We start from the raw sequence: 207,875 nt of genomic DNA, 5'->3' as shown, positions 1-207,875 counted from the left end.
ACCAAGTGTCTGCGTCTGTCTGTGTATAAATATATGTATGTATGTGTGCGTGTATATATATGTATGTGTGTGTCTCTGTATATATATGTATATGCGTGTGTGTATAAATATATGTGTGTGTTTAATTGTGTATGTATATGTGTGTGTATATACATATGTGTATCTGTGTATGTGTTTGGATGTATCACCTTCTACTCTATGGCTGTATTTTTTTTTTTTTTTTTTTGTCTTTACCCCATTGTATTTGGCGTTCTTTGGCTGCATCATCTCCGACGTGAATGGGCAGTCGAGTATGGCAATTGGTGGCCAATTTATTAAGAGAGAAAGTGACTGCAATGTGGAGGGTAAAAATGAATTTTCAAATAAGGGTATTTCAGGTATATTAAAAGATGGTTACGAAAAGTAAAATAAGTAGCTACAAATAGAATTTTCCTTTGATAATTTATGTCAAAATGATAGAGCTATCCTTAATCTAAATGATTGCCCAATTACCCTTAACTAATTTACCCTTAACTTTTGATGCCCAATTTGAATACCCTGAACAACCATATAATCTCTCTCTCTCTCCCTCCCTCTCTCGAGACAGTCTTTCTGGCCAGATTTTCTTTGATTGTGACGTCATCATTTCGGCCTGATTCTGGTGTTAAGAATTTCAATAGTCACGTACTTAGCATAATTCGAGTTCGGCTTTCTCTTCATTCTCTCTTTTCTGATTTTGTGTTTAACCAAAGGTTTAAGGTTAGATCTATGGAGATTTAACCATTAGATCTTGTTGATTTTTTGGTATGTTGGTTGATAGGGATAAGGGTGTAAGGTGGTTGCCTCTGATCGTTGGAAAGTACCTGCCACGGTGGTGATTGTCAGTGCGTTTACGCGGGTATTGGATTTGGCTGAAAGTTTAAGTTAAATCTATAAAGGTTCGACCGTTAAATGTTGTTGGTTTTTTGGTATATTGGTCGATGGAGATGAGGGTGTCAAGTGGTTATCTCTAATCACCAGTCACGGTGGTTGGTGGCGCTTGATAGTGGATTTTTTAGTTTTGGTCGAAAATTAAAAATCAAATATATAAAAATTCAACTATTAAATCTGATCTATTTTTATGTATGTTAATCTCATTGGCTTGGTGGGTCTAATAGTAGACTCTGATTGTAAAAATCTCCAACCGACGACTACTGCGCCGGTTGATTATGGCTGGTTTAGGTTATTCATTAAATAAAATATATATTTTTTAAATTTTAAAATAAATGTGTTGTTTAACTTTTGTTTTGAGAAATAATTTTTAATAAAAAATATATTTTAAAAAATTTATATTCAAAATATAAAATTAAAAATAAATTTAAAATTAAAAATTAAAATGTGAAAAAAAAAATCACCTTATTTCTTATTTGAGCATTTCCAGTTTGACACTGGTTTAGTACATTAGAGCATTGTAAATGCTGATGACATTTTGAACAGTTTTTGTCTATACAACGTTGGAAAATTAGAGGAAATATCAAACTTGAATGATCATTTATCTAAAGCAAATATCATGAGTGATAGTTGTGTTTATAAACAAGATGAATTTAACTTTCCAACTTCAATGTGTCTATTCGTGTTATATCATTGAAAACAATTCTCAAATGAACCAATAGTTTATTTAAAAAACTCTCTAAAATACTTTGCTAATAAAATTAATTTTTTTTAGATTGTCTTGTATTTAAATTCAAATGACCCAAATTAAAATATCATAAAAATGTGATTTTTATATATAATTCAAAATTACCTTATTCTTTACATAAGTATAATCTCATTATTAACATTACATATATATGTTTTTAGTGCTTATATTTTTAATTAAAAAAAATAATAATTAAAATTGGAAATCACACTAAGCAAACAAAAAAACAAAAAACAATCCTTCCAATATGAGATGCCAGTAGCAAAGGAGGGAGGAGACGCCGACGATAGCGACGGGGGAGGAGATGACGATGGTAGCAAAGGGAAGAGGAGACGTCAACAGTAGTAAATGGGGCCAGTCTGAGTAAGTGAGACAGAAAGAGAGGTGCGAGTGGAGGAGACACTAACAGTAACAAAGTTGGAGAAGACATTGGAGACAGCGGCAGGAGAAGGAGATGATGGTGGTAGTAAAGGGAGAAGGAGACGTTGACGGGGTTGGTCCAAGTAGGTAAGAGATAGAGAGTAAGCAATAGAAGAGTAGAGGTGAAGTCGACGACAACAATGGGTGGAGATGCCGGCGACAGCAGTGGGGGAGGAGATTGAGAGAGAGAGAATGAATGAGGAAGAATGAGTAGGTGTTTAAATTATTGATTCTCTGGGTCAATTTATTGCGATATTTTGGTGCTAAAATATCACGATAAATTGAATTGTCTAATCCATTGTCAAAACAATTGTGCAAATAACATTTTCCATATTTTTTAGCATTGTTTTATTTTTTATCCTATTCTTGATCGAGTCAACACGATTTCTTCAGAGTATGAAGGAGATATCAACAAAACAAGACTCTAAAGGAGGAAATTAGTCAAGTAATTACACATATATCTGTTGTTGTCAGAATACAATAATTGAAATCTGTTTGTTTTAAGGAAGTTCAGTAGAAAGTCAGCAGGGTTAGCTGACAAAATAAGGTTTGCTCAGAAGGAGTCACTTGAATGGAGGGTCTTGCGGAAGGGTGGATTTGGAAATAAGAGGACTTCGGGTGTAAGGAGCCGGCAAATCATCTTCGGGTCTTTCCATCTACAAGATAGTAGACAATAGATAGTTACACGCAGGGATCTCTTTCACTCGGGCTATCTGATGCTTAAGTCAAACATGATCATGCTACGGAAGGAAGTAGATTCAATGAGGATGATGTAGGTTTTGTATAACCTGATTTCTCGGCCAAACACAAATTAAGCGCGATACACAGTAAACCAAAACTTTTAAACAGAAAAGTATTAAGTGCAAGACACAGTGATATACGCGTTCGGATCAATAGATCCTACTCACGGCAGAGGTTCCGCCTCTAGTCAATCCACTAGATCTCAAGTTTACAAACGATTACAAGACCATGATCAGTAAAATAGAAATAGTATTGCAATACAACTGAAAAACAGAAACGAAAATAACAAGATCAAGGTAGATCTGTTCTATACCGATCTCACGATCAAGGCAAAGATCTGTTCTATCAGTTTACAACCTCTCACACCTCAGGCGTTCCAAAAACAAATAAAGATTTAAGCAATAGCCGTTCTTACCGTCAGATCTTACCATGGAAGTAACCAAAGAATCGAATGAAACATAGATCAGAACGAAGGATTCACGAATGGTGTATCGCTTCAAGAATCGCCGACTTAGGGTTTTTAGAGAGAGAGCACAAGACAAATATCAGAGAGTTCTTGAAATTTGGGCATCGAGCTGCTCTTTTATAGCAACGCCAATCATGGGCTAAACAGTAATGGACTTGGCCAGCAGCACACAAGGCAACACGGATGGGCTCGGCCCATATAACACAACAGCCCAAATAACATGCAGCTGATATATATTGATAACATATATATATATATATAACAGCATATAATGAGACATTAATATTTAAATGAAACAAGTATAATAAAATACATCTCAGCAACATGTAACATGCCAGAAATCTGATAAAAAAAAACATTTTGAATCACATAATATCAACAGATGAGGGTCAGATGGTGTTTCTCAAAAAGCGAAAGACCTTCAGAAGAGTCTATGCCAAAGAGTTGGAGAGAGATCTTCGAATTCGGAAGAACAATCTAGAAGACGAGGGGTCAGGGAGTATTTATAACCCTCGAATGACCAAGACACATGGCAGGCCAAGACACACGACACACATGCATGAGGGCACGTGGCATGACCCTTTGAGTGAGGGTGTCCGACTATCCCTGGGTTAGGCTTTGAGAGGATCTTGTTGGGCCAACCTTTCGGGAAAGCCAGTCCTCAAAGGGTCTTCGAAAGATTACCTAGGCTTTCAAGGAAACTAATCCCCAAAGGGTCTTCGGAAGGGTGCCCAGGTCTTCTGGGAAACTAGTCCTTGATGGGTCTTCAAAAGACTACCTAAACTTTCAAGGAAGTTAGTTTCTGAAGGATCTTCGGAAGGATGCTCAGGTATTTGGGAAAACTAGTTCTTGAAGGGTATTCAGAAGACTACCTAGGTCTTCAGGAAAGTTAATCCTCGAAGAGTCTTCAGAAAGGTGTCAAGGTCTTCTGGGAGAAAGCATTCTCCCGAGAATAGACTGACTTCTCTAGGAGAACTCTCTTGAAGACTCTTCGGAGGAAATTTTGCCCAGGAAGGGGTGTGTTACAACAATATTAATCAACAAGTCCAACCAAGGTAGCAAAGGACCAAACTCCCAATTTGCCCCATCTTTGAGAGGGCGACTATGTCTGTGGCTCACCTAATATTATCTATAAATCTAACTAAATAACTGCAGGGGCTGACATGATCACTATTCACTAGCTCCTTGTTGGTGATTTCCAGCTACCCCAACTCGATAATTAAACAAACAAGATAACTGGGCGGCAGCAGCTTGCCACAACACAATGTAAATGAACAATTTTGAGTCTTATGCTCACACCCACTATTTCCAATGGCTGCCTCTACAGGCTGGAATCCATATCCAAAGGCTTCTGTTGTCTCGAAGACAAAGAATGCGATATAGGTTGTGTTTGGGGAAAGCATGCTAGTGCTTAATTTCAAGCTGCCATTCATAAATATGCTGAGCTACTTCTAAGAACCTGGAGTCGGGTAATTTGTGATGAATAATTACAGCAATCATAAAATTCGAAGAAGTTTTAAAAGACGACCAACTTCATAAAATGTTTGTTTCTGGGGAGAGGTAATTTGAGGATGACTCCAATAGGTTTGCACGTGTTTGAAGTTTAGCTGCCTATTATTTCTACTCTCTTCATCATAACACAGCATTACCAAATCTAAGAACCAAAACCAGCGTTAAAAATTCTAGTCCGAAGAGTGGAACTCAAAATTAAGTCTGGAGACTATATATTGATGCTAAGCTTCAGGTGTGTCAGGAGACAACTAATTTCAGGGAAAAAAATTAAACGAATTACGAAGCGAATCTAAATTTCTTAGTATTATTAACATGCAAGCCAAATCATAAGCAAGCAAAAAAACAAAAAAAACCTAGAAAATCAAGTCAACCAAGCAAAGCAATATATATGTAGAGGTAATAACATGGAACTCATGATATTGCGATAAAAGAAGTGAATTGAACGGACTATTAGCATTAATATATTTTCTTATTGGTAATACTACTAACAAAGCACCATTTCCGATCCCAGGTAAGAAGCAGAGAAAATTAAGCAAATCAATTGAATGGAATTTGAAGTACCTTAGTGCCAGGGTCGACGAGAAAAGGATGATGGGACAGCCAGTGATGAAGAAGAAGAGGACGGCAAGAGCGAGAATGTCGTGGTAATCGGAAGGTAGAAACCTGTCTCAAGTGGCATCGGATCTGAAGATTGAGGCGACCAGCTGAAGGCGGCAAGCGTCCGGCGGACACGTCAGCGCCACCACGTCGGCCATGCAGTTCCAAGCAAATACCTCCTCCTCCCCTTGGTCGTCCTAGGCAGTTCGACCCCGCGTTTAGTTATCAAAGAGCAATCATATTGCACTTAGACGGCCCCGGCTCCCATCTTTCCTAGGACAATGCTATGAACAACAATTTTATCGTGACAAGTTTGTTGATAATTAAATTTATTGTGATATTTTAATATTAAAATATCGTGATATTTCAAACTCAATGAGCAACCTAATTTTTAAATATCCGTCCAAAACTTTCTTTCTCATATTCTCTCCACTCTCTCCCCCCTCCCCCACGATATTTTAAACTCAATGAGCAATCTAATTTTTAAATATCCATCCAAAACCTTCTTTTCTCATACTCTCTCCCCCCTCCCCAAATTTAAGCTTCTTCCTCACCTTCTCTGTTTCTCTCACTCCAGAATATCTTCCTAGGCTTCTTCCTTCCTCTCCCAATCATGTCTCTCTCTAAAACTTTGAGCTTTTTCCTTCGCCTGCATTGAAGCAAGAACCCACCCACTTGCCAAAAAATCCGATGCATTATATTGGCCGTGTAACATTATCCTCTTTCTTAATAACATGCCATTTCATCTTATTACTTTTACAAGGGCATAAATATGCTCTCCAACTCTTCCCTTGTCATTTGGCCCCCTAAGTTTGGAAGTGAACATCTTCTAAATTTTTAATTTTATTACAATCACACACCTCATCTCTTAAATGAGTGTGTATGAGATATACGCGAACTGTCAGTAGGTTAGTAGGTTGCTAATGAGGGAGGAAACAAAAGTCAATATCGACGATGGAATTGGAGGAAATAAAGGTTGCCAACAAGGGAATTGGGGAGGAAATAGAGGTCAAAGGTAAGATGATGATGGCTAACTGACAAAACTTCCTTGCACCAACGACCAATAGAGGTTCCTCCGAGCTCGGTAGGTCGGTCGGCCAAGGCAAGAGCAACAATGAGTGGGTTGATCAATCGGGTGGGTTGGTCAACCAAGGCGAGAACGACGATGGATGGGTCAATTGGCCAGCCAAGGTGAGAAAGGTGAAGGGTCAATCAACGAGAGAGGCAATGGGACAATGCGAGGTTAGTTGGTCAATGGTGTAAGGAACCTTTGATAGTCATCGACGTGAGGAAGCTCCGTCGGTCAGTCATCGTCCTCTCACATTCGACCTCCCCCCCCCCTCCTCTCGCCGACAACCCACTAACAATGGGCGTGTATCTCATATGCATTAATTTGAGAGATGAGATGTGTTATTGTAACAAAATTAAAAATTTAGAGACATAATAAATTCACTTTCAAGTTGAAGGATCAAATGACTATAAAAGAAGAGTTGAAGGTTATATTTATGCCTTATGCCTTCTTACATAATTTGAATCATCTCTTTTATATTTTATAATTGCACATTCATCATACTATTTTTATCTAACATTACGAGACACCAGAAAATTTGTCTTATAATCATTTTATAAAATTAGCACAAAATACGATAACGGTCGCCCATCAATCAAGAATGGGAACCTTGCATTTGAATATATCCTAACATTTCTCAAATAAAATCAAAATCAATTTATTTGTAGGTGGGTGAATGCAGTGGGAATTTGAAGTGTTGCAAGCAGAAGGAATAACACAGATTCTTTCAGGAGACAAATACAGCAGACATCAACACCCACAAGACCCCCAAAACTTTACAAATTAAGGGGCAATCATTCAAGAATTAGTAAAATTCTTGAATAACACAGATCCTTCTGGAAGACAACAATATGCAGGATGGCATAAACAGAGGAGGAGGAGCATCATGTAGTCAACAGATATGCATCAACAAGACTCGAGACTTCCCCCCCCCCCCCCCCCCCCCAGATTCAACAAGGTGGACTACTAACTAATAAAACTGCAGGAGCTGACATGACCACTGGCTCTTCGCTCCATTGAGATAGCTTTACCAGCAAGAGAACTTATAATTCTTTTAAATCATTTTTATTGATCCATGTTAAGGATACCCGTGAAAAAAAATACACAACAAAAATTAGTGCAGTATCAAGATCTACAATGGAATAAATCAAAGAAATGAAACATACACACACAAAATGAAAATAAAAAATAAACAAGACATTTATGTGTTCGAATCAAAACGATCTTACTCGCGATAGGATTTCACTATAGTCAATCCACTATGATAATAACAATAAATTTATAACTAATTTACAACAATTACAGAAAATTACATAACAATCTTCAAGAATAAAAAAAAAAACAATTACAATATCAATAATCAACGAATAATCGAGTACAAGAGTTTTAAAGAAACAAGTTATTCACAACACTCGCATTTCTCTCTTGCACAACATAGTGATTTCATAATGAAAGAGACAATACAAAAAATTAGAGTTTCTCTCTTATCAGATTGCTTCCTCTCTTGTTCTCTGTTTTTGTTCGTGCATCTGTTCTCATGTACGAAAAATGACCATTGAAATTCCAAGAAAAGCTTATATACAAAGGGGCTTTTGACATGGGCCATTATATGTGCCCACAAACAGATCAAGGACACACAGTATAACCGACCAAGTAATATACAAATAAGCTAAAATGTCACATGCAAATGAAATACACACGAAATGTATCTTTGTTAATTTATTTAACATAAAAATATAATACCATATACCATATGTCACTTACATGAATTAATCAAATAACATATCAATATATTTTGAATCATATATCAACAATCCACCTTTGGTCTGATATCAATCCCTTGAATGATGAGGCCACTCTTCCAGTTACCGCCCCTCACCTCCATCACACTCATTTCCAGCTCTCTTTCTTCGCCTCCCTCGTTGAAGTATTCACCCAACTCAACCTCCAGCCACCCATCTTCTCTCACCTTGGGATATTGATTGTCCCCTTCTCTGTGTTGGGCCACATGCCGACGCAACGTGTGGCGGCGGAACGGGCCAATCCCCATTGGAACGATTTGATTTTGGTGCCCCTGCCCTGACACAGGATCTAAATAAGCAGTAGTTTTATGCTCACACCCACTGATTCCCATGGCTACCTCTGCAGGCAGGTATTCAAATCCATGGGTTCCCGCGGTTGACTTGAAGACCAGGAATGCGGCATAGGTTGTGTTTGGGGATAGTATCCTAGTGCTTATTTTACCACGAATTTCAAGCCAGCATACCTCAACAAGCTCGGCCACTTCTAAGAACCTGTTAGTAATGCATTTCTTGGCGGTTAACTATAATAAGATATTCAAAGAAATTTAAAAAAAGAAAGTAAATAAAAGGCTACCGACCTGCTGTCAGGCAGAGGTGTCCATCTCCAGTATGTGGGTGTATCGCCCCAGACAATTGCCAGGTCCCGTGCAGCTAACATGTAACATTTCCTTCCACTTGACTTCTCCAAATTGAAGCTCTGTTCATGCCAACAAGAAGCACATCAGGCATACTCAAGGAAGGTAGCTCGGAAACAGAAACGGCAACATGAAACAAACTGCGACAAACTTTACGGTCTAAAATAATAGAACAGGACACGAAACGTCAAGAAAACACTACATGATATATATATATATATATATAAATTTATAATCAGTAGCGGATTTATTAGCGGCCCACAATAAAATTTAAATTTATAAGATAATTTTTAAAAAATTTTAATAATAACCCAACTCAAATTTAGTCCAGCCCACCATTAATTTTATTTTTTCCAGCCCAACTCTTTGGATCCGCCCCTAAAATTAATAATAATCTAAGGATCTTAATATACCATAAAAAAAATATTACTTTCTCACTTAACCCCCCAAAAAATAAAAGATTATTTTTTAAATAGCGTCCGTAAAAACTAAAAGATCAACTAACTTCAACTTTAAGTATCATTAACCATAATAATTTTAAATAGCGTCCGTACAAACTACAATACGAAAACACTATCATCCGCAATAAGTTAGTGCCATGAGAGAAACAAAAAATAGAAGCATTCACTTACTCATATGTTCTTGCAATTACAAAAGAACTCTAGAAACATTTTCTTGGAAGTTTCTCTAAAGCTTCCGAATTCTTTATTAAGAGGAACCTTTGAGTTCCCAAAAGGGAGTTTCAGAAACATGTCGGGAACGAGAACGCTACCCTGTACGAGGTTTATGTGCTTCTTACAGTTATCACCAATTCTGAAAAAATGACGTGCTTTGAAGACTTCTCCCTAAGGTACATATTTTGCACGTGTTTGGCTTCCTAACATTCCGTCCTTTCTTCAGAAATTTAAGAACTAAAACCAGCATTAAAAATGATCAACTCTCAAGTCCAAGAATGGATTCAAAAGGTTGGGCACTCAATCAGTACCATTTCATGTTCCCATGCCAGGAAACAAAATAGTTCAAGAAAATAGGTTACTGAACTACAAAGCGAATCTAACTTAGTATTGACACACAAGCCGAATCATAAGTGAGACAAAAAAAAAAAAAAAAAACGACCAAGTTGCAGTATATTGAACGGACTATGAGCATATCGGCATGCTATAAACAACGCGCCATTTCCATGTCAGAATCCGAGAAAATTAACCATCAATTGAACGGAAGTTGCAGTACCTTAGTGCCGCGGTCGATCAGAATCGGATGATCGGAAAGCCAAAGATAGAGGTCTTTCTTGGAGGCCGGGGGCAGAGGCTTAGAATCAGGGACGGCGCGAGCGAGAATATCCTTGTAATCGGCGGGAAGAAACCTCTCCCAGACGGCGTCCGACTCGGCGGCGGATCTGAAGGTCGACGCCACCAGCGACAGCCGGCAAGCGTCCCGCGGACCCGTCAGCGCCACCACATCGGCGATGCAGCCCTCCGGCAGTTCGAAGCAGGAATCTCCTCCGCCACCGCCATTCTCCATCGTCGTCGTCGTCGTCGTCATCATCATCATCATGGGAATCGTGAAGGTGGCTTTGGGAAGCCCCTTGGCCATATATAGAGAGAGAAGATTGCGAAGGATGAAAGCTTCGGGATTAAGGTTTTACCGGGCCTGCAATCCGGCCCACCGTATGAGTCCACGTGCAGGCTGGCAGGAAGAGAAAGCTGGCAAAGGCCGGTGCCACGCACGCTGCTTTCGTTTGATAGTGTATACACTACATAATTCCTTCCATCAATACGACGACGTGGTGCATGCATGTACTTTGTAGATTATGCACGATGCCTGTTTCATAAATTTATTCAGTATTTTTCTCTTTCTTTTAAGAAAAAATATATAAAGAGTATTTTTTTTCTTTTTAAAATAACAACGTTCGCATAAATTTATAAGATAATTAATGTAACACATACAGGCTACAGCACGTGCACACCATAATCGAAGTATTTCCTATCTATTTACTTGTCGGGGACAAATGTTAAATTCTAATTTTTGAATTAAAAATTAAGGTATGGGCCAGCCCACGCGGTGCCTCTGCCTTAGCGATTAAGTATTCAAATTTCAGAGACATTCTCTCACAAGTTCCAGAGACAGCGATCGCCTGAGCTGAGCTTACTACAGCCAAAGGTTAACACTAGTCAACTAACTAATCATCATCCATTTTGACAACACGTCAATAAGATGTAAAACCACAACAAGAAAGAGCGACCGATTCAATAATAATAATTCAATTAAACTCCTGCCTTCCACAAATGCAGATTCGCCATGCAGGGCCGCCCCGACCCTTAAAAGTCATGTATGTCATGGTATTAGGTCCTCGAAATTAGAAGGTTCTAAATTTTAAAAATTTATAATATTTATGTATATATTTTTTATTTTTTTAAAATTAATATTTTATTAAAAAAATTAAATAAAAAACATTATAATTTTTTCTTAACTTCCCTTCATCATTTTTCAATTTTTAATCGTTGTTGTGATGTTTTCAAATCCCAATATCCCATAAAATTCACATATTTATAGAATAAAAAATTATTCATTATTGGTGAATTTTATTTTTTTAATACTATTAGTTTAATGTTTTATTTTGTTTTTTCTATAAGAGAATCATGAATATATAGTTTTTTGCTCGCACTGATCTTCTTAGAGTTTCAAGAAAAATTAATTTTATTTTTCTTTATTTATTGTTGTAAGTTGTTTGACTTTTTTTTCTTATCTCTGAGATATTATATTTAAGTTGAAAATTTATTATCATTAAGAGATTATTATATTTTGTAGTTGATTGAATTTTAAATTTGTTTTCTTTTTTGATTTAATAAAATAATAAAATATTTATGTAAAAAAGTGTATTATTTATTTTTTTATAAAAAGATTAATACTCTGTTGGGCCGATTATGTGGCCACGGTCAATGATGGATAGCAAAACAACGGTAAGCCTTAAAGCTAAAACCTTATATATGACTTTATAAGCAACACTGCAACAAGCTATAGGTCTGAACTCACCAACCATGTTAGCATGCTTGGACTTCGGCAAGAACAATGACTGAGTGATTAAGCTATTTAAGGAGGAAGCCTGAAGAGAAAAATTCATGAATGACCTTAGTGAACTGCTCGCCCACAATAGGTCAGGCCTTTTTGAAGAAACATAAAGAGTAGCCATTAGGCTCCGGAGCCTTCTCATCGCCAATACTAAAAAGAGCAAATTTAATCTTCTCGTTGGAAATACTATTAAAAAGAGTTTCTTCATGTAGAGATTATATCTCACAAAACAACCACAAGATCTGATCGTTAGAACAAAGAAATTACAAAAAACAGTAAATAAAACTTAAAGAACAAAAGTTGAAAAACAAGAACAACAAACTGAAACAAAAAAACAACACACTTCCTATTGATGCTTGGCAATGGAGAAGAATAAGGTGGATTTGCAAGGCTCGGTATTGATCGATCCGACACCCACAAAAGGTAACCTAGAATCAGTTCCAAGCACAGCCCAAGAACTACATTCAATCGACACCTAAAATTACCTCAATCATAAAACCCACAACCGAGAATAGCACACTCACAAAAGGATGAAGTAAACCCTACCAAGGAAAACCCTCTTCTCACTCTCAGCTTTCTTTCTTTCTTCTCGCATTCACCATTCTTTCGGTGCCCCATATTTTCCCGATATAAAGATAAAGATAACCTCCCAAGAACCAGATAGAGATCTCCAAGGATGAGGATAACCATAGGGTTATCTGATAGGTTGAGATAAGATAGGGAAAGAAACCAAATGTGCGTTGGAATCGACCAAAGAAGAATGTAGCAATCTTCAACAGAATGAAGAGACTAGGTCAAGATAAGGTGTATATATGTAGGCTTTTAGATAAGGCATTGTGGGCCTAGACCAATGGGCTTGGTGTAATATTCTAGTATTTTGAGAATAATAATAATTTATTTTTTTGTATTTAATTTTTTTTTTACATCCATTTGAGATTATAATTAAGAAAACTAATAGGCTAAATTGAAAAATGAAAGACTAAATAAATGGGTTTAGAGTTAGTGGGTTAAGTTGAAAAAAGAAATGGTAAGTAAATGGGCTTAGAGCTAATGGGCTAAAAAAAGAAAAGGTTAAGTAAATGAGCTTAGAGTTAGTAGGCTAAGAAATTGGGCTTAAAATTAATGTATTAAATGAAAGAAATCTATTCAAAAGAAAATTTAGTGAAAAATAACTAAGAAGTGTGGCAAAATAATTAAAGATAGTGGGTGAAATAATTGAGAAATGTGAGAGACAAAATAAGGTGTGACAAATAATTAAAAATTATGGATGAGATATAGTGGAAAATAATTAAGAAATGTGACAAAATAATTAAAGATAATGGGTGAAATAATTGAGAAATATGGGAGACAAAATAGGGTGTGGATAAATAATCAAAGATAATGAGTGAAACAATTGAAAAATATGAGAGGCAAAGTAGGGTGTGAACAAATAATTAAAAATTATGGATGAGATTTAGTGAAAAAAATTAAGAAATGTGACAAAATAATTAAAGATAATAGGTGAAATAATTGAGAAATATGGGAGAAAGTAGGGTGTAGACAAATAATCAAAGATAATAGGTGAAATAATTGAGAAATGTGAGAGATAAAGTAGGGTGTGGACAAATAATTAAATATTATGGGTGAGATTTAGTAAAAAATAATTAAGAAAGATGACAAAATAATTAAAGATAGTGGGTCACTACAATTATCCTAAACTTAATTCAACTTTCTGTAAATAGAGAAAACTTGAAAGATTTGATGACTTAAATTAGAAAAAGAAATGTTGTAAGAAAAAAAGAAAGAGATTGTGAGAAAGAAATTGAGTTTGTGAAAGAGATTTTGGAGAAAAGAGTAAGGAAGAGAAATTTGAGCACATCAAAGAGAAGTTTGAAGAAAGTATTATAAGATAAGTGTAAATATCTCAAATAAATTAAACTTGATAATATTTTCTTTTATCTTATTATGTTTAATTTTTTGAAAAATTTCAAAAAAAAAAATCAGGTGTTTTATTTTATGAATTGTTATGGAAGAAATTTCTGAAGAATATGAAAGGAAATATTTATTTGGTGATTTTTGAGAAAAAGATAATTTCTAAAATGTGTCATATGATTTGATAGTATGCCTATATGTTAAATACGATGTATGTTTCAAAGTATGTTTCGGCATGTTGACATGATATGATATGTGCATATGTCACGTAGATGCATTTACATAATATGATAATGATATGCATATGTTCACGTGTAATCCCTCGTTGCTCATGTATCGCATATGTTTGAGAGTACGGGCAGACATCGCTGCTTTACTAAGGGTGCACCCATACACTTCGGCCTGGAAAGAGCTAGTCGTAGAAAATGGTAAATGACATATGAAATATGGGTGCCTGTCGGCTCAAACAGGCCAAATTACAGGACATTTATGCATTTACATTCATACATAAATATTATACTCTTACTTAGATAGCCGATCATTTAACTGGGTGATGCATTTGGAATATTTAATGTTCCAGATGGAAGTCATAACAGAAACGAAGGAAATAAAGGCATGTGATTGCACTCGTTGAAGTGCGTAAATGTATCGATTATGCATATAATATGTTATGTTATCTATGATGTTGATTATGATATTTTCAGCATGTAATATCGAAGGATGATCATGATTATGTTATGATTTTGTTATGTATATGAATCTACGATTTTGATATTATAAGCTTGTTAAGTATTAGGTTACGATCAGGGACAGATCTAGAAATGGATCTGAGGGAAGGCTGGCCCCTAGATCCATCAGTTATTTCAACCCCTTCCCCTCCCAAATGGTCTAAATCTCAGGGTAAATTTGAGGAAGGGCTGAGGCTAGCACGGGCTACTGCCCGTGTCTGCCCCCCTTTGAATCCACCCCTGGTTATGATCTATTATGTTTCTGCTATTAGCTATGGTTTATCTTAATGAAGAGAATGAAAAAAATAAATAATATAAATATATATGAGGTAGAATTGATAAAGTAACTATTAGCTAATAAACATCGGGGTAAGAAACATTTCGAAAAGAACGGGACATTACACTTGGTCCTTGGTTTGAGTAGTTGGGCCAAGCCCACCTTTCCTCAAACACAAGGTAAATGTACTTGGGTCATCTTTTTGTTAGGCCATCTATTTGTGGGATTGGACATTTTTATAAAAATCTATCAATCTTGGGCCGAGGCCTATGATAGATAACTTACTCAACAAAAAATATCACCGCTTTGAACTTGTTGGGTATCACACCTCAACACTTCATAATTACAGTCGCAAGCGAATCTTTCTGAGATGCCTTACTAAAGTTGATATCCGCAAAGCCTTTGATTCCATTAATTGATCCTTCCTTCAGCAGATTCTTTATGGGCTTGGATTTCCCTCAGTCTTTTCCAAATGGATTATGGAATGTGTATGTTCGGTTCCTATTCCATCATGATTAATGGTGGTATGTATGGGTTTTTCAAAGGCTGACAAGGCCTCAGACAGGGAGACCCTCTTTCTCCATTTTTATTTGTCCTCTGTATTGAATATCTATCCAAATCTCTTAAAGTGGCCATTGTGGATTTTGATTTTAATTTTCATTCAAAATTTATTAGCCTTGGCATCTCTCACATTGCCTTTGCAAATAACTTGTTGCTCTTTACTAAGAGCAATGTTATTTTAGTCAAGATTCTCATAGACTGTCTTCACAGATTTGGAGCTTGCTCTGGGTTGAGTGCTAATGGCCTCAAATCCAACATCTATCCTACGGGTATTAATGACAGCGATTTGCATGATATTCTTGCTGTCACGGATATTTCCAGAGGCATCATTCCCTTTCAATACCTGGGCATCCCTCTTGCTGTGGAGAAGCTCAAGGTTATTCACTATGGGCCCCTCACGGACAAAATTTCAGACTACATTAAGGCATGGACTGCTTTCTCTCTATCTTATGCAGATAGATTTGAGCTTATTATAGCAGTTCTCCATGGCGTTGAATGTTTTTGGCTTTCCATCCTATCTACACCTGTTGTTGTCATTCAAAAAGTTTACAGGTTATACATGCTCTTTCTATGGAACCCTAAGTCGGCTCTTGTTCCTTGGCATGAAGTCTGCCTTACTAAAAATGAAAGGGGGCTTGGCCTTAAGGATCTCCAAAGCTGGAATATAGCATTTCTGTTTCGTATCGAAAATATTTCATTTTTTATTTTCGGGCTACCTTGTTTATATTAAAATTAAATTATTTTTAAACTAATCAATTTTTTTTAGTAATATGACACATTACATATCAGTGTCAAATTTTATTAAGTTTAAAAATTATATTTATAAAAAAATATATTTTTAAATTTATAATTTACGTCTCATTTTTGTTTTTTATTTTTTTAAAATAATATCATTTCAGCGTTTGCATTTCGTATAGAAAAGGTTTTGTTTTTCATTTTTGTGCTACCTTGCATATATCACCTCCTCCTCCTTGGTCGTCATCAACAGTGCAACTCCACGTTTAGTTAACAAAGAGCAGTCATATTGAACTAGATGGGCCCCGGCTCCTATCTTTCTTAATAATACGCCAGAAAATTGTTACGATGGCTGCATCACGCAACATTACAGTTGTGAGGGCGGGCATGGGGACAATCCCCCACCCCCATCTTATTATTTTTACATAATAATTTGAATCATCCCTTTTATATTTTATAATTACACATTCATCTTATTATTTTTATCTTGTAATATTATGAGGCATACCAGAAAATTTTGCCTTATAATCATTTATCTTATTATAACAGTCGCCCATCAATCAAGAATGGGAACCTTGCATTTGAATCTGTCCTAACATTTCCCCAATAAACTCAAATCAATTTATTTGTAGGTGGGTGAATGCAGTGGGAATTTCAATTGTTGCAAGCAGGAGAGGAATAACACAGATTCTTTCGGGAGACAAATACAGCAGACATCAACACACCCACAAGACCCCCAAAACTTTACAAATTAATGGGCAATCATTCAAGAATTAGTAAAATTCTTGAATAACACAGATCCTTCTGGAAGACAACAATATGCAGGATGAAATCAACAAAGGAGGAGGAGATGGAGGAGGACCATCATTATAGTCAACACATATGTATCAACAAAACTCGAGACTCCCCAACTTCACACCCCCCACACATCCCCCATTTCACCCCATAGATTCAATAAGGTGGACTACTAACTAAATATAAAACTGCAGGAGCTGACATGATCACTAGCTCTTCGCTCCATTGAGATAGCGAACTTATAATAATTCTTCTAAATCATTTTTACTGATCCACCTTTGGTCTGATATCAATCCCTTGAATGATGAGGCCTCTCTTCCAGTGACGGCCCCTCACCTCCATCACACTCATTTCCAGCTCTCTTTCTTCGCCTCCCTCGTTGAAGTATTCACCCAACTCAACCTCCATCCACCCATCTTCTCTCACCTTGGGATATTGATTGTCTCCTTCTCTGTGTTGGGCCACATGCCGACGCAACACGTGACGTCGGATTTGGGGCCTCTGCCCTGCCACAGGATCTAAATAAGCAGTTTGAGTTTTATGCTCACCCCCACTAATTCCCATGGCTACATCTGCAGGCAGGTATTCAAATCCATAGGCTACTGCGGCTAACTTGAAGACCAGGAATGCGGCATAGGTTGTGTTTGGAGATAGTATCCTAGTGCTTATTTTACCACGAATTTCAAGCCAGCATACCGCAAGAAGCTCAGCCACTTCTGAGAACCTGTTAGTAATGCATTTCGTGGCGGTTAACTATATATATAACACTCATAAAAGTGTGCAGCGAGACAATAATAAGATATTCAAAGAAATTTAAAACAAATATAGTAAATAAAAGGAGGCTACTGACCTGCTGTCAGGCAGAGGTGTCCATCTCCAGTATGTGGGTGTATCGCCCCAGACAATTGCCAGGTCCCGTGCAGCTAACATGTAACATTTCCTTCCACTTGACTTCTCCAAATTGAAGCTCTGTTCATGCCAACAAGAAGCAGATCAGGCATACTCAAGGAAGGTAGCTCGGAAACAGAAACGGCAACATGAATGAAACAAATTGTGACAAACTTTACGGTCTAAAATAGCAGAACAGGACATGAAACGTTAAGAAAACACTACATGATATATATATAAATTTATAATAATCTAAGAATCTTAATATACCATAAAAAAATATTAGTTTCTCACTTAACCCCAAAAAATAAAAGATTATTTCAACGATTCTAGCATCAACTAACTTCAACTTTAAGAATCATTAACCATAATAACTTTAAATAGCGTTCAACTAACTTCAACTTTAAGAATCATTAACCATAATAACTTTAAATAGTGTTCGTACAAACTACAGTGCAAAAACACTATCATCGCAATAAGTTAAGAGGCTGTTTGGCTTACCATTTTTAAAACTAGTTTTAAGTTATTTAGCTTTTAAGTTGTGTAAAGTTTAAAAGCTTAGTAATGTTTAAGTTGATAAGGTATTTTGATAAATGTGCTTAAAGTGTTATTTATCTAATTATGTGTTCATTTTAAAAAATCTAATAAAGTACTAGAATTTGAAAAAAAAACTAAAATAGATATGTTGTTGAATAATATAAATAAAATGTATAAAAATATTAATTTTTAATAAAAATAAATTATAAATTGATGTCTGATAAAATTTTACTATTACATGTTGATAAATTATATAAAATTATTAAAAAAATATATTAATATAATATATATGTTAAATATAGTGATTATTAAATATATATATACACACACATAGCAATGGCGGAGGACGTCGACGATGAAGGCGATGAACGATGGCAATGGACATGGAGGAGGCAATGATGGGAGCTGGAGGCGACAGCTGCTGGGGATGGATCTGGAGACAACAGCTGGCGACTGCCATGGAGGAGATGGAGGCGCTAACAATGACGGAGAAGTTGGGGATGGGTCTAGAGAGAGAGAGAAGGCAGAGAGAGAAGAAAGGATAAAGTGTGTAAATATGTGGAATGTTTGAAAGTAATTTCGTCATTTGTTTAATCAACGCAATAAACTACTAAGTGCTTATTTGGAAAAACGGCCGAGAAGGGAAGTTTTTTGAATAAGTTGCTAAACACCCCATTTTAGCTTACCGGTAAGCCAGAAGCTGGAGGGTGTTTTGCTTACCAATTTGACCCCTTATAAGCTATTCTTTTAAGGGTGTTTTGCTTACCAATTTGACCCCTCATAAGCTATTCTTTTAATTTAGAAGTTACGATGATTTATTTTTTTCGCATTTGTTGAAATCTAAGAGCATTTTCAACTTCTAATATATTTTTTAATAATTATGTATAATTATCAATAAATAATTATAATAATTTTATCAATTAGAAATCGATTTATAATTTATTTTTATTAAAAATTAATATTTTTATGAATATTATTTATATTATTCAACACCATATCCACCTTCATCTTTTTGATAACTTTGGATAACTTATCAGTTTTTTTAAACAAAACACATAATTATTTAACTAACAATTTATGTTTTCAACTTAAACACTATTTAATTTTTAAACTTTACGCGACTTAAAAAACAGAAAGACTCACATGCCTTAAAAAAAATCGGCGCCCCAAAACACCCTCTTGCTAAGATGGAAAAAAAAAATCAACTCTCAGGTCCTTTCTGCCGTCCTTTCTTCAGAAATTTAAGAACTAAAACCAGCGTTAAAAATCAACTCTCTAAGTCCCAAGAATGGATTCAAAAGGTTGGCGACTTAATCAGTACCATTTCATGTTCCCATGCCAGGAAACAAACTAGTTCACGAAAATAGGTTACTGAACTACAAAGCGAATCTAACTTAGTATTGACACACAAGCCGAATCTTAAGTGAGGAAAAAAAAAAAAAAAACGACCAACAAAAAGAACCCTAGAAAATCAAGTTAACCAATGAAACTCACAAGATTACGATAAGGAAGTGAATTGAACGGACTATGAGCATATGGGCATGCTATAAACAACGCGCCATTTCCACGTCAGAATCCGAGAAAATTAATCATGAATTGAACGGAAGTTGAAGTACCTTAGTGCCGCGGTCGATCAGAAGCGGATGATCGGAAAGCCAAAGATAGAGGTCTTTCTTGGAGGCCGGGGGCGGAGACTTGGAATCAAGGACGGCGCGAGCGAGAATATCCTTGTAATCGGCGGGAAGAAACCTCTCCCAGACGGCGTCCGACTCTGTGGCGGATCTGAAGGTCGACGCCACCAGCGACAGCCGGCAAGCGTCCCGCGGACTCGTCAGCGCCACCACATCGGCGATGCAGCCCTCCGGCAGTTCGAAGCAGGAATCTCCTCCGCCGCCGCCGCCATTCTCCATCGTCATTGTCATGGGAATCGTGAAGGTAGCGTTGGGAAGCGCCTGGGCCATATATAGAGAAGATTGTGAAGGATGAAAGCTTCGTCATTAAGGATTTTACCGGGCCCGCAATCCGGCCCACCGAATGTATGAGTCCACGTGCAGCGGGAAGTGGAAGCCGATAAAGCAAAGGCGGGTGCCCCGCACGCTGCTTTCGTTTGACAGACATATAGAGTATTTTTTTTTAAAATAACAACGTTCGCGTAAGTTTATAAGATGATTAATGTAACACATACGGCACGCACGCGCACACCATAATAGAAGTATCTTCTGTCTATTTACTTGCGGGGGACAAATGTTAGATTGTTATTATATTATTATATCTCAAAGTAATCTAATTTTGAATTAATAATTAAGTTATGAGCCAGCCCACGTGGTGCATCTGCCTTAGCGATGAAATATTCATATTTCACACCTATTTGTATTTTTGAGTTAAGTTACATAATAATATAATTAAAATAATAAAAATATCTTTAATATAACTAAAATATCTTTCATCATTAGACGCAATGAGACGAGACGACAAGGATGGAGCTAGGATTTTGATTCAGTAAAGACGAACTTAAATACAAAAAAATATAATTTTACAAATAAGATAATAATTATAATATTAAAATAAAAAAATTATAATTGTTCCTTATAGCTCTTTATATTAAAAATTATAATTATTCAAGAAAATTATCTTGATTATTTAAATCTTTAGATTCGTTATAATCACAAAATGATAGTTCTTGCCATAGAAAAAGTCAAAACATAATCAATTGATACATTCAAACAAATTTGATAATCATACAGTGTTTGTTTTAATTGTCTAAAATAAATTATCTCAATATTTTGTTCTTGATTCATTAAAATTTCATAATTATTTTAATCTTAATTGTGTGCACTATTAACATTTCCAACATGAATTTAAAGTCTATCTTTTTTTTTTTTAAATTACTAAACCTTTCTTTCACAAAAAAACTACCATATCCTTATTTTTCATTATTTGTTTTAAAAAGATAATAGTATAAGCAAAATACAATATTTTTTACTTATACTATATTCCAACTAATTACCAAATTTATTAAACCAAGTTTACACTAAAATAAATTGCCTTGATTTCGAGGTTCACACATATCTCTTTGGAAGTAGATTCTTCTAATTTGATTTTAAAAATTAACATTATAATCCATTATTGTAATTCTTAACCCGAGATCCATAAAAAGTTATGCAACATCAATTTGCTCAATACTTACTTTATTAATTTATTTATTTTCTTCAATATAAATTTTCTCCATATTTACTTTATTTGTTTCACAATTTTCTTCAATACTTAATTTTATTTACATCATTATTGTAAAAAAATAAAATTATGAACAAATTGTTAAAAATGTTATAATTATTATTACTGGACCATTATATACTTGTTTTCTTGAATACTTACCTTTTTAATTTCTATTAGTAAAATATAATATAATTTTTTTTAGTAGTATATTATTGTTAAAAAAAAATTGACCCGACAGGGACAATTGCCCACATTGGACCTCGCGTGACTCTGCCCTTGTGCGATATAGTGAGGCACAAAAAATACTTTAGTCATTTGTGGACACGTGACTTTGCCCGTGTGTGGTGGTGAGATATAGAAAATATTTTAATCATTTATATACGTATATGTAAACCCAAGATATAATTTTAATGTACAAGTAACATAGTTCTTCACATGCTCTCACAAGTTTCAAAATGGAATGTTGCATAATAAAACCAAATATTAAATATATTATTAGAAATAAAAAAATCTCTAGTATTCGAAATAATTACACAACTCAAGATATAAAATTAAGTAAATAACACAATTAGTGACATAAAAATAATAATACAAATTAAAAGTGTAAAAATGCATAGCTTTATCTTACAATTTTATATAATTAATCAAATGAAGTAACATAAAATTAATAATTTTTAACTTTATAATTTCTTTGTTTTTATTTCATCTGTGATTGTACTGTTAGTAGTTGGTACCGACCAGTATTGTTTGGTATGGTATTGTGCGATACCAATCAATATTATCCGGTATTAACTGACATTCATATTGAGATAGAATTTAATTTAAAAGAATGTCATATTTGTGAAATATGTAAGATAATTCAAAATGAGACTGACAACACTAAATAAAATTTCCTAGTATTTGTATGGTCTTGTGCAACAAATTACCAACAACATTACCATTCCATTTTTAATTCAAAGACCTATTTAGTAAGCTGTAAAAGTTGCTAATTAACCAACTAGTTTACTGAAGAATCGCAATCCAAGGTACGGTTCTTCAATTAACAAACAACGTTATTTTTGGATTAAAGCGATGGGGGAAAGGAAGGGGGTGAGGATGTTTGAAATTGAAAGAGATTTAAAGAAGAATGGGGTAAAAGGGAAAGGGATTGGAGACCCAGCCCCAGTCCCGGAAGTGGACTGGACACAGTGAATCATAAAAAGAATAGGATAAAATTGAAAAAACCATAAAAAGATTTATAGGGAAATACCAGAAGTGGACACAGTGGATCCGCCGCTTTACCCATATTCAGGACGTTGTTCTAGGGACTGCAATCCCATGTACTCACAGCCAAAGGTTAACACTAGCCAATCGCTCCAAAAGAAGATATGTAACGCAACCACCATAATAGATGAACAAGAGGACAAGCTAGGTCTGGGCGCATCACCTAGAACACACAATCAAAGACAACAAACCAGGATCTTGAGGAAACAAGGCCTGAGAACATTAGAAGATGCAAAAACATACTGCCGCCATGAATGAATGATTAACTGAAGCAATTTCAAAAGGGGTGGAAGTCCATTATCATCTCCAGTTCCACAACCACACGCCCGACCCACTCCAGTCCACTAACACTCATCCATCCACCACCTTCCTGTCACAAACAAAAGTTTGCATGTGGCATCTTGAGTGAGTGTGATGCCTGCCAACATCAAACTCCAGGTTAACCTCATTCTTTATCCTGTTACGTCTTATCGGAGAATATCCTCACAGTCTCAAGACATTTTCTATGGTCTTTCGATGATCCGTTGGTCTTGTAGCAAAAGGCTTGAGAGCTCCGCATCTAGATAGCAAGTGATTTCAGAGGCTGCTTTGCAGCATTGAGAATCTACCAATCGAAGTTTATTTGTCCTGATTCACTCCATTGCGTCTGGAAAGCATTCCTTCTTTCACAGAATGAAATCGCATGGCATGGGCAAAGATTCTCTTTGCTGCTCCCATATGCTCCTCTTTCAAATTGCCTCTGTAAACACCTGCTTCGCTTCTTCGTGGTTGAGACAGCCTGGGCTCAATGGCGGTTTTATCAGCTTGCCTAGGTGCCATTATCTTCTCATCATGCAATGATGCACCACCTTTGAAGTTTCTAACTTTGGGTTTATGATATAGAGTCACAGTTTGGCCAGACAAGATATTGTTTTCCCGGCCAGGCTTTATCCTCAAGTTGGTATTCTCTTGTTCCTTCCCTTGAATGCTTGTCCCCTTACTTTGCTGTCCATTTTCTTTAGCATCCTTAAGGCTGACTGCTTGATTGGATGGGCTAATTCGTTGCCCAAGAGCATGTGCTTGAGTGAAAATTGATTCGCAGATTTTTCTACCTTCGCTACTGAAACATATAAAAAAATGACTCATGCTCAACATTCTGGCTTTGTTTCAAATGGTTGAGTGAAAATTGATTTGCAGATTTTTCTACCTTCGCTACTGAAACATATGAAAAAATGACTCATGCTCAACATTCTGGCTTTGTTTCAAATGGTGGCCAACAAGCTATTTTCAAACAAAATGCAAATAGATCTAACCACATTTCTGATGCTATCTTTAAAACCACACAATATAAGCTAACATTACATCTGGTGGCCTTCTAAGCTATGGTAACCATATATTCAAGGCATAAAGTCATGGATGTTTAATTTTCAAACACATACCAAGGATTAGGGACCAAAAATTGTCAAATAGCTTCAGTTTGGACAGATATAAGAATACTTGAAGAGGATATCAAAGGTAAAATCATTCCAATTATATCAAATAGCTTTCATGTTTAAAGAGACTTTCCAAAAACTTCTTAAAGATCATTATCCCAAGCGGTTATGAATCAACATAAAGATATGAACTAATGATATGAACACACTCAATTTTATAAGGGGACACAGTACTCACAAGCAGTGGTGGGGAATTTCTTGAGTTTTATGATTGAGTAATGTCTTGAAAGTAGAAATTTCCATCCAAAATGATACTGCATACTTGTTTCATATTGTTGAAAACGTGCCTTAGGAATCTGTCAAAGTTTGTTTCAACCAGTTGTTATTTTTACTGTTAGTGGGTTGTCAGTTCCTATTATTTTGCTTTGTCGTTATTAAATAGTGGACTATGTTGTTAGTTGTGTTGAGTAGAATTCTGGGCCATGATCCTCTATTCTAGCATCTTTCAAATGTATTTAAGCCTAAGTTATCTTCAGTAAACATTGATGTTCTGAGTTGCTCATATTCCTTCTTTTATCATTTCTGTTTTTTGTAAAACAACAATTGGTATCAGAGCTTTCTTCTTGAGGGACCCATGAGTGTCTTAGTGAGTTTTTGAGAGCACCTAAACACTGACCCTATCTTTACAGAAATCAAACCTTCAAGCCATGAATGCTGAGGCAGGTTTCGCTCAAATTGCTCCACCAACCTTCGATGGGGAGAATTATCAGATCTGGGCAGTGCGTATGGAAGCCCATCTTGAAGCCTTGGACGTTTGGGATGCTGTGAAAGATGCAGATTTTCATGTTCCAGCTCTACCAGATGATCTCACAATGGCTTAACTCAGAAATCACAAAGATAAAAAAGCAAAGAAGACAAAGGCAAAGGCCATTCTTTTTGCTGCAGTCTCACCCTCAATTTTCACCAGAATTATGACTCTGGAATCTGCAAATGCCATTTGGAATTACCTTCAAGATGAATATGAAGGTAATCAAAGGATTAAAGGTATGAAAATGCTTAATCTTATCAGAGAATTTGAAGTACTTAAGATGAAGGAGTCAGAAACTATCAAAGAATATTCTGACCAGCTTCTTAAAATTGCAAATCAAGTAAGATTACTTGGCACCTAACTTTCTGATTCTAGAATTTTCAAAAGCTTCTTGTAACTGTACCTGAGATATTTGAAGCCTCAATTTCTGCTTTAGAAAATACTAAGGATCTGTTGAGTATTATTTTGGCAGAAGTAATTCATGCTTTGCAAGCCACTGAACAGAGAAGGCTCATAAGACAAGAAGGTACAGTTGAATGAGCTATCAAAGCACCAATTTGGTGGCAAGGGAAAGAAAAAGAAAAGCAAGAAGGACATAGTTGCAAGTGGAGATGCTACTTCTAATAACAACAACAGTAGTAGTAAAAAGGAAAGATATCCACCTTGTAAACATTGTGGTGGAAAATCTCATCCTTATTTCAAATGCTGGAGGAGGCCTAATGCAAAATGCAATAGGTGCAACCAAATGGGGCAGTAATATGCAAAGCAAAAATTCAACAAGAAGCTGTTGAAGCAAAAAATGCTAATCAAGAGGAGGGAGATCAGCTCTTTGTTGCAACCTGTTTCTCCAGCAGCAATTCATGTGAATCCTGGTTAATTGATAGTGGCTGCACCAACCATATGACCTATGACAGCCTATTTTGAATGAACACAGTAAGAGTTTTTGTACCTGAGTAGCTTGTTATAGCTACAGTGCCTTTTCCTTTTACTGGAATGTGTTCACCATTTCCAATTCTGACCCATTTAACTTCAGTGTTCTCCAATTCCTTGAACAACTCTCTGTCATAGGTCATATGGTTGGTGCAGCCACTATCATTAACCAGGATTCACATCAATTGCTGCTGGAGAAACAAGTTGCAACAAAGAGCTAATCTTCCTCCTCTTGATTAGCATTTTTAGCTACTCAGGTACAAAAACTCTTACTGTGTTCATTCAAAATAGGCTGCCTACAAGAGCTGTGCAAAATCAAACACCATTTGAAGCTTGGTTTGGTTTCAAACCTCCTTTGGATTTTTTTAAGATATTTGGTTGTTTATGCTACTCACATATACCTCAGGTTAAGCGTGATAAACTTGACAAGAGAGCAGAACCTGGAATATTTATTGGTTACAGCACCATCTCTAAAGCTTATAGGATTTTTCAGCCTCAGACAGAGAAAATCCTAATAAGTAGAGATGTGTACTTCATGGAGGACGAAAAATGGAGTTGGAATGACTCAAAGAAAAATCAACATCCTCTGTTGGTACTTGACGACACAATAGATGATCCACCGGTTAGAGGCACCAGATTACTCCCTGACATCTATCAAAGAAGCAATGTAGCAGTGTGTGAACCTGCAAGCTTTAAGGAAGCTATGATGGACCAAAAATGGATGGCTGCAATGAAAGAAGAACTGTTCATGATTGAAAAAAATCAGACTTGGGAATTGGTTCTAAAACCTCATGATAGAAATGTCATAGGTGTCAAATGGGTGTTCAGAATAGAATTCAATCCTGATGGTTATGTAAACAAGCAAAAAGCAAGGCTTGTTGTGAAAGGTTATGCACAAATATTTGGGATTGACTATTTTGACACTTTTGCTCCTGTTGCCAGACTTGATACAATCAGATTGCTACTTGCCATTGCAGCACAAAAGGGATGGCAGGTGTTTCACATGGATGTCAAGTCAGCTTTTCTCAATGGCTTTTTGCAGGAGGAGATTTATGTTGATCAGCCAGAAGGTTTTGTAATCAAAGGCCAGGAAGACAGTCTACTTGCTAAAAAAGGCTCTCTACGGCTTAAAGCAAGCTCCAAGGGTCTGGTACAGCAGAATTAATGATCATATGTTGAGTTTGGGTTTTCAAAAAAGCCTATTAGAAGCTACACTCTATGTTAAGCATTCTGGTACAGAAATCCTAATTATTTCTCTGTATGTTGATGATCTTTTGGTGACAGGAAGTAATGCAGCACTTATTGATGAATTTAAGCAAGAAATGATGAATGTTTTTGAAATGATAGATCTTGGTCTTATGACCTATTTCTTGGGAATGGAGATCACTCTAAGGAAGCATGAAATTTTTATTTGTCAGAAGAAGTACACAAAGGAGATCCTCAAGAAATTCCACCTTGATGACTGCAAAGCAATGAACACTCCTATGAATCAAAAAGAGAAGTTTAGCAAGGAGGATGGAGCTGATAAAGTTGATGAAGCTCATTTCAGAGGATTAATAGGGTGTTTAATGTACCTTTCAGCAACAAGGCCTGACATCCTATTTGCAGTAAGTATTCTGTCAAGATTCATGCATTGTGCAAGTGAACTGCGCTTGAAGGCAGCAAAAAGAGTTGTAAGATAGATCAATGGAACTATCAATTATGGAGTGAAGTATTCCAAGGAACAAAATTTCAGATTATTTGGTTATTCTGACAGTGATTGGGCAGGTTCTTTGGATGATATGAAGAGTACTTCAGGATACTGTTTCAGTATGGGTTCAGGTGTTTTCTCTTGGTGTTCCAAGAAGCAGGAAATAGTAGCTCAATCAATAGCTGAAGCTGAGTTCATTGCAGCAACAACAACTGTCAATCAAGCTGTTTGGTTGAGGAATATCCTAGCAGATCTACGTTTGGAACAAGACCAAGCCACAAAAATCTTGGTGGACAATCAAGCAACAATTTCAATCTCACATAATCTTGTGTTCCATAGAAAGACAAAGCATTTCAATGGTAAATTGTTTTATTTGAGAGAGTGCAGGAAAATGGAGATATAAGTCTGGTTTATTGCAAAAACAGAGGACCAAGCTGCCGATATTTTTACTAAGTCTTTTCCACTTAGTAGGTTCGAGTTTCTGAGGAATAAACTTGGAGTTTGCAGCTTCCAAGGCAAGGAGGAGTGTTGAAAACGTGCCTTAGGAATCTGTTAAAGTTTGTTTCAACTAGCTGTTATTTTTACTGTTAGTGGGTTGTCAGTTCTTATTATTTTGCTTTGTTGTTATTAAGTAGTGGACTATGTTGTTAGTTGTGTTTACTAGAATTCTGGGCCATGATCCTCTATTCTAGCATCTTTCAAATGTATTTAAGCCTAAGTTATCTTCAGTAAACATTGATGTTCTGAGTTACTCATATTCCTTCTTTTATCATTTCTGTTTTCTATAAAACAACACATATTTTAAAATATATGACCTATCACGATGGCTTATGGTTTCAAATATGCCACCACCAAGCATTCTAGTGGGGACCATACCTGAAGTTTCCAGTGGCATAACATTTTCAGAGTGATCAAATTTGCAAGAGTTTTTTCAAGATTTTTGTTTTATTAAAATTCATATAAATAAAACAAAAGATATTAACATAACCTAATTATAAGTTTTTTTTTGGGGGGGTTCTTTCTTTCGTTTTTCTTCTCTGTCTGTTCCCTTATTTCTTCTTCTTCTCCTCCACTTTTCTACACCAACTAGGTCAACATCAATTTTGGTATCAGTATCTTGCTTTTCTCAAAAGTGAAGCCTCACCACCACTCCAATCTAACTGATCGGATCTTGATGCAACATTTCAGGCCCAGAAGACATCCTCCAAGATAAAATTGTTCGACATATATATCTTGCCACTGGCAATTCATCCTTGGACTGATGTTAGGATGGACTTTTATCTTAAGAATCCCATGTACAGAACACACACGGACTCCATCTTTATAGAGGTGGTCAAATTTTCAAAGTTTGACATTCTTCATTACATGCAAGAAGACCACCAAATACAAGTGGCCTGATAAACTAAATTTGCAATATGAAAAAGGAACAACATTAACCTGGGGAAGCTTCACTTCTCCTTAATAGTTGGTGTGATGTTGTTGGAGGATGAAGTTTATCATACTGCCACAGTAGATCACTGACAAGAATGGGTAGTCTGCAATTCAACATTGAAATGATCAGAGGATTATGAGGGAAAATGAAACAAAAGGATGACGGTGCCAGAAACTTACTGCTCTCCTAAAAGTTCAATATTCACACATTGTTGCATTACTTTCTCAATTCCAATTTCAATAGAATTCCAACAATGTGTTTTCCAAGAAAATTCCAAAACAAATTATGTCTTAATAAGGATAGAGTCTGTTGCAACCAATCTAAGAATATAGTTGCATATCACTTGTCAATAAATCCAACAAACCATATTCATTTACCTAAGATCCATATTCATTTACCTAAGATTCAGATCCCACAAGGCTAAGCAGCACAAAAAGACTCCAAAGGAAGTATTTGGAAGAGTCCAAGGATCATGCTTAGATAAGAGCTGGTTAAAGAATTTGGTATTACTAAAAACAGTACGTATCAGAACATACGCAACTTTTCAATGTTCAATTATCAATTGAATCCTAATAGAAGCATAGAGCAATAACCTAAAAAAGTCCCTACCATAGCACAACTTAAAAAATAAAGAAGGCATCATAACAAGGAAATGACTAATAGTAAACCATTTCATTCATCAGGGAAAGCAAAAGCCTAATAGTAAATATCTGTCAAGATACCAAAATTTGGGGAGATGCCCCAAGCAATAACTACGACAAAACCCAAAACTTCAACAAGTGATAGGACAAGCCTATATAACTTTTATGGACTCAGGTATCAGTAGGTATCAGTATGTACACAACTACCAATGATCAATCAATTCACTCCTCGTAGAAGAGTATGGTGCAATCACCAAATACTTGCCACTTTTTCCTTATTTAGAAAGGCAACAATATATCAAACCATAATTCCACTATGGGGTGTTAGCTACATAGTAGAATTATACCAAAATTAGAAAAAAGAAAACAACAACAACAACAACATATCCAGCCTTTATCCTACTATGTGGGGTCGGCTACATGAATTCTACACTTTTATGTGAGTTACGCCCCAATAGATAATTTGTTTAGAATTCATATTTGGATTCGACTAGATTTTACGCTGATTGTCGGCTACCTAATGCAACCCTCCTCCTTTATCCGGGCTTGGGACCGGCAGTGGATAACATCCCCTGGCAGAGTAATGATGAAATGAAATTTCAACACCATCTTCATATGGAGAAGTTTCATGAGATGGTGGTGAATGAAAAAAAGACATGCTGCAACGAAATGACTACCAATCACCAGCATAAATACATTTATGTATAAAGTACATAAGCCTATTGATATCTATCTAAAACAATAAAAAGATTTGGCAACAATTGCCAGTGATAATTGGAAGAGTGAAACTTTTATAAGTAATAGGACGAACCTATAGATTACTCTACAGACTCAGCCTAAGCATACAGTGAATGGAAAACACAAAAGTGTATGTCAGTAATTAGAATAAACATGCAAAGATAAATCATCAAAAAATCTCAATAGAAAGATATTAATTTGCTTAAAAAGGCAAGGCATATGAGACAAGAGGCCTATAGTTACAAAGTTGCATTATTGTTTCCAACAAACTTGGCAATGCTGCCGTGCAAATATTAAATAGGTCAAAAAAGAATATAATATCTGCTAATAATATTTGTGTAAAAAAAAAATGGTATTCAAATTTACAAATTCTGTAAACATGATTTATTATAAAATTGGCAACCGTAAAGCAGAGATATGCATGCCACAAGTAATGGAAAGAATTCTAAGTTTTTGGGCTAATCATTTCACATACATTGATGTCTCTGGAGACCGCTCCAAAAGTAAGTGGCGTTCGTCACCTTCTCCAACAGAATGATGGGAAAGCCTAGTAAAATAAAGCAAACAATAGAATTCTTCGATGAAAAGAGCATCAGGTAGGAACTAGGGAAAGAATGAAATATCCTACAATTAGCATAACATTTTCTCCAAATAAATTCTAAATCAACAATAAAATTAAGATGACAGTTGAAAAAGGAAGGCTAAAAAACCACTGAAAGAACGTACCCAAAAATGTCTGCAAGAAGATGTAACAGAAGGCGGTTGTATGGACTCATTGGTTCTAGCTCCAACACCGCATCCAAGCTAAGGAAAGCAAATCATTTAGTACACTTTCCCAATACAGATTCTCAATTTCAATTCTTAAAATCAGAAAGACACTAAAATTAGCTCTGACATCACTGAAAGCAGGTGACTATAGAGATGACCAACCCATAAAGAACCAAGGTATCTTCTCCATAAACACATAACCATGAACATATAAAGGATCATGAAGAAAGAAGAACCGAGAGGCTGTTCAAAAAACACATTAATAGGACTGTCAAAACTTAAACAGGTAAACTTTTGAGAAAATAATGATGTTAGGAGATGATAGATAGAGAGAATATTGTAGAACACAGTAAAATGCTTGAGATCAATGGTTAGTGAAAGCCTGAGAAGCAATGGTGCAGATATTGATATGGAAATGGACACGGAATAAAATGTTATGGATATGACAAGCAAATAATATATTTTTGTATTTTTTGTTAGTAACATTAATGTACATGTCAAAAAAATACCACTAATCTGACAAGAAGTCGTCAAGTTATCAACCAATAAAAAAAAAATAATAGTAGCATATGGACATATTTGAATACCATTAATCCAACTTAAATAATCAATATAAACACCATTAACATACAATAAAAAAAAAGAGGAACCACTCTTCTTGGAGTTGTAATTAGGCTTCATTTTATTTTTTTTATTTTTCACCTAAAAATTTCTTGTATCTGAAAATTTCAAACTGAAAAATGTTTAAAAAACTCCGTCTTGCCCTTAGCCTGTCAAATCTATCGACATGTGTGTCTATCATGTGTCAAAGAAGTGTCGAATAATAAAAATAATAATAAAAAATTAAGACATGTAACTTGACATGTCTAATAAGTATCCATGTTGATACATGTCAAAGAAAGTATGCCACTCAAAATGAATTGCACACACTCCTAGGTGAGAGCTAAGCTAATACTAGGGAGACAAGGAGGATATAAAATACATGCACATATATCTATAAAAATGTCTGGCAAAAAAGATAATGTGAAGTGTGTATATATCATTATAATATGCCAAATTCAAATGTAGACACTATGTGGAAAATCATCTGCGGGCATAGAAGCCAAACTTGTGCGTACCAAATATGTGATTTTCTACATCAACCCTTTTAATTGTATTTCCCTTTATGTTCTCAATCAATTCCCGTGTTATAAAATGCACAAGACACTTGCTAATGTTGTGGACAATTAAATATAATATGTATGGAACAATGCAGCAGTATCGAACACAAGTACAAAAAAGAACAAAGTATAACCAAACAAAATAATATGAAATACAATGATATCTTCTCTTACAATCTAATCTACATACAACATCTTATATACACACCAAAAGATAGAAAAGTAAAACCCATAAAATATGGAAACATGTAACCCATGAAACATGGATACATGTTTCCTCAATTTGTGGGATCCCATAAAATATGGATCCATTGTCCCCATTTTTTACATTTCTACACTCCCCCTCAAGCTAGCTTGAATATATCTTCCATGGCAAGCTTCCTCACTATTTTTTCAAATTGATTTTTGTGTAACCCCTTTGTAAGAACATCGGCGACTTGATCAACTGTTAGAATATAGGGCACACAAATTGCCCCATTATCAATTTTCTCCTTAATAAAGTGCTTATCCACTTCTATATGCTTTATCCTATCACGGAGTACTGGATTATGGGCAATGAAAATCACAGTTTTATTATCACAGTAAACCTTAGCTGGTAAGGGAGTGGAAACCCTTAAGTCCTCTAAAAGTCTCTTTATCCACATAACCTCACAAATCCTGTGGGCAACTGAACGAAATTCAACTTCAGCACTACTTTTGGCCACCACGTTTTGTTTCTTGCTCCTCAAAGTGATGAGATTACCTCCCACAAAGGTGCAGTATCCCGATGTAGATCTTCTATTAATAATACTGTCTGCTTAGTCTGCGTCTGTATAAGCCTCTATGTGAAGATGTCCATGTTTTCTGAAGAGCAAATCTTTTCCAGGAGTTCTCGTTAGGTACCTTAGAATTCTGTAGACAGCTTCAAAATGTTGTGAACCAGGTGAGTACAAAAATTGACTTACTACACTTACTGTAAATGCTATATCAGGTCAAGTGTGGGACAGATAGATGAGTTAGCCCACAAGCCTTTGATATTTCTCCCTTTCTACCACATGTTTGGCTTCGACAAGTTATAGCTTCAAATAAGGTTCAATGGGAGTTTCATCTATCTTACACCTAAGCATTCCTATTTCAATGAGTAAATCTAGGACATACTTATGTTGGTTGACAAAGATTCCCTACTTAGATCTTGCAAGTCCTTGGTCTCAAACTCATATGCTAGTTTCCTCTTAAGTTCTTCAATCTCTCTCCTGTCATCACCAGTTATTATTATATCATCCACATAGACAATTAAAATAGCTTTCTTTCCATCACCAGAGTGCTTAAAGTACATTGTGTGGTCTGCTTAGCTCTGAGTATAACCATATCCTTTTACCGCTTTTCTAAATCTTTCAAACCATATAAGGATTTTTTTAAACTGTTGTAACGCCCTGCATTTCCCGAGCGTTAAATAATTTAAGAATTTAAGGGAATATATATTTTTTTTCAACATAAACTCAATATAAATCATTTCCCGACAATCCCGTTCTACCTTCTCAACATATCAAAACAAGAATCAATAAGCTAAGACAGATAATCATCATAAATAAGGAAGCTAAAATCGAAACTTGACAAAAACATAACCGAATCTTCCTGAAGAAGCAAAATACCGGAACAATATGTTGAATCCATCGGACATGTCATCACGTGCCGTCACATCTCAATCACTTACATGCCTAAGCTACAAGTCCTATCTGGAACGTTTGAATGTTCCAAGGACATAACCCAATTAGAAGATGAATCTTCTAGTGAGGGTTTAAAAACAGATACATGAATGCATGATGCAAATACATGAACAAACATTTGCCCTAATGTAACTTCCATGGCCCTCTTGCTCAGTATGGAACCCCCGATAATAATCCCGACCTGCTTTCGAGATACTCCCGAACGTTGTTCCATCATTACCCTTGGGGAATTACGGCTACATTATCAGGACGGCATCCCATCCCGACACAAATATCGATATACCAACAATATCATGTCAAGAAAAAATCATGACTACCGATGCAACAATATATGTACAGATATGACAAGATGTGCATAAATTACATATGATCAGTGTTCTAAAAGGCGCTAGACGCTAGTCAGGCGCCCGACTGGGGCCTAGCGCCTAGGGCGCCTAGGCGGGGCCTAGGCAGCGACTTGGACAATAGTGTTTTTTTTTTAAATTTTTTGATGCAATTTGATATCAAGTAAACCAAAGTTGGAATAATAAGTGAAATAATGAATTTAAACATTAAAAAACTTTAAAAACAAACTGTTGTAGATTAGTACTGAGGTCAAGATGACAAAAACAACAATAATACAACATAAACATTAAAACATATATGAAGAATCTAAGTAATATCTAGTTATCTTAGTGGATTTCTTCTTCTTCCTCTCCATATTCTTCTAGCACACGATCTTCATCAGACTCAAAATCAAATTCATGATGCTCTTGTTCATCTTCTTCTTCTGATTGAAAATCATCTTCATGAAGTTCTCTCATCCTAGAACTTCTTCGAGGTTGAAGCATGTCGTCTGCTCCAGAAGCTTCACCAACCATTTCCCAAGTGAGCCCCATACCAGGCTCAATTTCTTCATCATCTTCTCCATCAACGATCCATCCTTGTGCATTACTAGCATCACTAGCAAGTAACACATCAACATTCCTCTCCTTCTCCCTTTTTTGCTTGTTCATCAGTTTTGCATTAAATTGGACAAAGACTAGATTGTTCAATCGATTAACATCTAGTCTATTTCTTTTTTTCGTATGTATCTACATAAAGAAAATGAAAGCAATATCAATAATTCAATATAAATGATAGATAACTAATTGATTAAAATATTGAAAACACTTTAAAATATGCACTAACCCCTTCAAAAGTACTCCAATTTCTTTCACAACCGGATGAACTACTAGTTAACGAGAGGATCCTTCTCGCCATTCGTTGCAAGTTTGGTGTTTGATTTCCATAAGTCATCCACCATTTAACTACATAGGTTAAACAAATTTGAAATTTATACACTAAACTAATATACGATAGAAACTAAAAAAAAAAAAGTCCTAAGATTAAAGGAAGGAATTTTATACCTGGGTTATAATTATCATCATTTGTTGCACACCCTTGAATTGCCCATGACTTTCCAAAAACTCCTCTTTGCAAGTATATTTTGGCAACTCAACATTTAAAATATGCCCTTGCATGCGATCATCACCATAAAAAAACATCTCCACAGCATTAAAAAACCCATCCATCAGTTCATTATCAAATTGCATATCTATATCTTTGAACAAATAATATGGATTCAAAAGGTAAGCCGCAAAATGCAATGGACTATCTAGCCTATCTTTCACTCTTGCATCAATAATTTCCATAATAGGCAAATAGTTCTTTTCAAGATTGTTTAGAGCCTCCTTAATATCCTTTTTTGCCTGATTAATCTCTCCATATAAAAAGCCCATAGAAGGCTTCTTATCTGCATCAACAATTCGAAGCACCTTCACCAAAGGTGCAAAAACCTTAAGACATATAGTCACACCATTCCAGAAAGCAATGCTTAACACAGTTGCATAGGCTGCTTTCCCTTTAACAGTCTTTGACCACTTGCACTCCTCCCACTCAGAGCTAGTAAACATTGCTCTCAATTGGCTCTTTTTCTCCATTAAACTTTGTAGAGTAAGGAAAGAAGAAGCAAATCTAGTGACACCCGGTCTCACTATATCCCTCTTCTTTGTAAATGACCTCATTAAGGATAAGGTCTTATGATGTGCATAAATAAAGATTGTCAAACTCTTGGCTTGATCAATGACTTTTTTGTACCTTGGCAGTTTTCCAATGCTTTCAAGCATTAAATTGATGGTGTGAGTAGCACATGATGTCCAAAAGATATTGGGTCTCTTCACCTTTAATAACTTTGCCGCTCCCATATTGTTGGCAGGCAGCATTGTCAGTTACCACTTGGACAACATTTTGTGGCCCAACTTGCTCAATGCATTTGTCCACATACTCAAAAATGAGTTCACTTGTATGTGCCTCCTCTGAAGATTCTTTAGAAGAAAGGAAAGCAGTACCTGCATTAGAATTAACACATAAGTTCATGATGCTCCTTCTTTTTCTATTACTCCAAGCATTTGTCATAATGGAGCACCCATTTCTTGCCCACTCTTCTTCATGCTTCTTTAACAAACCTTTCATCCTGTCAACTTCCCCCTTTAGCAATGTTTCCCTCAATTGGTATTGACTAGGAGGATTGAAGCCTGGCCCAAATTGACCAACTGCCTCAACAAACAACTTGAAACTGTCATTATCAATGGCATTGAAAGGAATACCGTGCTCATAGACCCACCTAGCACAATATTCACGGACTGTCTGTGTCCTCTCTTTAAAGAGTGCTTTATTGATATTTTGTTGTCTTTGTGTCATTTTTACACTTGAACCAGCTTCAGGGCTGATAGAACTTGCAAATTTATCCATAGGGCCAAGTGTGCGAGGTGGGTTATTACTCCCTAATTCTTGCGATTCATCATCACCATTCCCTTCCCCCTTTTCAGAAATATTGACTGTTGATCTCATCAGATCTTCTTCCTTTTTCTTATTCTTCTTTTTATTCCTTGCCTCCTCAATTGCATTCTTGCATTTGGCTCTATCATCTGGAGAAGCTTTTGGACATGCAGACACATTTCCAGAAATGTGGCCAATGTGTTCTTTAACTCGGTAAACACCGCCAGACATCACCTTACTGCATAACTTGCATTTGACTTTGTCCATATTCTTGGGATCAATTAGCATCCCATACTCCCACCCCACATCATTTGACTTCCTTTTAAGAATTGAGACGGTAGCGGACGATGCTTCCGTACTCCCCGTTCCAGACATCACTTAAACTGAACAAAATCAAATCTGAAAATCATGTGGAAGTCAAAATCAAATCTGAAAATCATGTGGAAGACAAAATCTGAAAATCAAATCTGAAAATCATTGCTAACAGCCTAACACAAATCTGAAAATCAAAGCTAACAACCTAACATAGGAACTTAACATTGCTAATAGCCTAACACAAATCTGAAACTGAAAATCAAAATCATGTGGAAGATAAAATCTAAAAATCAAATCTGAAAATCGCTAACAGCCTAACAGATTCCAAGTAGAATCATAATCAGGATGATCTTTCCAATGAACTAAGAACTTTCAAACCTCTCCATCCCTGGTAAAATAATCAGCAAATAGCATTAATTTTATCTTTGTGCACTGAATTTACTGGTAAAGGTAATGCAATGTAAGTTTGGGTAATGAAGTCTAGTTTGTGTTAAGGAGGTTCAATAAGAATCAATGAAAGGATCATCAGGTAACTTATCAAGGAAAAGAAAAAAAGAGAGAGAGGCTAACACAAATCTGAAAATCAAAATCATGTGGAAGACAAAATCTAAACATTGCTAGTGAAAGACATGGTTAATAAATCTGAAAATCATAGATGATGGTTAATAAATAGTTTTAAATACATAGTACATACTGTTAGTGATGCTTGAAGGCGGCGGACTGAGAGAGAAAGGGGCTTGGCGGTGGTAGAACACAGAGGAGAGGCGGTCGGCGGCGAGGGACGCGGTCGGCGGCGAGGGAGAGAGGCGGTGCGGTGGCCGGTGAGAGAGGCAACCAGAGAGGTTGCTCGGTGAGAGAGGTGGTGCGGTGAGAGAGGCGGCCAGACAGGTTGTCGTTCCAGCAAGCAGCGGCGGCGGGTCCGGCGGCGGCGAGGAGGGGAGCAACCGGTGACGCACCAAGATGAGACAACGAGAGGTGAGAGAGAGAGGAGGGGGGAAATCTGAAAACGAAATGAAATGTAAACCTAAAGCTGAAGAAAAGTGTGGGGGGCGGTGGCCGCCTAGGGCTGCGACTGGAGGCTAGGCGGCCTCCTAGGCGCGCCTGGAACCGCCTAGTCGGGGGGCCGCCTCCCCCAAAAGCGCCGCGGCTGGCGGCCGCCCAGCCCGAGTTTTAGAACACAGCATATGATTTAGCAACCATCATAAATATCATGCTCAATATAGGCAAAACATAACACATATAAGTTTTGGGATAAAACCACTCACATGATGCCCAAAATTCAGTACACCTAAAAAAACGTGCATCGCCTTGATTTGCGTGCCTGACCTCAATTTTCGCGTGCCCGAATAATTTCCTCACCAAAATCTCCGAAATATTAATAAAACATGATTTCCTACTTTTCCATAATTTTTCTACATTTTTTTCTATTTTTCTTCTATTTTCTTTCTTTTTCCTTTTCTTTTTTTCTTTTTCTTCTTCTTTTCATTTTCTTTTGATAGTCGATGCCATATGTTTGGGTGAACCGCTTGGCAACAAGTCTTGTCTTATATCTCTTTATGCTTCCATCTGCCTTACATTTTACAGTGAAGACCCATTTACAGCCTACAGTGTCTTGCCTCTCGGTAGCTCCACGATCTCCCAAGTCCTGTTCTTTTTAAGAGCATTCATCTCCTCCTTTACGGCTAGCTTCCAATTCGGATCACCTAGAGCATCCTGATTCCTGAATTATTCTTAGTACATGCAAGTTAGAAATATTTAAAAGAAATGCTTTGTGGCTATTAGACAGTTTTTGATAGGACAAGTATTTGGCAATAGGATGTTTAGTACAAGATCTTACTCAACTTCTAGTGGCAATGGGGACATCAAGATCAGACAAATCAACTGAGGAATAATTTAAAAGAGTAAGTTTAGAATTACCCTGAGTGGAAGAATGACCATCATCCAAAGATGCCAACTGCTTAGTTATTGGAAGGATATTCGGATCAATAGCATTTCTCTGAGATTTTCTTCTGATATAAAACTGAAGCTCAAGTTTCGAATTGCTTTGATCTGTTTGTAGTAATTCTCCCCCTGGTTCCAACTCCATTATGCTTGGCACCTATGAACTAGAAGCATCATGTTCTTTATTGTTTTGAGCACCAATTTCCTTGGATCGTTCATCAGAGTGGAGTGTCAATCATATCAAACATATTTGGAAGAGATTCATAAATTTTCAAAAAATTATCTTCTTCTACAAGTTTAGAAAAATTATCTTCTTCTACAATATTCTCCCCTTGAAGATGATTTTTGGTAAAATAGGGTTGATTCTCCACAAAAGACACATTCATGCTTATGTGAGCTTTTTTCGTCAAATGATTAAAGCATTTGTACCCTTTTTTTCTAAGAGCATAACAAACAAAAACACATTTTTCAGCTGTTGGACCTAATTTGGATTGAAAAATTTGTGGAATGTAAACAAAGCAAGTGCATCCAAAAAATTTTAAAGGTAGCTCAGAGTTTAACCGACACATAGGAAAAGTCTTTTTTTATGGAATTTAAAGGTGTCTCAAAGTTTTAAGACTCGAGTAGGCATCCTATTGATTAGATAGCAAGCAGTTAAAACAGAATCTCCTCGGAGGTATTTTGGGACATTCATAGAAAACATAATAGCTCTAGTTACCTCAAGTAAATGCCTATTTTTTCGTTCAGCTATGCCATTCTGCTGAGGAGTTTCACAGCATGTTGATTGATGTAAAATACCTTTCTTTTTCAAAAAAAAACCCTAAACATTCATTGAAGTATCTTGTTCCATTATCAGATCGAAGAATATAAATTTTTGTTTGAAATTGGGCTTCGATCATGTAAAAGAAATATTTGAAAACACTTGCTATGTCGGATTTCTTATTAAGTAAGTAAACCCAACATAGTCTAGTATGATCATCGATAACAATTATAAACCATCTTTTACCATATAAAGTGGTAACTTTTGAGGGTCCCAAACATCATTGTGAATCAAATAAAATGGTTTTGAAGGACGGTAAGGTTTGGGAACAAATTTAACACGATGATCTTTAAACAAATGATAGCTTTCACATTGAAACTTAAAACAATCCACTCCTTCAAATAATGTAGGAAATAAATGTAATAAGGAAAACTAGGATGGCTTAGCTTGAGATGCCATTACATTATTGGATTAGAAACAGAGATTGAACTATTACCACTTAATCCATGAGCTTTTTTATTATCGAAGAAATCTTCATTGAAGTAATAAAGTCTGTTTATCTCTGTAGCACTGCCAATTGTCTTCCCCGCGTTCTGGTCCAGAAATAAGCAATAAGAATCAAATAAGATAATGTAGCAGTTAGAATCTTTTGAGAGTTTACTCACAGACAAAAGATTACAAGTAAGTAGGAACATGAAGTACTGATTGAAGATCAATACTTTTAGAGATTTTAATGAGACCTTTGCCAGCAATAGAAGACAAACTGTCATCTGCTATCCTTACTTTCTCACTAACTGAACAAGGAGTATATGAATTGAAAAGATTGGGCAAGTTGGTCATGTGATCAGATGCCCCTGAATCAATGATCCATGGAGCAGATTTAAACGAACTTGACAAGGCTAAAGTAGTTCTACCTGAATGTATAAGAGAACCATTAGGTGTACTAGGTAACGAATTGGATAGTAACAATGCTAAGTGTTGATTGAACTGCTCTTTGTTAAAGGAACTAGATGTGGAGGGAACGTTTGACATGGTGGCAATAGGGACTGATGATCTGTTGACTAGTGACTGATTGCACATTTCAAATTCAGTCATCCTTTGCCTTTTAATCTGAGTTGGTTGGGTTTGCAAGATTTGTCTGGTGAAACTGGCAATTGGATCTGGCCCAATGAGTCAACTCTGGTTGAGCAAATCTAAAGTGGGTCGTATCTGGGCGGGTCAGATCTGACTAGGATCTGGGTTTGCTAAAAACGTGGCTAGCAACAATGGAGAAATCCCACCAACAATCACAGAAGCTTGCTAAAGCAACAACAACAAATTTTTTTGTGACCGACGGTGGTGGCTGACGACAACGAAACCATAGCGATCTGGATGGGCTGAGAGAGATGACTCCAACGGTGGTGATGGCGTCGCAATTGGAGTACTAGAGAAGGAGATCGGAGCAAAAACAGTGTTGGCGAATTGATCTGAAGGGTGGCGCATGCCAACGTGTGACGACTGCAACGGTGGCTGGGCTCCGGGGGTTGACCAATTAGAGGTTGGCGACGGCGATGGACAAGGTGGTCGCAAAAGCCCAATCAATGGTGGTGATGTTCGGCGATCACAAGATCTGAAGACAAAGGCAACGAGGCCAACAATCTATGGTGGCTGCCGAAGTTGACGATGGTGACTCTGAGGTTGATGATCGACGGAGGACGAAGGTCGACAGTGGGGTGACGAAGGCTGTGTGAGGCTGAAACAATGACAGACACCGAAACGTTTCTATCCCTGGCGTTTTGACAGCAACAACGAACTTGTCTGCTAGAAGAATGGCAAATCTACGGCTATTGAATCGAGCTCTGATACCATATAACCAAACAAAACAATATGGAATACAATGATATCTTCTCTTACAATCTAATCTACATACGACATCTTATACACACACCAAAAGATAGAAAAGTAAAACCCATAAAACATGGAAACATGTAACCCATGAAACATGGATACATGTTTCCTCAATTTGTGGGATCCCATAAAGTATGGATCCATTGTCCCCTTTTCTTACATTTCTACATAAAGGAATTCATGTAACAAAGACAAAACTATATAATAATTTCCTTCTCTTCTCTCACCACTCTATTGGTTTCTTTAATAAATAAATCATTTGAATTATTGAACACCCAACCCTAAAATTCCAATTAATTAGTAATATAATTATTTCAAGTCTTAACCAATGTAAGATCTCTCTTTAAAAAGCATACTAGAAAATATAATTTTAATAACCATGTAATTTGTCACCATTTTTCTTATAGAAAAAGATCAATTCCACTGCCTATCTGAACAACTATAAACAAAACAACATTTCCACCAGGTATGGAATCAACATAGGGATTTTGAAGAAATCAGAATATCTTTTTAAGGTACACTATTTTATGCAGTGACTTTCAATAATGTGTTGTTGTAGCAACGATAAGGTTGCTCCTCGGTGATTGAAAAGTTACGAATTTGAGTTGTAGAAATAGTTGTTTCGCAAAACAATGGTAAGGCAACGCAACAACTCAATCCTCACATAGGGTTGGGAGCCTCATGATTGTCATGTACTTGCCAATTATAGCTGTGTTGTATAGTTGAATGAAGGTAGTTATAGACTGTCGTGGCATGATGTACCTAGAGAAGCCTTAACACGTTGTACTCAGGCAGTTAGGCTTTTGGGTAAGAAATACCCATGTAATAGGAGGATTTGTATAAAAAGACGTCGATCCAACTAGTGGAGGCATTTGGAAAAGTTTAATCAAATTCAAATCTGAATTCCTCTCTCTCTCTCTCTCCCTCCCCCTCTCAATTCTCTCCCTCTCTTGATAATTCTCTCGAACTTTCGTGATTTCCATCCTATCGGAGGAGATCAATTGCCAAATCCCTTAAGATCTGACAATTTTGGTATCAAAGCCGATCCTTGGCCAGAGAGGTTTTCGCAAATACTATCAATGGCCGAAGGAACTAGAATGAAGAACTTAGAAACTCAGTTGCAGCAGTTTGGCTCGACGATGATCTATTTGCAAGCCCAAGTGGACCAATTGGAGTCAGGATCCAACAGGAATCACAAATCCATCATGGCGGTCGATAGGAAACTAGATGGGGTGGTTGCTCAGGCCCGAGAAGAATTTGGAGTTTAGATTAGAGAGCAACTCCAGGGATTCATGGTGATGTTTGCTAAGCAACATCGGGTATGAATTTCTCTCGACTTTCCTCCTAAGGAGAGATCGAATCCGATTCTTCCTACGCAATGAGTGAATCAAAGGACTATCGAAACCTTTGAATTAAGAGAAGATCACGTGGAGACCAGTGAGAACGTGTGGGGACACAGACACTAAGCACCGATAGTGGAAACTCCACATGGTTTTCCTATGCCACAATTGGATATCCCACTATTCTATGGTGTGAGCCCCCGATGGTGGATCAGAAGGTGTGAATGGATGTTTGAGTGGTATGGAGTGACAAAGAGATAGAAGGTGGTCGTGGTTGCGGCCTATCTCAATGATGCGGGCGATGCTTGGCACCAAGGTTGGTCCAAGGTGCAAGAGGATTGCAGGTGGGATGATTTTGCAGAGGAATGATGCGAGAGGTTTGGAGATTGAGGATTGACTAATATAGTGGAGGAGTTTAATAAGATCAAGCAAGAAGGATAGGTGCTAGAATATCAGCTAAGATTCGAGGAGTTGAAGGTTCTTATGTTAAATCATAACTCATACTTGAATGAGGCCTACTCCATTTCAAGCTTTATAAGTGGCTTGAATGAAGAATTGAGGCTGATGGTGAAAGTGTTACAACCTAAGACCCTAAAGCATGCGACGGACAGTACAAGGCTGCACGAGATGATGGTGGAAGCATTGATGAAAAGGCAAATATTGACAACCAAATGAGGTAACCAGAGTGTCTTACATCAAGGTGGAAAAAGTTATATCAAGGAAATAGGTAGAGGATGTCAAGGAGCTCGGAGTTTACCATTACCATCCCCTATAATTCAAGGTGGGAAGACGATCGAGCAGAGGAGGTAGGCAGACCTCTGCTTTCGATGTGGGGATAAGTACTTCCCAGGCTACCAATGTAAGAAACAACTATTGCTATTAGAAAGGGAAGAAGGAGAAGTAGCAGATGAGGAAGAAACACCTAATTCACACGGAGAGGAAGATGAAGACAATGGTAAGATATCTCTGCACGCCATAAAGGGATTGACTAATAGCAAAATAATCAAAGTGGAAGGGAAGGTGGAGGTGTTAGTGATACTGTCCTAGATGCTAGATTTACATTACATGGGATGTATGCGAATAACACTCTTGATTAACTCTTGATATTAATAAAAAGGGTCATATCTTCATTCATACATCTCCTCTCACTTTTAATGAATGAGTTCCTAAATATCCTGATAGAGTTCTTACTCTCAAAGGGTTGAGACAGTGTGACCTAGATCTCTAGTTCAGGATATTTTAAAGAAATTCCCGATCCTTAGATTTATCAGAAGGGGAATTTGATATATCGATAAGTGGATCAGCACATAGGCTACTACTATTGTTTGCATGAGATGCTAATGGGAATAGAGTGGTAAGTCGCATGCCACATTGCGTGGGACCTATATAGCAGACATGTGGGTGCGTGTTGGTAGAACATTCAGTGAATGTGATGCCTACAACAGATCACATGGCTTGAGGATTAATGATCTATCGATGGCTCTCGATTGTGTATCAGGTCCTTAGACTAGAGGTGACATGGTGTCTTGTGTACTAGTGTCAAGGATTTACTGCTGAGCTTAGCCATCAGATATAAGAGGTGGGAATGCTCATTGTGTGGTCTTTGTATGGTATTGTATGGAGACAGATATTTACTGATGACATCCATTGACCTCTATTGTAATACCCTTGTTTCGGCATAAGGTTGCCACGTAATTTAAGTGAGATTAAAATATCAAAAATTGACTTGATAGTAAAAATAAGTCACTGAATCGACCACAGGGAGTGCCCTGGAACCTTGATGTCTAAGGAAAATGATATGGTATTGACGAGTGTTCTGAGATAGGATTTATGGTATTAAAAAAAATCGAAATCAATACTGTTTTCAGTACAGTTGTGATTCAGGCTGAAAAACTGAATCGTCATAGGAGACTTTCGAAAAGTCAACGGAACCCTGAAGGGGCTCCAATTTTGCATAAGGATTAACCCTGAAGTGGTTTTGAGATGAAACAAGGGTCCCGTGAGGGCACGGGGGCAAAATCATCCTTATCGAGTAAATCTTAAGTTATTAATTTTGGATTTTAAGTATATCAATGATTATTAATTTAATATTTTAGGGTACAATTGCAATTAAAGAAATACCTTAACGAGATGATAAAGAAATTTAGAAATTAAATAAATAATTTTTTTAAGATATTGAATTACATATAGTTATATATATATATATATATAAAATATACGTGTGTGCGTGAGCAGTGTGTGTGTGAAGGCCAAGTTCCTTCATATAATATATGTATTTATGTGTGTGAAGGCCAAGGACCTCCTTGGCAAGGATGATGCAATTATTATATGTATATATGGAGTGGTGGCCAAGGCAGCTATTGGAATCCAATTTGATTGTTATCTCTTGCACATAGGGAGAATAATTACAGAGTGAAATAGGCTGTAAGAAATTACACGATAATTGAGACATGTAATGATCAATTCTTGGTGGCCACGGCTCAAATCACCTATGAAGAGAGAAAGGAGGGATGTGCGGAGAAGGAATACGCAGGGAAGGAATATAGAGAAAAACTCTAAAAATTTATTTGAAACTCGAGGAACGTGTTGGGGCTCAGAATTTAGCATTTAAAAGCCTGACACGAGAGTTAAGGTTGAGGCATTCTGAATCGCATTAAGGTAAGTGTTCCTACCAAAAAACTTATTTTATTGTGAGTAATCCTATCGAAAACTTGGTTTATTTTGGGTGGTTTAACCCTATACATAATTTGTTTATACAAATAATTTGACCTGTGATAGGTTGTTTGCATATGGATAGTTCATCCAGAGTGGTTATTTACATGTGCATTGAATTTTGTATTTTAAATTATGTGCATGCAAATGTTGGCTTTATATGATGCATGATTGGTAATAGTGACTTGGCATGTTTGTGCGATGTGCATGTGGGATGTGGGTTGTCAACCTATGTATGGCACTTGAGTGATAGCACTCGAGATGCGTGCCAAGGATTAATGCTATGTGACTCACTTGGGACGGGGTTGAGACGGACTTCACCCTATGGTACTAAGTGGCGGGGCTGAGAGTGGACGCTACCCCGGATGTTGGCTCAAGTGGCGGAGCTGAGAGTGGACACCACTCTAGGCTCCTTTGAGAAATAGCATTATTGCCTAGGTAGACGTTGATTCCGAGAATAGTGTTGATCATCTTGTGGCCAGGGTTGTGTTGAGATCCGAAATCCTTTTGAGTGAGAGCGTAATGCCTAACATGATATAGGGGTGATACTCGGGTTCATGTGTTGAGATTGTCCCTCTTAAGCAGAATTGTGTTATGCCAATGTGTTGATGTGGTTGTGTTGTCTTTAGAGAGATTGCATTTTCCCCGATTAGGGTTAAGTGCTATGTGGGATTCTATTGAGGTGGGACATGTCAGGATATGTCAGTTTGTTTCATGGTCTTGCATATAATCATAAAAATGTGTTGAACTCTCACTTAGATGATTCAGCATCTAATTTGGACTATGTTCTTGGAATATTCAAACGTTCCAGGTGAAAGCAACAGTGCTAAAGGAAAAAGGGTTATCAAGATGTAGCCATCATTTACGTTGGTGATCTTTAGTGTATATTTTATCTATGTTTGAAGTGTTTAGTAGTAGTTGTTGAGAGATGTGTCTCAATGTATTTTGATTTAAAATGTCATGTCAAACAATGTTTTGATTTCTATCCACATTATGAATAAAGTGAATTCAGTTATATATATTTTCAAGGCTTCGATTATGCTTCCGCTGATGTGATGATATTACTAGTCTTACCTTATTCTTTTAAGTTAATATGCTGAGATGGTAGATCGAGATTGTCAGGGTTTAATTTACACTTGTTGAGTATATGTTGAGAGAAAAAAATATCCCTGAAATCTTGGGTTAACAGACGCTTTAGGAAAAAACGGGGCGTTACATCCATGTGTTGGAGGCGTACATCCTATGTAATCCGTATTGATTGTAGTGGTTGAAAATCCCCTGCCAGGGTGAGCATGAGATTGGAAAGAGTTCTAATGTCTAATGGGATCTAACATGCTATCTATACCACACACCTTATCGGATTTGTCATAGTTACCAAGTCCTGTGAGTTTAATCAGTCCATGACTCTCACTCGATCGAGATGTCAATCAGTGGAAGGACTATAATGCACGATAATCGAGAGCCTTAATAGGTTCATATGAAGTTGGATTTCACTAGCATTAAGATCGTCCTGAGTTCTGGCTAGTGGATACTTAGGATCCTTCGGGGTGCTTTGGGGATTTGAAGAGATCCCCTTAGTAGGTTGATGGGATTGACCGATGCCAAGGAGTTGACGTGTTCCGATTGCTACATGGTTGTGAACCTAAAAAGTCACACACAAATCGAGTAATGCACAGATTAGTGATCCATTGCTCTTATCGTGTTGCTCGTCATTGTGAGATAGTGATGTTGGTTGCTATTATGTATTGGACACATGGATCTAAGGTTATGGAAGATTGCTATTAGATAAAAAGAGGCCTTGGTTGCATTCTCGATAATGGAAAGGCTAATTTTTAGATAATAGCAAGGCCAAAATGCAAAAATTGACGAAGCAGTGCAGTCTGGACAACTTAGGTCGATCGAACTTGATCAGAAAGGTTCTAGATGACTCAGGTCGACCAAACTTGATTCGAAAGGTTCTAGACAACCTAGGTCGACTAAACCTCACAGTTCAGTCGATTGAAGTTCCACCGCTTTGTTGCGTCTCAATATTTAATACTCGGACGATTTGCTTGATTAAAGGGATATGGGAAAGGAAGAGGCGTGGCCGACAAGTTGAGGACAAGGAGTTAAATAATGAGGGATTTTGGAAAAAGAAAAAGGCACTGTTATGAGTGAATCCCTCAATTATTCTTCTCCCCCCTCTTGGTTTCATAAAGAGAACAGAGGCTTGTGTATGCTTCCTCTTCTTCCTCCATAGTTGCATCTAGCTTGTTCCTGCTCCAAGCTTCTTGCATTTTCTCCCCCTTGTATTCTCCCATTAAGATCCGACTATTGGATAGTCAAGAAGCAACCAAAGAAGGAACACCCATAGAGCAACAGTTTGCCTCCATTGAGAGAGCTCTATCCTAACTCCATTGGAGGGTTCCAATTGCATCGCGTGCATGGACTAACTAGGTCCTTCACAAGTGAGAAGGCAGGCTAGTCACCCGGAATAGCAGCTTGCACGAAGGAGATCGGACAACCGACAATAGATCTATCTGAAAAGGTATATCAGAAAACCCCATATGGCATGGTTTTTCATTTGTAGCATATGGATGAAATATATTGAGTCTTGCAATGATTATTTTTGCTTCCACTTTTCGCTGCTCTATTGTTTGTTTTGGTTTTGAAAGGATTTTTTAAAACTCGTAGTTGGGTTTTGGCCACAGGCCCTTGTTTCCTTTTAGAAGGATTGTAAGCTGATGATCCTAATTGATAGTGCGAGCACCCATAGTTTTTTGGATGAAGGTCCAGCTCGTAGGTTGAGATGTTCCTTAGTCAACACTCAACCTCTAACGGTGACAATGGCCAATGGAAATAAGGTTATGAGTTTATCAACATGCATGGGGTTCTGTTGGGAGATCTAGCGAGAAGAGTTCGAGGTTGATCTCAGGCTACTTAAACTAGGGGTGTGTGATGTGGTGCTAGGAGTAGATTGGATGAAACATGTAAGTCCAATCTCCTTCGACTTTAATAACATGGAGGTAACATTTGAGAAGAAGGGTAGAAAAATGACCTTGACAAGCAGTAAGGAGGTAGGAATATGTAAAATGATCACAAGGAAAAGACTGCAGAAGATACTCAAGCACAAGATGAATCAAGTGGCTCAGTTTTTTTCCATTCAAGCCATAGATCGGATGGAGGAGGATCTGGGATCAGAAGGGGAATTCATGTTAACTAAGAGCAGCTTACCCCAATCTAACATCGCACACCAACTCAACCTTCTTAATATACTAATAGCTAAATTTGAGGATCTCTTCTTAGAGCCTAATTCCCTACCCCCCTCCCGACACCTTGACCACACAATCAACCTAAAACCTAACACAAACAATGTCAATACACGAGCCTATTGTTATCCTCCTAACCAAAAGATAGAAATAGAAAAGATAGTCAAAGAGATGCTTTAGAAATCTCTCATCAGATCAAGCCATAGCCCATTTGCATCATCCATATTATTAGTCAAAAAGAAATATGGCTCATGGCGTTTTTGTGTTGATTACCCCCAATTAAATGTTGTCACAATCAAGGACAAATTCCATGTTCCCCTTATTGAAGACCTATTGGATGAGTTGAAACATGCCACCATTTTTTCTAAACTTAACCTCAGATTCGGCTATCACCAAATCCGGATGAACCCATCAGACATAACAAAGACCGCATTCAAGACCCATCATGGCCACTATGAGTTCCTTGCTATGCCCTTCGGCCTGACAATTGCCTCGACTACATTTTAATCCCTGATGAATCAAATTTTTGTACCCCACCTAAGGAACTTTATCCTTGTATTCTTTGATGACATATTGATATATAGTCAGACTTTTGACCTACATCATAAACACCTAAGGACTATGTTTGAGGTCCAAATGTGCCTTTGCATAAAGACAAGTAGAATAGTTGGGGTATATTATATCTAGCAAGAGGGTGAGTACTAACCCAAGAAAAATAGCAGCCATGACAAATTGGCTAAGACCTACAACTATTATGGCCTTGAGGGGCTTCTTAGGGTTAACATGCCATTATCAACAGTTTGTGAAGGGGTATGGGGAGATTAGCAGGCCATTAACAGCGTTGAAGAAAGACAATTTTGTGTGGAGTCTTAAGGCTGAGGCAGCCTTTGAGCAGCTGAAGAGATCAATGTGCGAGACCCCAATGTTAGGCCTGCCAAATTTCAGCAAGACTTTGAGGTAGAGACAGATGCATGTGGCACAGGTATAGAGTTGTCCTTATGCAGGAAGAGAGACCCTTGACATTTATAGATCAAGCATTGACACCCAAACATGCAGGCCTGAGCATCTACGAAAAAGAGCTATTGGCAATGATTTTTTGCAGTGGAAAAATGGAAAAACTATCTTGAGGGGGGGCCAATTCATAATCAAAACGGATCATGAGAGCTTAAAGTTTATGGTACAACAGAAACTTCACACTCATTTACAGAAGAAGGGGATGAAAAAGTTATTGGGCTTAGACTATGTTATATAGTACAAGAAGGGAAATGAGAACATTGCACTTAATGCCCTATCTCGATGTCAAGAGGAAGGGACACCAGCAGCCATCACGGTGTTAATTCCAAATTAGTGTCATGAGGTGGCAGTGAGCTATGAAACGAATGATCAGACCAAGGCCTTACTTGAACAGCTGATTGTAAACCCTACGAGCAAGAAGGGGTATACTCTAGATAATGGATTGATATGATATTAGGGAAGGTTGGTCACTAGGGACTGTGTAGCACTAAAGAAGAAAATCCTACAAACCTCACATGAGCCCCCCTTCGGGGGGACATTCGAGAATACATAACACCTATTATAAGGTGAAGCAGCTCTTCTATTGGCCTAAGCTCAACGAGTCAGTGATTAGGTTTGTTATGGCTTGTGATGTGTGCAAGAGGTGCAAACATGAGACGGTGGCCTCTCCAGGACTGTTACAACCAATGACAATCCTAGGACAAACACGAGAGAGTGCCTGAATGGACTCTATAGAGGGGTTGTGCCAAAATCTAAGAGGAGGGACTGCATTTTTGTAGTGGTGGATCGATTTAAAAAATTTGCTAACTTCTTAAGCCTCACTCACCCATACACAGCTCAGGAAGTGGCCAAAATCTTCTTATACCAACTCGTTAAGTTGCATGGCATTCCCAAGACCATAGTGTTACACATAGATAAGGTATTTACTTTTACTGTGGCAATCACTGTTGAGATCCCTGGGGGCTAAACTGAGTATGTCATCAACCTACCATCCCTAAACCGATGGACAAATCAAAAGGGTCAATCAATAACTAGAAACCTATCTTTGGTGCCTATGCTTTCGACACCCTAGAGGCTAGCACAAATGGCCATCTCTAGCTCAATGGTGGTATAAATCTATTCACCATAGTTCCATTAAAATGTCTCCCTCTGAAGCGTTAATTGGATACAAACCGCCCCTCTTACCAACCCTCCCAGATACCACAACTGTTGCAGTAATGGATGAACACCTCCAACAGAGAACAGATTCTACAGCAGCTAAAAAGGGACTTGGCCAATGCTTAGAATCATATGAAGCTCAGTAGAAAGTCGGTAAGGCCAAGTGAAAGAACAAGGTCTGCTCGGAAAGAGTCACGCGAAGATGGGTCCTGTAGAAGGGTGGATCCGAAAGGAATAGGATCTTCAAATGTAAGAAGTCACAGAATCATCTTTAAGTCTTTCGATTTACAAGGTAGTAGACAATTGACAGTCAAAAGGCACGCGCGGATCTCTCTTGCTAGGGCGATCCGATACCTAAGTCAAACGTGGTCGATCTACGGAAAGATGCAGATGCAAATGCAATGAGGATGAGTGTCAAATGGTGTTCCCAAATAACATAAGGCCTTCAGAAGAGTCTATGTCGAAGAGTTGGAGAGAGATCTTCGAATTCGAAAGAAGGATTCAGAAGAGGAGGGGTCAAGGGGTATTTATACCCCTTGAAGGACTGGAACACATGGCAAGGTAAGACACACGACACACATGCACGAGGGCGCATGGCATAACCCTTCGAGTAAGGGTGTCCGGTTGACCATGGGTTAGGCTTTGAGAGGACTTGTTGGGCCAAGCCTTTGGGGAAGCTAGTCCTCGAAGGGTCTTCAAAAGACTACCTAGGCCTTCAGGGAAGCTAGTCCCAACCGGTCTTCAGAAGGGTACCAAGGTCTTCGGGAGAACTAGTCCTTGAAAGGTCTTCAAAATATTACCTAAGCCTTCGAGGAAGCTAGTTGCCAGAGGATCTTTGGAAAGGCGCGGGAAGCTAGTCCTCAAAGGGTCTTCGAAAGGGTGCTCAGGTCTTTTGGGAGAAGCCATTCTCTCGGGGCTAGACTGACTTCTCTAAGGGAACTCTCCCAAAGGCTATCTGGAGGAAGTTTTGCAGAGGGTATGTTACAACAATATCAATCAACAAGACTCTCCAACTTAGCAAAGAACCAAAATCCCAATTCACCCCAACTTCAAGAGGGCAACCATGTTTGTGGCTCACCTAATATTATCTATAAATCTAACTAAATAAATACATGGGCTGACATGATCACTATTCACTAGCTCTTTGTTGGTGATTTCCAGCTCCCCCAACTTGATAATTAAACAAACAAGATAACTAGGCGCCGACAGCAGCTTGCCACAACACAATGTAAATGAACAGTTTTGTATCTTATGCTCACACCCACTATTTCCAATGGCTGCCTCTATAGGCTGGAATCCATATCCAAAGGCTTCTGCTGTTGTCTTGAAGACCAGGAATGCGACATAGGTTGTGTTTGGGGAAAGCATGCTAGTGCTTAATTTCAAGCTGCCATTCATAAATAAGCTGAGCCACTTCTGAGAACCTAGAGCCAGGTAATTTGTGATGAATAATTACAGCAATCATAAAATTCAAAGAAGTTTAAAAGACAACCAACTTCAGAGAAAGATGGAAACATGATAAACAGAAGGAGCATAACGCCCCTGCCTGGCGACTTTCAATCAAAATGTTTGTTTCTGCGAGAGGTGATTTGAGGACGACTCCTATAGGTTTGCACTTGTTTGGCGTTTAACTGCCTATTATTTCCAACTCTCTTCATCATAACACAGCATTACCAAATCTAAGGACCAAAACCAGCATTAAAAATTCTAGTTTGAAGAATTGAACTCAAAAAGTCTGAAGACTTCATATTGACAATAAGTATCACGTTTGTCGGGAGACAACTGATTTCAGGGAAAGAAACTAAACGAATTACGAAGCGAATATAAATTCCTTAGTATTATTAACATGCAAGCCAAATCATAACCAAGCAAAAAAAAAACCCTAGAAAATCAAGTCAACCAAGCAATATGTAAAGGTAATTACATGGAACTCATGATATTGTGATAAACGAAGTGAATTGAACGGACTATTAGCATTAATGTATTTTCTTATTGGTAGTACTACTAACAAAGCACCATTTCCGATCCCAGGTAAGAAGCAGATAAAATTAAGCAAATCAATTGAACGAAATTTGAAGTACCTTAGTTAGTGACAAGGTCGACGAGAAAAGAATGATGGGAGAGCCAGTGATGGAGGACGAAGAATCGAGGACGGCAAGAGCGAGAATGTCGTTGTAATCGGAGGGCAGAAACTTGTCCCAAGCGGCATCGGATCTGAAGATCGAGGACACCAGCTGAAGGCGGCAAGCGACCGGCGGACACGTCAGCGCCACTACGTCCGCCATGCAGTTCCAAGCAAATATTTATATCACCTAAGTTGCACAGAAACATGTTGGACACGCCGTTTTGGAGACGGCGAAAATGGCCCGAAATGATTTTCGGACTGTTTTCTATAAATTGTGAAACGTATCGAGGTTGTTTTGCAATTCACTGAAATTAGATGGAAATGCATTTCTAACAATAGCTGCCCATGCATCCCGAAGGCCGAAGGCTGGTCGGACCCCCATGTTGCATGTGGCCAAACCCCCTATTGTTCTCTCTCTTTTCTTCTTCTCCTTCTTTCGCGTTGTTTCTTTGAATCCGTTGTCACTCACGTACGTTCACGTTGCTGCTCCAGGTGCTCCATCGCTGTCGACCGCCGATCCATCGCTTCCAGTTCCAGTCACTCATCGTTGTTTCTTGCCGAAGATCGCCCTTCTCGATGTCGAACCCCAAAGCCTCGCTGCCGATTGTCCTTCAGTCGGTCGCCGCCGTCATTTGCTCTCAGGTTGCTGCCGGTCAACCCCTCTCTCTCTCTATTTGTTCACCTGCCTATTTTTGTTTAGAGGTGTTTTGTGTTTTGTGTTTTTGTGTTTCGTTCTTTGTTTGTTTTTTATTTGATTTTTTTTTAATTTATTTATATTAAAACTAAATTAATCAAAAAAATAGTAATATGACATATTCCATATCGTTTTAAATTTTATTAAATTTAAAAATTATATTTATAAAAAAACTCTTATATTTTTTTAAATTTACAATTCATCATTTTCTACCTTTTTTAAAAAATACTATTTCCGGTTTCATATCGAAAATATTTTATTTTCTGTTATCATATTACTTTATTTATATCAAAATTAAATTAATTTTAAACTAATCAAATTTTTTCAATAATATAACACATTACATATCAATTTCAAATTTTATTAAGTTTAAAAATTATATTTACAAAAAATATATTTTTTTTAAAATTTACAATTCACCCCACTTTCATTTTTTATTTTTATTTTTAAAATATTATTTTAGCATTTTCCCTTTTTGTGCTACCTTGTATATAATGTCTACCTTTTTTTGATCGTAATCGACAATTCGAGTCCACATTTAATTAACAAAAAGCAATCATATTATACTTAGATGAGCCTTTAACTCCGGTCTTTTGATCTGTCTTATTCTTAATATGTCGCTAGAGAATTGTTATACGGCCCCACTGTGAAGAACACCCCCCCCCCCCCCCCCCCCCCCACAATCCATCTTATTGCTTTTACATAATTTGAATCATCTTTTTCATAATTGCACATTCATCTCACTATTTTTATCTTGTAACATTATGAGACATACCAGTAAATTTGTCTTATAACATTCGCCCATCAATCAAGACAAATAAAGCAGTGGGAATTTCAAGTGTTGAAAGCAGGAGGAATAACACACATTCTTTCGGGCGACAAATACAGCAGACATCAACACCCACAAGACAAATAAAGCAGACATCATTCAAGAATTAGTAAAATCCTTGCATAACACAGATCCTTCTGGAAGACAACAATATGGAGGATGAAATCAACAGAGCAGGCGATGGAGGACCACCATCATTATAGTCAACACATATGTATCAACAAGACTCGAGACTCCAACCTCACACAGATTCAATAAGGTGGACTACTAACTAAATATAAAACTGCAGGAGCTGACATGATCACTAGCTCTTCGCTCCATTGAGATTGCGAACTTATAATAATTCTTCTAAATCATTTTTACTGATCCACCTTTGGTCTGATATCAATCCCTTGAATGATGAGGCCTCTCTTCCAGTGACCGCCCCTCCCCATCACACTCATTTCCAGCTCTCTTTCTTCGCCTCCCTCGTTGAAGTATTCACCCAACTCAACCTCCATCCACCCATCTTCTCTCACCCTGGGATATTGATTGTCTCCTTCTGTGTGTTGGTGCCTCTGCCCTGCCACAGGATCTAAATAAGTAGTTTGAGTTGTGTGCTCACACCCACTAATTCCCAAGGCCACATCTGCAGGCACTTGAAATCCCTTGACTCTTGCGGCTAACTTGAAGACCAGGAATGCGGCATAGGTTGTGTTTGGGGATAGTATCCTAGTGCTTACTTTACCACGAATTTCAAGCCAGCATACCGCAAGAAGCTCAGCCACTTCTGAGAACCTGTTAGTAATGCATTTCGTGGCGGTTAACTATATATATGTGTCATAAAAGTGTGCAGCGGGACAATAATAAGATATTCAAAGAAATTTAAAACAAATATAGTAAATAAAAGGCTACTGACCTGCTGTCAGGTAGAGATGTCCATGTCCAGTATTCGGGTGAATCGCCCCAGACAATTGTCAGGTCCCTTGCAGCTAACATGTAACATTTCCTTCCACTTGACTTCTCCAAATTGAAGCTCTGTTCATGCCAACAAGAAGCAGATCAGGCATACTCAAGGAAGGTAGCTCGGAAACAGAAACGGCAACGTGAAACAAATTGTGACAAACTTTACGTGCTAAAAATAACAGGACACGAAACGTTAAGAAAACACTACATGATATAAAAATATATATATATAATATAAATTTATAATAATCTAAGGATCTTAATATACCATAAAAAAAATTACTTTCTCACTTAACCCCAAAAAAATAAAAGATTATTTCAACCATTCTAGCATCAACTAACTTCAACTTTAAGAATCATTAACCATAATAACTTTAAATAGCATCCGTACAAACTACAATGCGAAAACACTATCATCCGCAATAAGTTAAGAGGTTGTTTGGCTTATCATTTTTAAAAGTAGCTTAAAAGTTATTTAGCTTTTAAGTTGTGTAAACGTTAAAAACTGGGTAATGTTTAAATTGACAACGTATTTTGATAAATGTGTTTTAAAATGTCATTTATATAGTTATGTGTTTAATTTGAAAAACCTGATAAACTATTAGAACTTGACAAAAAGACTAAAATAGTCATGTTAAATGATACAAATAAAATGCATAAAAATACTATTTTTTAATAAAAATAAATTATAAATTAATATCTAACTAATAAAATTGTATCATTAAATATTGATAAATTATATAAAATTATTAAAAATATATATTAATACAATATATATATTAAATATAGTAGTTGTTAAATATATATATACACACACACATAACGATAGGGGAGGACGTCGATGATGGAGGAGGTGACGGACGATGGCAACGGACATGGAAAAGGCAGTGATAGAGGCTGGAGGTGATAGCCTTCAGGGATGAGTCTAGAAGGGAGGCCAACGGGGATGGGGCTGGAGGCAACGGCCTGCGGCCACCATGGAGGAGATGGAGGCATTGACAGCGACCGAGAAGCTAGGGATAGGTCTAGAGAGAGTGAAGGCAGAGAGAGGAGAAGGGATAGAGTGTGTAAATGTGTGGAATGTTTGATGATAAATTCGTCATTTGTTTGGTCAACGCAATAAGCTGCTAAGAGCTTATTTGGAAAAGCAACCAGGGGGGAGGATTTTTGAATAAGCTACTAAACACCCCCTTTTAGCTTACCGATAAGCCAAAAGCTAGAGGGTGTTTGGCTTACCAATTTGACCCCTTAGCTTATGTCATGACCCTAGGGTTTAGCTAAGGTCTATGAAGGAATTTGGATAAGAATTAGAGGAAGGAAGAGCAAAAAGGGAGGGAAAGGAAGAACAGAATAGAATTGAGGGAGAGAGAGAGAAGCCGTGGGAGAATATTGAGAGAGGGAATTGAGATTCAAATCATTCATTAAGCTCTTTCTCTAACTACTCAAGCCTATTTATAGGCTTAAAATTGAAGATGCTAACAACAACAACATAAAATGCAACTAATAAGGAAAATACATGACATGTATTACTAATATATCCTTGGGGTCGTGACAATCCCCACCCCTTCAAACAATTCTTGTCCCTAAAAATTGATAATTGTTGACCCCATTCCTTAACCAATTCCAACCTTAGCAATCTGGTTTCTTCTTCGTCTTTTCTTGTGCTTATCTCGTATCTTCCTTTTCTTTTGCCTTTTTGTGTCTTTTTCTTCCAAAACATCAGTACTATGACTTGCTGCAACAGCAAGTCCAACCATCCCCCTCATTCTGATTTCCATTGAGAATGGTTCTAATTGATCCGTTATAGCTGCAACCATATCATTTCCAATCATAGAAAGGAATTCCAACTTTGTTGCAGGCCAAAATTTGATTCGGCGTTGTATCTCTCCAACTAAAAGAGGAATAAACAAAACAGCAAGAGTTTTGTTCCCCTCAACAAAATTTTCATTGTAATCTTCAAACTCCGAGGTTGGTGTAGTCATATCCTCTCCCTTCTTCACAACCTCTTCTCCTTCCTTATCTTCAATAAAGACTTCCTAGACCTCCACTTCAACTATCCCTTCTCCAATATCCAAACTTCTAAACCGTGTGGTAGCAACCTCTTTTTCCCTCATCTTTTGAACCACATGGTTGTTCTCAACAGCTGCAATATTGTGCAAGTCCTCAGCCTCTTGCTTTTTCCTTTGGTCCACGTCCTCGTTACATGGCTGTCTTTCATTATTGGCATGGAACCTATCAGCAACGTCATCCTCATCTTCTGGAGCTACTCCATCAGCTTCCTGCAAATATAAGCTGTGATTTTTGCTAATATCCATGTTCAATCTCTCTTTATTGCTGGAGTTTTCAGTTATAATTGACCCTTCTAGCTCCAAATTTTCCTCAGATTCCTGCTGGTCATAATTTGCAGCCTTAGAAGCTCCCTCAATCAGTTGGCTGCCCTTAATATAACTATTAGGCTGCAACTCTTGCTTTCTAAAAATGGCTTCCAAAGCGAGTTCCTGCAGCCTTGCTCTCTTGGCTGCCTCTTTCACAATTGTCGGCATCATCATTCTGACCATTGACCTCAGTTTGTCTTTCAAACCACTAATAAATCTTGATACAAAATAGTGCTCCATCAGAGCTAGCTGATCACTCTACAATAGGGACCTTAACTCCTCAAATCCATCCCAATAATCTATCACCGATCCCTCCTGACTTAATTTGTTGAACTCCTTAGTCACCTTAATCATGTTCTTCTTCATCCCAAATTGGTCATGTAAATTTCCAGCGAGATCAGTCCACCTGATCTCCCCTTCCCTAGACATTGGAGTATGATTGGAAGTGTGGGAAGAAGAACATCTTACTTGAATTTTCAGGTTTCAAAGCCGATAGTTCCCTTGCCTCTTGCAAGCCATAGGTCATAGGAAGGGTGCCATGTTTGGGCAAACTTGGATTAGTAGCCCGGGGAGGAAAATCTGGTGACAGCATGTTGAACATGTTGTTGATTTGCTGGACATGTTGCTCCATCATCTTCTGATGCCTCTCCAAGTCTCTCTGCACTCTTTCTTGAGAGGCAGCTAGTCCCCAACGCATGTTTGCTTTATTGGCTGCATTATCCTCCCAGCTGTGGGTCATCGCCTTCTACGTGACCTTATATTCCCTAGCTTCAGAATTCCACCTCTTAAAATGATCAACAACCTCATAAAATTGATTTTCCATAGGTTATTGTTCTATACAATCTTCCTTAATCTCTGATTCAGCTGTTGTTGCTGCCTTCGATAATCACTTGATCTTAATCGCCACCAAGAACAATCTTCAGGTCCGATTCTTCTTCGTTGAACTTCTTGAATTTGCCGGAATTTCAAGAATCACTGCCCAATCCATTTCGTCACCTGCGGTGGTTTGACCATCCCAATTCCAAGCCACAAAGCTTGAGTAACGATGTAGCATCTGAGAATCAGCTGCTAGAATTTCGCCTTCTAATAATCTGCTTCGCCTACTATTTCCGAACCCGATCGCTCCTGCCTTTCACCTCAATCATATGCAGTGAGTTTGCTGGAATCGAACTAATTTAAGGCTAGCCCCAGCCGAATCGACACCCAATCACCGTCCAACATCTTGCTTTTGAAATCAACTTCCGCTGCGTAACTCCTCCTTACCTAATTTGATTTCGTCACTAAGAGCAGTAGCCTATGGTCGCATGCAGATCACAATCCACCCATTCTATATCAGATTCGTTGTGGATTCCAGCATCACGGATTCTTATGGTAATCGCTTGTAATCACCCAAGCCTGCGTCCACTTACCCAATCACCGACCTCTGATTGGAATTCTCCTCAATTCTTGATTCGCTCAATGCTCTGCTTCAATTCTTCGAAATTCGCCGCTCCTTGAATCGCCTGGGTTGCTCGTCCTCAATTTCGAAGAAAATCACCAGAATCCTAGCCGAGCCAATCCGCCTACTTCTCCTTCAGATCCGAGCTGACACTCACCGATATCGATTTCGACAATTAAAATCCAACCGTTCGGAAATCTCCTGAGTCAGCTTTGGAACTTGCTTCTATGATTCGTCGAGCTCTGCTGATACTACTTGTGGAATTCGATTCTGGATAAGATCGCTTAAATTGCCACTTGCGAAAATTGCCTCGGAACAGTTATCTCAATCGTTGAAGGCTTTGCTTCCGATCACGATAGCCTTCCAATTCCGAAAATCAATCTTCGGAATTTGTTGCACGGAATCGCCTTTGCTGCGTGGAATCACACAAGTCACCGCTCAATCAATTCCGTGGCCTTATGTTGCTGAATTCAGCTATTAAAGTCGCCTTCTAATTCCGAGAAGCAACAAAGAAAGTCATCGCCGAGGAACGGGAGCTCTGATACCAATTGTCATGACCCTAGGGTTTAGCTAAGGTCTAGGAAGGAATTTGGATAAGAATTAGAGGAAGGAAGAGCAGAAAGGGAGGGAAAGGCAAGAATAGAACAGAATTGAGGGAGAGAGAGAGAAGTCGTGGGAGAGAATTGAGAGAGGGAATTGAGATTCAAATCATTCATTAAGCTCTTTCTCTAACTACTCAAGGCTATTTATAGGCTTAAAATTGAAGATGCTAACAACAACAACATAAAATGCAACTAATAAGGAAAATACATGACATGTATTACTAATATATCATTGGGGTTCCTTGGGGTCATGACAGCTTATAAGCTACGTAATTTATTTTGTTACGCATTTGTTAAAATCTAAGAGCTTAAACACTGCCTAACTTTAAGCTATCTTAGTAGCTTATTCAAACAACCCCCCCTCCAAATAAACTCTTGGCAACCTATTTCGTTGACCAAGTAAAAGACATATTTGCCCTCACACAACTTCCTAATTTCCAATCTACCCATCTCTTTCATCTCACTCCTCGTCGTTAACGTTTGGCCATCACCTCCAACTCCTCCATCGTTATCGATCTACGCCTCCAGACCCATCCTATCCCCATCGACCGTTGCCTCCATCGCCATCTCATCCATGTCCGTCGTTGTCGTCGTCGCCTGCCACCTACGCCTCCTCGTCGCCACTTTCTCCTCCATCAACCGCATCTGTGTGTGTGTGTGTGTGTGATATATATTGTATTAATATTGTTAGCGGAAGATAACTACAAAATAAAGGGTTAGTGCAAACCAAAATCGAAACCAGATTAAACTGAAATAAAGAATGCGAATAACAGTAAGTAAAACTTCTTGTTTCGGCTATCGAATGGCAATTACGAAGACAATGGATCAAGGCTCAGATCTAGGCTTGTCTAATCACCACTTAGGCAACAACCAAGAATAGGAACACCAAGCCACAAAGGCAAACCCACACGCCCAAGGATCCGAAACCCCCTCAAACCCTCAAGCCTCTCGGCCAAGCACACGAACACCCCCTCTCTCTCGCCAAAGTACCACATAGGTTTAAAGTGCAATGGAGTCTACACAAGAGCAACGAGGATCACCAAGATGATGGGTCGAACCAATGGCTAAGAACAACTTACCGAGAAAGGATGATCGAACCACCTAAATAAGGCACACCCATCATCAACAAATCGGCCAAGATCAACAAGGAAAGATGCGGCCTCTCAACATGGAAAGAGGCATTGGAACGAGATGGAAACAGAGCCATGGAAGATCAGCCACAAAAGGAAACCACGAAGGAAACAATCGGCCAAGTAAGGAAACAAGGGGGAGGATCGATCAGTCGCCACATAGGGACAAGAAAGGGAAACAAATTCCCTTTTATATTGAGGGCCTAGGGCAAGAGAGTAATGGGCTAAGGAAGCGAGCTTGAGCTTAGGCTTGCTCCCTTTCTCTTGAGCAAACTCGCCAAGGCCCATCTCTCCTCCAAAGAAAAGATTAAGGGCTTATGGCCTGACATCTATATATGGGCTGCCAGTAAGTGGTGTTGGACTTCATTCACGAACCGAGGCCTATAAAATTTAGACATGCCCAAATACATCACCGCCTTGGGCTTCATTATGAAACACAAAACCCAATAAATATATTTTTTAATAATTGTGTATAATTTAACGACGTGTAATTACAATAATTTTATCAGTTGGACATCAGTTTATAATTTATTTTTATTAAAAATTAGTATTTTTATGAATATTTGTATTATTTAGCCACAAATCCATTTTATTCTTCTTGACAAGTTCTGATAGTTTATCAACTTTTTCAAACCAAAGACATATATATTTATCCAAACACGTTATCAACTTAAACGCTACTCAACTTTTAAGTTTTTCACAGTTTAAGGGCCAGTTTGGCTAGGCGGTTTGACCGCTTAAAAGCTACCAGCTATCTAACTTATTTGATTAAAGTATTTGCCAAACCATAAGAGTGTTTAAGCTACCTAGCTTAAGCGCTCTTACACCAACGTTTTGCAAAAGCTATAAAGCTAGTGGGAGATAGCTTTTGCAAAGAGTTACTATAAAATAAGTTGTGTTAACCAACAATTTTACCATATTACCCTCATATATTTTGCTAATTTTCAGCCAGGCCCTTCTTCTTCATCTTCTTCAACCTCTGCCTCTCTGCCTCCATCCGCCAATCACCTCAGCCTTTTCGGCCGCCACCGTCGACCATCGTCATCGCCCCCACTATTCAGCCATCTCCTCCCCATCACCATCCCCACCCGCATCGGCCGCCATCGGCAACATCAACCGCTACTCCCATCGCATCGCTGGCCGCTGCTCCTATTGCATCGCCAGTCGTTCGTCGCCCTCATCGCGTCGCCAACCGTCCGTCGCCCTCATCTCCTCCATATGTGCTTCTCCTCCTTGCTGCCATGGCTGATCGAACTATATGCATGTATATGTATATAACTATTATATTTATATATAACAGTAATAAAGATATATATAATAATATATCATATATAATACATAATAATATATATTGTTGTTATATAACATATATAATACATATAATAATATTGTATTAATATATTTTAATAATTATATATAATTTATCAACATTTAATAATAAAATTTTACATTATTCAATAACATGTCTACTGATATCTTTTTATCAAGTTGTAATAGTTTATCAGCTCTTTCAAATCAAACACATAATTATTAACTCATAGCTTAAAAGGATATTTATCCAAACACATTATCAGCTTAAACGCTACCCAACTTAAACGCTATAAACAGTTTAAACACCCTCTTAGTAACATGAGAGAGAGAAAAAATAGAAGCAATTCACTTACTCAGATGTTCTTGCAATTACAAAAGAACTCTAGAAACATTTTCTTGGAAGTTTCTCTAAAGCTTCCGAATTCTTTATTAAAAGGAACCTTAGTTCCCGAAAGCAAGTTTCAGAAACATGTCGGGAACGAGAACGCTACCCTGTACGAGGTTTCTGTGCTTCTTAGGGCATACTTAACAGTTATCACCAATTCTGAAAAAAAAAATGACGCGCTTTGAAGACTTCTCCCTAAGGTACAGATTTTGCACGTGTTTGGCTTCCTAACATGCCGTCCTTTGTTCAGAAATTTAAGAACTAAAACCAGCGTTAAAAATCAACTCTCAAGAATGGATTCAAAAGGTTGGGCACTTAATCAGTACCATTTCATGTTCCCATGCCAGGAAACAAACTAGTTCAAGAAAATAGGTTACTGAACTACAAAGCGAATCTAACTTAGTATTGACACACAAGCCGAATCATAAGTGACGAAAAAAAAAAACGACCAACAAGAAGAACCCTAGAAAATCAAGTCAACCAATGAAATTCACAAGATTACGATAAGGAAGTGAATTGAACGGACTATGAGCATATCGGCATGCTATAAAAACGCACCATTTCCATGTCAGAATCAGAGAAAATTAATCATCAATTGAACGGAAGTTGCAGTACCTTAGTGCCGCCGTCGATCAGAAGCGGATGATCGGAAAGCCAAAGATAGAGGCCTTTCTTGGAGGCCGGGGGCGGAGAGTTAAAATCAAGGACGGCGCGAGCGAGAATATCCTTGTAATCGGCGGGAAGAAACCTCTCCCAGACGGCGTCCGACTCGGCGGCGGATCTGAAGGTCGACGCCACCAGCGCCAGCCGGCAAGCGCCCCGCGGACCCGTCAGCGCCAAAATATCGGCTATGCAGCCCTCCGGCAGTTTTAAGCAGAAATCTCCTCCTCCGCCGCCGCCGCCGCCGCCGCCATTCTCCATCATCATGGGAATCGTGAAAGTAGGGTTGGGAAGCGCCTTGGCCATATATAGAGAAGAAGAACCGTATGAGTCCGCGTGTAGGCAGGAAGAGAAAGCTGGAAGCCAATAAAGCAAAGGCGGGCGCCACGCGCGCTGCTTTCGTTTGATATTGTGTACACTATATAATTCCTTCCACCAATCCGACGACACGGCCGTTGCATAATTTTTTTATACGACGGGACAGATTTAGAGACAAAATTATAAAATAAAAATTAAAAAAATTAAAATATCACCATCCACATTATATTAAAAAATATATAATATAATATAAAAAATATATTTTAATTTTTTAATCTCTATTTTATAAGTCTATCTATCAACTTGTCTTATTCTCAAAAAAAAATTTCATAAATTTATTTACTATTTTTTCATTTTTTTAAAAAAAATATAAAGAGTATTTTTTAAAAAAAACAACATTCACGTAAATTTATAAGGTAATTAATGTAACTCATACTGCACGCGGACACCATAATAGAAGTATTTTCTATCTATTTACTTGTGGGGGGGACAAATGTTAGATTGTTATTATTATATCTCAAAGTAATCTATTTTTAATTTTTGAATTAAAAATTAAGTTATGAGCCAGCCCACGTGCGGCATCTGCCATAGCGATGAAGTATTCATATTTCACACACGAAAAATGCTATTTGTATTATTGAGTACTTTGAGATATACAATACACTTAAAATAATTAAAATATTTTTAAAATAGTAAGATACATAACTAAAATATCTCATCTAAGATAATGAGGTGCAATGAGATGAGACGGTAAGCATAGAGATAAAATTTTGATTCAATGGGGTGAACTTAAATACAAAAATATAATTTTAAAAATAAAATAATAATAATAATAATATTAAAAGAAAAAAAAATTTATAATTGTTCTTTATAGCTTTTCATATTAAAAATTACAATTATTTAAGAAATTTACCTTAATTATTTAAATATTTAGACTCATCATGATTACAAAAGAATAATTCTTACCGTAGAATAAGTCAAATACAATCAATTGAGATATTCAGACAATTCGATAATCACACAATATTTGCTCTAATTGCCTAAAGAAAACTGTCTCAATAATTTGTTCTTGATTCATTAAGGTTTTACAGTTGTTTCGAGTTTAATTATGTGCATTATTAACATCTTTAACGTGAACTTAAAAGATTTTTTTTTTTAAATTAGTGAACATTTCTTTTTCAAAAGAATCACCATCTCTTTGGTCCCAATTATTTGTTTCAAAAAGATAATAGTATAAGTAAAAGCAACATCGTTGCTTATACTATATTCTAAACAATTACCAAATTTATTGAACCAAACTTACACTAAAATGAATCGTCTTGATTTCAATACTCACACATACCTCTTTAGAAGTAGACTATTCTAATTTGATCTAAAAAATTAAGATTATAATTCATTATTGTAATTTTTTGTCCCAAATCGATGGAAAATGTGCAACATCAATTGACTCAATACTTGTTTTTGTTAATTTGTTCATTTTCTTCAATATAAATTTTCACCATACTTGCTTTCTTTACTTCATAATTTTCTTCAATACTTAGCTTTATTTACATCATCATTCTAAAAAAATAAAATTATATATAAATTATAAAAAATATTGTAATGGTTACTACTAGGCCATTATATACTTGTTTTCTTCAATACTTACTTTTTAAATTTTTATTAATAAAATATTTTTTTTTTTACTTCTAATAGTATATTACTGTAAAAAAATAAAATTAAAAAAAATCTAACCCAATGGGGGCAACTGCCCTCATGTGACTCTGCCCCTATAAAGCGGTAAAGCACGAAAGATATTTTAATTATTTACACACGTATGTATAACCTAAGATATAATTCTTGATATACAATTAACATAGTCCTTCCCAGACATCTCACACAAGTTCCAGAGTGAAAGGTTGCATAATAAAATCAAATATTAAATATATTATTGAAAATAAAAAATCTCTAATATTCAAAATAATTACACAACTCAAGATAAAAAAATAAGTAAATGACACAATTAGTGACATAATAATATAAATTAAAAGAGTGAAAATGCATAGTTTTATTTTTCAATTTATATAACTAATTAAACGAAGTAACATAAAATTAATAATTTTTAACTATATAGTTTCTTTATTTTTATTTCATTTGTGATTGTATTGTTAATAGTTGGTACCGACCGGTATTGTTTCGTATGCTATTGTGCGATACTAATCAATATTATCCGATATTAACTGACACTTATATTGAGATAAAATTTAATTTAAAAGAATGTCATATTTATGAAATATGTAAGATAATTCAAAATGAGATAGACAACATTAAATAAAATTTCCTAGTATTTGAATTAAAAATGGAATGGTAATGAGACAGACAACAAAAGATAATGTTGTTGGTAATTAAAAAAAGAGAGAGATGCTTTAGATAAATAAGATATCATGATTTAGCTTGCAGATTATTTGAAAGGATTCACTCTTTGTAAAAAAAAAAAATAATAAGTTGTGGAGACTTTAAATGGAAAAATTAAATTAGAGGTCGAATAAAAGCTTCACCAACTGTGAAATTTAAGTTCTGAAGATTTTAAATAAGAAAATTAAATGAGAGGTCTATAACGTAGAAATGAATTCTAATTAGTCCTTGTTATAACATGTAAACCCGGTGTTTCTGAATCGATTCATCAGGACGGTGATGGTAGAGAAATGGATTCTAGCTAGGGTTGCAGGGGATGATCTCGGTGGTTCAGTTCATGATGGTTGGGGCTCAAATAATCTAGAGATGCGAACAACGTGTGAAAGTGTAGAGGGTGGGTTCTTCTGATATGGGTTCTTCTGTTGGGTTCTTGGATTTGGGTGCACCTGCGAATTCTCAGCCTGCGCAGCGTTCTTCCGATGAGGTGTTGAGACTGAAAGTTTGAGGAATGGATCAGTCTTCAGCCCTTACATCTTCAGGGGGGTTGGGTTTTGTTTTGTCCGAGCTCCTGACTCTAAGGGGATGACATCAGAGGAGCGGGTTTGTGATAGTATGGTTAATTGTCAAAGTCATGGCTCCGTTGTTTGCAGGTTCTGGTTTTGATAATGGGAGGCAGAATTCGCTAGCCCAAAAAGTCGACTCCTTACCTTCAATTCACTCAGGATAACATCATGGTTGTGTGGCAAGGGTGGCTCTTGCCAGGGGATTGCATGTTTGAGGGGTTAATGGGCAGCCGAAGGGTGCAGGTGGCTGTAGGCCTCACTACAGTTCAGTTCGAATCGTAAACTGAATCAGAGTGTCTTTTAAAAATTGAATTGAAATTGTTTTATGATTTTGGAACACTTAATGTATTTGATTATACACATTTACTATAAAAAAAATGTGTAATTATTACACATACTTTTTATAAAAACAATCAAACACTTATAACTTTTTTATAAAAAATATATATATGGTACAAATTTTTTTCCATAAAATTCATTTTCCAAGGGGGTAAGTGATTTTTCTTTTACCATTCCATTCCATTTTTAATTCAACAACATTACCATTCATTTATAAAAATAAACAAATTACCAACAACATTACCATTCCATTTTTAATTCAAAAGACCTATTTAGTAAGCTGTAAAAGTTGCTAATTAACCAACTAGTTTACTGAAGAATCGCAATTCAAGGTAGGGTTCTTCAATTAACAAACAACGTTATTTTTGGATTAAAGCGATGGGGGAAAGGAAAGGTGTGAGGATGTTTGAAATTGAAAGAAATTTAAAGAAGAATGGGGTAAAAGGGAAAGGGATTGGAGACCCAGCCCCAGTCCCGGAAGTGGACATCATAAAAAGAATAGGATAAAATTGAAAAAACCATAAAAAGATTTATAGGGAAATACCAGAAGGACGTTGTTCTAGAGACTGCAATCCCATGAACTCACAGCCAAAGGTTAACACTAGCCAATCGCTCCAAAAGAAGATATGTGACGCAACCACCATAATAGATGAACAAGAGGACAAGTTAGGTCTGGACGCATCACCTAGAACACACAATCAAAGACAACAAACCAGGATCTTGAGGAAACAAGGCCTGAGAACATTAGAAGATGCAAAAACATATTGCCGCCATGAATGAATGATTAGCTGAAGCAGTTTCAAAAGGGGTGGAAGTCCATTATCATCTCCAGTTCTACAACCACACGCCCGACCCACTCCAGTCCATTAACACTCATCCATCCACCAGCTTCCTGTCACAAACAAAAGTTTGCATGTGGCATCTTGAGTGAGTGTGATGCCTGCCAACATCAAACTCCAGGTTAACCTCATTCTTTATCCTGTTACGTCTTATCGGAGAATATCCTCACAGTCTCAAGACATTTTCTATGGTCTTTCGATGATCCGTTGGTCTTGTAGCAAAAGGCTTGAGAGCTCCGCATCTAGATAGCAAGTGATTTCAGAGGCTGCTTTGCAGCATTGAGAATCTACCAATCAAATTTTATTTGTCCTGATTCACTCCATTGCGTCTGGAAAGCATTCCTTCTTTCACAGAATGAAATCGCATAGCATGGGCAAAGATTCTCTTTGCTGCTCCCATATGCTCCTCTTTCAAATTGCCTCTGTAAACTCCTGCTTCACTTCTTCGTGGTTGAGACAGCCTGGGCTCAATGGCGGTTTTATCAGCTTGCCTAGGTGCCATTATCTTCTCATCATGCAATGATGCACCACCTTTGAAGTTTCTAACTTTGGGTTTATGATATAGAGTCACAGTTTGGCCAGACAAGATACTGTTTTCCCGGCCATGCTTTATCCTCAAGTTGGTATTCTCTTGTTCCTTCCCTTGAATGTTTGTCCCCTTAGTTTGCTGTCCATTTTCTTTAGCATCCTTGAGTCTGACTGCTTGATTGGATGGGCTAATTCGTTGCCCAAGAGCATGTGCAATCATACGGCGGGCAACCACAGGAATGCTTCGTGGTTTTGGCTTCACAGGTTCATTTATCTCATCATCATATCTTGTAAATATTCGCTCACGTGCTGCCAGGTAAGCCGCTTCTCTTTCCTTGAGTGAAAATTGATCCGCAGATTTTTCTACCTTCGCTGCTGAAACATATAAAAAATTACTCATGCTTAACATTCTGGCTTGTTTCAAATGAAGGCCCAACAAGCTATTTTCAAACAAAAGGCAAAGAGATCTAACCACATTTCTGATGCAATATTTAAAACCACACATACCAAGGATGAGAGACCATAAATTGTCAAATAGCTTTCAGTTTGGACAGATATAAGAATACTTGAAGAAGATAATATCTTCAGTTGCGATTAGATATAGCTGTGATTTTTACCTTTGATACAATGGAATTAAAAAATGCACATAATGCCATCAATTTGAAACCCTGAAAGTTGAAAAATCGTTCCAATTATATAAAATAGCTTTGCCGTTTAAAGAGACTTTCCAAAAACTTCTTAAAGATCATCATCCCAAGCGGTTATGAATAAAACGAAAGATCTTAACATGATCAAATTATAAGCTTTTTTTTTTTATCAATCTTGCTCTTTCTTTCTTTCTTCTTCTCTGTCTGTTCTCTTATTTCTTCTTCTTCTTCTCCACTTTTCTACACCAACTAGGTTAACATCAATTTTGGTATCAGTATCTTGCTTTTGTCAAAGTGAAGCCTCACACCACCACTCCCATCTAACTGATTGGAACTTGAAGCAACATTTCAGGCCCAGAAGACATCCTCCAGGATAAAATTGTTGGACATATATATCTTCCCTGCGGCAATTCATCCTTGGACTGATGTTAGGATGGACTTTATCTTAAGAATCCTATGTCCAGAACAGACACAGACTCCATCTTTATGGAGGTGGTCAAATTTTCAAAGTTTGACATTCTTCATTACATGCAAGAAGACCACCAAATACAAGTGGCCTGATAAACTAAATTTGCCATATGAAAAACGAACAAGATTTACCTGGGGAAGCTTTACTTCTCCTTAATAGTTGGTGTGATGTTGTTGGAGGATGAAGTTCATCATACTGCCACAGTAGATCACTGACAAGAATGGGTGGTCTGCAATTCAACATTGAAATGATCAGAGGATTATGAGGGAAAATGAAACGAAAGGATGACGCTGCCAGAAACTTATTGCTCTCCTAAAAGTTCAATATTCACACATTGTTGCATTACTTTCTCAATTCCAATTTCAATAGAATTCCAACAATGTGTTTTCCAAGAAAATTCCAAAACAAATTATGTCTTAATAAGGATAGAGTCTGTTGCAACCAACCTAAGAATATAGTTGCATATCACTTGTCAATAAATCCAACAAACCATACTCATTTACCTAAGATTCAGATCCCACAAGGCTAACCAGCACAAAAAGGCTCCAAAGGAAGCATTTGGAAGAGACTAAGGATCATGCTTAAAATTAAAAGACAGAGCTGGTTAAAGAATTTGGTATTACTAAAAACAGTACATATCAGAACTTACGCAACTTTTCAATGTTCAATGATCAATTGAATCCTAATAGAAGCATAGAGCAATAACCTAAAAAAGTCCCTACCATAGCACAATTTAAAAAATAAAGAAGGCATCATAACAAGGAAATGACTAATAGTAAACCATTTCATTCATCAGGGAAAGCAGAAGCCTAACAGTAAATATCTATCAAGATACTAAATTTGGGGAAATGCCCCAAGCAAGAACTAGGACAAAACCCATAACTTCAACAAGTGATCCCACAAGTGATAGGACAAGCCTATATAACTTTTACAGACTCAGGTATCAGTATGTACACAACTACCAAGGATCAATCAATTCACTCCTCGTAGAAGAGTATGGCACGATCACCAAATACTTGTCACTTTTCCCTTATTTAGAAAGGCAACAATATATCAAACCATAATCCCATTATGGGGTGTTGGCTACATAGTAGAATTATACCAAAATCAGAAAAAGGAAAAATTAAGAAAAAAAGACATGCTGTAATGAAATGACTGTACCAATCACTAGCATAAATATATTTGTGTATAAAGTACATAAGCCTATTGATATCTATCTAAAACAATAAAAAGATTTGGCAACCATAAAGCAGAGATATGTGTGCCACAAGTAATGGAAAGAATTCTAAGTTTTTAGGCTAATCATTTCACATACATTGATGTCTCTGGAGAACGCTCCAAAAGTAAGTGGCGTTCATCACCTTCTCCAACAGAATGATGGGAAAACCTAGTAAAATAAAGCAAACAATAGAATTCCTCAATGAAAAGAGCATCAGGTAGGAACCAGGGAAAGAATGAAATATCCTACAATTAGCATAAAATTTTCTCCAAAGAAATACTAAATCAACAATAAAATTAAGAGGACAGTTGGAAAAGGAAAGCTAAAAAAACAACTGAAGGAACATACCCAAAAATATCTGCAAGACGATGTAACAGAAGGCGGTTGTATGGACTCATTGGTTCTAGCTCCAGCACCGCATCCAAGCTAGGGAAAGCAAATCATTTAGTACACTTTCCCAATACAGATTCTCAATTTCAATTCTTAAAATCAGAAAGATATGGAAATGGACATGGAATAAAATGATTTGGAAACATAAGGATATGGATATGACAAGCAAATAATATATTTCTGTATTTTTTGTTAGTAACATTTATGTACATGTCAAAAAAGTACCACTAATCTAAATGAAGTCATCAACCAATAAAAAAAATAATAGTAGCATGTGGACATATTTGAATACCATTAATTCAACTTAAATAACCAATAATGATAATATAAACACCATTAACCCAACTTAAATAACCAATAATAATAATATAAACACCATTAATATATAATAAAAAAAAGAGTAGCCACTTTTCTTGGAGATGTAATTAGGCTTCATTTTATTTTTTATTTTTCACCTAAAAATTTATTGTATCTGAAAATTTCAGACTGAAAAATGTTTGAAAAACTTCATGCTGCCCTTAGCCTATCAAACCTATCAACATGTGTGTCTATCATGTGCCAAAGAAGTGTCGAATAATAAAAAATTAAGACATGTGACTTGGCATGTCTGACAAGTATCCATGTTGATACATGTCAAACAAAGTATGCCACTCAAATGAATTGTGCACACTTCTAGGTGAGAGCTAAGCTAATACTAGAGAGAGAAGAAGGATATAAAATATGTGCACATATATCTATAAAAATGCCTGGCAAAAAAGATAATGTGAAGTGTGTATGTATCATTTCAATATCCCAAATTCAAATGTAGACACTACATGGAAAATCATCTTCGGGCATAGAAGCCAAACTTGTGTGTACCCAATGTCACAGCAAGTGACAGTGGCTATCTCACTGACTTAGTATAAATCGGTGAATGGCAATAGAAGAGAAAAAAGTTGGGCAGAAAAAAGGGAAGAAAGAACAGAGAGATAGAAAGAGAGAGAGAGAGAGATGGTGAATTTCAATGATATTCCCGATATCCTTTCTGGAAGGTCTAGGAGGGATATATATACCTCCTAGCATGGGTGCTACCATAGCAGATTCTCCCTTACAAGCGGTTATAACAACCGGTTTTGTCCTAATCTAGCCCATACACATGGGCTCTCCCTAGAATATTCTCCCAGTAACTAACTATTACAGCTGGAAATTAAAGCAACACTACAACAAGCAATAACAGTAATAAAGGAAATAACAATTACAGCAATTGAGGGAAAAAATTTAAAAATAACAGAAATAAGTCGCCACATGTGAGACCCAATCTGTGATTTTCTACATCAACCCTTTTAATTGTATTTCCCTTTATGTTCTCATTCAATTCCAGTGTTATAAAATGGACAGCACACTTGCTAATGTTGTGGACAATTAAATATAATATGTATGGAACAATACAGCAGTATCATACACATACCTACTACACCCTAACTAAATAACATCCTGAACACAAGTACGAAAAAGAAAACAGAGGAATTCATGTAACAAAAACAAAACTATATAAGAATTTCCTTCTCTTCTCCCACCACTCTATTGGTTTCTTTAATAAATAAATCATTTGAATTATTGAACACCCAACCCTAAAATTCCAATTAATTAGTAATATAATTATTTCAAGTCTTAACCAATGTAAGATCTCTCTTTAAAAAGCATAGTAGAAAATATAATTTTAACAACCATATAATTTTAATTTGTCACCATTTTTCTTATAGAAGAAGATCAATTTTGCTACCTATCTGAACAACTATAGCAAAACAACATTTCCACCAGGTACGGAATCAACACACGCATTTTTCTTATAGAAGATCAATTCTGCTACCTATCTGAACAACTATAGCAAAACAACATTTCCACCAGGTACGGAATCAACACACGGATTTTGAGGAAATTGAAATATCTTTTTAAGATACATTTTTTTTTCCAGTTTTATGCAGTCACTTTCAAAAATGTGTTGCCGTAGCAACAATAAGGTTGCTCCTCAGTGACTGGAAAGTTGTGGGTTTGAGTTGTAGAAACAGTTGCTCGCAAAACAATGGTAAGGCAACGCAACAACACAACCCTCACACAAGGTTGGGAGCCTCATGTGATGGGGAAACCCTTTATGCAACAAATATGTGTGGAAAAAGAAAAGCATCTTTTCCAACAAATGTGTAGAAAAAAGAAAAGCATCTTTTCCAACAAATGTGTAGAACAAGAAAAGAATCTTTTCCAACAAATGTGTTGAAAAATAAATTCTAATATCTATCAAATGTACAATTGCAAACAAATTATAAATTTTTGGCCGTAAAGTCAAGAAATTGGAAAAATTAATAGGTGTAGTCCAACATGCTTTAGGTTTTAACTTTTTAAGTAGTGGCTCTCAAGTTGTAATACTAAAACTTGCTTTCTGTTTTTTGTCACCAAACAAGGAACACAAGTGTCTAAAGTGTAGCAGATATTCGAAAATATTGAGAAAAAATAGAAGATCTTAGAACTGTGTCCACATGACAAGACATGTTTGATGAATGGGATGCTTCTTAGCTATATGGGAAATTATAAAACTTTATCAGAGAAGCAATTCTTGCAGTACATTTGAACAAGAACAACTTACCAAACCTTTATCCCAGTATGTGAATTCAGCTATACAAATGCAAAATACATTTAAAAGAAAAAAGAAATAAATCACTTCAAAGATTCAACCTTGAGAATAATCAACCAACTTTAGCTCAAACCATATTATTTTGACCTCAATTTAGCTTGTTGTGCCAAGGCCTGTCCTAATTAATGTAGCTGGTGAAGTTGTGTAGCTCTGTCCGTTGTATAGATTTTAATTATAAGACCAAATAGCCTAATTTAGCAAACAATTTAATTTCAAAAACAATTTCATCAACTAAAAGACACCTTGGATCATCTTGAAGGAAATTTATAAAGGCTTCTTCCATAGAAAGAACAAGGTGCTTGCAAGGAAGGTTGTCCTTAACAAGAAAAGCCAACTCCTCAACCTGCAGTTTAATAACTTGCTATTAATATAGAATTAAGAGGCTCAATAGAATTTATATGCGCATAAAATATTTCTTTTTTTTTTTTTCCTTTTGAGGCACTTGCCTTTTTTGTTTTGTTTTTTTTTTTTTTTTTTTTTTGGGGGGGGGGGGGGAGCCTACTCAATGAGGGTGTCAAATAATTAAATAAAAATTAAATTATTTAAATAATGAGATTTAACAAACAAGTGTTCAACCTGATATGTTCAAAAGCTATATGACACTGCCAAATACAGGGCAGCATGCAACATTTGGCATGAAACAAATTATACTTATCCAAACTGAATTGGGTAAGATTTTCTAAATGATGACATGCATTAGCAAGAAGCTCTATAAACATGTTGGATGGGATCAAATACTATGTAGAGACAATTTCCAGAGCAATTTTTTTAAAGGAAAAAAGGTGTGGAGACTCAATGGAATTTGTTCGAATAATGAGTGAATTTAAAACTTGAACTCTATTACCATTGATTATTTCTATCTCATTGGCCATTTTTAGATTAAATATGGCGAAATCTAGACAGTGGGTTACAAAGGTAGTTATCACGTGGTACTGTAACTACCAGAAGAATCCTTACTCCACCACCCAAATCCTAGGCTATTGCAGTTCCATTAACTCTTAAAAGACTTAAATTATATAGCAACAAAATTTGGAAATGCCCCAAATTGGGTACAGGGTATAAAAAAATTGGAGACGTAGAAGGTCTTGCTTCTTCAACACACTAGATTCCATCATTGTTTACTGCTTTAGTAAACAATACATTTTCTCTCCAACCTGCCCCTAACAGGTTTTACCGCCTTTCAACTCAGGCCCCAGCATCTTTTATACAGGTGTACACAATGACTCGAGCTCAAGTTTCTTCAGATGGAACATACAACTCGGGTATTGGGCAGGGCACCTGAGCCTCAACCATTTAATCACAGTGTTTGAGCGAGTATAAGAACATAGACAAAATCATTTATGGGGAAAGTGAAAAGATGAAAAAAGAGAACACCAAACTGTCCGTCTTCGTTTTTCTTCATTATTACCCGGGCAAATTGGAGCTAAAAAGAACGAACAGTAGAACAACTAGCATCTAAATTCGAGGGGCAGCAATCCATCAGAAAACATCGAAAATATCCAAGAACGCCCAATTTTAACTTTCGGTTCTACTTACTAACTGTATGAATTCGAACCCTAGAATCTCAAAGCAAGATTCGAAAAGATAGAAAATTCGGGGCCAGATAGCATAGCTTAGATGCCAATAACAATCGTTTGCTGCAAGATTTAATACAGAGAGATCTCCGAATCGGAGGAATTGCTTACCATTGCGAATTCGGTGATACCCATTCTGAAATTCGACGAAACCGGACGGAGAGAATGAACGCCAGATGTTCTTACGAGTCAAATGCGTCTGTTTCACCGCCGCTTGGACCCCAGATATATATGTTTTATAGGAAAAGATAATTACACTTGTCGCCCGAAACATATACAGTTATTACACAACACCCCTTTATATATTAAAAGTTGCATTTACATATAACTTCTTCTAAAGTATAAAATATTTTAATCAATGATTAATTAATAAAAACATCTCTAACTACTTACTATAAATGTTTAAGAACTAATAACTAAAATATAATAGTTTACAGTTATACATCTACCCCTGTCATTTATTTTAAGTGAATTAATATGCAGTTGAAAATTTAAATTATTAAATATAAAATACAAATAAACTTCCATATTATTTATTATTTTAAAGAAAGGAAATTTTTTTATTACCATAATCAATCAAATTACCCATTTCATATAAATAAATTATCTAAAATAAATAAAGTTTTCAAAATAAAATTATATATGTAATTGCTACCAAAATAAAATTATTACGGAGACATAGTATTTTAACACTTATAAAATTATAAATATTTATTAAAATAATTAACAACAGTTATTTATAAATTATCAACACTTATTAATAGTTTCATAAAAAAATTACTAAATACTTGAAAAAATGTTTATACTTTTACAATTGTATTATGGTAACTTATTTACTAATATAGTGTTTGTTATTTAAGAAATACACCGATAATATAAAATATAGAAATTATTAAATATTTTTATCTTTTTAAATTTATGTGAAAATTCATAAAAAATATTGCGTGATTTCTTATATGGGTTTTTCAACATATGCTTATCTTATTTCACTCATTCAAGATAAGCATGTATTGGTTCTTATAAATAATAATAATAAAAAAATATTTGTGTCCTCAAATGCATTTCAACAAATTTAACCAGTATGTGATAAAAATATTGAAATGTTTTACAATCTTATCTTAATCATTGCGTATATTGGTTTGGAAAGTATTTTAATATTATTTTATTTATTTTAATAAAATTACATAAAATGAGAGGTAATGCTTGTTAATTAAGATATAAGCCCCAAAAAATGAAATATGTAAAGCATTTTAAGACAAAAGTATTTTTCATTGTATTTGTTAAATTTATATAACAACTCTTGAAAAATAAGTCATATAGCTTTTTATTTGAAATTATTCGTATAAATTTATCTTTATTGTTTAAATAAATTTATTTTTAATCTTATAAATAAGAAAAAATAACATATATGCTCATTGATACATTTCAAAAAATTTACCAAATAATCTAATAAAATATATTAAAATACTTTCTATCTTTAACTTGACAATTTCAAATATTGATTCAAAAAATATTTAAATATTATCTTAATACAATTTTATCTTACTTATTTTAATAGACGTTATCTTATGTAGCGTTTATTAACTAAAATATGGACTATAAAAAATGAGATATAGAGAGCATTTTGAATAAAAATAAATTTAATCGTATTTGTTAAATTTATTTAACAATTATTAAAAAAGAAGTTATCTAATTTTTTTTAAATAAATTTATCCATTTTCTTTTAAATAAATTTACATTGGAGTTTACGGATAAAAAATACCTATACATCACCAATGCATTATAAAATATTTAATAAATAGTTTGATAAAATTTTTAAAATATTTTTTATTTTTATTTTAATTATAAAAATATTTGAATATTATATTAATACAATTTTATTTTATTTATTTTTAAGAAACGCTGGCTTATTTGGCAGTTAACAGAAGATAACATCCTAACCAAATTGACCCAACCACTATATTTCGGGATAGAACCGATAAGCACGAGCAACCTCAACTTGAGCGGCTTCTGTGAGATTATTACTTGAACTAATCAGTGAGCATATCGCTGTCCTGAAACAAATAGATTACCTTTTATTGCTTGGATCAATAAAATTAATTAAATATGACAGATAATCATGCCATGTGACCAGGTCAGATTTGTCAATTCGATTTGAGCCATTGAAAAGACGTCTATGCCCCTCCACAGATTATCCCCTCACGCTCACTCGCCGCCTTTGAGAGGGGACAGAGACGTAATTTCGAGACGCTCCAAACGGAGCGTGTTCCTAAACAAAGCCCACTCGCGCGAGTGGGCTTGGTTTCGTTAACCCTTGTTTTTCCCTCGTTTTAGCACCGGTTTAAATTTCAAAAAAGGGTGTCGAGGCTGCGAAGGACGCACCATCTCTTTCAGCCTCTCTCTCCTCTCCTCTCTCTACAACCCCTTTCTCTCACTGAAAGAATCGCGCATTTATCAATTAAGTGAAACGAAAGAAATCTCGAGGCATCGTTTGGGGAATTCGATCCTTCAACTCTATCCCAATCTAACAATCGCAGCGTTTTGGTAAGCAATTCGAATCTCATTTCTCCATCGGGGACGATCGGTGCAGCTAGAGGCAATTTCTAGGGTTTGTTTTGGTATTTGTTTTGTTGTGTTCGATTATCGTGTGTGCATATATGAGATAAGAGTTGATGTTATGATTTTATTTGTTGGGGGTTGAATTCTAGGGTTTCTGCGGAAATCCGTTAGAACGATGGGTTGCTTCTTCGGCTGCTTCCGAATCAGGGACGACCATCGCCCTCTCGTCTCTGAACCACTCCCTTCCTCAGCCAGAGTAAGCCTCCCGTTTTCCTTTCCTCTCTCAGTTTGGCTCGGGGACAATTGCGCGGAAATAAGAGAAAATAAGTGTATTTTTGTTTAATTTCCAAGAAAGAAATGAACTTTTTTTTCTACTTCTCGTTTTGAATTATGAGATTTATTCATTTTATGTATTCTAATTCTCAATCAGGAACCTGTTGTTTCTCGGAATCGTTTATCATCTCTACTACTTGCTGAAGGTTAGTCGCTTATACAAATGGATACAAGTATCCAATCTTGCAGTTTGGCATGTCTCAGATCTTATTTGATGGTACTGAATGCTTTTATTTCACAGAGGATTATAGCTTTCAGCTTGAGCTCGAGTGTATCATTTCCAAAAGAATATAACTCGTTGGATCATTTTAGCAGAAATTTGTTATTTGGTTTTTGTTGATAAGCAATGCAAATTTTTCACTAATTTTGATTGGTGTTTTGATATTGTTTCTATTTTATTCTCATGTTTTCTCATTAATGAAGAGAAAGATACTTTGCCGCACTCAAGTAAAGAAGATCCTGCCTTGCAGTCTCTGCAGCATGACAGCAGTGAAAGAGAGCTCAAGGATGAGGTGTGTTTCATTGCTTGTTCTGAAATTGTCTTAGACAACCTACTTCTAAGTCTTTTCAGAGGGGTATGTTCATAGCTAGGGTTTACATGCTGGACGGGTAACTAACCTGTTAAATATCAAATCTTGGCATGTTTTCTATAACTCTTAATTGCCTTGGTTAAGACTTAAGCTATATTGTTTAGACTCTCTGAGTATTTTCTGCTTTTAGAGAGGCAACTGTTACTGAAGATGGATTTAGGACTCTCTTAGCTTGGTAATCCCTCCATCTCTCCTGCTACGATGTTCACATTTAGTTGCAGTTTTCTCTTTCTTGGTTTATTTGATTTTGAGTGATATCATTTTGTTTGAAACAATTAGTCACTCCCTTCACTTTCCACCAACTGAAGATAGTCTTTGTAGGAATACTTATTTCCAGATAATTGATTATCTAAAACAAGCTCATTGATAGGGCATGTATCAGCAATAGCACAACATTGAGTTTCACATTGCTTTATGATTACTTTTAGGTTATGGGATTTTTCTTAAAAAAATATATATTTAGTCTTATGTGCTGTACTTCCAATAATTTCTCAATAACTGAATATGGGCTGTAGTAATGTTCTATGGTTTTACTCAATCAAGTTATATCTTCTGAATTCATAAATACATTATTAGTCAAAGTTTTGTACTTTGAGGACTAGGTTTTGGTTGAAGTAGAGCTATAGGGACCAAATGCAAACCAGTTTGCTGAATAGTATCTAGATTTGTACTAAGTCTTTAGATAGATGAAGTTGGATTATAAGCTTACAAATAAATTGGACATTTGGGGTGTGCATTGTAATATCTCGAGAGTTCAAGGTCAGGTTTAAGAAGGGACTCTAAAGAAGCTAATATATATATCGAGGATAGTAAGAAAGAAAATAACACCAACTGGATACCTTTTGGGCTGAATGTGGATAAAGAATTCTCGGGTTAAGTGTGCTTGAGCTAGGATAACTCGAGGATGGGTGACTCCTGGGAAGTTCGTATAGGCCCATCAGGGTAAGTTGATCCGATCCTTCCTATCGCTCGATGCGGGATGCTATAAGTGGTATCAGAGTTGACCCTTGGAGAAGGCGGTCCGATGAGAGCGGGGAGTGGCGTCAGGGCGCGAGAGCCTGAACAAGGAGCAACTTCTGGTAGGCTTCTAGGATGACAACCCTCAAAGGGGAGAAGATATGAGACCAATTGTAAGGTCACATGACGAGAATGTCATGTGCTCAAGGGGGGGGAGAGTATAATGCCCCGAGAGCCCAAGCTCAGGCCTAAGAAGGGACTTTAAAGAAGCTAATATATATATCAATGAAAATAAGGAAGGAAACAATACCAGCTGGATATTTTTTGTGTTGAATGTGGATAAAGAACTCCCTGGTTAAGCATGCTTAAGCTATGGTAGCTCAAGGATGGGTGATCCCTGAAAAGTTCGCATAGACCTATCAGGGTAAGTTAATCCGGTCCTTCCTATTGCTCGATGTGGGATGTTACATGCATTGTCGATTAGTGATTGTTAAATGGGTTCTTCTACTAGTTGTGTAAGTGTATGGAATGTGTGTGACTCTCCCACCTAGATTTAAGAACCAGTTCTTCTAAGTTATAATTTGTAATGACAATGTGGTAAAAAAACGTACATCATCAGATGAGTCTCTTTAGATATCTAGGATGGACATAAGACTTGAATATTCCTGTGGGTACTTATTAGTAGCTTGAATTTTTATGCGGGTTGTCTCTGGTAGCAAGAAAGTAGTTGATGGCTATCATCAATAGTGTGAACAACAATAGGGTGTGTTGGTGTAACGATGATATGGTCCGTGATGTTCATTTGATCGCAATCTTAATCATTTTTATATCCTATTATCTCATTTTAACCTTGCAGGGAGTGAAACCTTAGAATTGTTTCTGTTCTCTTCTATCTGAATGCCTGTCACTTTTTATAGATAATAGTTTATTTTTGTTTCAAATTTAAATGCTACGAAGTTAGTTATGGATAGGATTATTTTGTCATGCAGGCGAAGTTCCTGAAAGCTTGTGGTACCTTACTTGAAACTCCAACAGAATTTCGAAAAAGATCTGAAAAATTTAAAGATCTTTTACGTTATGACGGAGATTCTGAACCTTCAAAGTTCCATTCATGGCTTCCTAACACATCCGTTGAGAAGTTAATCCTGGAGGAGCAACTTGAACATCCTCCTACTCCTATCAAACTTTGTGAAGGATCATTAAAGGGATCAGATTATATGAAGCGTTCACCCAGCAGGTTGAGCATCCAATCTTTGTTAATGGCTTTAAAGTTGCTAACCGGTAAAAAGTTCTTTCAGTTTCTCATTAAGCCATTATAAACTTGCATTGAATTCAATTACTAGGCCAAAGTGTGACCTAATTAAAAACTAATTTTGGATATTGACTTATTGATTTTCTTCTTGGAGGCATTCAGAAATAGCATCCACTCTTAACAGTAAGATATAATTATTTAAATAAGGTGGCTGCTCTTGGCCTGTAGTTCCTGTTCACATACTTGATAGTGTATAACAACCGTTGGATTCTTTGACTTTCGAAAATGTTTATCTTTTGTTTTTAGTCTCTCCATTTGTTTTATAGAAAGTTCCAAGAAGCGTTTGCATACCCTGTATACATTCTTCTGTTTTAATTCATAGTTTCCACTCTGCTGAAGTAATATTGCTACCCAACATTAGGCTCTTGCCTTTTATGTTTTTGTAGCTGTATATCCAGTGGGCAGAATGCTGGAAGGAATTCTTTTGGCTCTACACAAGGCGGTGGAGCTCGCAGTATTATTAGTCAAGCTAGCAGCGCTATAACTTATTCAGTTACAGATGAGGCTTTGCCTGCCCAGCATTGCAGAAATAAATCTGTCCACTTTGAAGGCGATGATGATGAAACTTCATTTTTGTCAAGGTCTTCACCTGAAATTTCTACACAAAATTCAAAGCAGCCTGAATCAGCTGGTAATGACAGCGCATTAAAGCTTTCACCTTACCCAACCCCGCTAAAACTAACTGATGAGATGCAAACACGGACTGTTTTTCCAGCATATGCAGACAGTATGGGAAATGTGAAGAATCCTCGGATCAGGTCTCAGTATGCATATTCAGTCCCGAACCCAGTTCAGGATATCTCTCAGCCGAAAGTATTAGAGGAAGAAGATTCTGGCACTCTTGAATTGTCAGGTAAAACAAGAAAATCTCTCGAGCAGGCTGATAATGCAACCACTAAATCGCAAGTGGGGATGAGGGAAGCTTCAATTGAGAAAGAGTTTGAGGAAACAAGCTTGTCTTCTTGGTTCAAACCAGTAGCAAAGAATCGGAGCGTCAAAGATCAACACTGTGATTCCATTTCAATTGGAAAGACTCGTGTTCGTAGGGCTTCAGGCGATAGGCCGATCATCGGGATGGTTGCTGCTCATTGGAATGAAGAAGAACCTTCTCATATTTCGCCCAAGTATTGGGATGGGAATGGAATTCCAAATTCAACAAACAAGTACAAAGAGGTGTGTGCGTGTGTATTGACAGTATTGTCTTTATTTCCTAGCCTGCACTTAAAAAAGCGTCAAAGGGATGATTGTGTGTGTGTGTCTATATATATAATATATATATATATATATTTGCAGGACCAGAAAGTCAGTTGGCATGCAACACCTTTCGAGGAGAGACTGGAGAAGGCATTGTCTAGTGAGACTTCCATCAGTCACGGGTATATCTTGCTTCTTGTTGCCCTCTTGTAGTGCATTGTTTTTATGTATAGAAGTTTCACCTGTAGTGCATTGTGATTTTGTAGGAAGCATACGAATCAGGCATCACCCATTGATTTCGGAGAAACCGAGGAAAGTGATACAGCTCTTTCCCAGCTGCGAACTTCAACCCATTCTAAGCCGGTAATATCATTCTGATAAATGTAAGAAACATTGTTCTTGTTACTGGTTTCTCTTGCAGTGTTTTTGATATTGCGAAGTAAGAAGCTGAACATGAGATTTGTTCTTGGATTGTTGAATATATTGTAAACGGCATGGAGTTACTGCTTTGGATGTACATAATGAAAACGTCCGGTGGTTGGGCCTCATTTGTGTTATTTACACTAGTTGTCAGTTACCTAACAAAACGACCTTTCATTTGAGCATAGTCATCGCATAACCGTATTAAAATTGCCAATGATGGTATTGAGATTGATAATTCCCAAGCCCACGAGCAAACCCAACACTCTGTGGGGGTACTGTTAAATCTCAACATTCAACTCAATGCCAAACATTCTGAACCAGCTAATAAGAATATTGAAGTTGTGGATCAGTAGGACCACTTATGGGTGGCTAAGACTAAAAGGACTTACTGATTAGAAATAGTTTATCAAACACTCGTATGAAATGAAGCCATTAAAAATTATAGATCATTCTCTGTAAAGAGTTAAAAGAGTGTTAGCGAAGAAAAATCAGGAAATATGAAAATCTCCGAGACTCTTAAGGAAAGGAAGGCAAGAAAAACTCCCATCTTCTCAATCCAGATTATTTTGTTTGTGTTGTGAAATAATGGCAGGATTGGCAGGGTGTTCCAATTGCCTATCAAATAATTCCTGTGGAGGAAAGAGGACAGAGCGAGCTGTCAACAGGTTACTTACTACTAAGCAGAAGATAAAAAAAAAAATATATCTTGCCTTGATCATTAACAGGATGGAGATTTTTACAGTGGGGGGCAAGCACTTTGATATGGAGATCAATCCAACTTTGCAGTGCTCAACCTTGCAAGAGAACCGAACAGGCGTTGCTGGAGGACCGACCTTGAACAGAAATCTGACCAGTGACCAGGACAGGACTCTGGTTGAATTGCGATTCAACAGTCGGCCTTGCCCTTGTACCAACACTTCCATCCCGCGAGATTCAGCATTTACCAACACTTCCATCCTGAGAGATTCAGTTTACACATCTTGAATCCAAACCCAATGGTACATTGCTGTTGGTGTCTAATTCTGATCAAAACTTCCACGCGGGCTAACGGCGCTGCTGCTCGGGCTAGAAACTGAATCCTCAAATTCTGGTTCTCCCGTCTCCGTCTGCTTTGTTGAATTTGAATTCTCCAGATTGTGAAAACTGTCGTGAGATTCACCACCATCACTGTCGCTGCTTGAATGCGAATCAACACTTTTGCGCGGAGATTCCTTCTTACTCCTGCATTTTGAAGCCCATTTCACAGATTTCTTAACCGGTGGCACTTGATGATTTCCATTGTTTCTATCATCAGAGTCTGAATCTTCTGAACTTGAATCCGAACAATCTCCGTCAAGATGGTTTGCATTATCTCTGTCATGTCCATCTGAACCATTGCCTGCAGGGACACCCTCTTCTGCATCACGCATGAGGCACGTGAGAGCGGGCAGAACGTCGCTGATTAAGGGGCGAACCGAAGGTTCCTCCTGAAGACACATTGCTGCAACCCCAACCGCTTGATTTAAACTCTTCACCGGGAAATTCCTTCCAAGAAGCGGGTCTGCCATCTCAGGAAATCTTTTCGGATCCCTGAAAAAGGGCTGCGCCTGTTCAAACACGAGCACAAAAATATTAGCGCAAAGACATGCTATATTGCTGCCTTGCCTTGCCTTTCGTTCTTATTCAATGAAAGAGAAGGAAATGAGAGAAAGAAAGACTAATTATGTTTACCCAACTAACTAAATTTTGCTCCTCCATTGGCTTTGCAGTGTCGATGGCTTTTCGTCCTGTTATGAGCTCAAGTAGAACAACTCCAAAACTGTACACATCTGACTTCAGTGTGAGCTCCCCCGATCTTTCATACTCTGGAGCACAGTAACCAGAGGTTCCCAATACCATCGGTGAAGCAGAGGTCTTGCCCCCACCCTGTCCAAGCTTAGCAAGCCCAACATCGGAGAGTTTTGGATTGAACTCTTCATCCAACAAGACATTCGAGGATTTTAAATCTCGATATATAACCGGGGGGTTTGCCTTCTCGTGCAAATACTGCAGACCCTCAGCAGTACCTGAAGCTAATTTCATTCTTGTTTGCCAACCTAATGGCTTTTTATCCCCTGCAGTTTAACATCATAGCATGGAATTACCTCACTATATCGTGTCCAAATACACAAACTTTTCCATAGATGCTAAACCTCCCTGTGTTTTACAACTTTTGCGCACTTGGAAAAATGAAAAGAAAAGAGAAAGGCACATAAAAAAGTAAGAATTGAATGAGAAAAGGAGACATTAAAGATCTCCAGATAATGAAAATTCTACGTGTTAGAGGTTTAGGTAAATAAGAATAAAGAGTGAAAGAAACCAGTTACCCTAAACAGGGAAATGGGTTTCAAAAATCCAGCATGAGTTTAGAAACAACAGTATAAGCCCACAACACCACCAAGAATCACAAGCTTTTATCCCACTAGGTGAGCCAGCATTATGAATTCTAAATCTCCAATTCTCTCCATCAATGGCCATATCTTCTGAGGTCATTACATCCTATGTCATGTCAAAGGGTTTTTCACCAGTTTTTTTCGGTCTTCCTTTCCCTCTTTTGCTACAAATTTCCTCCACTTCATCCTCCCACCTCTCAAGCGCTTCTACCAGACCTTCTTCTCACATTTAAACCATCTTAATTTTAAGTCCATCATCTCATCTTCAACCGGTGATGGTGCAACTTTATTACATATAATTTCATTTTTTATCTTGTCTTTTGCCTTTTCTTGTATGGCCTAATTATAGAATAAGAAAAAGGAAAGGAGTACCACGCAGATGATCTTCTATAGAACCCAGTGGCATATATTCATACACCAGAAGTCTCTGATCTCCATCGGCACAATATCCAAGAAGGTTGACCAGATTTGGGTGATGGAGGAGACTAAGCACCAAAACCTCAACAACAAAATCTTTGTTTCCTTGCATTCCATTTCTGTCCAGCTGTTTCACTGCTACAACCTATTCACAGAAACCCGAAATTGAACTTAAGTTTTTGTTACAATTCTGCATAAAAATGAAAAGATAAATTCGTATAATATTTTTTAGTCCTAGAACTGCCAATCTGTTTAGAACAATCAAAATAAAAATATTTAGAACCTGGGCAGTAGGTTGAAGGGTCCCCTTGAAAACCTTTCCGAATCCACCTTCACCTATCAGACATTCCTGCCGGAAGTTCTTTGTTGCAGCAGCCAGCTCACGGAAAGTGAAAGTCTTTGCGGATGAATTACTATTTTCAACTGTGTTAGCTTCATCCTTTTTGTTTGTGTCTGCTGCAGCTGGTGGTGGTTTACCAGTTGCTACAAAATGAGAGAGAAAAAAACAAACAAACAAATTCATAGCAGCAACACAAATCTAGCAACTTCAACATGATTTATGATCACCACCCCCCTCCCCCCAAAGTTAAAATAACAACAATAATAAAATGCATGAAATATAAATAAATTTTAAGATCTAATTCTGAAATAAAAGTGCGATTAAAAGGTCAATTTTCATGGTGGCATTGGTGTTCAGATTGTATAAGGCTTTATTAAAAATAAAAAATAAAAGGGCATCCCCAGTGCATGAGGCTCCCTACTTTGTGAGGGTCATTTTATGTGCGCAGCTATCCTTGCTTAATTCTTTTCAAAGCGATTGTTTCCAAAACTCAAACCCATGATCTTCTAACCACAAAGGAGCATCATATAAGACTACATTCCTTGAAAAAGTTTCTGTTCAATGAAATCCCAATTATAGAAAGAGATGCTTTTTTTCTCAACTCATTGAACCTATGGCCAAAAAGGAGGCATCCTTCAGCCCAATATTGAGGCAGACACTTGAAGGGATCTGAATATGGACTTTGAATGTTCTAGGCATGAGAAAAGTGCTTCTGTTATATACATATTTCTTTCATGAAATAAACAATCAATAAATCCTACCAGATCAATACCTTTGAAGTAAAACTGTATGAGATTTCATGCAATGATCATTCAAATGCATTTGTTTATTGTAGAAGAAAATCGTTTGTGACCATTCAGGTGTATTGGATCAGGTTCTGCTCAACCCCTGCTCATTACAGCCACACTTAACAATCCATTGTATTCCAACTGATGCATATCTGTACCATCACTTGGAAGGAACATACTCAAATCATTTATTTAACCAATACCACCGGTTCGGAGCCAGAGGTCAAATCAGGTTGCAACAACTTGAACATCTTGGCAATACCCAGGCAGTCAGGATAAAAATAACTGGGAATTTTGAGGTTTTGTGGCCTGATGGCTTGGGATGGAGGATTTGCCATGATATTTACCATCCAAATGGGTGTTAGCTACCTTAGGTTAGTTTGGTTAGGAGAGATACTTTATCATTATCTAAATTCTAAACTAATTACTTGCTATATCAAGGACTCTTGAGGATAGGCTTTTCATCCTTTGAAAAATACGCCCTACATGGGCTTTACTAAACCTAATCCTTGTGGTTGTGGGGTTCATCTTTGGGATGGCCAATCATAATTGGATGTCTCTATCATCCTCGATAGATTCAAGGGATCACTTCAGTTCAAGGAGGATGGTAACCAGATTACCTCTCTTCATTTTGATCAAGCTGCCTTTCTTCACTCATACACTCTTCTTAGACTCTCTATTGCCTCATCAAATCAACTCCTACAACGTGAAAATTGTAGTAGCTAAGCTTCAAAGTGATTAGTTCATCTTGAAGATTGTAACCAATTTCTGCATTATTTAGATTTTGCATCTGGAAATATTTATAACTTCTGGCTGTGGTTGGAACTAGAATTCTTCAACAGAAAGAAACATGAAGAAAATGAAATTACTTGTTTATATGAATTTTTATATTTGATTTAAGTAGTTCTATCTTCTTTTTCTTTTCATGGTACAACTCTTATATTGTTTCCCTTCTCATTTGATTTTTTCGCATGACCAAGTAGAATACAATCTAGTCCTTGGAACTAACTGATGGCATCTGCCATACAAACAAACCATTCTTAGTACGTTTGGGCATCACTTTGCACATTCACCTTCCCTGCGGTAGCTAATCATCACTACTCATTGGGCTGATCACTTCACCTAATGTTAACCACATGGTAAGTAACGTGATTGGTTGAGATGGGAGGCGATCATGATTCATGACTGGTCAATGTTGAAGCAAATTTAACTTGGTTAAGGTTGGAGGCGAATGTGACTGGCTGACATGGAAGCAAATGTCATTGATCCAAATGGGAAGCAAATGTGATTGGTTGGAAAAATAAAACGGGTCTGTTATCCCACATAGGAAGTGTATCAGATTGTCTCGACATGCTTGCCACCATTTAGAAACAAAGAGATTCACAATCCCAGCCATTTCAAACCATTATCAAAATATATAACATTATAGAGATTAATTCTACATAATTTGTGGAGTTCGATGGATAGCAATCCATAAAATTTACCGGGCCATGATCAGGAAAATAATAAAATTGTAAGGTCGAACATATATACATAGATATATTATACCAAAACAACATATCTAGCCTTCATCCCACTATTCAGAGTTGGCTATGTGAATTTTAGCCCGTTAATAATTTCTGTAAAGCCCCTTGTATCTCATACCATATCAAACGGTCTCCCTCAAATTTTCTTGGCCTTTCCCTGTACTGCATTTGCTAGATACTTGTTCCAGATATATATGAAGATCAAGTACCTGGTGGAGGTGATGCATGATCAGGGGCAGTAGCTTGAGCTACAGGCACATCCTTGTTCTCAGACGATTCATTGTTGCTTTTCTGTGAAGAAAAACATGGGAAGCAACTCATCTCCTTATTCCTTCCAAGCCAAATCCTAATCAAACAACCAATCAAAAACCAAAAACAAAAAACTCATTCATTCGGCATTCATCCAAAGTCCCCCAGAGATAAAAGCACCAATCTAACGAACAAAAACAACATGGAAACACAGAACAACCAAAAAGAAAACAATATTCAAGAAGAGATGGGAAATGGGTGGGACCGCGGGGCGGAGGAGCGGCGGCGGCGGCGGCGGTGGGAGATGGGCGCATAGGGAGGAAAGGGTCCTCCCAACCCAGAGAAAAAGGGGCAGAGAAGGGGCTACCAGAGGAAGATTTGTGGGAAAACAGCAAAAGGGAGAAAGCAGAAAGGCCGAATCATGAGAGTAGGAGAAGGAGAGGGAAGAAATGGTGGGGGAGGAGGGCGGCCATGATTTGGGGATGTAGAATTCTTTCTTTGTCATTTTTCCTTTTTTGGGTTTCTTATTTTTCAATCTTTTTTGGGGTTTTGTTGGGTTTCCTCCCCCTTACAATCTGAAAAAATCTCTCCCCCACGTCTAAGCAGAAAAAAAGGGGACACCTTTGAAGAAGAAGAAGGAATGTTTGGGAACTACGTGGACGTGGGATCAACCATCATCCACCATTGTTCCTCCTTCCTTCTAACTAAACCATAACTCCCTGTCCTTGGGGCTGAGCTTTTATTCCATGTGCTTCACCACACCCTGTGTCCTCTCTATAAAAATTCCCAGCACCGTTCGATCTAAACAAGCGTCCGTCACTGTCTCGGGAAGCCTAGATTCAAAGACATGAAAAGTTTGGTTTAGAATTTATATAAGCGAAATAGGTTGAAGACTTAATATGTTATTATGTGGAAACTCATAAGATTGAATTTATATAATTAATTTTTAAATTGTGAGATTAAGATTTGATATGCATTAAAAAATTTAAGCTAACTAAAAAATATTGTATTCAGGTTTCTATGCACCTAACCGCTCATATATATTGCTAATAATTCATTATTAGATCATTGATTCTTAATTAATCTTTTCTACTTTATAACATAGGAGAATTACTCAAGTATAGAAGGGTTTATAAATTGTATATTTACTCATTCTTTAAAAGAAAGAAGTAATAGATTTTTATAAAATTATTATACCTTTTATGAAATATTTACACAAAAAAAAAATCAAAATGACTCAAAAATAATATTATTATGAGTAAAAACTATTTTTTTAGATTTTTTTATTTTATCATAAGTATAATAATAGCTAATAAGTCAGATAGATGAAAATGAGACATCTTTTGAAAATTATCACATATAATATAAAAGTTGATAAGAACATTTATGTTGAGTATTGCATGCCAATTTTAATATATAAAAAATATAATATTATTTTACACACTTTTTATATTAAAAACCTTGTAGTCGAGGATAAATTTAATAAAAATGATAAAATGTACTTTTGTTTTGAAAGTCATAAGTTAACAACAATTTTTTTATAAAGTAAAATTATATAGAAAAGCAAGGCTCTTCCATCATTGTAAAGTTGAAGCTAATGTCATTTACCATACTAATCACAAAAGAAGTCTAATTATTGGTAAAATATTCATTGAATAAATTATAATATATTTCCTTTTTTATAACATGAAATATTTGAACCCTCAATTCAACTAATTCTCATCAGCCAATATAAACTATATTGTTTGCAAAATTCAGACAAAAACTTCACCACGTAAATCATAGAGTCTACAAACAACCAAAAGGAACACAATGATTACACAAATTCAGCCACATAATGTGATGCATAGGATCACATAGACCACACCACATCACGAATAAAGGTGACTCAAGAATCTAGTTAAAAAATATCTTCCAATGTTAATAAACTTAAACGTGAAACAAACAACCCCAAAATCATGGGACTCTAGAGAGCTTATACAGAAAAAAAACAACATTTTGACAGCATTTTCCCTCTAGCTTTGCAATAGAAATATGCGAGTGCAGAATTACAAAACCTGAAATCTTCATATAACAATAAGAAAGAGAGAACAGAGTGCTACAATAAAATTGGACAGCATTTGCCAGGGAAAAGATTTATAAGACTTTGTTCTTAGATTGGTTTGAATCAAATATTGATTTACAGTAGACATAATAGACTGCATAACAAGGGTACTAGGTTGACAAATCTTCCAATGGCTATGGCTAGTAACTTGTACTAAAACTTCGACATTGGCCCCCGTGAGGTGCTCTAAGGTTTGAGCGTGGCAGAAGGACGAATTCTAGGAATGAGCAGGAGAAACTTCATCTTTCTGGCCAAGTACTGGATCTGCTTGAGGAAGGCTCATGGAATCCATCTTCAGACCAAGCATGTCCAGTGCAGGAACTATGGGCGGTTTCATCCTTCTTGTAACAGTCATCTTCAGCCCTTCTGTTGTGTGGATGGTTGCCCCAGTAGTCATTTTAACCTTCAGAAATGCTGATTTAATTAGATTTAGGGACACCTCACTTCTGATACGAAACGCAATGAAAAATCAGAGGAACTTGCACGGCCCTGACAAATCCCAAGCAACAAAAGTTGCCTTTACAGTTCAAACTAGGGTTCATGTGAAGCCCATGAAATTTTGTGGAAAAAATGTAAATAAGAAGAAGGTCGGGCCAATTGAGCCTTCGTCAGCAATGATATGAAGAAAGCCCACGGGGTCCAGAATCCATTAGGCTACCTCACGTGCTGCGTAAAACCCTCTTTAACTGAGGGATGGCCACAGTGCACATATTCAGTCTCTCTGATTCCTCTCTACCGCTCTCTGCACAATCTCCTTTCCCCCTTCTCAAAAGCCCAGATTCTCTCTCTCTCTCTCTCTCCTCTCTGAGAACCCATAAAAAAAAGTATCTCTATACAAACAGCTGCATTCCTTGGTTAGAAAGATCTAGTTCTGTTAATCACTTGGGCCATCTTCCAGCATGTCTATTGATACAAATTAAGAAGCTCTGCGAAGTTTTGACACGGTTGACAATGAGGGTTGGCTGTCGATATCAGTTTGTGAACTTAAGGCTAAGTGCCAAACCAGACTCAATGTCTACTCCCAAAACTTTGTTCTAATCCCATATGATGCCCTCACCTATTGGGAATCCTTGCTGATGACCAGTGAGGGCATCATAGAGCTGAGAGCGAAGTTTTGGGAGTTGAAGTCGAGTCTATTCTGGTGAAATGTTAGCCCTGAGTTTGCGAACTGATATTGGCCAACCTCCAATGTCAACTGATTCAAACTTTGCGGAGCTTCTAAATTGGTATCGGATAGACATGGCTTGGAGATGGGCCAATGGGTTAACATAACCAGCTCTTTCAGGTATCGAGCAAGCACAGCAAGCACCTGCTTGTATAGATACATTCTAGATAATGGGTTGAGAGAGAGAGAGATGGAATTAGGGTGTTTGATAAGAAGAGAAGAAGATTGTGCAGTGAGCAATGGAAGGAATAAGGGGGACAGAATGTGTGCACAGTGAAGCAATCCCTCGGTTAAGAGGGTTATAAGAAGCACACAGGGTGCCCTAGTGGGCCCTGTGGGGTTTTCTTTATATTGTTGCTAACATGGACTAGCCCCATTGGGCTAACCTTCTTGTTTATATTTTTTCCCCCCAAAATTTATGGGCTTGTCAGTTACATTTTGTTCAATATAGAACTCGACTAAAAGTTGAAAGCTTTGATTAGCTTAACTTGATTATTTTCTTTCTACAGAATAAACCATTAGTACAGAAGTATCAAGTTTAGGATCCTTACTCTTTTTACACTACATCCTCAAAATTGGCTCATAATATCAGAGGGGTGGTTACTAAGGTTCTAATAAACCCAAAACAGAAAAGACAATAGCAGCTTACAGGAGGTGCTCCGAGTGCCATTTGGAAATTGAATCGCCGAACAAGCATTGCCAGTGCCACTACAGTCTGCAAATAAACTAGATGTAAGTTTTAGACTTTTAGTTATCACAACAAAATTAGTAGTCTGGTCCCCTGAGAATTATAGGATTTCCTGTCATCAAATTCCTATTTAAGAGAAATACCCAATTATCAATTATCACAACTACATTAACTACTTTAGAGTATTTCCAAATACAACAATTGCAAAATACCTCAAAAGATGCAAACATGTCTCCAATACATTTTCGTCGTCCTCCACCAAAAGGCAAATAACTGAAATAGTAAATACCAGGAAGGGTAAGAGAATTGCAGCAATGTAAAGTTTATATAGAACATTAATGAAGAGAATTGTTCCAAGCTGGTTGAGCAAGGTTGCAAAATCCTAATCCATCATTTGACATTCTTCACAAATTCATTATATTTGAGGAAGGCATTTACATGGTAAGCTGTCTTATCCCTTCCATGCATACAAAGTGTGAAAGAGATCTAGCTTTATCTAAACCAGGAGGTAACTAGAATACATTTAAATGTGGTCTCAGGCTTTTCCTTGTTTACAATTTCTGAATTCATCAGCTTCCCAACACAGGGAAACAAGAAAGAGAAATAGATAGATGCTGGAGATTTATAAGCAACCTTGCTCTCTTGAGACTTAGTAGTAGTAGGTATTGTCACTTGGACTTTTGTCAGCTAAACAACCGTTACTAGCCACTCAAAATGTGTGACTGGTCCAGTAAGTGCTAGTCCTTCCTATGGGGCTCACTAGGTCCAAGTGATAGGAACTTTTAGAGGGAGACTTAAAGACTTCTCTTGCCCAGATGTCAATTCTTTCTGAACATGTTCTTTCCAGAAAGACATTTATCAAGAAAAGAAAAAAATGTTCTATCAATTTTGTAACAATTGTCAAAACAAATTAAGAAATGAAAAATCTACATCATCATCCTCGAGGTTTTCACCTGCGGAGTAGAATACATATCTTACCTGTACCCAGTAAAACCAGCCAAATTGTGATGACCACGAAAATTCCAAATTTTCACCCTTTTAGGAGTCTGGACATTTTCACTATAGACTTGCTATATCACATAAAGTTATATTTTAAGTAGTGGATTCCTATATAAATATTTGTTTCTTTTCTTTTTTTCATAAGTTGGTCAGCTATATATCTTTACCTCCATTTGAAACTTGGATTTTTCATTCGAAAGGAAAATGAGACAACTTATGTAAATGCATCATGCACATAATTACATTTATTTTCCTTTACTTTTTCTCTGTCCTCGAATCGTAGTTTCAAACACCACATTAATGAACTTATGCTATTGGTTTTGTGATCACTACCTATCTAAAACTTCTAACAACATTAGCCTTAACATATAAGTAAATAAATTAACATTATTCCTATATAAATTAACTTTTTATTCACAGAAAATAAAGGACTTATTTGCGGCTAGCAATCTTTAGATACCACCTTTTGTCAACATAAGTCGAAATTAAACTGTTCAACATCTAGCTGTCACTTAGACAAAAAAAAAAAGAAAAAAAAAAAAGCTGTACAAATGGAATACAAGATAGCAGCATACAAATAGGATTAATTCAAACACTACAACTATCAGGAATAATTATGCATACCTAAAATTTTGGTTTGTCTCATTTGGATTAGGTCCATCTAGAGGCCATCTTTCAGGATTGAACTTATCAGCATCTTCCCAGTGCTTCGGAGAACGATGCAAGTTCCAAACAGAAATAAATATATCTTCACCTCTGAAAAGAAAATATGATATTCAACAATTTAAAGGAGAACATATAAAATACAGAAAAGAAATACTGTACAAGCTGCATAAAGCATCATAATTGAGCTATGAGGTTGGGGAACCTCAATATAAATTAAGTTTCCATCAAATTGAAAAAAAAAAAAAAAAAAGGTGATGAAGAAGAAGCTTAAAAAAGGGAGAACAGAGCCGTTAGGGGGCTGATAAGAAAAGGTTAACACTTTTTATCTCTCCATTAATCCCATATACATGCACAGATATGGTCAAAAGCAAAAAAGCATCTTCACAGCAAAAAAAACACATAGCAGCATGGAATTATGAACTTCACAACAATAATGAGAAAGGACAAGGATGTTTTTTTTTAATATGACAGAAATAGTAGAAGACCTGGAAATGAGAATTTTTTTCCTTTTTCATTTTCCAGAAATGAGGTAGAGGAAGACCAATAAAAACTTGGAGAAAGACTCTTAGGTATGATATGAGTTATAAGAGCCTTACAAGAAATAAGGCCATAGATAGAAATGATTTGTGAGCTAAAATTCATGTAACCTACCCCATATAGTGGGATAAGGCTTGACATGTTGTTGTTTCATTTTCCAGAAATATGAAATACTTTTATCTATTTACCTGCATGCATCAATTCAGGAAACACATACATAATATGAAATATCTATTATTTGGAATTTTCAGAATTTAGACAACCTTTTTATTGGGTACTTTCCAAGCATGTCATCTTCAAGAGAACGCCGAATCAATACAGGAGGCTGTGGATATAGCCTCAAGGACTGTAATAAGATGGGGAACAAGTTAAATAATGATATATGGAGTGAAGACACAGCATAAAAGGACTCAATTGTAAGGTAATTGGAGAGAGACCAACATGCTTGTTCTTACTTCGTTTATTACTCGGGTTGTGTATTTAAGTTTCTTCATGTCTTCAATGGTGGGAAACCTGTCTCCTAGGATTGAATCAACCTATGAAGGAGAGTTATATTTTCAGAAAGCGGTAAAAACAGATATTGATGCTTTTTTTATCTAATATTATGTAACTAACCTCATTTTGAAGCTTGTACATGACACTAGGTTCCTGTATCCATAAAGAAAAGAAGATTTCTATTTAATTTACACTCCTATGAATAGGGAAAAATGTAAATGTTATGATTTCGCATCAAGTATAGCCTAGAAGATTTAGAAGTAGTCAGTGCAGTCAAGTCGGTCAAGCGGCAGTGTTAGTTAGGGTTTATGTCTAACGGCAATTTAATTATGGGGGATATATTAAGGATTGTGTACTCTTTAATTAGTCCTTGTAATGTCCGTCTATTTGTCTATAAATAAGAGGCATGGGGGGCAGTTGCTGGCCATCGTTCATTCATATTGTGTGAGTGCTGTAAAGTAAGAGAAAAGCCTAGAATTGATAGTGCTTTGTAATCTTGCGATTGGTGTACTCGTGTGAGGGAAGGTTCTTGTACTAATATTCTGATTTCTTAGTGGATTGCTCTCGGGATCAAGAGGCTTGATGTAGGATTATCTCTTGATAATCTGGACAAGGATAAAATTGGCTGTCTTCATTGTGGTTTGCATGTTCCTTCTTTGATTGTTTGATTTCTGTATTTGTTCTATTGTTTTGTTTCTGTTGTGTATCCAAACGGCGCGCGTGTGTGGCTGTGTATTGGCAAGATCGAGTGATTCTAGTGCTCCCAATTCAACATAATACATGTAGACCTAGCATATGAATTTGTTTAACATACACAGACACCTGAAAAATGCTTCATGAAATCATCATCATCAACAACTGCACCTTACCCTAACCAAGTTAAGGTTGGTGGCACAACATTCATAGTGTTAATTGACTTCTAAAAGTCACATTGAGAATATAAGTCCATGCAAAAGAACAATGTGACAATCAAACTGTTAGGTCTCCGGTGCTGCGGACCTACCAAAGGCGCTACAAGAATCAAATGCAGGATGGTGACACAGCTGGATGGTGTAACAGCCAGCATGTGCACCAAGGGTAGAGTGGGAACTTGGCTGGTTTGTGAAACAAACCAGCATGTGCATAACCAAATGCGGTTATGAAGGGGGGATAACGACCTATAAATAGGGATTAGAAGAGAGAGAAAGGTGTGAAGAATTTTGAGTAGAATTGCAGGAGAGACTTGGGCCTCTCGAATGCCCATTCTTGTTCTTTGTTTACATTTTTCCTTGTAATTTGGAGTTGAAATCCCAGCAGTGACTATCCTAATTCATTGGAATCCTATCTATTGTCTTGAATCCCATCACAAACCTCTGAAACCTTTCGTTTCAGGAAATCACTGACAAACAGAGGTCAGGCATGTATTTGAGGATGCTCAAGATACAATGGACGGACAAGTGGAGAAACAATTAAAATTTAAAAATTATGAAAGTGAAAATAAAGAAACCAAAGAAAGCAGTCAGAAATCCTAAGTCTGTAAAAGGCATGATCTCTGTGATAAATAAGAAGAAGAATGTATACAAATTTTCTTAATTGGGAAAAAGAAAAAACAGATTTTAACTATGTTAAGTGGATAAAGAATGAGGATTCAATAGTTTTGGTGTAAGAGATGAAGCTGGAAAGTAAATAAATTATTTTGAGGAATTGTTGAAAAAAAAAGTCATATCAGAACTCATTATTGGAAAAAAGTGGTTATGATAAGGGTATTAAAGGGAATAAATGTCTCCCAATTGGTAGGGTTACTAGGGTATCCAAAATGAAGACTGCATAAAGGAAGGCAAAAGAACTAAGCCTATTGCTGACTTTGAGGCTTGAAATCAGTTCAAATCTAGCTTGGATAAGGAACCAAGTCAACAGAAACTTAACAAACGTACAAGGGAAATGTACAGAATTATTGAAATGGCAGGGACACTAAGTTCACGAGTTAAATTATAAAAATATCTAAGATAATATTCTATCATGCATAGAAATAAAATGATAGTAATAATAAAAGAGAGAGAGAGAGAGAGAGCTAATAAGAAACATAGATAGGGTCTCAACATAATATTACTACACCATTGATAGCATTTAGCACTTATAGGAAGTACTTTTAGGAGTACAGATAAGTGAGTTATATCTCTCTGCAAACAAATTTTCATTTGAATACATAATTCTCATTAAATGTAAATTACAGACCCAATGCATCTCATGCATTATTAGTGAAATTGCCAGCATAATAAGAATAATGTAACAAAAGAAAGAGTTAAGAGTGAGTGACAAAGAATTTCATAATTATGGCCCTAGGGTTCATATTAGCCAACACTATAAACAACCATCATAAACTGAGTTTAAGTTCCAAATAAAATTTCTAGATAATATATATATATATATATATTAAAGAAAATAGAGCTTTGGATATGCAAAAAAGATAATTGAAGAAATCACTCTTCTGGGCAAATAATGCAAGGAAAAAACAAGAACCAGCATGAAGCATTGGTACAATTTCTTGGGGAACCAGGGACCCTGCTAGAATTTCTGGAAGCTTTACCAACCAAGCTTTTTTATCTCACTTACTGATTAATTATTGATCTATACAATAAAAAGTAATCAACAAAACTTTCCTATACATAAAGACAAAAAAATCAATCCAATATACAAATTAAGAAGTTATCAACGTGAATAAATGCACATGACATGACAACTAAATTGACCAAAACACTAACCAATATCTTTACTTCTAGATCTCATTAACCCTTGAGCATTACCAATATTCCTCCATCTGTTCCTTACATCAGTATAAATCCTCTGCAAACCTGTCTGATGGTCTTTGTAACAACTCAAGAATACCATAAGCCTTAATAGAATATAAAAGTTCATAATTACATATACCTAAACCTAAGATTCTTGTTGGACAGGGAATACAAATCCTAAATTCCTGAAGTCAAGTACTTGCTATGATAAATTTCTGAACAAAACTCCATAAAATAAGCCTGCTAAAATTAAAACTTCAAACAGATACCCAATAGAACGTAAGGATTAATGGTTCCTGGTCAAGAAATATAAAACTCTCATTAGAGAATTATCACATAGACAACTTATTATTTGCCAGATTTCCTTAGACTAGAAAATCCCTTAAGAAAATTCCTTGAGAAAAACTGGCAAGAGGGGCTAAGGAAGATAATGCAGATTTCAAAAATTCTGTTTTGCAAGTCAATCTTCAATCTATAGATATATAGGCTTATAGGCATGCATGATGATAGGCAAAACAGAGCAGCCAATGCAATTAAAGCTTAACAGGACTGTTTACATGCCTTGGAAAGAAGATAGAAAGTCCATGTCAGCACTGCAGCAGATGTTTCATGTCCAGCTATAAGCATTGTCATCAAATCATCACGAAGTTGCTTGCTAGAAACCTGGAAATAGAATCATCAGAAAATCCCCAACTCAGTCAAGCAGGGAAGAGAAACTTTTCAAGACCAACAATATCATACATCATCCCCTGATGCCAACAGGAAGTGGAGAATACTAGGATCTTGTTCATTCATGTACTCCTCATGAAACTGCAACTCCTCTTCTTCAACCATCCTCTGCGATTGCATTAGGGATAATGAGGGATAAAAACAAAATAGTAACAACCAATGAATGAAATATTCCCAAAACTAATTAAAGCATATATGCAAAATACAGTTTCTTTCATCCTTTAAATTTTTTGAAGGTCAAATCCACAGGTTTCATTAGAAGTGTTTCATAACAAAGTTAAATAATGGCAAACATATGCAAGCAACATAAAGCTATAAGTTCAAAGAAACACAATCAGATGGCAGAGAATCAAAGATTTAGGATACATCTCATATAGATAAGTGAACATTTTTTATACAAATCTTCTAAGGCTATAATAAGGTACAGACAACAAATTTTGAAGCCAGTATTTAGCCTTAAAGTATCTAAAATGGAAAATAATCACACACAAATATCTCCATTTTAAGTCAGAAACTGTTACATCCATGTTAACTCCGTCGCAATTTATATCCATGGAATTTGTTATACATTCCCAAATATCCAAAATAAATTGTGACAACATTACTAGCAGTGGAAAGAAATATGACAGGAAGCAAGACTCCAATGTTGCATCTACGAGTTACACATTACAGGAGAGGAGTGAAACCAATATAGTGTTGACCCTTTTCACATATTTCTCTCTCATCTTTCACATTTCTTCCACCTCTGCATATATCAGTCCAACTAATGACAATCTTTCCTATTGCATGTGAGACTTCTTCATTTACTCTTATAAACTCTTCCACTATTTTTTTTGCCTCTTCTTCAGCTTCTACTTATTCTCTTATTACTGTTTCAAGTTTTCTTCGGCTCATGTGACGACTCCAGCTGTGGAACTACTTATGGCTTATGGTATCTTGAGCTCATGTGACAATTTCAGCAGCGAAACTTTTTCTAGTTTTCTTCAGTTTGGTTGACTTTAGAAAGTCTTGGTTCAGTTCTAGGTCTAAAAGTAGGCAAATCGGTAACCTAAGTTCAATTCTCAGGTTGACCAATTTACAAACCCTAAATGAAACACAAAACTGACCCAACTTGACCCAGACCAACCAATAACAATTGGCTATTGTAACAAATATTCTTTTATAGGAACGTTCTTTTAGTTGTTATGTAAAAATATTTATTTTGACTTGTATTTGAGATTTGGGTAAATTACACTCAACATCCTTGAGGTTTGGCAAAAAGACCCAAACACCCTAACTTATCAGAAATGATAGTGCTATGCATGGTAGAAAGGAAAAGACCAAGAATATATCTGTCCTAGTTATTGGAAGAAGGGTAAGTAACTTTAATCTATGTGATAGTTGGCTCTTCAAAGTATATCCACATAAATACGAAAACATAGACAAAAGTGAGAAGAGACCAATTGAAATGCATGATACTCCCATCCAAATAAAAAACTTCACCTTACATATTGCAATCAGGTCATCAAGTGTTCCATTGATCAGCTTTAGAGCTGCATTAACCTTCTTTTGCTTTGGCGATATGTCTTTCCATATTGGAATTTCCCAGAATGGAATTGGTGCAACACTTCGATCTTCTGCCTCTCGCAAGACAGTGTATACAGCCTGAGCAAGCAAAATCATAAAAAATATAAATGCATAATTCATTTGAGATTAATAACTGAATCATATCATATATCAAGAATGAAGTTAAATAAAAGTGAAGAAAATATAGAATTATAACGAAATACCTCAACCACCCCAGTATCATTTGTCAAAGAATCAAAATCATAATTAAAAACTGCTTTTCCAATTATATCCAATGTCAAACGGGAGAAAAGTGATTCCATCTCCACATCTTCTCCATCTGATGCAGCGGCGTCAAGTTTTCCACACAGCCTATCCGTAGCTCGTCCAAACAAGCTAATCATTGCTGCTACATACTTCGAGTGGAAATTTTAAATAAAAAGTTCTTCAGAGAAAGGCTGGATGTTGGGGAACCATAGACAATAAAGGAGGACATAATGAAAGCAAACTAAAGGAAATTCCTGAAGCTAGAATGATACTTTCTGATGTAATGCTGGGACTATGGCACGCCGTCTAACACGCCATATCTCACCATCAGCTGGGATAAGCCCCTTTCCCATCACAAAGTCCAGAATCTCAGCAAGGATGCCCTGGGGACCAAGGAGAAAGAAAGCGGATGTTGAAATTCAAAGAAGATTTTTGGTTGTTAAATACATAATGGTAAATGGGAAACAGTGAAAAGACTATTTACGAGAACAGGCTGGCTACTCACCTTTGAATATGCCTTTGAGTTATCCCGTAATATATGCTTAGCAATCAAAGGATCAGAAACTATCAAAAATGACTGCAGAAAATGCATAAAAATGAATTATCAAACACTTGTAGCAGGCTGTACTCCACCATTTGTCAAGGTTCAGCTATCCTTGACACAAAATGGCAACTGGAAGAAATATAAAGATACATATTAGATGAGTCAAACCTTGGGCCCAAATGTCAACCTGAAGATTCCACCATAAGTGAGATACAGCTCATACAGGGGAATAAAGAAGGCCTCATCCCGAATGGCACTAATTACTCCTTTTGCCTCTGGAACCTTTGGATAACCTTCCCGTGTGCTGGTCCATCTAAATAGAAACTCAAGCATGCTGCTAGGAACTCCCATCTTAGACAAACCATCCTTTAAAAGTGATGGAAAACTTGTTCCCAAGCCCAAAAAAGAACAAGAAAAAGAAAAATGGAACAACAAACTAGATAAGAAACTAAAAGTTTAGTACATGAGCTTTGCAAGAAAAGGGTAAAAGTCATAAGATGTTTTTTCCCCTCAAAAAGCAAAAACTTGTGCAAATAATGAAAAAAAGAAGAAGAAGACGAAGAAAATGTATGCTTTGAAGACCAAGACACTCCATGGCCTCCTTTTAACATTTAATTCCTTCACAAACTAATCCTAGATTGTTCATTTACCTCATTTAGAAGGAAAAATCAATCATCTATCAAAAGATATAACTGTCACACTGTGCGCAACCCAAGGTTTGACAGATCATATATTCTATGAATTCAACGTATTTGACCTTCACCATCAAGTTCACCATCACCATCACCACAAGACTTAATCCCACCATAGTGATTGACAACAGATTCTAGCACTCCAATCATCCCCCCCATATATATCCATATCTTCATTAAGGTTGTTCTATCTCATGCCATTTCTAAGGATTTTCCATTAAGTTCTCTTCGGTTTTCCTTTACCTCTTGCTAAACTCTTCTATTCCATGCACTTTCCTCATAACTGCATCTATTTGTCTTTTTCTCAAATATTCAAACCATTTTAATTGCACCTTGTGCATCTTACCTTCAATAACTGTCACTAAACTTTATAGTAGAGTTCATTGTATTTGACCTTTATAAACTCTATATTTTATCATGATTAATTAATAAATTTATTTATTGTCTTTTGACCTACATGTGCATAACATGACCAGTTGTATTATTGCATGAAATATATTGGACTTTATGACGTACATTCGAAATCAATTCTGAGAATAAATTAGATTTGTGTGCAGAGAATGTAATAAGCCAAGTATTTATATTTAAAATTACTTCATAACTACAAGGGGCAAGTTGTCACCTAACTAGTTAGATTTTAAGTTGGTTAATATATTTGGAACATATTGTACTGGGTTATTGACTCTTGAAATATATTACTTCTACTTTTATCTTAATTTAGTTCAAAACTATAATTGCAAATACAAATCTAAATCCTAAGAGCTTCAAAACATAATTTCTAGGTGATGTTTACTTAAACATAACAACAAATTGATGAAACATTGTGTATTCAATAGCTCAATATGTTGGGTAGATGGAGACAAAGGCTTGGAAAGTCAAAATCTCCAAGGTTCACATTCTCATTACGAGAGAAGGTATTAACTACGCTATATTTTATATATATACATATTCCTTCAATGTAACTCATTAAGGTATGATCACTATTATTCGATCAAAGTTGAAAAGGAGTGTCCCCAATGCACGGGGCTCCTTGTGCAAGGGTTGGGGAAGTATCTTATTGTATGCAGCCTTCCATTTTGTTTTTTGCTAAGAGACTGTCCACAAATTGAACCCATAACTTTCTACTCACAAAGAAGCAGCCTTACCATCGCTCTAGTAAATTGTTTACTGAATTATATTTATGTATCAGTTAATTAATTTTGAAATATAAGTTTTTAATGATTTTTCAAGCATGGATTTAGTTAAAAAATGATTATTATTTTCTTTTGCTAGGTAAAGAATGATTATTAAAGTATGGATTGATTACGAAATATTTAGATAAAAATTTTCCACTTTCACGAAAACAATAAACATCAGTTTAATTTCATGCCTGGTAGGTCAACAATGGAAGCTATATACCTATTGAGGTGCCTAATGGAAAGGTATCGGGATCATCAGAAAGATTTGCATATGGTGTTTATAGATCTAGAAAATGCCTATGATAAGGTCTCTAGAGAAGTATTATGGAGGGTTTTAGAGAAGAAAGGAGCCCGAATAGCCTATATACAAGCCCTTAAGGACATGTATTGCGGTACAAAGACAAGGGTCAGAACATGCGGAGGGGATACTGAATCGTTTAAAATTACAATAGGACTGCATCAAAATTTTGCACTAAGTCCATACTTATTTGCTTTAGTAATTGATGAACTCACTAAACACATTCAAACAGAGGTGCCATGGTATATGTTATTTGCAGATGACATAGTGTTGGTGAATGAAACAAAAGAGGGAGTGAACACTAAGCTTGAGTTGTGGAGAAATAATTTTGAATCTAAGGGATTTAAATTAAGTAGAAGGAAAACAGAATATATAGAATGTAAATTTAGTAAAAATATAAGAGTGGAGGATGTTATAATAAAATTGGAAGACCAAATCATACAAAGAAAAAATCATTTTCAATATTTGGGATTAGTGATTCAAAAAGATGGAGAAATTCACGAGGATGTCACGCATAGAATTAAGGCAGGTTGGCTAAAATGGAGAAATACATCGGGGGTGTTATGTGATGGTAAGATCCCATTAAAACTGAAAAAAAAAATTCTATAGGATAGCTATAAGACCAGTTTTGTTGTATGGCTTAGAATGTTGGGCAGTCAAATACCAGCATGAGCAAAAAACGAGCGTAGCGGAGATGAGGATGCTAAGATGGATGTGTGACCATACAAGAAAAGATAAAATTAGAAATGAAGTTATTCGTTATAAGGTAAGAGTAGTGCCAATCGAGGAGAAGATGAGAGAGACTAGACTAAGATGGTTTGGTCATATGAGAAGAAGACCAAGAGACGCTCCTGTGATGAGAGTTGATGAAATAAAACAATTAGTCAAAAAAAGAGGTAGAGGCAGAACCAATAAGACTTTGGGAGAGACATTAAAGTTTGATATGAAGTGTATGAGCTTAAATGAAGATATAACAAAAGACAGAAATACATGAAAGTCTAGAATTCATATAGCCGACCCTACATAGTGGGATAAAGGCTAGATATGTTGCTATTGTTTTACCTTCCACAACACAAACAAATCCTAAACTTATAAGACATCAGAATCTGTTGCACACAATTCTATACTTCTCTCATCATTTTAGGAATCTCACATAGTCTTGAGAAAAAAACTCATTTCCAATATTACCAAACCATTCAAGACATTACAAGCACAAGAATTCATATTTTTAATATTTTCCCTAAATATTTACTTCTTTTTTTTTCAGATGTCTGCTGGAATACTACCAATATTTCTATAATAAGAGACTCGAGTCTAATACTTCAAACTTCAAGGACTTAAAATTTCACCAAATCCCAACTTCAAGGCGAACAAAAAAAGAAACAAGGTAAGAGAAAATCTTTTAACATGGTACATTAACATTTTTATTTGATTGATTTACTTAATTCTATTTTCATTAGTTCCAAACATAAGAATTAGAATTCGATTCTGATTTTTAATGTTTTAATCCAAACAAAACAATCAGAATTCCAAGATTCAGTTCCAAACAAGCTGTTAGGTAAACATACCCAGAGCCCTCCACAGTAAACTCGCCGGAAGCGATACGAGCAGACAACTCGGCCCGGCGCTTCTCTTCGAGAATCCGCTCAATGCTCTTCACCCCGTCGTCCGGCGAACTCGGTTCTCTTCCATTAGACGAACTGCAGCTAATCACCAAGCACCGAGAAGAACCTGCAAAAAATAAATAAATTAAATCAAAAAGAGAAAAACAAAACACAAAAATTAAGGTATAAAGACATGAGGGAGGAGACGAACCAGTGGAGGGTTTGAATCTTAGTCCATTAGAATGAATTTTAGGTTGGAAATGGGAAGACGATGACGAGGAAGACGAGGAAGGGACTTGAAAGAGAGGAACAGACGCTGCCATGTCTAGGATTGGATCGATAGCTTACAGAAAAAGCTGAGAATGGAGAGCACAGTGAAGCGTTGGTTCTCACCTCTGCACGCGTAGAGGAGATAACAGAAAATGATAATGTTGCGGTTATATATATATACACGCACACAGAGAGAGAGAGAGAGAGAGAGAGAGAGAATCAAATAATGACGTTGGAAATTGGGAGATGGGCAGTAGCCGAAGCTGAGGGTATCATCATTCATCGACGAAATGCTAAAGAACAAAGTCGGAATCTTTCGGGTCCTCGTTTCACTGATTCACTCTGAACCATCGGATGCCCCTCTCGCCTCTCCTCATATTAAATTCATTTGTCCCCTTTGAATACTTCTTTGGGACCAAAGTGAAGTCCAGCGCCTTAACGGTCCCGCAGCTCAACTCTAAAATTGTTGTATGAGAAGTTAATTACGATACTCAACAGCAAAATTGAAATAAGACCTCCAATCAATTATATAGTAGTTAAAGTCTTAATTACGAAATTCAACAGTAAAATTGGAATAAGATTCCTAAACAACTATATAGGTTAAAGTCCAAAATTTTTAGGACCAACTCGTATACGATCTTAATTACTAAGTCATGTTCGTGAGAGCTTCTTTGAATACTTCTTAATGAATAATAAAGTACTGAAAATTTTGGGATCAAAAGTTTTTGGGGATATTTTCTGTTTTTTATTTTTTTGTTTTCATCTTTACAAAAAATTTAAAAAAATATATGTTCATTTTTATTAAATATAAAATTAATTTTATATTTTAAAAAATAAAAAATATATTCAAAACCATATAAAAAAAAGATATAAAAATGAATGACAAAAAAATAGATGAATAGTTAGATAATTTGATGAAACGAGGAGTTGTAAATATTGCAATAATAAAAGAAGGCATGATAGCATTGGTCGGGGGATGAGGACAACAAAAGGAGAAAAAGGTAATGAATAAGAGTTCGTGATGGTCCCAATTGTAGTGGCATAGAAAATCGTAGCAATTGAGATCAATATAGCAAAAGAAGAGGCCAATTCTACTCACTATTGCAATGGCAAATGGCAATGGAGAAGAGGAAAGGAAAGCATGATGACTAGGTCAGTGTAAATGAAACGTTTGAAAAAATAAAAGTAAAAAAGAAAATTTTATTATTATTGAGAAAAATATAATTTTTCACAAGTAAATAGATCCTAACATTTAAAGGAATGTAGGGTTAATTAGTTTATAGAAATGTAACATTTAGTTTTAACTTTAAATTTTAACACTTGTATAATTAAAAAGTTCAAATAAAAATGTTTAAAGTTTAGGAAATTCCATATTCATTTAACCTAGTAGTTAGTGACTTCGTGAAAAACAAAATGCAGAAAGCGCTTAGGTTAAAAGGTCAAATTTAGAGAGTGAAGAGTTAATTTAGTCTGTTAGTTAGTGACTTGGTAAAAATTAAAGTGTAGAAAATGTTCAATCAAATAGTCAAAGATTATGAGTGTAGGGTTTATTTAGCACTACCAGTTAGTGTAAGGTTGTGTCCAGAGAACATAGAATTAATTTAGCCTACTAGCTAGTGACTTTGTAGTTACTGGATACCCTTTAATTTTTTTATTTTAGTTTTTGGATATTTAAAAAAAAAAAATCAAACTGTTAAATATAAAAGAACTTCTTTTCAATTGTTATCAATGCAATACAATATTATTAATAGTATTATTATTTTAATGTATTTTTAAAAACGCATCAAGATATTTTTTTTTTATTTATAACAGACGATCCGAACTATTTTGCTCTTAACGATGAAATTTATCTCCTGTTGTTTCACTGGCCGATCTTGACATCTATTATTTTGAGATCATATCTAGTATTCAAAGTTTGTTGATAATACTCTTGCAACCCACTAAATTATAATATGAATGGTATCGAGTATATAGTAATTTAATTACGATTTCAAAAATAGACAAATTGTTAACAAAAGCTTGATTTAAAAAATACATATTAAAACTATAATAAGGTATTTGCTATTTTACATAGATTAGTCAGAATTCAAACCTTGAATCTTATTACAATGCCAATGCCATCTCACAATCATACAAAATGGTTTTTAATTTTACGACAAAATCCCTAAAATGACTTACCTAAAATTTGAGAATTCATTTTTGGTTTTGAGATCTAAACTATATTTTTACTTAAATGAGAAATTATATACTGATAAATAAGAAAAAAATAGTGTAAAACATTTTTCTATGGAAATTATTTTTTAATATAAAATATTTTATGTTAAACCAAAGAGAGTCCATTTTTTTTTATTTGTCTAAAAACGAAACCAACTATAGTTATCCCAACACAACAATAAATTTAGTTATTGGGGATGTTGTCTTCAAGCTACTTAAAATCTGTAAGAGAAAGAACAATCAAAATGTGCATTGGAGTCTCATGCAAATATTTTGATATTCAAATCAAACACTCAAATTCACTACAGACTTGGATGTAATATTAAACTTAGTATTAAAGACGTACATTTTTTAAAATGAATATTCATTTATTTATGGAGAAAGATAAGAGTTCCTGATAAGTATTATTGATATTCTAAGATCAACTAGAATTAGAATTCTTATAAATCATAATTATCTTTTATGAAATTTTTGATTTTTTTTTTTTAATATTGGAGTTAGCATGTTCGCTCTTTATTTAGAATCTCCCCAAATGAAGTTTATTGATTAGTCTCTAGGATAATTTAGTCTTTCGAAACTGGTTGCATTATTTGGGAGACTAGAATCTTCCACGAGATTGTTATGGTCTATAGGAGACCTAATCTCTTAGAGTAATATTGTGTTTTTGGAAGAGACTTCAAATCTTCCAAAAACCTTTACTTTAATGGGACGTTTCATATAAGAGAAATTTTAAAATTTTTGAAATTTATGATTTCTGATAATGTTTTTAGGAATTAATGATTTTCAAAATTTATGCAATTTTATATTTGCTTAGTTTTAAACATTCTCAAGAATGTTAGGTAATATTTTTTAAGAATTTTACATTACTATGTTTGGTTTAAATACAATATTTTTAAGAATTCGTGTTCTTTTTTTAAAATTATTTTTATTTATTTATTTAAAAATCATAAATTCCTTCTAATATATAAAATATTGAGACACACGATCTCTTTAAAAAGTAAAAAAATGTCATTTTTTACATATTATGTATATATGTGTGTATATATATAATATACATATGTTTATATGAATATTTACTTTAATTATTTTTTTAAAAAAATTATGATAAAAATAATCGTTAAAAGAATTATGAAATGATAAGAGGGGTAAGGGATGTTTTAGTTTTTTTATTTGTTAAAAATTTTCTTTACTTCATAGAAATTCAATATTCCCAACCCATATTAAAATATTTTTGTGAAAAAATTGATTAAAAATAAATCATGAAAATACTATTTTTCTAAAGTTATTTTTTTTAAAATTATAACATAGGAATATAAATTGTCAACCTAATATTTACAGTAATTTAAAAAAATTTCATGTAACAAATGCGCTAAGCTTTTGAACCTTTAAACTTTTTGTCTTTTAGTGGGGTTTTTTTTGCCCATCACACATCACCAACCATTTTCCAAAACGTACCTATAATCTTGCATATTACCGACTAAAATGCTAAAGAATGACCATTTTGACTAGGATTAACAAGATTACGCCTAAAGGCAACTTTATGCACCATGATTATGATCATTTCATTAAAATAGCATTCTCTAATTATTTGGAACAAAACAAATTTTCAAATTAAAAAAAAAAAAAAAGTTCCCAAAACATCCTTATAATGTTGCATTATGGTGACTTCAACTTTGGAGAGGTGATTAAGGACCCAATTACTTGCCTTAATAAACAAAATTAGTGTGTTTGCATTAAATATGAATGGGTTTGTATCAAATTAAGGTTCCGATCTGCCTAAATTTATTTAACCCAAAATGAAATGCATTAATTTTTGTACTTTTAAAAACTTAAACAAAAGATTAGAAATTAATCCAACAACCATTCCTTCTCAGTTTTAAGCTTTCTTTTTCATTTTCTATGTAGATTTGCTTCTCAAGCACTCCTCAATGGATCAAAATTATGTACTATTCTCCTCTTGGCCCTTCTTCCTATCTTTACCCATCTCCTTATTCTCTTTCCCATCAACAATTATGAAATGAGATGTCAAAATTGATAACTTGATTCCTAATCAACGACTCTTATGTCATATCTAAAAGTAAATAATTAAATCTTACAATCACAACTATTAAAGTATTCTTTTTATTTTACTCTTTCAACTAAGATAAGACACTAATTGGGAACAATTCCAAAGGTACAAGCAAATAATTGAAAGCAGAAGTTTCATACAAGAACCACATCAACCATATGTGGTCTATACAATCAAATCTATATCTACATATTCCACAAATATTGAAATCATATTGGCCAAATCTATGACCACTCCACTCCTTACTCTCTCACTCTTGCCCAAAGCTCCGTTCTCTCTCTCTCTCTCTCTCTGCGCCTCTGGCATGTGCCCAAAGCCCTCATTTTGACGCCTACCCGCGACAGTTCATTGCCATTTAAAGCATAACTCCCAACCTCATCCCCACCCCCCCTCCCCCTTCTTCTAGCCTCTGTTTATTTATGATATACCTAATCAAAGCCACCATCCCATAAGAAGCAGCAAGAAAAATCGTCACTACCCATCTCAATTTTCTCGAGAAAATCCACCAATTCTGCGGCATGAAACTGAGGAGCAGAAGGATGTCTGCTTCTGGGCTCGCCTACCCTCTCATCCTTTTCCTCTTCTTCATCCTCATTCAAGTAAGATTCATGGATCCCTCTAGTTTTCTCCTCAAATTGGTTCTGTGTTTTCATTTTTCAGTTCTCTTTCTACTCCACTAGTCACTGTGCAACTTGTATCATTACTGTTTGTGTTTTATCTGGGAATGGTGTTTCTGATTTGGGGGGTTTCGTTTGTTGTTTGAGGCAAATGGGGCGGCGCCGGAGAACGGGACGGCGGATATGGTGCCGCTAATTGAGGGGGCGGAGACGGCGATGCTGTTCAACGAGAGCCGGCGGCGGCTGGGCAGCTTCCAGATCTGCGCTTTGTGCACCTGCTGCGGCGGCGGCGGCGGAAAAGGCTACTGCTTGCCGTCGCCTTGCTGCTACGCCATCAACTGCAATATCCCCAATAGGCCCTTCGGCTTCTGCTCTTTCACCCCCAAAGCCTGCAACTGTTTTGGCTGCCATCTCTAGCGCAAGAGACTACCCGCCCGCTTTACGAAGATCAGATGACGATCGTATTCACTCGATCAAGAAAACAAGAAAGTAAAAGAAAAAGCCTTTTTAGGTGCTCCCAAACACGCCCTAAAAGTCTAGAATCTCTCTCTCTCTCTCTCTCTCTGGTTGTGTTTATTAATTAATTTAGTTAGCGTTCTTGATTCTGTTTGGCGAGTGTGAATAGGGAGAATATCTGTTCCTCTGCAGCCCGTTTATTTTTGCCAATTGGAGACAGCTAGTTCCAGATCAGTTCTCTCTTCCCCTTCTTTGATCTTCTTTTTTTTTTCCCCCGAAGCAGCAAAACCTTGGAGGGGAGAAAGCAATATGTGGATCTTTTCATCTTTCTCAAGATTTTCTTGGAAAATTAGATGTTGAATCATGTGTCTGATAACTGAGATTCTGATAGGATAGTTTATATGATATATAATACATATTGTCGGTGTGCCGTAAACTTATTGCTTCTTTATTGGTTTAGTGGGTGTGGCAATAGTGATTCTATTATGCATTTCAATTTCATTTGAGCTTTGTTTGCAGTGAATGATTCTTCAAATAGATTGGTTTCAATTAAGGCTGCAGCTTTTACTCAACTAATTGAGGTGGTGGTTGGTGTACAGGAGCAATTATAAGCCCATCTACTCTTTTCTAATGCAATCTTTGGTCTTTTATTCTAATTTAGCCAAAAAAAAAAAAAAAATTGGCTTAGTCCATCCCCACATATGTATTGCCTAGTTACGTATGTATGGGGGTGCAGTATTATTTTTTAAAAATTTTCTTGGGTTTTGTTAGAATCACTTATTTGGTCCCAATTTAGTTTGGTCACCATTGTTAATTTTATAATATTTTACTGTTATTAACAAAGCTGGCTGAAAAGACATGTTAAAGTGGGGTCACGGACATGAATTTGGTGGGTGTATGCTGTTAAGGAGCGAGGGTTGGGAGATGTTATTGACACCAGCAGTGGTATTAAGATTGTGCAACCACCCCCATGTGCTTCCCTGAACCAAGATGGCTGCTTCCTGCTTCAACCAACTAATTTCTTTTTCAATTGTGTCCAGTCTTTAAAAAGTTGAGGCGCAGAACGAGGCCTTTTTTTTTTTTTTTTTTTTGAAGTGGGCATGTCTTAAACTTCATGAATTTTGAATTTTTAATATAAAAATATTAGAAAGTCTAGAAAAATATATTAATCCAGCAACAATTCACTAGCAATTCAAAAGCAGTTAAATGATTGAATGCTTAAAAAAAAAAACAATTCAAGCAACTACTTCTAAATTAATTTCTAATCAAAGCAAAAGTACCAAATAACTATTAAGTACCAGTAAAAATACTGAAAAGCTTTAAACTTTGAATGTTTCATATTGGCATCTCAATCTCAAACGAACCGTGACACCAATAAGAAAAATTTGTACCCTTGCATTATTCTAAGACAAGTTGATCTTATCTTATCATGAAATAGACTTCAAATTCACCTTTTAAAACACTAGGTTTGAATTACGTACCCCAAATACTGTTTCTTTTTTGCCTTTTATTTCCTCCTCTTCAATTTGACTGACTTGCATGTGAATCCTTGATGTAAGTTGTCTCAGAAAGTTGGCACATGATGTCAAACATTTGACCTTTGTGTGTGTGTGTGTGTCTCTAAATACTTTATTAAAGGACTTGTGGATCAACAATGGGCAGATCTTGAAAAACATCAAAACTAATATCTTCCCTTCCTTCTACTGTTTTGCCATCTATGCCCATCTCGCAAGCTCATATTCTATAACAATATCAATCCTAAAAAGGGCATCTTACTGAACGAGACTTTTCGTTTTATAAGAGTACTAACAGTTAAAAAAAATCATCTTGTAATATTTATCTAATGTTTTCTTCCCCTCTTTGCCAATCTCACAAGCTCCTATTCCATTAAATTATAAAGGGCACGAGACTTCATGTTTTGGGATGCTACAACAGTCAAAAACCGTCCCATCCTATTCATGTAAGAATCATTTTCAACTACAGAAACAATAAGAAATGTGTGAGGTTTGTACGAGACTGGTATCGGTTAACTTACAACAATGGTGGGTACTTCTGTTTCTGTTGCTGCTGCTGCTTCTGGCTTTGCTTTCTCTTTGACATGTCTACAGTGCAAATGTACAACTCTAACAAGGTTAGGAGGCTTTGAAATGGTACATTATCTCTTCTGCTTCACTGGCTCAGGGTAAGGATCCGTCCAACATTTATCATTTCTGGCAGCGTTTTCCCATCGCCGTCTGAATATCTTAAGTTCCCGGTAGGATTGCCTTCTCACCTGACGAACATAAGCCACCTTATAATGCTTAATATCCAGGAAAGAATGTAGTTTGTGTTTCACTATTTTTGATCAAAATCTCTATCCAATCACCCTCTAATAGAGGGTAGGGTGGCCCAGCATGAGGCTCCCCACTTTGCTAGGCCAGGGAAGGGGTGTAACTGTATGCAGCCTTAGTCTAATGTGTTTTGTTTTGTTTCAGTTATTTATGCAGCAAGGTAAGGCAGTTTAGACATTTAAGAAGATAAGCGACCTTAAATGGCTGAATGTCTGGGAAAGAATGGCCTGTGCGGATTGGTTTGGAAAGACTATCTGTTTGTGTTTCACAATTTTCGATCAAAATCTCTATCTGATCACCCTTTGATAAAGAGCGTCTTTAGTGCACAAGACTCCATGCTTTGCAAGGTTATGAAGACACCTTCCCCCAACCCTTGTAAAGGTGGGAGCCCTGTGCATTGGGAACGCCCTGTACTACTACTCCCAATTTTAGTGCATGTAGATACAATGTCAATGTAAAGCAACATACACTATGTAGCTTCTGAACTATTAAGAGTCATTTCTGTAGACAGGATGGGTAGGAAAAAGAAAATGAAAAAAACAATGCATTAAATGGCCTAAGAGCAGACCAGGAAAGCTTTTAACGAGGTTCAATTCAACTTACTTCAACTCTAGGCTTAATTGGAGGAGACTTTGACAAAGCCTGCAGTTCAGACAGTTCTCTTCTCAAATTCAATGTTAGATACAAAGCGATATAGAGCAATGCATGCTTAAGAAAGATACCGGAGGTTCTGCACTTGTTATGCTTTCGATTTCAGAAGTATCGCTGTCCACAGATGAATTTTTCTGGACAACAGACATAACACAGCAATCAAAAACTGTATAATCCTAATAAAAAATTGTTGCGCAGATGACATAATCCTAATAAAAAATCTTCATCTGGATGTAAAATATCATACAGACATCTATCTTAAGCATCTCATTGTGAAGAAGAGGCTGGCACTAGCACTAGCCTATGCTTTGACTATTACATTGTTCATAGTCATAGCTCAAAGTTTCAATCGTGGATACTATGGAAATCAATAATCAAAGAACCTGAATCATACTTTAGGTTTGTGGTGTATGAATCACAATAAAGAAAATATCAAATTTCGAACCTTGTTTTTATTCCATCCAAGTGTTGGCAGGCCATAGTGAACAACGTACTCAGCATCGACAATTCCAATATTTTTTGTTCGATCACCCTATCAAAGTAATATGTAAGGTGTCAGATACTGCATCAAGAATAGGATAATCTTCCTCCCTCCAACCAGCAGCCAGAAAAAGAGAGCAGTTGAACAAGGAAGAACTCAACGCTCAATAAAAGAAATTGCCTGTGCACAATATCCAAGCTGAATATCTAGTCCCCAGGCATGAATCAAATCATTCTGTCAAAAAAGTTGATGAAAAATTAACATGACTTAGTAACCAGAAAGCCTGCTCATATGCTGATTGATGATGTTGCTAAGGAACTCAAAGACGTATTAAACAGTGTGTAAAACTACACAGTAGCTGAAGCAGTGAAGACGACCAACCTGGATCATGTACCATACACAGCGCCAGGCAGCTTGTGAAAATACAGGAGCCATAACCTCTATCCACCTGTTATACAAATTTTCCTTTTACTTGATTGAGTTAAATAGTTCGTAAGTTTCTCCAGTGCAAAAGTATGAAACAGTAAATAAATTCATGAAAAACTAGCCACAACAAAAAGGCATCAATCCTCCAAAGCAAATACACTGATTCACTTTTCTCAAGGGTATAAAATATCAAAAACACAATAAGATAGTTTCATGTAAGTTGATCTTTACCCGGTGCATGGTGGAGTTTTACTGTTTTCATCACATCTATCTGCAGCATTGCCATTCTTGTAAATTCTCCTGCAGTTATAAAGAGCCAAAACCAAGTTATTGAATGAGGAGATTGATATTATTTCCTTCTCCCTTTTCCTCTTAACTACAATTCTCTCTCACTTTTGTCTTCTTTTCCCTATTTTTTCTTGTTCCCCCCCTCCTCTTGTCCTACATCATCGCATCATCTCATGAGAGCTGCAGAATAAGCATGAATTAGTGCTTTGGAACTGAGAGTGTGAGGCGATGATCAGGAGGAACAAAAGAAGGAAGAAATGAGGAAGATGAAGAAATCTTGAATTAGTGCTTTGGAACTGAGAGTGTGAGGCGATGATCAAGAGGAACAAAAGAAGGAAGAAATGAGGAAGAAGAAGAAATCTTGAGGCAAGAAGAAGAAGAAGAATAAGAAGAAGAAGAAGAAGAAGAAGAAGCGGAGAAGAGGGAGAAAGAGGGCAAAATCAGAAGTTCTGTATAATCAATATATTCAACATGAGTTTTTCTCTTCATCATTCATCAACTTACTTATACAGAACAACAAACACAATCCCATTAAAAATCAAAATTAGAATCTAATATAATTATGCTACCAAAGTATTGAAAAATAAAATATAAGCATAATCCTAATTTGGTTTGGATTGTTTCTCTTCTATCCTCCTCTCAAAATATTTCTCCCTTTATCACTTATCAGTTGGACTTACAGTTGACCACATTGAACATGGCACCGCCAATATTAACAACACATAAAGTATGCACTGTACTTAAAGTACAGATTTGTCGGCACATCCTTATTTGAATGTAAGAGTACCTGTGCACATTTGATGTCCTCCCTCGTGCAGTAATCTGATGATGCACCTCTGACTTGACAGGATCCAGTGCCGGCTGTGATATCTCAAGCCCTTCTTGTTTCACAATTTCTAGATATCTACAAGCTCCAATAATATGAAGAAAGTTATTCTTGGAATGCATATATTCTGAAGTGCAAATAATTATTTTATCAATTTGTAGTTGGTGCTAACCCTTTCCTACACCCACCAAAAATTTGCTGCCTAGGATTTCAACTCTCTCATGCATTGCACTTCAATAAGTTCCTTCTGTGTCAGCCCGATAACCTAACTTGTATTTTTGAAATTCTATACCTACAACTCTTTCTCAAACTTATTAGAGAAGTGATGTTAATGTTATTTGTTAGGTGGCAATAGTATAGGCATCCAATGTCTTAAATCATTGAGCATATGTAATGTGATGCCTAGTGGTTTGCAATTACTTAGCATCCTAATGTTGCTCCTCTAAATATTAAAATGACAGCACATGAAAGGTGAAAAATCCACCTTGATAAGCAACCATTTGGGTAATTATGAAGATACTTGCACGTACCGTTTAGGGTGGAAATATTCAACTCCAAGATCCTCATCCCAAAGAAAAATGTAATTGTACTCTGCCACTATGTCTGGGTGTAAGAAACGTTTGGCAAACCACCTGCATGTGTCCAACCTTGTCAGCAATGAAAAACAGATTTTTTTTTTTAATTTTAAAAAAAGCAATACATGGTAGAATTTATAAATGCAACTTCTACTTGAAATAATGATTTTTATCCATCAGGAAAAATCTGATCTGATTTGCAAGCATTTGTGGATGCAAGAAATGGTCAGAAGCCACTACCCATCATCAATAACAATTCAGGTGGAAATAAACCCAATTATACTATCTTGGAAACTTGCAATTTCAGTAACTTAATAAGATAGATTTGAAGTAGTAAAGTGCTGGACTGAGAACCAATTTACCATTTAGTTTGATTGGCTGCGGATATATGTACGACACGACCACTCCATTCAAAATCCTTCCATTCATCCACAACACTATCATAATGGAAAAGCATTACAACAAAGCCACTTGACAGAAACTGCAATTTGTGAAAGAAAAGGCAGTTAACCACTTGCATGAATTAAATAGCTTTTAAAAAAAGAGGACAACAATTTAAATCCTAACCTTCCGAACCATCTTATCTACCAAGTTCTTTTGCTTTATTCCAACAACCACAGAGAATAAGTTTGAAGAGTTTCCAGTCTTCTGTAGCAAAATATCAAAATCAGTAGTTACATTGAGCTCAAAAAGTAAAAGCCATGAAACAAATGTGTCCAAACATCTAGAGTAACTAACAGATCAGGAAACAACTAAGTGATAATATCAGGGTTACTGACTAGAACATAACTATTGAGAAGTGACTCAATCTCATTTTGATGACAACATATGCTAATTATATGCCACTTATTCTGTGAGAGAACAAAATAATGACACTTGTAGAAAAGAAAGTCACGAATTCTTTTCAACTCTAATTTATACTGCTAAACTATCTCTAACTGACCCAGTATAAACTGACAGAATATCAAAATGTCAACTGTTTTTGAAAGATTGACCCAGTATACACTGACAGAATATCAAAATGTCAACTGTTTTTAAGTCTTTCAAATCAACTCGATCTTATTGAAGTATTAGACCAGAGAACTCTCAAGCAACTGCATTGCTTACCCTGAAAATGAAAGTACACGCAATCATACACATGGAACTTCTTTCCAGCTCCAATATTCAAACCAAAAGCAAAAAAAAAAGGGGGGAAAGGTTCTTGCCAAGGTTCATGAAAGATATGGCTGAATTGAATGAATGAAACAAGCACGGATTTAGACAGGATTAACGATCAAAAACTCAAAACACTAAAAAGGGGAAAAAATAGTTGTTCCAGGCTTCATGAAGGACACCACCTAATTGACAGAGGGAAAGGAGAGTGGTTCTAGATGGAATTAATATTTAATATTCAGAAACTAAAAACATAGACGTAAGAAAATTAAGCAATGTTCACCACTGCTTGAATACTATACAAGTAAACTTTATACACCAATACCTTTGGGAAGCCCCATAATGGCCGCATTTCCAAGTTGGAAGTTTTGGAGACAATACCATTAGGTAATGATTCACTTCCAGGAGGCCTGCATTGACTCTAAAATACAGACAACAGATCAGTACCAGATTCAAGGTTAACCCTTCATTGGAAGGAACAGTTCTGCAAAATAAAATTGAGATCCATCAAGGTTTGAGATTATTTTGCAATTATTTATCAAGTTCTAGCCATGTGTCAACTCTTTCCACATATTTATGGTAGGACCAAGTTGTTACATGGTTGCAAGAGACGCATTTGTCATCAACATTTGTAAACATGAATTGGCGGAAATGGACAAAAAGTTATTGCAGTAATTCCATAAAATTCAACAATCTATAAAATAAGAAATATGACCAAAAGAAAAGAAATCATAAAAGAGCTTGTAGAGAAAACAAACCGTGCATCTGTTATATTCCATCCCTCCTGAACTCTCTTTCCACAATCCCCATCCAAATAATTTCTGAGCAGAAGGGCCAAATATTATTCCGTAGGCATAGACTGTGAGATTAAATGTGGTGTGCTATACGAAGGGGGAAAAGGAACACTAACTCCATAAAAATAATGGACTTAAATGTCCAAGTTTATTTAGGTCATAAAAAGTGAAATTGCATTATTGTCCTAGAAAAATATGATGAAGGAATGAAAACAGTCAGGAAGTTATTACTTTAAGCAAAAATACAACCACCATATCAAAATAATATGACCATGAATCTTCCACACAGAACATCAAAAAGAAATATGAAAACACGCTCTACGTAAGGGATGCAAGGAAGTTCATTTACCTGCTTACGATCTTGTGCAACGAATGCACTTGCAGTGAAGAAAATTAAAGACAACAAAGAAGCTGTTGTTAAGAGGCTGCAGAGACATGACCTCCTACTATTTGGTTCTCCTAGTATGGCCACCTGCAAATAAAAGACATTACGAATGACAAACGCCCATAGTTACGATTGTGGTATGGGTGCGCGCGTCTTCCTCTTCAATATGTATATGAACAACAAATTGATATGATCAAGAAAGTATAGACCCGGAAAACACGAAAGTTTATACAAGTAGGGCCACCTGTGCCATATGTTACCATACATTGGACAATTTAGAATCGATTATGGGTGGCAAAATATGACGACATAAAAAAATGCAATCTTGTACAGAAGCAAGTAACTGCACAATGCAAGCATGTTTTGCCCATTTCATGGAATAATTCACTTGAAGAACAGGGAAAAGGGCCAAGAACTTGGTGTTTTCAGGAAATAAAAACTAAAACTTTAGGGAGAAAAGGTTCAGAAGTTTGATTTGGCAATATAATCTAAAAACTATACCCAATAAGGAATCAACAAAACGAAGTCAATTCAATCACTTGTTCAGACTTGAAACACGAACGAAAGGACATTTTCATGATATCTTCCTCAATATTACCATAATCATCATTAAAAATGAAATCAATCAAGCATCCAATAACATCCATAACAACCCATCAAAGTTCAGAAATTGAGTAAACAAAGGCAAATCTATTTACAAATTCGCGTTGGGATGAATAGAGAAGAGGGTTACAAAATTGGATAGCTTCCTCCTCATCTCCCATGAAACTGAGACAGCCTTGGCCTCGGCTGCTGCAGCCTCCTCTCCACCGAACCGATTCCGGCGACCAATCAAACAAGCAGTTTGATCCCGCCCACTTCATAGAACCACCAATCCAATTGTTAACACTTACATAAAGAACAAAAACAATAAAAAAATACCAATTACCCACCTTCTTGAAATTAACAAATATGCCTGTTTCTTGCAGACATAATATTTCAGAAAGAAAACAGAGAGAGAGAGAGAGAGAGAGAGAGAGAGAGAGAGAGAGAGAGATTTAACAAGTGATCGTTTGTTGGGGAGAGGGCCCCCGCGGAACACGGCTAATGATGGAAGTTATGGCGGAGAAATGCGTTTCCAGGCTCCACTACCACCTTCTTAGTTCTTACAATCAACAAATGAATAATATGGTTGATTTAAAAACGAACAAGTGAATAATATTTCACCAATTCCATTTTCATTTGGCTGGTGGGATCGCATTATCACCAAGTCACCTTTCTCATCATAATCTTCTTTACAAAAGTTTGCTTTTTTAACTGGTAATGATATTTGGTCACATGTGGAAAGATTTGGGTTTAAAAGAATTAATATTAATCTCTCGGTTTTAGTCTATACTTTCTAATTTATTTATAGTTTATTTATTTATTTGGTCTTAAGGTCAGAAATTAGAAAAATATATTTTCTTATAAATAGAAATACTTTTCTTCTAAGTTGTTTTATGATACTTTGTTAAAATTAGAAAAGAAAAGTATTTTTAATCTCATTCACTTCAAAATATTTGATTCAAAGATCCAACTTAAAATATCATTATATTATTTTTCTTATTTTAAGCTTAAGAATTAAAGTGAATATCCAATCAATTTAGTAATCGAATAGATTGAACTGACTGAATAGTTGCTTAAATAAAAAAAATTCAAAAATAATCATTTTATTTGGTTGAATATTTTTTTTTTTTACAATTTTGTCTAATTTATTATTCTCTATTTTGACATGAAATGTATGGATCTCAATAAAAATATGACAAAAGACAGAAATACATGGAAGTCTAAAATTCATGTAATCGACTCCACGTAGTGGGATAAAGGCTGGATATGTTGTTGTTGTTTTTATTATTCTTTATTTCATAATTTGATAAAAAATGATATTATTTTTAATATTTTAATAAGTTTTATTATTTTAATTTTTTTAATAAAGAGACTGAATCAAAATAAAATAATTAAAAACTCAAATTTAAAAATCAAAACCTAACCAGTCTTCAAATTGAATCAATCCAACCATCAATTTCAATCAATTCAATTCAAGTATTTCCATTTAATCCAAATTTTACTGACTCTTACGCACTGCCACTTGCTTGCCAGTTTGAAGGTCATGTTCAACTAATTATTTTTATATACACTTTTACCTACTTTTTTTTTTTTTTAGTAATTGGACATTGCATCCTTTTGATTTTTCTATGAAAGCAAATATATTTTAAAAAGTAAATCATAGTAACCCTAAAGTACCAAAAAAAAAAAAAAAAAGAATTACAGAAATGTTTGTGAAAATAAGCGTAAGTGTAGTAGGTGGAATTTATATTTTTTATTATTTCATGATTTTTTTTTGACACATAAAAGATTATTATAAATATCTATATATTAAGAAATGTGAAAAGATTTAATCCGTAATTTAATACTTATCACGAAGTGTCAATCTCTATTTAAATCACGAGACCCTTTCTTTAATGATTCATAGTCTTCCATTAATGATTATTTTTAATAATATTGTTACTTTTTTAAAGTTACTTGTGAATCAATGTGAAACTCATAAAAATAATTAATATATTTAATTTATTTTTATATGTTAATTATTGTTTTGTTAAGTAAAAAGGAAAAGACTAATTGTCAAAGATATTTAGTTCAAGTTATCGAGACTTAGAAGATAACTTACGAATTTTATATTTATTGACTTCATTTATCATGGAAAGACTATTTAAGGGATCCATCAAACCCTAATTAAATTTAAAATGGTAATATCGTTAATTTATTTATTCTTAAATTTAATTAATAAAAACAATAAAATATAAAAACACAACTAAAAAAATATTTACTTTCAAATAAATGGAATCCCTAAACCTTAAACTTTTACTTAAATCAACAAATTATCTTCTTGTAGTCTAATTAACCATTATTTAACATGAGTAATTGCTAAAAAAAATATTTTTTAAAATATCAATTTTTGAAAATAATTTCAAAATACCACCTTTCTAGAACGTTTGGAGTTTGAGAGTCTTATATACCGTTGACTAGTCAACGACTTTTGTGTAATTGCCAATATAAGTATCGGCAAAGTGGTATTTTGGAAAATAATTTAAAAAATATATATATATATATTTTCAATTACTCTAGGAACATAATAAATAAATAATTGTATTTCTTACATAAAACAAATTTTATTAATATTCATACATTAGAAACATAGAAAATTCTAAATCATTTATATTATAAATTAATGACACAAATGTCTCATCTCTTTTTTAAATTTTATATAAAATAATAGGAATTTATTAATCATCATAGAGAAGGAAAGCGCCCATATAGCAATAACACTAGTTATATATATTAATTTGATATTATTTTTATAAAAAAATTTCCTGCAAAATGTTATGTTATTTTTTGTTCAGGTAACATAACATTTGTTCGATCAATGCGGACAAAATGAAAAATGGGGTGTGGGTCCCCTCCCTTGCATGTCCACGCTAGAGGTGTCAAAAGGGCCGGGCGGCCCGCGGGCCGCCCGGCCCAGCCCGTGACGGGTCGGGCTTTGGCCCGGCCCGTTACTGTTCATACGGGCCGGGCCTGGCCCGGCCCCCATTGGGGGGCCGGGCTGGGCCAAAGAAATTGGGCCCACGGCCCGGCCCGGCCCGGCCCGTTTAAGGGCCCGGCCCGGCCCGGCCCGTGGCCCGTTGGGCCCTTATGGGCCGGGCCCATGAGGCCCTTATGGGCCAGTAAGGCCCTTACTCATTTTTTTTTTAATTTTGTTATTATTTAGTAATTATTGATATTGGATATTAAAAAATTTAATTTCGCAATATATATAAATAATAACCATCAATTAATTTATTTAAAATTTTTAAGTTAAATTTTTTATATATTTAAATTATAAATAAACATTCTCCTTTTGATATGTACATTATTTTTCATATCAATTCACAAAAAAAATTATAAGGAATATAAATTAATGAAATAATATTTAAAACTTAAGAATTAAGATAGAAAATATTTTAAAAAGAAACAAATTAATTTTTATATATGTATATATTATGTGTATTATTTTTAAAAAAATTATTTAAAAAAAAAGAAAAAAAGGGCCGGGCCCACCGGGCCCGGCCCGTTAGGCCCGTGGGCTAAGGGCCCGGCCCGGCCCTCTAGCCCACGGGCTGGCCCGGCCCGGCCCGGCCCAGCCCCTTTGTAGGGGGGCCGTGGGCCGGGCCGGGCCCTATCAATGATAAAAGGGCTCGGGCCCGGCCCGGCCCTTTTAGTAAAAGGGCCGGCCCGGCCCGTTTAAAAAGCCCGTGGGCCGACTCGGGCCGGACCGGGCCGGGCCGGGCCGGCCCTTTTGACACCTATAGTCCACGCTAACCAAATTCAAAATGAGTAAAAAATTAGATCTATATCTGTCTTTTAATTATATATCTTTATTTGTGTTTTCTATTATTATATAAAAATTCATAATTATTACCAAACTTAAGTTAAAAAAAAATGCGCAAATAATAAGCTCAGACTTAGTATAAACTCAAAAGTTAAATACATAATATAAGGGTTAAAAGCCGTACAACGAAACCTTGGAGATATTTTTAGCAAACTCAAGGAAGGACTGAGACTTTCTTTTGAGATATTTTCGCGATATAAATTATCTCTAAAATTCTCTTTAAAAATTATGTAATTGCCGGCGTAAAGTAATTATAATCTTCAAATATAGAGATAATTAAAACAATACCATACTCTTAATAATAAGTTATTATTAAATTTGGGAAAATATGCCCAATCCCTCACTCTTTTGTCCCTTCTTCTCGCCGTCTCTCTCTGTGTTATATCTCCTAAAAGAGTAATTAAACAAATGGAAAAGACCACTAGCAGCCGGCCGCGACCACGCCGGATGTTGGTTGGTTCGGCCGCTGCCAAGTAGTGTTGTTATCCTATGAGGTTTCGTGTTAATCAATGATGTTAGACAATATATATATATATATATATATAGTAAAGACTTTTGACTTCTGTGGATGTCTCCATCAGGGGGTAGCATCAACCTAGACTATGTGCTTAGTTTGCATCTCTATTAATCTCTTTTGAAATAAATAATGGTCAAAATATTTATAAAAAAAAGAAATTAGATAAAGAATTAATAGGTTGCTTCTTCGACTTTTCTTCTTCAACCCACGACTAAAGTTGATTGAAAATAGAACATAGGTGTCCCAAATTATTATGTATATATTTTTATAAAAAATAATATTACTCCTTAGTCCTTAGTCCAATAAATATAATATATATCTATATTGTTTTGTTATTATTTTCATAAAAAATTGTGAAAAGTTAGGAAATAATTTTTTATTTAAAAAATTATTATTGATATATTATTATATATATCTTGAAATACATAATAATATTAAAATATTTAAAATATCCTTCATTAAAAATAATAAGACGTGAAAAATATTTTTATTATTTAAATATATTATGTAATCTAAAATATATCTAAATAATGTGCTAATAACATGACTTTTTGATTTGCTCTATATTATCGAGAATTTTGTTTATATCTCCCGTACATCCCACACCACTATTTTGTTATCATCTCCAAGTTCACAACTTTCTCTCTCTCTCTCTCTCTTTCTCTCTTTCTCTCTGTGATGATGGAGATTGCATTCATGGCAGCCATGGGCATGGCTTGTGCCTTAGCAGCGGCGGCGTTGGCGGCGTGGTGGACTTGGGCAGTGGTGAATTGGGTGTGGGTGAGGCCGAGGAAGGTGGAGCGGTGGCTGAGGCAACAGGGTCTCGCCGGAACCTCCTACAGGCTCTTGTATGGAGACATGAAAGAGAGCTCCCATCTGCTCAAGCAAGCTCTCTCCACTCCCATTCCTCTCTCCAATGATATTGTGCCACGCGTCATGCCCTTCCTCCATCGCTCCCTCCTCCATCATGGTACCTAGCTATTAATTTTCGGGTCACTTTAATTTTTACAAATAATTAATATATACTACGTCCGTGGAGACTAATTAAAATTAATAATATAAAAGATAAAATAAATTCTTTATCTAATTTCTTGGGACAGGAAAGAAATCATTCAGCTGGGAAGGGCCATTAGCACGAGTGAACATAATGGAGCCTCAGCTGATAAAGGAGATATTGTCCAAAAATTTTCACTTCCAGAAGCCCCAGACCAATCCGCTGGTGAAGTTGTTAGCCACCGGCCTAGCAGACTACGACGGCCACAAATGGGCCAAGCACAGAAAGATTATCAACCCAGCCTTCCATCTGGAAAAATTGAAGGTCAACAACTTCAACTTACATATGTGTTTCACATATACGTACTATTTTAGCGGGCCACATGTTTTGATCGAATTTGGAGTCGAGACAAAACCCGAACCTAACTAGGCTGAGTTGGTTTGGATCTAGCTACTTCGTGGTTGAGTTAGATTTAATTTGTTTCAAATTTTCAAACCCAATCGTGTTGTTTGAATTAGGCATCGTTTGGCGAAGCGGTTTGACCGCTTATAAGTTATTAGTATAGCTTTTCTGCTGTCCAGCTTTTTAAATTAAGTGTTTGGTAAACCTAAATAGCTTAAACGCTTTATAGCTTAAACGCTATTTGAATAGTTTTTTCAAAAGCTCCTCCCCCTCAACTTTTGCAAATCGCTGGTGGAGAAAAAACTGTGTTGACCATCGAAATTACCAATCTATCCTCAACCAAATCATCAAATTCCAACCCATATCCTTCTTCTTCGACGCAACGAATTTCCCACACCGCCACTGTTGCCCGTCGCCATCCGCCTCGCCATCGTCTCCAGCTCCTCCTATAGTCATCGTCGCCCAGATCGGCCGCCGCAAGCCGGCTCCTTCACCGCCATCGCAAGCCTAGTTCGGTCGCCGCAAGTTGCCTCAGTCCCGTTACCACCATCGCTGCCTCTGCTTTCAGATTCGTCGCCGCAAGCCGACCAGCGCCGTCGCATCGCCTCCTCTCGCGCGCCTCCTGCGCCGTCGCCGTCCCCTCATGCGCCGTCGCCCATCTGCTTCTCCATTGCCGGCCTTCTTTTTCACTGTGTATATATGTGTGTATATATATAATATGTAATAATATATATTTAGTTTGATATAACATATGTAATAATATATATTTAATTTTTTTATAATTTATTAACTGTAAGTATTTTAGCTAGATATTAATTTATTTATTTTTTAAATTGTATTTTTTGAATTTTATTTGTATTATTTAATATCATGTCTATTTTAGTCTTTTTGTCAAGTTCTAACAGCTTATCAGTTTTTATAAACCAAACACATAACTTTACACTAATAGCTTAAAAGTATATTTATCCAAACATGTTATCAGTTTAACCGCTACCCAGATTAAACACTATTACACAATTTAAATACTACCCAGCTTAAACGCTATTAAAAAAAAGCCTAGCCAAACTAAGCCTTAATATGATGTGTGTTTTGGCGGCGTTTTAATTTGCAGCGCATGTTGCCGGCGTTCCAGGCGAGCTGTAGCGAGATGATTAGCAGATGGGAGAACGTAATAGCCGGCGCCGGAGAAGGGGCAGCAAGTGAAGTGGACGTGTGGCCGGAACTTGAAGCTTTTTCCGGGGACGTCATATCTAGGACGGCGTTCGGCAGCAGCTACGAGGAAGGAAGAAGGATGTTCCAACTCCTGAAAGAGCAGGGCGAACTTACCATTCAGGCCATCAGTTCCGTTTACATCCCAGGCTGGAGGTACTCTACAATCAACTTTTATATCCATCTATGGTCTCATGTCACATATAAGATGCGGTGGTGTCGTTGAGAAGCTTTCATGGGTCAGTCCTTAAAGGGACTCATGGTGCTATATAGATTACTGACAACCTATTGGGGGTTATTTATACTGGATTAATTGATGACACCCTAAAGTTATTTATGATGGCTTTGAGTAACATGGTGTAAAATCAAATGGCCCCATGAGGCAAGCCTTGTGGCTGGCTGGGACTTGGGTTTGGTGAAACTCATTCTAAATAAGTGTCCATTTAAGACTAGTTTAATGACTTGTTAATATTCATAGGTTGTAAAAGAAATCCGACAATGATAGTCCTATAATATATATGATTGATGTATCAGTTTGTTTCTTAATTTTTTTCACTATTTATTAAAAAATCATTTATGTAGACTTTTAAAAAAAAGAGTTATATATAATCAAAATCATTTTTTTTATAAATATACTAGAATAACGTGTTATATCCAATACTAGAATAATGTGTTAAATACACTTCCTTTGTAAGTGTCACAGTGCAAAAAGAGGTAGTGGAGAAATTTCACCCCCTTAACACTCGATATTAGATAGCATAGTACAATCCTAAATATATATTCTGTATCTACATAAGTGTGCATGTGATTAGACGACATTATTATTTTCTTATGCATGCTTAGTAAAAAACAGAAAATCATAGGCTTGGTTAAATGTGCAGGTATTTGCCAACCAAACGGAACCAGAGGATGAAGCAAATTGACAAAGAAATTAGGGGTCTCCTGAGAGGCATAATAGACAAAAGAATGAAGGGTGGTGAAGCCAGCAAAAATGACTTACTGGGCATATTATTGGACTCAAATTTCAGAGAAGTTCAGCAGCATGGAAATGGGCATAGCAACATCAAGAAGGTTGGAATGAGCATTGATGAGGTGATTGAAGAGTGCAAGCTGTTCTACTTGGCTGGCCAGGAGACCACCTCAGTCTTGCTTGTATGGACACTGGTTCTCTTGAGTTGGCACCAAGATTGGCAACACCTTGCTAGACAAGAGGTTTTGCAGGTGTTTGGGAATGAAACTCCAAGCATTGATGGCTTAAGTCATCTCAAAATTGTAAGTATATTTTCGAAGATATATTGTCAGATCACTGAGGTTTAATTTGAAGATCAATGCTCCTTCTTATGAGCGACAATTTCGTTAGCTTTTCGTACTCCCACTTAAAAAACATGCATGAGAGGTCGAATGGTGATTTTTTTTTTTTTTTTCATTTTGTCGCTGCACCAACAATCAACAACGGCTCAAAGTGGGAGGCCAAATGGTCAATTCTTTTGACCATTTTCGAGCCTGTATTAGCATTCTCTTTGGTTACACGGTTAGATTTGATTTTTCTAAAGATCTAATCCTATCTGGCTTGAGATTTGAGGAGTTATTCAACGATACGCAATTAATGTGTATTTTTTTCTTCCTAAGGTAACCTCCATTCTGTACGAGGTTCTGCGGTTATACCCACCAGCCGTTCAGTTAACTCGAACTGTGCACGAAGAGACGCAATTGGGAGGAATTCGCCTACCTGCCGGCGTTGTCCTTGTGTTGCCGGAAATTCTACTTCATCGCGACCAAGAAATATGGGGGGAGGATGCCGAGGAGTTCAGGCCAGAGAGGTTCTATGAAGGAGTGTCAAACGCGACGAAGAACCAAGTTTCATACTTCCCATTTGGTTGGGGGCCTCGGGTGTGTATCGGACAAAACTTTGCCATGTTGGAAGCCAAGATGTGCTTGGCAATGATATTGCAACGATTCTCTTTCAAGGTTTCGCCATCTTATGCTCATGCTCCAATTGCTATCCTTACTCTTCAACCCCAATTTGGAGCTCAACTTATTCTCCACAAACTTTAATATTGCACACGTTGTATCCTTTGTATTAGTAAACTATATATATATAAAAGAAGGGCGGTGATATATAGGGGTGCCACTGGAGTACCCTATACTGCATGGTGGGCTCCTACCATGCACTGTAGGGTCAGCCGACGGAGTTGCCTGACTCCATGGCCATCCCTATCTATATACATAAAAAAAAAATAAAGGAAAGGGACAGAATTAAATTATTTTAATTCTCCCAGCTATGTTGTTTTCATTCTCTCCTAATTAATAGTATGTTTAGTGCTTGTTTGTTTGGTTTGAGGTTTGTCCATTTTGTCGTCACAATTTGTGAGCTTAATCTCATATTGACAGTATACTTGGGTGTATTTAGTTAGTTTTTAATGAACCTATAATCATCTTTAATTAGTAGTTTTAAGTAAGGACTTACAATATTACAAGCCTATTAGGACTAAATCATTAAAATTGCTATCGTTTTGGTGTGGGCCGAAAAAATAATCTAAGACTAACTAGAATCAGATTTAGATACGGAAATTTTAATCTATTGAGGATGCTAGGCATTAAGAGGAAGGGAATTTGTCATGATCTAATTCCATGCTGATAGTATTATAGAGAGATCTTTGATATATCTCCCAACCCCAACCCATAAGTCACATTCGATTAGTATTTTTAATTCAGAATATGTGATGTTATAAGTAGTATTGTAACATTTCGCATCGAGTGATAGGAAGGACCCAAACAACTTATTCTGATGGACCTACACGAACTACCCAAGGGGGTCACCCATCCTTGGATTACCCCAGGTCAAGCATGCTTAACTTGAGAATTTTTTGTCAATATTCAACCCAAAAGGTATCCAGTTGGTGTTGTTTCCTTTCTTACTTATCCTCGATATATACTATTCTCTTTTGGGCTCCCGGGGTATTACATTCTCCCCCCTTGAGCACATGACGTACTCGTCATGCGACCTTACAACTGGTCCCAGATCTTCTTCCTTTTGGAGGCTGCCATCCTAGAAGCCTGCCAGGAGTTGCTCCTTGATCAGGCCTTGCGCCCCGGCGCCACTCCCCACCCTCATCGGATCGCCTTCTATAAGAGTCGGCTCTGATATCACCTATAACATCCCGCATCGAGCGATAGGAAGGATCGGAATAATTTACCCTGATGGGTCTACACGAACTTCCTAGGGGGGTCACCCATCTTTGGATTACCCTAAGTCAAGCACGCTTAACTTGAGAGTTTTTTCTCAACATTCAATCTAAAAGGTATCCAAGTGATGTTATTTCCTTTTTTACTTATCCTCGATATATACTATCTCTTTTGGGCTCCCAAAATATTACAAGCAGCATATCTAGCTAAGCCAAGACAACTATTGTCTGGAGTAGAGACTAGGAAAGTGTTTTGACACCAACTAGGATTAATTTGTTTGAACTATGAGAATTCTTACCTAATAAAGACACTAAATATTAAAAAGAGGGAGTTTATCACTGACCCAATCTTACATTGGTAATGACAATATTGATGGCAAAATATCACACTTATAAAATCAAATAATCATGTTGCTAGCAACTTTTTCATCCATCACATTGCACTAATCACAAGTTGCAAATGAATATGCTGAATTGAGATGGGAGATGGGGAATCAAAATAATGTTAAGCTGTGGAAAGCCCTTTATATAAAGATAGTGCTTAAGATTAAGAATTGGAAAGTAAGGTTAATATAAGAAACTAATAGGAAATATCAATTTATAAATTCTAAAATTGCATAATAACAACACCAACACAGGAAGGGATACCATACCAACATGCCAAAGATCACCCTGCAAGTTGAAGATCCAAGTTAATTATTAATAGTGGCATCTATATATACAGGATAAATTTTGATTAAATAAATTCTTAAACCAGTCTCTTCATGCCGAAGATCATTGTGCTATATGTGTGAGAATTGATCATAAAGCTTACATATAAGTGCCTTTTGCGAGTATCGTTTCTCTTTTTATTTTAGTTATTTTAACTTCTTATCTGATCATCATGTTCTATGTGTGAGAATTGGTCATAAAGTCTGCAATAAGTGCCTTTTGAAAGTGTAACTTTTCTTCCCATTTAATTATTTTAATTTCTTAGCTCATTATGGTATAGATGTGAGGATTGGTCATAAAGGCTACACAAGTGTCTTTTGTTGGTATAACTTCTCTTTCCATCTTAATTATTTTAATTTCTTAGCTCATCATATATATATATATATATATATTAAATTCTAAATCTTAAACTTTAAAAAAATGAAATTAGCCATGCTAAAAATAGCAGATCCTGTTCCTACTTTCGGAATGATAAATATGAATACCTTTATGATACTGAACATTTGTGTATATGTATATATATATATATATTGTGATACTCGTGTATTATTGTATTATATATTTATATTTATGTGACACAAGATATAAAATATTATTACATAAATATCATTATAAATATATCTTATAACTGAACGTCCAAATAATATTTTTAAAATATTTTAACTTCTCAAACTAAAAAAGGGAATTTAACAAGTTGAAAACAATCCCCATCTCAAATTGCCATTAATGCCAACACATAGCAGCATCGGTTCTTGCAACTTGTGATTAGTGCAAATGAAAAGGTTGGAAGCAGCATAATTATTCATTTGATTCCTAAGTTTGATGGGTTTGCCCATGAATATATACATTGCCATTCACTTCCTTAATTAGTGTTGACTACATACAGTTGATAATGACTGAATTGATATAATTAATTAAGAAAAATTAAAGAAAGATATGATAATGAATTGATAAATCTATGCTATTGAATAAATAAATAAGGGAATAAAAAAAATTAACTTAGCAAAATGACTAGAAACAAAATAGATTCACATTTCTCTATTTTAACAGAAAAAATTCTACTATCAATAATAATCAAAGTTGCAACTAAGGATTTTGAAACATATAAAAAAATTATTTTCGAGTGTGTTTGTCATTTGTCTACCACATGTTTAGTTCAATTTACAAAAATATTTTATTTTTTACTGCATCAAACACCTATAGAAATTAGCTAACCAACTGGACATTATAAGAATCGTGAATTTGGGTGTTTTAGCACATTAGCTAATGCATTCGACTCGTGATGGAGAAGAATATCCAAAATTGTTTGCAAAATTGAGAATTCAAGATATGTTTTATTTAGAACAAATATTTTATTTAATGACAAGAAAAAAATGATGGTCTATCCCTACTAAAAATTACAATATAAAATGATAACAAGCAAGAAGCTTATAAGTATGCCATTGCCTTCATCAGCATTGGAGAGAAGAAAGGAATGTGCATTTGAAAGGGCCTCTTTACATAGCATGCAAAATAATTCTTTGACCATAGAATTAATGGAGAGTAAAATTCACATACATGCTAACAAAAAATCATTCATTTCTCAGATCTCACAGATAAATTAGCAGCGTCTATATGTTCTTTGGAGTTCAGTTATCTTATCATATACGGGCAAAGCGGAATTAATCCGGACTGTGCTGCAGGGAATTGAGTGTTACTGGTTGTCGGTGTTGTCTATTCCATCAACGTACGGTCATTGATAGCATTTATCGTTTGTGTAGGTAATTCCTTTGGAGTTCAAAGCAGCCCCTTATATCTTGGAAAAATATTTGTTTATTTAAATTGGAAGACGGCTTGGGTTTCAAGGATTTGAAAGGATGGAATAATGCTTTGATCTTAAAGCTTCTGTGGAACATTCACTGCACGAAAGAGTGGTTTTGGATACAGTGGATTCATTTGTTAGATATATATATATATATAGATGATCTAACATGCTACAAACACCAAAATAGTATTTAGATCAATGCAAAAAAATAAACAAAAGTTACCTCTAGTCATTGCAGTTTTTTTCAGTTTTGATGTTGGTTCTTCTAAGCTCTCAAACACCTCAAGTGATGGTGTCTGATGAAGAGAAGGGATGACGAGCTTAGGGACCAAAAACATGAATTTATATTACATTCTTTCATCATGAAAACATAATCATAAGAGCATAATATGGGCTAAAGAAATTTAAAAAATTCATTTACAACCCACAACCATAATAATGAAAAAGCATCTGGGCCACCTTAAGGAACTTTACATTCTCCCACTTGGTCCAAATGTTTAATCTGATGCCTTAATGTAATCTTATTGATTGTCGCTTCTTAAGAAATAAATACATGAATCATGGTTGTTACTTAATGAACAAGCCTTATCATTCTTGGTCCTATATAGATGCGTTTTCTCAAATAAATTAAGGTGCACATGAATATGAGAAAACATTACAATAAATAAGGGTGCGTTCTTTTTGCTTTTCAATTTTTAGTTTTGAGTTTTGAATTCATTTTTAGTTTTCTATTTTGGTACTCTGTTTTTAGAAAATTGAAAACGCGTTCTCTTTGAAATTTTGAAAATATTTTTTTAATGATATTTTATTCAATAAATTTGATTATTAAGTAAATTATAAATATTTAATGTTAATATATTATTAAAAAAATATATACATTTTAAAGTTAATGGATTTTATAATATTTTTTCCATTACAATAATAAAATATAAATAAATATGTTTTGGATGAAAACACTCAAAATAACTTTTTGTTATTTTGAGTTTTCTTTACAAATTTTTTTTTTTGTTTTCAAAAATGTATTTTTAAAAACAGCAAAGAGAACGCGTTTTCATTATTTTAAAAAATTGAAAACTAAAAAAGATTTGAAAACAGTAAAGAGAACACAACCTAAGAGTTTCGTCCATATACCAAATGTATACAATTACATAATGGAACCAAGTCCCATCTTGTCAACATGATCCTTGAATTTCAATGGTGGCATGTCTTTAGTCAAAGGATCAGCAATCATCAACTCAGTATTGACGTGTTCAATGACCGCTTTCTTTTCTTTAACACGTTTCCTTACGGCTAAGTACTTAATGTTGATGTGTTTACTTCGACTTCCACTTTTGTTATTCTTAGCCATAAAGATGGCAGTTGAATTGTCACAGAAAACTCTTAATGGCTTATAAATGGAATCCATAATTTTAAGCTTAGATATGAAACTCTTGATCCATACACCGCGCGAAGTAGCCTCAAAACAAGAGATGAACTCGGCTTCCATAGTGGAAGTGGCAATCAAGGTCTACTTGACACTTCTCCATGATACAGCTCCACCGGCCATCATAAAAATATATCCTGATATTGATTTACGAGAATCAACGCAGCCAGCAAAGTCGGAATCTGAGTAGCCAATCACTTTCAAATTATCTGTCCATCTATACATAAGCATGTAGTCCCTTGAAGGTATCTCAGTACTTTCTTTGCAGCTTTCCAGTGGTCCATACCCGAATTACTCTGATATAGTCCTAACATTCCCACAGCAAATGCAATGTCAGGCCTTGTACAGACCTGAGCATACACCAGGCTTCCAACAATAGAAGCATATATAATGTTCTTCATTTCTTCCATTTCAAAATCGTTCTTCGGGCATTGGTTCAAATTGAACCTATCACCCTTCACAATGGGAGCTATACTTGGTGAGTAATCTTTCATCCGAAATCTCTCTAAAACTTTATTGATATAGGTTTCCTGAGACAGACCCAAGATGCCTTGAAATCTATCTCTATGGATCTTGATGCCAATGACATAAGATGCTTCACCCATATCCTTCATATCAAAATTTTCAGAGAGGAATTGCTTTACTTCATGTAGCAAACCTTTATCATTGGTTGCAAGCAAAATATCATCCATGTATAAAACAAGAAAACAAATCTTACTCCCACTGACCTTTTGGTATATACATTGATCCATGGGGTTTTTAACAAATTTGAATGAAGAAATTACCTCATGGAATTTAAAATACCATTGACGGGATGCTTGTTTTAGGCCATATATAGATTTCTTGAGCTTGCAAACCAAATGCTTAGCATCACTAGAGGGGAATCCTTCAGATTGTTTCATATAAACCTCCTCATCCAGATCTCCATTGAGAAAAGCCGTTTTCACATCCACTTGTTGCAACTTAAGGTCAAAATGAGCTACTAATGCCAAAATAACGTGCAAGGAATCTTTCTTAGATATAGGAGAAAATGTCTCTATGTAATCGATTCCTTCTTTCTGAGTGAATCCCTTAGCAACGAGTCTTGCCTTGTATCTCTCAATGTTACCTAATGAGTCATTTTTAGTCTTAAAGACCCATTTACAGCCAATGGCTTTTGCATCATGAGGCAACTCAACAAAATCCTAGACTTCATTACTCTTCATAGAACTCATCTCTTCCTTCATGGCATTATACCATAAGTTTGATTCTTTGTAACTCATGTCCTGTGAAAATAACTCAGGATCATTTCTGGTTTCAATGCTATAGTCAGATTCTTATAGGTATACTATATAATCACTAGCTAGGGATTGTTGACCTCTTAGTTCTAGTAGATCTCCTTAATGTTGTATCAACATCTTCCTGAGAAGCTTGTGATTCAACTGGTTGTTTAGGAGGTGCTGGTAATTCCTGAACTGCTTGATTTATTGGAATGTTGTCAGCAACATGTGGAACTTTATTTATTGGTTGTTTAACACCAGTTGGAACTTGAGGGGTGCTGTGAACTATAATCAATCTATCATTTGAGGTGAAAGGTTGAAATTCTGAATGATCATGTTCAAGAATATTATTCATGATATGATCGCTCCCACTAATCAATTCATTCTCAAGAAACTTGGCATTTCTTGATTCCACAATCCTAGTGATGTGAGATGGACAATAAAATCTGTATCCTTTAGACCTTTCGGCATATCCAATGAAAAGCCCACTAATGGTCCTCGGGTCTAACTTCTTTTCTTATGGATTATAAATTCTTACTTCAGACGAGCATCCCCAAACACGCATATGTCGCAAACTCGGTTTCCAACCTTTCCATAATTCAAATGATGTATTTGGAATAGCCTTAGTTGAAATCCAGTTTAACATATACACAGTTGTCTTTAGTGTTTCAGTCCACAAAGATTTAGGAAGATTAAAGCTACTAAGCATACTTCACACCATGTCCAATAATGTTCGATTTTTTTTTTCTGCCACACCATTCTGGTTTGGTGAACCAAGCATGGTGTATTGAGCAACTATTCCATGCTCTTGAAGAAATTTAGTGAACAGACCAAGTACTTGTCCATCATTAGTGTATCTACCATTATATTCTCCACCCCTGCCTGATCTCACGATTTTTATTTGTTTCCCACATTGTTTCTCTACTTCAGCTTGAAAGATCTTAAATGCATCTAATGCTTCGCTTTTGTTATGAAGCAAGTAGAGATACATATATCGTGAGTAATCATCAATAAAGGTGATGAAATATTTTTGACCATGTGAGTCCATGTCTGGACTACATATATCAGTATGTATGATTTCTAATATGTTTGAACTCCTATTGGCACATTTTTTGGACTTGTTGGTCTGCTTTTCCTTAATGCAGTCCACACATGTTTCAAAATCAGTAAAATCTAGAGTACTAAGTACCCCATCTTTTATTAATCTCTTAATTCTCTCTATAGAGATATGTCCTAATCTTCGGTGCCATAATATAGATGAGTCATCGTTAATAATACACCTTTTAGTACCATTATGAACATGCATTGAATTGTAAATGGTATTATCCTATAAATTAATACGATAAAAACCATCAGATAAAATACTATTCCCAACACAATCAAAGTTACAAAACAAACTGAATGATGTATTTGAAAATTTTAAGGAATATCCGAAAGGCATAAGTCTGGAAATTGAAATCAAGTTTCGTGAAAAACTTGGAACATAAAAGGTTTATCTAATTTTAAAATAAAACCACCACTTAAAGTTAAAACACACGTCCCTATAGCCTCCACATGTGAGCCCATCTTGTTTCCGGATAAGATGCTTTGTTCACTTCCCATTGGCTTTCTTATGTTTTGCACACCTTGCAAGGAGTTTGCAATATGGATTGTAGAGCCAGAGTCAATCCACCAGGTGTTAATATTAACATTAACTATATTAGATTCATAACAAACAAACGATATTGGATTACCTTTATCTTCAAGCCATTTTTTGAATTTAGCGCAGTCCTTCTTCATGTGTCCCTTCTTCTTATAGAAGAAACACTTGGACTCCTTCTCAATATCAGTCTGGGGTGGTATTTTACCCTTCCCTTTCTGATTGACATGAGATTTGTCTTTTTCCCGTCTTGTAGTTAGCATTGCGCTTTCACCATGCTCCATCACAAGCCTACCTTCCTCTTGAACACACATTGTCATTAATTCATTAATTAACCACTTATCCTTATGAGTGTTGTATGAGATTTTGAATGGCCCGTATTGTGATGGGAAAGTGTTCAGGATATAGTGCACTAGAAATGAATCAGACATTGTAGCCTCGAGTTTCTTAAGTTGAGCCGCAATGTCCCTCATATGCATGATGTGCTCACGCACACCTTTTACGCTGGTAAGCCTTAAGGATGAGAACTTCATAATTAGGGTGCTTGCTAGTGTCTTATTTGAAGTGATGAATTGATCATCAATGGCTTTCAGTAGGTCCCAAACTTTTTCATGCTGATCGACCGAACCACGTATACCAGCAGAAATTTTAGTCTTAATGAACATCACGCTATGGCAATTAGATCGCTCCCATCACTCATAAAGCGCAATATCCGCTGCAGTGCTGGTACCAGTGATTGCCGGTGGCTCGTCTTTCCTAATAGCATAATCAATGTCCATCCACCCTAAATGGAGAAGAATTCTCTCTTTTCATAACTTAAAGTTATCACCCGTTAATTCAAGAATATCGTAACGAATATCAGAGAAATTAGCAAGTTGTGAAGCTGGATAAATATCATAAATGCTTATGTAAAAAATTTGAGGTCTAATTAAATAAATTGTATGTTTTACCAATGTAAATCATACATGAATGAATCTAATGACATAAAAATTGCATGTGGACTAAATTTTTAATTCAAGCAGATTCACGTGTTTCTTATGATAGAATTATCAAATTATGTACTAAATTCAAGATTTATAGGTACATTAATTCTATTAAAATAAATTTTATGATAAACCATCAAATTATATACTAACTCATAATTCTCATGGGAATATTATGAGAATAATTTGATATTTTATCCTAATTAATTATATAAATATAATAAAAGTTTCTATGAGATAAAATTTATTATATTAAGTATAATTAATTACAATTAATGTCTATGAATCTTCATGTGATTCCAAATAAACATAATATATAATTTTTATTTAATTAAGGGTGCTGTGGCTAATTCTTAATTAATTAAAATTATATGGATCACTAGACATTTAAATATTATGCATAAAACTAAATTTTATGCAAATGATCTAAATTGCATGATTTAGCTATATACAATACGTTATCTCATGCATAAAAAAATAATATTACATAATTAAATCATAATATTATGCACATATTATTAATATATGAACTCATTCAATATTTTTCATAAATTAATATGGACATAATAAATTAATTTATGCAAATAATTGAAGTAAATAAATACAAAATTCTTTATTTTTATTTTTAACAGAATTGGGTAGCAGTTATTCTCAATTTTGCAGACCTAATAATGGGTTAAACATGCAACCCAATATTTAAAACATTAAATGACTCACTTAATTGTAAAATTAAAACATGAAAAACAAGCCCACTAAAATAACACACTAGCCCCATGAAAACATGTCCAAATCCATTTAATTAAAATAATAGCCCATGAAAACAGGTCCAAACCCATTTAATTAAATAACAACTCATGAAAATAGGTCCAAACCCATTTAATTAAATAACAGCCCATGAAAACAGGCCCAGCCATCCTTGACACTGTTGAACAGTGTCATCTTCAACCTCCAGCCGAGTCATTTTGACTTGGTTTCAACTTGTTTTGAAGACCCAGTTAAATCTCACTATTTCAGCCATAAAAATTGATGATTTAAATTGTAGAACACTCACAAATCAACTTCCTGAAGATTTATAAACTTAAATCATCGAAATATGTCACAACCGTGTAGATTTAATCAAAATTTCAACATATAATCCTGCAGGAAAAATTTTTAGAATGTTGAAATGTCATGGCAGAGGCAAACAATGCTCTGATATCAATTGTTAGATATATATAAATGATCTAACATACTACAAACACCAAAATAGCATTTAGATCAATGTGAACAAATAAACGAAAGTTACCTTCAGCCATTGCAGTTTTCTTCAGTTCTGATATTGACTCTTCCAAACTCTCAAACACCCCAAGTGATGGTGTATGATGAAGAGAAGGGATGATGAACTTAGGGACCAAAACCTTGAATTTATATTACATTCTTCCATCAAGAATATACATACGTTTACCACTTTACAACTCAATCAGTAAGTATGATCATGAAAACATGATCATGAGAGCATAATATAGGTCAAAAAAATTTAAAGAATTTATTTACAACCCACAACCATAATAATGAAAAAATATCTAGGCCACCTTAAGGAACTTTACATCATCATGTTTACTTGCGGTCAGATTCAATTTGGAGGAGGCAGCCAAGAGGGATGACTCCCCCATTCTCCATTCTGAAAAGGATCCTGATTATTAGAGACAATCTGTGCATTTCACAAGGATCAGTGAAGGCTGCTATTAATATGCTTTCATCGTGGGGCATTGGAGCAGATTTCAGCACTGCCAAGGCTTACGACTTCTGTAGGACGAAAGGTAGGAAAAAGGTTTGGGCCACTACTGTTTGGAACTCCCTCATCACACCAAAGCATGCTTTTATTATGTGGTTATGCGCTCAAGGGAAGCTGCTTACGAGGGACAGGATTCACTTCATTGATATAGCTCGTAATTGTAGCCTATGTGGGTCTCATGAAGAATCACATCAGCATTTATTCTTTCAATGCCGAGTTAGCACAGCTATCTGGGATCATATAAGAGCTTGGCTTGGCATTAATAGAAGGCTGCCAACGCTAAGAGGTGCTTTAAAATGGAGCAGGAGTGTTTTAAAAGGATCATCTTGGCAATGCAAGGCTAAGAAACTTGGGCTTGCTTGTACTGTTTACTTCCTTTGGTCGGCTTGGGATCGTCACGTTTTTGAGGGCCAAGTTCCCTCCATCTATTTCATTATTAGTAAGGTTTAAACATATGTATACAAGGTTATCTTCTCTTTGGATCCATATGTTTTAACCCACTACGAGTACTTGGCCTTGCGACAAGTTTAGTCGCTTTTTGGGCTTTGCCTGGGTATGTCTAATGTATTTGTACATTACATTTTGATTAATATACACTTTTACTTTTACTGATAAAAAAAAAATTTAAAGAAAATATTGATACATAGACTACTTTGTTCAGCAGTTATTAATGATCATTGTGACAATAATTAGATGTGGATGCATTATGAGAATAAATTATTTGTTTAATGTCTATTTTGTAGAATTGACATCAGCTTATTTAAAATTAGATGGAACTTAAGTTAAATAATTTTATTATTACGTATCACACATATTTTGAATAATATTTATATCACTCTATTTAATATTTTTTTTTAATATAAGAGACAACAGTTTACTGTGTCCTTCCTTTTTCCTTGAATTCAATTAAATATTCTCTTTTGCTATTTCTAACTCATATTAATTTTGGTATCAACTATATAATCTATTCTAAAAAAAATCTTAATTTAATTCAACATGTTTAATTCTACATAAAAAAATTTAAGAAAACATTACTGAATTAAATAGTATTTTAAAAGAAATATATTTTTGCTTTTCATGATTATATTATCTACAAAATTTATGTTTATGCACTTCACTTGACAGGTGTTAATTAATTAACAATTAATATCATCATAAATATTTTCTTTTTAATATATATTGAGACAAATCTATTATTAGTCATTAATTACACACTGATAATATTCTTTAGGCACATATAATAACTCAGGAATTATGCATAATAACTGATAAGCACACAAGAATTAATTTGTGCGTAATTTTGCCCATGAAGGCTTGACCCCAGCGATGATGTCCCATCTCTTCACATGTGTCTTGTCCATCTTAATTTGTTTGAAGCATTATTATCTAGGGCGACCCAATTTGTTATGATATATATTATTAAAGTAGTTATAAATAATAATAAAAACAATTGTTATTCACGTCGAACAAAATTAATAAAATTTATCCGACATGAACAAATCAAAAGAGAGGTGTGGGACCCACACATCCACTCTCATTGGACAACATACTGTTATCCGCATCGCCCCTAAAAAAAAATGAGACCGACACACTCACCCCCTATAAACATGCTAAACACAAGCAGCCTTGGTAGATTGCTTCGTCAATTGAGTCACATTAGAATGAAATTTCTTATTTAATTCACTCAACTGTTTCATGTTTAATCGGTTTTGGGTTGCCGCACTACAAGAGGTTTGATTTTTTCTAGCGGTTAAAAAACTATCGGAAAAAGTAAAAAAATCGCCGGTAAAATTTTTACCGGCGGTAATTTTTTCTGCCGAAAATACGTCCGTCGGAAAATATTGCCGGCGGTTTTTAACTCCCGGGAAAAAAAATTTACCAACGGTTTTGTTGAACCACCGGTAAAAATAAGAATTTTCAGCGGTTACTGGAATTTGCCGGCAAAGTCAAAGCTTTGTCGGCGGTTTAAAAACCGCCGGTAATGATATTATTACCGATGGTTAAAAACCGCCGGCGAAGGAAAATTGACTTTGCCGGCAGTTTAAAACCGCCGACAAAGTTTTTCCTTTGCTGGCGGTTTAAAAACCGCCGGTAAAATTGTCAATATGTACTTTTGCCGGTAGTTTAAACCGCCGGCAAAGGTGAACCGCCGCAAAAAACTAAAATGCAGAAAACTAAAAGTGTGTTCAAACATAATGAAGCGGCATAATTCAAAGAATTGTCTAAATCGGACAGGTTCAGGTCCATGTCTTCTTAAAATAATTTGTCCAACATATGCTTTCATCCAAATTAAACAAAAGCTAGCTATTCAACATCATGGACCGGTTATCTTGGCATTTATACCAGTTATACAAATTTTATGCAGTAAAATTCATTTAATAATGGACTAGTAAATAGATAGAAATAAAAAAACAAAAGACTGCCTAAGACTAGTAAATAGATAGAAATAATAAAAAAAGACTGCCCAAGGAATACATACCATCTCGTTTAAGAAGATCACCACCCTGCAGCATAAGTAAGAAAAATTAGAGAAATGATAATTAAGAGGCGTCCTTTATATAAAATATGGTTAGGTACTGCAAACTTTAGCATTTTTAAGTGGACAACTCAGTAAGTACAACCTTAAAACTACATCACAAGAAAAGCAGTCGTGACCGTCAGCCCTGTGTCCTACAGCATAAACAAGGATAGCTGACTAAAAAGACAAAGACCACTCTAAATCATGCTTAAACAGAAAGCTAAGCACACGTAATTAATCGCAATCCACAGAATAATTCCCAAGCACAGTAAGGACTAGGGACATACCTAAGCCACCGATCCTTTGACAGCGCGATGGAAAAAGGATCCTTTGTAGTGTAGAGCTTTTCCAGCTCTAGGACTGATTCCCTTCTCCCCTGAAAAATAAGAAATCTTAGTATCAGATAGGCACAGATAATCCAGAATCAGCAACAAAATGTTTTTTCTTTTTAAAAGATAGTAGTAGGAGATGAGGAAAAATCAAATTTTGCATAAGTCCTACTCCAGAAAGCATCACAAAACAACACCAGCAAATTTCAATCTTCATCAACTTTATTCTGACCTGCAACTATGTTGCAAATCATGACCATAATGCAACCACAACTAGCTTCATTGAAATGATGGGTAACATCAGCCCCAAAAATGATGGTACATCACTAACTAGAGGTATGCGCCTTGAGAGTGCATCAACAGGTACTGTATTCCTTCCCCCAACTTTCACGTTAATCTTCAAGGCCACATTTGCAAGATATTGTTTATTCATCCTAAATACATGCTTTGTTAAACAGCACTGGGAAACAATGCCAAGATCTGTCTCACAAATCCGCTTCACATCACCTGAAGACATAATATAGTTCAACAGAAGAAATGCAACATGTTGAACCCAAAATAGAAATGAATATGAAGCATTCTTTGAACCAATGTGAATTCCATACCATATAGAGTACCATTATTATCAGGCAAAATGACAATAAGCAGGTCCAGCTCCTTGCCCTGAGGATGCAGTTTGGTCATAGCATCATGGAACCGAGCTTTCAAGACCCTTTCTACCTGATCAGGGCGGGCACTGATTGGTGGAAGCACAGGTTCGCGATGAAATACCTATTCAGACCACCCCAAGGCTCAGATGAAACAACTCAATGTCATCACAATGATAAAAAAAAAGAGTCGCTTCACCTTGTCAAATTTTGAATTTGTTCTCCAAAAAACGGAACAGTTACAAGAAATGATTTAAGTAAATTAAGATACATGAAAAGGCCCATACCATTCCTGAAATTACACACATTTGTGCAAGCTCAGAACAAAAACTACAAGCCACACTGTCTTGCACATTCCTTGAAAAGTTTATGCAGATCCAACTGTTCACTGTTCCACCATTACCATAACTCTCTTTCTTTTTCTTTTTTCAAATAAAAAATGAACTGCCACCCTCGTTAAAAGAAATAAGATAAATTATGCATGCATAGTGTCTTCGCTAGCACTGGTAATCAATAAAATGAGCCAAACAGATAAGCTACAAGCATCAATCAAATATCCAACATATTTACTTACAGCAACATTGCGCATTATGATAAAAAATGAATGACAAACATGACAATTTTCTCCTTAACATATTACATCACTAATGTGGGAAGAAATAAAACTTGTCGCACAATCAAGACAATTAAGAAATCCCTACACATTAAATTTCCAGAAAATAAATGCAAGGTTATCCAATCAAATTTTAAGAATGCTAACCTTATTCATCATGTTCCATTGACCAACTTGAGGCAAACAATTCTTTTCTCTACCTGTGTCATGGTAGAGAAAAAAAGTTGATAAGAAAACAACCTGAAGAATGTCGTACTCACCTTCACACGATCAGCATCAGACAATGGTCTAAGAGAAACTTCCCTATTCAGAAGCTGAGCCACAAAATCGATGACAGGCAGTGGCTCAATAAAAGCAGTAGAGGACATATCTGCACAGGAAATTTACATTGGAATGAGAAAACCACTTAGCTTAAAGGAGACAACTCACATTAAGAAATTCAAAAGCAATGCAGAGTAACATTATTTGAGCATCATCTGTAGATGGTCAGCAGTATAGGTAAACTCTGGAATCTTGACAAGGGAACCATAATCACATAAATAATCAACAAATTATTTACCTATATTCAGAGACAGCCCCATCTGAGTAGGGCGAATACTCTGATAAAAACCACGCCAACTTTTGAGTCCTTCACCCAATGGCTGCCTTCTTCCCAGATCAGGAGAATAAAATGAGCGCCCCACAGGACAGTATCTGCAACCAATTCCATTCCTCTAAAAAGTCAAATCCACATTAGAATAGTTGAGATGTAACAGTGGAGGAAGAATACTACTCTAGCAGTATCTTTTTTGAGACCCAACAAAACTAGAAAACAAGAACTGCAAAAATTAGTACCACTGCAATGTTACTAATAAAGCCAAATGCCATGAAAACCCATAATTCTCACTGCATTGTAGGCAATTCACGCAAAACAATGTCCAAAACGCGTAGCTCCCTTGAAGTTTTTCTGACGTTTCACAATTAGACTTTGACTTATCTGTGTTGACCTCTTTTCCAATATTGCTCGAGGACACTCGGACCATGTTATAAACATATGACCACAGAAAAATGGCTCCTATCTGAAGCATCATCAAAGCAGGAAAATAGTTAGACTTTATACTCCAAATTCTGCATAACTAGTCACAAGAAGTAATGCAATGAATAGACAAGATGTGTTCTTTTACCAATAATAGCACATGAGAGTAATATTTATGATGATGTGCTCAATTTGTGCATGTGAAACGTGCTTCTGTAATCTGATAAAGAGAAATATCACTCATGGAATTAAGAACAGGATCTTCTACTGGCATGGTATAACACTAACAGCTAACAGCTTACAAGAAAGCAGCTGATAGATTGAATCATAAAATCAATTAACAAATGTGGAAAGTAAGCTTGGAGTTTTGCATCAGTAACCAATTCAATTATATTTTCTCATTCTGTATCACTTTAATCTTATCGACACATATTCCATTTAAGGTAATTAAATACATACCGCCATGGAAAGTGAAGCATAAGCCATTGCATATGTGTGGCAGATATCAGGAATAAGGGGGCAATCAATGAGAGATGAAATGAGTATTTCTACAAGCTATTCAATAAACATGATGAAACAAATATTATGTTGGGCATTTTGATAATTCCAAAGAAGATAGAAACTATATATCTTATAAATGTACTTGTCTGAAAGATGTTTAGCAAGGAATGCAACAAATAAAAGAGAATAAATAAAAATAATGGATAATATTTCAATAGAAACAGGAAATGTATAGTAGAAAAAGGCATTTTAAGGTTAATGAAATTATTCAAGTGATGCTTACATCAAAAAGGAACTAATGGCTACAAAATGAGCACTTCATTTTGCAGGAATGAAAAAGATGTTCAAATTTGTGAACTTATGAATGAATGAAGCCACTGATCCATACTATAGAACCTAAGGTTAAGATCATGTAGCTAATTATTTTACTTTATTAATTATGGTGTAATTTATTTCTTATTCATTGTATTGTTAAATTTAAAATGTTAAGACTATAAAAGTCAATAAATGTTTATAATTGGAAAATAATACTTTATTGTTAAAATTAAAAATCATTGAAATGATCAAATCAATTTTACTCCAATCAACACTAACTCTAAAAAGGACAATGTTGATCAATAATTATGATCTAATAGAATGAATTATCATCTAAATCTCAACCGATAAATAGAGGATCTAGGATAACACGCAAGATTCATACGTATAGACAGATAAATAAACGATAGAGATACATTATACACAAGCTGGAGACAAACCTGATCAAGGAAGAACAACTATCGCGGAGCAATCGAACTGTAATTTACCCCAATTCCAATCAACACTTCTCTGGTTGCATGTGCGACTGATCAGTGAGCGAGGGAGGGCGAGGCTGATGGCGAGAGCGACTGAGAGTGAGTGAGGGAGAGCGAGGCGAGGCGAGGCGAGCGAGCGAGGGAGGGCGAGGTCGAGGGCGAGAGCGACTGAGAGTGAGCGAGGGAGGGCAAGGTCGAGGGCGAGAGCGACTGAGAGTGAGCGAGGGAGGGCGAGGCGAGGCGAGGCGAGCGAGCGAGGGAGGGCGAGGTCGAGGGCGAGAGCGACTGAGAGTGAGCGAGGGAGGGCAAGGTCGAGGGTGAGAGCGACTGAGAGTGAGCGAGGGAGGGCGAGGCGAGGTGAGGCGAGCTAGCGAGCGTGATCGAGGGAGGCAGCGAGGGCGATCGAGGGAGGCAGCGAGGCGCGAGCTAGATAATGTTAGGGTTTGCAGGGGGGATTTTGGAAGAGATCGAAGAGGGTGAGGGGAAGATCAATGCGGTCGGGTGCGCGCGGGAGAGAATTGGGCTAGGTCTTATATAGTCTTATCCCCGGCGGTTTTAAAACCGCCGAGGATGGTTAAACACAACCGGCGATTTTTTTAAACCGTTGGTTATGCTTCAAAAATCACTGGCGATTTTAAAAAATCGCCAGAGATGTGTAACCCATTACCGGCGGTTTTGAAACCGCCGGTCATTTTGACCCATTGTGATGTTTTCCCGATGCTTATTAAAACCGTCGGAAAAACTTCGTCGCCAATACCCCTTTTTCTTGTAGTGCCGCTTGAATTTAGGATGTGACCATTGACATGATATTTAGTTACAAGACTTGGTATTAGAAGAAATCATAATTAATTATAATTATTTTATCACCCGCCTTGTCATTCTTACCAACTGATATCAATAAAAATCAAATCTCTAAAAAAACCACTCACTAGTACACATATATATGTGAACATTTATATTTGGCATTTACAAAACATGGTAGTTGCACCCTTGAGCGCATTAATTGCCATTTGTTTATTTAATCCTAAGATTTTCAACACAAAGTTCAGGTTACGACAACATAGACGAAAATTAACTCAAAAGGACCTGCATGCAAACAACATATTGATATTATTAACATTATAAAGTAGTTGTTAATCAACCCTTGCCACTAGTAGCAGCTGCATTATCAGCAGTACTAGCCATGAGCTGCAATTGCTGCTTGGCTTTCTCATCATTCTGCTCTATGTATGTCCCATTTCTGTGTTCTTCCATAATTTCTCTTCTCCTGCACTTGCAATAAACCAGAATTTGGAGCATGCCTAATGGGGTGCCAATCAAATTAGGAACCCCCCCCCCAAAAAAAAAAAAGAAAGAAAAAAAAATCGAACCAATGAACAACATTTTCTTAATTAGGAGAGTATTAACTGAAATTTTCCTTTTATCTCAATCAAGGTGTAATATTCACACAAGCCATGAGAAGAAGATCGTTGTATCAGCAGTGCATATGGGCCATCCATAGCGAACTCGCAAGGAATGAGAAAAATGACAGATAGAATGGCATAAATTCGACGCTCTTTGTATGTATTACTTGTTTCTGCAGTATGAATATTATACTAATTAATGCCAACAATATAGCAATAACATGTTGCTATTTTCAGACTTTTTTGATAGTGCACAAAAGTTAAAATGGCTTGAAAGCAGAACAAAAGTGGTTAAAAGACACACAACAGAGAAATGTAATATTTTTGAGTATTGCGAAAGTCAAAATAGTGAATGTTTTGATTCCAAATAATTAAGAACAAACCCACAATTTGTCTATTGTGGGGAAGAGCAACTCACCACAACCACCAGAGGAGGACCGTACATTGCTGCAGAGGCTATGATTCCAATACTCCTGAATCCCGATGACTATCTTGCGATGCTGGTGATCGTGAAACACAAAAGCCGACACCAGGGCACTGGCGCAAAATATTAGGATCACTGGTATTGCTATTATAGGGACCTGATTCTGCACCATTAATACGTGTTAGGATATAGAGAGTATAGATACATACGATATATAGAAATAATTTGCTTGATATAAAAAAATAGTTCTAACCGACTACGGTACAAGAAACATATACTATATACTTGACTACTATTATAACAGCTGATATTCACGATAACAAGAGCTTATAATTAAATAAACAACAACAGAGGTTACCAGACTAAAACAGCAAATCAGAGAAGATGGTTGAAAAGCACTGCTCCCAGCTGGAACGACAAGGAATCAGGAACAAACTTCTGGATCGTGGAAGAGGCAAGAACAGAAGTAGGTCGAGTCGCGCTTTGCGCTGTCCTGAAGACAGTTAGCGCCCTGTACCGGCGACAAGCAGACTACGGCGACTGTCTCAGCAGGATGAAATGACCTCTCCGGTGAACGGCAGCCACGAACAACCGGAGCTAATAGAACTCAAGACGGGCTTGCTCTCAATGATGTAAAACTCGAGAAAATCAAACTCTTCCAAAGCTCAAAGAAAACAAGTCTTAAAACTCAAAGAAAATCAAGTCTCTTCAAAACTCTATCAAGCTTAGGGAGCTTAGAAAATATATATAGGCTTGATGAACTTGGGAACCAAGAAAAGCTTGAACTTGGAGACCAAGTAAGACTAGAACTTGGAGACCAAGTAAAGAAGAACTTGGTAGGACTTGAACTTGGAGACCAAGTAAGACTAGAACTTGGAGACCAAGTAAAGAAGAACTTGGTAGGAAAGTCACCAAGCTTCTAGGGGAAGAAAAGCAAAACTTGGAAGGAAAGTTACCAAACTTTTAAAGGAAGGAAAATAAAACTTGGTAGGAAAGCCACACACACACTCACTTCCAACAATACCAACCTATATATATATATATTAAGATATATAAAGGATCAGTAATGAAGAACTAATACACATGCGTAATTGTACCATTGACATGCACGCATGTTTATGAATTCTTGCGTGAAACGCAGAAGTAGAACTAAAAAATCACTTGCTGATCAAACATATACAGAAGCATATAATTAATGAATGATAAGAGAGAGTAATTTATAGTTTGCCTTTCCTTTTGCGGGAGCAAACCAGAAATAGATGAGAATGAAGGAGAGCTCAAGGACAACGCCTAAGCCATTAGTGGTGACCGGAGGGAAATTTTCCCATTTGTGGCTGACAACAGGCTAACCATACCAAGTGTAAAGGGAACAGTTGAGCAGTGCAATGATGTATGGAACACACAAGAACTTCTCGGTGCTTTTCTTTTTTATGACCCTTGAGAAAGTTAATCTGGGAAGAACATATATATAATTAAATTACAAGAATATTAGTGTTGAATTCAGATGGCCTGAACCACCGCCAGGTTCTCCCAACTGACCACGCATGTCCTGAGAATGGGAACCCGGACGAGCAGAGAATCAGTCAAGATGCAGAACCAGCTTCAGGTGCCACCGTTGCGGAGGCACTTCGCCCAGACGGCGATGATTGCTTTGGAGATGGCTTTCGGCGGCAATGAAGAGATAATTCATGGAGAAGGGGTCGGCGTTGGCTACGAACTCGAAGGTGAAGAGAGGGAGAGTGAAGTAGCAAATGAGGCGGTTGATGGCGTCGCACTGGTCGGCGGTGAAGAGTGGCCACCACATGACGGACGTAGAGAGGAACTACTATGGCCGCCGCCGCCACCTTGTAGACATCTTTCCACCACCCTATCATTCTTCAATTTGTTTTCTTTACCTCCATCAGTTATATATAGATGGTTAAGTGTATAGGACTCACTCATGCGCATTCAATATATGCTAATGAAAGTGCATTCAGTAGAGGGCAGAGAGGCAGAGAAGGGAACGACACTGGGTAAAATTTAGAATTAATTAAGGAATTATAGTTTTAATTAGATTTGTAATAAATACATATTATTTAAAAAACAAAATATATTTATACCTACTTAATGAACGCATTGCATTCGTTACTTAAGATTGATAAATTAATGTATATTTTTCTTGGACAGGTTTAATGTTATGCCACAACGTGCATGTTGGCTCTCAGCAGTCAGCTCCCAGCTCTCTTACTCCACTACTAAGTTTGATTGCTAGTTTTGTTTAAAAATAAAATTTTAAATACAAATTTATTCAAGAATAAATTATTTTTAATAAAAATTTTATTGGATAATAACTGGCAACTATAATTCAGTTTTTATATTTTTATAAAAATTAAATTAAGATTAGATTTAATATGGTAATAAATTTAAGTATGTTATAAATTGAAGGGTACAAGTTCAAATATTATTAGTAGAATTTATTTATTTTTATTTGAAAAAAGTATGTGCAGAATATTTTTTAAGCTCCTTTTATAAATAGGATTTCATAATAGAAGAACACCTTATTTATTTATTTAATAGCATAGGTTTATCAATTCATTATCATCTTTCTTTAATTTTTCTTAATTAAATCTATTCGCTCATTATCATTTATATATAGTCAACAATATCTAATTAAATGGCAATATATATATTCATGGGAAAACCCATCGAACTTAGGAATCAAAATAATAATTATGCTGCTTCCAACCTTTTCATCATTTGTACTAATCACAAGTTGCAAGAACCGATGCTGCTATGTGTTGGCATTAATGGCAATTTGAGATGGGGAATCAAAATGATGTTAATGAGTTGGGATCAGCAATTTGAGATGGGGATTGTTTTCAACTAGTTAATTAAAAGCACTTTTCGAGAAGTTCAAATATTTTTAAAATGTTATTTCGACAATTCAATTCAATTATAAGATATATTTGTAATGATATTTATGTAATAATGTTTTATATTTTATGTCACATAAATATAAATATACAACACAATAATACATATACACAAATAGTTTAGTAATTTATCGATCATCTTTGTAAGCCTAATATTAATTAGTAGTTTTATTATGATAATGTGTAGATGGCATTTTCAAATGTCCAAATAGCCTGAGGACTGCTTAGCCCCAATCTTCTTCTCATGGTTGGTGTCAACGTCAGGCCTTGATTGAGTTTAAAAGAAGATTTCAATTTATACTCTCCTATTTAAGAAAATGTTCTTTGGTTTCATTATTTTCTTTTTTCATTATATAATTATATTTATATAATGATGTTTTATATTTTGTGTCCCATAAATAAATATAAATATACAATACAATAAATATAAATATACATTTTAAAAATATAAATATTTTTAAAATGTTATTTCACTACAACTAATTTTAGATTAAGAGACATTTAAAAATGTCTTAATAGATAGTTTATTGGGGCATTTTAACTATTGGGGCATTAATAATAATGCCCCGTGTAATTGTGCCTCCAAAACGTATTGAGCCACTTATAAATGCCTCAAAAATAACTATAAATTTAAGTTTGTTGTAACACTTAAAAATGTCCCAAAAATCAGTATAAATTTATTTTTCATATCCTCCACAAGACCTTCTTTTAATTCTAAATTACTTCTCCCTCAGCTTGAACCCTGAACCTTTCCTTTTTCTTGTAGGCGTGTGACCACCTAATCTACACATTATCTTATTAATATACGTGCCTATGTTTATTTTATAGTATATCTAAGTTTTATTAGAATTATTCTATTGGGGCACTAAAGATTTGTCTATTAGGGCACTTCATCAGAGTATTTTGTTAGAATTATTTTAATAGGGCATTTCGAAAATTCTGTCCTATTAGATTTATCTATAATTAAGACACTTATATTTGTCTATTAGGGCATTTCATTGTTGTGCTTCATTAGAATTGTTTTATTGGGGCACTTCTTTAAATTGTGCCTTAAAATGGTATTTTATAGGGCACTTAATTGTTATGCCTCATTAAAGTTATTGTATTGGGGCACTTTTTTAAATTGTGCCTTAAAATGGTATTTTAGAGGACACTTTCTAAAAAAGATACCTTAACAAATCATTTTTGTTATAGTGTTTCGACATCCAGTTATAAGATATATGTGTAATGATATTTATATAATAATGTTTTATATCTTGTGTCACATGAATATAAATATACAACACAATAATACATAAATGTCACTAAAAATGTCACAATTAAGTGTCGAAATAGAATTTTTAAAAATAGTTCAAAAGTCCTTTATATACATATACATACATACATGCATACATATAATATATGGGCGTGCTTAGGGTTAAGAAATGAAACGAAGTTTAATATGGAATAAGTAATAGATGTTATATATTAAGAACACTAAGAAAGAACTTGGTTTGATTGGATCCGATCCTTCTCTAATTAAGCTTTAATTGAGATACATAACAAAACCTATAACCACAACTCTTGCAATTGGCTTCCACTAAAATCTCTTGATGAAGATCAATGTAAATACTCTAAAACTACATAATAACCAACTAATACCGGGAGGGAAACCATCAACCCAAAGATCACCCTGCAAAATTAAATATGACCCAAGTTAATTAGTAGTATATATGGGATATCCTTCTCTTTTTTTCTAAATTTTTTGAGGGTTTCAATGAGAAATTAAATTTTGATAATATTAATTAGTGCTAGTTTAGATAACATACGCAGTACTCAGGACATCAGCATGCAAACCATATTCTTTCGCAAAAATGAAGGAAGTGATAGATTGTGGCAACGCAGCCTGAAAAAAAAAAAATGAAACAATTATATATCTTAAGAATTAGTTGAGATTGGACTAGAAAAAGATTAAAAGAGAATTAGTTGACTAGAGGTAATGTTTCTTCAATTGTTTTTAAGTATCATTATCAAAACTTAACAATAAGTATGGTAAATTTTATGGATAACAAATATACCGAAGAAATGTTCGACATATTTCTTTTATAAATAAATACGTTTTAAAATTCAAACTTACCTATCTACTGAGAAATTAAATTACCAATTTTATGACCTTGCGATGCTTTGGCATATTAATTAAGGCAAGGTTAGGAACAAGATTTGTGAAAAAAATAAAAAATTAAAAAAAAATTGTTTTACATATATACATGTGTGAAAATGTTTCCCTATCCTTGAGAAAACCCAATTGAGAAGGGAAGGTAAGTACTTATTAACAAATCCATAGAAATTAAAACTTTCTATGGATGCCTTAGTTTGGTAGCTTGTTTTCTTTTCTTAGATCCTGACTAGGAAACCACATAGTTCACTTAATTAATAAAAGTTTAATAATGTATAGATTTTAGAAAAGACAATAATGTGAGTGACATGGCAACTTAGAAATAGTTTATCTCACATATCAACTGATAGCAATTGTAATGACACAAACACTTTGTTTATTGTCACTTTTCACTTGTCAATTTCGATTCGGACTGCTATATATTTTCAACCACAAAATGTGCGCCAATGACAAAGCATTGTGTGGGAATTGGTCATGAAGGCTTTAACAAATGCCTTTTGCCAGTGTAACTTTTCGTTTCATTTTAAATACTGTAATTTGTCAACTCGTTATGTTAATTAATATGTGAGGATTGATCATAAAGTCTATACGAAGTGCCCTGATTAACTTCTCTTTACATCTTATAATTATTTTAATTTTTTTAACTCATGATGCTATATATTGGAGTATGACTTAGCAAAAGCAACTTGTTGGCACATATTATAATTTTTCTTCCAAGTTTGTGCTAAGTAAATTTAAACATAAAAATTTGAAGTTTAATTAATTAAACCCCAGTAATGGCAAAAGAAAAATTAAAAAATTGTATGATATTTGTGAGTATCGATATTTTATACAATGTATAAGGTATATATTTTATATAAAAAAATTTGTATTATATATATAATATATGCTTTCTATTGCATAAGCTACCGATACCTATTTCATTGTTATAGAAGTTGACATTGCCAGGTTTTGTTTGGGACCGATCCCTCTATGATACTGGGCATTTGAAAATGCCACCTACAACGATACCAATAATTAATATTAGGCTTACAAAGATGATCGAAATATTACTAAATGATTTGCGTGTAAAAATTTGAGATATAATTACACTGAAATAACTAATAAAAAACTTGAACTTGTATATGTATATTTTCCGAGCAAGTTTAGGGATTGAAAGTTATGGTTGGTATGTGTTTGTACTTATATATATGTGTGTGTGTGTGTGTACCTGTTTGATAAGAAGGCCCAAGTGATTCCCACAATGCAAGCGTAGGAGTTGGGATTCATGGCGAGCTTTTGCCCCACAACCTTCATCAGCGACCAGAACGACGGTCTGGCTCCGACCACACCGTTGCCGTCTCCTTCCAAATCCTTGTCTTCCCCGACTAACCCAGTCGAGCTTCGCAGGAACTCCAGAACAAACAGCAGAATCGTCAGCCAGACGATGGCCTGAACCACCGACGACTGGACAACAAGATCGACGCCGAGTTGGCCATACATGGCCTTCATGAGGGGGACCCAGACTACCAAAGAGTTGGTCAAGGTGCAGAGAGAGAAGCTCGTGATGGACCAGCAGTAGCTGCCCTTGCCGCTACACTTGGCCCATATGGCGATCATCCCCACGATGATGACTTTGGAGATGGCGTCGCCGGCGATGAAGGGGTAGTTCATCTGGAAGGGGTCGATGTGGGCGGTGAACTCGAAGGTGAATAGCGGCAGCGTGAAGTAGCAGACCAGGCGGTTGACGGCATCGCACTGCTCGGCGGTGAAGATCCGCCACCACCTCACGGAGCCGTACCCTAGAACCAGGGCCACGTAGAGGGGAACCATCGCCACCACCATCTTGTAAACGTCTTCCCACCCTATCATCATTCTTCTTCGTGTTCTTAATTCTTCCTCTTTCTTCTTTAGGTATATATGGTTTGTTGGGTTTGAGTAATGTTGTTTAGACACTATTTGGAAGACAAGACATGCAGAGAAAGAGAAGGGCTTGGCACATTAACGCTGCGTCCCAGAGAGAGAGAGAGAGAGAGAGAGAGAGAGAGATTTGTGGTGGGTGGGGGGTTTTGGAGAGCAGGTGGTAGTGGGTTTTTATAGGGTTTCTCCGGTGGACGGCCTATAAAAATTCACTACTAGCTATTTTTATTCCTTGTTTGTAAGAAAGCATATGTCTTTTCCCTGACCGGACACAACAGTAGTTTGCTTCAAAGATAGATAAGATACATAGACTGAGAGAGTGGTACGTAAACTTGCTGAACTAATTAAATTCCATAATTCAATTTTATAAGGGCGTGATCACTTGAAATTAATTAACCAGATTTGCATGTAAATTGAAGCTACCACACACTACAAAAACATATACGATAATATATATTAGTTATAAAGGTTTCTAATAAAAAAAAGCCAGTCAAATGCTCGCACACACGTGTGCACACGTGTGTGGGTGTGTGCGTGAATATTAAAGCTATCGGCGCTAGTGGTGGCCACAATTCTGAATGGCCTGACGAGCCACATTTTTTATTTTATATAATGGATTATTTATTTAATTTGTTTTTTAATTTACACACTCTACCTTCATATTATTATATTATGTGTTATAATTATTAATATTAATTTATAGAAAAGAGAAGACGAAGAACAAGGGGAGCTCCTTATTACTTCACAGCTTACGCACCATGCATGCATATGTGTGTTTTTCTTTTCTTTTTAAATGTTACATTTTTCATAGTTTATCTGAAGAATAAATAACAAAAGAAAAAAGAAAAATGTGAATCGATCCGTATTGCCTTCATTTTAATTTTATTTTAATTATATCTTAATTTAAAAAATATTTAAATTTTATTTTAATACAATTTTATCCAATTCATTTTAAAAAAAAGTTACCTCCATGAATTCTAAACCCAAGACAAAGCCAAGGTGGGTTGTTGGCTGGCGTGCATGCTTTGCTTGCTTAGATTAGCCCCTAAACCCAAGTACCCCACCCATTATTTCATAGATCGTGCTATTTGTACTAATGGGATAATAGGTTCGATGATCAAATCGAACTTGATCACTGATGAAGTTCGATCATCAAATCGTTGCAGACAAGATAAGCCTGAGCTTTCATTGGAGATGAAGCTCGACTGGAGTCTACAACAATGGTCGGCGCGAGGCGCTATGGTAAGGCGACGACAGGATATAACGACAGTAGTGTGAGGCGCTATAGGGCAACAAAAGGATGCATTGACGGTCGGTGAGGCGGCGATAAGATGAGGCGAGGCAAAACTTGCTAGAGGTGACCATGATAAATGAGATACGAGGTGACCAATGGCAGGGGTGGTGAATTTGTAAATTAGGTGAGGGTGTTTTTGTCATTTAACATCTCCGGTCATCTTTGTTCGGGCAAAGTAGTATTTTTCTTATATATTATACACTTAGGATGATCGTTCTTATACGATTCTCAGTACTCGTGCCCTCGATTGCACTATAGAAAGTAAATCGTAAGTTAGGCTTTTGGCTCTTGTGTGGAGCTATGATTGAACTTGTAATTTACTGGATTAATAATGATATATTATTCATCCGATCAGTCAATATATGTCCTGAGGGCTATATATCACACACATTATATTATGCAAAGTAGTCATCCTTAACTAATATTTGATCATTGATTTTGATATATATTACTAATAGATTTTGATGTTTTATATTTGTTGTATTGTTTGTTTACTGTGTTTTTTTTATTTTGGCTTTGTTTCTTTGTATTTGATGTTGCTGTATCTTCGTTATTTTACTTTAGTGGCAATTTTGTAATTACATATATCGATGTATTAGTTCTAGGTATTTAAGTTGAGATCAATAAAGTAAATGATCAAGGAGGCATCTTAAATCTGTTGTCTTTTCTCTCTCTCATAAAATGGTATTAGAGCAAAGGTGAAACCCTAGGTTCGATCTGTGCGCCTATTCTTCTTCTCCGACACTGTGTAGTTGATCTTGTTTTTCGGCGACGTGAGTCGGTTCTCTATTGTTTTAGAGACCACCGCGGTTCTGAATCTTGTGATTTTTTTCTTTGCCTTCTTCGATCGCAAATGCGATTTCCAGATCTGTCGTCTCTAGATCTGTGATTTCCAGATCTTGTGATTTCTAGATCTGTTTTTCTTTGCCTTCTTCGATCACAAATGCGATTTCCAGATCTGTTGTTTCCAGATCCGTATTTCTTTTGTCTTTGTTATTTGGTTTCTTCCTCATATGGCGTCGTCTCCAGATCACTTGTCTTCCTCAATGAATAATCATGTTGTTGACGACGAAATGAGTCCGTTCTTTCTACATCATTCGGACAGCCCCGGTTTGGTCTTGGTATCTCAGCTATTGATAGGGGATAACTACGCATCGTGGAGCAGATCGATGTGGATTGCGTTATCGGTAAAGAATAAACTTGGCTTTGTTAATGGTTCGATTACTCAAGCATCAGGTGATACTCCTCTACTTAATACTTGGATCCGGAATAATAATATGGTGATATCATGGATATTGAATTCTGTTTCGAAAGAGATATCTGCAAGTTTGATCTTCTCTGATTCTGCTTTTGATATATGGACTGATTTAAAGGAAAGATTTCAACAAAGTAGTGGTCCACGAATCTTTCAACTTAGACAAGAATTGATGAACTTGAGTCAGGGACAGTTGTCAGTGAGTGTGTACTTCACGAAACTTAAGACTATATGGGAAGAACTTAGCAATTTTAGGCCTATGTGCTCATGTGGAAGGTGCTCGTGTGGTGGTAATAAGGCTTTAGCTGAACATTCTCATGTTGAGTATGTGATGTCCTTTTTGATGGGACTAAATGATTCTTATGCACAAGTTAGGGGACAATTACTATTAATGGATCCCATTCCCCCAATCAATAAGGCGTTTGCCGTAGTTGTACAAGAAGAAAACCAAAGGACAATTCTTAATTCTAATGTGTCTGATCCAGTTGCATTGGCCGTTAAGCATGGCATGGTTAAGACTGATCAAAATAAATCTCAGAAAAAAGAAAGGGCAATATGCACCCACTGTGGATTTCACGGACATACAATAGATAAATGTTATAAACTACATGGGTATCCACCAGGGTACAAGCCTAAACAACGGTTTAATCCTAGCCAAACCAATTTTAATGCTAAGCCTAATGTTGTTAGTCAAGTTTCTGATGCAAGTCGTGGTAATCCTCAGGAAATTCATGGATTTATGCAATCTTTGAGTCCAGGGTAGTATCAACACCTGTTGAACATGCTGAATTCTCACCTAACAATGGCTAAGACAACAAAATCTGATAATTCTATTGGTCAGGTTTCAGGTATCTGTTACTCTATATCTTCCAATATGTTGTTTAACCCTAAGTGTTGGATTTTGGACTCTGGAGCCACTAGCCATATTTGTGTTAATAAATCATCCTTTGTTGAGTTAAGACCTATTCAAAATGCTTCTATTATTCTTCCTAATCACACTCGGATATCAGTAAAGTTCATTGGTACTGTTAAGCTTAATCCACACATTGTTCTGGAGAATGTTCTATATGTTCCTCAATTCAAATTTAACCTAGTCTCTGTAAGTGAATTGGTTGGGAAGAATAGCATCAGTCTTAAATTCTCTTCTCATGCCTGTGTTATTCAGGACAATCACAGCTTGAGGATGATTAGCAAGGGTGATCTAGTTGGAGGCTTGTATCTTCTTGATGTCTCTGATGATAAGATGAATAATAAGGGATGTATTCAAAACTTTACTGTTGCACATGTTGATAAAAATACTTGGCATAATAGGCTAGGGCATTTATCTTTTCAGAAACTCGAAATTTTAAAGGATCAGTTGCATTATCATGGTGTTAGACATGATTTGTGTTCTATATGCCCTTTAGCCAAACAAAGAAGGCTTTCCTTTGTCTCAAATAATCATATGTCATCATGTGCTTTTGATCTTGTGCATTGTGATACTTGGGGTCCTTATCATATACCAAGATATGCAAGGCACCGTTATTTTCTTACTTTGGTTGATGATTGTACTAGATTTACTTGGGTTTTTCTTATGAGACACAAATTTGAGGCTAAGATCATTATTCCCAAGTTCTTCTCCTTAGTTGAGACTCAGTTTAATAAGGTGATTAAAAGATTTAGATCAGATAATGCTCCAGAATTACAATTTACTGAATATTTTGCCTCTAAGGGTGTTCTCCATCAATTTTCATGTGTTGAGAGACCTGAACAAAATTTGGTAGTGGAAAGGAAACACCAACACCTTCTTAATGTAGCCAGGGCACTATTTTTTCAATCCAGAATACCTATCAAGTTTTGGGGGGATTGTATTCTTACTGCCACATTTTTAATAAATAGGACACCTGCTCCTATTTTACAAAATAGTACTCCCTATCAATTATTGTATCAAATTGTCGTTGATTACTCAATTTTCAGAGTTTTTGGGAGTCTTTGTTTTGCTTCTACGCTGCCCTCTCATAGAAATAAATTTTCCCCTAGAGCCTCAGCTTGTATATTCTTGGGATATCCTCCAGGTGTTAAGGGATACAAATTATATGATCTCACCACCAAATCTGTGTTTGTTTCTAGAGACGTGGTGTTTCATGAAAATCGTTTTCCTTTCCATTCTATCACTACCTCTAATGAGCTGGTTGATCCTTTTCCTGATGTGGTACTACCTGTATCTTTCATTGAACCACCGTCTTCACCTAGTGTGTTATCTAATTCGGATGAAATACAGCCTATCACGTCCAATCCTTCTCCTGAAATTTTGGTTCATGTACCTATTCGTAGGTCTACTCGTGTTACTATTCCCCCTTCTTATCTTCGGGATTACCATTGCAACTTGTTAACTCATCGTCCATTTCCTACAGTCCATTCCTCTTATCCTTTACAGCATTATCTCACATATTCCAAATTTTCTCCTATTCACAGTTCCTTCCTTCTTAATGTATCTTCTGATTTTGAGCCTCAATTCTATCATCAAGTTGTCCAATTTGCTCATTGGAGAGATGCCATGGCAGCTGAGTTGGATGCCATGCATTTGAATAACACTTGGACTGTTACCTCTCTTCCACCTGATAAACATACCATTGGCTGTAAGTGGGTTTACAAAATTAAGTATAAAGCTGATGGTTCCATAGAGAGGCATAAGGCTCGTTTAGTGGCAAAGGGGTATACTCAACAAGAGGGGTTAGATTTTTTCGACACCTATTCTCCTGTTGCAAAGCTTGTTACGGTAAAAATTTTGCTTGCTTTAGCTACTATGAAACAATGGGTCCTTGTTCAATTAGATGTCAATAATGCCTTTTAAATGGGGATTTGTTTGAGGAAGTATACATGGATTTACCTCTTGGATATAAGCCTTCAGTTTCTGTTATTCAGGGGGAGAAGTTAGTATGTCGTTTGAATAAATCCATCTGCGGTTTGAAACAAGCTTCCCGACAATGGTTTGCAAAATTTTCTCATTCCCTTATTCAGTTTGGTTTTCAGCAGTCTAAATCTGATTATTCTTTGTTTACCAAAGGTAATGGTTTTTTTTTTGTGGCTCTTCTCGTTTATGTGGATGATATCATCATTACTGGTCCGGATTTGACTGTTATAGACTCTCTGAAGTCTTTTCTTCATAGTCAATTTAAGCTGAAGGATCTTGGCAGATTGAGGTATTTTCTTGGCCTTGAAATTGCTCAATCTAAGAGTGGGATATTTCTTTCTCAAAGACATTACACCCTACAAATCTTAGAAGATACTGGTTTTCTTGGTTGTAAACCTGTTCATCTGCCTATGGTTCACAATCTTAAACTAAGTATGCATGATGGTGAGCTCCTTGAGGATCCATCAATCTATCGACGTCTTATTGGCCAGTTACTATATCTTACCATTTCTCGACCTGATATCACATTCACAGTTCATAAGCTTAGTCAATTTGTCTCTCATCCTCGCAAGCCCCATTTAGATGTCGTCCATCACTTGTTACAGTACCTAAAATCCACTCCGGGTCAAGGTTTATCATTTTTAGCTTCTTCTTCTTTACAGCTTCGGGCATTCTCAGATGTAGATTTGGGTTCATGCTTGGATACCCGTCGTTCAGTTACTGGTTTTTGTGTATTTCTTGGTGATTCTTTGGTCTCGTGGAAGTCTAAGAAGCAAACCACGATGTCTCGGTCCTCAGCTGAAGCTGAATACCGTGCTTTAGCTTCTACTGCCAGCGAGATTACTTGGATTAATCAGATTTTGATGGATTTTCATGTTTTTATTTTATCTCATGCTTTGCTGTTTTGTGACAATCAAGCTGCCATGCACATTGCCAACAACCCTGTCTTTCATGATCGTACGAAACACATCGAGCTTGATTGCCATTTTATTCGGGACAAAGTGGTTGCTGGTCATATCAAACTTCTTCCTATCCGCTCTCAGCATCTATTGGCAGATTTGTTTACTAAAGCTCTCCTAGCTCCTCAATTGTTCTCTTTATTATCTAAGATGGCTGTTGTTAATCCTCATGGTCCATCTTAAAGGGGAGTAATAGATTTTGATGTTTTATATTTGCTGTATTGTTTGTTTATTGTGTTTTTTTTATTTTGGCTTTGTTTCTTTGTATTTGATGTTGCTGTATCTTCGTTATTTTACTTCAGTGACAATTTTGTAATTACATATATCGATGTATTAGTTCTAGGTATTTAAGCTGAGATCAATAAAGTAAATGGTCAAGGAGGCATCTTAAATATGTTGTCTTTTCTCTCTCTCATAAAAATTACGCTATTTTTAATATTAAATAGAGAATGAGATCAGCCATGTATGACAGTAATTGAATATTGATTGGAAATGTAATCAAGGGCTGTCCACGTGATTGAACAAGTTTAATCAAACTGAAAGCCTATCACGCGTGTGCCACCCGACCTACAGCCATCCTCAACTATTCTCAACAATTATATGCGCACACTTAATTTTAAAGGGACTCACAATTTTCAAAACTTATATTTAGACTTTACAATTTTTGAAAAGTATCACACACTCCACCTTAATAATAACACTTAGATCTCAATTCTTTCCAAATAATTACTCATTTTTTTAGAATAAAATAATTTAATATTTTTTTTAAATTAACACCATAAATTAATAAAATAAAATAAATTATAAATTAACGAATCATTAGAATAATTTAATAAAATATCAAATTACAAATCAATAATTTACATCAAATGTAAATTCAATTAAATTAATAAGTTAGAGAAAATTCCACAAATTACAAGATTTGAATATGGGCCCTCTATTATACCATTGAGCCGAAGTGTATAATATTCTTTTTGCTCACTCTTTTTAAATATAAGACCCACATTGATTGATAACAAAAATAATAACTTTTTTTTATTCAAAAATAAGGAGCAATAGCAAAGTCGTCATTTCTTCACCTTGATATCTATCTCTATTTTCGAAAACTATATTACCATCTCTCACAAAAGCCTTTGTGAGCCCAAAAAGAGGAATAAGATTATCTCTATGTGATTTGTAGTTAAAAGCATTTTTATCGATACATGAGCAGTATTAGTCTCTTGTATATAGTGTAAGTGCATCAAATTAATAGTTATTTTTATCTATTGAAGAGTTTTAAAGTTATATAAAATAGAGAGTTGATATATTACTTACGTCAAACAATATTTATGTTGTCCGACGTAAGTTCTACCATGAGGTCTACGCCTCTTCTCTCAAATGGTTCACGTCGAACAATTGTTATGTTATTTTACGCAGACAACATAATAATTTTGATACATAATAACTCCTTTTTAAATATTTCAATTTATGGTTACACATATGACCATTGGGAGATGATGAATTAAAAGTTGTTAGGATATACTTGTCAAGAAGACCTTGTTGCTATATGCCTTTGATATGCTGGATCTCATATATTTTGTAGCTAAATGATTATTTTTATTACTTATAATTGTTTGTTGTTCAAATTAAATAATAATGAGATAAAATAATGATAAAATAAAATAATGTTAACTCACGTTTGGTAAAAAAGATATAACTTAAGAGTTATACCAATCTTGTATTTGGTAGTTAAATTGTGAATAAGATATTAGTACTGTAAATTAATTATCAAAAAAATAATTTGTCCCCTTATCCAAATAGATTATAATTATAAAAAGGATATGTTTTTGTTATGAAAAAATATTCTTACATTATTACATAAAATTAACGCTTTTTAGTTACAAATATATATCTAAGTAATATATCAAAATTAAAAAAATAAAAAAAAATTAAAAGAGAGAGAATTGTTTGATTTATTTATATATATAGTTGAGGGCAAAAAATATCCCTACGACCAAAACGTTTAATCCTATAAAAGTGGGGAATATACAATCCCACTTCACAATATGATTATTTTAAACTTGACTTGTTTAATCTGATCATCACTAATAGATTATTATGTTTTTTTTAATATTTAGAGAGAGAGAGAGAGAGAGAGAGAGAGGGGGGGGGGGGGGGGGGGGGGGGGGGGAGACAGGTTTGCAATCAATTGTTTGGGAGAGAGTATACTTGATTTGGTAATACTTGGCTTTGCTCGTAACAGATGATGATTAACTAAGTTCTTATAGAAAGATAATAATGACAATAACGCATTAGTGTGACTGTCATTATCGTTACGCATTGCACATATATATATATATATATATGTTTGTCTTTCGTCTTCCAATTATCAAAGTGGCAGCCCGAGATTAGAGCCTAAAATGAAAATTAACCTTTCTGAGTCTGACCAGCAGGTTGGCCAATTAAGGTTGTGCCTGGAACAGCTAATTTGATAAATAAATAAAATATATATATAAAATTAATAATAATCACCAAACGAAACACAAGAGAACTAACCACCAAAAAGCAAAATGAATGCTGCTTTTTAGATGCTGGGAGACATAATTTGAAGCCCTTTATTCTGATTATTGTTCTGGTGCCATGCTTTCAAAAGCCAAGGCAATATTTTAGCTAGGCAAAATGTTACAAGTCAAACCCAATTTTAAAACTTAAGCTGAAAGTAATTAATGTAGGGCTAGCTTTTTCATGATTTTGGTGATTTTAGAATCTAAACATGGGAGATGGGACATTGCCAACAAACACAGAATATATAATTAGACAGCTTCAATAATTAGTTTATAATGTTGTTAATAAAATGTAGAGTTTATAATATATATATATATATATATATGGCTTCCAGCCTCAGCCTTTTAATGAAGGAAAAAAAGAAAAATCAAGAGATTATAATAAAAGTCAACCAATTTAAAGCCACTTATATATAGTAAGTGCTCGTTTGATTTGCTTAAAAAAAGCCTAAATTGGGGTTTACTTTACTTTCAGCCCAATTTTAAGAAGATTATAATTAATTCAGATTTAAAATGAATTCTTTACAGCCAGAATAGTTGTTTAATTAAGATGCTTCCAACAGCCAAATCCCTGTAAAGTAAAATGCATTGCATATTTAAATTTTCCTTAAATATTTATTAATTTTGTACACAAACCAGACGACACATTAACATTATTTTATAATTAAATAACACAAAAATACATTGAAACAGTGTGTCGTAATTAATCTAACAACCGTGTGTGTAAAGCATTGTTTTGTATTATTAATTACTACTTACAAAATAAACTCTACCAATATCGCACAATCTACGTACTTTAGCGCTGGATATCAATTAATGTAAATATCCAACTTAATTAACTTTATTGCATTAATTAATTCTCGCATTATTAGTTAATCTTGGGAGAAACTTACTAACTCATTTTTAACATAACATAAACATATCTAAGAATTATATTCTTTCTGTCAAGAAGTAGTCAATATACTTCTTCGTAACATAGAGAAAAAGGAGTTGACAAATTTAAATTTTTTTAAAAAAAAGTCAACTATAATACCTAGTAACCTAATAAAAGCAAGTCAACTATTATTTTTATTTTGGACTCTCAACTTTTGGCAATGCTTGTGTGTCCTTTTAGAAAGTGTGTTAAATATTTGTTGCATAATTTTGCAGCATGAGCCACTACAACATTTCATTGGTTGGACCAAGAGTTTAATAATAATACTCTTAATTATGAGTATCTCCATTGACCTTTCATATATCTTATTAGTGTGTTAATTAAGTAACTTTTTTGTTTTTTATGTAAATAAGAATTTCATAAAACCAGTCAAAATAATTTATAGATTTAAGGTAGAACATATCATGAACATCACACAAAAGACTAAAAAATAAATAAAATAAAGAAATATATAATTCTCCTAATAATAAAAAAAATAAAATGTACAAATATCAAGAAGAGACCTCTATTAGTATCACATTCGAAGATTATCCAAAGAAAACACATTCCCTAAATATTATAACTTAGAATACTAAAACATACTCATGATTCAAATCTTTCCTAAAACATGAAATGTGGATTAAAATAAAGGAGTAACGAGAGATTTTAAAAAAAAATCACTTGTAGATTCCAATTAGGAGGAACTTTTCTAAGAAATTACTAGGCTTTTTAGATAAGAATTCACAGTTGTGCTGTCAACTCTTAATTACCCACAAAAAATCATTGAAAGTGTATAAATATAATCATAATTTAGACTATTGTTTTATGTGAGAAATCAAAATTAATGTGCCGCCAGCCCCTAATCCAATGGAGTAACAAGAACCCCCAATTATGAGAGTTCACCTTGTATTTGGTTTAGTTGGAACTTGTATTAAGTCTTTATTTATTTATGTATTTTTTATATTTTCGGAAATTCCACCTTTTTGGGGACATGAAACGATCAATCTTTAATTGAATTAGTTAATGTGCGGATGACAATATAGGACAAACAAAGGGCCGGAGAAATGGATTGGTGGTTGGCATTTGAGCTTTGACGGCTGACAATTTATAGATATAGGTATTTAATTAATTATATATTAAAAATTTTGAAATATTTATTTATTCAAATGTTCAAATTGATAGATGAAGAAATGAAAAATTGATTGAAGGTTGATTTGAGATAGAGCTAGCAATTTTTGATACGATCTGACGACATGATATGTAGTTAGATGGGTTAGGATTAGGGCTAATCGAGTTTGGGTCATAAATGAGTTTCGTTTATGACACGATTATTTTCGTGTCTTATGTAGGTCAACTTGTCTAACCCGTTTAGACACGTAATGACTCATTTAATTAAACATGTTAATGGATTGACCCGAATACGTTAACATGATTATATACGAAATGACACGCTTAATTAAAAAGTTTAATAGATTGATCTGAATACATTAACATAATTATATACGAAATGACACGTTTAAGATAAATTTATAAAAATAAATTAAATAAAAAATATTTTTAATAAAAAAGGTTAGTAAGTTGTTCCGATATTTTTTATCGTTCGATGAGAGATGTTACATCTCTTCTAGTCGCTAAATAAAAAAAATAAAAAATATTTTTTTAATAAAAATAAATAAATTTAAATGTAAATTTATAAAATAAATTGTTTTAAAAAATCTATAAATAAAATAAATATATTGTTTTTTAATATATTAATAAATAATATATTTTAATAAATTAATTAATTAATTTAAAAAATAAAAATAAAAAAATTGTAAACTTAAATAATTAATATATATTAAAATTACAATTTATATAAAAAAAATTAAATATAATTTTTATACTTATTTAATATAAAAAAATTGTATATATTTTATATTTATTTAAAAATAAATTTTTATATATAGAAATAAAATTTATAATAATTAAAATTTTATTTAATTAATTAAATAGAAATTAAAATTTTATTTATATAATTATTAATTTAAAGATAAAAAATTAAAATTCATATAAATATATAAAATGTGTTTTTTTGGTAGTGATTATATTTGTATTTCTAATTTTAAAATTGTATTTACTAAATAATTAACTCGACAACAATATTTATAACATTATATTTGTAGTTCTTATTTTAAAATACAAATGAGAACTAATTAAAATACAAATATTATGCTTTTTATTTAAAATTATTATAATATATTAAATAAATAACTACTTAAAAACAATTTTTACAAATAAATTGTATATTCATGGATATTTTTCATCTAAAAAACATTTAAAGATGCATTTAAAATTTAAAAAAATAAAATACTAAAAATATAATGTATAGAGAAAAAAAAATGTCTTATAAATTTTGGTGATGCTCGTATTTTCTAAATGAAGACTCTATAAAAAATAAAATAAAATAAAAAAATAAACAAAACTTTAAAAGTGAGGGGAGGAAAATGGAGATAGAAAGTAATTCAGAGGGGATGGGGAGAAGTTTCAAAGGGGGCGCACGCGAAGGGGGTTTAGACTGTTTAGTGACGGGCATCTTTCTATCCTTGTTTAGCAATGGGTAGATGCCCGTCATTTACCTGTCGCTAAATAGGAAAGAGGGGTTTAACGACGGAAAGATGCTTGTCGCTAAACGGTGAAGGGGGCGCAGGAAAGGGTTTAGCGACGGGCATCTTCCCATCACTAAATGGGATAGGTAGATGCCCGTTGCTAAACAAGAAAGAGGAGTTTCCTATTTAGTGATAGGAAGATGCTTGTCGCTGTTTAGCGACAGGCATCTACCCATATCTATTTTTTTAAAAAAAATTCAAAAATTTTAAGAAAATATTTCAAATATTTTTAGAAAATAACATAAAATATAAATAATATACACTACAACAAAAATGATTTGTTGAGGCATCTTTTTTAGGACATTTTTTAGAAAGTGTCATCTAAAATACCATTTTAAGGCACAATTTAAAAAAGTGCCCTAATACAATAACTTTAATGAGGCACAATAATTAAGTGCCTTATAAAATATCATTTTAAGGCACAATTTAATAAAGTGCCTCAATATAACAATTCTAATGAGGCACAACAATGAAATGCCCTAATAGACAAATATAAGTGTCTTAATAGATAAATCTAATAGAGCATAATTTTTGAAATGCCCCATTAAAATAATTCTAACAAGACACTCTGATGAAGTGCCCTAATAGACAAATCTTAAGTGCCCCAATAGAATAATTCTAATGAAACTTAGATATACTATAAAATAAACATAGACACATATATTAATAAGATGATGTGCAGATTAGGTGGTCACGCGTGTGTAAGAAGAAGGAAAGGTTTAGGGTTCCAGTCGAGGGAGAAGTAAGTTAGAATTAAGAGAAGGCCTTGTGGGGGATATGAAAAATAAATTTACAGTAATTTTTGAGGCATTTTTAAGCGTCGCAACAAACTTAAATTTATAATTATTTTTAAGGCATTTGTAAGTGCCTCAATACGTTTTTGGGGCACAGTTACATGGGGCATTATTATTAATGCCCTAATAGTTAAAATGCCTCAAGAAACTATCTATTAAGGCATTTTAAATGCCTCTTAATTCAAAATTTGTTGTAGTGATATATATAGAGAAAAATTTATTTTATACTCAATAATATATATAAATAATAAACAAAATCCCGAATTTGGAGTATTTTACTTTCACGCAATTCACAAAGTTCAATAAACAATTGATATTTCACGATCAATGATACATTGGAAGACTCTTTTAGGTCTTCCAATATTAATAAATTGATTGTTTTGCTCTTGTATATTCTAAAAACAAAAAAGATATTTGAGAGTTATTTCTTGAATTCGAAATAGAGTACTTGAGTTCTCCCAATAACTAAAAAATATAACATGCTTGAATTTAAATGGGGTTCGCAGTGGTAGAAGAATTGGATCGAAAAAAGAGAGATTCTAGTTATAAGATATCTAATAAAACTATCACTACAATTGAAATCTTATTCAAATAGAAGAATTAATTCATATATAAATAATATATTTAACAAAAAAATGATAAATCAAAAATACTATATTTGTCTTATATCCGAATATGTTTGTCATATAACCGTAGCTCTAGATATGTTTTATTCTCTGTGTCTTATATCTAGATATATTTTACTTATATTTGTTTTATGTTCGAATATGTTTTTTTTTTTGTTTTTGCCTTATATTTGAACATGAGTTTCTTTGTTTGTCTTATATTCGAATGCAGACGGAATATTTAGTTGCTAATTCAGATTAAAGTTTTACAAATTATTATATTAATAGTGAAAAATTCAGTCCCCATTTTGATTTTAATTTGTAATTTTTTTTATTAATTTTTGCAACTTAACAATCTAATATTCTACATTTAAATATGAAAAATTTCTTTGTCAAATGAAATTTTAAATTTAATTTAAATATTTTATAAATATTCTACATATTCCGTTGCTAATTCAAATTTAAATTTTTTTCCATTTAGCGACGAATTTGTTCCGTCGCTAAATTATTTTAAATATAATATATTCAAATATATTTATATCTTTTAAGAAATGAGAAGTTTGGTCGTTTATAATTTAATGTAAGTAATGTCTTCTCATTTACACACTAAATATAAAATAATTAGAATATAAGTGTGAAACAATATTATTTAGTGTCGTCATTATTTTATCTTATTCTTAACTTTGTAGTAACACTATTTAATCCACAAATAAAATAGAACGTTCAAGTTTTTAGCATATTAATTTTTTATGATAAATATATAGGTGAGTTACATAGAGTGAGTTTCATAGAATTACATAAAACTCGTAATATTCAGTATAATGTATGGAGTTCAGGGCTTTCTTATTATATATATAAGCGATCAGCATCTGTCCATCGTTGTTTCAAAAAAATTTAATTTTATTCAATTGCTAAAATATTTTAATTTTAATTCAAATATTCTTATATTTTAGTGACGAAACTGTTCTGTTGCTGAAAAATTATAAATTTAGTTAAATTTTTGTTATTAAAAATTATTTGTATTATAGCACTAAAATTTATAATTTAATTTTTAAATTTTTTATTTTATTGCTGAGAGATTTTCATATTAATTTATTTTTTTAATTTAAAATTTTAATTTATTTTAGTGATGGAACTATTCCGTCGCTAAAAGGGGATTTATTTAATTTTTAAGTTCTCATTTTTAGCGATGAAATTTTTTCGTCGAGTAAAAAATTAAAATTAAATAATTAACTTTAGCGATGAAATTATTCTGTCACTAAAATATTTTAATATTAATTTATATTTTTTTCAAATCTTTTAGCGACAGAATTAATCCGTCACTAAAAAATTTAAAATTAAATTTTAATTTTGATGTCTTTTAGCGACGTTATGGCTAAAATTTATAATTTAATTTTTAAATTTTTAATTTTAGCGACGGAACTAATCCATCGCTAAAAGATTTGTATATTAATTTTTATTTTTTTATTTTTAACGACAAATTTTTACAATAACTAAAAAATTTAATTACTTTAATTTCTTTTAGCGATGAAAAATTCATCGCTAAATTAAAATTTCATATTAAAATTTTTGCAATGACAACTCATTGGCTAGCCTATTACTAATTAGTGACGAATTTTTTCTTGTTGTTAATTCTGTCTCTAAATAATATTTTTCTTGGAGTGTAAATAATAGTAAAAATATTAAAAAAATAAATTAGATAAAGAATTAATTGGTTGCTTGTTCGACTTTTCTTCTTCAACTCACAACTAAAGTTGATAAAAAATAGAACATAGGTGTCCCAAATTATTTTATATATATTCTTATAAAAAATAATATTACTCCTTAGTCCAATAAATATAATATATATATATATTGTTTTGATATTATTTTCATAAAAAACTTGTGAAAAGTTAAGAAATATATAGTTTTTCATTTGCTATATTGGAAAAGTCTACAGTGCTCGAATAACTCGTACTAAGAGATTATTGAAGCTAATATTGCCCGAGAAATTGACTGTTAAATTGGCGTCATCCTGAGAGCAATTTAAGAGTAGGGTTTATCAAAAGACGTGCCCTCTCCTTCAAGCACAGCCTTCCTCCTCGCCTCTTTCCTCGCTGAATGCCCTTTTGTTCCTCCTTCCTCACCGATCGCCCTCTATTTTGTTCCGACTGCCCTCCATTTGTTCCTTCTTCTTCATTGACTACCCTTCTTGCTCTGCCTCATTCGCACTGCCTTTCTTTCTCTGCCTCCAAAGACTTCGTATCTAATGGGTTAAGATTTGATGTTAAAACCCAAAAGTAATTGGATTATGCTACACGAACTAACAACTAGACAAATGGGTGGACAATTGCAACAAAATTACAGATGTATTCTCAATTTAAATTACAAATATATCCTTAACTTTTCAGCTCAAATTGAATACCCAGGTTCTTCTTCCTCAACTACTTTTTCTTTCTCTCTTTCTTTCTCTCCCCCACTGCGTTCTGTCATCCATCTATGGTCGGCCAGTTTCTTCTTCTTCTTATTCTTTCTCTCTCTCCTTCTCTTTCTCTCTCTATTTTTCCTTCCCCACTCTCTCTTGTCTGCTACGCTTCTTATGGTCACCATTCGCCTTCGATGCAGTCGTACTCGCTGCTGCCTCCATCACATTTGCCACCGTTGAAGCCTCCGCCATCAACGGTTCTTATCGTTGTTCGCCTCTGTTGTAGCCTCCATCACCGTCCGCCTTCGCCATTCCAGCCACCACCGACTTCTCCATCTCATTCTCTCTCTCTCGCCCGCGGCTTCTCCTCTCCCATCCCTGTTCATTGTTTCCTGCTGTTCGTCGCCGTTGCAACGATTTTATATACAACTTAGTATGAATATATCTTGATAAAACTTAGTATTTTTAACTTTCATAGAGATTTTATATACAACTTATATAATAAACTCCTCATTAAAAACAAAGATTAAAAGGAACCATCCATCATCATCATCAATAGCAGCAGAAGCACAAGAACAACCCAAATAAACCCATTGAAATATTCAATTCATGGCATCCATTGAAATATTCAATTTATAGCATTTTTGTATACTGTTAATCGTTTTGAAAACTCGCTTCCAGAATTGGACATTATCGATTCTGAGCTTCCCTAAAATATCTCCGACTAGAGATAAAAAAATGTAGAGTAATCTGATAAAATTTTTAAGATAGAGTTGCTCAGAACAAGCAAGATTAGATCTGTCTGCAAATAACTCTGGCTTCTGTTCTAACGTCGATTTTGAATTTGGTATTGCGAAACTAGATTCTTCGGTAGAATTTCTAGGTTGTTCAGCTCTAGGAACAACATTTTTCAAGTTAATCTCGAGTAAATCTTCCTCATCCCTTGTTTAATTTTCCTAGAAAATTTACCAGGAAGTGTTTGAATGCGAGAGACGTTAGAAGTCAAAATCGCTTCCGAACCTTCGACTTTTCCAAATTTCAGGGCGTTTTCGTCAGAAGAAGCGTAGCAGACGCCAGAGAAAATGAGAAGAGAGAGATAAATAGGGGCTGACGGCAGCAACACCGCGATGTCACGTCGGAGGTGGACGCGCGGTGGAGAAACAGAGTGAGAGAGACAGAGTAGGTGAAGGGGCAGGTGAATGGGACCATCTTGCTGGTGAGGACCGACGGCGACAACACCGCAACGTCATGCTAGAGGTTTTCAAGCGGTGGAGATACAGAGAGAGATTTCTGATAGAGAAAGTGAGAGGAACAAACTGGGTCATTCGAAGAGAGAGAGAGGGTGGAGGGAATAAGTGGGCGGGATTCAAATTATTTTATTCATTTGACTTTAAAATATTGCGATAATTTAGAGTTGTTCACCAGTTTGTCTAGCCGTTAGTTCGTGTAGCATAATCCAAAGTAATTTATATTCTGATTCCTGATACTGGGGGGAGCGTGCTTCTGGTGATTAATGAAATTAATTAGGGGGATGTGCTAATCCCCATTTTCCCTGTAAACCACAACATCTTGCCTCCACTCTCTCTCTCGATCTCCATGGAAGGAAAAATGATCTGGTTGGGGGGCTGGGGGCTAACTTGTAAAGGTCTGTAAATGGGCCTCGCACCGTTATGAAACGCCGCGCAAAACTTCTTGTTGTTTGATTAATAGCATATCTCATCATAATAATAATCATAATATTTTAAGGTAGATGCTTGCAATAATGTAGTGTTGAGATCTAACCATATCTAATGCATGTGCACTGGTACTAATCACACTTATAAGCTTGCTTTGTCATCATTATACTCCACAAGAAAAGAGGAGAATATGCCTGCCATTTCAACCTTCAGACTTCAGTTCTTCTCTAATGAAAGTGGTTAAGGAACTCTTGGTATTATGCCATTTTCTTTCTCTGTTTTATGCGTGTCCTGTAATTATTTCAGCGCCATGCGGTATACAAAGGCAAGAGGCAGTAATAATCCATGGTACACAAACTCTTGGAACGAGCCTTTGGGCCGCCGGAGAGACAGCGACGCGGGAGATACAGACGGCCAGAACGAGTCGAAGGCACTGTGGAGGCACGGTCGCACACGCGCGCAAGAGAGAGAGAGAGAGAGACGTCGTTGCTGGTGAGGAGCGTCGGCTGCAGGAGGAGACGCACGTCGATGGTGGAGGGGACGCACGTCGCGGAGAGAGAAAGAGGTGGAGAGAGAGAGAGTGGACCGCGGGGAGAATGAGGTTAGAACTCCTTCAACTCTTCAATGGCAGATTTGTAATATTGTTGAGGGTGTGGGGTAAATTTGTCAAACCAAATTGGCTTCGTTAAAATTTCTGTATAACTCATTCGGGCAGTGTAGAACGACTCGCTATATTTTATTGAGAATATTGTTCTACATCCCACACCACTATTTTGTTATCATCTTCAAGCTCACAACTCTCTCTATTTCTCTCTGCGATGATGGAGATTGCATTCATGGAAGCCATGGGCATGGCTTGTGCCTTAGCAGCGGCGGCGTTGGCGGCGTGGTGGACGTGGGCAGTGGTGAATTGGGTGTGGGTGAGGCCGAGGAAGGTGGAGAGGTGGCTGAGGCAACAGGGTCTCGCCGGAACCTCCTACAGGCTCTTGTATGGAGACATGAAAGAGAGCTCCCATCTGTTCAAGCAAGCTCTCTCCACTCCCATTCCTCTTTCCAATGATATTGTGCCACGCGTCATGCCCTTCCTCCATCGCTCCCTCCTCCATCATGGTACCTAGCTATTAATTTTCGGGTCACTTTAATTGTTACAAATAATTAATATATACTACGTCCGTGGAGACTAATTAAAATTAATAATATAAAAGATAAAATAAATTCTTTATCTAATTTCTTGGGACAGGAAAGAAATCATTCAGCTGGCAAGGGCCATTTGCACGAGTGAACATAATGGAGCCTCAGCTGATAAAGGAGATATTGTCCAAAAATTTCCACTTCCAGAGGCCCCATACCAATCCGCTGGTGAAGTTGTTAGCCGCCGGCCTAGCTGCCTACGAGGGCCACAAATGGGCCAAGCACAGAAAGATCATCAACCCAGCCTTCCATCTGGAAAAATTGAAGGTTAACAACTTCAACTTACATATATGTTTCACAGATACATACTATTTTAGCAGGGCCACATGTTTTGATCGAATTTGGAGTAACTAGGCTGAGTTGGTTTGGATCTAGCTACTTCGTGGTTGAGTTAGCTTTTGTTTCAAATTTTCAAACCCAATCATGTTTGTTGATAGTGAAGCATAACGACACCGTTTAGGTCTGGAGGGTCAGCTTCAATTAATCTGTCGTCCACGTGTCGGCGGATTGCTGCTCGGCAATCGCCCAAGATCATGCCCATTCTCTTATTGATGGTTTTGTCCTTTGCAATGCTGGTCGTCCATGTTGCCTTTATTCTATGCAATCCCAGCCTTCCATTCTCATTATGCGTCTCTTATTTATTGCTCAGTGACTCGAGATTTGTGAGGAAGAGCGAGAGTGAGAAAAAGGGCGAAGAAGAGGGTTAGCGAGGGGTTTCTCATTTTTGGGTTGTTCTGCCCTTCGTCTTCTTCATGTTCTTCTTTTGGTTTTTTAAGGTAAGCCTCTTATATCTATTTTGTATGGTTATCGGGTGATTTTGTTAGAAGAACCATTTTATGTGTAGAGAGTGGTTGTGAGGCTTGTGCTACTTTCTCCTTCCCCACTTTTTCTTTGCGGTGTGCATGATTTATGCTGTTTTTGGTTTATGTTTTTGATTGAGTCTCTGTTGTTGGGTCCAGGAGCAGACCCACTTGAGGCCAGTGGGGGCAGTTGCCCCAACTGGGCCATATTTTTTTTTAAATGTTATTTTTATAATAATTTATTATTAAAAATAGAAAATTTATATTATATTTTATTACTAAAATTAAAAAAAATAAGTATTGAAGAAAATAAATATGTAATGGTCCAGTAACCATTATAATATTTTTTATAATTTAATCATAATTTTATTTTTTTATAATAAAATTAAGTATTAAAGAAAATTATGAAATAAATAAAATAAATAGGGAAAAAATTTATATTGAAAAAAACAAACAAATTAACAAAATAAATATTGAGTAAATTGATGTTACATGATTTTTTATGGATCCCAAACTAAGAATTACAATAATATATTATAATGTTAATTTTCAAAATCAAATTAAAAGAACTTACTTGCAAACATGATTTTTTTAGGTCTGTATTAATTTCGAAATCAAGATAATTCATTTTAGTTCGGTTCAATGAATTTGATAATTGATTGGAATATAATATAAACTAAGATGTCGTATTTTTTTATATTGTTATCTTTTTAAAACAAATAATGAGAAACAAGGAGATGGTGATTCTTTTATGAAGGAAAGGTTCAAAAATTAAATAAAAAAAATAGATTTTAAGTTCATGTTAGAGATGCTAATAGTGCACACGATTAAGCTTGAAATAATTGTAAAACTTTAATGAATTAAGAACAAAATATTGAGATAATTTTCTTTAGACAATTAGAACAAACATTGTGTGATTGTCAAATTCGTTTAAATACGTTAATTGATTGTGATCGACCTCTTTTACGAGAAGAACTATCGTGATTATGATGAGTCTAAAGATTTAAATAATCAATATAATTTTTTTAAGTAATTATAATTTTTAGTATGAAAAGCTTTAAAGAATAATTGAAAAAAAAATTATTTTAATATTATTATTATTATCTTATTTTTAAAATTATATTTTATATATTTAAGTTTGCCTCCAATAAATCAAAATCTTCACTCCGCTTGGGTCTAAAAGTTTCAGTGGTATCAAGGCTGTGGCTTGTTTCCTGTTATTTGCCCAGCACTGTTGTTTGAATTAATATGATGTGTGTTTTGGCGGCGTTTTAATTTGCAGCACATGTTGCCGGCGTTCCAGGCGAGCTGTAGCGAGATGATTAGCAGATGGGAGAACGAAATAGCCGGCGCCGGAGTACGGGCAGCAAGTGAAGTGGACGTGTGGCCGGAACTTCAGGCTTTGTCCGGTGACGTCATATCTCGGACGGCGTTCGGCAGCAACTACGAGGAAGGAAGAAGGATATTCCAACTCCAGAAAGAGCAGGCCGAACTTACCATTCAGGCCGTCAATTCCGTTTACATCCCAGGCTGGAGGTACTCTACAATCAACTTTTATATCCATCTATGGTCTCATGTCACATATAAGATGTGGTGGTGTCGTTGAGAAGATTTCATGGGTCAGTCCTTAAAAGGGACTCATGGTGCTACATATATTACTGACAACCTACTGGGGGTTATTTATAGTGGATTGATGACATCCCTAAAGTTATTTATTATTGAGCAATAAACGCACAATAAATTGCTCACAAAAATCAACCCACATAAAACAAAAACTTCTGATAGAACTGAAAAGATTAAACTCCCAACACAATCATGACAAACATACACGAGATATACAAAACAGAAGCATAGACAACATAAAAATAAATAACGCAAAGGAGGCGAGACTTTTACTGTGGTTCACCCAAAAAATTGGGTTACGTCCACGTTGAGATCTGGTAAGAAGAGCTCACTGCACTATAAAGAGAAGCAGTACAACCGATTTACATCAACATATCAGACTCTCTGTACATCACTAACATTGCTAACAAAATCGACCCAATGATCACAAACTTAAGATCAAAGGTCTACCAATCAAGCTAGTGAACAAAGAGAATATACAGAGTATGTACAGAAAACAAAAATAGAGAATAGGAAAATCTCATCCGGACCCCTAAGAGAGGAAACCCCTCACAGACTCTCGGCCAAAACAACAGAAATGAAACCCTAATAACCAATGCCTTTTTCTCCCTCTCTCTTTCTTGTCAATGATCGAATCTCGAGGCGGCACATAAATAGCTAAGATGGTGGGCTAAGATAACCCGAGATAAAGCAAAATTGATGGCCTGGATCAACTCGCGATAAAACAAAGATAGATGGACAAGATCAGATTGGGAAAAGAGACTTGGGCAGATCAAAGCAGCAGCTACCAAGAGGGCCAGCTGGAGGTTGTCGCGTGGCCTTCCAGCGGGTTGCCAAAAAAGCAATCGGGTTGCCCTGCTACCTTCCTCCAGCTAGAGACCAAAACGGCATCACTTTAATGCTTCATAATAAATAACATTTATGATGGCCTTGAGTAACATGGTGTAAAATCAAATGGCCCCATGAGGCAAGCCTTGCGGCTGGCTGGGACTTGGGTTTGGTAGAACTCATTCTAAATGAGTGTGTCCATTTAAGACTAGTTTAATGACTTGTTAATATTCATAGGTTGTAAAAGAAATCCGACTATGATAGTCCTATAATATATATGATTGATGTATCAGATTGTTTCTTAAATTTTTTTCACTATTTACTAAAAAAATCATTTATGTAGACTTTGAAAAATAAAAAGAGTTATATATAATCAAAATCATTTTTTTTTATAAGTATGCTAGAATAATGTGTTATATCCAATACGAAGTGCTGCTGAGGGAGTGAAACCCCCCCTTTCACTCCTTCCTCTGTAAGCGTCGCAGTGCAGAAAGAGGCAGTGAAGAAATTTCACCCCCTTAACACTCGATATTAGATAGAATAGTACAATCCTAAATATATATTATCTGTATCTACATATGTGTGCATGTGATTAGACATTATTATTTTCTTATGCATGCTTAGTAAAAAACGGAAAATCAAAGGCTTGGTTAAGTGTGCAGGTATTTGCCAACCAAAAGGAACCAGAGGATGAAGCAAATTGACAAAGAAATTAGGGGTCTCCTGAGAGGCATAATAGACAAAAGAATGAAGGGTGGTGAAGCCAGCAAAAATGACTTACTGGGCATATTATTGGACTCAAATTTCAGAGAAGTTCAGCAGCATGAGCATGGACATGGGCATGGCAACGTCAAGAAGGTTGGAATGAGCATTGATGAGGTGATTGAAGAGTGCAAACTGTTCTACTTGGCTGGCCAGGAGACCACCTCAGCCTGGCTTGTATGGACACTGGTTCTCTTGAGTTGGCACCAAGATTGGCAACACCTTGCTAGACAAGAGGTTTTGCAGGTGTTTGGGAATGAAACTCCAAGCTTTGATGGCTTAAGTCATCTCAAAATTGTAAGTATATTTTCGAAGATATATTATCAGATTACTGAGGTTTAATTTGAAGATCAATGCTCCTACTTATGAGCGACAATTTCGTTAGCTTTTCGTACTCCCACTTAAAAAACATGCGCGGGAGGTCGAATGGTGATTTTTGTTATCGTTTTGTCGCTGCACCGACAATCAACAACGGGTCAAAGTGGGCGGCCAAATGGTCAATTCTTTTGACCATTTTCGAGCCTGTATTAGCATTCTCTTTGGTTACACAGTTAGACTTGATTTTTCTAAAAGTTCTAATCCTATCTGGCTTGAGATTTGAGGAGTTATTCAACGATACGCAATTAATGTGCATTTTTTTCTTCCTAAAGGTAACCTCCATTCTGTACGAGGTTCTGCGGTTATACCCACCAGCCGTTGAGTTAACTCGAACTGTGCACGAAGAGACGCAATTGGGAGGAATTTGCCTACCTGCCGGCGTTGTCCTTGTGTTGCCGGATATTCTACTTCATCGCGATCAAGAAATATGGGGGGAGGATGCCGAGGAGTTCAGGCCAGAGAGGTTCTATGAAGGAGTGTCAAACGCGACGAAGAACCAAGTTTCATACTTCCCATTTGGTTGGGGGCCTCGGGTGTGTATCGGACAAAACTTTGCCATGTTGGAAGCCAAGATGTGCTTGGCAATGATATTGCAACGATTCTCTTTCAAGGTTTCGCCATCCTATGCTCATGCTCCAATTGCTATCGTTACTCTTCAACCCCAATTTGGAGCTCAACTTATTCTCCACAAACTTTAATATTGCACACGTTGTATCCTTTGTATTAGTAAACTATGTATAAAAGAAGGGCGGTGATATATAGGGGTGCTACTGGAGCACCCTATACTGCATGGTGGGCTCCTACCATGCACTGTAGGGTCAGCCGACGGAGTTGCCCGACTCCATGGCCATCCCTCTCTATATACATAAAAAAACTAAAGGAAAGGGACAGAATTAAATTATTTTAATTCTCCTAGCTATGTTGTTTTCATTCTCTCCTAATTAATAGTATGTTTAGTGCTTGTTTGTTTGGTTGGAGGTTTGTCCATTTTGTCGTCACAATTTGTGAGATTAATCTCACATTGACAGTGTACTTGGGAGTATTTAGTTAGTTTTTAATGAACCTATAATCATCTTTAATTAGTAGTTTTAAGTAAGGACTTACAATATTACAAGTGGTATTTAGACTAACTCATTAAAATAGCTATCGTTTTGGTGTGGGCTGAAAAAATATTCTAAGACTAACTAGGGTCAAATTGAGATACGAAAATTTTAATTTATTGAGGATAGTAGGTATTAAGAGGAAGGGAATTTGTCATGATCAAATCCCATGCTGATAGTATTATAGAGAGATCTTTGATATATTTTCCAACCCCAACTCATAAGTCACCTTCGATTAGCATTTTTAATTCAGAATACGTGATGTTACAAGTAATATCAGAACATGGTTAATTAGTTTGAACTATGAGAATTCTTACCTAAAAAATACACTAAATATTAAAAAGATGGGAATTTATCACAACCCAATCTTACATTGATAATGACAATATTGATGGCAAAATATCATGTTGCTAGCAACTTTTTCATCCATCACATTGCACTAATCACAAGTTGCAAATGCATATGCTGAATTGAGATGGGAGATGGCGAATCAAAATAATGTTAAGCTTTGAAAGCCCCTCATATAAAAATAATGCTTAAGATTAAGAATTGGAAAGTAAGGTTAATATAAGAAACTAATAGGAAAGATCAATTTATAAACTCTAAAATTGCATAATAACAACACCAACATGCCAAAGATCCAAGATCATTGTGCTATATTTGTGAGAATTGATCATAAAGCTTACATATGAGTGCCTTTTGCGAGTATCGTTTCTCTTTTTATTTTAGTTATTTTAACTTCTTATCTGATCATCATGTTCTATGTGTGAGGATTGGTCATAAAGTCTGCGATAAGTGCCTTTTGAAAGTGTAACTTTTCTTCCCATTTAATTATTTTAATTTCTTACCTCATTATGGTATTGATGTGAGAATTTTTATATATATAAAAGTAGGATAATTTTGAAAAAATAAAATTTTCGTCAAAACTTGCATTAATAATTTATAATTAATACTTATTGTATTAATAATTTGTATTTTGTAATTTGCATTAATAATTTAAATCTTTTAATTGTTTTGAAATAATAAGTAGTAATAAAATTTTTCCCCAAGATTTGCATTAATGATTTGCATTTAGTACTTATTGCATTAATAATTTACATTTTGTAATTTACATTAATAATTTAAAATTTTCAATTATTTTGAAATAATATGTACTAATTACTGTAAAATTAATAATGAATTTTAAATACACGAGTTTTTCAATTCTAATCATGGGATTTCCAATACATTATTATGTGAATATTAAATATTTAATTAATCCGTCAATCAATTAAAAATAAATAGTATTTATGAGGAATATGAATAGACACTTAAACTATTAATTAAGTCATAGAAAATTGTTTATTTATATAAAATTCTATCTTTATATAATATAATATAGTATAATATAATATAAATATTATATATAATATATAGTAGAATAGTATGCAAAAATTTATTCACTCCAAAAATCTGCCAAACTATTTTTTACATCTAAAATTTATATTAAACTTGCATGAATTTTTCAAAGCTTTTAATTAATCAAAAATAAATATTTTTTGTTAGATCTTCTCATCAATTAATCTGTCAATCAATAAAAAATAAATACTATTTATGAGAAATATGAATAGGCATTCAAAATATTAACTAAGTCACGAAAAATTATCCATTAAATAAAATTTTATCTTTTTATAATATAATAATATATAATATCTTTATCTTTATCTTTATATATATAAAAGTAGGATAATCTTGAAAAAATAAATTTCTTCCCAAAACTTGCATTAATGATTTGCAATTAATATTTATTGCATTAATAATTTGTAATTTGTAATTTACATTAATAATTTAAATCTTTCAATTGTTTTGAAATAATAAGTAGTAATAATTTTTTTTTCCAAAACTTGCATTAATGATTTGCATTTAGTACTTATTGCATTAATAATTTACATTTTGTAATTTGCATTAATAATTTAAAATTTTCAATTGTTTTGAAATAATATGTACTAATTATTATAAAATTAATAATGAATTTTAAATACACGAGTTTTTTAATGCTAATCATGGGATTTCCTATAATACCCGAGAACGTTGGGTTATATAAGAAATCATATTTTATTAGAAAAATCGAATTTTGAGGAAAATAGGTATCAGAATAGTTTGAGAAATTAACTGAATCGACTGTCGGGAGTACCCTGGAGCCGAGATGCCTAAAGAAAATGATATGGCAATGTCAAGTAAATTGAGATATGATTTATGGCATCGAAAGAATTTGAGTCGGGAATAATTTTCGGTACAGCTAAAAATGCAGCTTCATGATAGGCTGTAAAACTGAATTATTGTAGGGGCCTTCCGAAAAGTCAATGGAACCCCAAGAAAGTTTATATTTGGCATGTAGATCAACCCTTCAGTGGTTTTTGGAAGAAACGAATGGGTTTGCAGCTAAAACAAAGATTCGGGCCAAAGTGCAGTTTACCAAATTTGCCGGAGGGAGGTCGAGATGGAAAATTTTTGGAATCTTCCGAGAAGGAATGAAAGTTTTAAGGACTTGAGGGACTTAATGGAAATATTAGAAAGTTCGTGGGCTTTGTGAAAATAGGTTAAGGTATAAGAGACAAAATTAGGTGGGCAAAAGTGCAATATTTGAAACTTGAAGCTAGGAAGCTTCTTGCCATGGCCGAGAGACCAATTCTGGTCACCAACCAGCGCCTACCGACCATGGGGAATGGATCCAAATGGGTCGGGGATGCCTTTGGGTCGGGTTTGGGTCGACAATAAGGCACGTGGTGGTCGGAATTTGATGATTTCTGACCAAGCTTTCGGTCGAATTTTGGAAGCACCAGAATGTTGTTTTGTGGTTGGATTTTGGCGAGATTAGGTCGATCCAAGGGCGGTAGAAGCCTCAGAGGGGTCTCTTGTGCAAGCCTTGAGCATTTGGAAGCTCGGGAAGGCCTATAAATAGAAATGGTCGAGAAGAGGAAGAAAATTAATTTTGTAAATCAGTGAGTTTGTGAACGAATTGAGAGCAGCGGATAAGGGGTTTTGTTGCCCATGTCTTAAGCTTCGTTTTTGTGCAATTTGAGCCATTTTAGTTGAGAGTTAAGAGAGATCCGAAGTCTCGTCAGAAAAACGAGCTTCGCCGGAAAATCGTGTTGAACAGTCAATAAATGGCTCAAATCGATCAATTTTAAGCTATTATCCGGTAGAAGGAAAAGATAGAAAGGTGTAGGTTCAAATGGGGGGCCAAAACGGAGTTCAGAGAAGGGAGAAATCGCAAAAAACTAGGCGAGGCGTAGCTGCCGACGAACCGCCCAAGGAAGAAGAAACGGCGCGTGCAGTACACGCGCCCAACAGCAGCCGCGAGTGGGGAACGTGAGGCAACATTCCAACGGCACATGGGAGCGCGTGCAGCTTTGAAAAATTTTGAAAATTTTTTGTTAAATCTTGAAAAATCAAGATCTAAGTCCCTATGCAATTAGTTTTGAAATTGGGATTTTTGTTATCTCGATTTTAGCATCAAAGAGCCTCATTTTGTGTGAAAACGCACCATCCGGGTGAGTTCAGTATTTTTATCTTGATGTTCATAGCTTATTATGATTTGTTGTGAAGAAAGATTGGAGAAAATAGCTTTGGAGGGATTTATTTGGATTTTTAGAGGCAAAAATAAGAGAAAAATGGAGAAAATAAGGAAATTATGAGATAAATCAGATTTATGATATTTAAATGTTGATTAGGGTTCATTGAGGATTAAAGTGATGTGATTTGTACAAATTTTGAGGTTGGCACGAAAAACTACGTCGGGCACACAAATCGAGGTAGTGCGCGCTTTTCGAGGTATCCTGATTTTTTGTCAAATGTGAGCAATTCTAACCCCAAACATTGTTTATTCAAAGTTGTCCTCATAAACTTGATTTGATCCATGCAAATGTTTTGCTGCATGTAAATGGTTTTATCTTGTGATGGTTGGTTTCATAGGGGTTTGTCTCGAAATGGTTTATGCATGTACATTGAATTTTTGTGATAAAATTATGTACATGATATGTTGTTTCACATGATCATTGGCGTGTTTTTGGGTTGGGATGTCAACTTATGAGGTGGCACTTGAAGTGGTAGCACTAGAGAAACATGCCAAGGGAAAATACCCACTTGTGACGAGGGCTGTGAGTGGACACCACACTTGCGAGTCGACAAATGGCGGGACTGAGAGTGTACACCACCTCGGATGGGCAAGAGGGGGCTGCGAGTGGACACCAACCCAGATGCCTTGCGTGGTAGTATTGTTTCCAAGGTGGACGTGGATAGTGTTAATCATCATTTGGCCAGGATTGATGTTGACAGTGCTCCGTAAGCTTCTAAGTGGAAAAGTAATGATGACGGGGTGGTTCCCGGGTTCATGCATTGATGTTGCTCTCTCTTAAGCTAGGACTGTGTTTTGCTAATGTGTCAATGTGGTTGCGATACCTTTAGAGAGATTGCATTTTCCCCGGTTAGGGTTAAGTGCTGTGTGGGATTCTCTTGGGTCGGGTTTTGTCATGGTATTATGTTGTTTCATATCTTGCATACATTCATGAAAACGTTTTGAACTCTCACTTAGATGATTCATCATCTTATGTTGGACTTTTGTCCCTGGAATATTCTAACGTTCCAGGTGATAGCAGCTGTTCTAAAGGGAAAGGAATTGCCGAGGAGTGACGGTAACTTGTAGGTGGATCGTAGTATATGTTTCGGATTATATGTATTTCCTTTTGATGATGTCATGTTAGATGATGATACCGTTTTGATGTTATGTATAAAATGGTTTCGGTTACGTATCACTTCAGGTTTTGATCTAGCTTCCGTATTTGTTTATAATGATATTACCTGTCTTAGCTTGATGTTTTTTTTAAGTTTGATATGCTAAGAAGGTAATCGGAATTGTCGGGAAAATTACGAATTTAAGTGTTATGTAATGGATGTGCATATCTAGGAAAGTTCTGGCTAAGGAAAGACTTGGTATTTAAGTGTGTTCGTTTGTGACCCACCTCTATTTCCTACGAACTTACCTGGTGTATTATTCACGTACAAACGTTGTGTTGGTGAAAAAAATATATCCTCGAAATTCATGATGGTTTATTCCGCATTTATAACGCCCCTCGGTTGGAGTGGGGTGTTACATTTCCAAAACATTATTATGTGAATATTAAACATTTAATTAATCCGTCAATCAATAAAAAATAAATACTATTATGAGAAATATGAATAGACACTTAAACTATTAATTAAGTTACAGAAAATTGTTTATTTATATAAAATTCTATCGTTATATAATATAATATAAATATTATATATAATATATAATATATAGTAGAATAATATGCAAAAATTTCTTCCCTCCAAAAATCTGCCAAGCTATTTTTTACATCTAAAATTTATATTAAACTTGCATGAATTTTTCAATGCTATTAATTAATCAAAAATAAATATTTTATGTTAGATCTTCTCATCAATTAATCCGTCAATCAATAAAAAATAAATACTATTTATGAAAAATATGAATAGACACTCAAAACATTAACTAAGTCACGAAAAATTATCCATTAAATAAAATTTTATCTTTGTATAATATAATAATATATAATATATTATATTAAAGTAGAATAGTTTGCAAATTTTTGCTCTCTCCAAAAATCTACGAAGCTATTTTTTGCCCCTAAAATTTGTATTAAATTTGTATGGGTTTTATAAGAAATATTAATAGATAACTTAAACTATTAATTAACTTATAGAAAATTATCCATTTATTTAAAATATTATTTTTATATCTTTATTCTATATATATTTATATAATATTAAACCATGATAGTCAAACAAAGTATTTTGCCAAGTGTCAATCAATGGTAAATTTTTTCTCAAAAACTTGCATTAAATCAAATGTAGTGAGTAATTAATTGTTAATCACTACATTAAGTCAAGTCCGAGGTTCAATTCTCGAGGCCCATTCGCAGAGGTGGCACGTGGTGGTCGGTTCCAAAAACCATCATCATTTGGTGCCCACCGTGGGGCCGACGTCCAGACTCGCCAACCTCTTCTTTCCTTACCTCACGCTTCGGACTTCCACTCCTCACCTCGGACCTCGGTCTTTCCATAAGTGTCAAACGATTGTTGCTCCTCGCTATAACTAACTACATGGCTCTCCGAAGAGATGTGACTCATAGCCAAGCTAGTGCCAATCTAGAGGCCCCGCCACAAGGGGAGAATCCACCACCTTCAGCCAATCCAATGCCAGATGACCAACTCATTAGGCTGGAAAATCAGGTCCAACAGTTAACTAAGTTGTTGACTGGTTATCTACTCTAGAATGAACAACATCATCCGCATGTGCCCTCTCAACAGGAGGAGCACCAGTCACCTCCTCTTACTCAGGAGCCTTGTCAATCGCCAGTCGGGCCAAGAAATCTATCCCTCTAAGGTGGCAAGATCTACTTCTTCCCCCTTACGAGAATGAGGGACTTCGTAGGAGGGGCGATTGCGTTTCCTGGAGAGGCAAGTCCAGGAACTCAAGAGGGGAAAGGAAGAGTTGCCTCATCTCGGCTCTAACCAACCCCTGAGCAAGTGCTAAGGTGCAACTTGGATTTGATGGATGAGCCCCGAGGCCTGGTGCGAATTCAACAAGCTGCGTATAATCAGTGCATTGCTAGATACTACAATCGACGAGTCCACGCTAAGAGTTTCATGCCAAGAGATCTTGTACTGCGACGGTTCGACATAAGTCATCCTCGGGACGCGAATAAATTAACTTTAAATTGGGAAGGACTGTACCAGGTGGTGGAATCCTTAAGTCCGGGGGCATATCGACTAGAAGACATGGAAGGCAAGCCCTTTAAGCATACCTGGAATGTGTAAAACTTAAGGAAGTTTTATCGATGAGCAAGGGAATTCCCTGAAGCTCTTTGTACTTTTTTTATGACTAATGGCAAGACTTCGGATTCTCTCCATCTAATAGCAATCTCACAAAGGCCAACACTTCGCCAAAGAAAAATCCAAGGGTCACTAGTCCTAGGTCGTCCACAAGCCGAAGATGGACTAATGGTAGGAAGAAACTCAACACCCTCGTTCGCGTGGGAATGACAACAATCCAAGGGTCAAGTGCCCTAGGCCGTCCCCAAATGTGGACTAATGGCCAAGGAAAAACTCTAGCCCAACACCCTCATTCGTGAGAGAGTGGCTAAAATCCAAGGGTCATGAGCCCTAGGCCGTCCACAAACCAAGGATGGACTAATGGTCGAAAGAAATTCAGAGCCCAACACCCTCCTTTGCGTGGGAGTGACAAAAATCCAAGGGTCAAGTGCCCTAGGCCGTCCCCAATGGTGGACTAATGGCCAAGGAAAAACTCTAGCCTAACACCCTTCTCTGCGAGGAAGTGGCTAAAATTCAAAGGTCACGAGCCTAGGTCGTTCACAAGCCGAAGATGGACTAATGGCAGGAAGAAACTCAACACCCTTCTTCGCGTGGGAGTGACAACAATTCAAGGGTTAAATGCTCTAGGCCATCCCCAAATGTGGACTAATGGTTAAGGAAAAAATTCAGAGCCCAACACCCTCATTTGCGTGAGAGTGGCAAAAATCCAAGAGTCAAGTGCCCTAGGTCCTCCACAAGCCGAATGTGGACTAATGGTTGGAAAAAATTCAGAGCCCAACACCCTCCTTCGCGTGGGAGTGGCAAAAATCCAAAGGTCAAGTGCCCTAGGCCGTCCATAAGCCGAAGGTGGACTAATGGCCAAGGAAAAATTCTAGCCCAACACCTTCTTCCGCGAGAGAGTGGCTAAAATCCAAGGGTCACGAGTCTTAGGCCATCCCCAAAAGGTGGATTAATGGCCAAGAAAAAAATTCAGAGCCTAATACCCCCCTTCGCATGGGAGTGACGAAAATCCAAGGGTCAAGTGCCCTATATATATATATATATAGATATATTAAAAAAAAAATAGAAGAGGGAGAAAGGAGGGCAAGCACCCCAAGGGGAGTTAGCCGTGGCCGACCTCGGCCATGGCTGAGCTACTCGGCCAGGTCGAGCCAAGCGCTGAGCCATATCTTGGCGAGGCCGAGCTTGGCCAGGAGCCTCGGCCGACCTCGGCCTTGGCCGAGATCGCCTCGGCCATAGCCGAGGAGCTCGGCCTCGCCCAGATCTGGCCAGGCAGAGGTATGCCTGGCCGAGGAAGAAGATACATTAATTTAAAAAAAAAAAAAAAAGACAAAAAACAAGCAACAAATAATGAGCAAAATAATATAAATAAAAAAAAGTAAAAAAAGATTAAAAAAAAAGAAATAAAAAAAGAGAAGAGAGGAAAAAACTAACCTCAAGAGTTTGGGGCTTAGTTGTCTCATACTTAAAAATACTCCTGCACATCTCGAGAAAAATTTACAGTTAAATAGCCTCAGAAATTAAATTACTCCTCGACCCAGCGTGATTCTTAGCTCAGCTGAAGGAATGGGGGGCAAATGAAGTGGCATTACCTAAAATTACCAGAATACCTCTACGCACTAATAGTCTTGCTCGCCACGTGGATTACCCGAGAGATTGACACGTGGCAAGTCAACAATCTTATGCGGAGTCCGAAAGATCCGGCCCGGTCCTCATCAGGTATAAAAAACTCTACAGCTCTCACAGTTATGAATACTTGCATTTATTCTACTGATTTGAGCGTCAGAGTCCACCCCGGGGGACCCTAGCCCCGCCACTCCGTTGTCTTGTAGGTCCTATCACCGAGGTCCGACATCGCCAAGTCCGAGGTCCGATTCCCAAGGTCCATTCGCAAAGGTGGCACGTGGTGGTCGGTCCCAAAAACCATCATCACATATATATATTGTGATCCTCGTGTATTATTATATTATATATTAATATTTATGTGACACAAGATATAAAATATTATTACATAAATATCATTATAAATATATGTTGTATTTAAGTGAAACTTCAAACGGCACTGTTTAAGGAGGGGCAGGAGGGTCTTTTGGCAACCCTCACGGCTACCAAAAAAGGCAGCGTTTTAGGTGAAGGATCATGAACGAGGAAACAAAGCATGCAACGGAAGCGTTTTAAAATAAAAAACGTTCCTCGTATTGATAAGAATCTAGGAGACTTACTTTTGCGGCGGATTACCGGACGGAATGGAGCGATGGGAGCTTCTTCGCGTTGTGGAGACGATGGCTGTCCTGCTAGCCTTCGGCTCCGTCGCATCAGAACTCAAACGCACCCTTTCGATCTTCCGGAGTATGACTCGAACTCGTGGCCTCTCTTCGGTGAAGAAGAATGAAAAACGACTTAGATGAAAAAACAACTAAAGAGAGATATATATAGGGAGAACCCTAGGGTTAAAACCCTAGTGGGCCAAACCCTAATGGGCCAAGATCTTTTAATTAATTTTCTAATTGGGTTAGCCCAATTAATTAATTAAAAACCCTAATGAACTATTATTTTATTCTAGCCCAATGGACCATTCTGAATAAAATAATTCTCTCTCAATGTGATTCATCCAACAAGCCAAATGTATTAAAAAATACATGAGTTACATCGAGCTACCCCGGGGACCAAAAGACAAATTATTCACGGCTACTAAAATGACCAAAATATCCCTGCTACCTAGTAGCTATATTTTGTCATTCTAAGTGTTCCAACTATCACCATATGGTAACACTGACCCCACGAATAATTTTGCATATGCCATGTCTTTGACCTACTAGTGTAATGACGAAAATACCCCTCTGCGTAACACCCATCATTTAGAAAGGAATAATGTACTAACACCTTTCTAAATGACTTCTACCATCCTTAGATCACTAGTCCAATAATCCGTGACTACTCGAATGTACTTGCTTATCACTGGGAGCTACCCAGAAGCACACACTCTTAAGTCACATTCCCAGGGCCCTGGATTATTCGATTATTCTTGGACAATCACAAGGGGGTGAATCACAGAAACTATCTTGTATTAGTCTGTCTTAGCTAATTAGAAACCATACTCCCAACTCAAAAGGATATTGATCTTTGACAGACCTCACCTACAATGAATCTAAGAATATAGCTCTAGGTTCACTAGACCACCAACTAATACTCAAGTATTAGAGTACTCGTCCACGTAGTAGCAGTGATAGACTAGCTCCATGATAATTAGTACTTTGTCATTAGCTTCTATCACAGGTCCACTCTACGCATTCCAAATGCGCTTGTACAATTAGAGTAAACGGACTGTTTACTGGCTAAGGCAAGCCATCCTCCATTAGGATCTATTACACAATGATCTTATCATGATAGAATGCCCAGTTCTATCAAAAGATCAAGAGTTATATTTTCTTGCTTATTAAGTACCCATGATTCATGCCTAACTGTGAAGAACGACCCATCACATGAATCACTTACTTAATAGCATGGACACCTTTCCAACAATTAAATGCAAATAATATATGTGCCATAAACTGAATAAAAGAAACATCATTACCATAAATTAAACAAAACGTGTCTTTAGGGCATACATTTCCAACATTAGGCCCCTTGAGCAGATGGTCAAAACGGCAACCGCCTTTGCTGTTTCACTTGGCATGCTTTACCTTGTCGTTTTTCCTGCTGCTTCCCCAATTGTCGATGGTGCCTTTATACGTCTTGATCTACACCGTTGCTTTTCCCTTTATATCATCAACAGTCTCCTCGAGATATGTAGCGCTTAGCCTCCGATTTTCAGCCTCGGTTAGGGTTTGTTCAATTCATTCTCTGTGTTTTCTTTCTCTCTATAAAGTTTATACGAATGTTTAATTTCTCTCTAGGGTTTATGCCTCTAACATATAGTTCTGTGGTTATGGGGCCGATTTGAGTTGAGAGTTGATTTTGTATAGTAAGATTTGAGAGTGAGTGTGTATATTGAGGCTGTAATCGATTTTGTCTCTATAGTGCAGTAAGTTCTCTTTGTCGGAGCTCAACGTGGATGTAGCTCTCTTTAATGGGTGAACCACAGTAAAATTGCTTGCATTTTGTGTATGGTTTATTTTTGTTTCTTATTCATTTGCATGCTTTAATCTTTTGTATGCACTATGAATGCTTAGGCTCAGGGGCTTCAAGGAAAGGACCAAAAGTTCAAAATGGGAAAAAGTTGGGGTCAAAGTGTAATTTTGTAAAATTGCACAAATAGCAAATTCTGCCATGGCCGACCAAGCTTCCTCCACCACCTCCCATCATCGAATTCGGTGGTGAAAGAGTCGAAGAAAGTAGCCTAGGATGCTCTTAGGTCAAGCTTAGGCCGACATTGGCCAAGATGATGATCAATTTTGCATGATTTTTGGCCGTTTCGCACCTAGAATTTTGATGCGTTGAATCGGTGTTTGGTGGCGTTTTGGACTAATCCGGGGTAGGTAGAAGCCTCAGGGAGGTTGGATCAACCAACCATGGGCATTTGGAGGCTCGGGGTTGCCTATAAATAGAGATTTTTTGAATGGCCGAAGGAAGAGAAAAATTAAACTCTCAAATCCGAGAGTTTGGGAAAAAATTGAGAGCAGCGGATAAGAGGCTTTTGTTCCCCATATCTAGAGGATCATTTCTGTGAAATTTGAGCAATTTTCGTTGAGAGATGAATGAGATATGGAGCTTCGACGAAAAAATGAGATTCGCCGAAAAATCGAGTTGAGCAGTCAAAAAATGACTCCAATCGATCGATTTTAAGCTATTATCCGGTAAAAGGCGAAAAGATGAAGCCATGGGTTCAAACGAGAGTCAAAACGGAGCTCAAACGAATGAGATATGGCAAAAAAACCAGAGCTGGTTGGAATCTTGTCGAAGAAGACGACCGACGCATGCAATGCACGCGCCAACTGGGCCGACGAGTGGGCGCGCGTGAGCTAACTTCTAGGGGCACGTGAGGGCGCGTCCGAGCTCCAAAAATTCCGAAAAGAATTGCTAAATTCCTCTAAAATCAAGCTCTAGAGGCTTGTGTGAAAATATTTGGATTTGGGATTCTCGGTGTCTCGATTTTTGCACCAAAGAGCCTCGTTTTGTGTGAAAACGCAACATACGGGTAAGTTCAATATTTTTTCTTCGAAGTTGATAGTCTATTATGAATTGTTATGGAATTAGATTTGAGAAAATAGTCTCGATGATATTTATTCGAATTTTCAGAAGAAAAAAATGAAAAAAAAAATGAAGGAAATAGGAAGAAAATGGAATATTGAGATATTTAATGATTAAATATTCTTTTTATGATTGAGGTGATCGATGAAAATTGATTGGTACAACTTTAGAGAGTTGGCACGAGATTTGAGGCCAGGCATGCATATTGAGACTATATGCGCTTTTCGAGATGTCTTGATCTTTGGGCAAAAGTGAGTCTTCCTATCCTAACTTTGGTTTTGTGAGTGGTTTTCTCACAAGAATTTATAATTATGATATTATTGTTATATATGCATGCTACTTATGAATGCAATATTCATTTTGTTATATTGCATGGAAAGTCATGATAATTGCATGACACAATATTATTGTCACATTGATATTTGTACATGGGAATGGAATGTCGCCCCCAAAGTGTATCCGTAATTCCCTTAGGGCAATGATGGAATAACGTTAGGCTTATCCTACAGAGGTTTGGGATTCACCTAGGATTCCGTGCCAAGCTAGTGGGTCTGAGAAGTTACATTAAGGGCAAATGTTGTTCATGTTATCGCATCATGTATTCATATATATGTATTTGGACCCTCATTAGAAGTTTCATCTTCTAATGGGTTATGCCCCTGGAACATTCAACATTCTAGTTTAGACTTGTAGCTCAGGCAAGGAGCAGGTTGAGATGAAACGGCACGTGATGGCGTGGCCGACGGATTCAGCTAGATGATTCGGATATATTTTAGCTTATGCTTTATTAATGATTAGTCTTGTTAGAATATCTCCATGTATTTATATTTGAGAAGATGATGTAATATATGGTACGGATTCTTTATGATATAATATAAGGTGAATTTAGGTATGTACCATATCATGTTTCGATTATCGCTTCCGTATATTGTGAATGATTTGTTGGAGGTTTTGTTTGAAATTCGGTACTTAAGGTTTAAGTTATGTACCGAGAAATAAAGAAAAATAATTTATGTATATTTTGGTCCCCAGCATAGTGACACGCTCGGTAAGAGAAAAACGGGGTGTTACAGTTGGTATCAGAGCGGAATTGTTGAAGACATAGAAAATGTCTGAGTTTTAAGTGACTCTAGTATAGTCGATATTAGAGCGAACCTAAGGAAAAGGTCGCGTGTGGCTAGATAAGCAAAGCCACCGTAAGATTTAGGTATTGACGGTTAATGGATAAGTGTGGTGTAGTTGAAGTGCATGTCCATTGTGAGCCACCCCTCTTTCTTGGGAACTTACCTGGTGTACTATTTACGAGCATACACTATTTCAATAGACGACTATTATTCCAGGTGAATAGTAAAATGCCTGATAGAAGCTAGTGCAAGATTAGTCTGATGGCCTAGCTATCAAGTTAAGGATCAAAGAATAAGGATTTTCGAGGATCATTTAGTATCCTGAAAATATGATGTAAAGATAAGGGATCCATCGGATTGGATCGAACGAGAAGCCAAAGAGGGCCAAATGATGGCTCGTGAGTGCGTCAATTGATGAGCTGAAAGTAGTGCAATCGATGTGACTCGCAAAGACAGGATAAAGAAACCCTAGTAGCGTGACGACACTACTGGTCGATGTTAGCAGTGACAGATCTAGATCTAAGAACCAAGGCAGAAGGCTTGTAATGAGCTTATGATCAACGTACCGGGGAAGCTTGTAAATTGTCTCGCGGTATGGGTCTGGGACCTAGGGTCTAAGTTGCTCAGTGAACTGCCAAGGAGACGATCAGATGCTAAAGATCTGAGTAAGGTCTGTACCTTGTAGAGAATTTCAAGTTCCAATGGTTTAGGAGGCGAGGTGTGCCGCTAGTTATTATTGATAGAGGTTGGAAGCCTAGGGAATCAACCTAAAGTAAGATGGATTAAATGTGGATCGTGTATCCTATTGAGAGAATTGCATAGAGGTTCGTGGTCATCTTTGGGATTGGTGACACGACGAGCAGTAGGAGCCTCGAGGGCCTAGAATGAATGTTCTTGCATAAGGAGTTGGACTCATGGCAACGACAAGGAATGATAGCTCTGGGAAGGCTACAACGAGACTATATAGTTTCCACCCGGAACATACCCGTGTAAGGGTCAACGTACGATGTAGGAGTAAGTCTACTATGGGATCCAGGTGATGATGACAGCTTGTGTGCTGGTTGACGGAAAGAGTACTGCCTAGGAAGAATTAGTTTAGTGGTTGGGTGCCGATAGTCAACTGGATCTGAAGGACGAAAAGCGAGAGTCAGTGGATTCTCGGTAAATAAGATTTCAGGTAGTGGAGCATGACTGGTCCAAAGGCTTGACCGATGAGTTCTGAGATGGAAGTCTTGACTCAAGGTAGAGTTCGAGTACTAAAAAGAAGAAAGAATTTATCGATAGGTCGTATTGACCATAAAGGAATGATAAGGAGACCTAGTCAACAGAGGTTGTGACTACGTTTCAATGTGCCAAATGGACCTACGGAATCAGGTAAAATTGTCGGGGGTCAACCCGGCAAAGAGAGCTTAAAGGCATCATGAATGGTAGATTAAGAGCCATGATGGCTAAGGAAATCGAGTTCTTGGAAGATAATTAAAACTAGATATTGTAATCTGATTCGGGATTTTTTAAGATAAAACGATTTGAGATTCTTGAGAAATTTCTTGAAAGAACTAATTGAGGATCTAGGGATTCTTGATGGATCTTTAGGGTTCAAGAAGAAATCTAGTAAGGATTGGATGACGAGATCGAGGAAATCAAATAATGGCAGATGTGACAGGATAATGGGTCACAGTAGGGGAAGCTGCAGACCTAAATCGATTAAGAGATCCGAGATTTTCAAAATTTTGGAGAATGAAACTCTCATAGGGCTAGACGGTTAGTCTAGGTAGTCCTGATAGGAAAATTGAGAGATATATAGCTGGATAATCATTAAAATGATGTCAGTAAGTTATGAAAATAAGGGGCTTATTATTATGAGGTATAAGCACATGCGGTCAGTGAAAAGCCGTAAGAGAAATGGAAATAACCAGGATATATTCTCGGAAGATTTAACGGGATTATTTTTTAATGATGAAATTGCCAATGATAGCTTGGATGCTTAGCTATGTGTGACTTGATTAAAGATGTGAATTATCAAGTGATAATTAAGAGCCGATGTTTTTATCTCGATTTGATGAATTATTAAAACAGCTGCAAGAGGCTTAGACATTTTATGATCAATATACAATCGAGGGTAAGATAAGGGAATGGAACGTTAAAGCATTCAAAGCATAATATTCATTCCATATGTTCAAACAGTTACAGGAAATCAATCCGTACAATTACTCAAAGAAAAAAAGGAAACCATAAAACTGATGATGATGCCGATGCTCAGTGACGACAACGGTTGCCAAACACGACAGGTCCCAACTCATCGATGTCATCAGGGGGTGGCATCTGGCTATTATTGGTTTCGCCAGGGTAAGATGGAAGAGTAGCCTATGGGAAACTGGGATGAGGGACATCCTCTAAGATGATAGGAAGATCGAAATTCCAGCTTGGGTTTTGAACAGGTTGAGGAACAGGTTGGGGATACGAAGAATAATATGCGAATAGTGAATCTTGCAAATAAGCTCAATAAGTTTGCAAATCACTAACCTACTGCTGAAGGACTAGAAGATGAGATACACAGCCATAGACAGGATCCTAAAGCCGAGCTTGAACTTCAAATAAGAGTGTCATAGCAGCTATAAGTCGATCACTTACTGGAAGATGGGCCAGGAGGATGGAGACATTTCTAGCACCAAAAATGCTGTGGATGGCAGCAAAATAAGTGGATCATTCCTCATGACAGAAATAAGGAACAAAGATACAGTGTGGAGAACACTGTCTCCTCAAAACTCGGTAGACACCGCATCGAAACGGGTCGAACCTTGGCATAATAGATCTAGGGTTTGGCTTAGATCTGGTCAAATTAGATATGGGTCATATCTAATTAGATGGGTCAAGTCAAATATGGCTCAGATCTAATTAGATGGATCAAGTCAGATATGGGTCAGATCTAATGGGTTGAATCAAGGATAGGTCAAACTTGAAGCAGATCAAGTCGGGTTGGATCGACCCAGATCTAGCAGCAGCAGCAAGGACGGCGATGCCGCGGTGGCAGCCGAGGGAAGCCGGGAAATGGCCTGTGGCTGCGCGAGGGAGCTGGCGGCGGCGTGCCAGATCTGACCGATGCGAGGGCCGATTGGGTCGAATATGATGGCGGGGAGGAGCTGTGATCAGCGGTTGGGACGCGGAAAAGCCACACGGTGGCTTGCGACCGATGGCGGAGCAAGTGCTGGAGGCGGTTGCAGAGGGGGCAACGGCGGCCGTCTGAGATGGTGGCAACGCTGGAAGGCAGCGACGACCGGTAGCTGTTCGTGCGCAGGGTCAGCAGAGAAAAGAAGGAAGAAGAAAAAGAAAAAGAATGAGGAGAAAGAGAAGAAAGAAGAAAATAAGGAAAAAAAAGAAAAAAAAAAAAGAGAAGAAAAATAATTTTCTTTATGGGAAAAATGTGTTTTATTATTCTAGAGATTTTGGAAAGAAGAAAAAATTTATCAGGACACGCGAAAGTTGAGTTCGGGACTTTTCGGGTAATTATAGTTTCGACCCTATATTTCGAAACATAGAGCAACGTAGGGTTCGAGATGAAATTTTTGCGAACCAAATTTCGAAATAGAATGCTAAGATGTTTCAAAATAAGATGTTTTGGAAAACTGTTGTCAGAAAGTCATGATTGAACACTTCGGAATAGTTGTGCCTAGAATAGGATTCGTGAGAAAAGTCTAATGAGAATGTTCTGTCGGTTCCAGTGAGAGCTCGTGATAGCTTAAAGGATCGGATTATGTGATTACGTGTAGATTACACCAAGGCACAAAGAGAACTAATCAATATATGACTTGGAACTAATAGCTAGGGTATGTGCTCTTACGGTTATGGAGACACTACCAAAATAATGGGACATTTGATGTGCTCACCAACCATGAGGAGCCTAAGGTGCAGGTTCTCGCAGAAGGAGCTAAATGGGTGATAGCGATGGTGGATAAAGTTCCTTGAGGATTACGACTGCACTACTTCGTATCACCCAAGGCATGGCCGTGAGGTGCCGATGCATGACCTGGGTGGATAACTGTGAGTGTCAGATGTTAAAGGCTTGTTGGCCTGTTGGCTATGAGCATAGTGCCAAATGGATCGTTTGTCTTTATCGGTGGCCTAACAGTTTAGCTGGATCTGGTGAACGAGATACGAAAAACATGTGTGATTAGTGAGTGTTATTGTCTAAAATTGATTATTGTAGTCAGCCCAAGGGTTACGATTTTTGAGATGCAAGATGGCATTCTTAAAAGTTTCGGGGTAGGATGTGCGTGCCTAGGATGTTGGAATATGTGTGGTCGTCTGTAAAGAGACACAACAGGAAATTATGTAAATGACACGGCATGCTTGTAGGCATCGGACGTGTAAGGAATGCAAACGGAAGTATTTATCAAGGACTAAATGGACATTTGATTTGAAGTATTCGGGTAATAAGCTATGTATTGTCTTAATTACCTGAACGGTCAGAAGAAAATTTTGAGGCCAAAATTTCTTTAAGGAGGGGTGAATGTAATACCCGAGAAATTCTAAAAGGACTCAAGGGTAAATTATCTTGGAGCAAAAATAGAATTTAAGGATAAATTGAGGGTATAAGGGTAATTTATTATATTGTGAATGACCGAATTGACTGCAGGGAGTGCCTTGGAGCCGAGATGCTAAAGGAAAATGATATGGCCATGATGAATATTTCAAGGCATGATTTATGGCATCGAAAGAAATAAGATTGGGAACGATTTTCGGTACAGCTAAAATGCAGCTACCAATTAGGCTGCAATACCGAATTATGATAGACGACTTCCGGGAAGTCAACGGAAGTTTGAGGGGGCTTCGGTTTTTCATAAGTAACAACTCTTCAGTGGTTTCAGGAAGAAACAAAAGGATTTACTGCCAAAATAAAGATTTGGGCCTAAGTGTAATTTCTTAATTTTATCGGAGAGAGGTCGAAATGACATTTTTTTAGAATCTTCGGGGATGCAATGAAAAATATAGAACTTTTAGGTCGCAATGGTAGTATTGGGAAGGTTAGAGGCTTCAAGGAAAGGACTAAAAGTTTAAAATGGGAAAAAGTTGGGGTCAAAGTACAATTTTACAAAATTGCACAAATAGCAAATTCTACCATGGCCGACCAAGCTTTCTCCACCACCTCCCATCACCGAATTCGATGGCGAAAGAGTCAAGGAAAGTAGTTTAGGATGCTCTTGGGTCGAGCTTAGGCCGACATTGTCCAAGATAATGACCAATTTTGCATGATTTTCGGTCGTTTCTAGGCCAGAATTTCGATGTGTTGAATCCGTGTTTGGTGAAATTTTTTGACTAATTTGGGGCAGGTAGAAACCTCAGGGAGGTTGGATCGACCAACCATAGGCATTTGGAGTCTCAGGGTTGCCTATAAATAGAGATTTTTCGAATGGCCGAAGCAAGAGAAAAATTAAACTCTCAGATCCGAGAGTTTGGGAAAAAATTGAGAGCAGCGGATAAGGGGCTTTTGTTCCACATATCCAGATGATCATTTCTGTGAAATTTGAGCAATTTTCGTTGAGAGATGAATGAGATATGGAGCTTCGACAGAAAAATGAGCTTTGCCGGAAAATCGAGTTGAGCAGTCAAAAAATGACTCCAATCGACCTATTTTAAGCTATTATCCGGTAGAGGGCGAAAAGAGGAAGCCATAGGTTCAAACGGGAGGCAAAACGGAGCTCAAACCAATGAGATATGGCAAAAAAACTAGAGCTAGTCGGAATCTCGTCGAAGAAGACGACCGACGCGTGCAGTGCACACACCAGCTAGGCCCGCGAGTAGGCGCGCATGAGCTAACTTCTAAGGGCGCGTGAGAGCTCCAAAAATTCTGAAAAGAATTGCTAAATTCTTCAAAAATCAAGGTCTAGAGGCCTGTGTAAAAATATTTGGATTTGGGATTCTCGGTGTCTCGATTTTTGCACCAAAGAGCCTCGTTTTGCGTGAAAACAAAACATCCGGGTAAGTTCAGTATTTTTCCTTTGAAGTTGATAGTCTATTATGAATTTTTGTGGAATTAGATTTGAGAAAATAGTCTCGATGGTATTTATTCGGATTTTTAGAAGAAAAAATGAAGAAAAATGAAAGAAATAGGAAGAAAATAGAATATTGAGATATTTAGTGATTAAATATTCTTTTTATGATTGAGGTGATCGAGGAAAATTGATTGGTACAACTTTAGAGAGTTGGCACCAGATTTGACGTCGGGCACACATATCGAGGCGATGCGCGCTTTTCGAGATGTCTTGATCTTTAAGCAAAAGTGAGTTTTCTTATCCTAACTCTGGTTTTGTGAGTGGTTTTCTCACAAGAATTTATAATTATGATATTATTGTTATATATGCATGCTACTTATGAATGCAATATTCATTTTGTCATATTACATAGAAAGTCGTGATAATTGCATGGCACGATATTATTGTCACATTGATATTTGTACATGGGAATAAGATGTCACCTCCAGAGTGTAGCCGTAATTCCCCTAGGGCAATGATGGAATAACGTTAGGCTTATCCTGCAAAGGTTCGGGATTCACCTAGGATTTCGTGCCGGACTAGTGGGCCTGGGAAGTTACATTAAGGGCAAATGTTATTCATGTTATCGCATCATACATTCATATATATGTCTTTGGACCCTCACTAGAAGTTTCATCTTTTAATGAGTTATGCCCCTGGAACATTCAACGTTCCAATTTAGACTTGCAGTTTAGGCAAGGAACAGGTTGAGATGAGACGGCACGTGATGGCGTGACCGACAGATTCAGCGAGCTAATTCGAATATATTTTAACTTATGTTTTATTGATGATTAGTCTTGTTAGAATATCTCCATGTATTTTATATTTGAGAAGATAATGTAATATATGGTACGGATTCTTTATGATATAATATAAGGTGAATTCAGGTATGTACCATATCAGGTTTCGATTATCGCTTCAGTATATTGTGAATGATTTGCTGGGAGTTTTGTTTAAAATTTGATACTTAAGGTTTAAGTTATGTACTGAGAAAGAAAGAAAAATAATCTATGTATATTTTGGTCCCCAGCATAATGACACACTCGGTAAGATAAAAATGGGGTGTTACAGACATAACCTTTAAAATGCATGATAACAAAGTCAAAATGTTCATTAATGTTAGATATATGTGCCTGGACTGAAACGAAATTTAATTTCACTTGGTACTCTTGATGAGTTAGGCTATTCTTATACTATTGAAAATGGTTTCATGTGCATGTGTTTAAAAACAATAACCTAATTCTAACTGGTACTAAAATGCATGGTTTATATGTGTTAAATGGGTGTTCTTTTTCCCCTGTTTCTACTGTATGCATAGTTAAAACTGATAAGATAGATCTCTGGCATTTGAGACTTGGTCACATGAGCCAAAAAGGTCTACAGGCACTGTCAACTCAAGGTTATCTTGATTCAGTGACTACAAGTCCCTAAACTTTTGTGAGCCTTGTACTCTAGGCAAGCAATACAAGTTAAGTTTCTATAAAGGAACTCACATGGCGAAGGCATGCCTAGAGTATTTATATGCAGACCTATGGGGTCCCTCTCAAACACCAACTCTTGGTGGCAACAGGTATTTCTTATCCATTGTTGATGACTTTACTAGGAAAGTGTGGGTGTTCCCTTTTAGGATTAAAGACCAAAAATTAGAAAAATTTAAAACATGGAAGGCCTTAGTCGAAAATCAGACTAATAAGAGGGTTAAATTTTTAAGGAGAGACAATGGATTAGAATTCTGTAATAGAGACTTTAATGAATTCTGTAATTCATAAGGCATCACTAGGCACAAGACTGTTAGGAACACACCCCAACAAATTGGGGTTGCTGAAAGAATGAACAAGACTCTTTTAAAAAAGGTTAGATGTTTATTGTTTACAGCCGGTATGCCTAAAACATTTTGGGGAGAAGCCCTCTCCACTGCAGTCTACCTGATTAATAGAAGTCCCTCCATTGTTTTAAACTTGAAGTGTCCTGAAAAAAAATGGTTAGGCAGGAAAATGAACCTAAATCATTTAAATTTTTTTTGGGTGTTAAGCCTATGTTCGTCAGTCTATAGGAAAATTAGACCCTAGGTCCACAAAGTGTGTATTTGTAGGGTACCAAGATGGAACTAAAGGCTACAAGTTGTGGGATAAGAGTTTTGGAAGTGTTAAGATAATCATAAGCAGGGATGTTGTATTTAATGAAAATGGTTTCCCTTGCAGACTAGAAAACTTAGAAACAGACCTAAAACCTAGTGTCCAGAAGACTTCGTGATAACTAGTAATACCCAGTTTCAGGTGGAGCATCCAGCAGTTATACCCAACCTGCCAACTGCACCAACCCTTAATAATCCCAACCCTGATAGTGATTCATCCTCTGACCATGAAAATGATCATGATGAGACAACTAATATCCCTGATGCTGACGTGGAGCATCATGACTCTCCTCAGCAAAACTTAAGGGATTATCAGTTAACTCGTGATAGGTGCAGGAGGTCAGTAAGACCCCCTACTAGATTTGCATATTCAGACCTTGTTTATTATGCCTTAGTGGTAGGAATGGAATTGAGAGGCAGTGAGCCTTCCTCGTATGAGGAGGCTGTCAGCTCTCAAGACAGCTCAAAGTGGTAGTGTGCTATGGAGGAAGAAATGGCATCTTTAATAACCAACAACACCTAGGAATTGGTCCAAGACCTTAGAAACAAAATTTGGTGAGGTGTAAATGGCTGTTCAAAATTAAAGAAGGTACGTTATCCACTGATCCCTTAAAATTTAAAGCTAGATTAGTAGCTAAAGGGTTTACTCAGAGAAAGGGCATTGATTATACTGAGATATTTTCTCCTATTATTAAATTTAAAACCATTCGTTTGATGCTTGTCATAGTTGTTCAGTATGACTTAGAACTAGAACAACTTGATGTTAAGACTGCCTTCTTGCATGAAAATTTAGAAGAACTTATTTATATGGAACAACTTGTTGGTTATGTTAATAAAAATCATCCTGATTATATTTGTTTGTTAAAAAGTCTTTGTATGGTCTAAAGCAATCCCCAAAACAATAGTATAAGAAATTTGATAATTTTATAACTGGGATTGGCTTTATTAGAAGTGAATATGACAATTGTCTTTATTTTATTCTCTCAGATATCCCTGTTTATTTGTTGTTGTATGTTGATGACATTTTGTTAATTAGCAAATCTGTAAGCACCCCCGCCCAGATATCCCCAACCACCCGGACTACCCGAACGGGAGCGCCTACGAAAGGAAAAAAAAGAATGAAACACGAGACAAAAACCACCCTGGCATGCATATACGAAAATAAGGACAGCGGAAGCAAAGCAAAACACATGCATGCACTACGGGTACCCCACTAACATAGTGGTCACATGAGAAATAAATAAACACAGACTCCTATGCCGACATACATGAGACTCAAGGAAAGACCTGGCACAGTACAAAATAATAGAGTAAATCATACTCAGACATCAGAGTTGACAGGGACATGACGGGACTACCTGTACACCATACGAACTTCGCTAAAGCTGACTTTCTCGCCCATGGCCCACGCTGCCACTACCTAGAATGATGGAAAGTAAAGTGAGTCGAGAGACTCAGCAAGCATAAGAAAAGAAAGGCTGAAGGCTGCACAAAACCAATAAACTTCTCCCAGAACACCAACCCCCAAATACACACAAGCCATAAGACGCTACAACACAATAGTATAGCATAATAAAAGCACATACCGGTCCTTGGGGCCCACATAAGACACCTAGCACCCAAGTCCCATACCAACCTGTCGCTGCCCTGGACGGTAACAAATACCTCCAGCATCCTGTGCGCGCCATCTCGGGTCGGTACTCCCGCCACCCGTCCATGTCGGTACTCCCGACACCCGAGCCATAGGCTCCCTCGGAACGGTACTCCCATCCGAGAACTATATATTACCAGTAGCCATGCAATGCACATAAAAATGCAATGGCGTAATGAGCATCAACGTGATACACCGGCACCCATACATCCAGGCATCAGGCCATGCTCCGCCCACATAGTAAACCACACATGATGCATATGCCCGTGCTGGATGCAACCTAATCAAGCTAGAATGTCCGTGTCCAAGCATACTCAATAAATGAATATCCCAACATGCAACCCGTACCCATGTGCATATCAAATCATGAACAATAATATAATGAATCTAATTATGCAGAAAATCACAACCTGGTAGAGCTAGTCAGCAGTGCCCGGCACCGGTCAACGGCCAATGACTAGGAGCGTCCACCCGACGGTCTACATCAAGGCCGTATAATAGTCTACCACAACGTCACCAACAACTAACCCCTACCCTACTGCTCGATAGCTCTAACCGAACCATAAATAAATCCAAGAAAAATCGTAAATAAACCCGCACGTCTAGGAACCTAGTCCCCAAACTGGGTTCGGCATCATTCTAAAAAGAATGGGGCAATACAAACCCCCGTAGGCTCATAATAAATAAAACTCTAGAAATCTCGGATTTAATTTAAATTAAAAACAATGAATAATCCTCAATAAATAATGTCAGACGCCGAATTAGAGTAAGGGAGGGTATCAAATACGAAAAATCACGGAGTCTTTCACGGGAATTAAATATCATGAGGAGAGGGTTAGGAGCTTGCCGTTACACAACCGTTCCTTGACTTTCATGCACTCCCGCTGCGAAGTAAAACGTTTTCCTAGTAATTAACAAAATCATGACTCACATTAATTAAATCTAATTGTGATATAAATAATTTAGCCATCTAAAATCCCACCTAGGCGCACCACAAATAAAATCCCAATAAGCTTTATATTTATTTTAAATTAAATCACGCTAATAAAATCTTCGAAGCTAGCTTAATAATTTAAATTTAAATCGAACAATTAAAAATTCCATAATTAGTTAAACAATTAAAACGAACGAAGGGAGGTTAAATAAATTAGCAACGAATGAAACGTTGCAGAGGGAATAAAAAACTTTCCTTTACGAAGATATCCTTAGCCTTGTTTTGTCCCAAAGCGGTAAAAATTATACAAACTATAACACCGTAATAATTTGTCAAAATTAATAAAATTAGCCTCTAAACGAAATTTCAACCGTACAGAATGTTTATTACCTATTTATTTACATACCTGACTAATTAAATCGCAATAAAACTTGGTTAAAACCCTAATTTTTTTCTCCAAAAATAGTCCCCGGCGCGCACTTATTCTTCTCTGTTTTTCTTCCTCAGGCTGCTGCTCGAAGATGCCCGATTTTTCCTTCAGTTTTCGCTGCAAATTGCAGCTTAAAAAGTAAAGGAAATGGCCACCAGCGGCTGCCACGTGGCAGCCTCAATGCACCCACCGCCTTTTCTTTTTTCACCATTAATTTACTACATAATAACATATATACGTGCAACCTAAAGAAGCAATATAACAAATAATATAATATGCATATATGTGTATGCGCTGTACATATAACCATTACAGTAGCCATAGAAATTCCACCTCCAATTTCATCTAATCTCATTTTCTACTTGCGTGACCACTGGAAGCTTCCACCAGCTCCTCAATTCTTTAACAAATAATTTATTATGTTATCATTCAAAGATTTCATATACACATGCTTAGAATTGAGCACGACCACTTCACTTTAAATTCTCTTCACTTCCCTTATTCTATTATTATTATTATTATTATTATTATTATTATTTATTTTTAAACATCTCCCACACAACACATTTTTAATTCTCATAATATCCTTTAATTTCTTATTTCCTCAAAACAACATAAACTATTATTTTTTCCTTAACTCTCCAAATAATTTAATATTTCCTTTAAATTCCAAAACAAATAATTATTTTCTTGAAATAATAAATACTCAATAATCACCGAATAAAAATTAAATCAATATTTCATTTAAACCCACAAATATTTGTTAATCTCCATAAACACAATAATTATTAATTATTAATCATTTTCAAATTTCAGGATATTACAAAATCTAAGTCAAAGATAAATAAATTAAAATCAATGTTGAACACAAACTTTGATATAAAAGACTTGAGCTCAGCTAGGAAGGTTTTAGGGATGGTAATTGAGAGAAATATAAGTAAAAATTGTCTAAAAATTCACCAGCATAATTATTTACTAAAGGCTGTATAGAAATTTGGTATGTCAAATTGCAAACCAGTGAATACACCTTTAGGAGGTCATTTTATTTTATCTAAAGCCCAATGCCCATCATCAGATTCTGAAAAACTGAAAATGGAAACTATACCTTATGCTAATGTAATTGGAACTATCATGTATTCTATGATTAGTACCAGGCCAGACCTTGCTTTTTCAATTTCTTTGCTTAGCAGATTTATATCTAACCCTAGGAAACCTCGTTGGGAAGCCTTAAAATTTTTACTAAGATATATTAATGGCTCTTTGAATATTGGTTTAAATTACATGAAAAAATCTGATGCACTTGATTTGGTAGGGTTTGTAGATTCTAACTTTGCAGCAGACCGAGATTTAAGAAAATCCACTACAGCTTACTACTTTTTCCTAAGTGGTAATTGTATCAGCTGAAAGTCTTAGTTGTAGCCTCTGGTTGCACTGTCTTCCACTGAGGTTGAGTATGTGTCTGTGACGGATGCATTTAAGAAAGCCATCTGGCTTCAAGGACTCTTGAAAGAAATACAGATGCTACAAGGTAACGTTGTGGTTTTTTCTGATAGCCAAAATGCTATTCATTTGTGTAAGAACCCTGTATACCATGAAAGAACAAAACATGTGGATGTTAAATGCCACTATGTAAGCGACCAAGTAGCCAAAGGAAATGTAATTATGCAAAAGGTCCTTACATAAAACAACCCAGCAGATATAGGAACAAAAATTGTAACTGCAGCCAAGTTCAAACACTGTTTGGGCTTGTTGCATGTCATGGTTGGTTGAAGGATCAACCAACATGAGTAATGAAGGCAAAGGTTGTAGCATGCTGCACTGTTGGAGAATTGTCCCTTAATGATTGAAGCTTTAAAGGTGGAGATTGTTGTATTTAAGTGAAACTTCAAACGACATCATTTAAGGAGGGGCAGGAGGGTCTTTTGGCAACCCTCACGGTTGCCCAAAACGGCAGCGTTTTGGGCCCCTTGAGCGGATGGCCAAAACAGCAACCGCTTCTGCCGTTTCACTTGGCGTGCTTTACCTTGTCATTTTGCTTGCTGCTTCCCCAATCGTCAATGGTGCCTTTATACGTCTTGATCTGCACCGTTGCTTTCCCCTTTATATCATCAACAGTCATCTCAAGATGTGCAGTGCACAACCTCTAATTTTCAACCTCGGTTAGGGTTTGTTCAGTTCATTCTCTGTGTTTTCTTTCTCTTTATATAGTTTATACGAATGTTTAATTTCTCTTTAGGGTTTGTGCCTCTAACCTGTAGTTCTATGGTTATGGGGTCGATTTGAGTTGAGAATTGATTTTATACAATGAGATTTGAGAGTGAGTTTGTGTATATTGAGGCTGTAATCGATCTTGTCCCTATGGTGTAGTGAGTTTTCTTTGTCAGAACTCAACGTGGATGTAGCTCTCATTAACGGGTGAACCACGATAAAATCGCTTGTGTTTTGTGTATGATTTATTTTTGTTCCTTGTTCATTTGCATGCTTTAATATTTTGTATGCACCGTGAATGCTTATGCTCTATTCTGATTACTGATTTGAGTAGCGGTTGAGGGTTGTCTCGACCCAACAATATATCTTATAACTAAACGTCCAAATAATATTTTTAAAATATTTTAACTTCTCAAACTAAAAAAAGGGCATTTAACAAGTTGAAAAGAATCCCCATCTCAAATTGCTGATCCCAACTCATTAACATCATTTTGATTCCCCATCTCAAATTGCCATTAATGCCAACACATAGCAGCATCGGTTCTTGCAACTTGTGATTAGTGCAAATGAAAAGGTTGGAAGCAGCATAATTATTCATTTGATTCCTAAGTTTGATGGGTTAGCCCATGAATACATATATTGCCATTCACTTCCTTAATTAGTGTTTGACTACATACAGTTGATAATGACTGAATTGATTGAATTAAGAAAAATTAAAGAAAGATGATAATGAATTGATAAATCTATGCTATTAAATAAATAAATAAGTGAATAAAAAAAATTAACTTAGCAAAACGACTAGAAACAAAATAGATTCACATTTCTCTGTTTTAACAGAAAAAATTCTACTATCAATAATAATCAAAGTTGGAACTAAGGATTTCGAAACATATAAAAAAATTATTTTGGAGTGTGTTTGTCATTTGTCTACCACAAGTTTAGTTCAATTTACAAAAATATTTTATTTTTTACTGCATCAAACACCTATAGAAATTAGCTAACCAACTGGACATTATAAGGATAGTGAATTGGATGTTTTAGCACGTTAGCTAATGCATTTGACTTGTGATGGAGAAGAATATCCAAAATTGTTTGCAAAATTGAGAATTTAAGATACGTTTTATTAAGAACAAATATTTTATTTAACAACAAGAAAAAAAATGATGGTCTATCCCTACTAAAAATTACAATATAAAATGATAACAAGCAAAAAGCTTATAATTATGCCATTGCCTTGATTAGCATTGGAGAGAAGAAAGGAATGTGCATTTTAAAGGGCCTCTTTACATAGCATGCAAAATAATTCTATGGTCACATACATGCTAACAAAAGTTTAAAGAAAATATTGATATATAAATTACTTTGTTCAACAATTATTGATGATCATTAGGATAATAATTAGATGTCCGTGCACCGTGAAAATAAATTATTAATTTAATACCTATTTTATAGAATTAACATCCACTTATTTAAATTAGATGGAACTTAAGTTGAATAATTTTATTATTACGTATCACACATATTTTAAATAATGTTGATATCACTCCATTTGATATTTTTTTTAATATAAGGGACAACAGTTTACTGTGTCCTTTTTTTCCTTTAACGATGAATTCAATTAAATATTTTCTTTGCTATTTTTAACTCATATTAATTTTGATATCAACTATATAATATATTCTAAAAAATATTAATTTAATTCAATATGTTTAACTATATATAAAAAATTTAAAGAAAATATCACTGAATTAAATAGCATTTTAAACGAAATATATTTTTTCTTTTCTTGATTATATTATCTACAAAATTTATGTTTATGCACTTAATTAATTAACAATTGCTGTCATCATAAATCTTTTCTTTTTAATATATATTGAGGCAAATCTATTATTACTCATTAATTACACACTGATAATATTCTTTAGGTACATATAATAACTCAGGAATTATGCATAATAACTAATAATTAAGCACACAAGAATTAATTTGTGCATAATTTTGCCCACGAAGGCTTGACCCCAGCGATGATGTCCCATCTCTTCACATGTGTCTTGTCCATCTTAATTTGATTGAAGCATTATTATCTCGTGCGACCCAATTTGTTATGATATGTATTATTAAAGTGGTTATATATAGAATATTATAGATAGCTACGTCAGTTGATTCGCATTAGAATCAAATTTCTTATTTAATACACTCAACTCAACTGTTACATGTTTAATCGGTTTTGTGCTGCTGCTTTAATTTAGGATGCGACGTTGACATGATATTTAGTTATAGGACTTGGTATTAGGAGAAATCATAATTAATTATAATTATTTTATCATCCACCTTATCATTCTTACCAACTGATATCAATAAGAATCAAATCTCTTAAAAACCCACTCACTA

The 207,875-nt window shown here is 35.9% G+C and overlaps 13 protein-coding genes and 1 pseudogene across 39 annotated transcripts; 5 read left to right on the top strand and 9 right to left on the bottom strand.

Moving 5' to 3' along the window:
• Nucleotides 1–7,897: 7,897 nt before the first annotated feature.
• Nucleotides 7,898–64,208, bottom strand: LOC127786730 (putative F-box protein PP2-B12). Of its 8 annotated transcripts, none has more exons than XM_052314379.1 (3): nucleotides 20,017–20,349; nucleotides 17,826–17,944; nucleotides 7,898–8,756 (listed from the first exon to the last, which is right to left on the bottom strand). In XM_052314379.1, exons 1-3 carry the CDS (start codon nucleotides 20,320–20,322, stop codon nucleotides 8,270–8,272), a joined length of 912 nt encoding a protein of 303 aa, XP_052170339.1. In that variant the 5' UTR covers nucleotides 20,323–20,349; the 3' UTR covers nucleotides 7,898–8,269. The 8 variants fall into 8 exon arrangements, with proteins under 8 accessions (XP_052170339.1, XP_052170314.1, XP_052170330.1 ...); XM_052314354.1 differs by lacking the exons at nucleotides 17,826–17,944; nucleotides 20,017–20,349 and adding exons at nucleotides 8,843–8,961; nucleotides 10,130–10,503 and having other exon boundaries at nucleotides 7,948–8,756; XM_052314370.1 differs by lacking the exon at nucleotides 20,017–20,349 and adding an exon at nucleotides 63,788–64,208 and having other exon boundaries at nucleotides 8,011–8,756.
• LOC127786767 (F-box protein SKIP3-like) lies at nucleotides 22,599–54,182 on the bottom strand. Of its 8 annotated transcripts, XM_052314470.1 has the most exons (10): nucleotides 53,420–54,182; nucleotides 40,476–40,572; nucleotides 39,196–39,424; nucleotides 38,854–38,998; nucleotides 31,257–31,334; nucleotides 31,006–31,077; nucleotides 29,157–29,254; nucleotides 25,243–25,275; nucleotides 24,990–25,113; nucleotides 23,846–23,978 (listed from the first exon to the last, which is right to left on the bottom strand). In XM_052314470.1, the coding sequence occupies exons 4-9, from the start codon at nucleotides 38,871–38,873 to the stop codon at nucleotides 25,058–25,060; spliced, it is 357 nt and encodes a 118-aa protein (XP_052170430.1). In that variant the 5' UTR covers nucleotides 38,874–38,998; nucleotides 39,196–39,424; nucleotides 40,476–40,572; nucleotides 53,420–54,182; the 3' UTR covers nucleotides 23,846–23,978; nucleotides 24,990–25,057. The 8 variants fall into 8 exon arrangements, with proteins under 8 accessions (XP_052170379.1, XP_052170393.1, XP_052170407.1 ...); XM_052314419.1 differs by lacking the exons at nucleotides 24,990–25,113; nucleotides 25,243–25,275 and having other exon boundaries at nucleotides 22,599–23,978; XM_052314433.1 differs by lacking the exons at nucleotides 24,990–25,113; nucleotides 25,243–25,275 and having other exon boundaries at nucleotides 22,599–23,975.
• LOC127786700 (uncharacterized) lies at nucleotides 31,534–37,902 on the bottom strand. 2 transcript variants are annotated; one of them, XM_052314314.1, is made up of 3 exons: nucleotides 35,553–37,902; nucleotides 35,335–35,453; nucleotides 31,534–35,237 (listed from the first exon to the last, which is right to left on the bottom strand). In XM_052314314.1, the coding sequence occupies exon 1, from the start codon at nucleotides 37,336–37,338 to the stop codon at nucleotides 36,304–36,306; it is 1,035 nt and encodes a 344-aa protein (XP_052170274.1). In that variant the 5' UTR covers nucleotides 37,339–37,902; the 3' UTR covers nucleotides 31,534–35,237; nucleotides 35,335–35,453; nucleotides 35,553–36,303. The 2 variants fall into 2 exon arrangements, with proteins under 2 accessions (XP_052170274.1, XP_052170265.1); XM_052314305.1 differs by having other exon boundaries at nucleotides 31,534–35,453.
• Nucleotides 64,209–67,955: 3,747 nt separating the features above from the next.
• On the bottom strand, nucleotides 67,956–75,989 carry LOC127786712 (uncharacterized). 3 transcript variants are annotated; one of them, XM_052314326.1, is made up of 6 exons: nucleotides 75,892–75,985; nucleotides 74,449–74,549; nucleotides 71,497–71,574; nucleotides 71,245–71,316; nucleotides 70,061–70,158; nucleotides 67,956–69,188 (listed from the first exon to the last, which is right to left on the bottom strand). In XM_052314326.1, exons 1-6 carry the CDS (start codon nucleotides 75,913–75,915, stop codon nucleotides 68,587–68,589), a joined length of 975 nt encoding a protein of 324 aa, XP_052170286.1. In that variant the 5' UTR covers nucleotides 75,916–75,985; the 3' UTR covers nucleotides 67,956–68,586. The 3 variants fall into 3 exon arrangements, with proteins under 3 accessions (XP_052170286.1, XP_052170293.1, XP_052170302.1); XM_052314333.1 differs by having other exon boundaries at nucleotides 67,956–69,185; XM_052314342.1 differs by lacking the exon at nucleotides 74,449–74,549 and having other exon boundaries at nucleotides 75,892–75,989.
• A 2,162-nt stretch (nucleotides 75,990–78,151) lies between these two features.
• LOC127786661 (protein JASON) lies at nucleotides 78,152–83,270 on the top strand. 2 transcript variants are annotated; one of them, XM_052314217.1, is made up of 9 exons: nucleotides 78,152–78,324; nucleotides 78,489–78,595; nucleotides 78,770–78,818; nucleotides 79,096–79,184; nucleotides 81,209–81,456; nucleotides 81,918–82,162; nucleotides 82,247–82,704; nucleotides 82,825–82,907; nucleotides 82,992–83,270. In XM_052314217.1, the coding sequence occupies exons 2-9, from the start codon at nucleotides 78,515–78,517 to the stop codon at nucleotides 83,101–83,103; spliced, it is 1,365 nt and encodes a 454-aa protein (XP_052170177.1). In that variant the 5' UTR covers nucleotides 78,152–78,324; nucleotides 78,489–78,514; the 3' UTR covers nucleotides 83,104–83,270. The 2 variants fall into 2 exon arrangements, with proteins under 2 accessions (XP_052170177.1, XP_052170168.1); XM_052314208.1 differs by having other exon boundaries at nucleotides 81,918–82,704.
• Nucleotides 83,271–83,677: 407 nt separating this feature from the next.
• On the bottom strand, nucleotides 83,678–89,620 carry LOC127786652 (probable serine/threonine-protein kinase PBL25). 2 transcript variants are annotated; one of them, XM_052314199.1, is made up of 6 exons: nucleotides 89,501–89,620; nucleotides 88,840–88,976; nucleotides 86,260–86,459; nucleotides 85,932–86,121; nucleotides 84,859–85,241; nucleotides 83,678–84,734 (listed from the first exon to the last, which is right to left on the bottom strand). In XM_052314199.1, exons 2-6 carry the CDS (start codon nucleotides 88,949–88,951, stop codon nucleotides 84,165–84,167), a joined length of 1,455 nt encoding a protein of 484 aa, XP_052170159.1. In that variant the 5' UTR covers nucleotides 88,952–88,976; nucleotides 89,501–89,620; the 3' UTR covers nucleotides 83,678–84,164. The 2 variants fall into 2 exon arrangements, with proteins under 2 accessions (XP_052170159.1, XP_052170149.1); XM_052314189.1 differs by lacking the exon at nucleotides 89,501–89,620 and adding an exon at nucleotides 89,145–89,494.
• A 1,394-nt stretch (nucleotides 89,621–91,014) lies between these two features.
• LOC127786632 (protein LUTEIN DEFICIENT 5, chloroplastic) lies at nucleotides 91,015–105,812 on the bottom strand. Its single transcript, XM_052314159.1, has 16 exons — nucleotides 105,370–105,812; nucleotides 105,123–105,285; nucleotides 101,555–101,771; nucleotides 101,348–101,419; nucleotides 101,115–101,225; nucleotides 100,800–100,991; nucleotides 100,513–100,674; nucleotides 99,043–99,138; nucleotides 98,863–98,964; nucleotides 95,654–95,686; nucleotides 95,494–95,574; nucleotides 95,302–95,384; nucleotides 94,460–94,591; nucleotides 93,049–93,109; nucleotides 92,798–92,863; nucleotides 91,015–91,386 (listed from the first exon to the last, which is right to left on the bottom strand). The coding sequence occupies exons 1-16, from the start codon at nucleotides 105,479–105,481 to the stop codon at nucleotides 91,201–91,203; spliced, it is 1,869 nt and encodes a 622-aa protein (XP_052170119.1). The 5' UTR covers nucleotides 105,482–105,812; the 3' UTR covers nucleotides 91,015–91,200.
• Nucleotides 105,813–110,166: 4,354 nt separating this feature from the next.
• On the top strand, nucleotides 110,167–111,144 carry LOC127786812 (uncharacterized). Its single transcript, XM_052314482.1, has 2 exons — nucleotides 110,167–110,309; nucleotides 110,475–111,144. Exons 1-2 carry the CDS (start codon nucleotides 110,229–110,231, stop codon nucleotides 110,742–110,744), a joined length of 351 nt encoding a protein of 116 aa, XP_052170442.1. The 5' UTR covers nucleotides 110,167–110,228; the 3' UTR covers nucleotides 110,745–111,144.
• A 1,573-nt stretch (nucleotides 111,145–112,717) lies between these two features.
• LOC127786674 (uncharacterized) lies at nucleotides 112,718–119,887 on the bottom strand. 8 transcript variants are annotated; one of them, XM_052314248.1, is made up of 16 exons: nucleotides 119,624–119,880; nucleotides 119,390–119,548; nucleotides 118,656–118,778; nucleotides 118,271–118,333; nucleotides 117,838–117,933; nucleotides 116,928–117,008; nucleotides 116,723–116,841; nucleotides 116,316–116,417; nucleotides 115,747–115,863; nucleotides 114,903–114,971; nucleotides 114,627–114,693; nucleotides 114,426–114,479; nucleotides 114,210–114,296; nucleotides 113,836–113,898; nucleotides 113,717–113,755; nucleotides 112,718–113,055 (listed from the first exon to the last, which is right to left on the bottom strand). In XM_052314248.1, the coding sequence occupies exons 2-16, from the start codon at nucleotides 119,453–119,455 to the stop codon at nucleotides 112,939–112,941; spliced, it is 1,263 nt and encodes a 420-aa protein (XP_052170208.1). In that variant the 5' UTR covers nucleotides 119,456–119,548; nucleotides 119,624–119,880; the 3' UTR covers nucleotides 112,718–112,938. The 8 variants fall into 8 exon arrangements, with proteins under 8 accessions (XP_052170208.1, XP_052170226.1, XP_052170215.1 ...); XM_052314266.1 differs by having other exon boundaries at nucleotides 119,425–119,548; nucleotides 119,624–119,875; XM_052314255.1 differs by having other exon boundaries at nucleotides 119,734–119,870.
• Nucleotides 119,888–124,267: 4,380 nt separating this feature from the next.
• Nucleotides 124,268–128,608, top strand: LOC127786644 (cytochrome P450 CYP72A219-like). The gene is made up of 5 exons (XM_052314179.1): nucleotides 124,268–124,625; nucleotides 124,756–124,973; nucleotides 126,163–126,416; nucleotides 127,142–127,532; nucleotides 127,890–128,608. The coding sequence occupies exons 1-5, from the start codon at nucleotides 124,334–124,336 to the stop codon at nucleotides 128,313–128,315; spliced, it is 1,581 nt and encodes a 526-aa protein (XP_052170139.1). The 5' UTR covers nucleotides 124,268–124,333; the 3' UTR covers nucleotides 128,316–128,608.
• Nucleotides 128,609–146,589: 17,981 nt separating this feature from the next.
• Nucleotides 146,590–148,744, bottom strand: LOC127794214 (bidirectional sugar transporter SWEET3-like; annotated as a pseudogene).
• A 4,528-nt stretch (nucleotides 148,745–153,272) lies between these two features.
• On the bottom strand, nucleotides 153,273–154,197 carry LOC127794204 (auxin efflux carrier component 5-like). Its single transcript, XM_052325146.1, has 2 exons — nucleotides 153,557–154,197; nucleotides 153,273–153,345 (listed from the first exon to the last, which is right to left on the bottom strand). The coding sequence occupies exons 1-2, from the start codon at nucleotides 154,195–154,197 to the stop codon at nucleotides 153,273–153,275; spliced, it is 714 nt and encodes a 237-aa protein (XP_052181106.1).
• Nucleotides 154,198–159,653: 5,456 nt separating this feature from the next.
• Nucleotides 159,654–160,829, top strand: LOC127794170 (uncharacterized mitochondrial protein AtMg00810-like). Its single transcript, XM_052325103.1, has one exon. It carries the CDS (start codon nucleotides 159,654–159,656, stop codon nucleotides 160,827–160,829), a length of 1,176 nt encoding a protein of 391 aa, XP_052181063.1.
• A 12,200-nt stretch (nucleotides 160,830–173,029) lies between these two features.
• On the top strand, nucleotides 173,030–178,542 carry LOC127786637 (cytochrome P450 CYP72A219-like). The gene is made up of 5 exons (XM_052314168.1): nucleotides 173,030–173,336; nucleotides 173,467–173,684; nucleotides 175,500–175,753; nucleotides 177,331–177,727; nucleotides 178,081–178,542. Exons 1-5 carry the CDS (start codon nucleotides 173,045–173,047, stop codon nucleotides 178,504–178,506), a joined length of 1,587 nt encoding a protein of 528 aa, XP_052170128.1. The 5' UTR covers nucleotides 173,030–173,044; the 3' UTR covers nucleotides 178,507–178,542.
• The last annotated feature ends 29,333 nt before the right edge of the window (nucleotides 178,543–207,875 follow it).

This window comes from Diospyros lotus, chromosome 1, assembly GCF_014633365.1.
Source record: "Diospyros lotus cultivar Yz01 chromosome 1, ASM1463336v1, whole genome shotgun sequence".
Classification (NCBI taxonomy): Eukaryota; Viridiplantae; Streptophyta; class Magnoliopsida; order Ericales; family Ebenaceae; genus Diospyros; species Diospyros lotus.
Note: the sequence above shows the minus strand (reverse complement) of the source record. Positions and strands in the feature narration are given on the sequence as shown.

Bases quoted from the DNA above. Each gene is read 5' to 3' on its own strand.
- LOC127786652 (XM_052314199.1), bottom strand. From the start codon at position 88,951: ATGAGTTGCTTCCCATGTTTTTCTTCACAGAAAAGCAACAATGAATCG. The intron at 86,122-86,259 runs GTTCTAAATATT...TTCTGTGAATAG, and splicing joins CCCTTCAACCTACTGCCCAG to GTTGTAGCAGTGAAACAGCT. The intron at 85,242-85,931 runs GTACTCCTTTCC...GTTAAACTGCAG, and splicing joins TATAGAAGATCATCTGCGTG to GGGATAAAAAGCCATTAGGT.
- LOC127786632 (XM_052314159.1), bottom strand. From the start codon at position 105,481: ATGGCAGCGTCTGTTCCTCTCTTTCAAGTCCCTTCCTCGTCTTCCTCG. The intron at 100,675-100,799 runs GTATTTCGTTAT...TTGCTTGCTCAG, and splicing joins ATGATACTGGGGTGGTTGAG to GCTGTATACACTGTCTTGCG. The intron at 93,110-94,459 runs GTATGCATAATT...TTACTATTTCAG, and splicing joins GAGACAAACCAAAATTTTAG to TTATTTGCCTTTTGGTGGAG.
- LOC127786700 (XM_052314305.1), bottom strand. From the start codon at position 37,338: ATGTCTGGAACGGGGAGTACGGAAGCATCGTCCGCTACCGTCTCAATT.
- LOC127786730 (XM_052314354.1), bottom strand. From the start codon at position 10,492: ATGGCCAAGGGGCTTCCCAAAGCCACCTTCACGATTCCCATGATGATG. The intron at 8,962-10,129 runs GTACTGCAACTT...TGGCATGAACAG, and splicing joins TGATCGACCGCGGCACTAAG to AGCTTCAATTTGGAGAAGTC. The intron at 8,757-8,842 runs GTCGGTAGCCTT...CATTACTAACAG, and splicing joins ACACCTCTGCCTGACAGCAG to GTTCTTAGAAGTGGCCGAGC.
- LOC127786644 (XM_052314179.1), top strand. From the start codon at position 124,334: ATGATGGAGATTGCATTCATGGCAGCCATGGGCATGGCTTGTGCCTTA. The intron at 124,974-126,162 runs GTCAACAACTTC...TTTAATTTGCAG, and splicing joins TCCATCTGGAAAAATTGAAG to CGCATGTTGCCGGCGTTCCA. The intron at 127,533-127,889 runs GTAAGTATATTT...TTTCTTCCTAAG, and splicing joins GCTTAAGTCATCTCAAAATT to GTAACCTCCATTCTGTACGA.
- LOC127794204 (XM_052325146.1), bottom strand. From the start codon at position 154,197: ATGATAGGGTGGGAAGACGTTTACAAGATGGTGGTGGCGATGGTTCCC. The intron at 153,346-153,556 runs GTACACACACAC...GTATCGTTGTAG, and splicing joins TGGGCCTTCTTATCAAACAG to GTGGCATTTTCAAATGCCCA.
- LOC127786661 (XM_052314208.1), top strand. From the start codon at position 78,515: ATGGGTTGCTTCTTCGGCTGCTTCCGAATCAGGGACGACCATCGCCCT. The intron at 78,819-79,095 runs GTTAGTCGCTTA...TCATTAATGAAG, and splicing joins ATCTCTACTACTTGCTGAAG to AGAAAGATACTTTGCCGCAC. The intron at 79,185-81,208 runs GTGTGTTTCATT...TTTGTCATGCAG, and splicing joins AAAGAGAGCTCAAGGATGAG to GCGAAGTTCCTGAAAGCTTG.
- LOC127786812 (XM_052314482.1), top strand. From the start codon at position 110,229: ATGAAACTGAGGAGCAGAAGGATGTCTGCTTCTGGGCTCGCCTACCCT. The intron at 110,310-110,474 runs GTAAGATTCATG...TTGTTGTTTGAG, and splicing joins TCTTCTTCATCCTCATTCAA to GCAAATGGGGCGGCGCCGGA.
- LOC127786674 (XM_052314229.1), bottom strand. From the start codon at position 119,554: ATGAAGTGGGCGGGATCAAACTGCTTGTTTGATTGGTCGCCGGAATCG. The intron at 118,334-118,655 runs GTAAATGAACTT...CCTTCTGCTCAG, and splicing joins TTGCACAAGATCGTAAGCAG to AAATTATTTGGATGGGGATT. The intron at 114,972-115,746 runs GTACTCTTACAT...TTATAACTGCAG, and splicing joins AGGACATCAAATGTGCACAG to GAGAATTTACAAGAATGGCA.
- LOC127786712 (XM_052314326.1), bottom strand. From the start codon at position 75,915: ATGGGTATCACCGAATTCGCAATG. The intron at 70,159-71,244 runs GTATGTGAAATG...GTTGAATTGCAG, and splicing joins CGTTCTCCAGAGACATCAAT to ACCACCCATTCTTGTCAGTG. The intron at 69,189-70,060 runs GTAAATCTTGTT...TATATGTTTCAG, and splicing joins GAGAAGTAAAGCTTCCCCAG to CAGCGAAGGTAGAAAAATCT.
- LOC127786637 (XM_052314168.1), top strand. From the start codon at position 173,045: ATGATGGAGATTGCATTCATGGAAGCCATGGGCATGGCTTGTGCCTTA. The intron at 173,685-175,499 runs GTTAACAACTTC...TTTAATTTGCAG, and splicing joins TCCATCTGGAAAAATTGAAG to CACATGTTGCCGGCGTTCCA. The intron at 177,728-178,080 runs GTAAGTATATTT...TTCTTCCTAAAG, and splicing joins GCTTAAGTCATCTCAAAATT to GTAACCTCCATTCTGTACGA.
- LOC127794170 (XM_052325103.1), top strand. From the start codon at position 159,654: ATGGATTTACCTCTTGGATATAAGCCTTCAGTTTCTGTTATTCAGGGG.
- LOC127786767 (XM_052314419.1), bottom strand. From the start codon at position 38,873: ATGGGTCTTCACTGTAAAAT. The intron at 31,335-38,853 runs GTAAGGCAGATG...TGCTTTCCTTAG, and splicing joins ATGGGTCTTCACTGTAAAAT to CTTGGATGCGGTGTTGGAGC. The intron at 29,255-31,005 runs GTATGTGAAATG...GTTGAATTGCAG, and splicing joins CGGTCTCCAGAGACATCAAT to ACTACCCATTCTTGTCAGTG.